This window comes from Leptidea sinapis, chromosome Z, assembly GCF_905404315.1.
Source record: "Leptidea sinapis chromosome Z, ilLepSina1.1, whole genome shotgun sequence".
Lineage (NCBI taxonomy): Eukaryota > Metazoa > Arthropoda > Insecta > Lepidoptera > Pieridae > Leptidea > Leptidea sinapis.
Window position 1 is genome coordinate 35,157,929 of NC_066312.1, and position 288,358 is coordinate 35,446,286.

General features: G+C 37.0%; 8 protein-coding genes and 1 long non-coding RNA gene across 11 annotated transcripts; 4 read left to right on the forward strand and 5 right to left on the reverse strand.

Annotated features, from left to right (window-relative positions):
* Window positions 1–321: 321 nt before the first annotated feature.
* On the forward strand, window positions 322–15,243 carry LOC126979145 (carboxypeptidase N subunit 2-like). The gene is made up of 7 exons (XM_050828378.1): window positions 322–732; window positions 7,251–7,709; window positions 8,212–8,479; window positions 9,705–10,091; window positions 10,605–10,786; window positions 11,160–11,265; window positions 11,701–15,243. Exons 1-7 carry the CDS (start codon window positions 452–454, stop codon window positions 11,923–11,925), a joined length of 1,908 nt encoding a protein of 635 aa, XP_050684335.1. The 5' UTR covers window positions 322–451; the 3' UTR covers window positions 11,926–15,243.
* On the reverse strand, window positions 15,190–28,531 carry LOC126979152 (sulfide:quinone oxidoreductase, mitochondrial-like). 2 transcript variants are annotated; one of them, XM_050828391.1, is made up of 8 exons: window positions 28,366–28,531; window positions 22,895–23,000; window positions 21,556–21,780; window positions 19,176–19,376; window positions 18,483–18,665; window positions 17,471–17,666; window positions 16,442–16,614; window positions 15,190–15,384 (listed from the first exon to the last, which is right to left on the reverse strand). In XM_050828391.1, the coding sequence occupies exons 1-8, from the start codon at window positions 28,455–28,457 to the stop codon at window positions 15,253–15,255; spliced, it is 1,308 nt and encodes a 435-aa protein (XP_050684348.1). In that variant the 5' UTR covers window positions 28,458–28,531; the 3' UTR covers window positions 15,190–15,252. The 2 variants fall into 2 exon arrangements, with proteins under 2 accessions (XP_050684348.1, XP_050684349.1); XM_050828392.1 differs by lacking the exon at window positions 28,366–28,531 and having other exon boundaries at window positions 22,826–22,965.
* Window positions 28,532–30,596: 2,065 nt separating this feature from the next.
* Window positions 30,597–52,944, reverse strand: LOC126979151 (sulfide:quinone oxidoreductase, mitochondrial). Its single transcript, XM_050828389.1, has 8 exons — window positions 52,656–52,944; window positions 52,183–52,288; window positions 48,268–48,492; window positions 47,349–47,549; window positions 44,912–45,106; window positions 43,759–43,957; window positions 40,294–40,466; window positions 30,597–32,227 (listed from the first exon to the last, which is right to left on the reverse strand). The coding sequence occupies exons 1-8, from the start codon at window positions 52,748–52,750 to the stop codon at window positions 32,096–32,098; spliced, it is 1,326 nt and encodes a 441-aa protein (XP_050684346.1). The 5' UTR covers window positions 52,751–52,944; the 3' UTR covers window positions 30,597–32,095.
* A 2,819-nt stretch (window positions 52,945–55,763) lies between these two features.
* Window positions 55,764–65,988, forward strand: LOC126979142 (histone H2A deubiquitinase MYSM1-like). Its single transcript, XM_050828374.1, has 10 exons — window positions 55,764–55,894; window positions 56,050–56,136; window positions 56,341–56,452; window positions 57,285–57,800; window positions 58,063–58,458; window positions 59,537–59,677; window positions 61,445–61,631; window positions 63,170–63,368; window positions 63,877–64,084; window positions 65,557–65,988. The coding sequence occupies exons 1-10, from the start codon at window positions 55,818–55,820 to the stop codon at window positions 65,656–65,658; spliced, it is 2,025 nt and encodes a 674-aa protein (XP_050684331.1). The 5' UTR covers window positions 55,764–55,817; the 3' UTR covers window positions 65,659–65,988.
* A 13,772-nt stretch (window positions 65,989–79,760) lies between these two features.
* Window positions 79,761–93,674, reverse strand: LOC126979161 (axin-like). Its single transcript, XM_050828403.1, has 8 exons — window positions 93,655–93,674; window positions 92,732–92,843; window positions 89,130–89,273; window positions 88,352–88,454; window positions 88,066–88,225; window positions 87,752–87,904; window positions 87,482–87,682; window positions 79,761–86,491 (listed from the first exon to the last, which is right to left on the reverse strand). Exons 2-8 carry the CDS (start codon window positions 92,834–92,836, stop codon window positions 86,365–86,367), a joined length of 993 nt encoding a protein of 330 aa, XP_050684360.1. The 5' UTR covers window positions 92,837–92,843; window positions 93,655–93,674; the 3' UTR covers window positions 79,761–86,364.
* An 876-nt stretch (window positions 93,675–94,550) lies between these two features.
* Window positions 94,551–222,951, reverse strand: LOC126979167 (axin-like). 2 transcript variants are annotated; one of them, XM_050828410.1, is made up of 10 exons: window positions 222,735–222,951; window positions 140,946–140,991; window positions 102,472–102,553; window positions 101,869–101,974; window positions 101,225–101,342; window positions 100,408–100,556; window positions 99,013–99,130; window positions 98,191–98,316; window positions 96,068–96,198; window positions 94,551–94,692 (listed from the first exon to the last, which is right to left on the reverse strand). In XM_050828410.1, exons 3-10 carry the CDS (start codon window positions 102,503–102,505, stop codon window positions 94,551–94,553), a joined length of 924 nt encoding a protein of 307 aa, XP_050684367.1. In that variant the 5' UTR covers window positions 102,506–102,553; window positions 140,946–140,991; window positions 222,735–222,951. The 2 variants fall into 2 exon arrangements, with proteins under 2 accessions (XP_050684367.1, XP_050684368.1); XM_050828411.1 differs by lacking the exons at window positions 94,551–94,692; window positions 96,068–96,198; window positions 98,191–98,316; window positions 99,013–99,130 and having other exon boundaries at window positions 100,404–100,556.
* Window positions 222,952–227,151: 4,200 nt separating this feature from the next.
* Window positions 227,152–227,733, forward strand: LOC126979193 (uncharacterized). The gene is made up of 2 exons (XR_007732774.1): window positions 227,152–227,283; window positions 227,618–227,733. It is a non-coding gene; the product is annotated as an uncharacterized LOC126979193 (long non-coding RNA).
* Window positions 227,734–227,962: 229 nt separating this feature from the next.
* LOC126979181 (gonadal protein gdl) lies at window positions 227,963–232,636 on the forward strand. The gene is made up of 4 exons (XM_050828431.1): window positions 227,963–228,212; window positions 228,323–228,483; window positions 228,558–228,691; window positions 232,418–232,636. Exons 1-4 carry the CDS (start codon window positions 228,121–228,123, stop codon window positions 232,550–232,552), a joined length of 522 nt encoding a protein of 173 aa, XP_050684388.1. The 5' UTR covers window positions 227,963–228,120; the 3' UTR covers window positions 232,553–232,636.
* A 6,683-nt stretch (window positions 232,637–239,319) lies between these two features.
* On the reverse strand, window positions 239,320–272,261 carry LOC126979163 (TATA-binding protein-associated factor 172). The gene is made up of 10 exons (XM_050828407.1): window positions 272,176–272,261; window positions 270,077–270,251; window positions 268,767–268,887; window positions 262,680–262,853; window positions 261,955–262,128; window positions 253,608–253,756; window positions 248,990–249,134; window positions 246,173–246,307; window positions 245,162–245,337; window positions 239,320–244,325 (listed from the first exon to the last, which is right to left on the reverse strand). Exons 4-10 carry the CDS (start codon window positions 262,812–262,814, stop codon window positions 244,070–244,072), a joined length of 1,170 nt encoding a protein of 389 aa, XP_050684364.1. The 5' UTR covers window positions 262,815–262,853; window positions 268,767–268,887; window positions 270,077–270,251; window positions 272,176–272,261; the 3' UTR covers window positions 239,320–244,069.
* Window positions 272,262–288,358: the final 16,097 nt, after the last annotated feature.

Consider the following 288,358-nt stretch of genomic DNA (forward strand, 5'->3'; position numbering starts at 1 on the left):
TAAAAAACGTACGTAAAATATACCTTTAGTCACTCGATGGAAGTTTCGTAACAAGGTCATTAAACTATCATCTGTTTTGCAAAATAATTACGTTTTGAATGTTTTATAGATTAGGAGCAGTGAGAATTTATGAGAAATTTTTATGGTCTCCAAAAAAGTGACACAGAAAGTACAATGTTACAGAATTTGCAAATGACCTTCACACAAATGATACCCCACATGCCACGGAACTGAGCCATTTTTTATAAGTAAGTAGGTTCTACCGATTGCAATAACGTTGGAAAAGCGTAATAATTCTATCTAGAACTTCATAAAACTATATTGGTCGATTATTACGTACTATGACACCGTAGTGTGCACACCACAATAGGTATCATCGGCGTGATAACGATAATAGAATCTTATCACTACACTTCAAGTGTAAGCCAAATGCGCATGTGTTTGTGTGACAATGCGCGCGTTAAATTTTCTGACGTTTATTTTTTTTATTTTAAACGCAAGAGGCCAAGACACGCCTGTAGAATTTCGGCTAATAAAACTGTGTGACCATTGTGCATGTAGTGAAATACCGGACATAGTAGATGGAACCCACTTGGTACTAAACATACAGTGTTCCGAGTTGGATAAGATTGATGATCTTGCGGATTTGGATAAAATCCAGTGGCCGGACAATCCAAATGGACTTAAAATATCCGCTGCGTTTGAAGGACTTGGTCTGACAACACTTGGCAAGTAAGTTATTATAATATAAGTTATAAGTGATGGCTGGCTGATCCTGTTACAAGAAACTCTTTTTCATTTTTTTAATATTATTTTTTTTATAAACGCTTACAGAATGCTCGAATAATACGTTTATTTCTTTACGTTTTCTGTGTATTGCTGCATTTAGTGTACCTACTCAATAACTCTTTGTTTTTACGTATTAATTTCCATTTACTTTTTTTACTGACTCGTGTAAGGCATCGAGTATTGGAGGTTTTAGTTTTTGTATCACTTTACATCCCTTTGCTTTGAAACACTTTGCTATGGATTCAAAGTACGTCGCCCGAGCAATAAATATATTATATTTCATCACCCACTATGAGTAAATAACAGGCGACACATATTTTATTGTAATATTATTAAATAAAACATAGAGTAACAACTAAATTGAAGTTAAATATTATCTAATAATAAAACAATTAAAAACTTTTAAGTATTTACATTTGAGGCATTTTCGCAATTATGAAAATTTATTATGCATTAAGATTCTTGTAGATTTTATAATCTGCGTGTTTGAAATAATGTCCGAATCTGGCTCATTTTGAGAAAAATGTGGCGGTGAATCTCGTTATTTGAATGTTGATGGGCGCGGCGACTGTGGCATGGATAGATAAATTGAAGGTTGCAATTTAATGTTTTCCACGATGCGTTCACATGTTTTCGCCTTGTTCTCAATTGAATCTTCTATATACCCCTCTGCAACAGCACCTGACTTCCATCCTCCATGTCGCTTGAGAACAGCCGAAGAGCTGTTTAACCTGATTCCTGCCGCCGAATTCCACCTTCGCACGACACGCCACAATTTAGGATATCATCCCCACCACCTGGATGTGTGGCGGCCCTCCACAGTGCGGTTTTCAAGGAGCTATCTTCCTCGTACTACAACGCTGTGGAATGAGCTTCCTTGTGCGGTCTTTCCGGGACGATACGACATGGGTACCTTCAAAATAAGCGCGTACACCTTCCTTAACGGCCGGCAACGCTCTTGTGATTCCTCTGGTGTTGCAAGATAATGTGGGCGGCGGTGATCACTAGGTGACCCGCTCGTTTGTCCTCTTATTCCATAAAAAAAAAGAACAGTTAAGTTCGACCCAGAATTAAGGTATTCATATCAGCAGACCGCAGGTCCAGGTATTTATTTCTGTACAATAGTTTTGTATTCTTCTCGGGTTACGAAGGATCGGTCAATTTATGTGTCTGTCAGTTTTACTAACAGTAAATCCTCCGAATGATTTTCGAAATCAATAGTTATTTTTAAAAGTTCATTGCCGCGACAATCTCCATGTTTTTACTCCATTCATTAAAGCCACTTTTAACAAAACCGAATATGAAAAAGACAAGTATCTATCGAAGTACTGGTTACGATAAAATGCGCATTTCAAAACACTACGGTTAGGTATACCTTAGTAATCCACCATATACATAGTTATTTACTTTTAGGGCAAGAAAGACTGTTCATTGCCTCATCAAGTGCCTCATTAACGGAAGTCTCCACATTTTCGACTGAGAACACTTTGGAATTTTTAGGTTTAAATCCATCAGACATCCTCTTCGGATACGCTATTAATTTCGAATATACACATGTCCAGTTTTACGTCGTTATCAGAACTAACTGATGATACTCGTACAAGCATTGAATAGGTACTCAAAGGTTGTTTAGTTTTGGCTAAGTACTGGAAGTAGACCAAAAACACAGATTCTAAAAAAATTCTTGGAGACACTTGTATTTCTCCATTCAATAAGATTACCATAGGCTTTCATATAATTCTCCCCGGGTTTTGGTATTTATCCATCACATTTCTTGCGTCACTTCTAATACTTTGAGGAGTTAACTCTATACTTTCATGGATACTTGAAGAACTCATTTTTCAAAACAAAAGAATGAATTTCCAACAATCCATGAAAATTGACAAAAACACGGGATGTATGTAGTTCGCGAGTTTTTAATTTGGAATCTTTTTTTTACTGGCGCGTGACGCGACTATGTGCCATCGTACTAGCCAGTCATTATTCAAACAATATTTCTTTGGCGCTGAACTCTTAAGATGTTCCAAATTCAAAGAGTGCGCGGCAAAGGTAATTGCGGCGCACTTATAAAGAGGATTAAAAACTCATCTCAAAAAGTTTCTTATAGAAATCATCTAGTTTGGGTGCACGTAAAAGCGAATCAAGTCGTCCTTTTAGTTGGAATGTAAAATTTAATAACGTATAGATGACCTGGCAGCCCGACTATGTGTATAATTTTAGCTAACACCGTTCCTATAAAAACAAACTTATTAATAATTAGGAGTTTATTGTAATTAATTAAGTAATATTTTGTGAATGGGCGCGGTGTTGTATCACACTGCATCTTTTTTAAACAATAAGGAACGAGAGGAGCAGGACGTTCAGATAAATTGATACGCCCTGCCCATTTCAATGTAGTGCCGCTCAGAATTCTCGAAAAATTTAAAACATTTGAGTGGCAATACAATCGCCCTCGTCACCTTTAGACATAAGATGTTAAGTCTCATTTGCCCAGTAATTTTACTAGCTAGGGCGCCCTTTAAATCAATAACCAATAATGCTTACACATTACTGCTTGACGGTAGAAAAAGGCGCCGGTGTGTGCCCATAATCTAGCCCGCATCCTGTGCAAAAAGAAGCCTGGTAAATGCCTCTTACGACACCCTTGGGCCTGGGTCTTCCCTATTCTTTTAAAACCCCGGGGAAGCACAGGGCAAGCCATGTTACAGTCAATCAACAAACCCGACTTACTAAATGTCTAATAAACTTTACCTGATCATTAGGTAATTAATTCACTAGTAATATAGATTGCATCATAATAGAGTCTTGTATCTTGTCCAGAATGATTTCATCTTAACTCTGTAACAAGGTTTCACATAGTAAATCTCAATTTTAAAAACTCAATTACCTCAATTGCTTTATCTCGTGTAAATAGGCTTTTGATGAGAATAGATTACGCGTGGCCTCCAAACAGGATAGCCCTGTGCCCTTGGTATTGCGTCACCAGGATTATATACACCGTTGTTTTAAAATTACCAACATAAAACTGGTTTAATCAGTTTCCAATACTAAACACGAGAATTACGAAATAAATTACGAGAATAAAATAATGGCAAAATATTTTTTTTACGAAAATAGCAATACATTGGAAAATTTAAATATCTGTCTGTCACTTTGTGCGCCTCCTTTAATTCACAATTTTAAGTCCTATGAACCGGGACCATAAACTCTGCACAACATAATACACTTCCTCCTTCGTTGGATTATTAAAACAGGTACCTACTGAGTTCTATTCATAACTTACGACAGGAGTTTTCAGTTCTGTTATTATTTCTATTCGTACTATTATTTTGCTACTGTTGTTGGGTCTTATAGTTAGTAGAAAATTAATAGGCCTTTTAGGCCATTCAATACGCAAATTGGTGAGATCATGTAGTTCTGCATAAACTTAAAAATCTGAAAATTCTGCTAGTGACACTTTTAAATTCAAGCATTTCTAGGATAATATCCCTATCATGCTGGAATAATATTGGCCCATTGGCCACCCATCGGGAAAAGTGATTTGGCTGGAACGGACACAACATTGGTTATCATCAATATAAATGAGCTACTTACATTATTAACTCATATTGTCACAAGAATGTGTCAATAATGCTATCAGCTCGATAACCAGTTATAAGAATCGAGACCGTTATCAGATACGTATATTCATTGATTCATTTAGTTCAGTTATAACAAGTTATTGCTTCCATTCGAGAAAGGCCAAAACGTAGTAGGTAGGTACTTTGTTAGCAGCTCATCTACTCCTTTATTTATTTTTTTATTTTATAGCTTAAAATTTCATAGAAGATTATTAATACCTTTATTGATTTTGTAAAAGAAAAAAGAAATCTTATTTTAATACCTCCTTGTCTTTTTGTTGAAATTATCATAATCTCGGCAATACTTCAATTGGGCCCACATTCTAGCGCTCTACGAAGCGCAGCATTATGTAGTATTTCTGTCATCTCTGTCTGGCGCACCCCAGTACCAGCTCGAACCATTTCACCGCGTGTATTGCTGAGCTGCTCAAATTGTCGGGTAATTCGAACTCGAACTGTCCCAGTGTTGTGTGAAACGCTCGATCACCTGGCGTTGCGTAGACACGTCGCTTCATTGTGTGTCTTCTATCGCATTTACCACTGTTCTGAAGAACTGTTTCGCCTGATTCCTCCCGCCGAATTCCACCTTCGCACGACAGGCCACAAATTAGAATAATATCCCCAAAATCTGGATGTGTGGCGTTCCTCCACAGTGCAATTTTCAAGAACTTTCTTCCACGTACACCAAAGCTTATGTCAACAGTGAGTAAATAATACGTTACTGTTTTATAGCTACTAGGATATACTACTACTACTAATAGGGTACATGAAACCACAATAACCTTTATTTGTAACGAGGAGGAAATGTAGTGCAGCACATGGCACAGGGAATTTGGGAATTAATTTGCTTCAGCTTCTTTTCTACTTAGGCAGAAGAGAGAAAGGTCAATCTTCTAAAAACTCCTTGAGATCTCACAGAGTGCCCCTTATTGCGTAATCTATACAGTGCATCTCGTCAAAAACACCACAAGAACAACCTTACCCAACCAAAGTTAATCGAAACCCTTTATTAATCTAAAATCATGATATTTGGAAATATCAAGGTATACTAAGCACTAGTAATAAGTGTACGAGTTAGGAAAAAGATAGATCAAAATCTGTTTAGAACCGTTAAGAACCTTGTACCTACATTTATATGAGAAGGAGCAAGTGGGTATAAGGAAAAAAAGAATAGCACTTAAAGGCTGGAGCATCTAACATCCTAATAGCCTCACTGTGTTAATTTATATTCCAATATACCACAACAAAAAAGATTAATCGTTTAGGACATGAATAATACAAAAACACGCTGCATGCCAAATTTTAAATAATGTAGCTAGGATAAAGAATACGCAGAGAGCTCACACAGACAATATCTTTAATCATCTTGTAAGTAATGCACTTAGTAATTTTCACGAAACTGATAAAGCAGTTACCTGATGATTCGCACAACAAACATGGCCGACATGGGCACATCTGAGATCTTGATCGATTGCTCAAAATTCTTAGATAATCGCAAATTATGGCCAGACGTGACTTTATAACTACTCGGTTACATTATCTGTAGAAGTAGTAGGTGATGTCATTTAGTTGTTATCTGTCAGCAATGGACGCACTTTGATCGATTATATTTTGAACTTATTGTTAATTAGGCTGCTAACATCAGGCGACAAACGTGGATGATGATCATTTCCGCCCATAAATTCACACACTTAGTAATTCTGTATTCATTCAATTATATAATATAAAGTCTAGGTTAGGTTATAGGTGTATATTACTTGATATATAATCCAAACCAAAAATATCAGCTTTATTTCCGATTACTGGCGTGTCTATCTTAAATAAACTACACATTTATCCTTAGATGTTATGTATAAATCTTTAGTGTTCATTCCGCTAAGTTTTATTAGATTTAGAGCAGAGTAAAATAAAGAACTATCGTTCCAGAGGCAGTAGTCTATTACCAAATAATCCGGTCGTTCAGTTGAGAGTTCAGCGGGAGACGATTCTTCGGTAGAGGACGCCTTTAACTCTTAACTTTAGGCCGTGCTAACATTATGCATGTAGAAGAACTAACTAAACATAGCGGCATTAACACTAACGATATTTATTCAAAGAATTTAAATAATTATGGATTTCCGCAAAATTACACCCAATTCAAAACAATATTCATTTAGGTATATCTATTTATTTTATTTATTTATTTATTAAAGGACAATCAACGCGATACAATAAATCATTATTAAACTAAACAAAATGAGGTGATATGAATGACTTACATATTATGTTATAATATATAGATTGACACAGCTTGCAAAAGAGATACTAGTTAGAAGCAGAAAAAAAAGGAAGAGGGTCAAGATATTATAAGATCCAGCAAGCTGTAACAGTCAACTAGGTGGTTCTAGGACAATGAACAAATAACACACAATTATAGTTAACTTAAAAATAAAAACAAAAAAACCTAATAATAAAATTTTCAAATACCCAAATACGAATAAATAAAATAATATAAAAATAATAAAAAGGTACTACACTATTCGTCATTATATTGTGATAGAAAGTGGTCCGTTAGCTTCTTTTTGAATTTAGGAAAACTATCACATACTATATCAATGTCGAAAACTTTATTTACAAATATCTACCTGCTATCACACCAAATGCAAAGTCAATCACTGACGTATATAAGGTATTAGGTACATAATTAAATAAAAAGAAAAGCATTTCCGTAACTATTGATAACAATTTATTTTGATTTGTTGAATGTTCACTAAGGTTGTAACTAAGGTTACTTTTTTATCCTTTGATGATTTAATAAAATATGAAATAAATTCTACTTTTTAAGACCATTTTACTTTTCAGACTGCCACCAAATTCTCAACTGGAAATGTTACGATTCACAAACAACGCTTTAAAAACATATTGGCCGGATCCCTTCAGCGATGTTCCTAATATAAAGATTCTCTCGTTTTCACAGAACGAGCTAACAGAAGTTACCCCAGATCTCTTCACGAACATCAATACTGTACAAGACTTGGATATATCCTACAACAAGTTGGTTACTATAAACGCGTTTGACTTCAAACATCTACAGTATTTAAAACGGCTAAATCTACAAAGCAATTTGCTAAAAAGGTTTCCGGTAGAAGCTTTGTCGCCGATGAAGAGTTTGGAGGACTTGGATCTGAGTAAAAATGGGATTCAGGATGTGTTGCTGAGGAGGACCAAAGTTGAGGTTATTTCGAGTTTGAAAAGACTGAGTTTGAGTGGAAACAGGTTAAGGTCAATAGTGAAAGATTCATTTCCAGAAAACAATAGCATGTAAGTAATAGAGATAATATGACAATTTTAATAAATTGATCAAAGATAATCATCATCATAACATCATCGTCGGGGCAGCCAGAGACAATAGACTGCCACTTCCTCCTATCCTTACAAACCTCACGCGCTTCCTCTACATTCAATACTCTTTTCATACATGCTCGCCGGTTGCGGGAGGTCCGGACCTTCCCTTTTCCCAATAAAATAAAATCCTTGATAAAAGATAATGTTTATAATAAACACTCAAAATGGTGAAATAATTATTCACATTCGGACCAATCTTGTGTCCTCGCGATATTTCCGTATGTAATTGTAATATGTAAGTATTTATTTACGTCACAAATATTATAACATACACGCAATAAAACAATTTTGTTATGATTATTTAAAATTGAGATCTTTGGCTGGTAATTCACGAACCGATACTATACTACTTATATACTTCGACTCATAAGCCTTTTCTAAAATACATATCATAATAACAATATTGATTTTATTCCAGAGAATTCCTAGACTTATCAAATAACATCATAGAAGTTGTTGAAGAGGAAGCATTCCAGACATGCGTAAGTCTAAAGGAATTGAACCTTGCACAGAACAACATAACGTTTACATTCGCACTTCCACCGACGCTGCAGATTGCCATGCTACGGATCAACACATTGTACCACTGGCCAAGGTTCCCTAGCGGTATCACTTACATCGATTTGTCTTATAATCGGCTATCGGCGCTGTACGACGAAAATAACGCAGAATTTGATAACTTGGAGGTAAGGCACATCATTAATTAACCATCGTAGGTATATCATAACACCTCTTACCAAATCACTCTCCCTTCTTCTTTTTCTTCTAGCCACTTCTTGCATTAATGTGTACTCTAGCTCAGCGACTATTCTTCACAAGATTTAAACTCAAGTTTGAGCATTAACCACAAATAACAGCCCCTTTTGACGTAATATCTTTGATTTATTGCCAATTCCATGGTCATCCACTGACATGTGCTGAAATTGGCGAGAATCCAGTTCAGTCCACGAGACTTCGCTTTATTGTGTGTCGTCTATCGTATCTATCAAGAGGACTGTTCCGGAGAGCAGTTTGACCTGATCACTGGCGCCAACTCTACCATCGCACCCCACGCCACAAATATCAACCTGGCCAGATGGTCATCATCGTTCATCAGATCGTCAATACGCCACTCATCCAACTGGATGCGTGGCATTCATCCACAATGGGGTATTCATGGAACTTTTTACCACGTACAACCAAGCGGACGATAAAAGGTGCAACGTATTGTGATCCTCCGGTGTTACAAGTTAGTGTAGTTACAATCAGGTGACCCAAGGATCACTAATAAGTCCAACGACTTATTCGTCCTTCAATTCGAGAAAAAAAAATTGAATTCAGCTTGAATAGTTTTTTTCAAAATCGCCATCTTTGCACTTGTTTCTATTTAAAAAATCTTCTTTTATCATATCACTTGTATAGTTCCACAAATTAGAATTTCTCAGAGACCGCTCATATTCCTCAGCATTTATAGCAGCTAACATTTCCATATTATGATTTTATGCGACTCCTTTAACATTGGTGGTGGACTCGCCATTCTTTGGTGCTATGTTTATCCATTGAATAGTGTTTAATTGGTTTAATTAATGGCACTTTATCGGCTGTGTATTCGCAACGAAAAGGAATGAAATCAAGTGCAAGAGCAGATCTGATACTACTTACAAAAATCGGGCTTATTTTTTATGAAAAATCATTATGATGCTCGAATTGCAAATTATTGGTCGCAATTATGATTATTATGTATACAACTTTACAACCTTTATACTAAATTAAAAATTTATGAAGATGAATTATTATGATTGCACATATAACTATATACTCGTTGTGACGACCACTATCCATGCAATTTAATCACACACATACCTAAGTACTTACCACTATAACACTAATGAAATATTGAATTTTATAAATGAAACAGACATCTTCTTGCAGGTCTTAAACATCGGAGGAAACCAATTAAAAGAGTTTGATTTAGAAAAAAAATTGCCACGACTTTTCACCCTGGATATATCTTATAACTTATTGCCCGAAGTACCTGAGTGTATCAGCAGCCAAATAGTTCCAAATTTAGAAGAGTTACGCCTAGATGGCAACCCAATAAGAGGCATATATTTTAAGAACATAGTTGCTCTACGGAATCTGTATATGAATGATCTGCACAAATTGTCTTTAGTAGAAGACAAGTCGTTTAGCAATGTGGTTGGCAGGTTGGGAGAAGATGTAGTATTAGGGAGAAGTTGCTTTTCCTTGTACCTGTCGAACTGTGTCTCGTTGAGCCAGATTGATGAAGGAGCTTTTGACGGAACTGATCTATGCATGGTAAATATTTCTGCAATAGTATATTATCAGTAAAACAATTAATCACAATTTGGTATAAAGTTTTTTTTTATACTTCAGCTAGCAATAGCATGTTGTAACCCATATGTCTACTGAACCACAAACAATGGACGAGAACTAAGAGTTTAAGTTGTAAAATAAATTTAAAGTCATTTCCTAAGAAGAATGCCATAAGAAACTCAGCGGGCTCTTTTTTATAAAATTTCGATACAGTCAATATTTACAATAGACTATTTAAGCTGTTGTTCATTTTTTTCTTAATGATAACACAGATTGGCTCTGATATCATTAATTGTATAAAAATAATAATGACATTTCAAATAACGTTATTTTACTAAATTGTGCGGTATAATAATATTTTCTTTGAATGTATATTTTCTACAAACGTAAAATAGCATTAGGAATATAAATTTTAAGGATTCTTGTATTTTTGTATTTTTACGCCAATGAAGTATAACTTACGCATATTAGTACACATACACACTTTTCATCCAGGTGGACCTCAGCAAGAATAACCTGACTCGTCTGTCGCGCACGCTGCTGGACTGGTCATCTCTCACGGAAGGCGCCAACCTTCAGTACAACCCGTGGCATTGTTCGTGTGAGATGCAGTGGGTGCTGGATGATCTTTTGCCGCTCCTGTATCGGATCAACTCTATTTTTCTGAGTGAATTCAGGTATCACACATTATAATATATTGGCACGAAGTACGACTGTGTGGCGGTATTTTAAAAATTATATGCCTGGCACTTAATTCCACTACGGCATCAAACATCATTCTCATTATTTATTTTATATTTATTATTGGGTGTCAATCAACATCCCTAGTGCTTTTAGCAAGCTTATTTCTTCCACGTACAACTAATCTCTGGAATAAGCTTCCTTGACATTAGGACATGGTCCTACCTTCATGCAACGCTCCTGTGATTCCACTGGTGTTTACACCCGTTACAACAGAGTATGCTCTACGGAAATTACTTACGGCCAAGTGACTCGTAACCTAGACTGACTTTTAGTACAAGATATTTCAACGAGTATGATTATATACAGGTGTGGTTCCCCGCGTGCATACTCCGGCTTGCGCCTAGTACATTGGTACAACTGGACCGAGCAGGCGATGTGTAGCGATGTATACATGAACAGCGGCAACTATATGGTGAGTAAAATGCGTCACTGAAAAATAGTTTTATCGTACCTGGGTGAGGCCGGATTCTCAACTACGGGTGACATTAAAACGAAATAAATTGCAAATATAGAAGCTACTGCGATAAGAATTAACTTATCTTAAGATGGTGCTTAAACAGTAGTTATTAAGTTTATTTTTCTTTCACTTTTAAAATTATCTGGCTCGATAAACCAGTTTGACTATGTACGAGCTGTTGCTACATTACATAGTCAAATGAAAGATGTGGTTCAGAACCTACGTATATATTTTAAATTATAAGGATGATGTTGTGAATGTTAATGAGAAAGCACCCGATTATTAACATAGCCATTATGAAGGTTCCACTTCTGTCGTGTGGATGATCTACATCTACATATGCATGTAAATATAATTATAGATTTAAATTAATCAACTGGAATGTTACAGATTGAATCTTCAACAAAATCGCCGGAAGTAAGCTCCGTTACTCTAATCTTGGCGGGCGCCATTATCGTTTCGTTGCTGATCGCCATTGCTCTCGTGGTCTACCTGGTGAAGAGTAGACGCCGCCACAGGATACGACAGGCGGCGTTGAATCGTAAACGACAAAGCACGGTGGATGTGCGTGAAACTAATGGACACGAGCAATTCGCGGCGTTAAATAAGGCGTGAATCTCTCATACGACTTCAGAGAAGCGTGCTTAAGTCCAGGGTGCGCTTGTTACGTTGTTTTTCTACTCGCTCCAATGTTCGGAATGACAACGGTCGTCTCGAGTCGTATTGTCATATTATAAGTTACAGCGTCAATGTCAAATGTTTGATAAAAGCTGCTCCCTTGGTAGTTTTCCAATTACACTAAAGCGCATCTTCTTTAGTATGTAGTACATATTATTACCTCAATGGTCTATTAAGGTACCTTTGTAATTCGTGCCATTTGTATAATTGCTCTTGTCCAAAGGTTGTTAAGAACCTATAATATTAATCTATTGCTATGACAGTAGTTCCGACCGTAGTTTGAGTCGATCGTAGTCAAAATCTGAAAATAATACATCCCTAGTTTTTAATTACCAATAAAAAAAGATAATACGTGTCGGGCGGGGAAGAGCGCTGGCGAGGAAATAGAACGAGAGATCATGTTTTTATAACGATTTATGAATCAAATTTTGAATTGTATCAGTTAATGTTTTGTTGTTTTTCTTAATTTTAAAATTACCTACCTACCCAGGTATACTATACTAAAAAAGGCCAAGTGTGTCTTTACGTTTAAATAACGTTTATACCTCAATTAAAAGTTCGTCTGAACTAGATCTGGGTGCTAGTCAACTACACTGGCCTGCAAAAGTTCAATCGGGTTGATATCAGGACTTCTTGATGGCCAAGCCATCACGCTGATACCGACCTCCTAAATATACTCTTGTACGATATGAGCCGTGTGTGGCCGGGCATTATCATGCATCAGCATCGATCCATCACCCATATTTGCTAAATACGGCCCTGCATACTCGTTGAGAATCTCTTGAGCATATCTTTGCCCAGTGAGGGTGCCATTTTCTATGGCTACTAGCTCTGTGCGACCTTCTGAAGATATGCCAGCCCATACATGTACACTGCCTCCACCGTATTGGACTCTTTCTGAGATGCAGGCTTGAAGGTATCGCTCACCAGGTCGCCTGTAAACACTTCGCCTTCCATCAGAAGTGTAAAGGGAGAATCGACTCATCTGCACACAAAATTCTTGACCATTCTTCTTCATCCCACTGCATGTGTTCACGGGCGTATCGCAGTCTCGCTACTCGATGCTGTCTCTCGAGTTTTGGGCCTCTCGCTTCTCTTCGGGGTTTCAAATTTGCTTCAGCAAGTCTTCTTCTCACTGTACTGTCACTAATGTAGTCCCTCCGGGTCTGAAGTAGCTGTTGCTGGACTTCAACTGCATTTTGGTGGCGATTTCTTAACACAGTGGAAATTATATAACGATCTTCTCGGGCACTGGTACATCTGGGTCTGCCATTACAAGGTCTCCACAGATGGTGCCCAGTCTCTTCGTACGTTCGCTTTACCTTCAGGACCGTTCGTACCGTCACACCCACCATTCTTGCAGTGCGACGCATACTGATGCCTAGTTCCAGAAAAGCCATGATCCTAGCACATTCTTCAACTTAAAGAGGCATGATAAATAAATGTTATGTGCTTTTTAGCATAAATTTTTAAAACAAGACTCATCGATCTTGAAAAAATTTAAAACAGAAAGAAAAATGTGAATGGTAAAATTGTAATTCGGAAACGTCCACTTTGAAAAAGGAATGGTTTTTTTTGAAGTTTTTTTTCAGCCAATTATTAAAAGAAAGTTACCGACTATAAAGTTTTTATGTACAAAATTAAATTCTCTTTGGAGTCCTTTTTATTTCGGAAGTATATCTTGTGAACTTAAAACGTTATCCCAATTTTAAAATTATGATACTTACTTTTGAAGGCCAGTGTAATATGAAATAAGTTTTCATTTTGAAGTGTTTAGCTGAAACTTGATCATTAAAGTATAGATGCTAATATATAATTTGATATAATAAATCTGTCGCAGCCACCTGGTGTATTGTAACTAAATTATATTTGTAAATTAGCCCAGAACACTCTCGACCATATTAAACCTAATAATTATGTCAGCTTCAAGCATTGGTAAGCTTCAAAAACTGAGACCGTAACGTGGGGCCTTTTCTCCCTGCGAAACACTTCTGGCTTAGCTTTGTACCTTCCTAAGGTATAATATAATGTTTACGTTTAATGTACTATAGCAGTTCATATTTTACGGGCGTCGATAAAAAGCTAACGGACGAAAGAGATAGTGTCTCGAGGTGAGTGAAAGAGAAGGGAGTTGTTTCGCAGAAACTTTCATTCGCCGAAAACAAAACGAAGACTGTTATTATACATGTTGTAAAAAAATCCTGTACTATAACTATAATATAATAACTTAAGGCGTATATTGGTATCAAAAAGTGAGTACATAATATAAATCGATTTTCAGGAAATAAACACATTAAAAAAGGGGGGAAATGAGTAATATAAATTATACAGACAGAGGTGACCCAATTATAAAAATTTGGTCACCTCTGTCTGCGGCCGTTATCATTTTTCCCCGCCCACACACCCATTTCATTTATGTCACCTGCGAAGACCGCGCGGGCGGAGGGTGGAAGGTTAAGAAACAACGAAAATTTAGTATTATTAAATACTTAACTCAATATTATATCCACTTGCTCAGCGTCTCTCAACCGCACGTTCTGCTCGATGTGATCGACACGACGTTTCACGACGTTGTTGTAACCGTCGTATCAGTCTTATTCGTATGAAATACTATAACGATCCGGGCTCTCATTTCCTCCTTAGCTTCACAAATTTTCGGAACACGTATTCTTTCACGTGTCTCCAAAGGTAAAAGTCGAGCGGCGTGAGGTCGAGAGACCGTGGCGGCCAAGCGACGCCACTTCGCCTGATCCCTGGAATGCTGTACTTTTCTTGGAGATATTCTGCACGGCGCCCAAAAAATGTCGTGGAGCCCTGTCATGTTGCGTGGACGCTGCCCGAACTGTAGTGTCGTATGTGCAGATGCAATAATTGTAATTTCCGCGATTGGCGGCATCGATCAAAGAACAGCGGCATACAACGGTGCTTTATTCGTTTGACATGCCGCTCAGCTAATGCTAGCTCTTCGCGATTGGACCGAGTTTAGGGCGATGACCTTTGTTTACTAGTACAATAAATAAGGTTCTCAAGATTTTGACTTTGAAACCATTTTATATGAAATGTTCTTTTTATTATAGCATTTCATCAAAGGGGTTTTGATTTTATTAATAGTGGTGCCTCCGCATTCTAGTTCATATCCGTGTCAATTATCGTATAGGGCTTTTTTTAACAAAGTGTATTTATGAAAGCGAAACAAGAAAATAGAAAGCTAAGTTGTACAGTTTTATTTATTGATAATAAATAATTTTATATAAACACTTGATTTCATTTGCCAAAAGGGTGGAATATCTTACGAAGGACCGCGGGGCCGCTCCACTTTCCTTTGACAATACCCTCCCAGTACAATATTGGAAATATATTCTTTTGTAAATAATAGCATAAGCGGCTTTCTTTACTCTGAAACAAAAACTTAATATTATGTACCTACCTACCAACAAACTACATACGCACGTAAGAAGTTTCACGTCTTTGGCATAGCAAAACAAACGTAACTCCAAAAATTCTAACCAAATGAATATAAAAAAATAAGTAAAAAATTATAAAGATGGTACAATTGAACAAGATTTAATTGAAAATAGCACATGGTACATCAGGGTAAGTCCAGATACAGGGTAAGTTCAGATAATTCATTTGTTTATGTGTGCCACACACAACCAGAGCGTCGATCGCGGGAACAAAATCATGGGACAGTTAAAATATAATGTTTCGCGCTATGTTGTCACCAAAAAGGTTGAGAAATTTGAGTTATCCTGACTAATATATCCGAACTTATTCTGAGGCACCTTACCTACTTCAGTTAAACTCAATAATTAAAAAATACTTTGAAAAAATTTAACTTTTATCACATAATATTCAAAATCGATCAATATTTTTAGATACTTGAATTATGATATTTGAATTTTTTTTTATTAATGACAAATAAAAAAAATACATTACATTAATAGATTTAATTTTTATCAATATGAACATAATATAGGATAAAGGTAACATAATGTATTATATAATCGGGAATAGGTATATTTATATACAACTTGACACTAAAGAAAAGCCCTTCCCCAAAGAGAAACACTGGTAAAAATATATGACGTTTTCAGTTCGATTAAAACGCTACTACCCAAGATAGATATTTATAAATGTATCATATTATATTTATTTTATGTTGTATGTATAAGAGTAAAAACATTATGATATTTAGTATTTAGCCTGATGTGCTGTTCTGCCTGTCTGGTCACAAGTGACTTTTAGGTTCTCGTAATTAATCAAGACCAGAAAAATACACGCAAATAAGCACAATCGAAGTTCTGCTCTAAATTTTCGGATTTTCAAGAATGTTATTATGCTCTTATTTTTAAAAAAGATAATAGATATGGAATAAAAAGGAACCTAATGGTTTCTGAGCATCGCATAGTCGAAAATATACTGATCTGAAACAACATTGAAGTACAAGGGTTACCTGATCGAAAGGGAACGTCTCGCAAATCTTCTTGTCGTACTCGAACTCTGCGATGATACCTCCCTTGTACGAGGTGAGGATGGGACACGCCCCGTACCCGGAGTACCGCGCGCTGAGCTGACGGCCGTTCAGTTTGCTGACCACGTTCCGTGATACGACGCTGCTTTGTACAGCTGGAATATGAGTTTACCAGTTACCAACATCTTAGTGACTGTAGGATCAACGGTGATACGCACATCGTGTAAATTCACACATTTATAAAGAAAACCTTCTATGAGCGCGCCACAAATGAAAAAGGAACGCTGTTTAGGGTAAAGTTCACTCGTAAAAGTCATTTGTATCCCAATCAGTTGTGGTTGAAATCGAAATCAAAAAGAATTTTCAAGGAATAAATTTAAATCAAATTCCTGGTATCCATCAGAACGCGCTTAATAATACGGCAGCTCACGGGACACGCAGCCAGAGGGAGTGTAGGCAAATGAATATGGCTGGCGTCAGTCTTCGGACACTTATGGTGCAGATACTTTTAGTGCAACAAGTTGTTGCCGTAGTAGCTAGATATATTTTGTGGTCCAAATCTGACTTGATTGGCTGAACGGTAAAACTAGCCGTCCATTGGCTAAGGTAGTGGCTTCTTAATATATCAGCCGCCGCCGCAACCAGGTCCTTAGATACGCTGCTCTTAATTGGTAACAGTAAATAGAATCAGTGTGAGGCTCCTTTGCACAGGATGCAGGCTAGATTATAGGTAACGCAACGGCGCTTTTTTCTGCCGTGAAGCAGTAATGTGTCGTTGTGTTTCATTCTGAAGGGCGCCATAGCTAGTGAAATTACTGGGAAAATGAGACTTAACATCGTATGTCTCAAGGTGACAAGCGCAATTGTAGTACCGCTTAGCATTTTTGGGTTTGTCAAGAATCTTGAGTGGAACTACATTGTAATGTTCAAAGCGTATTCCCAACAGCTGATCCCGTCACATCCCTTAATATCATTAAAAAAAGAGGTAAATATTGCATAACTGTAACTCACCCGCTGCAGCAGCAGTCTTGCTGTTGGGCGTGGATGTGCAGTCTCCGAGACCGAACACGTCGGGGTATCTGACGTGCTGCAGCGTGTGCTTGTCGACGGACAGGTAGCCGTCGCTGACCAGATCGGAGGTGGAGAGGCAGGCCGGGGGAGACATGGGCGGAGTCACGTGCAGCAACTTGTAAGGCAGGGTAGTGGTCTGCAATATGGCTCAATCTAAGAATATATATATAGTTTTCTAGCCCAAAATTAAGTTTAAAATGGTTTATTGAATATGATAATAAAACCTTATGTCTTAAACGTCGGTACTTTTAAAAGTTCGCGAATAAAATATATAAACTCATTGAGGTAGTGTCTGTATACCACTACTTTAATACGATATATTATAATAAGTATTTTCATTGATTAACGCGAGTGTAACACATTTAAATAAAACACTTTTTTAAGGATTAAAACACATGTAATTGTAACTGTGTTTTTAGATTAGATTTTGCGTAAAATTTATATTTTTATTATTATTTAATTCAAACTGAATTTTTAGAGCACGTTTTTAGAGGGACAGCAGGGAGATTCTTTAAAAAGTGCTTTTTTAAGTTAAATATACTGAATAGGTACCTATATCAAACTCCTCGTTAGCTCCCCAATATAAGGTAAGTATTGAGGTGAGGTAGGCCTTATTCGATCAAGCTGGCCCACGGGCCCAGATGGTATGTTAGTCAACTTCACAGATCGCATTTACACTTCTTCGCGATGCTTTCAGGTTCAGCATCATTCGTATATTCATTGCAGGAATATAAGGGTATTTAATACTCAGTACCTAATTGTAAAAGTATCTGATTCATGAAAGAACAAAAGCGCACTTCTTGGTTGTGGATTACGATGCCAAATATAGAATAATAATATTCAACAGTTTTTAATCGGGACAATAACTTACTGTACACGAGTTTTGCTTACATAATTACATATATCTCGATACTTATTAGGCTGTATGTAAGGTACCTCCAAAAACAAGTACCTGATCCCCACAGCCGGTAAATACAGCATGTTTCGGCGTCACTTCCACTAGCTCCAGGCTATAGTTAACAGCTATGTCTCGTTGTTGAGCTACTTTAACCAAGCTAGCTGCATACTTCGGCACACCGAACAACGCCTGTGCAGCCGTGGCGTAACTTATACTCGTACAATGCTGTATCTTCTTCTATAATATAAATGATATACATTCTTGTTAGACGTAGTTTTATACAGGTAGTAGTCTATTCTAAAACAAAAATATGAAAAACAATTTGTTACATGCTAAAGTACTACACGAGAAGATAATTCATAAAAACTCCTGTATATTACATCTATAGCTCTCTTTACTCTCTCTCTCACTCTACTTTGGGCCTAGTTTAGGGTTAACAATTAATCATTGTGTACTGTTTTCCGTGAGCTGTTATGACATTCCTGGAAATCCGACTTCTATTTCAAAGTACACAGAACTATCATTAGACATTAGAGAAGTATATATATTAGCATTGTTTGTGGCTTTACGTACTCGGGTCATTATCGAACCTAGTCCATAACGTGGGGGCCTAATTAACAAACACCAAAACAATGACCAAACTGTCTTAACGGACAATGTAAGACATATTGTACCAGCCATACAAAGCAGCGGGTACAACTAGATATAACTATAAATATGTCTTTTGCTGAAGTGTATATACATCACCCGCGTCCAGTAGTCGTGAGCGAGGTACATTATCTTCTGTGCAGCCCCCGAGCACTTCCCGGCCTGCTTAGGGAACGTGAACACAGCATGGCCACCCTGGAAGTGCTGCAGGTTGCACCAGCATTTGCTGCAGTAATCCGGGGAGTATATCGTGCTCACCGGCGATACGGGGTCGTCGAGCAGGCGCTTTAGACCTGGAATCTTTTAATTTCTTTTTTTTTTCAAGACTATGTACTTGCATAATAGTAGTAAAATCGGACTAGACTCTGAAGTCGATACGGTCGTGTGTTTTAGGTGAAAGCATGTACTTAATATCGATATTTTGAACAGTACAAAACCTTTTGAAGGCATAAAGGCATTTTCTCAAAACTGATTCATTTAGATTTATTTTTGATGTCATTTCTAATACTACTACCGCTTTGGAAACAAATGGCGCTCTGAGAGAGAAGAAGCGGCGCAAGAAACTCTCCCAGCATTTTTTTGCGCTCTTTTTAATATAATATAATATACAATAATGTACTGTCATTTTTAATGCTATAAAATAATCATAATCTAATCTCAGGCTGTCCGATCACATAGATATTCAGCTGTGGAGTAGTAGGATTTACGACAGAGCCATTAAAATTTATTTATAGATAATGCCTGAACAGTGGCTGGGACTTTATTACAAAATTATATACATTTATCCTTAAAGCTATTATGTATCTTATGAAGACTACTAGAATTAGTTACAATGAAAATGACAAGGTGACGTGATAATGAACAGTCATAATATTTATTTCTCTAATTATTCTTTGAGTGACTGTCTATAACCAAGCTGATACCTGGGTAACATTGAAAATGTTTAGAAAATGAAAAACGGCTTAATGTTAAAAGGTGCCAATACTTTCATTGTTTGTCGAAGTAATCTCCGTTCCTCTCTACACATCGTCGAAATCGATGGAACCACTGAGAAAAGCAGTGGGCCCATTCTTCCTTAGGGGTCTCTTCTATGGCATTCTCGTACGCTTTCACCGCATCTTCAGGGCTCATAAAGCGAATACCTCGAATTTTATCTTAAGTTCTTGAGAATAAATAAATGTCGCAGGGCGCCAGGTCAGGAATGTATGGCGGATAACTCAATCTCGACACCGGCCATTGTCAAATATTCAACAGTCCGTTGTGCGGAGTGCGCTGAAGCATTGTCGTGGTTAAGGAGGATCCTGCTTCGAGGGCGCTGCTGTCGATTTTTTTCGAAGGTAAACAGCGATTGATATACCAGTCTGCAGCAACTGTCCTTCCATCTTCTAGCACAACTGTCGTGTAATGACCTCTCCGACCAAAGAATGAGGCAATCATCTTTTTTCCTTGGCTTCTTCCTTTCTTTACCTTAGTTGGCCTATCCTCGAAAGGAAACACCCACTGAGCTGATTGTCTTTTGGTTTCGGGTTCGTAGCAATATACGAGTATCCAGCTTTCATCACCTGTGACGATGACAAACACAGCATTTGAGTTACCGCTGTTAGACTTATCTAACATTTAGTGACACCAGTTCATGCGAAGGTCTTTCTAGTCGTCGGTTAAAGTATGGGGAATCCATCTGGTATAAAGCTTCCTGAAGCCTAAATGTTCGTGTAATATTTTTTGAACTTGACTCATACCAATGCCGAGGTTTGCCCGTATCTGCTGATAGGTCACTCTCTTATCTTCCTCTATCATGCGTCGCACAGATATTATCTTCAGTAGTCGCTGTTAAAGGACGTCCCTCACGCGGATCATCACTGAGATTGCTACGTCCGCGCTTAAACTCGTTAAACCAATTGTAAATAGTGGCATGACATGGAATAATGAAGCATTAAGAAATTCTAATTGCAGCCTATCATATCTTATCTATCATAGCTTTGTTGTTCAGTAAGCCCACAACGAAAGTCATAATAAATCATTGACCGAAAATTTTCTCGCGTTAGGTTCATTTTCACTTATAACCAGAGTTTTAGATTTGCCACCAATTCACAAAAACAAATGAATGCAATATACTACATTAGGTTAGCAATGTTTCTATCTGGCCAGTTCTAAAAACTTTCAGTGTAACCCACGTATATAGCACGAACACAATAACGTTCTATGTATTCAACGTCATTGCACGAACAGCACAATACCGTACGTCCTGATGCTTTGATTTTTATAATCTATATATGTATACATTTATTAATATAACATCTTTTAAGTGTAATAGGTATAATATAATAATTTGGTTGTGTTGTAGACATAAAGGTAAGTCTAATACTTAATGTGGGACTTTCACACAGAATAATTTAAGTTTTAGTTCATGGAAAATATCTTTGCCGAAATTATATGAAACATTTATACATCGTAATATCCTAATGAAATGGGTACCTACTTTATGATAATCATTCTTCAAGCCCACAGCAATGACCATCAAATCGTAATGGACTCTGAGCCCACAGGCGGTATCGACGGTGTTGTTACGGGGGTCGAACTGTGTCGCTTCGTCCTTCAGCCATTTCACGTCGGGAGGCACTACATCCTTAAAGGGTTTCCTACTTTGTGTTATATCAGCAAGTCCCGCTGCTACTAACGTGAATGACGGCTGGTAGTAGTGCAACTGTTATGGGAAATCATTCGTATATAAGTATCTATTATTAATTTAAGTTCGAAATCGATTATTTTTAACTATGTAAATCTCTGTGGCACATAATAAAATACAGAAAAGTATTGGCCTGAATCTAAGATGCCAATAACGTAAACCGCAACCCTGGGGCATAAAAATATTATAATAGAATATTTATATATACTTTCCCAGGAACAATTAGGAACAAGTATCAACTGGCCTTCCGAAATATTACACAACTGTCGTGCCGATATAGCATTTTTAAAATAATCGGGTTCGTGATCTTATACATTTTTTTCGCCTAGCCCCCATCCGCTATACCGATTCAATGCAATAAGAAATTCGATCCAATAAAAGCAAATAGATAGAAATTAATACATTCCATGGAGGGTAGAGGTAAGGCGAATCATCAGTGTTTATAAAAGTGTCCGTCAAACAGCGTTAATTTAGGGTGGTGCCACAGTAGCATCAGGGTAAATCTTAAAAGAAGCGCCTAATATAAAATAATACTAATCACTCTAGCTGCACGTTTCCCTATAATTCTTTAAGGTTATATTTACTACATTACTTGTTGTCATACTGTCTTACTGTTTTACTTCATTTCGTTTACAATTGCTATATTCATAATTCTACACCAGCGACATTGTGGAAGCTTTTTGAACTGTTATTTACAACATAAGCTGGACACTTTTTCAACTTTTCTCCCTTAAGAGACGATTCTCCTTGCCAAATATTTCGTTCGTATGGAGGGTCCATATACGTTACTGTTCACGGCCCACAGATAGTTTATGACACAGCAGCTTACACAGCAGCCAGGCAGAGTGTGACTAATGGTCAAGCTTTTTTTTGTCACTGTTATGTTGTAATCATTGAAACTGTGCACAATACACTCGATCACGAATTACGCAGTTGAGACGCATTAAAAGAAATTCACTATAAAAATGGATTGGAGAAATTTATGGATCTATATCATTCGATACTAGAATACTGTTACGTAATAAGTTCAAATGCCATACTATTATTATATCTGTAGTCATACCTATGTGGATATAGCAAGTGGGGTTGCGAAATGCGATTTAACTAGTCGATTGAAAAACAGATTTGGTACCCAGTTCGGTTCCAGAAGTAAAATATCTTTAGCATTAAGTTTCTTAGAAAGTCTCCAGGCGACGCTGCATCCACCCGTGCCACCGCCCACCACCAGAACCTTGCAGCTACAATAGGAAACAATAAAAATATTATCTGAAGCAATACACGACATGCCACAAAATTTTCCCAACATTATCCTAGCCTAGCTGTTCGAAGCGGTTCATTGGGTCTACTCTACCAAACTTCATAAGATACTAGGTACTTATGTAAATATATATAGGAAAAGTGTTGGAATACATAACATCCAACGTTCAAAAATAATAGAAAAAAGTCTATGAGATAATCAACTATTATTGCAACTTAAACTTTGCTTATTTATCTACACAGAAGTGACAAAAAACGTTTAATTTTTATTTTATTATCAAATTAGATTAAACATTTTATTTTGTTTGCTTTTATAGTATCCATAGATAAACACAAACGCAAATGACGTCAATAATAATGATAAAAATTAAAAAGAGCAAAGACGTTCCGACTCTTCTTAATACGTCTTTACTATGCTCGCTTGAGGTACTTAGGTAACATGTTAGCTTTAACTAGCTGAGCTACCTGTAGGTATCATCATGATTCTGACCTCTTTATCGTTTATAATATCATTGTTCTGAGCATAGTTTTTGCGCTATCATGATGTAAGCTAATCTATTCCGAGGACATGTCTTCAAAATTTATACAAGCAGGAGAAAATTTTCTTTACTATTATTAAGTATATAAAAGAGATTTCCATTCAATAACATATTAATCACAAACATTATTAAAAAATTATAGTTAAAAATAAAAAACACGCTTTATATAAAATTCAAGTAAAAAATTGAAAATAATTGAATTAATATTTGCGAATAAAAATATTTTAGTTATATTGAAAGATCACTTAATTCAACTAGCCGGAGATCACCGAACTAGCTTTCATAATAATTAACTCAGTCACATCACGCATTAATAATTTAGTACCTGGACGACCGAGCTTTGCTCGGCTTTTTAAGAAAGTACAAAATTTTAACAAAAAACAAACTAATAGAATATCTTTATTCTCGAACCGGGGTCTTCTACTTTCCGGTTCGCCCAGCTATTATAGTCTGGTATATAGTGGCGAAATTTACCATTGTATTCTAATATTATTGTGGCAGTTTCTCATTAAAACACGGATAAAACATTTTTTTTTAAATTGAAACCTTGCTAGATCGATTTCTCGCCCCCGAAACTTCCGGTATACTAAATTTCATTAAAATCGTTGGAGCCGTTTCCGAGATTCAAATTATATATATATATATATATATATATACAAGAATTGCTCGTTTAAAGATATAAGATAATATCCGGACAACCGAGCCTTGCTCGGATTTTTAAGAATGTACAAACTTTGATTTAGAAAAAAAAACTAACAGGATATCTGGATTCGAACCGGGTCTTCTGCTTTCCGGATCACCCAATGTCCCATCTGAGCTACTATAGTCTTGTATATAGTGTCGAAATTTACCTTTGTATTCTAAAGTTATTGTAGCTGTTTCTCATTAAAACGGATAAAACTACATTTTTTTAAATTGAAACCTAGCTAGATCGATTTATCGCCCCCGAAACCCCCTTTATACGAAATTTTATGAAAATCGTTGGAGCCGATTCCGAGATTCCAATTATATATATATACAAGAATTGCTCATTTAAAGATATAAGATAAGATAATGGAAACAGATTACTTAAACAGCGCCATCTTTTCATAAATAAAAACATAACTTCATCATTACAGAATCATTTGTATACGCGTACGTTCCATCATATCATTTCATAATTGCCTTAAGAGTTTATTAAAATGCTGCTAGATGGCGTGAAATACAAAATTCACCGCCATTTTATCGCTTTTAAACAAATTAGATACTATAATTTTGTGGAACTGTCTTGAGATGTCGCGCGGTTCCTTTGTAGTTTACATTAAATTACTAGGTGGCGCTTATGAGTGATTTATTTATTTAAAAATTATAAATTGGCAAAAATCTTATTTTGCAAATTGTATAATGGGGTAATCTTATCAAATTAGTGTATTGTCATCTGTCCTCGATAAATCTACAAAGTTTGAATGAAATCTGGCCATTCAAAATCGCGTCTAAAGAAGTCAGTTACAAACTCCGCCCGTTAACTACCAGCCACCCACTAACACAGTGATCGACTGGCAACGGTTGGAGAAGGAACTCGAGACCACAACGTCCGAGCACCTGGATTCAATACCTGACGACATTGACTCGGTTGACGTAGCCCAGAGTGCTATCTCCTGTGTGACATCCCACATCCACAACAAGATGGAGGCCTGCACCAGGCAAGTGCCTACAATGCAACCGCATCGGCTAATATTGCCACCAGAAGTCAGAGAGCTGCTCACTGAGAAGCGCAGAGCCACCATAGGCGTCACCTCCGCTATCTACAGCGAGTGGGAAAGGAACGGATTGCGGAACTCCTCGGCGAATCGTTGGGACCGCTTGCTCAACGACGCACGTGGTGTTCTGGAAGCTGACTCGCGCGTTCAAACAGGAACCGCCTACAGTAACGCCTCCTTTGGACAGACCGGGGCCTGCTGCCGGCCCTCGATGACGAGGACAAAGCGGAGTGCCTTGCCGACAGTCTCGAGAGTCAGTGCACCCCGAACGCAGCTACCGACTCAGCCCATGTTAATGAAGTAAACTGTGAAGTTGAACGTCGCATCTCTCTTAGCCCATCAGGCGAGCCAATACAACCCACCTCTAGTATAGAGGTGAAAGGAATTATTAGGGAGCTTCACTCCAAAAAGGCCCCGGGGCCCGACTCTATAAATAACAGGGTTCTTAAAATCCTGCCTCCCACACTCATTAATTTATTAGTAACCGTTTTTAATATACTGCTATTACATTGCGCGTTCCCCGAACAATGGAAGGAATCCATTGTTATCGGTATTCCCAAGCCTGGTAAACGTAAAGCTTGTCCCAGTAGTTATAGACCCGTTAGTTTAATTAACTCTTTAGGTAAATTATACGAACGTCTGATTCTCGCGCGCCTCAAATATTATATCGCGGAGCAGAACATGATACCCGACCATCAGTTTGGTTTCAGAACTGCTCACTCGTGTCCCCAACAAGCCCACCGACTCACTGAGTATATTCTCAAACGAATCCAATACCGTACAGTTACAGCGGCCGTATTTCTCGATGTCGCGAAAGCTTTCGACAAGGTATGGCATAACGGCTTAATCTTTAAGCTGTATGAACTGGGTATGCCAGACAGGCTCGAGCGCATCATACGAGCCTACCTTACTGATCGAAGCTACCGTTATCGAGTAGAAGGCACGTTATCCACGCCCCGACCCATCAGGTCGGGAGTGCCTCAGGGCTCCTTTCTGTCCCCGACCCTCTTCTCACTCTTCACGATTGACCTCCCGAAGCCTCAGAAAGTGCAAAGTGCACAATATGCGGACGACACGGCTCTTTATTATGGCGCCACTCGGGGGTGCCTCGTGACTCATATAAGAGTGCTTCAAGCCGCCGTTAATGAACTAGGAGACTGGTTCAGAAAATGGCGGATTGAAGTCAATCCCTCAAAGAGTGCAGCGGTACTCTTTGGTAATACTAATAAAATAAAATCTTTGGCCCCTATACCTACTGTTAAATTATATCGGACCCCTATTCCGTGGGCCCAACATTATAAATATTGAGGTGTTACGTTCAACAGTAACATGAACTTCGCAAAACATAATCAGCACGGTTTGCAATAGAGCCCAGTTTGTCCTTAGCCGCCTGTATCCACTAGTGTGCAAGCGAAGCAAACTACCGCTCAGACACAAGGTGACATTGTACAAGACCATCGTACGTCCCTTTATGTCGTACGCAAGCCTCGTGTTTGCCCACGTGTTTCTATTCTGAACTTCCGCTCGGCGGCGTTTGCACGTGTTTCTTTCGTTGCAAGTGGTTTCGGCCTCCAAGGCCCCCGCCCGGCTTCGCTGTAAAAGTCTTCAGGGCTATCAGCACAGAGGAGGTTTTTAGTCGGTAGGGGGTGTTTACACCCGAGCCCGACATATGGGCCCCGTTTGGGGGTCTTCAATAGGTGAATGTATTTTACTCCTCTCGAAAAAAAAAAGTTACAAACTCATAAGTGAGTATAAAGCGTGTAAAAATAATGGCATTTGTAGAGACTAGAGAATGCCAAAAGAAGTGAACTATTAGATTCTGAATTCTAAATTTTAGAACTTCTAGTACCTACTTATTAAAATTTTAAACTTCAGATGCTAAAATGCAATTAAATTGTTAATTTCAATTTATTTTAATACTTATTTTAATAAAACACATTGAACTTTTCACTTATCATTAAATATTATAAAAAATACTTCTACTGCGACTCTCTATCTTTTAGCGATAAATTCAAAATACTTCACCGATTTTCATGCTGTTTTCACCAATGCATAGCATGGTTCTCGAGAACGGTTTTAGTATATTATTTGTTAAGTTTTTGTACACATTAACGATATTTGTAGGTGTCGCAAAACGCTTCCTAAACCCTTCGAGATATAACAAAATAATGTTTGGTGGAACTGTGTATCTTATTTAGGTCTACAGAAAAGTCCGCGATGGCATATGTCTTCTATCTCTTAAGAGTAACAGACTCTATCAATTGTTTCATTTTAACTAATTAAATAATGATAACATATTCTCCGATGGCTTTAAACTAGATTTTTCCTAAACACTCACATTATTTTTTTTCTATTGGCAGAATAGCTTCCGTCGGGTCAGCTAGTAAAATATAATAATAAGCCATTTATTCCATAACCCTTATTTTATAATCAAATGTTAGTAATTTAAAGTTCTTAAAATCTAGTGTATATTTATTTAAAGTGACCAAATTAATTGTTTTTTCTTATATAATTTTGGATATGGACCCCATTTTAGGTCTCCCCCAAATTTTTCCACGATTTCCTATCCTGTCCCTGATTGATCCAGTTTCTCCCCACTGGCACGATGTCATCTACTTTGGTCTACCAGTGCTTCTTTTACCTGGTGGTCCTTTCCATTTGTCGATGAACCTTGCAATGTGGCCAGCCCATAGCAATTCCAATGTTATCGCGTGTCTTAGTGCATCGGTAATCTTGTTTTCTTTCTTATGTCTTCGCTGCGTACTTTATGTAGTTTCCTGATCAACATTATGCTTGTCTCCATTGCTTTTTGTGACTATCTAGGTACTAAAATATACACAGCACTAATGTTGCACAATACCTACGTCATCTGTATAGCTACAGATATACCTACTGCTATAAGAATTCACCCAACCAAAAAGTGTCTACGTAACTAAGTATATATGTTTATATTATTTTTTATTATTTATTTTTCGCGTACGCCAGTCACGAGGAAAATTCTTTTGGTTTCGCGTCACCAATTTCCCCTAACCAAGTTTTCACTTCATAATATATTAATATTTACTTACCTTATATCTTTTATGGCACGCTGGTAGTAATACGAACGAACTAAAGCGTTACATGTGTCGAAGTAATTTAAAAATAAACCAGAATTTTGCATTTTATTGTTTACATTTTGTGTTATTTGACTAGCAGAGCCAACTGGTTTACAACTATTTTTCTAGTGCCTATCCGTATTTTATATAAGTAGAAGTAAAATGAGATTAACACTATGAAATTTATGGTTAATATAATATATACTTTTTTTATTTATCAAAAATAGACATTCAATGAAAATACACTCAGCTACTACAGCTAATAGAAGGATGCTAATAAATCACAATGATTTAAAATTAGGCAGGTCACATGCCTACGCTACCTAGATACTTACAAATCCAAATTTGCTTTGTAATAAAAATACAAATCCATATATTATTATATGGCAATACATAGTACTGGTTCTGAATGCTGAAATGTCTCATAATTTTGAATTAAATGTTTGGAGCTAAAAGCAACATCTATGCAATAATCACAAGCCTAGTTATCGTCCATTCGCATTTAATGAACGGATCGGATTCGGTCTGCCGCTTGAATGTATAGCCAGCTATCTTGGTGAAAGACAATAATGTGTAAAGATATCCCAAACAAATAAAGAACAATGTAGTGCTTTTCGTTCTGTTTCCAAACAACAAAAACCGTTCGGTCACATCCAAGACCTACCTAACTGTATAATCCAGCAATGCATCTTATATGCTGATGACACAACAATAATTATAAAATGTAAAGATAAATCTACCCTTGAAAATGAGATAAATCACGTATAAGCACAAATAATTGAATTAGGTTAGGCTAATAACTTAACAGTTAACATGGATAAAACCAAATATATTCAATTCCTTACTTACAATAATAGCATTTCTATTAAATTTCAAACAAGTTATAAACTGCAAAACATTCAAGGAGTAGAGTATATATCGTTGCTAGGGCTATATTTAACTTAAATTTATAGGTAAGAAGTAAAAAGAATTAACTTTTTTTGCTTAAAACCTATCAATAGTTAGCACATACAAATAATAGTACTTTATTAATATTGAAGGTATTAGGTTTGCAGAAGAGGTGTATTAAATTAAATCTTTATTAAGTTATTTTATACTTTTTTAGTCAGATTTTTATATGTTAAAATCAATAAAGAGATTTTTAACAACGATCAAATTCGAAGACTAAGCTACTTAACGTTAGAGAACGCTGTAACCAAATTCCTATAATCAGCGAAGTATTAACATTTGAAATAGATTTTATTACTGTTACTACTTTCTCGAGCAGTAAACAATTAATTTGGCTATTAAGGCTTAGGCCGTTTGTCAATCGCCACCGGGATATCTCTGACAATTATTTCTGGGGAAGATCAAGATGTGGTGCGTAGATGGACACGTTTAAACGTGTGTTGTAAGCCGATACTTCGGCCCGTCACATTTCCAAGCGATATATCGGTGCAAGAGATGACTTCGGTCGAGTGACGAGCGTGCGGTGTACACACGACCGTAGTAAATGTATGTATCGCTAAATCGGCGCCATCATCTCGTTCTCGGTGACTTCCCGATGACGGTGGCGGTGGACAAACGGCCTTAGTGCTTGTTCACTTGCGGGCGCGGTGATGCGTGCAGGCGTGGCAAGCCCGTGTTCTCATTGGCCTACAGAGTACTTTACTTATATGTACTGACACACTGTCCTGTGCATTATCCGCCAGGCGTTAGCGCGAGTGTGACGTGTTGTCAAAGGTTTGAAAGATGGAAGCACTAATCATTTCTTTTGTATTGGACGACTATTATACTGGGTCCCAATAACAGACTACACATTTTATATTATTAATAAATTTCCTACGAGATAACTAAATAGGTTGTTCTCTGTAGGATTATCTTCTGTATTCTTTGGGATTTGAGTAAATTATTAATCAAGTAAGTGCCTGTCACAAATAAATATAAATTAAGTAATAATTTCGTGGAATGTCATTTTTCTACGAAAAGTTTGTTAGTTTTCATCAATAATTATTTTTTTTTTGGTTTGAGACATTATTTGAACATCCGTTTGAATTTTGATGGATTACTTTGTGACAGGCACCTACTTGATTAATAATTTACTTAAATCCCAAAGACTAAAGATAATCCCACAGAGAACAACCTATTTAGTTATCTCGTAGGGAATTTATTAATAATATAAAATGGGTAGTCTATTATCGGGACTCCAGGACATAAAACAAAAATTGAATAAAAAATAATATATTTAATCATTAGTTCAACATTCACATAAATATCATCCAAACATTTAATTACCCACTAATTAATACAAAAATAATTATTTTTTGTTAAAAATGTACAGTGACAGGAGCATTTCGAAACTTTATGTAAATTTATACATTTTTATATATTTTACAAATTCTTAGTTCTTATTTTAGTCACGAAATAAAATGGTTGATATATTTATATCACAAAAATAAATAAAAATAAATTTTAACAAATGTAAATATCCACTTTCACAAAAAAAAATATCACAATTTTATCCTTAAGAGTATTTAGCCGACCATATCAACAAAATGTAATATTAACAGGTTGTATTACATTTTGAAAAAAAAAATTACTTACCATTAGTAAAATATTTAATAGTCTTATGATGCATGTCACACTGTTGAGGACAAGAAGAAGAAGTACCTCATTTAACTGCTTTGATGACATAAAACAAATGCCCCAACAAAGCTTAAATATGTATTATGTAAAAGCAAAACCTTGACAACAATACGATTGAACCAAACACTTATTTATTTTGATGCACGCGAATTGTAAATGTAATAAATATATTTTTGCAAGAATATATTTAATTAGAATGTCATCATATAGATTTATGAAGGTTTAGATAGTTCTTGTTTTTTATTCACATTCTGTAATATTGATATAATTAGGCAGTTGTCTTAATAATAAACAGAGTAAAATCTTAATCTTAATAAATTTATATAATGACATTCTATTTCTATATTTATGTACTTGCTACCTGCAGGCCGAGATCTATACAGCATTCTTAGACTTTGCTCAGACTTTACTTATGTTAAACTTAGCTGAATGTAAACTTAGCATAATCTATGATTTCGTTTTTATATTCATTTAACAGCTGAAGTTATACTGAACTTAAGCTAAGACAGCCCAATGCAAGACTCCAGTTCACGTTTTATCACACTAAGCTAAGTTTTACGTAAGTAAAGTCTAAGTACGCTCTAAAGATCTCAGCCTTAGAGTCAGTGCAAAGTGTAGTCTGCTAAGTTATTAACATCATTGTGCCGACAGCACTGTTATATTATATAAAATTACTCATAATACGAAAACAATTCCATTTTTAACATCATACAATACACATGTCACTATTAAATGACGAAATAAGTAAAAAACAGAATGTTCCTCTTTAATTACAGTGTAACAATTAGTCCTTTTTGGAACAAGAACATGAACCCTTTAGAGACCTATTTTACATACAATGAAAGATTTCTTTCGCCGTTGTAATATTATGTGAACGTGGCGTAAAATAGCTTTGCTGCTCGCATGCTTTCAGCAGAAAGTCTTCGGAAATTTTTGGACTGTCTGTCCGACGTCACAGAGATGGCTGCCCGTCCCTCTCTCAACTTGCGGGGATAATAACAAATATATAGAAAAGCTGTAGTTATTGTGAAGTGGCACATACAAGGTTGATACTAGAGTGTAATTCCCGAGGTGGTAGTCAGTTCCCGAACGGATTGATGATCTTCCGGACGATCTCGGGCCCGTGGTACCAGCCCTTCAGCATCATGTTCCAGTATATGAAGGGGAACAGGTGCCGCTTCATGTAGTACGCTATCTTACTCTCCTTAGCCTGATGAACAATAAAGATAACAATAGTTAAATAAAAAAATATTTTATTACTTTTTATGGCACATGAAGCAATTATGTACATAGCACATAGATAGACGGACATGTTATAATACAGTGTAGTTTGTGCACATTAACACTGGATAAATAGTTATCTGTTGCAGGAAAATAGGGTATATGCATGCAAACATTCTAAAAGTTATCAAAAACATCAAATAATGGATAAAATATCTTCTTCTCAATCTTATTGAATTAAAAATAAATATTCTTTTCCGGAAATATATTTGGGCTATTCAAACGCACCATTTTGCACGGGGTTTCTGTGACGTCAGAGTATATAATATCAAGAATCTATATATACTAAAAAAATGAATGGCCGGTTTTTTTTCCAGTTATACTGCGAAAACTACTGAACCGATCGTAAGAATTCTATTTATGTGTTTCGAAGAACATTTAGTATATATGTTGGTGATTATTTATCTGGAATCTATATTTTTAGAAAAGTTAGAAATATCTATAAATTCGCAATACAACTAATTCTATCAATAACATTTCATTACATATTGTGGTAATTCATACAATGAGCGGGCGCGGGGTATTGCCGGGCCTTGTCTTGTTTATACAAATTTGTAATAATTCTGATTAAATATATTAAATTTAATTACATTTTGTGATTTATAAAATAACGATTAATAAGAGCGCCGAAACTAGATAGAAAACTAGGGCAAACGAGACTTGTTACGTTTTGTTTCAAAAATTAATGTAAGAAAATATGAATTGAAAAAACTAAAAAATTAAATTAATTATCACATAATTAATTTGTAGCTTTCACTCTTTTAAATTCAGCAGAAATACAATCTGGGTTGTAAGCATGGATGCACCGCAATCATCTATACTCTTTTCTTGTAATTTTGTTATGGCAAATTATAGTGCAGACGGTTATCCTGTAGAAAGAAAATACATAGAGGGATACCATAGACAACACACTCATTGTCATCCGAGAGGCTAATCATCAGATAGACTGTCATGAGACAGCTATCTTTTGCGCCGCATAAAAGTATAACAAAAATTGTCACCGAGCAACAGTTCGCACGCAATATACACATAATATACGCATAGTAATTATATTACAATCGTAAGTTCATCAGTAACAGTGTAAAAATAAATATTCTTTTCCGGAAATATTTTTCGGCTATTCAAACGCACCATTTTGCGCGGGGTTTCTGTGACGTTAGAGTTTATATCAATAATCTATACTGTAGTAAAAAATGTAGCATAAATCTCAAATCTTTTTCCTACACACGCCGAGAGGAAGTAACATTCACCTTAGTACCAGGAGATCCTAGAGGATTACCGGGGGACCCCAGCTGAGGACCTGAATTTGCAATTTTTATAATCATATGTTTTCCTACGCACGCATCATACATAATTTGGTCTACTTCGAGCAGTGTGAATCAGTGTTAATATCATTAATTTCAATATATCAGGTTAATCACATACTCACGCAATCGGGTGTGCAATAAATTACATGCATTTCACGTAAATATTCTTATTTCTCTTGTTGTGTCGACGTCATATTGACACGCAAGTGACGCTTACAAAATATACAATATTTTTCCGCATACCAAACTTAAAGTATTAAGCATAACGCATAAATTACTTTTTCATTTTACAAAGCGCGTAATTGTATAATAATTTAAATTCAGTGCAGTATCATTATATTTTTTTATCACATATAATACTTTCTTATTAAGTTTTCTATCAAAATGTCAAAACTTAAATTAAAATTAATTGAATCTAAAATAATGCTATTTTTGAACAAATAAGTTCACTTTATAATAAAACCAAATCATTAAGTACCGCAGGTACAAGGAGGAAACAGGAATTTGTAATTAAATCAAATAATATTGACATACTATACGAACAATCAAATTTCAAGAGGACCCAGATTGTGATATAAATTATAAAGCTTGGACTTGGTTTGAACATGCATATTGTGCAGTGAAATACGTTAAATGACAATTATGTAATAATGGTAACGCCAGTGAGCAATCGCCAGAGGACAAAAATGAGCAGCAGCAGCAGATACAGTAAAATTACGTCCTATCGACCTGCCATTCTTCGATGGACAGCCAGAAGGTTGGCCCCTGTTTTGTGAAGTGTTCAAGACAATTCAAAATTAGGTGATTCGCAGAAAATGCAGTAAACTAAATTGCGGGACAAGTCGCTTGTGGTGTTTTCTGGAGTGATTCCAAATGCAGAAAATTACCAACTGATTTGGAAGATTTTAGTCAATAAATATTAATATAAGCGTGCCTTAGGTTCTTTATATTTAAAAAATATTTTTAACAATGTCAACCAACTTAATAATTTTGTTGAAAAGTTCTCATCTTCAATAAGTGCTTTAAAGAACTAAATTTACCAGATTTATTTAACTTTTTATTCTTGTTGTTCAAAAAAGGTTAGATACCAGTTTAATTCACTCATTTGAACAAACAGTGCGTTCAAAAGAACTACTTATTTGTTCTGATTTAATTGAGTTTCTGTAGTGAAGTTTTCAGAAATTTTCTGACATTCGTTAATTTGGTCTTGCTTTTTGTTTAACGTTTCCATTATTAGGATAGGCAAAGGGTTCGAGCCCATACAGCCATATTTGTTAATAGTCAATAACAACGTTATATTATTATTAGCACATATGCTTACAATAATTTAACCTTAAATTTCTTAGTATCAATTATTTTATTAAAGAGTGAAAATTTTAAAATGTGCGAATGGACAATGAACTGAATTATAAAGAGAATATATAATGAAAATAATAATCAGTCAAGTGAAATGGAGCAAATATCATTCTTGATAAAATATATAAAATCTCACTTGATAAAATAATATTAATTATATTATATATTAATAAAGACATTTTTTTTATTTTAGGTAGAGAAAATGCCAACTTTTTCTGTTTAAAAAAATAGCATAAAATCTAACAATGCTCCTAGCTCTTCTGTAATACGTGATTGCTTAGTTGGTAACACGGCTTTATTTAATGTAAATTTAATGTTACATATTAATGCGTCTATTCATTATTCCTAAAGTTAATTATTATTAAGTTTTACTTCAATCGCGCGTAAAGATTACACGCACACACTTTTTTGTTTAATTCTTCGTTATTCACAATCATTATCTCTTAACTACTTCATAGTTATAAAAACAAACTTACGAAGCTGTTTAGTTCTAAATACCTAAGGTGTAGTATTTTTACAATAACCATTGCAGAACAATTTCAAATTAAACTTATACATATATTTATTGTTTATCGATTACAACTTCCTCTAAAGAAAGTTAATTATCGATAGAAGATATCCTTACCCTACGCCGTACGAAATTCGACCTTCCCTTTGAATAGCGCCGCCCGCGACCGTCGAAGAGATACGGCCGGCACGCGAACTACGATACCAAAGAAAAGCCGCCAGTGTCTTGACACGTGTTTATAGCATAAGCATATGGTCGGCGTGGATGGACGCCTCGCACCAATTGGTCCGCCGTCGTACTCAGTAGGGTCCGGTACGGTAATAATAATAATTTTGTGCGATGGACAGTGTGACATACCATCGAATATGGTCCGGTACTGGAACGCGTCCGATGGTTCGGCCGGACCAAATCCGCCCATGTGTTTAGGCTATAAAATACACGTGTCAAGCCACTGGCAGCTTTTCTTTGGTAGCGCTGTTATTCAACTTTTGCACGGCAAACCGGCAACGCCGCCTTATGATATTGAAATATTCAAGTTCATTGAATCATCGACCTACTTACCAATTCTACGTACAGTACGATTAAATTTGCTCAAAATAAAAAATATACTTTTTGACAAAACCAATGCACGGATTTTGTTAATTTTTGGTATATCGTCAGCAAATATGCTAACAAGTATGTACCCACATTAATTTCATATACCGCCGATATGCAACAAATGTATTTGCGCGTATTTATTAATGAAACCGATTGCAAATATCAAAATATTCTTTATTGGTTTCAGGAATCTGAGCCTATTCGTATGTTTCAATTTAATTTGGTTACCTTTGATATATACAACTGGCTGCGCATATCAATGTTGTACTAAGCGCATAATATTGTCAGTTATTTTATTTATTATTGACATTCTTGGTTTAGTGGCTCCGGTAATATAATATGCTAAATTACTTATTCAGGAGTTGTGGCTAGCGCAAATAGGTTGGTTGGAGATGTTTCTGAGGATATAGCAATCCGTTATAAGCAGTTCAAACATGAACTACCGCTGTTATCACATTTACAAATTACACCAAATTACGCCATTTAGATGTAGCTGAAGGTTGCATAGTGCATATTGTCGGATTCGGTGATGCAAGTTTAAAAGCTGGGTGTTGCATATGTGCACGTCACCTTGCCCTAATGGAGATGTTTCATTAACTCTGGATTGCTCTAAAAAGTCACCTAGAGTCGCTTTGCTCGCGCGTTTGGAACTTTGTGCAGCACTCTATGACATTTTTAAAGAATGTTTTCCTATTAACGATGTATTTGCCTTTTCTGATTCTACCCAGTGGGAGGCTCCTTTGCACAGGAAGCTTATAGAAGATTATACCACAACGGCGCCCATTTCTGCCGTGTAGCAGTAATGTGTAAGCATTACTGTATTTCGGTTTGAAGGGCGTCGTAGCTAGTGAAATTTCTGGACAAATGAGACTAAACAACTTATGTCTCAAGGTGACGCGCGCAGTTGTAGTTCCGCTCAGAATTATTGGGGTTTTGCAAGAATCCTGAACGGCACTGCATTGTAATGGGTAGGGCGTTTCAATTACCATCAGCTGAACGTCCTGCTCGTCTCGTCCCTTATTTTTATTTAAAAAAAAATGCATTTTCGTAGATCCATTCATTACCTCATCGCTGGCAAGTATATGTAGTACATCGTGTCTGTAAAATACAAGAAATTATTGCTCCAAACCACTTTTTTCATATTGATGGTAGAGAAAATCCGAGTGATTTCGCTTCTTGAAGCCGACTACCTTCGCAATTACTTGACAATTAGTTGTGGTGGAATGGTCTTTCATGGGCTCAACGGTCAGTAAATTAATCTTATATTTAAAATTCTCGTGTCACAATGTTCGTTCCCGTACTCCTCCGAAACGGCTTGACCGATTCTCATGAAATTTTGTGAGCATATTGAGTAGGTCTGAGAATCGGCCAACATCTATTTTTCATACCCCTAAATGTTAAGGGTGGTCCACACGAAAATTTTATTTTTATTTTTTTTTACATTTTTTTTAAATTTGTTTGATTATGAGTCAGCATTAAAAAATACATACAACTTCAAATTTTCACCCATCTACGATGAACAGTTACTTTTGTATCGCGATTTTAATATCGGCAATACAACGTTTGCTGGGTCAGCTAGTAGCCTATAAAACCATTTAAGCCTAGTACTGATGAAAAAGTTCCTGAAAATAGAAGGACCCATACCTTTGCCACCGTTGTGGGAGTCGAGAATATACTTATTATAAAATATAAATATACTAAATAATAATTTATGATTTAGCTCTTAGGACATCAACTTGGCTAAAATTACTTCGCAAGATTGTATACATTCAAAGAATACTTAAACGTCTTTCACGCGGAAATTTCATTAAATCATCGGATCTAGAAGCTGCTGAATTAGTTGTTTTCCGTACTTTGCAACAATAATATTATTCTCAAGACATAAAAGAAATTAATAATAAAAATGTCACTTCCGGTTAAATTTTTTCAATTTACAAATTAGGCCCTTTTATTGACACAGCAAGATTAACTAACGCTAATGTTCCCTATGAAAATCGCCATCCAATATTATTACCGCGTTGAGATCACATTGTGAATCTATTAATAGATCATCACCACGCATTAATTGCCGCACGGCCTCGCATTTACTTACTTCTTTGTTGCGACAATGTTATTGGATACTTTCAGCTATTTATGTCATTTGCCAGCGCGTACGATCATGTAATACGTGTTCTAAATGTGCACCGCGACCACAAGCGACGATCATGGCAAGTCTTCTTCGCGTTTATAAGAAGCTAAAGCTTTTACTAATACGGGAATAAATTATGATGGTCCTAATAATGTATCCATGACACAACACCGTGGTGTATGAAGCATTAAAACATATATTTGTCTTTTCGTATGCTTTGCAACAAAAGCAAATCTTTAAGAAATTGCGTCTGATTTTAGTGCAGAAACTTTTATAGATGCTATCAAAAGATTTATCTTAAGACGTGGCCCTCTAGCATGTATAATATATTCTGATGATGCCACCAACTTTATTGGTGCTAAGCGTCATCTGAATAAATGAGCTTTATAATTTTCTAGAAGCTAAAACAACTAAAACTGCACTTCATTCAAAATTTTCTATGCATTGTATAAATTTTCAAACTATACCTCCACGCTCACCACACTTTGGTGCATCTTTACCGCTTCACAGGCCAGCATATATTGACATATGAAGAATTGTTAACTGTACTCACACAATTGAGTGTTAATTCGCTTATCAAGACAACAGACTCATTGTCATCTGAGAGGCTAATCATCAGATAGACTGTCATGAGACAGCTATCTTTTGCGCCGCATAAAAGTATAACAAAAATTGTCACCGAGCAACAGTTCGCACGCAATATACACATAATATACGCATAGTAATTATATTATAAGAGTAAATTGGGACTTTATCAGTCTAATTGCTTCGCATTAAGTTCTCAGTGTAACGCAACGCATAAATCTTAACATTCACCTTAGCACCAGGAGATCCTAGAGGATTACCGCGGGACCCCAGCTGAGGACCATTGCGCCTCGGAAGCCAGCTAGCCATAAATGAATTTGCAATTTTAATAATCATATATTTTCCTAAGCACGCGCAAATACAATACACAAAAAAACGCGTCTTCAAATATGTAGCATCATAAACGCGTCTATTTTTGGAAGATTGCGTTTTAACAAATACACTTCCAGTCGTTGTAAATAATAATTATGCAGATCATTGAATAATAAAAAACCAAGACAATACTTAATATATCGTTAAACACCGAAAATAATATCCAGGAACCATATCATTGTTTATGTTTATCTAGACTTTGACGTCACACTGCGCTTCAACCAATAGCATTGCATTTCGATGTTTAATATTTCGAGCGTATTTATTGCACTTTTGTATATTTAATATTGATTATTCTGCAAAAATTTAACAAGAAACTTTTTAAGATAAAGTCAATAATAATAAAGATTAAAAAAATAACAATTGAACTAAATGTATGTTACATGCATATACCCTATTGAATGCAATGCGTGAAGGTCAACAAGTATGTTATGAAGACGAGCTTGCATCAAAGATAAACTAAAGGATAAACAATTAAAAACATCATTTCCTGGCACAAATTAAATTATTCTAGCATATTTTAATAAAAACAGATAAAGTGAATATAATCCCTGTTTGAGTATTTTAGTTGCCGTGCGCGAATGTCTCACTCAGCCAATGCACAATTAACTGTAGACCACGTCGCGTGTACACTTAAGTTAGCAATTAAACTTAATATTATATAGAGTATTCATTTATTATTTGCCTCTATAAAACAATACTTATTAGAACTCATATCGTAGTTTTAATAGCAAAACAAGTCGAGTCAAGGAAGTCAACAGCTTTGAGTATTATTGCTGCATGCTGCATCACTTTATATTGAAAATATAAATATAATTTGTCGCCATTAGTTTCTTGCCACTTCATTAAAGCCAATTTTTGTAAAAATAATCTAACATTTGCAGGAGCACAGCTATATAATTATCTTCAGAAAACTGTTAGGTATTCGACTTCGCTCAACATCTTTAAATGAAGGCACTTCTTGTAACAAGGACCACCACCAAACAGGAACACAGCAATGAGTACACTCGCATCACATTCACTAATTTAATGTTTTTTAAAGCCAACTTATCCGTATCAGTGATTGTAGATGGTAAATTGTTTGACTGACATTCATAAATTGAATATTTTGATTTGATATAACACCGAGGGTATATCGTCACCTGGTTGTAAGGCATGGTCTCGTGCGGCACGCCGTCGTACAGGAACTCGGCCAGGATGCAGGTCCCGTACGAGGTGACGATGGGGCAGGCGCCGTAGCCGTCGTATCGCTGGGCACCATGGCCGCCCGACATGTCGGCCCACAGGTTACGCTCCAGCACGTAGCACTGCTTCGCTGTGGACGCGTCAACCATCACTCGCAAACCAATACGACTCACTGCATGCACACACAGGGCTGCACTTGTACTGTAGTCCCGGTTTGAATGTTTGGATATGTAGTTTGTTAGTTTTACAAGACAAGCCATTCGTTCTTTACTTCGTTTTAAATGTTGAAAGGTAATAATTAAGAGAAGCAAATAGAAAAGTTTAAAAAAATATCAATAATCGTGTAGTAAATGGCTTTGCAAGAGAAAATTTTGAAGAAAATTACATTTAAAATAGTTCAAACTTTGAAAGAAAAAAAGAAACTAATTTAATAATTGATAATAGGAATAATAAAAGAGACAAATATTCAAGACCATAAATGAAGCTAAGTCTTGAATATTTTGTACAAGTTTTACGCTTAAACCATCTCTTAATCACGTAACAACGGAAACTACATACAAACGTTCGAAACGATGCACACACACCTTCAGGCAGAGGCGTGCATTGTTTTTCCAGCAAGGTAGGCATGAAGATCAAATAAGTCGTTGTTTGTGCTTTAGTCCCACAGCCATAGGTTTTGAGATCAAAATAGTGAAGTTATTCTAAACAATTTGTTATGTTATTAAAGTGATAACCCTCATTTCTAAGATTACTACAAAAATAAAATTTGAACAACAAAATTTTATGAACGATGCGGGACTCGAACCCACGACCTCCGGCGTTCCGTGCCGGTGCTCTAACCAAATGAGCTAACCGTTCAAGTGACGTATCGTCATAAATCTTGTATGCTTTGTTCAACTCTCAGGTTGAGGCTCTTCACCTACAGGATCTACTTTACAGTTGATAACCTGTTCAACCAAATATTCAATCAAATATTTGCATATTAGGAAATTGACTTAAACTTAAAGATGTCGCTCTTGTAAATCTAAACAATTTGTCATATTTTTAAAGAGGGTTCTCACAACGATATTAATATTCGTTAGTAAAATTATGTTTTTCAAATTTTATTTGTGTAGTGAAGTTATTTGTGTTTCGCGTATAGTTTCGGGACCATTTGATCAACCTAATAATTAAGTTTTTGTCATTCTAAGTAGGTACAAGTAACTAATAATATGAAATTATGAAGTTATAAATTTAGGTATTGTACAGAAATTACAATTGATATTTATATTGATATGATTTAAAGTAAACTCTTGAAAAATGACATATAGAGTACGTTTTAACTTCAGAATACGTTAATTAGTTTTCCTATTGTAGCTCCAAAACCTAGGTACGCGTAGTATTTTTAAAATTATTTTGTTATTAAAATTACCTATGATATAGATATTATTACATTTTTACCGCCCTCTAGCAGTAAAGACGCAAATGGCAATCACTGTGTTGATTTTTCATGCATTTATGATTTTGCGTAAATTTAACATCGATTTCACGTTCATTAATAATATAATGACGTGTTATTGTATTGTGTACTTTCATATTTCTTAAGTCATCAGTAGAGGCAGTAGATGTCACTCATCCATGATCCAATGTGAACTCTAATTATTGTAATAATAGGTAATTGAAACATTTGCAGCTTCAAAAAACAATCAATCGGTACAATCGGTTTACTTATCATTCAAAACTAAAACTACAAACAGTAAAAACAAAATCAAAACATTGAGCAAATAAAGTAAAAAATAAAATGGCCTTGCACTTTGCAGCTGAGCGAAACAGGTTAATAACATCTATTATAAATAGCACATATGAGTGAAACATATATGGGATCATTGGTTATTAATTACCTCGCGAGTCGAGACATAATTCGTTAATATTTAGGCGGTGGGCCAATAATAGGCCAGTAGGCTATCTTACCTCACTCTGTCGAATTGCGAAGACCACAGTATTTGCGGTGTTCTCCATGTTGTTACTCGTAGGTATTGTAAAGTAATAATGATCGAACAAAATTTTCTCCATCAAAGAATATATATATAAAGTAATACGAGTTTTAATTAGTATCGGCCTACACATTGAAAGAAACAATATTTATTTGTTCGAATGAATACTGTGTACCACAACTCGAACACCGTAATTTTTCTATTATATTTGAAAAACCTAATGCCTATTATTAACACACAACACACAGTAACTTCATTTCTTTTATTTCATTGTACAACCAGTAAACACAAAATGAAAACATTGAACAAATAAAGTAAAAAAACAAAATGGCCTTGCACTTTGCAGCAGAGCGAAACAAGTTATAATGGGTGAAACACATATGGGTTCATTTGTTATTGTTTACCTCACGAGTCGAGATACAATTCGTTAATATTTAGGCGCTGGGCCAATAATAGGCCAGGAGACTAGCTTACCTCACTCTGTTAAATTTGAAGATCACTGTTTTTGCGGTGTTCTTCATGTTGTTACTTATAGATATTGTTGTAAAGTAATAACGATCGAACAAAATTTTCACCATCACAGATATTATATCAAGTAATATTATTTTGATATTAACAAACTAATACATACCTATTTTTAACACAAACACACAGCAAATTCATTTATTTTATTTTATTGTACAACCAGTAAATACAAAATCAAAACATTGAGCAAATAAAGTAAAAAACAAAATGGCCTTGCACTTTGAAGCAGAGCGAAACAAGTTATATCTATTGCAATCTATAAGACATGTTTTTGGAACATTTCATATGTAACCAGCGCACTTTCTTCTGTAGTCGTAAAACTTTGGACGAACACTTTTTCTAAATAATTCCTATGTAACGGAGCCGCTCCTAATATGCGTTTGTAAAACTGCCTACAAACTAAGGTTAAGCGTAAGGTAAAACCTTGGTAAAACTTACTGGGTGGGTGTTTAGTGGAACTTTGGTTATAACAGTTAACAGAATAATAGAACCAAATTAAACTAAATTAACTAAAACACTAGTGCTATATAATTTAGGTTTTTATTGAGGTAGGCTATGCATATTTGCCTATATTGAATGCACGCCCCTGCACGCAGGTCACACAAGGTTAGGGCCTTATCTTATCGTATCTTTAGTAAGTTGCGATAGCCCTGCCCTTCAAGACCTGCGAAAACGCGTACACCTTTCTAAAGGGCCGGCAAGGCTCTTGTGATTCCTCAAGTTTTGCCAGAGAATGTGTGGTGCGGTGATCACTAATCATCAGGTAACCCGTACGCTCACTTGTCACTTTAAACTGTACTCGAGAGCAGTGGGAGCGCGTAAGAACAATAGCGACTGCGCTGATCATCTTTCCTGAATCGTACGTACTATACAGACGTTACACGGTGTGTGTGTGTGAGTTTGTATGGTAGGTGTTATAGTTACCAATAGCAGCGGCGGTCTTGCTGTTGGCCGTGTTGGTGCAGTCGCCGATGCCATAGATGTTGGTGTGTCTGTCGTGCCGCAGCGTGAACTTGTCGACGGTGAGGAACCCGCACGCGTCCGACACCTCCGGCGAGTGGAGGAACGCGGGAGTGGACATCGGCGGCGTCACGTGCAGCAGTTTGTAGGACAGCGTGAATTGCTGTAATGATACAAACAGAATTAGCTGAACACAGTCCCTCTAGAAGAAAACTGAATCAGTAATTTATATAATGTATGTATCAAATTTAAATTTCAGTTTGATTAGAATATTTTTAAACTATTTATATTATATGTTGGAGAACCATTATTGTCCTTAGTAGATGTGGGCTTAGCGGGCGACATTAGGGTATAATGTGAGCACAAAACACAATGATTTAGATTTACACTATTATAATTTAGGTTAGTTACATAATATTTATGTCACTTCACAATAATTATTAATTACTATAGAAAAACGAATAGTAAGACCGAGCTGCGAGTTCAAGACAACCATCTTACATTTATCCAACCTCTCACTCAACATAGACTATGTTACTCACAACCTATTCAATATCCTCCTGGCAATTATCCAACTTTCTATCAATTACTATTGATCTACAAAAATAACTGTCCGCGTCCCCCCGACAATTTTAAGATGGCACCTCGACCTCGCTCGAGCGACGTGCCCTGCTCTGATTGGATAACAATATCAATAAGGTTTTATAACTACAGAAAAGCAGCAATATGTAAAGAAATAAGGATCCGTATGTCGCGAGGCTTTCATAGACACCACTTTTAGTCTTAATTAATTTATATGTCTCGACCTATCGAGCCCTAGCCTCCTACTGCTAGATGGCCGATGAAAACAGACCAGGTTTAAATTTAGTGTATGTGACAGCTACGTCTTACACTCGCGATTTGCATATCATTTTGTGTTTGTATGCGTGCATTACTCAAAATAGAGGCTAACTGTCAACTTCAATCTAGACTATAATAATCAGATCTAGGCTTTTATTAATGAAGCCAGAAGATCAGTTTTTTATAAGACTAGAATAATGTCGAAATGACACCATTTTTCAAAACTATGCTGTGTATTCAGTATCATAAAATCAAAAGTATTGGTAAGTAAATATACCTCGTTTTGATCCCCGGACTTAGTGAAGACAGCCTCCTTTCTATCGACATCGATGGACTTGAGCACGGACCTGTAGTTCACCTTTATTTTCTTGCGCTCCACAACTTTCATCAGTTCGTCCGCGTATTTCTTCACACCGAATATCGTCGGGAGGCAAGTGTTGTATGTAATCGTTGATTTCGACCTCACGTTTTTCTAGAAATTACAAAGTACGCATTATTATCACATCCCAACTGATATTAGTACGGCTGTACATATATAAATTGTACCAAACTATACGAACAATGCGGGACTCGAACCCACGCCTCTCGGCTTCCGTCCGAGCTAGTAGAGTATTACAGCTGCCCAGATAAAGTCGTTGATCAACACTTTGTTTGGCCATGGAAATCGTTCCGGGTCTTTGTCGAAAGAAAAGTTGATTGAAACAAAATAACCGAACGCCGTTGACTTTAATTTACATGTAAGCTTAGTCTAGACTCTAGGGTATCATTTTATATTGTTTGTGTTAGATATTTTTAACATAAAGTATATTATGTGAATACTGTGTGAGAAGATAATTACAATTAAAATTTACATTTTAACCTGAATATGATTTGCAAATCTCGCTCGTATAAGATATAATGTTAATATTTAAACACAAGATATAAGATAAATATGATTGTGTTAGTAGTATGATGGTTTTCGTGTTCGTAGTAAGTACTTTATTTATTTTATTTTTATTTTCGGACTTCTGAATAATAATTGCATAATAATTATCATTGCAATTACCATTCAATAAGATGGTACAAATTTGGTATTTCAATAACTCAAAATAACAAAATAACTAATAATTCAAATCAAAATTACCAATGGCATGCAAACTTGATCTTGTAAAAATTATATTGATAACAATATAAATTACAAAATTTTATATTTATACAATAAAATGTTAATTAGATAGATCCTATTAATAATCAAAGGTCATCATCATGATAAGAATAGTCTAAAGTACAATGTCGTATCAATGTCCTTTACTGTTTCATTAAAAAATTCTTAAACTGAATTAAATGAGTTCTGAAGTTACCAAGCCACGTTTCCTGATTAAGTAATCTAATGATCTCGAGTATGTGAGATAAGGACACAGCGATTATTATGTATTAATGACCTATTGTTTCACCGATATTATCAGCTTACTAATAGTCACTACGATATATTACATAAAACTTATGTCTTCTATCGAGTCCTCTCTGATATAAGTTGCGGTATGAGGACAATTTAAACTTGTTTAATTTAACCTGCAGAAGTATCGTATATAATTTAAGTTTATCGAAATACCACTCGTCCGCAACACTCCTCTTAAAGCCTCACCTCTACATCGGGATACTGGATCCCGAAATCTCCAGCGATAAGCAATTCAGTGGTCAATGTAACTGAGTAACTCAAAGGCATAGCAAAATTAGCTTCGTTGAAACTGGGCGTCATAAATAGAGCACGGACAACCTTCAAGCCGGCCCACATTCTATCGCTCAACAAAGCACAGGTTTGGCCACATATGGCGAATTTGTATCATCTCTGGTCTGGCACACCCCAGTATCAGCTAGAACCATTTGAACGCGTGTCACACAGAGCTGCTCGAATTGTTGCAGACCCAGTGCTCTGTGAAAGGCTATATCACTTGGTGTAACACCAAGTACTGTAGAGACGTCGGAGTTCGAAATTTACTTATTGAATGTAAGCGAAGATTCTGCAGACCATCTATTATTTTAAATACAATTGCATTACAATTATACCTTTAGCGAACTTTTCTGAGTGCCAAGCATGCCATATATAGGTTTTTGGTATGTATGCTACATAAATCTTTCCATCTCGATTTTTTTTAATATGAGAAGGGATAAACGGGCAAGAGGCTCACACGGTTGCTTTCCGGCCCTTAATCTGGGAGTCAGCTGGTAATTTATTCTACAAAGTGGCTGTGCGAGGAAAGAAATTTCTTGCAAAACGCGCGGTTGTGATGTGATTTTCACGTAATGTGGGAGGTGGAATTCGGCTGCTGGAATCAACCCGAACAGCTCCTCGGAGCACTCCCGAACCGGAGATGAATTGATCGTCAATGATTCGAACCGCTCTTCGTTGTAGAAGGTTAAATGAAAGAAGCTGGTACTTGGGAGCGCCCGCCCAGAGTGAGAACAGTATTCCATTTGAGGCCGAATATGCGCCTTATATATAAGGCACGCGGTGCCTTAAAGTGAAGTACAGTTATAGCCTTACTGAGTACAGCAAGCTTTTTATAGGCCAGTTTAGCCTTCTCTTCCAAGTGACCTCGGAATTGAACGTCGCTCGATATATCGACGCCAAGTATACAGGCTGTGGCAGTTAGAAGAGTGACGACTGAATATTTTCGAGATTGCCGCTGATTCACCAACTCCCAGCAATTGAGGAGGAAGCGTATCCGACTCACCTTATTAAAGTAAGCATCAGCCATGTAGGCGATCTTCTGCGGCGCCCCGGGACACTTGATGGGCGTGTCGGGGAATGTGAACACCGCCTCCCCGCCTTCGAAGCTCCTGATGTCCGACCAGGTCTTCTCCGCGTACTCCGGGGCGTATATTGTGGACACGCCTGATGTGCTATCTTTAAGGGCGCGGGGTAGGCCGGGGATCTGAAAACGAAATTATGGCAGTAGAATTTACCAAGTAAATAATTGTTTTTTTTTTAAGAATCAAAAAAAAAAAAACAAACCCTTACAGAATCACTTAGCTTTCCGTCTGTGAAGACCCTTATTGATATAGTTTTTTTTGTTCCATAGACTTAGCAGCTCCTTCTCAGTATTTATTGAAAGCCCATTGTCAGACAGTCGTATTCGGAGAAAAATTCAAAGAAATAGAGATTCCAAATATTACATCATAATATTTAATACACCTGTTACATTTATTACTTATCTAATTACATATTATCAGCTCGACCACCAAATTGACCAAAGAACTCATTTCCTAACTGACACTTAATTGAATCAGAGCTGCTACAGAATTAGTCAAGATCGATTTGTTTTGATAATTTGTTAAAGTTATTGCTGACAAGTACGATAAATGAATTTTGACGATAGTTAGTGTTAACAGGGGATATAAAGATTGGAGCATATTTACGAGCCAAAATTTAAGGTGTGTAAAAAGATATTTTCGATAAGAGATCTGGACAATCTATTTTATAGTTATATAAGATGATTACTATGTTTAAAACAATCATAAAAGTCACATTGTGTAACAGTGCATATTAAAAAATTCTGAATATATAGATGACTAAAAAGCATTATGTATAAGAAAAACATGGAAACTTCCATCTTAATGAATTCGTATTTACGCGAAAAAAAAAGAACAAACCTTATCATAATCATTCTTCAGCCCCGCAGCAATTACTGCATACTCGTAGCTAATCTCGTCTCCCCGCGAGGTAATCACCACATTCTGGCTAGGTTTGATGGATTTAGCAGAGTCTTGGATCCAAACAGCGTTTGATGGCAGTACACTGGCTGCGTCGCGGCGCGTGGCGGCGACACTGGTCACTCCCGCCCCCACCAGCGTGAACAGTGGCTGATAGTAGTGATCCTGGAAGCTCTGAGATGTTACTGTTGTGTCTTTTTTATATATTCTACACTTATCCTGGAGTTGTAGTCAATGGATGGGTATTTTAGCAACCTTATATTATAATATTAAATAAAAGGCACAAAAGGGATTTATTTTTCTAAAATCCCTTTCAAACTTTTATGTCAAATAAAACACTACCACCACTTTAGAAAAAATGCAGAGGGTGAAGAAACGGCGCAAAAAACCATAGTATTAAGAATCAACTAATCATCATAACCAAGTCCTTGGTTGTCGGGTCGCTCACTGTTGACTAGTAACATATACAGTATCACCACTTTAGAAAAAATGCAGAGGGTGAAGAAACGGCGCAAAAAACCATAGTATTAAGAATCAACTTATCATCATAACCAAGTCCTTGGTTGTCGGGTCGCTCACTGTTGACTAGTAACATAAACAGCATCACCAATTTTTGATAATACACCTGAGCAGTGTCGAGGATATTATATATATAAAAGTATATAATCAACGTGACTCTCCCACTTTCAAAAAGCCCGTAGTCGCCTCTTACGACACCCATGGGCCTGGGACTACCCTATTCTTTTTACGCCCCGGGAAAGCACAGGGCGTAAGGATTTAAACTTAAGCGGCAACAAAACTTTTGATAAGAAAACAATGCAGTCTCAAAGGTAGTAATATGGTTTATTATTAATAATTTTCTACTTAATGAGAAGAAAACAAAGTATATTAGATTTATACTACCAAATGTGGGACAAGTTAAAGCTAATATTATAATTAAAATTGAAGAGTTAGCTCTCATGGACACCACTGTATCTCTGTATTTCTAACCTTCGATAATAAGCTTCAATGGGGTGCTCACATTGATAGATTATCAAAGAAGCTCAGTTAAAAGTCAAAAAGATCCACCTCTATACAGATGTAAACACGGCTAGGCTAGTCTATTTCAGCTACTTTCACAGCATTATGTCTTATAGTATACTGCTGTGGGGAAGTGCTGCAGATATTAACATCATCTTTATGTTGCAGAAGAGGGCTGTTCGTGCTATTTACAAAAAAAAATAAGATATAATAATAAAAGAGATAATAATGACTTTCACTTGTCATTAAAGTTATGAAAATCAGATAGTCATACCATAAGATTAATACTAGGAATAGAGATAGACTTGCTGTTACCACTACCAGGATCCATAAACTTAATAAATCATTAAAAAGGATTGCCATATACATTGGTATACACTTTTATAACAAACTCCCAAGTGATATGCTTAATCTGCCAGTAAACAAATATAAAAATTCAATTAAACGAACTTTCAACTCTATAAAATAGCTTACTATAACATAACAGATTACTTAGATGATAAAAATGCTTGGGAATCAACTTGCTCTAACTCAGTTTTAATAAAACAAAATATCATAATTTTCTAGAGTATATATGTATCATTTTTACAAACTACATGATGTAGCTCGTATTATTATAAGAAACGGTAAATTGACAATTCAAAATGATCACATATTATTTCAATGAATAAAGATATTTTGACTTTGAACTTTGATCTTCATCTCTGGAGATAAAATATTTTGCTTTCATACAGGATTTCTTTGAATTCTTTCCCTTACTACTTTGCCCACTTTGATCCTAACTCTATGTGGATGACCAGAGGGCCTACCATCAACTTTTAATTAGTGACAGAATTCCGATGCAGTTCAGTTTAGGTACCTAAACTGAATCACTAAAATTCGTACCATGATGTGCCTTTTACTGAATGGCGTTTGGATAGCTTATGAAGAATAAACGAAATAAATTTGTCTGTGGTCTGTGGGTGAGAAAGTGTTGCGTTTTGAAAACAGTTTTTTTGCATAAAAAAATTAATTATACAAATTATAAATGATTAAGCCCTTTTTTGTACTTATTAAATAATAGTTATATAAATAAATATAGTTCTTTGAATTACAAATTAAATGTTTGCTTAGGTGTTTTCATTCACCCTTAAAGCTATTATGTATCTTATGAAGCCTACTAGAATTAGTTACAAGCAATCCCTTATTTATAGTGTTATAATAATGAAAATCACTATTCAAAGCAAAAAGGTGACCATTTTTGTGAACATATTATATTTTCATAAATATACTGACAATGAACAGTCACAATATTTTTTTCTTTAAATTTTTCTTTGAGAGACTGTCTATAACCAAACTGATATATAGCACAAACAGCCCTCTTTTGCAAAGCAAACACTATATCAATGTCAGCAGCATGGCCCCATAGTTAAATACCATATGTCATGATGCTGTGAAAATAACTAGTACACTAATCTAGGGGTCGCAATATTCGTGTACTCTCTACTCTTTCTAACGGCATATGCCACAGAGCTGAGTCTATCTGCTAGATGGGCAATATGTGGACCCCACTGAAGCTTTTTATCTAATGTGATACCCAAGAAGACCGTAGTGTCCACAAGTTCCAATCTCTGGTCATTTATAAGTATGCTGGTTTGTACCTTCACTGTATTTGTAATGAACTGTAAACACTTTGTTTTATTACTGTTTTAGTGCAGATTATTCGTCTCAAACCAACGCACTATCTTTGAGAGTGCATTGTTTATCTCTTCATCAATTTCTGCATGTTGCTTCACTTTAAAAATAAGTGAAGTATCATCAGCAAACAATACAATACAGTATTTTGTATTACAAGTCTAATAACGTATTCTCATCTCATCTTTCATCAATAAAATTTTCCTTTTCTGTATGTTTTCACTATTTTTTAAAAGTTATTAACAACACGAGTCACTTTCCTCTGAGGAAGTAGTAACTTTTTTCGAATCACTCACTATGACACATAAGCTATCCAGTGTAGCTTCAAATATTACCTCATGGTTCAAATGAATGAACAAACTAAATCAGTTTGCAATTCAGTTGACATTCAATTTGACATTTTTGACATTCAATTGACATGTTGTGGTACAAAAAAGCAAAGCAGTTCATTTTAGGTTGTCAATTGAATCGCAATAAGAGTTCATGGTAGGACCGTAGATCATTTTCTGTCACAAACAGAGGTCTCATTGTACCTGAATAGCCCGGTCTACGACTATTTTACTAATACCAAGCGTATGGCGAGTTTCAAAAATTGCATTTGGCTCCATACCTACTTTGTGTAATGCAGTCACAGCGATTCGGTTCTCTTTAAAACCCCACTCCATTTTAATTTCACAAAATATTTTACAATGTATTGGCACCAAAACGATAAAAAATCTCAATAAAGAATCATACAAAAATGACAGATTCCAAATGAAACATTTTGTTTATTGTTAATTGAAACATTGCCAGACAATGTACTGATTATATTTATGTAAAAATCCTATCCAATGTATCCAACAGATGGCATTTATTTTCTCAAAATTCATTCCTTTAAAAGTATTTTTGATATCATTTCTATTATACTAGATACTACTACCTCTGAAACAAATGGCACTCTAAAAAAGAAGAAGCGGCAAAAGAAACTCTCCCAGCAAAATTTTTTTGCACTATTTTAAATGAAATATACAATATTGTACTGTCATTGCTATTGCTATAAAATAATCATAATCTAGTCCCAGGCTGTCCAATCACTTAGATATTCAGCTATAAGCTGTAATAATGACTATGGTTAGACTGAAGATTACTCATCATAAGTTTACTAGTAATAATGATACTTACAGAACTAGGCTCCAATACAATAACGGACCCTTTCTTCAATCTCCTGGAGAACTTAGCAGCTACTGTGCAGCCTCCAGAGCCACCCCCAACAACCAATAGCTTACATCTTAAAGAAAAATGTAATTTTAAAAAATTTGTCTCAGTAAATTGATTATTAAAATCTATCCATCTATAAATCTTGATAAATGATACCTATACTAAGAAGGCACAGTCAGAATTCTCAGATATATCTTGTTGCTAAGCCCAACCCAAAAAAAGATCACCTGTGTATTCAATATAGTTACAAAGTAAAAAATATAGTTCAAATTGAAACAAAACAATAACAAGTCTTATTTTATCATAACTAATTCACCATTATTACAAATAGAAAAATACTCGATCTATAGTTTTCTCAAATAATGTTTTCTCGGATAGCTATCATAAAACATTTTAGAATTTCTGAGTATAATATTATTACATTTATTAAGACTTACGTATATTTAGTTTTATTTGAGGCTGAAACAGATAAATATCTAGAAACAACTAGCTTTGAGCTTTCAAGTCCAAACTTACACAACACTTTATTCATTTTATATCTACTACTCCACCAACGTGCATATAGCTGATAATATTGAAACTTTGTGTGAAACTTTACATAAGATGGCGATTATAATCTTTTATCTTACAAACTTTAAATATGAGCGAATTATGAAACTCAAGATCATTAGATCACCGCAACAGTAATGTTTAATTTTATTATCTCTTTGACCGCGACCGCGACAAGTGAGAACGTTTAATTCTCTTTGGCAAGTGATCACTGATCACATAATATTTTTGCCAAAGAGAAATTAAACACTACGTTCAATTTTACAACGAGCAATAGTCAAAGTCAAAGGCAAAAATATTTTATTAACATAAAAATCATCAGATTGCTCGTCAACGTCTATCATTAAAAAACAAATCAAATACAATGCTAATTACACAAAAATTTTAACATATATATTTTAAAAATAATGCAATCTGGTAAAACAATACATGGCTGAACCATAATATCCATAAAAAAATAACAACTATAATACTATTTAATTTCACATTGTAATATCGTTTACGTAATCTTCAAAGTAATAAGCCTTCACATAAGTCTGCGTTTTATAAAAGATTTAAAATGTCGATAACTCAGATACACTTTTTGGTATTTTATTGTAAAATAGCATTGCATGCAAAAGATTTGTTTATTTAACAGAGTCTAGTAGGGACATTGTAAGCTTGTAGTTATTTCTAGTATTTAAATTGTGATTGTCACTTGTTTTACTGTAAAAATAATAATATTTATGTACGTACAGGAAATTGCTATAATTGCTATTGCGTATATGGTTATACTATAAATATCTTTGAACTTTTTCCCTTAGAGATTCTCGTGGGCTCATGTGGTATATGGCACGTACAGCTCTTTTTTGAAGTATGAAGATATTATGTACTTCCGCTGCACTACCCCATAGTATGATGCCATACGAAATAACGATATGAAAGTATCTAAAATAGACAATTCTTGCTACATCTATGTCAGTTGACCTCTATGAATATACCACATTCATAGAGGTCAGTGATTATTTATTTCATTTATTCACAGTGATTTGCTGGCGTTTGATTTTAAATTACAAAGATGTGTCATAGGCAAACAAGACGAATATGATACCTGTTATTTATAAAAAATAAATAATAAAGTACTAAGAGAGGTAGTTTAGTCACTCGCGCACCAAAGATGATTCGCTTAAATGGAGGCAATTGGCCCTTTTGATCGTAGTCCACAGAACTCTTTTACTCTAACGAGACTAGTCACTCTCTCGATATGAAAACCACAGAACAGAAAAAACTAGTTTCAGAACGAAAACGGCACGCACGCGTTTGTTGTTGAGAAAATTGCTTAGAAGTTTATATAGGTACAACATTAGGTTAGCAAGAAAAATTCAACAAATGCAGGAAATCAACACCAGTAAAAATAGAATTTAACCTCACAATAAATTTTCGATCCATTTTTTTTTGTAAGGCTAAGGGTCACTTACTAACACTAACCTTTACAGGTTACTAGAGTCTGTGCGGAATGAGAACCGTCATAAAATTTGAGGGTGCAACTGTGTTTTTTTAACATATTTGCTATGTTGACAACACTGTTACGTCATTTAGCGCGAATATGATTCTCGATATTTCTACACTTTGTCAAATAAATTGATACAAAATTCTGTCTAAATAATACAACCTATTATTGGAAAATATAAAAATCATATTGTTAGTTCCATTTTACGCCACGACGGTTCTCTTTCCGCACAGACTATAAGCATAAACATTACAAAATGCTGCCAGATCCAGGTCAAAGTCTTGAAAAATAGTGGCCGATATCTAGTGACTTGATCTTGAATGATAATTAGCATAATACCGCTAAAGAAGGATGGTAGTAATAGTAGGTACTTTGTATTCTGTGGTTCTGCTTCTGACTTCTGAAAAAGTATATTAGTATGTATGTGAGTAAGTACAATAAAATAGTATTGTATAGTAAAAAACTGCGTAGTATAGCACGTTGTCTCCCCCGAAATGTAACCACATATTGATTATTTGGTTGAAATCTGGGGTTCAGCTGCCAGAACTAATATAAATTTAATCCAAACAGCACAAAATAAACTTATAAAAGTATTATTTAGATATGATTTTCTGACACCAACGAGCAAAGTATATAAAGAAACTAAAATAATGGACGTAACACAAACATATAAATATTACACATGTATTCTTATTCGAAAAATATTTACTAACGAAATACACACAGAATTAATGTTTAAAAAAAAGAAGTATTCCCAAGAAAAAAACTTAAGAAGTTGTAATGACTTAATGCTACGTCCACCAAGAACTAATTACGGTAAAAGGAACTTAACTTACGAGGGAATTCAGATTTATAATAAACTTCCAAATACTATAAAAGAAATTAATAGTACGGCATTATTTAAAAAAAAACTTAAAGCACATATTATTATAAACAACACTATTTAATATAGGTAATAATTATACTTCATTCTAAGTATTTTTTCATCTTAACTTTGTTACGAATAAAATAAATAATATGATTTAAAAAAATGCTCGAATGCACAATCACTCATATAAACATGTACCTATTTGTTTTAAGTTTTCATATTTGTATTATTGTTCAAACCGTTTATTTTAGTTTACCTCAACTGTTATCTTTATAAGTCGTTAGCCACATCCAGTCCTTCTTATTCCGGATAAATATAAAATATGTTGATGTTCTTTTGTTGAGAATTTTTATGTACCTTCATTTTTTGTGATTGTTCACTTTGTTTGTTTTGCATGCTTAGTCATAGAAACCTAAAGTAATATTATATTGTATATTTATGTAAAATTCTCATGTAAGTGATTTTATGTTAAATCTTATGAGAATAAATGTCTTTAAACCGAAAAAAGATAAAATAAATTCTATAAAGATATGATATATGGTATGGTATAGTATAATGAAAAATACTTCATTTACATGGTCTTAGTCTCAGGTCATAAGATTTAAAAAAAAACATTCATTACATTACTCATTGATCGACATCACTTTTAACATTGCTGTTGTCTAAATAAAAAATAAACATTAAACAGTAAACATGGCGGACGACGATGAAATTGATATTCTTGGGGACTTTTCCTTTAATTCTTGTTTTGCACAAAATAATCAGGGAATGTAAGTTCATATTCAGCAATGGGATTGGGGGATCATACTGTCAGGTTCATGGCTTAATTCATGAAACTTAAATTAGATTTTATCTCATGTGTTTGTTTACATTTTACTTTTAGTTGTTTTGAAAACAATTTTCCATAACTTATCCTTAATTTTAGTCCATCGTGTTCAGACCGTGAGGACACTGTGCATCCTCAATGGCTTTTGGACTGGACTGCTACGAATTGGTACGATACCCAAAATAGGTGAGCAAAATTATCCTATTAACTGACATCAATGTTTATAGATTGAAGATGCTAGATCTGAAATTTATTTTTTATTACATCAATTTTATATACTTATCACTTTGGTATGTGTGTTTATACAAATAGTAATTCTGAGAGATTGTGCTAGATCTAGTTAATCATATATTTGCAGAATAACTTGAAACCATGGATTTATGGTTTTAGATTGAAGCAGGGATCTTCACGGAAACTATCGGGAAATAATTCTAGGCCTCATAATGAAAACTCTTTTACAGAATGGAGTAACAAAGAAAGGGAGATACTTAAACAAGAAATTGTGAGCTTTAATATTTTCTATTTCATGACATAGAACTCCTAATTCAATCCAATTATATTATTTTTCATTGAAATTTGTGCATTATTCAAATAGGATTTTAGATCCATTATTGAACATTAAAAACCCATTCAAAAATATATGCCTTAGACCTAAAAAAAATGAGTACAATAAACTTGGCAGGCTTCTTATTTAAACAAAATAATTCATTACATACAGTAAAATTAATTAATTTAACACCCCGAGGGTTGCCCTCCACAGTCCACTCCCAAGGTTTGGTATTATAAAGAAAGTCATTTATGTCATTGTAACCTTTACCATATAAATAATTTTTTTTGTACATTTTCTGTAATCATATAAAAGCATATACTTACCAAACATAACCAAGTATTAGGCATAACATGATTAAGTTTTTAACTTGTGCTAATCACAGATTCCAGAAGATTCACTTATGTGGCTATGTACACAACATTATCAAGAATATTTTATTGATTAATGTGGAGGATGTGTACAACCCCTAACTGTATGACATGTGGCTTTAGGTGCATTATGCATGTAGACTAACAAATATTAGAATTAACACCTAATATAACTCATAACATTCAGATCCAAAGATTATATTTTTAATTAATAAGCAATAACTTTTATTACATTATTAGATAAAGTGCCAAATCCAAAAATTAATCACTCAATAAAAACTTTGCCCTGTTTCTCACAAAATAAAATGTTGCCAGTAAATTACTGTTGAATTCCATATTAGCATATTATATTGGAAGAAACAGTTAATTTTTTATTTCTTCCTTTTTTTCCATGTTTAAATAAAATTGTATTTCAGGCCAAATATGGACGGAATGTTAAACAAATAGCACAGACTCTCAAGTCCAAATCTGAAGCTGAAATCCAGGCTCTGATTGAGGCAGAACATGGTGTTACCCTAGATAATGAGTATGATGCACCTGCCATTTCCAAGTCACAAGTTCTAACAGTAGTCTCAACGGGAGTACCAACTGTTACTGTGCCTCAACAGACAAAACCTGTAGATGCATCTGAAATTTTCTATGATGATGAGCTTGCCATCGGTTCTACAGAATTGGTCACATCAGATGCTAGTAATTCAGGGAGTCCACAGAAGTATAAAAAGAAAATAGTACAGAAGATTGGCAAGTGTAGAAGGAAACATGTTACAGGCCAAGATAAAGATGAAACAAGGAATAGTATTAAAGGAGGTTTAATGGTTTCTGATAAATGTTTACAAAAACATTGTCATTCAGATGATTCTCTAAAGAGAAAGAAGTTGCAAATAGTGTTGGGATCTGGTCAAGCATTGCCTATATCTGAAGGAGAACAAGTGGTACTTTTTTGTTATTTACTCAATAATCAGTTACATATTGTATATATATAACAAACAACAACCAATTTAACAACAAACAATTAAGGTGAGATGTCTTCTCTAATATGAAGCACATATTACCTCAATGGTTTTGAATTTAATTTAATTAACAATAATATAATAATAATATTGATTGATGTTTGAATACATTATAGTGTTTAAACCTTATTTAAGGTGTCAACAAGATAATATAATAAAATTTATTTTTATTTTACCTTCACAGATAAAGATAGAGAAAAACAAAGAGTCTGAGCAGGAAAGTGATGTAGAAATAGATGTAGACAACGATGATGGCACAGAAACTAATATGCAAGCTGTCAATATACCTGAGATAAATGTTAGTGATGTAGAAACACAACATAAAAATGTGGCGCAAAACAAGACTTCAGCTGTGATGGGTCCCCCACTGCGGAGTATCATGGGTCCCCCATTGCGGAGTATCATGGGTCCCCCATTGCGGAGTATCATGGGTCCCCCATTGCGGAGTGTCATGGCGCCCCCATTGCGGAGAATGTTGGCGCCCCCATCGCGGAGTAAGATGGCGCCCCCATCGCGGAGTGTGATGGCTCCCCCGGTGCGGAGATTAGATTTGGCTAGGAGGAGACGAAAATTTAATTTGGTAAACTCATTCGTTAACATTACTGTTCAGTAATTACATGTAAGAGAAAATGTATATCAAACAATTGATATATTTTATCCAATATACTCCAGTTTATGTAGTACATCATTAGTGAATTCACTATTTTATTTCATAATTTGCTTGTACTATAAAGCTCTGTTGCGCATTTTGAGTGGTGAATGGAACTAATGCAGGTGTAGCAACAGATTCATTGTTATTGCACTAAAAGCCAATCTTGAAGTGTGAAAATCATATTTATATATAGAATTTTCAATCATTTATTTTATTTACTATCTCTGGCCAGACTCAATAAAATCATATTTAAACAATTTGTTATTTTTTTAAAGTAAGGTTAACCCTTCTCGTATTAGTTAAACAAATTAAATTTGAAAACGAAATTTATGAATGATGCGGGTCTCAAAGCCGCGACCTCTCGTGTTCCGTGCGAACGCTCTTCTACTGAGCCAATCGTTCGAGTGACGTAACGTTCATAAATCAAGATTTGAAGAAGATATATCTTGTTCCACCCTCAGGTTGCGGCTTCTTCTACACTCCACAGGATCTATTTTACAGTTGATAACCTTCTCAACCCTAAGATTTGAATATTGGGAAATTGACTTGATATGTCGCTTTTTGAAATCTAAAGAATTTGTTATTTTTTCATACCAAGATTTATGAACTTGATGTCACTCGAACGGTTGGCTTAGTGGAAGAGCACTCGCACGGAACGTGAGATGTCGCGGGTTCGAGTCCCGCATCGTTAATAAATTTTGTTTTCAAATTTAATTTGTGTAAAACCGTATTTGTTTATTATTAGTTGATCGGTAGCTAATATATGTATATTAAATTCTATCATTGTTTTAATTATGTAAAAAGAGTTTAATAAATAAATTAATGAACATCATAATCTATTAATAAAATTAACTATTTAAATAGTCTGGTCACACGTGCTGTAGAGTATAGACCCCATTTTTAATTTCAATAATACAGATTCAACGCATTTCGGGGCCTGTACCGTTATCCTTGGAAAAGTTATTATGAAATTGAGAAACTCAATGATGACCTTACGGTTTTCTAGGATGGTGAGGGTGGCTACAGAATCTTGCACACTGAAGCAGGTGACCTTTATGAAGTGAGCTCAGAGCCCCGGAAAGAGAAACAGCCCCGCAAGCAGCCTGTACAACTCATTAGATGCAAGAGTTATGGGCCTGATAGACCGGTACAAATTTTTATTTAGACCAAACTGGTCTCCCATATTTTGATATATATAACGGTATTGATAAAAAAGTGTGTGTGTACGTAACACGTAAGAAGTATATATACTTCTTGGCCTAATAAAGCAAATATCCTTAAAATTATTTATTCCTCGTATAGCACATCTATGTTTGTAAAAAGAACAATATTGTAAACGCAAATCCTAATAATGGACGAAGAAACCAAAAAAATAAATAAATAACGAATGTCGCAAACGTCACAAAATTTTAGGACCAAAATTAAGACCATTTTAGGCCAACTTCACCCTGTTACTTTGGTGTTACAGTGATGCGCGCGCTTCTTAAAATTTCACTCTTATCATTTTTTCATAACGCGCCTAAAGAAGAAGTATAACTTCAAAAATTTCAAACACGTATGGTGTCATATTTATTAATACAGCTTTACTGACGATGTACCGGTGTGGGTAACGACTAGTTTCGGTCCGTTCGTAGGTCCTTCATCAGGGTGAGTGTAGTGGGTTCGCGATAACGTAGTAAGATACAGGACGTTATCGCGAACCCAATTACAATCCAATTCGAACACCAAGAAACAACTCCGGCCACTCCAAGCTATGAACGGTGTAACGAAATTCATGTATTTAGCGCGTCAATAGCTTAGTCATAGGCAGTAATATCCGTTTCTCAAGCAGTAAACAACTAATTGACTATTTAACACTAGATGGTGTACTAACTAAATTACTGTATAAGTAGAACACTTAGGCTGGGTTGTACCAACTAACTTTAGCAATAGCAAACATGTTAAAGTACCATTTAAGCAATAAATGAGTTCCACCATATGACAAATTTTAGATGACTGTTAACTGTTACTGTCCTACCTTCGCCGAACAATAGCTTTACTATTGTTAATGTTAAGTAGATAAATAGTAACCTGTGAAAAATTACAGATAAATATTTGATATTGACTGTTAACTTAAAGGCTATATTTCACCGGGACACCGCGGTGGCGCAACCAGTCGCCGCTACCAAAAAAATATAACGACTAACCCAGACGCGTCATGACACTGGTGTCTAGTTTGGTAGCTTACAGACCATGGTGTCCTGGTAAAATATAGGCCTAACTATAACAGCTACTATGATGCAACCCAGCCTATGTGTCTTTTAAGTAGATGTCATATTCGCATGCAACTGTTTTGCTATCTTGAGTACATAATGAAGAACTATAATTGGACTTTAAATGCACAGAGGACACTAACTGCCTGTTAAAGTTCCGGAAAGAAGGGATCATTTGTTACAGGATAAGCCGGAACAAACAGATAGGATGACAATAAAATAAGCTATCGTTCATGTGATTTTTTAGGGTAAATAGAAATAGAAATATTTAATATATACCATAGGGAGTGACAATAAACAATTAAAATAACATAGAAAATAAATGCCTTTTATGCCTTTATGCCACATATTGCAACAACACTTGGTAAACAAGCAACATCATGCATATGTACCACATAATGCTGGGTCAGTTGATCATAATTGACTTATTATATTTTATATATCTTCCTATTGCTGGCCAAAGGTCCTCCCCCTAGCAGTCCTTCACAATTTAGCAAGTTCGTCTCTCTATCTTTCTTTCGTCCGTTCGTCTACCTCTTCTACTTTTGGTATCCAATGGTTATCATCATAATGATACTTCTATAATATTAGGTATGTTTTGATGGAATTCTTCTTGGTGTCGCCTTGGGTTATCGAATAAGCAATTTTCTTGGTTTCGACAGGCCCCATGTGAGGTGAACTTGCACATATCCACCCTGGTCAGTATGGAGGTCCACGCACACACCTCCCGAGGCGAGGTAATGGGGCTCGTGGGGGGGACGGGTGACGAGGAGGGGCGCGTGGTATTCCTCACCGCGTACCAGCCGGCGCGAGCGGCTGCCAACAGCACGCACTGTGATATGGACCCCGGTAACAATTTATAACACAATGTGTTAGTTTTAAATTGATATTCCGCATTCCTGGGAATAATTATAAAAAATCAACGATGCGGGTCTCGAATCCGCGCGTCTCGGGTGTTTAGATTTGAAAGAGCGAGTTTGTTAATAGGATTGTTTATAAATAAAATCTTAATATTCTTTACCTGGCCATAAATACTGTTACAGTTTCAAATAAATAAAATATTATATTTGAATATGGAATCTATCATTTTAATATGATTGTTCATTGAGTTTTCTCGTTTTGTCGCCAATGCATTGTACAATATTATGCGATATTAAAATGAAGTGGGATGATAAAGAGAACCGAATCGCTGTGATTGCATTACACAAAGTAGGTATGACGCCAAATGCAATTTTTTTAAACTCTCCATACGCTTGGTATTAGTAAAATGTTTGTGTACCGGACTATTAATAGGTATGTACAATGAGACCTCCTCTATTTGTGACAGGAAAAGATCTGGCCGTCCACGTAGTGTACATACGAAAACAGTGGCCAAAGCAGTAAGGGAAAGAATTCGAAGAAATCCTGCCCGAAAGCAAAAGATTTTATCTTAGGAATTGAAGATAGCACCTAGAATCATGTCGCGTATTTTAAAAGATGCTTAGGACTTGCAGCATGTAAGAGACATACTGGTCATTTCTTAACTGATAATTTAAAAATAAATAGGGTGGTAAGATTGAAACAACTACTGAAGCGGTACGCAGAGGGAGGTCACAGAAATTTTTTGTTTACGGATGAGATTTTTTTTTACAATTGAGCAACATTTTTACAAACAAAAAGACCGTATTTATGCTCAAAGCTCTAAAGAAGCTTCCCAATTAGTCTACAGAGTGCAACGTAGGCACTATCTGATTTTAGTGATGGTTTGCTGGGGTATTAGCCATGAAGGAGTGACTGAGCCATACTTTTGTGAAATAGGTATCAAAACATCGGCACAAGTGTATCAAGATACCATTCTTGAGAAGGTAGTGAAGCCCCTTAATAACACCATGTTCAATAACCAAGAATGGCCCTTCCAGCAAGACTCGGCGCCGGGTCATAAAGCTCGGTCTACGCAATCTTGGTCGGAAATGAACGTTTCGGACTTCATCAGAGCTGAAGACTGGCCCTATCCCTTGTGGCTAGTCTCGATTTTTATCCGCTGGATTATGATTTATGGTCAGTTTTAAAGAGTACGGTTTGCTCTAAATGCCATGATAATTTGGAGTCCCTAAAACAATCCGTCCGATTGTAAGTGAAGAATTTTCCCATGAAAAGAGTGCGTGCTTCTATTGATAACTGGCCTCAGCTTTTAAAAGATATGAAAGGAAAAGTTGTTCACTAAATTCTGACTCAAATCACAGTTTATAGTCAAAATTTGATTTGAGTCAGAATTGATTTGCAAAGCCTCTATTGTGGGGGCCTTTTGACTATTTTGAATAAAACATTATTAATTTATGCTAATACATAATTACTACTTCAAGAATATCTTCGGTTCGTTATAATAATGGTCATGCCCAAACTCACAGTGTCTCAAGCGATGGCAGGCGAATATCTCCGCGGGCTGGGGCTGTCGGTATGCGGCTGGCACCACTCCCACCCACAGTTCCCGGCGGAACCCTCGCGCCGCGACCTGCTCTCGCAGCGTGAGCTTCAGGCGGCGCTGTGCTGGCAGCTGCCCTTCCTGGCGCTGCTCACCTCGCAGCGCTGGCCGCACCACGGCTACAGGTACGACACAGACCATGACAGGGTGGTTATTCATATAACAATCAAAATTAGAGTCTAATATGAGTGGTTCCCAGAAATAGTCAACGGCTCTATACAATTCATTTGAAACCATTAGACATTAGGCATAACTGTATTCAACCGTCTTTATAAAGCAACACCCAAAGACTGCAACTAATTTATCTTCGCTTTTGAAGATTCTTAAATGTTGTTTAACTGCCTTTTCTTTAATTTTTATATTTTGCAAAATTGTATTTTGCAAGTATTAAGCATTTGATACCTTAGTTACTATTACTAGTACAGATACATAAGTAATTAGTTTGCATCCCAAATTAAAATTAATATGAATAAATTTCCTGTACCTAATGTACAGGAAATTTATTCATAGTAAACTCACTTCCGTGCCACTGCACCTTTATATATACTGTTTTTTGTTACCAACGCTTATGATTTAATATGACTAATGGCTATCAATACTAAATTAAGTAAATAATTAAAGTAACTTTTTCAGCTGTTTCCGCGTGGAGGACGCGGAAGACGCGGGCGACACGCCGGTGGGGTTCCAGTTTGAGGTGCGGCTGGTGGCCGACGTGACCGCGAGTAGTCTGCCGCGCCTGCTGGAGCAGCTGGCGGCGCTGCGGGGGGCGGAGCCCGCGCCGCTGGCGACCGACCCGCGCCGTGACGTGTGTCCGCTCGCCAACACCACCTTCCTGGACAAGGTACTTGTGGGATATGAACATCGCATATCACTTTGCTCCCTGGTAGAGGTTACGCTGGTGCGTGCTGTATTTCCACATTTTCCCGCAGTTCACGTTGGGACATCAATCGGTTCGCGTGTGCCTTATTATTTTATAAAAAGCAATCCACCGGTGCCTCGGCAAACTCGGTGCTCTACAAAAACGTTGCAGGTCTAGGACAACCTTGAATGCATTTTAATATACTGAACCCGTAGAGTGCTGTATTAGTTAAGCGAATAATCAAATCATCTTATAATCACCGCCGCACGTCACGGCGGATTGTCTTGAAGGTTATTTTATCACGCGTTATCATTGATTTCTGAGGTGTGACGTCATAATCTGGCCACCATGACGCTTACGAGTGATTCCACTCGTAATTGAAAGTACATTGATAAAAATATAAATTTCGTACAGTATATTCGATTTCTGTGATAAAAGTATTTTTAAAAATATTAGTAGATGTGTTACATCATTATAAAAGAGTACCACTAATTCTGTTACTGTATATATTAGCTGTCTCCATGACGATATCTATAGGTATCTTGCTCATCGCGTTCACACAGCGAGGAGTTGGATGACAAAGTATTAGTCGTGCACTATCCTATATTATAATGTGTTGTGTGGGCCCTGTTATGCTTGACTCTACTCTTATACGCTTTTAAAGTTTCGCCACCACACCAAAAGACCAAATCTTTTATAACTTGGGATTGTTTACTTGGACTCACTGAGCACAAATTCAAGAAATATAATAAAGCTTCTTTGACTAAGAATGCCTTCTATAGTATAGCAGATAATGGAGAGGATCATTATGCTCATTAGGCATGGTTCTTGTCTGGTTCTGATCGGTTCTTCATCAACATAGGGTGCGACAATAACTATACCAAGTATAGTTATTGTCGCACCCTATGTTAAAAAACATAGTTGAATTCTATATAGCGATGAATGTGGTAAACAGCTGACAGATTCCCAATGTACAGTTATCGCGCGTGTTAAATGCCCCCCGCTGTCCGCACGCCTACAGTGTAGTGAAGTGCCGTAGTCGTCGCTTACCGTGTTATCGTGTTGATACTAAAGATGTGGTCCCTTGATATTTTTTTGATTATAGTAATGAATGATCCGAGCCCATCGAGTTCCATTAAAAAAACCAGTTTTATTCATCGCCAAGCACGAGAAATAGCGAAATATGTTTCTTATTAAGTTAACCTAGTGTAAAATGGTAAACTTGAAGCATTGCTTAAAGTTATCGACACACTCATGATTATGGTCATCAATTATATTTAGGTCACAGCACAGCAATTCCGCATTTAACTCGTGTTAAGTTAATTCCCTTTGGTAAAAATTATTCTTATATTCTGCGATAAATGTGGTAAACAGCCTATGACGTTTTTATGTATACAACGTCATTGTAAACAGCTGTTAGATTCCCAATTTACTCCTTGTTTATTTTTGAACAGTGCGCGTGGAGTGTCAGCCGCTACATGCGGGCCGCGGGATACGGGGCCGAGGACCCCGTGGTGCGGGACCTGGTGCGGGGGCTGCGGGACATATTCCACTAGAGCTGACCACTGACCAGCCGGCGCCCGGGGGCAGAGCGCTGACTATACTAACGGGGGGCAATAATGTTTATTGATTTTAATTTGTTTATCTGATATAATATGTTAAGATTAATGATGGCTTATGCTCGTATTATGTATCCTGTATATTACAATTATTGTAATCATTAAGTGTGACCAGGCGATTGTTCCGTAACTGTTACAGATATCAAAACACTTTGAACTGGTATCGAAAGTACGTTACATAATCAGTAAAATGACATTAATTACTTTTTAAAAATCAAACGGGAACTATCCTAAATGTTGATATTAAACACTCCAATACTTTTAGTATGAGATTAGTTTTTAGTTTTCTTATTTTATCATAGGAATCTGTTTATTAACCAAAGTATTAAATCTATCTTTTAATTGAATAATATTTATTTCTTAGGCGGCCCCTAGACCTACAATAACTGTATAATAAATTGTGCAATGAGATTGAATTGCGTTTTGAATCCAAACGGTCAATTATATTGCACAATAATAAGAACTGTGCAAATTGTGCAATGTTTTCTTGTTCAGTCAGAGAATAGTTTGATCCCGAGCAACATGACCACACAAGATTTAGCTGCAGCTGCAGCTATAGTGTTATTACTTGTGGCTAAGCGTAAACGTAAACGAACACGTCGTTGGTCGAAAGATTGGTACACGAAAAAGCCATAATACACTCACGAAAATCTCTTAAAAGACTTGATTAACTGAGAAAAAGACTTCAAAAATTTTGTGCGACTGGACTTGGAACAATTTCAAGTGCTACTAGAATTGGTCACACCATTAATTGAGAAAAAAAATACAAACATGAGGGAAGCAATACCACCTTTTCAACGGCTTTCAATAACGTTACGGTATCTAGCTACTGGGAATACTCTACAAGATTTGAAGTTTCATAGTGCTATTTCCCCACAAAGTCTTTCGAAGCCATAATACATGTTTTAAAGAAATTAATCAAGGTAAATAAAGACCTTTTCATTTATTTATTTATTTATTTAGCTTTATATATTGCGCCATGTCTTTAGCATAATTTTCCTGTTGAGAATTGTCCATGTTCTGCTGTATATCCTGTTGGGAGTAGTACATGTTCTGTTGGTAATGTGGCAGCTCCTCAGGTGGAAGTTCAGAATAGCGATGGCGTGCTGTTGTAATTTGTTGGAGTTGGCATGGATCTGGAATATGTCTGAGATGGATTTATTGGTACTGTTGAAGTATTTGTCTGCTGGTAATGTGGCAGCTCTTCAGGTGAAAGTTCAGAATTTTGCCGTGTAGAATAGTTTATAAAATAGCGAGGCGATGGCGTGCTGTTGTAATTTGTTGGAGTTGGCGTGGATCTGGTATATGTCGGAGATGGAGTTATTGTTACTGTTGGACTATTTATTTTAACCGAATTTCGATGTAAAAGACATAATTGTCCCTCCATGATAATGGCAGCAATAGCACTTTTAGCAAAGATTTGTTGTGTTGGTACCATTTTCTTTAAATCTGCAGCACAAGACAAAGCCAAATTTTCATATTCGTCTGGCTTCTGTCTAAGACGGTTAACTGCAAGTTGCATGAGTTCATCATCAGATTTCCTCTTTAATTTTTTATCTTTTGTCTTCGGAACTGCATAGGATGTAGTTGGTACTTGATCAGCTTCAGTGGTTGAACTATTTTCCTGAAAAAGATAAACAATTTGTTATTTTGTTTTCAGCTACCACAAACTGCCGAGGAATGGAAAAAAGTTGCCAAGGATTTTGAGAAACAGTGGAATGCTCCTCATGTTATCGGTGCTATAGATGGGAAACATGTGGAAATAAAGAAACCTCCTGGTTCTAGATCATACTACTATAACTACAAAAAAACATTCAGTATTGTGTTGATGGCGGTTGTAAATGCTAACTACGAGTTCATTATGGTTGACGTAGGGACTAATGGACGTGTATCAGATGGAGGTGTGCTGCAGAATACAACATTTGGACAGCAATTAAAAAATAAAACTTTAAATATCCCACCACCTGCATTGTTGCCTGGAAGTTCCCGAAATCTCCCAAACTTTTTTGTTGGGGATGATGCCTTTCCAATGTGTCAAAAAACCGTATAGCCAAACTAGATTAACAAAAGAGAAAAGAATATATAACTATCGGATATCGCGTGCTAGAAGGATGGTTGAAAGTGTTTTCGGTATACTAGCTACTCGTTTTGGAGTATTTCAAAGAGCATTTCCTTTTGATCCTACAAAAATTAGGAAAATTGTTTTGGCTTGTTGTTATCTACACAATTTTTTGAGGAAATCCCGTTCCTACTTATCTTCATCATTCATGTTTCGTGAAGATAACGAGTCAGGAATAATACACTCACCATCAAAGGAAGTATTTCAGTTGACAGAATTGGAAAAAATCAATAAAAAAAAAATCACAGAACATCGCAAAACAAGCACGGGACGAATACAATGAATTTTGTAATAACGAAGGTGCAGTTCCCTGGCAAGAGAAAATGGTTTCGTAAAACATACCTACAACTTTATGTATTTATTTAAATAAAATAAATGAATATTTACCTGTGTATAATTATTGTCCTAATTAGAATGTTCACTCTCTCCTCCCGGACTGCGTATAGTAGACTGAATATCCATACTAGACTGTGAATCCGATGCGGTTTCATGATCTTGTAAAAAAGACATTTCATTAAAATACCATAAAGTAGGTTGGTATATGTCGTCTGTACCAGATCCGGATTTCATCGACTGAAGGTGTTTCTTGAGTTCCTTCCGGTAGTTGGTTCTCAAAGAATTGAATTTCTTCTTCACGTCATTTTTGCTTGCCTCAGGAATCATCTCTTTATATTTGGACAACAATGTTTCGTAATCAGCTTTTTTTTTATCACGGTCATGATATTCTTTGCTCTTGACATTCCACAAATATTGATAAGTCATACAAGATTTTTTAGACAACGATAATTCTCTGTACAATTGGATACATTCAACGATAAACTTTCCTTAACTTTCGTATTATCTTTTTCTGCCATTTTTGGGAAGCGTGCGCGCGTGTGTCCTCCTTGCCGACGAATCACAGACTAAAAATATTGCGTTATACTGACCCTACGCGGAAAAATATGGTACAATAAAAATTAAACTCGCTCAAACTTTTGTTCAATCATTGCGTAATCTTCAATATTAAGCCTAATCGGTCAATTATATTGCACAATTCGAAATATTGTGCAATATAATTGATCATCTAGGGCTGACTTTAGTCAGTGCAAAAGACATCCTTGTTGTACGATGCAATGACCTTTCTACTAACTCATACCAAATGTATGGGAGTGTTTTATATTAAAATTTTGAATACTTCTTGTATGACTTATCAATATTTTTGATATCAGTTTAAAGTTTTTTGATATCTGTAATTGTTACGGAATCATCGCCTGGTCGCACTTAACGATTACACCCTATATAGTTTGGTATTTGATATATAGCTATTAAAAATGTAACTAGGCTGGCCATAATAGATAGAGTTTTAATTTAAAAACTTATAATTTTTATTTTTTTCATCGTCACTCCTGCACCCATAATTATTATCGTCATCAAAATAAATTAATTTTTAATCTTATTTTGATAATACTTGCTAGATACCGCAGCAAACTAATCTTGTAGGTTCATAAAGATATGATTTGAAATTAAAGTGAGTAATTTTTCAGAAGTTTTTAAATGAGTCTTTTGACGATCTCTACAGCCCAGTGGTAAGTGACACTGCCTACTGAGCTAGAGGTACCGGGGTTCGAACCCGGGTACAAACATATGATAAATATGAATGTTTGTTTCCGAGTCTGAGGTGGATGTTTATGTACATGTTCATGTATTTATGTATGTTTACAGGCTATGCCTAGTTTAGGGCAAGATAATTTGTGTAAGAGTGTGTCAATATAATTATTAAATAAATATAACACTTTCTATTAAAATGATAATATTATTGTGTAAATAAAATAAAAGATGTTGTTTTTGGCCATAATGTTCGAGCCACAATGTGAATTATAATATTCTGAAACAGAGCTAACACTCGTGTCATTTCTCTGGTAACTGGTAACAGTGCAGTCTGCATTCGTAATATAAACCTAAAAGCACAATATATTCAATACACCCACGGTATAGGTCGTACTTACCTCTGATTATTCATTAGTTGTAATTAGGAGAATAGGTTACAGGTTATCACACAGGGCTACTATCCGCAACTCGACAACTATAACGCGCCTATTTTGTGTGAGTGAGTGCGCAGCTAGTCCGCTCCACAAGGTTGTGTATCAAACCTCTGATGTCACCCATGACCTCGGTATGTTGCCACACTCCTACATTCCAGAATGATGCGTGCGGCCGTCTCTTCTACCTCCATGCAGGCCCTGCACAGCGGGCTGTCGGAGACACCTTTATTAAACAGATGCTAATTAAAAGGGCCATTTCCCCTTATTACGTGAGTTATTGTGCGTAACCTCGGGCGTGACTCTAGCTTGCGAGAGAGACTGATTATATTTGAGGTAGAGCCTCTTTTACTTGTCTGCACCCACTCACTTCCTCCACTTATTATGTATTCCTTTGCATGTTTTTGTATGATCGTTGCAGGCCATCTAGATAGGAGAGGGATGATTGGATCTGGTCCTATATCTATCATCTTCGAGCCTCTCCTGGCCTGTTCATCAGCGGCGTCATTGCCTCGGGTGAGTTACTGTGAACCTTTAACCAATGAAGAGTTACCCGGTAGTTGTTTGCACATAACTCCATCAGGCAATAGCCGCTTCTATGATACCCATGCACTCTGCTTGGAAGACAGTGTTAGTGCTGCGGCTATTTTTATATTTAGATCTTCCGAGAATACTCTGTATCCTGTGCCAGACCTTCTTTTCGAGCCATTGGTAAGAAACCTGAGATTTATTACATTAAGTCCTCTTTCGGTTCTTTATGTAGTTGTATATTGTATTTGTTATAGAAAATATTCCTTTCGTGGATTTCTCCAAGGAACCTGTTATGGCATCTTTTGGTTTCGCTCAAGGTTTTTTGGATCTGCTCCATTCCATTTTCCATGTTAGAAAGCAAGTTTAAATTCATTCCCTCCGGTCCCTACCCTCCACGAAGCTGGCACCCGGGGATGGCTAACTTGACCATCTTTAGGGGATTTAAATAAATGAATATAGATTATTGGAGAAACATATTTATTTTTCCAAAAACCATATACAACATTAAATGTATGCTAAATTTGCCTATTTGGACCACAATAAATTTAACAATAAAATTTATTTTCAATTTAGGTACGTGCGAGCATAGTGCAACTATAAATAAATTTTTACTCGTTTTTTCCTTTTTAAACACTCTTTAAAATATTTATTGGCTTTCATATAATTATAATGGTTTTTCATACTCATATTACGATCGTATCTTTTGCCGTTTGAGTTTTTGTATTGTCTTGTTTTTGCAATAGTTTATTTATAAAGAATCTTGAAGTAATCTTCTTTATGTTGAAGACACATTTTGATACATTCTGGTAGCGCCATCTAGTTAAATAAATGCGAACAATACATTCGAGAATCTTCCGTAGTCCAAGATACCTTCCCTATCCCTCCCTCATCCCTTACCCCCCCGCGAATCCACCAATTGTAGCTGCGGCCGAAGAAGATTCGACGCACGAGACGACCCGAAGACTCGAGGAACGCTAGACGTCGACGGCGGGCAGTCAGTCGTGAATGGCGAACCAGGCAGCAACAGTAATAAATACGTATATTAATAAGTGTCCGGTCTTTTCTTTTCACCGCGTCAGTGCCGGAATCAGTAGTTTAATATTATTTACGTCCTGGCTCTCTTTTATTAACTTAATAGTTATCGTGTTGTACCACATCAGTATATCCATGAAGGTTAAGGAAATGACATATATGAATGTCAAGTTTGCGTTTCTTTTTATATTTACTGCCACTTCTTCTCATTAAAGCTTAGCCTTTTAAGCTAATGAGTAGAAGTGGCAAGAAACTCATTGCCTCTCTTTTAAAAAACTTTAAAGTCACTGCCGGTCTGAGCACTCCCTGTTTGTTAATATATAACATACTAGGGCTTCTGTAGTTATGACATCGCAATCACTGTTTAGGTACAATTTTGAATACTTATTTCACAAAATACCCACTTTTGTATTGCAAAGGCGCAATAATTCTGAGGAAAGTCTTCTCACTCATATCTACAATATTAAGATCAGTGAATATTTGAAAAATTACACGTTTCTGTTGGTATAGCTTTGTAGTCTTTGATGATGAGGGTCTGTAATTAATACAATAATCCTCTTGACATTTACCACTGGCCGGGGCATGAACACTCCACATATTAATAAATGGAATTTATTTTCTTAAAATGTATACTTTTAGAATTCTTTTTGATGTCTTTTCTAATATTCTAGATACTACTACCGCTTCGGAAACAAAAGGCGCTATGAGTGAAGAAGCGACGTAAGAAACTCTCCCAGCATTATTTTTTTGCGCATACAATATTGATATAAAATAATCATATTACAGATATTCAGCTGTGGAGTAGTAGGATTAACGACAGAGCCATTTTTTAATAGAACATTTAAATCTATGTATAGATATATATCATATATAGCCTGAACAGTCGCTGAATATAAAAGTGTATACATTTACCCATAATGCTATTATGTATCTTATAAAGCCTACTAGAATTAGTTACAAGCAATCCCTTATTTCTAATATTATAATAATGAAAATCACTATTACGAGCAAAATGGTGACGATTTTTGTGAACTTATATTATTTTTTCATAAATGTACTGACAATGAATAGTCCGACTGTCTATAACCAAGCTGATATATAGCACGAACAGCTCTCTTTTGCAGAGCAAACACTATATCAATGTTAGCAGCATGACCCCACAGTAAAATACCGTAGGTCATGTTACTTTGAAAATAACTGAAGTACACTAATCTAGCGGTCGTAAGTAGTAGTTGGGTTAGTATTTATAAGGAGAGTAGTAAAAGATCGAACAGATTGGATAATGTGAGAAAGATATTATCCAATGACAATCACGCATGCGTCTTCATTAAATTCCCATAGCTCTAAAGGCATATAAACACTGCACACACATTTACATTTTTAATTGAAGATCTTTTTGTTGTGTTGGAAATTAAACGCGTTTATACTTTTGATAAGTTATTAGCTAAGCACTCCAATGTATGATGTAGTTGAAAATAATTCCAAATTTGCACAGGAAGCCGGCTAGATTATGGGTACCACATCGGCAACTACTGCCGTGAAGAAGTAATGTGTAAGCAGCATTGTGTTTCGGTCTGAACGGCGCCGTAGATACTTTAATTACTGGGCAAATGAGACTTAACATCTTATGGCTCAAGGTGAGGAGCCCAATTGTAGTTCCGCTCAGTATTTTTGGGTTTTTCAAACTCTTGAGCGGCACTGCATCGTACTAGGCAGGGCGTATCCATTACGATCCGCTCAACGTCTGGCTCGTCTTGTCCCTTCTTTACATAAAAACATGTATTACCAAATAAAGTTAATTCTAAAAGGCTAAAAAAATAAATAAAAGAAATTGTTCTTCACGGATAAATCTAGTCAAAAAATCTTTGACCATCCTCGTATTATTAATCAGTAGGTAGGTATGCCATTCCCGGGCCGGGCAAAAATACTTACAGGGTATTTTCGTAAGAGATTTCTCAGTAGCAGCCCGGAGTTTATAAATATGGGGGCTCGCCCTTCTGTTAAGTGGGAATTAAATATAGTGGGCGAACCGTGGTGGAAAAATAACACCTCTGCTTGTAATGTTATATAATTTGTTTATTTGTTACGCAATAATAGGAAGTTTTTGTATGTGAATAACATGAACACAAGTAAGCCACGTGCATGTATTATTCGGTCTAGTATGCATACACCTTAATCATAATCCTAATTTCAAGGGGTATTTACCAAAATAAGTAAATTTAGACTTTAGTTCTCTTCCTGCAGTCGTGCTTGGCAGTTTGTCGCGTTCAGCCTAGCGAAACTCTCTAAGAAGAAAGCGATTCACTCGATTGTATGAAACTTGCAGTCATTGATAGATTGACAGATGACGGCTATAATCTATATATTATATATAACAGATTTCCACGTATATATTCACTCATCACGATATCTCTGTATATTACAGCTAAAGCCTTAAAATTTGGTAGGAATATTCTTTTCACCGAGTAGAGGTCAGCAAAGAACGGATTTTCTAAAATTCCTTCCGCAAGTTTTTTTTATTATGAACAGAACAACGTCTGTCGGGTCAGCTAGTCTTATATAAAACTAAAAATCTTATATAAATCCACTACGTTTTAAGCAGTTGTTCGCTTTCAAACTTAGCCAGATTATACTTCGTGTATTATCTATCTTACCACCTGACTCCAAGCATCCGTCAGGGTCGCTCAGCTGGTGATCTTCTTGCATACCTCACCCATAAATGGGCGCAAGCGGTTGAATCGAAGGGAGAGGCGTTGGCGGTGAGTTTGGACATAGCGAAGGCCTTCGATCGGGTGTGGCATAAAGCGCTTATAGCGAAACTGCCATCCTATGGGCTTCCTGAGAAGTTGTGCAAATGGGTCCCTAGCTTTTTGGCTGATCTGAGCATCAAGGTTGTTATTAACGGTGCATGCTCCGACTTAAAACCCATAAACGCTGGTGTCCCGCAAGGCTGCGTGCTATCCCCTACGCTGTTTCTTCTGCATATCAATGATATGCTGCAAATCAGCAATATTCATTGCTATGCAGATGACAGCACAGGGTATGCTGCCTACACCGGCCGTGCCAACATGTCCCGGGATAGCGTCGACGAGAACCGGAACAAACTTGTGTCTGAAATCGAGACTATGCTTTGCAAAGTCTCGGAATGGGGCCGACACAATTTAGTCCAATTCAACCCCAAGAAGACACAAGTTTGTGCGTTCACCACTAAAAAGTCTCCCTTTGTCGTATCCCCTCGATTCGAGATCACTCCTCTAACTGCCACAGCCTGTATTGGCATACTTGGCGTCGATATATCGAGCGACGTTCAGTTCCGTGGTCACTTGGAAGAGAAGGCCAAACTGGCCTCTAAAAAGCTTGGTGTACTCAGTAAGGGAGACAGTACTTCACTAAAAGCCACCGCCTGCAACTTTATAAGGCGCAAATTCGGCCTCACATGGAGTACTGTTCTCACTTCTGGGTGGGTGCTCCCTAGTAACAGCTTCTTCCATTTGACCGCATACAACGAAGAGCGGCTTGAATCATCGACGATCAAGTCATCTCCGATCGGCTTGATTCTCTAGCATTGCGTAGAGATGTGGGTTCTCTCTGCATCTTCTACCGCATTTATCACGGGGAGTGCTCAGAGGAGCTGTTCGGGTTGATTCCAGCGGTCGAATTCCACCATCGGACATTACGTGCAAAGTACCATCCGCATCACGTAGACGTCTGGCATTCCACAACCGCGCGTTTTGCTCGAAATTTCTTGCCTGGCACAGCCACTTTGTGGAATCAACTACCGGCAGCGGTCTTCTCGAACAGATACGACTTAGGGACCTTCAAGAAAAAAGCATACTCCCACCTTAAAGGCCGGCAACGCATTTCTTGACACACCTGTTGTTGCGGATGTCCATGGGCGGTTGCCTCACCTCTCCCCATCCCGTGAGCCTCTTGCCTGTTTGCCCCCTGATATTGAATAAAAAAAAAACCAGGAAGAAGCCTTTTTTTCTTGAAATGGACAGAGTCCTATTCCACAATGTAAACATAAAAATCACTATCTCACCACGATACTTCGAGTTTATATCTCACAGAAGCTATAATATATGTTGTAGGAACTACAAAGACCTCAAACTCAACGAATTATTTTGAAAAGCTAATACAAAAGATAAATATAAATGAAAACGGCAACAGCAATAACAGTAACATGTCCGCGTGATTCTGTTAAGTTGCAAAAGTAATGTGCTAGCATTACTGTGTTTCGGTCTGAAGGGTGCTGTGAAATTACTGGGCAAATGAGACCTAACATCTTATGTCTCAAGGTGACGAGCGCAGTTGTAGTGCCGCTCAGAATTTTTGGGGCTTTTTAAAAAACCTGAGCGGCACTGCATTGTAATGGGCAGGGCGTATCGATTACCATCAGCTGTGCGTCCTGCACGTCTTGTCCCTTATTTTCATAAAAAAATTTAAAGAAAGTAAGTTGGTACGATTTTTGATAGGTTGCTTTCAAATACAAACAAAATCATTATCTCTAAACTACTCCGTAATTTATAAAAATAAAAATTCTGAAGCTGCTTTGATTTAAATACCTAGGTAGGTGTAGTATTTTTACAATAATCATTACAGAACAATTTCAAAATAAACAAACAGCTTATTATTTATTAATTACAACTCCCTTTAAAGAAAGCTAATTATCGATAGAAGATGTCCTTCCATACGCCGGACGACGACCTTGCCTTTGAATAGCGTCGCAGTCAAAGAGCCACCGCCGGCACGTGTATCTCTTTGACGGCCGCGGGCGGCGTAATTCAAAGGCAGCTAGGCAAAGCGGCAACGTCTTATGATATTGAAATATTCAAGTTCATTGAAACATTGACCCAGTCGCCCAAATCTTACAGGACGTTTAAATTTGTTCAAAATGAAAAGCCTACTTTTTGACAAAACCTCTGCACGGATTTCGTTAATTTTTGGTATATCGTCAGCTAATATGCTAACAAGTATGTACCTACATTTATTTCATATAAGTTGTTTCCATACTGTATATCTTATTTGGCACAGTTACCATTGCTTTAATAACATCTGTATTCGAATTATGGAAATAGTATATTGTAAGGCTACAAAATTAAAAATTGTATAGACCTCATACACATTTCATAGAGCTTCTGTTCATAACCCTCCTGGAGTTGCTGCTACAAATGTTCTAAGATTGAATACCCTGGTTTGAGCTTCAACGGGAGGAGGTTCGCCAGACCGCGCTCAATGTTGTTGCGGCTTTAAAACTACCAAACATACATCAATTAATAAAAATGACAGTAGCGAGCTGTCAATACAAAATTGTTATTTACCTACTTGCAGATATCTCTCCACAAACCAATGGTGGCTTAAGTTGATATTTCAGACTTTCGCTATGTGCTCTGTTGCGAAGATATCTTATTATTTTATTAATAATTGTTCTTTTTAATAATTTCTGTAAGCTAAGTTACGCTGTTTTAAATGTAACTTATACATATAAATATGTAGATATGAGTTAAACATTGATGTTTGATAAAATAAAAATTACTTGGAAAGTTATTAACTGGTAATCTGGAAGAGCGAAAGACTGCAAGTCTGAATATAATCTAATAATAAACAATACAAAAATCCACTCTGAGCAGGAAGTAGCTTCTGCTTTTGAGAATTTTTTTCGGACATTCCAGTATCCATCTCAAGCACCCTTGTCTCCTCCACCAATGTTGCCGAGTGACTTCTTTTGGAAAATGTTAAGGAATGATTTAAAAATTTCAAATTCAGCGTTGTTAGCCCAGCAGAAATAATTAAAACTTTCAGATCCTTAGAAATGAAAAAAACTGCTGATATATGGGGCAAATCTGTAAAAATAATAAGTTCTGTTATTGACGTCATAGCACCATATCTAGCACTAGTTTTTAATAGCTGTATTGAACATGGCGTGTTTCCTGACCTTCTGAAGTATGGTAAAATTACACCAATATTTAAATCGGGACTCACTTCTGATCCGAATAACTATCGCCCTGTTTCGGTGTTCCCCTTAGTAAAATTTTTGAAAAAATTATTTTAAGCCAAATGCTTACTCACTTTAACACTTATAAGTTACTTCATATAAAACAATTTGGCTTTACTAGGGGACGCTCGACTACGGATGCAGATGTTGAACTCATCAGGAATATTTTTGAGGCATGGGCGGAATCACAGAATGCACTTGGTATCTTCTGTGATTTATCTAAGGCTTTTGATTATGTTCAACATTCAACGCTGGTCAGGAAGGTATGCCACTATGGTATAAGAGGATCTGCACTCGATCTTCTGATCTCATATTTAAATAATAGGATTCAGAGGGTCGAGGTGAATGGCAGGAGATCTCCTGGGACTCCTCTCAGTATGGGGGTACCACAAGGGTCTAATCTTGGACCCTTCCTCTTCCTAATTTATATAAATGATCTACCTAACCTTGTAGAAAAAAAACACAAGGTGGTATTGTTTGCGGATGACACTTCACTTATATTCAAAGTGAAACGAAGCCCAGTTTTGTATGACGAAGTAAACAATGCTCTATCTGACATCGTTTACTGGTTTAGCGCCAATAACTTATTGTTAAATAATCATAAAACCAAATATATTAAATTCACCGCGCCAAATGTCAAAAATGTAGATGCGAATATTTTATTAAATGGAGAGGTAGTAAAACCAGTGGAATCTGCTATATTTCTTGGCATTACTCTTGATTCCAAATTGCAGTGGGGATATTGAAGGATTGGCGAATAGGCTTAGTTCTGCAGCATATGCGGTTAAGAAAATTAGACGGTTAACTGACATAGATACGGCGAGATTAGTATACTTTAGTTATTTTCATAGTATTATGTCCTATGGTATATTGTTATGGGGCAGTGCGGCCGATATTAATACTATATTTGTGCTGCAGAAGAGGGCTATTCGCGCGATTTATAACCAAGGTCCTAAAGAATCATTATGAGAAAAATTTAAAGAAATAAACATTTTGACTGGTGCTTCTCAATACGTTTTTGATAATGTTTTGTATGTTCATAAGCACATTGAAGAATTTTCTAGAAACTGTGACATTCATAATGTTAACACGAGGAACAAACATAAACTTGTTGTGCCTACTACTCGGTTGGGTCGAGTTAGTAAGTCTTTTGTTGGGCGATGTATATGCTTCTACAATATGATCCCAGAAAATGTACAAAACAAATGTGTTACGAAATTTAAAAGAATTGTTAAAAAACGTTTGTGTGGGAAAGGTTATTATAGCATAAACGATTTTCTTAATGACACCACGGACTGGGAATAAAGCGAACACCCTCAGGCTCTTTAATTATAAATGTTTATTGTACGATATTACATTGTAATCCATATTTTATATTAAAAAAAAAAGCCCGCTGTGTTTCTTGCGCCCATTCTTCTCAGGTCTGAGGCAGTCTCTTTTGAATGAGTGGTAGATTTTGACGTTCAATAAGTGATTTTAAATCCTATTTTGAATAAAAATATTTGAATTAAATTTAAAAAAATTTGAATAGTACCTACCGACAATATGAAATAAGCAGTGTTATTCTGTTTCATTATACAAGACTAGCAAGTCTAACTTTTGTAATTGTTCGTGCGAAAGTTTTATGAATGAGGTGGATTCCGAATCGAATGACACCTCATTCATATTTTTCCGAGAGTACTGAAAAATGTTGAACAAAATAGCACTTGTTGACTAAAAGTAGAAGAAGTTAACCCTGATGATGGACCTATACAACCTATGTTCTTCTCGATCGCTGCACTCTTAACAGAGCGGTCGTCTCTCGTGCAGTGTTCTACATTGGTCTAGTAAACCAACGCTGTGGTACGCAGCTCGGCTTATCTGACTGTTAGAAGCTGTCTGGAACTATTACCGAACTGTCAAGTTATTTGAACCATGCAACGGATGAACACTATCCCTATAGGGATAGTAGATAATTGCAAAGAAAGAAGGCGGAACTTGACAGGTCCTGTCCTTCTCGGTTGTAGAAAACCGGATTTAATCTAATATGAATTAGTTTAATATACTGAAATATTCTACTTCGGCGCCATTTTCTACCCCCGAGCAGTAGTACTACATACCTCAAGTTTGACGATTGGAATCGAGGCAACGTTTTAGAAGACAGCTGTTAACATAATATGTTTGAAGGTGAAGAGAGCAATCGTGATGTCGACTAGAATGAAGGGTTCCTGAGCGGCACTGCATTGTAAAAGGCTGGGGGCATCACTTACCATGAGATGAACGTGTTACCGGGCCAACAGCAACACATTCACAGACCACACGTGCCGCTCTAACCCACGTCGATGTAGAGAATGAAACAAGGTCAGAGTATGGCACAGGTCCAGTATATTGTTTGTCGTTACACGTGCTATATATAAAAATAATACAACCAGTCCAATTGAATGAAACATACACGCCACACACGGACGCGGCCGTCTTCCATTACAACTTACATTTTATTTTTTATTATTATTGTACAATTTCAACAAATAACTTGGCGAAACGGGCACACATTAGATTTTCACATTGTTTAGTTCTATCCAAACATATTTTCATTGTATTACATCAATCAAGAAACGACGATACGTTTGAATGATTATTTTGAACAGATCTTTTTGCAAGTGTACTTATTCCACATATTATTATATCTAACGAAAAATTTTATTTAAAATTTCTCTAAAACTACAAGGTGTTTTTCTAGAGACTTTATTATTCATTTAAACATCAATTCAGCCTGTTAACAAGCTTCACCACACCGTGATCAGTCGCGACATATCGCGACACCAGCGACGCCCAGACACGACGGCATATTTGTAAATTATAAAAGCTACAATTCACTAAACGATAGAAAAAGATTAAGCTAAGATAGGCGAGGAAGACATTGTATCAGAGGTTGTGTACTGTGAAGGCCGTCTAATGATTGTGACAAACTATTCAACTCCCAACATTTATTCAATATAAACATATTTCTTGTAATATCAACGTTAACGCTTAATAACCACGAACAACTAAACTTGTGAAAACAGCATTGAAATCTGTACACTTTGTGATTAACAGTAAATCTTGATAGTAATCATTTCTTTAAAGAAGTAATAGGAAAAAATGAACGGAGGTGCCGAGAACTGCAGTAATTAAATTATGTAAATCCGCCAGTTTGAACCTGAACAGATACCATTCAATTTGACGTGTGTCATTCATGACAGCTAGGTGGGCTATAAGTTATATTAGTTCAGAGCATAGTTTGTCACAAACAAAGAGAAAGTGACTGAGAGCAATCATTGGGAACACTCAGGCAATAAATAAACAATATTAATTAAATAATAAAAAATAATGTGTTCGTTAATCGGCGTTACATCTAATATTTACAGTTACATCTAGAAGCATCAACTATGAAAACTTTATTAACATTGAAGGCACATGTTTCCGCACCCTTTTCCCGCGAGGGCACTCGCTCGTACGCGCTATATCATACAGTGGACCGGACTTTACACTAATTTAAACCTTAAAATTACTTTAATAAGTACTGTTGTCGAACACCCGATCATATAATCTTATAACATATACATAGTTCATCGCAACTCGCTCTAACGTCGCACTATAGACTATCTCTTTCACTCCCTTTCACGCAGTTCCAGTAATAGCACTATTTTATATTACCAAAACAAATTTTATTTTAATACAAAATATATCAAGAAATGAATTAATTTCAATAGAAACAATGCGTGCCGTACCTTTAATAATACAAACTAAACAAAATGTTTCACATATAAACCCGTTTAAAAAAGATTAATCGAAGAATGTAAACTTAAAAATATTTTCATGTACCCGGCTATAATGGTAACCTGACCCAAAAATATCTTTCATGACCACCTACTCGCTTCTGGTACACATCAATTTGCTTGAGAAATACTCAACGCGTTATTAAAATAAATATATCATAGCTCGATGAGTAATTCAAACAAAATTATTTATGACCTATTATTTTCATATTACTCTTTAAAGACTTAGGCTGTGTTGAAGTGCGCACTTTTGCTCATAATTTACTTACGTATAACTTAGTATACTAGCGTAATAGACAAGCACGCTCCCCATTAGGCACATATTCATGTGTGCTACTTTTACACAAATGTGAGTTAATGAAGTGTGTAGTATTTTGCATTTGGTCCACCCTTATGACAAATATTGATAATTGTATTTATTTAAAAGGCGTCATATTCACGTATGCAATATTTTATTTTCTAACATATATTTTTTTTATTAATAATTACTGTGGATGTAACATGAAAAACAAAATATTTTAGTGAATATGTTCTACGAAAATAAGCACTACGAAAGCAGTATAGAAGAATCAGTATTTAGCTGTGAAATGTTTCTTTATTTGGATTGTTACTGTAGATAACAACACATTCAAACGACAAAAACACGAAATAAAATACGGTCCAATTTGTCAGGAGACTAATGTACATTGAATTGTTTCAAAACGGTTTCACGGTCTGTTTCTTTGTCACACGTAGGTCTTTGTGTAAAGATAGTTATCTCACTATCACACAGGCTTCGTCTTTACGCTACTATACTAAGTTTATGGTTCAAACTTAGCATAATAATTGAAATCGCTTTTATAGTCAGTTGACAGCTAAAAATTATAGTGAGCTTAAGCTAAGACAGCCCAATATAAAAGTGAAATTCGAGTTTTATTTCACTCAGCTAAGTTTTAAGTGAGTAAAATCTGAGTAGTCTAAGTGCGCTCTTTAGGTCAACAACATACACAAAGACAAATTGTGCTTGAGGTTGTTAGTAGGAAACCAGACAGACCAGAGAAACAAACCAGTTTATGAACTTTAACTTAGACTAGCACTTTACAATAGAAAAACTCATGATGGGTTAGAAAGTTTCAATCAAGTAATAATTATTGTATGAGAGACGAGTGTTAAAATAATAGCTGCAACTATAGTGGGGTTCAGGTACCGTCGGGCGATACAAATACAACAACATAATATCAACAGACACATAGAAATCAACTCGAGAGTCGCTCAATGAACATTCATAATAACCTTTATACTACATTGGGATTACGATCAGTCACAGAAAGTACTCTTGCAGGAAGTATAATATAGTTTTGTTCATTTATGATATGCAGGTTTAATATTTAATATAGATGTTTGTTTCCGAGTCATGGATGTTTATATGTATTTATGTATGTTTAAGTAAGTATATTGTATTAAATATGTCGATGTCTTGTACCCATAGCACAGGCTATGACTAGTTAGGGGCAAGATAATTTGTGTAAAAGTGTGTCAATATTATTTATTTATTTATAGGGTTTATGTTATGGCAACATCGTGTAAGAGTACCTTCCACAACAGATTGTTATAATATAGCATATATCAGAACATATAATTTATAAAGCGACATCAAACTCCGCCCCCTCAGCGCCCCGCCCTATCCGCGCAGACATAATCCCCACATACACAGACGCAAACAGTCATTTGACAACGCCACCAGTCGACATGTATCAAACACACAAAACATAACTTAGTGCAATTTCTAAATGTTTTCATATTTCTGTCAGGACTTAATATTGAAACATTTGTGATTACTTCAAATATTTATATACGCTCGCATTATAGGTTGGAAAAGCCTTGAAAAAAATATTAAGTAGTGTGATTCGTTAGCTAAATTTTGTTTGATAATATGATTCTTATTGTGAGTACATACGGCAGATAATTACACAACTATCCCCAGTAGTGCGAAAGAAATAATTACATTTGATCACGACAAGACTCCCGACATTTATTTATTCGTGGCGAATGGAAACAAACGCAAAAATAATTACTTTAAAAACTATTTACTAGTACAGGATTATGTAAGACTGATTTATAAATAACATTTTTTTAGAATTTGTTCACATAGACAAAACAATGTCGAACAAAAGCTAAATAAAAAATTCTTACTCCTTCACTCCTCACCACACAAACTCTTTCTCTTTCGTTCCATAGGTTTCTTTCGCCATCGTTCGATATCCATGGCCTTAGTTGTCACTCTACCGTAATTAAAACAAACAGTTGACAATTTCCAGTATTATTGTGTTGTCGCGACTTTGAACTTAACAAATAAATAGTTCCGATACGATTGAACAAATACTATTAAAATTGACTGATAATAACACTCCGACTCACAAACAGCGCCGATATGTTAAGTCAACAACATTTTCAATATTTATGGCGATGACGTCAGCCAATTTGATTGTTTTATAAAATGACGTCACTGAACGGTTTCCTTAATCTATACCAATATATTAAATACTGTGTTTCACCATGTTGAAATGAAACTGTTAAACAAATCGTAATGAATACGAATTATTATTGATTTGCCGTCAGTCTGAGATTTGAACACGAGACCCTCGACAGTTACCGCTAGTTAAAAACTACACAACAGTAGGGACGAATGCGATTATATACACAATATGTACAGCTGTGTTATAATGTAAATACAGACGCGGGAAGGAGCGCTTCCGGCGCCTGCCGCGGACAAACATATGAACACTGGTATATCTCTGCTATTTACACATTGAAACTGAATAGATCGCTTATTGTTATTTAAATTTAAAACCAAATATTTCAAACACTTTACAACTACCGTCACAATACCTGCCAAACTGAGATGGCACTCTGCTATCATCTTGTTATAAGAACTGGTTTGGTAAACCTGGGATAGGTTTCATTAACGTAATAGCTCCGCTAGGCGTTCTTAAGACTTAAGATTTAATGCAAAAGAACAACAGAATTGCTTAATAAAATAAACTGTTGTTCATTGCTTCGATGATACGATACACGCTAGTAATACGTAAAATAAATATTTAATTAATCGATTAATTTAACATTCCTTATACATACTATGTATTTTATTTGATTGACGCGATTGTTACACACGTTTAAAAAACTTTTTAAAGGATTTAACATTTACGCAAAAACCTAATGTAAAAATACAGCGACAATTGCACGGTTTTAATCCTTTACAAAGTTTTTTATTTAAATAAATTCCTTATAATTGCATTTACTTAAAAATAGTGCCAAAGCATAGCATTTAATATGAGTTTTAAATGTATACCGTTAAAAGCTTGCTTGCGGAAAATATTTATTTAAACAAGTGGTCTATCACCATGTTTTAGATAAGGTATTGATCGTGTTTCATGAACATCCAATTATATTCGTATACCACAATAACTCAACAGCTAGAATGAATCTAAGTAGCAACACTAATACTCAAATTAAATGAAATGCTCGTTGATAAGTTGGACTAGCACAATGTTTGTTTTAAATATATAACGTTGACATAATACAGTATATCGTTACCGTTAAAGGTATTAAGTACTACCGTGCACGCCATAACTCTGACGTCACTATTGTCTAAGCCGGCGTAGCTCGCCGCTATCTAATCCATTGTGTTCGCCAAAAATAAGTTTCTTTTCTTAAAAGAAAATAAAACTTTTTACTACTTTTTTCAAAACATGGATTAACACTTAGGAATTGAAAACTAATGAACTCTATGATGTTGGTAGCATTTGAGCATGTTGACATTTACATGATTACCTTCTCTTAAAACACAACTTCAGTGAGCATAAATGTATCTATTGCTCTCAAATTCTCTCAATTAGGAGTACAACGATAACTTTATAACGACTATGTATAGTGTAGTCGGGCTAACACTAGGCCAACGATTTTAGCAAATCCCATTGAATTGATATGTAACTAAGAGACAGTGAGTACACAATGAATTTTATGATTTGTTTATTAATATTTTAATTAATGATTCGCGCTTGAAATCCAAACGAAACGACCTTAAATTATTGATAGTTCTCCGCGCGCGCTCCGTCTCTGTGCCGCGCCAATTTAATAATTATAGCTCCTTGAATGGAACGTAATATTGTATTGAGTAAATCTTACATAGTTATATATAATGATATGGAAAAAATGTTTAAGCAAAAATTACGAACACGGTAGATGTTGTTTGTGTTAGATTGTTAACTAATTAACTATTTAGTAATTTTTATTCTTATTTTATACTAGTTGTATGTAAGTGTAAAAATAAAAACAAATTAAAATCGATCGCGCGCTGGTCGGGCTGTCAGGTACTCTAAGTCTATATTTTTACACAGATTCACAAAGCAAACTGTTATATCATTAAACACAACCTAGCAGATTACTTGCAACTAGTTTGGCTCAGGTACGCCGATTTAGGCGTAGTTTCACTGACGTATTTTACGCCAACGGTATGTGGTCGGAGCGCGTGGAGAGCTGTCAATAAAGCTAGCTATCTTCAGATTTTAACATGACTTTGGTTGTTGTTTGTTGGTTAGTTAGAGATTTCAAGTGTGTACAATATTGTTGGTTGTCTCGTGTCTGCCTCGCGGTCTACTAGCTACATATATCCATGATATTTACGCCACGCCACTCCTAATCTTATACGTTACATAAAATGACAAAATTAATTCAGTCAGATTTAAATTATCTTAAACGTCAAAACGTAAAGGTCAAAAGACTCGCTCATTGAATAATATAATACTTTTGGATAGCGATAGTCTACTCGCTATCGACATTTATAATAGATCACCTCCGTTTATGACTCGATCGATATAAGATAGCTTTGCTACTTTGATTGAGTCATTGGTGTCAGTCAGGATCAAACATAAATATAAAACTGAACATACATATCTGTAATAATTATTCTCCATCAAAATGACGATGCTACGAGAATTGTAACAGAAGATCTGGTCCACATACAAAGGATGACAGTTATCAGATAGAGGCGTCACTTGTGTATCACTCTCCTTGCTGCACGCTCTCTTTCTTTCGCCGTCGTTCGTTATGTGTGGATCCGGCCTAACTGACGTCATCCTGGCAGCAGTCATCACCCCCGGTCCAGGTGTACATTCACTCGATGCTCTTGACCCTCGCCATGACCTTCCCTTCGAACATGGGCAGCGTGTCTCCGTCGTTGCTCACCTCCTCCTGTATCACCGTGTTGTCGAGGTCGGCGCACTCCGTCTTGAAGAAATATCTGTAAATATAACAATGATAATAATTAATGTGGTGCATGTGGCCCTGATACTGAAGCTTTATGAGTCAGAAGAAAAGTCAATACCTCCACCTCCACAACTAATTAAAATATTTTGTTTATTTATTTTGACAAAAACGGTTACATAATATATCTTTAGGTATCTCAGTGTTCGTATTAATTATATAATACATAACTCAATAATTAGTTACAACTAAATATTATTAAATGCAAACATGTATATTTAAATTTAAAAAATATTAAATTAAATATTATTAGCAGCATTGCAACATACAAATTTCAATGCCAATCAAAATTCAATTGGGCGATATTGTAATTTTACAGACAGATATACACTACAAGAAAATTCCAAACAATTTAGGACGTGACTATTGTGTAAGATGCTTTTAAATGTTTCAAAATACTGTGATTAATTTCAATACTTCTTGCCGAGGTTATTGAAAGTTGCTCTTGCTTAAGGGACTGATATATTATGGTGTGTAAAACACCCAAGACAAACGCTCGAGCCCGATTGAGGATGAAGGATGGATATTATCACAGGAAAAAGAGCACAGTGTAAAAGAAGTTGATGTTTAGTTAATAATGTCACATCATATAATCTTTCATATGCTTTACTGCCTAAACTTTAACTGGCTTAAAAATAAACTTGGTATAAAATTAATACTTGTGAACAAATCAAGAATATGTGAAATGCTTACAAATTAACATTATGATTGGTTTATTCGGACGTATAACGTTTCTCGCGTTTATTTGAAAGGCTGCTTGACATTTTGTAAACTTCAGAATTATCATTGTATTGACAATGTTGTAAACGTCATATAGTCAACCTTTTGCGTATTTTTGTTTTTATCTCAGTTGTTACTTTATCCCAAATTTATTTGCAATGCTGTAAATAATAAAAAAAACATTCATATAAAAATAATACAACTAACGAAGTAGTACATATAATAAATATAACACGTGTGTACTGACCGGTAGTTGCCTTTTCTCGGCAGGTACTCCTTGAAGGTCTTGAGCGTGAGCGGCGCGGCCGGCACCTTGAACCGGTAGGGCACGGCCTCGTCCAGGAAGCTCACCACCACCACGGTGTGCTGCTCCGGCACCGCGCCGCCGCCGACCGCCGCCACGCTGCTGGCCCCGCCGCTCGTGCTGCTCGACTTACTGCCGCTGCCGCTGCGACAGAATGTAAGTTCCAAGACGTGCTCCAATAACGATAGTCGTCAAACATGGCTGCGTACTGACCGCTGCGCGCGCGCGGGGCGGCGCCGCTCGTCGTGGTCGCCGCGCGCCGCCGACATCCAGAGCAGCACGCGCGGCTCCACCGACCACGCGCCCTCGCTCACCACCGACACGCCGCTGTCCGTCAGCTCCGTCACCGTCTTCTTGCTCACCGACCTGCGCACACCATATTCACTCACTAATACCACCACATTCTGCACTACCAGATCTTATATTCTCAACTCTAATAATTGTAGCCGGCAGTTAATTCCACAAACAGTGCGGGGGCGAAACGTTTCTTTAAAAAAAGGAGGGGGGGTATTATGCGAAACACATACCTGCGAGGCGGTAGGTCGCAGGAGGCGCATGAGGCGTCGTAGTGACCCGAATCGGCGGAGAGCGCGGACGCTGTGCGGCGTCCCACGCGACGCGTGCGGCGCCCGCCCGGCGGGGACGCACCAGGCGTGCGCTCGGACCACACGCGCGACACGTGCTGGTCTGTGACACACAACAATGACATTTGTTACTAACTCTTTTTTATTCTTCTTCTTTTATATTCAAATAGTTTAAATTCGTGAAGCACTCGGTTGGGAGGATTGAATCAGCTATTGCTGCAGGACGTACCAAGGATATCTTGATCGTTGTCGTCATCGGGCTGCAGCTTCTCCCGGATGGCGGCGGCCACCAGTTGCGGCGGAAGCGCTTGACACGACTCCTCGCTGTCACCCTATGATATTTTAAATCGCTTTTATATAAAAAAAAATATTTTATTTGGACGCGCATGTCCTTACCCTTTGTGTCTATAAGAAGCCGGGTGATGGACAGAGGCCCACAAGGTTCCATGGTTGGTGACGACCCGTTGCGGATATTATAGGCACATGACACACTCCATCTTAAGAATCAATTTCCATTCAATACCAGTCTAATTTTACTAATTATTTACTTCGAGAAAAAACAGTTAAAATTAATTATAAAAATACTAAGAATAAAAACTATAATAAATCAAAATTTCTTAAATATAGGGGTAAAAATATCATACCAATATTGCTCTCAAATGCCCTTAATTAATTTTTAATATATATGTTTGACATTAATGAGTGTAGTCTGTATCGATATTGTATAAATTTTAATTTAATTTGTCATTAATGACATTCCTATATTTTATATACATATTATTTGTTTTTTTTAATAATGTCGTATAAATTATTATTGTAATTATTTGACGTGAAAAAGTGTATTTTGAAATACCAACTTTCAATAAACTGTTTTTTGATTTGATTTGATATCTGTATATATTATCAAAGTAACTTTACACTTAAGGACAGTTAAGGCTCAGTTTTTATTGTTACGGGCTGATGACTCAATCAGTACCGTATAGGTTTATGACAATAACGATGGGTACCTCATTGAGCCTCCGCTCGAGTCTATCCTTGTTCTCGCGGTCCCTCCTCACGCGCTCCAGCTTCTCAATGAGCAGCGGCGCGAACTCGGCCGGCGGCAGCACGCGGAGTTGCTCCGACTGCACGCGCTGGGTCCGCGGGATCATCTGCCAACACAACACAGACCAGTGAGTCTATAGAGCGCCTTGACGAGCAGGGCAAAGAGGGCGTGGAAGGTCGCCCATACGACGGACCGACCAAATTAAGTCTGCTGTGAGCAATCCATTGAACGAGTGTACCAGGCTGTCAGCCAGCTGGGAAAAGTGGCGAATGCTCGTGGGGCGAATCACATCTGCCACAAAACACGATGACCACGACCGCTCTGGAGTGTCACGAAAAAGAAGAAGTAATGAAACTGTCGGTTTAAGTACTATGACACTTTACTCTCATCAACGTTTTATTTTCTTTATTGAAAGAGGTGGTATTGCCAGAATAATATGAAATGGGGGCCTAAAAGGGTGGCAACGCTATTGTGATTTCTCTGTTGTTGCAGGAGAATGTGGGCGGTGGATACCACATAAGACCAGGTGACTTGTACGCTCATTTGTCCCTCCTTAATAAAAAACAGATCTCAAATCTAAGTCATTGGTATATTATCATATTGTATGAATTAGTGCGAGTTGGATAATTCTCCTTTGAATTTCATTGCAGTAGTAGAAAGCTACACACGATATTTTCCTTCACAACAGGAGTGTCTAATAAAGGTACGTGCCCGATGAGAGACAACGGTCCCGACTTTAGCACCCGAAACTTCTTTTTAAATGTAAGTTTTTTAAGTCAGCAAATACCAATTCTTAGTGATTATGCAAAACAAAGTAAGCAAAATTTAGCAAGCCAGCTTGAAGCCGCTCCTCTCGGGTTCCGAACGAGGGCTCTAACCAACTGAGCCAACCGTTCGAGTGACGCATTAATCGCAAATCTTGATATGTCTTGTTCTACTCTCAGGTTGTGGCTACATCTACAGGATCTACTTTACAGTTGATAACCTGGTCAACCCCCATTTTTGCATATTATATTGGAGTCCCGCATCGTTCATAAAAGAGAATGGTACTTTTGGGCCTGATGTTAAGAAATTGAAATATACTTGAAATAAAAAGGGTATATTTTTCTGATGTGAAATACAAAAAACTAGCTTTTTAGCTAATTTTGCAATGTACAAATCGAAAAAACATTAAAATAAAGAAAATCGATTAAAATGTAATCGAATGAATATTTAATCGATTAAAATAACATTAAGATCCATTTGTTTTATATAAATAATGTTAGTTAGGTGAACAGTTTATATTCGAATGACCATATTATTATTATTATTATGAATAAAATATATTATTTTCTTAGAAAAAAACAAAACTGAGCCATTATTTTATTTAGTCAATAAATCGATTGACATAAAAAATCGGTACTAGTGAAATCCTTGTTCCTCAACGAGCAAAAAAAAGGTTATTTTTTTTTTAGGTATTTTAGGTATAATAAAGTTTATTTTAGGTATAATAAATTACACAGGCCTTCAAAAGTAAGTATCACACTTTTAAAATTGGGATAACGTTTTAAGTTCACAAGATATACTTTCGAAATAAAAAGGACTCCAAAGAGAATTTAATTTTGTACATAAAAACTTTATAGTCGGTAACTTTCTTTTAATAATTGGCTGAAAAAAAACTTCAAAAAAAACCATTCCTTTTTCAAAGTGGACGTTTCCGAATTACAATTTTACCATTCACATTTTTCTTTCTGTTTTAAATTTTTTCAAGATCGATGAGTCTTGTTTTAAAAATTTATGCTAAAAAGCACATAACATTTATTTATCATGCCTCTTTCAGTTGAAGAATGTGCTAGGATCATGGCTTTTCTGGAACTAGGCATCAGAATGCGTCGCACTGCAAGAATGGTGGGTATGACGGTACGAACGGTCCAGAAGGTAAAGCGAAGGTACGAAGAAACTGGACACCATCTGAGGAGACCTTGTAATGGCAGACCCAGGTGTACCAGTGCCCGAGAAGATCGTTATATTATTTCCACTGTGTTAAGAAATCGCCACCAAAATGCAGTTGAAGTCCAGCAACAGCTACTGCAGACCCGGAGGGACTACATTAGTGACAGTACAGTGAGAAGAAGACTTGCTGAAGCAAATTTGAAACCCCGAATAGCGAGTGGCCCAAAACTCAAGAGACAGCATCGAGTAGCGAGACTGCGATACACGATGAACACATGCAGTGGGATGAAGAAGAATGGCCAAGAATTTTGTTTGCAGATGAGTCTCGATTCTCCCTTTACACTTCTGATGGAAGGCGAAGTGTTTACAGGCGACCTGGTGAGAGATACCTTCAAGCCTGCATCTCAGAAAGAGCCCAATACGGTGGAGGCAGTGTACATGTATGGGCTTGCATATCTTCAGAAGGTCGCACAGAGCTAGTAGCCATAGAAAATGGCACCCTCACTGGGCAAAGATATGCTCAAGAGATTCTCAATGAGTATGCAGGGCCATATTTAGCAAATATGGGTGATGGATCGATGCTGATGCATGATAATGCCCGGCCACACACGGCTCATATCGTACAAGAGTATATTCAGGAGGTCGGTATCAGCGTGATGGCTTAGCCATCAAGAAGTCCTGATCTCAACCCGATTGAACACGCCTGGGATGAGCTTGGAAGGCTAGTCAGAAATCGCAGACCACCACCTACTACCCTCAGGGCACTAAAGCAGGCCCTGGTAGAAGAATGGGAGATTATTCCCCAACATCGGCTCCGAAACCTAGTGTTCAGTATGCCAAACCGGCTCGAAGCTGTAATCAGAGCTCGAGGAGGCAATACCAGTTATTAAAAATTAAATAACTTTTAAAAAAAATAATTTTTAGACTAAACTAAAAATGTCTATTTTCATTGTTTTATCTTTTTTAAGTTAAAAATGTTACTAATGTATAATTTTAGTTTCTAAGAATTAAAGCCTATAAAATTTGCAACAAAACGTTTTTAATCTTAAATCTCTACCTTCTATAGTTAAGAAAAAAATTAATTTGAAAAGTGTGATACTTACTTTTGCAGGCCAGTGTATATCTAATTACTAATTGTCTAATATTATAATGCAAAAAATGTCGTAAGAGTAGTAGATAGGTATACGGTAGATAGGTAGGTATTTTTATCTAAAGAAAACAAGGTTGGTACCTAGCTAATATATGTATGTGATAAATTCTTAGTAGCTAATCATTTAATAAACCTACTATAGATCAGCTGTCAACATGTAGTTTAAGACATAGCCTCATTTTTATATCTTCGATAACTCAGCTCTTAAATTGTCAAATCTTGCAAAATTTTAAATTATGGATTAATTAAATGTAAGCTTTTAAATGGTGCTACTTTCATCTTGTTATCACCTGGGCCCAGGAATTTATGGAAGCGTTTTAATCTCCTTTTGGAGAATTCCAGAATTGATTATCACGGAGTTCGTTATCGCTTTAAAATAACAAATTGCCTTGTTGGCTATCCTAATCATCTAATCTCAATATATAATATTTAGATGATTAATTTAGTAAGAAATAAAAAAACGATGAAACTAATATAATTACCATGCCGGTGTCTCGCTCCTTGTTGACGAGCGCGTGTCTGTCGGGCGGGGCGGGTCGTACGCGGTGCCGCCCCTCGCGGCCGTCACGCCCCCCGCGCAGCGACATGCCGTCTCTATAAAAGTAACATTCATATTCTAATTCAGTTCTACCACTTATACGCACAACTTTAATTTTCTTTTCGAACTAAGTACTTAGTATAAATCTTTTAGGGTCACTTGCAGGGAAAGTTTGAATTATACAAGCGCGATCTCGGGGTTAATAGATTACTTTATATCACGATATTTTATCTTGAATGATTTAAAATATGCTAATTAAATTGATATATAATTTCAAGAATGCGATCATTTTGATAATCTAGCTCTCATAGATGGTGAGATATTATAAAAACTCCTTAATTATAATTTAGTATTTTCGGCAAATCAAGTATTTAAAGTTTAAATGACATTTATAGTGAAAATGAGTTGAGTAACTAAAGTATTTATAACAAAATGATTGACTTGCAAATTTACTAAACGCACACTAATATGGCATTAATGAGCTGTGATGGCAGTGCAATAAAAATAAATCAGAGCTGTGAACAAATTAGTCTGAAACAAGCACAGGGTTCAGCCCTGGGGTAATAACACTAATAATTAAAAATACTTACGTAATACTCACATTAAAATTGGTGCAATGACATTGCGCATCGCAATTTCTGAGTAGCAAAATAACGGCCGATATCTAGTGTTGTCCACGCTAAACATGTTGATACAAACTGTACTGCAGTCCAACAGTCAAACTATGAAAAAATTTGCCAAGTGTGGTTGATGTCACTTGCAAAATGTTCGTTTGTATTAAGTATCGTTGATATGTACGCGTTGTACACCGACCGCTGCAGTGACTGTTACCACAACGACCTCAACTCCTGACACTCTGCTACTCACACGCTGCTGCCGGAGAGCGAGACGGCGTCGCTGTCAGTGCGGCCGCTGCTGAGACTGGCGCGCTCGGAGTCCTGCCGCGAGGTAGGCGTGTAACCCGCGTACGTCACGAGCTCGTTAAACACCGACCGCTGCAGTGAATGTTACCACAACGACCTCAACTCCTGACACTCTGCTACTCACACGCTGCTGCCGGAGAGCGAGACGGCGTCGCTGTCAGTGCGGCCGCTGCTGAGACTGGCGCGCTCGGAGTCCTGCCGCGAGGTAGGCGTGTAACCCGCGTACGTCACGAGCTCGTTAAACACCGACCGCTGCAGTGAATGTTACCACAACGACCTCAACTCCTGACACTCTGCTACTCACACGCTGCTGCCGGAGAGCGAGACGGCGTCGCTGTCAGTGCGGCCGCTGCTGAGACTGGCGCGCTCGGAGTCCTGCCGCGAGGTAGGCGTGTAACCCGCGTACGTCACGAGCTCGTTAAACACCGACCGCTGCAGTGAATGTTACCACAACGACCTCAACTCCTGACACTCTGCTACTCACACGCTGCTGCCGGAGAGCGAGACGGCGTCGCTGTCAGTGCGGCCGCTGCTGAGACTGGCGCGCTCGGAGTCCTGCCGCGAGGTAGGCGTGTAACCCGCGTACGTCACGAGCTCGTTAAACACCGACCGCTGCAGTGAATGTTACCACAACGACCTCAACTCCTGACACTCTGCTACTCACACGCTGCTGCCGGAGAGCGAGACGGCGTCGCTGTCAGTGCGGCCGCTGCTGAGACTGGCGCGCTCGGAGTCCTGCCGCGAGGTAGGCGTGTAACCCGCGTACGTCACGAGCTCGTTAAACACCGACCGCTGCAGTGAATGTTACCACAACGACCTCAACTCCTGACACTCTGCTACTCACACGCTGCTGCCGGAGAGCGAGACGGCGTCGCTGTCAGTGCGGCCGCTGCTGAGACTGGCGCGCTCGGAGTCCTGCCGCGAGGTAGGCGTGTAGCCCGCGTACGTCACGTGCGCATTGTACACCGACCGCTTGCGGTGACTGCTACCACAACGACACTCGGTGGGTTTCAGGAAGGTGTGCAGGGAGTAAGTATTACAAGAAATGGTTGGTGGATGATTTAATTTACAGGCAGTCAAAAGTTAATTATATTATTATGTATGTACATATATATATGAGAGTGTATGCCAGATAATATTATGTACGGTGGTAAATTTAAAAGATCAAGATCAACACACATACAGAAATAAATTTAAGTGTTACATTTTTTACGTTATAAAAATTTATTTTTTTAAAACAAATAATTGCCATATTTTGATAGACATGTGTGTACCAATTTTTTAGTATTTTTTATTTAATTTCAAAAAATAATTTATGTACAGTAGAAAATTAAAAGATGGTAAAGGATTATTGGGAAATTAATGATTAGTGGGAAGTTGGGAGACGGTGGTGACGAGTGAGGCAGTAAGTGATAATGTGGTAACAGCATTGTAATGTAGCAGCGGGCATGCGGGCACGGGGGCAAACATGGGGGCAAAACAATACTAAATAAATAAAAGCTGCGGGATCAAAACTTAAAACTATGCTAACGCATGCTTTGCGGGCTTAAAGTAACCATTCTAGGGAGCCATTCTTGTGACTACCACAATATATTATGTTTATCGAATATGAGTTTATCGATATGATATAGCAATAATTCTTATATAAAAAAAGTACAAATAAGTATGAGAAACTACTGTAACTAATAATAATACTAAAACTACTATACTGTAATAAATAAATTAGAAACTCATATTTAAAATATAGGAACAAAAATAGTCAGTCTAGCTCTATTATCAAAACAGCTACATTGGTATCTTAGTAGCAGTGTGTTGTCATGGCCGTTGTGACGGATCACCACTCATAAAAATACTTAATACTTATTACTGATAATTATTGGTTATTACTGTTCTGTATGAGCAACTGTTATGTAAATAAAATCTCAATAATTATGTATAGGCTAGGCTGTATGTAGCTTTTCTTTATTTTCAAATATTGCTCAAATTGGCAGTTCCAAAGAGAGATTATCTTTCTTACTTGATATAATAATTTTGTATTGTAATAACGTTTTAAGTAAATTGTGAAAAGATATCATTTAAAGAAATAAATAGGAAATCCCGAAATGAAGGCATTAAATGTTGCTTCTTGTGTTTTCAGGCCAGTTCAAATCTTTGATTTATTAAGTAACTATTCACAATGTTATCAATGAAGTGTTTAATTTGAATAAATCTTGTGTTTTCAGAGAAACGCAATTACGTCATTGTTTCATCAGTATTGTTCATTATTATAATAATATAATACGGTAATATTTCACACGGCCATGACAGCGTGTGAGTGTTGCAACTCGAACACAATATCAGTGCGTGGGTATACTGACGGCGCCACGTCGCACTGCAGGCGGCGGGACTGCGTGGCCAGCAGGGCGTCGTGAGTGAGGCGCGCCGTGGGCCCGCTCGCGCCCGACAGCTCCTGCCCCTCGTGCAGCGTGGCCAGTCCGCACGCCGCCATCTTGCATTTATAATATATTAAATTATTATAACAACTATTACAATTTAACACCATTATATTATTATTTATTTATATTATTTTGCTTATCGACATCAAATTAAAAGCCTAAAACCATGTATTGTACTTACTTAGTAAGCAATACACGTCTAACTAGGCCAGTCCGAATTACCATTAGATTATTAAAACCATTGTCTTGGTTGATTGGTTATAATACAGCAATTAAAAACAATACCTTTAAACGAGTGTAATAGCTTAGTGGTTTAATTATCCTTTATATTCCCCTGTTATTTTATCCATCTCACTTTCATGGTCCTTCGAGCCGGATCATATTAAACGAGCACGAGTGGATGAATGTCCACGCTTTCTTTATTAACCCTTGAAACACCGTGCAGGGAGGAACTTCAATACACAGCTTGGTTGTGCGTGAAAGAAATTTCTTTTAAACCAACGAAAGTTTCCAAAAAGAACACAACATATCGGAAGATTTTAAGTATCTTAGTTTGTGGTGTGTTGACTGACTGCACGTCTTTTTTTTACTTCTGATCATTCAACTACACCGCTCAACGTCTGTTTCGGGGTATACACTATATGAACTCAATTTTGATTTGCCCTTGGGCAGCAGTTCTTAACCTAACATTTTATTTACATATTTGTTAGTTATTTTTTTATGTTTTTTATTGTTTCATTAACATACTATAATTTATTATATACGGTGAAACTTTATGGGTATACTATACTTTGAACCAGACATACTTTAGGTCATCACTAATGACTATGTGAAAACTATGCAACCCTTACATTGTATTTGTAGTGTATGGGTACCACATCGTCACCATTTTCTGCCGTGAAGCAGAAATGTGTAAGCATTATTGTGTTTGGGTCTGAATGAAGGGCGCTATAGCTGGTGTAATTACTGGGCAAATGAGACTTAACATCTAAAATCAAAAATGTGTTATCCAATAAATATAAATCTTATAGGCTCCTATTAAGAAAGTGTTCTTCATGGATAAATTTAGTCAAATATGGATATATGAAACGTGGGTGGAAACAATACACCTCTGCCTAACCCTTCAGGATTACAGGCGTGAAACTGTGAAATGTTATGTAATTTGCCAAGCCACGTGCTCTTGTTTGGTTTCGTGTAGTATGCACCTTAATCATAACCCCAAATTCAACGGATATTTACCTATTTACCAGAATAAGTAATATAATATACTTACGTATCTTCCTGCAGTCGTGTTTGTGAGTTCGTCGCATTGGACTTTGGATAGCAGTGATTTCGTGTGTGTTCATGGCAGATTATGGGAACAATGAATATTACGACATGATATTGTGTGTGGGTGCCGTGAGAAATAACAATCCGGTCGCGGCCCGCGAATTGTACCACCGTCACTACCGGAATAGGAGGCTTCCCTCATACGCCTGTTTCCGAAGGTTGGTGCACAGGCTCCACTCAACTAGGTCGTTTTGTAGTTCTGACCGTGGTGGAAGACAGAGAAGTGATGCTTTGCTTGATCATGTGTGGTGTACCTGGGCTGTTTTGAAGGTACTAGTGATGAAATAACTGGGTACCTACTAACTACCTAAAACATAATCAACATGATGTGATGTGGTGTTTTATGTGTATTTATTATGAAACTCCGGGAGTGCTTAAAAGTTGCGCAACATACAAATAAAAAGAATGGTATGTACCTACGCTTTGTTTATGATTAAGTCCGTAGGTAGGTTACCTTATTTTGTTTACACACAGCGGTAACGCCTAAAAATCTAAGGGTTGTCTAAGAAAATAAATTAAAATATAATATTTTTATTTTGAGGGGAGGAGAGGAGTTTTTCTTTTTTTTATTTATTTATTAAAACTTAAATATCACCACACTATTGCATATGACCCAAGATTATAGGGTGCGCCGAAAAACAAATTCAACTTGTCAACGTTTTCAAGTTTTATGTTGATATAGAAAGTACAGAGTGTAGGGGAAAAAGGAGAAATACCTCTCTATGGTGAGGCGGCGAGGCGTCTGGCGAAGACAGCGGTTGTGTGGCCGCGCTCACATACGACACGTAAGCCTCTGAGCGGAGGAACGACTGGTACGTGGTCTCCGTTATCGCGCGGGTCACCTGGAACATACATCAACAACTGAAGTCAGGCTCAGGCTTTGCCGACAGAACTCATAACATAACAAACATTAATACAGTGAGTCTCGTTTATTTCAGTTATTCTCACATGATAATATTATATGACATTATATTTTTCGATAGGCTTGAGCTACAAGAGGTATGGACATTTCGAAAATATTTTTACTTTACCAATAGTGCGATATGTTCAATATGTCGGCAAGCGAAGAGAAATTTATTGACGTGAGTTTTGCGTCAAGACATATTCTTAACGTCACAACATACTTATATCTTTATAAAATGTTGATAATTTTTTATACTTATTAAATATATAGTGCCAATTTTCCGACTCAGTAAAGTCTCAATGTATTACAAGCTAAGCTTTGTGTTCTTAATTGAACCGACTTAGCATTACAATGGGCATCATTAGAGAAATGACAATCACTAAAACATATTTACCAGGATTTACCAAGTGAAACAAAATAATAAAAGATTTAAAGACAACGTCACGTTGTAAAAATGAAATCTTAAGAGAATCTATACTACTAATTACTGATATAAACTAACTGGGGTGAAACATGATGACAACTAACAAATGTTCTGAATAACAATGTGAAGCCAAAATACAATTCCCACGAGTTACTTTTTGTTTGCTAAATGCTGCTTGAAAGATCATTGTTAGTTACGTATGATTGTTACCTCGTGTTCCATGTCATCGAATATGGTCTTCTCGATGTCGGCGCTGGTGTCTTTGAGCGCCTGTTTCACCTGCGTCTTCAGCTGCTCGGGCATCGCTAGCTGAGACTTGCGCAGAAACCTGAAAACACATTCGCACGTCAAACAGACAGAACTGTTGTGTTCGACCCGTATGTTGAGACCATAGGATTGATGATATGTTGATTGATGTACATTTACTACCATCTTCTGCTCGCGACATTACTAGCATGGTTTTGTAACCCAAAATTCATCGCATTCCTACTGGAACGATAAACTTGGGAAATAACTTAAGTCCCTTTCTGTACTTTATGATTATATTGTGTTGAATATAGTAACGGTGTGAAATAATATTCGCAGATATAATATCTATTAGTTATGATATATGTCATCATATTGAGTGATGTCAATTTGTGATGTCATAACGTTCAGTTAAAATAATATGTTCATTTTTAGTACACCTATTAATTTGATCAAGGATTTCATAAACTGTACAAGAGGGGCTGATTGAAATAAGAACTGGGCCAAATTAAGACCGTAATATCTGTCTATTTCTCAGAGATCTAGGTGTGTATAGGCCAGCACGCATCGTGGCCACAAATTTGATTGGTTGTTTTGAAGCGCGCGTGCGACCGATAAAATGCTAATTGGCTCGCCAATCGATTGTCGCGTATTGATTTTACTCGCGATACTTTCAAGGTGAGGTCACAACAGGGCCGGGGCTAGTGGATGAAATAGAAATATATTTATTTACAAAAGGGAGTGACAATAACATAACATATTGCAACAACACTTGGTAAACGTCATGAATCTACATCGGGTCATTAAGGGGCTTTGTATAACATGGGGAGAAGAACTGATAAGAGACTCCCAGCACATGTTATAAATCATACAACAAGTAACCCTATTTAATATAAGATTATACAATTTTAGGTGACCTGCACAGAATCAGACAAGAAGCATGCATCATTATCCTCTATATTATAATCTACTATACTATAATAAGCCTTCTTTGTCAAAGAAGCTCTAATATATTTCTATAAATTGGGTTGAGTAGGTCCTAGTATACTGTATATTATTTTATTGTAAAATTGAATAGCAAGAGCTATGAAGGAGCCCCTAACTCTAGTTAATTTATTAAACGGCATGTACAGTTTATTATTTCTACTTGAATTGAATGTATGCAAATCACAACTTTTCTTGAATTCAGTAATATTTTTTATCATACATTATACTCATGTATATGTATTGTCAGGGAAGGGCTCGGATGTTTATCAACTTGAATGTTTCCAGAAGCGAGTCTCTTGGTCGCATATTATAAATTGCTCTAACAGCCCTCTTTTGGAACACAAATATAAAATATGTGCAGTGTATACTCACTTGTATATCGCGGAGACGACCTGTCGGATCTTGGCGGGCTCGGTCTCCTGGCGCAGGCCGTGCACCGCGAAGTAGAAGTTGAGCCGGTCCACGTGCAAGCCGCCTGCGCCGCACACGAACTTGCGGAACAGTCGGACTCCTTCCGCGTCCTGCCAACACTCACTACTTAACATCGCTGACACCATCACTACCTCTTGTGGAGGCAAGTGCGATTGGTGCTCCGTACCATCATACACGACGCCAGCTGTCTCGGTATTGGCCATCATCCTTGAAGTGAGAACATCTTTAGCCGCTTTGGCAGCTTATAATTAAAAAAATAAATATAAGTGAAATTTAATGGATTTAGTTAAAAGTTCAAGGTAAAATGTTGTTAAAGTAGTATATTTGTTAGATTATTATATTGTCTTTACAACTGTCACTTTTTTTTAAATTATATAATATTGTCAAAGTGGCGCTCTGTTAAGATATCAATTGTGTAACTGTTGTGGTGTATGAGTCAAAATTGGTCCTATAACAAAGCCTGTTTTCATTTAGAGATACGAAACCTAAAAAATCAGGAATGACGTGTTTCGAACTTGTCTGAAACTTTTTTAATATCTTATTAATGGTAACATATTATTGCTTCAAAATTAAATAAGGTAAATAAAACATTGTGTGTGAAAATAACTAGGTGATATAGGGACAGGCCGCCATCTCAGTGAGGTCAGGTGCAACACTCAACCGATCAACAGTACGGTTTGCGAACTGGCTGCTGACGTCACTCAGAGGTAGTTTAATGATAGTAGCATCATGTAGTAGGTGTGTCAGGCTAAGGTACCTCCAGTAGATAGTGCAGGGCGCGCGCCCAGCGCACGTAGGGCGGCGAGGTAGCAGGCGACCGCGCCGTACTGCCCGACGATCCTTCCGTCTCTTCGCGCCACCACATAGCGCCCGTTCTGTACGACACCGAGCACATTACATTACATACCTACACATATTACTATGATTTGATTCATTTTTTAAGTGACGAATTGCTTTATATCTTAGATCATATTTTATACATCTACATAGATTGTGCGAGGTATGAAAACATTGTATTTATTTCGAAAAACGCGAGTAAAACTTTTTATAGGATTAAATCGCGGGTAATTGTAACTGTGTTAAAATCTAATGTGAAACTTCGAAAATATAATTAAAAAAAACCTACATATTTACTCATATTAATGGCAGCAATAATAAATCAGTTGTGGGGATGGAATACATTATAGTATTATTACAAATCAAGCATTTCCATGCAGTAGTTATCATCTTGAGAAAGTAAATTATATATTTATTACTTATCTAGTAAAACAATTTACATATTTGAATTGGTATTTATCAATTGTTTTGTTTGAAGATTAAAAAAACAAAGAATTTGATCAACAGATATCTCTGGATCACTATCCAGATGAACCTCATGCAGTTTTCAGTTGTGACACTCACTTAGGGCCATGGGGCTGTGCGAACACATGTTTGGACTGAGATTTGGTCTTCTCCTCCCCGGGTGCCGGCGGCAGCGACGACCGGTCTGCAAGCTTGTGCTCCCAACCTGCACAGCGACACATACGACTGTTACGTTTGGTTCTCACTTATTTTATGTGGGAGGCTTATTCGGAGCTGTAGTTCCTTAACACACAGGTGCTTGTCTCGCTCGCGTTAGCGAGATTAAATCTTACATAGAACTAACCTAAATTAAATTTTAATTACGATATGCTTCAGATGATTGTGCGGTGCGTCCGAATTCAGACCGGTCATCGTTATGGGCAGATGAGTTAACATCACGTCATTCGTCTGCAGGCTCCGTGACTTTATTATCACAAAAAAAAAATGGTAAAGTTCGCATTTTACACAGAAATTCATTTAAAAAAATACCTTTGCATGGCGGTCACATTATTTTTAAATTTTTGTTATAACGGGGCGAGCGGTAATACACTGTTAAAATAAGACACATAGGGTAGTGCTAGTAACGGAACGCAAATCATTTCTCGTCAACTTTTTGAGCTGAGTGTCTTTTTAGTTGACTAGACTGTTCCAGCAGGTGCTCACCTTGCGGGTGGCCGCCGTCGGGAGAATGGCTCATGGCGCGCAGGCCCTGCTCCCACCCGTGCGCTGCATGGCGAGACACCACCTGAAATACACAACCGGTCACTATTTTTAATCGACTTCAGAAAGGTTATTGAAGTTAAAACTTCTTTAGTAACGTTGTGTTGTAAAAAGGCATTTAATTGCTCAAAATTGATTCCTTTAGATTTTTTTATGTCATTTCTAATTTACAAGATTAGTATCTACCACTACTACCACCACCTCTTAGGTAGTAGTCTACCACTTCGGAAATAAAGCGCTCAGAGAGAGAAGAAGCTGCGCAAGAAACTCTAACTCAAAAAGTAACTAAACTCTCTAAGAACCTCTCGATGAAACGAAAAAGCGACAGTAAAAAGAGACAGACACATTAAGTCATAAGATTTAACATGAGAAATAGACACCAGGAGAACATAAACATGGTAGCGGTGATAGTAATGTATTTCATAACGGGTGGAATCATGTGTCATCCTAGCAACATGCACTTCATGTGCAGTTTAGAGGTTCATGCACAATGCACATCTTAAAATACACTTGTGTAAAGTGCAATTATACATCTTGAAGCCAAAGTTTTTGCAGGTCTCACTTCTACCATGTGTGATTTACACAATTTCTTTTTTCATTTTAAATGTTATAAAAAGTAAAAAATATAGGAAGTAGTATTACAGAGACATACTTGACACAGTCAAAGAAACAACAATCTTAAATGTAGTACAATACAAAGATACATCAGCGACATTACCTTATAGAAACGATGTGTTCAATGATTATGTTTTAACATCAAAGATATATAAACAACTTATAATAGTGACATATGCTTCATATTTTAATGAGTACCTCTGGAGAGGTAGGTATCACTTGTTTAGTAAAATATTCATTAAAATATTTAAAAATTCAAAAGCCGTTAGTATTGCTCGCATTGTAATGTCACACTTACTCCACACACAAACAACAACGCCGAAAGGTCTTTCTTCTCTCTCACTCGCCTTGCCACACACACACTCTATCTCTGTCGTTTGTAGGCCTTCGGTCGTCGTCGTTCGTTATAATTAAGGACCCAGCCTAATACAGCAACAGAACTATTTAATGGCACCCATCTATCTATTAGTAACCTGTATAAAATAAAATAAATATTAAAAAGAGCGCAAAAAAGAAGGTAGAGTTTCTTGCGCCGTTTCTTCTCTCTCAGAGCGCCAATTGTTTCCGAAGCGGTGGTAGTGTTTGATATGACATTAAAGAGAATTCTAAAGGAATCAATTTTGAGAAAATAAATGCCTTTTAAAAACTAATATTTCTTACTTCCATGCCCTTTATCCTATCTTTTGCTTGCTTTAACTTGCACGAATGTTAAAGGCTTATAATCTCGAAAATATAATAGTTATTATACCTATACAAATTAATTTTTAATAGCTATATTAAAATGAGGTGAGAGATATAGTCAAAAGCAAATCTTATTATACTATTAAATAAACTACAGGGTATATGACGACATTTAGCTAGAACAGAATTTTTATTATTGACGGCAAGCGGAGGTGAGTTGTAGAGTGTTACAGTGACGAGGGTGTTCGGAGCCGCCGCTGCAAGACTAGACATCGCGGAAACTTTATTCGCAGAGCAGAGGAAATCAATAATGGACTTAACCTTCTGCAACTGAGGTAGTAGTTTGTCAGTCACCATTAACCAAATGAAACGTTGCCAGATCGCTATATGGCGTGATTTATTGCTGTCAAGATCAGTATCTTATTAAAATGGTTTGAACTATGAAGCAGTTGCGGCGGATCACCGTACCGTGCGAACCTTTCGTGTTTTGAGGTACCGGTCAGACGTAAGTACCTACAGTAATAATATCTTTATTCTGATAGACGTTACCTCACTAAAGCCGTGCTTGTGCCCTAGTGTATTTGATACGTGTCCTCAGTAAGTAAAGTATACTTAAATATTTTAATTTGTTTTTTTTTTGTGATTTTAACGGATATATGATTTTCTGATGTAGATACAATACAAATAGTATGGTGTAAGTTTAAGACGAATCGAATTTTTCGATCTATTTCCTTTTCAATCCTGACGTGCCTATTTTTTTTTTGTTTTATAGATTTTCGAACCAAAATAAATACTATAGAGCTACAAAACGAGACAGTAGTGGAAAGTTTAGAAGTAATATTCTTGATGAAGAGCAAATTGAGCAGTGATTGCAGGAATTACAAGAGGAGAAAGAATTAAGTGATTTTGAAGATCCTGACTTTGTACTTGAAAATAGGGTAAGAGAAGTGAGTCACGACTGTTAAAGTCAAACTGAGCGTGAAACCAACTAATGTAACAACAATCGAAGCGATAATGAGAACATACCACTAAGATCAATAGTTACTGATACTCGTGATCAAGTTGCTTCAAATTACATAAGCAAAAATGGATTTAATGGTCGAAAATTTAAGTGGCTCGCACCAGAAGAACTCCAGCTTATAAAATTATACATGTCGCACCACATCTAACTCAAGCTTTTTTCGGTTTTGTCGACCGTCAAGAACGCTTGGTAACTGATCCTTTAGAAGCTATCTCATGGCTATTTCATGAATTCGTGGCGAATTCTCAAGAGAGTTCTCCTAGAGTGTACTAGGACCAAATACTTGTACTGATGAGATGTTTCTGATGTGAATAGCTTTGTACTTACAAACACCGTTTGGATGGTAAATTGCGAAGGAGAAATTTTCTTCAATCTTTGGCACGAGAATTATTTCTTCCAGCTTTGTAAGAAATGGTATAAAATAGTCGTTAGCGAGGGAGCTTCGTTTGACAATAAGGAGAGTTTTAGGTAAAGATCTGTCTCCTCCCCAGCCTCCGCCTGCAGGACCACCAGCAAGAAAACTATGTAGTATATGTCCAAGCAAACTAAAAACACAGGCTAGATTCTTTTGTTGCTCCTGTAAAAAGTCAATATGCTTTCAATATGTCTCTCAACTCTGCCAAGACTGTAAAAATATAAGGATGTCTTAAAGACTTATTTGTGCCTAAATGAACCATATGATCACTTTGTTTTTTGTTATATAATTATTAATTAAAATAAAAGAAAAAAATATAAGTTTCTAAATTTATAAAAAAAATACATACTGTTTGTTAAACTGATATTAAAGAATTCCTAAAAGTTGGATATTTCTTTAAAACTTTTTTTAAATGACTTAATTTTATTTTTTAGGTTCTTTTTTATATTTAATTAAAAAAATAATGTAAAATAAAGCATAATTTACTATAAAAATTATAATACTATACAGATTATAGAAAAAAGGTCCTGTTTAAAGTGACGTCTGACAGACTCCACATCAGAGATAATTCCACCAAAGTCACCTCAGTTGCAGAAGATTAACTTGCAATTATTACAACTGTTAGGGAAATATGATGAGTGAATTTATTAATTAATTGATATTCGAAATACATAACTGACATTGCTGATGTAGGAGAAAAAACCGCCAAGCTAATTTGGAACTGGGCTAGGCATATATGATGGATGCACACAGACCAATGGGCACAGATTGTCACGCATTGGGTACCTCAGGACCAGCAAAGAAGTCGAGGCAGGCCCCGAAAAATATGGCGTGATGATCTTGATGCCTATAACCAGACCAGAGCTGGTACAGGACTGAGATAAACGGAGTAAAGCAGGGGTGGCCTTGCCCACCAGTGGGATCCGATGGGTTAAAGAAAAAAATAAGGAACTATAACAACTCTCAGAGATATGACAAGTTTCTAAAAAGTTTGTCCGAAGACTACAGTAAGACAAAGAAAGATTGTGTAATCACTAATGTGGTTATTAATAACAACGCACAGTAAATGCATGAATGTAAAATATGTGAAAACATAAATTTTGATGCATGCTTTGAATCAATTTGTAAATTAGAAATTGCAGTTTTTGATATTCAAAGAGTGATTTAATTTCTTATTTTGAATAAAAATATTTAAATTGGAACGTAACTAAAGATAACTACTATTGAGACATGATAAATTTTGGATTTGATATAAAACAAAAGTGGAAAATCATTAATAGCTATTTATTTTTTTGACAATAAGGGAGCATAATGTTCAGCTTGTGGTAACTATTAAGCCCTGCCCATTACAATTTAGTGCCACTCAGGATTCTTGAAATCCCAAAAATTCTAATCAGCACTACAATTGTGCTTGTCTCCTTGAGACAATAGATGTTAAGTCTCATGCCCAATAATTTCACTAGCTATGGCACACTTCAGACTGAAACACCATAATGCTTACACACTACAGCTAGCTTCACAGCAGAAATAGGCACCATTGTGGTACCCATTATCTAGCCAGCATCCTATGCAAAGGAACCTCCCATTGTTGTAAACTATTATCATTTACATTGATAAATTGATTCAAGGTTGTTTAGGCAAAAATTAATAATTTGCTAATCAACATAGAAATTCTTTAATCAGTTAATAATAAAAATATATATATACTGTAAATTGGAAAAAAGAGCCAATTTACAAATAAAAAAGCAGTAGGTACTTATTACTAAATAATTATGTTTTGTCTTAAATGAGAAAACGAAACAAAAATCATGTCATAAATTTTAAAACTTATTCCAATATTTTTCTAATCATGATTAAAGAAAGGTTATTAATTAATTAATACAAAGATCTCAAAAAGTTTATGTTTGTCAGCAATTTATTTTTTAATAATATCTGTAGAATGAAATTTTTACCCGGACTTAACTTATACACTCAATCAAGTACATACAATACCAAAAAATCAATACGAAGTACAATAGAGATCATGGCATTACATTTGCTCTCAATAGGTATGAAAGAGAAAGAACATAAAAATGAAGCGGCGTCCCAAAAGTCAAGAGCTTCCATCATCGATCGGCGTGGGATGAAATATCATAACACCATTAATACTTTCTTGAGTTTTTGTTCTATTCAGAGTATAATGCAATTATTTAAGCTTTTTAAGCACACAAGAATAGAATATCAAATTTCAACATTATTATGCCAGTAAATAATAACACACAATATGAGTGACAGCGATGAAAGCTGCAGAAACAAAATTCAATACTAATTTTGTAATATATCCTTAAAGGGATAGATCATAATACAATCCTGTCATAACAAATTATATCATAACTTCACGGTTCAATAAATATGTTAGGAATAAAATTAACAAAGCAACAAAAAATACAATACCCTCACCATGTTCATTGTGTGTTGCACAAACAATAAAATGAAAGCTTCACTTATTTAATGGAATTATTGATTGATAATATAGAACCCCGATTAATATTTACTAGAATAAAAAATATGATTGAGAACAGCACAACTGCATACAACACAAGCAATGTTCCGAATGAAGGATACGGAGACTGATGCCGCAACATTCACACAGTGTGGCCCGATGCTCGGACCCCAACTTTTTAAATATTATAATAGGACTTGTTTGACTTACATCAGTTTCTTACTCTTTTGATTTTTGTGATTTCTGACTTAATAGAAGTTTTTATACTGTTATAATATTCTGAGGGATATTTTATTAATTATTTTATATTATATAAATTTATTAATCTACCATACTATTGCTTACTCTATCAACTTTATTTAGTTAGCAGTATGATATGTGTTCTAATTTGGCTTGACTTTTATTAAGGAATAACTTAGGTTATATGAAATAGATTCGTGGATACATGTGTTAATTAAGCATATAAACATAGGTAAGCATGTTTTAGTTGTATTACCTAGAAGATGACGAGCATAAAAACGAGATAACAAGTTGTAAACAATTGACAAAAAGTCGTTAAAACAAGGCTCGAATAACTATAAGGTGTGTATTTTAACATTTAAACATAACTTACGAGTTACGGCAAGACGCTATGAGCTTTCTCTGTAAGCTGAGCGGTTCGACCGACTTTAGTACTTGTAAACATTGAAATGATCTTAACCCGGAAGGATTGTTTACATCAACGATAATGAGTTCAACACTGCACGAAATTTCACACACTTACATGTGATGAGTACTTGCGCGTATCTCCTGATTCTGAAAGCGGTGCCGAACGTTCGTGATATTGTAAAGTTTCTTGGAAATAAATAATAAATAAGCTTGGTCTGGTATAGTGTGGTATACAACTATAAATACAGACATGAGATAATCTATCAACAGACAGCTCTTACAAATGTGGCACTTGACACTGACATCAACTGTAACTGTGACACTGTCCAATCCAATAGATTACTACAATAATGACACACGTCTATGTCGTCGTATGCACGTCATGTCAAAAGTGAATGTTGATCAGCGCCATCTTCTGAGGCAACAGAAAATCATATGCAAATTAAAAGCCACCAGCAAGTCATGAAATCAACAGACACACTGAGTACCGACCACTCTCATACAATTTGTGTGCCTACAGACTATAGATGGCAGGATTTACCGTAGCACGAGTCTTGACAGAATTTTACAATAAAAATTGGATTATTTTTATTATTTTATAGAAACTCTAGCCGCACCAGCCGTAAGCTCTGTAAGGGTTAATCGATCTCGTAAAAAATAATTACGACATTATATGTTTCTACATTATTTACAGGTATGCCTAGTGCAGAAAGCGCTGCTAATTTTGAATTTTTATGTATCCATTTTTGTCAATAAATATATTTTCTTTCTTTAAATAATAATAATATAAGATACGTATCTAAACATTTAACTTACCGTACCTTGTGATACTTAAAACAAATATTTTTTTCGATAGCTGACAATGTCTATACATCATTATTCTTTATATATTACTAGCTGACCCGACAGACATTGTTCTGTATATAATAAATAAAATAATGTTTTTTTTATGAATTTGTCAATAATATACCATAACATCAAGACTTACTTCGTAAAATATGCACCCTGCCGTCGTAATGAAATTGTTTCACAGCAGAACTGTCAAACCGTGCGTCAATAAATTCTCTCATAGAAATTATGTATGGACACATCAAAGGAAAAACAAATTTGTTGTTTTTATTTAATTCCGAACATTTTCCTATTTATTCACCTTTTAAACCTTCTCTGGACTTCCACAAATAATTCAAGACCTAAATTTTCCAAATCGGTCCAGCCGTTCTCGAGTTTGAGCGAGACTAACGAATAGCAATTCATTTTTATAGATTAGCTATTATTTTATGCGTGTAAGAGGCTCTCGTCTTTACTGGCAGTGTCCTGTCATTATTGTCATTTGAGTAAACTTTTCTCTCAATGAATCCAATGAATTCCTTGTACTCATTTTAAGAACCAGCACAGTCCGATACGGCGGTTTTAGTGGTCCGGCCTAACACTCATATCTCAGTTATTTTTCTATTGCTACTAAACATTTTCGATTTCTTTATCAATGCCTATTTAGCTTCGATCACCTACCATAAAATTTACAAGTCGTAAATCGACTACAGCAGCCAAACATTACTTAAACAATACGGGAGATCATTGATTCCATTAAAAGGTATTAGGAACCCATAAGATGGGCGCGCGGTGTGGCCGACCGGATTAAAACGTCGATACATAGCCAATCCGGAGCCGACGATGTGATACACAGACAGGACCTTTCCACAATAAGCCACCGAGTGACATCATAACATTGACAACAGACTAAACGATTGCCGATTGCGACAAGGTTCCCAGCGGCCAGCGGGCGGTTGATACGTCGCATGACACATCACTCGTAGCTTCATTAGCCGACGGCGATCACTACGCGCCCCTTTGATGTTGGCAAACTTTCAGCGTTCCTTTGATTGTCATAACGATGGGCTGTTATTACACTAATTGAATTTTCACTCGTCTCGTGGGGTGGGGGGTGGGTCCGGACATATTGCGACAAATGTCTGGGCGTAAGTAATAATCCCCGCCCGGTGATCCAATCACTCGATAAAACGTCGATAGCTTTTCAATCATTCGCATAGCAACTAGTTTTCATTTCGATTTAAATTATCAATGAAAGCTCTTATTTTCATATGCAGCGTACACACACTTAGTGTCTATTAGATTCCTAAATTGAATAACAATTAAAATAGATAATTGATACCTATAGTAGTTATTCATGCAAATGTTGTGTAACCCCTTGTATTAAAACACTAAAGTTTTAATACCTAATTATCAACAGTTGCATACAAGACTTTATCTACACCCATAATATGAATCCTCTATAAAAGATTCTGAAACAGTTAGCTTACTGCTAACATTAAAAAAGCCAGTTCTAGTAACCATAATATCATCCAAAGGAGTGCTATTATGAAAACGGATGATAAAAATGTTGTACCGAATTTCATTACAAAAAAATGTTTGATGATATTATGGTTATTAGGACATTGGGTATTTTAATGTTGGCAATAACCTAACTGTTTCAGAATCTTTAATAGAGGATTTAAAGCATGGGTGTAGATAAATAATTTTACATGATTGTAGCCAGCTTATTGCTTAAAATACGCAAAGCAACACAGGATACAGGATCGATTTAAAAGGGATAGATTCTATATTATTAAATGATGTAGAGATGTACGTAGCTAATGCGTAATGACGGTATAAACAAATAAGGAATTAAGGACATAATATCATTCGCAGTCTAAGAGCGGAACGGTAAAAGTGTGCATAAAGACAGTGTAAGAACACTTTTCTCCTTAGTGTCACAACTGTCACTGTTCGAATCGGGTTCTTAATTCAACATACGTCACCTGAACCAAGGAAGACGTACCTACATATGTCTACTGTGCCTGAACTGATTGAATATTTTACGTTGCTGCTTATTGACCAAGAATATTTTAAACAACTGGAGTAAATGCGGCAATGTATGGATATAGCAGTCAAAGCTTATTATAGTGTAATTTGTGGCATGATCCATCGGCTTTGTTTGTATATTATGATGTCATTTGTCTATATTATGAATATAATTTTATTGGGTATACGGGAAGTATTATATTACGGATCTCGGCTAGGTGTGTCTGTACCGCAGCGGTGCCATTTTCTGCCCCGAAGCAGCCATGTATAAGTATTATTTTGTTTGGGTTTGAAGGGTGATGCCGCTACTGAAATTACTGGAGTAATAAGACTTAACATTTTATTTCTCAAAGAGAAAAGCGCAATGGTGAAGCCGCACTGAATTATGGTTCAATCTATAATTCCTGAACGGCATATTGAAATAACCTAAATACATGATCAGATTTGGTACGGCTGAATCATCGGACGCGGTCTGGTAGCGGACCATATGCGATGGTATAATATTATTACAGTCCGCACCGTACCGAGTACGACGCCGGACCTATTGGTGGGAGGCGCCCGTCGGACAGTCTGATGGTCCGGCCGAACCAAATTACACCTGTGTGTCGTAGGCTATAATGGGCAGAACGTATCAGGTGAAGATCGTGCTCCTATTTGTCACTATTTTTGAAAAAATAAAACAAGAAAAAAAAATAAGACTCATATTCTATATATGACAAGCTTCCCTTCTTGGGCTGTGTTGATGTAACGGCATTTGCGAGAAGGAATAAATATAATAAGGAGAATAGTAATTATTAATGATGTATATATTATAATAACACTTGTGATTTGTGTAAAGTTGCCATACAGACGGACACAGTCGCATTCATGACTACTTTGTATCAGTTAATTTGTCGTTAGTACTCCTTGCCCACACGAGGAGTCAAGAGTCTTTAATTAAAACATATTCCAACGAAGCTTGCCGACCGGAGATCTGCGGCCGAAGCGGAGGGCACTTTGATCGGCAAATACCTCCGGCACTCTGTAATCAATCGAACGTATGTACCGTATATCGTTAATAGGTACATTAAAGGCAATAGTTTCAGCTTGCGGTGAGATGTTTGAGAGGTGCGGGGGCGCGGAACACGGGCGGAACATCAAAGGCGCGCCGAGACAAAGCTCGAGGAGCCTTTTAACTTTATTTAGCGGAGTGGTAAGTTTAGCCGGTCGCGAATCGCTCAGGTTAAAGAGTAACACACTCACTTTGAGCTCAGGGGTGCCTGTAGGGCTGGCGCTCTCCAAACATTGTGAAGCGTCATAATCAATTTGCAACCACATATCAAACAAAATGTTATGAACGTAATGTAAATATTTCTTCTAGAACTTGTATTCGGATTCTCCAGGACCACGTAGAGGGACCAGCGGACTCTTCGGAGGGTAATAATAATAATGTTGCGCGATGGATACAGGACAATGCGATATAATACCACGAACAACGAATATGGTGCTCTAACACACCGCGTCCGATGGTCCGGTCGTACCAAATCCGATCATGTGTTTAGGCTATAAGGAATGACTATTTTCGAGCAGTGTAGTAGACACTGCTCGGAAATACAAAACCATCGTGTTATCATAAAAGTAATTATTTAAAAAAATATGTTTAATTATTAGTAATAATATTTTTATAGTTTCTTCCAAATTAGCTTGTTTAATTGCTAAGTTATATTGTTTATTAGTTATCTAATCTTTGTATGATTTAGATTTCAGTCTCTGACTGTTGTAGCCACTGACCTGTATAAACACCACTGGACAGGCTGTTCCATATGTTTGACAGCAAATTTTTTGTGCCTATTTGAAGCGCCACTCGCGAGCGTCCAGAGGACTAATTTTGACGTATAATACAAATTGCTGCGAAGGAACGTACAATACTCCGAAGTATTTTTGCATTTTGAATTAATTTCGTTTGTTTTCCGTGTTATTTATACGAGTACTTCAATCAAACGTTATAAAGTACACACTTTTTTTGTAAATAGTTTCCCACCATCTATCGGTGTTTGCTCAGGCTGTCATCGCTAGTTTTAGTACCGCAGACTCTCGCTACATGGCCAACAGCGCCAAAATGGCGAATATCAAACAGGCACACAAGCACTTTGACAGCCGCCAGTTCAGTGGTATATAGTAGAGGTCAGTGGTTGTAGCAGTTGTTTGGACGTGTATTTTTAAGTACAATGTAATAGAATAATAACTAGAGATGAAACGGAAAGCAGTGTGGCCGGATACCGGATGCCGGATATTCGGCCAACCATGTGGCCGAATAGCCGAATATCCGGCCGCCGGATATCCGGCGGAACTTAGCCGTTTGGTGTATCGCACACACAAACACAGACTTGCGTAGGCGGCGCGCGAACTATCGAGTAAACTCGGTTAGATTCGGTTCTTTTCGTTAATGAGCGAAGTTAGCTACCTCTCAATGCAGAGAAATTAGTATTTATCCACCATAATTTGCCTTTAGTGCAGTATGAGTACTAATTAATTAATTTTTTTCTATTACATTCATTTACTATGGTGTTATTAAAAATTTACAACTAAAACTAATTATATTTCTTAAATGATACTAAAACTAACTAAATAAAGCAAATTATTACTTAAAAATATGTATATTTTTTTATGCAGATTTTTTTTAATTCGGCCTGATGCCTATCCGGCCGAATAGTAGGTAGTTATCCGGTATTCGGCCGGATAGTATTAAGGCCGCCGGATAGGCCGGATACCGGATAGTTACCGGATATCCGTTTCATCTCTTATAATAACATGAAAAGATCCAAAAATACAACCTTTGAGTAAATAAACATAATCCTAATAAAGGTGCAAAATTTCATAATGAGGAAATATCTGATGGTCTTGGTAAATCAATTAATGCTCCATTTAAAATTTTAATTAATGGATGAGTTTTTCGTAAATCAACATCATTATTAGTTAAATGATCGTAAAGGACCAAAAAAATTGTAATTTTAATAAGAGCAATTAATGTAATAAATATATAAATAATTATTGCTGTCTTTTATGGTTTAGTTTCGATTAGATTGCGTAGTGAGCATAGGATAGTAGAGAGCATATTCAAAGACATGCTTCAGACCTAAGAAAAACGGGCGCAAGAAACACAGTCTTTTTCTTTATAAAATTGAATAAAAATAAAATTTATTCATTAGACAGCTTGGTTGGCTCCATTTCCAAGGTGGATTGGTGGCTTGAAATTATACACGCTGCTCCTGATCCACAGCACATTATGGACAAACTAATAAGATGCTAATTAATTATTTTATTTGATGAGTCCCTATACAATTAATGCATTATTTTCAATATTGTATTTTTATTAATGTGTGACATGCAAAAGTGCTTGCCACACTCATTTAAATAAATATTTTTAATCTTGAATCTGTTGGTAGGTATGGTGGCAAGTACATGTTTGTTTCAGGTGTTAGTTATCATTATGATTTTAACAGTTTCTAGGAAATACGTTCATGTTCTGTATACACATAATATATATATTTACATTATCAAAAGCACATGCACAGGTCACAGTTAATATGTTTATTTCTTATCAATTTATCCCTAAAATCAACCTAAAACAATTCTTTATAAATAGCACAAAGAGAATCTAATCATCCTTGTATTGTGAATTTTGACAATAAATGTGTTGATTTGTTTCCATGGCAACCCTAGCGGGCGGGGTGGCTGGCTGCGACAACGGCCCGCTGTAGTCGCGCGGGCGGGCGGTCCCTTTGTCGGCGTCCTTTGACGCTGTGATACCGGTGTCGCCCGCGCTCGCACCGCACCCTGGACATCGCCCCGCGTCTGCACGTGTCGCGATACCCGCTCGCATTGTCACACGACATGAAGCATTAGCAATATTTTGTTATGGAAGAGCATCATATTATTATGTCTATAGTCATATATTATGTAGATTATATTACAACTTCCATATTGATGTAATAACTAAATAATTCTTTCAGATTCTATGCTGTGTGTTGTGTGGTTGTGTCTTTGTATGTGCTTTGTGTTATGTATGTTATATAATACTCTTGCGCCTCTTGTTTGGGACCCGCATTACGATGTATATTACAAACACTTGGAATAAGTTCAGGTTATAGCTCATAAGGTGAGGTTTCTCTGGCATTTGTCGTATAGCTGTAATCTAGCGAAAAATACTCCTTCATATATACGTGCAGTATTTCTGACTTACCTCACTTTCTTATTAAATTATGGAATAATCTTATTGATTCTTCTCATCTTACACCCAAATGATGATGAAATCGCTGTACCATAAAACAACCGAGAGCTTTGTAACACTTATAATCCTTTTTTTTTCGTTAGTGCTATCTTATTTAGGAGGATCTTATTTAGGACATTGCTCTCGTGTGAACAGCAATGCCAGGCAATATTATAGATGTCTAGTAAAAAATATATACCTACAGACAGTCATTTCAAGGGTGGATTAACCTCGATCTATATTTTGTGTTAATCTATATAATAATAACTTCGTACATGTATAGTTTTTATTTTATTTTGTGGCTTAATTAAATAGCATGTCATTTTCGCCTATAATTGAGCTATCACCGACCATGTGAACGTTATTATTGATGTATAGCGCCCGGTGGTGGATACCAAAGCGGAGAGGAGAGGAGACGAGAAGTTACTTCCACCAGAGCGGAGAGTAGATGTGAGCTGTGTTTATAGCAACGCTTTCGGGTGTGCGAGGCGCGGGGAGCAGGCAGCGGGTAAAAGTGCGCGTTACTCTATTTTTTACGTATTAATTTACATTTACTTTTTTGACTTAGGTAGGTACTCGTGTAAGGCATTACTTTCAAGTATTTGTCGTTTGAGTATTTTTATTGCGTCACATTACATATATTGTAGTTGAAATGATTTGAAAAAGGATGAAGCTGTAAATGTTGATTAAAAATGGTGGCACTGAGTTTCTTGCCACTTCTTCTCATTAAAGCTCAACCTTTTGCGAAGTGGCGGTAAATATAAAAGGCAAAGAAAACTTGACATTCATAAGTGTCATTTCCTTGAACTACATAAATAAAGTGACTATGATTTGATTTAATGTGTAAGTCCGGAGCGGTGCCGCATGGTAGTGCTCGCAGCCTGCGAGGCCCTATATCTGGGCGGCTGCGGCGGCGCTCACACGAATCTAGTCATTAAAGTCAACGCGACGATTAGCAAGCCACACAAAGGGTCGCGCGCCCTTTGACGAATTACCATCGTTAACGTTGGCACTTGGCTACGGGTACGTATCTACCTCCCGCCCCGCACGCCGCGACATACACTTACATGTCTACTTATTAGTTGTGTCGCCTTATAGCCGAAACACGAACTGGCGATAGCGAATTCAGGCCTTAAAGATTAGAAAAGACTCTCCAGTCCCCGCTGGATCTAGTTCTCTCACAGATCTGAATAAACCCTCGAGTGTTTCAAAAAGCATAACTGAAGAGCATAGAAATTCCATGCAACCAAACCCTAAAATAATGAGCAAGACTGATGAACGAAAAGAGAACGAGAAAAGAGACCCAGCCTTCCAATTCCCTTCAAGAGGATGCTCAGTGGACGAAGGTGCTGAGGAAAAAACCCAACGTGCTACTTCAATGTGCGGTGCCGCAAGCTCTACCGTGACATCCTTGAAAGCAGTAGAACCACGCAGACACCTCCATTTATAGAATATGGAATCAGGGGCCGAAGACGTTCAAGAATACTTACGCAAATTATTCCCAGGAGCAACTAGTACTGTTGAGGAACTTAAAGCAAAAGGGAACTTTAAATCTTTCAAGGTGGGCGTACCAGTAGCCTACTATGAAGCTTGTTTATCTGTGGATGTCTGGCCAATAAATGCGAGGGTTAAAGCCTGGGTAACGTTTACGTAACGTTAAACCGAACATTTCGCGCAGTACCGACCATAATAATCGGCCCTTTCGAGTCTCCTCAGACACCCAGTAGGGTTACAAAAGCAGACTTAAGCATATTGTACCAGAATGTTCGTGGTCTCAAAACTAAACTCGCATTGTGGCGCAATCACTTATCCATCTTGGAGTGTAACTTGGTAGCTGCTACCGAAACTTTTCTCGACGGCTCTATTTATGATTCGGAATTAGCACCTGTAAAATGGTCGGTCTTGCGTCTTGATAGAGCTACGCCGTGTGGCGGTGTCCTACTCTCTGCACGTGAGAATATCGTACTGCATCGGCGCCATGACCTCGAAACAGAAGTTGGTGAAGATATCAGGGTTGACTTTACATGGCGCGGCTATATTTACCATATCTGTGTTGTTTACATCAAACCCAGTGCAAAAGATGAGACTACATGCAGTGGTTCTGTTCGGTTAAGAATATAATGAGCAAGTTGAAAGGTGAAGTAATAATATTAGGTGATTTAAATTTAAACAGTGCCTCACTGTCTGTTAATAATTATAATTGTTATTTTTTATCGTAATTTATTTGAGAGAAACTTAGTAATGAACCTTCATGAAGGTAAGCTTGACGTTGTCCTAGTATAGGAAAGAGCTGACGTAAGAGATTTTGGTTGTTACAGATGGTATAGTCCCTATTTCCTATCCTCTGCTCTAGATATCAAGCTAGAGGTTAAAGCAACTTATGATCCGGAAGTAATTCCACCCAGGAACATAAGCCCAAGAAATGACTGGAACTTTAATCATCATGATTATTTGCTCTCCCGTGTCTCATAGGACCGAGTTTTTCAAACGAATGACTCGCCTAATGCAGAACAGTGTTTCTATAACATCCTATATGAGCTGTTTGATGCATGTATGCCGAAGAAACGTCGCATGAATTGTAAAGACGACCGCTACCCGGTCTGGTTTACGCATGACATTATTCAAGATGTAAAGCAGAAGGTTTTGAGCCTATAGTCACATATCAGGGTGAACCCCCTTCTCTGGAGTAGCAGCTGCGGAAGCCTTTGCAACCTTTTTTGCTAGCGTTTTCTCACCAAAAGTACCAAATTTAAACTCGGATCTTGTGGTAAGTGAGGATATAAGCTGCAACAGTAATTATGTACACACCTTAAAATTCACTCCTTCGGATATCTTTTATGGTATCAACAAACTTAAGTCTACTTGTTCTATAGGACCAGATAACATCCCATCAGTGATTTTATCCTCATTTATCCTCCTCAATAGAAAATATCAAGAGTCACTCCAATTCCTAAATCTTCTGGCAAGTCTGCAGTTGAACAATACCGGTTAATTCGTCTCCAGCAAAAGTGTTCGAAAATGTATTGCATAGGTTTATTTTCTCACAGGTAGAATAATATCTTACAAATGTCCAGCATGGATTCAGAGCAAAACGATCGGTTAACACAAATCTTTTCACTATCGTTAATTATAGTTTAGTTAGGTTAGGTTAGTTGGTTTTTTTTTGCTGTGGCAACCCTAAGGCGTAGTTAGAAATTTAACTTCTCCCAATTAATTTTAATAAAAATAATTGTTAAATCATTTAATTTAGTGTTAATATCGAATTAATTAAGTAAAATACATTAATAGAATCTTATGTTACAAAATAATCAACAGTGTTATTGTGTAATAAGTTTATTTTTATATAACTTTAGTTTTGTGCATCTCCCGTGATACGTCAGCAAAATGATGACCCGAGGAAACAAAGCCCGCCAAACCGAGGAACAGCTCCAGCAAACACTTGTGGAGTTAAAAAAGTACAAGGGTCAGTACGAACAACTACTAAAAGAAAGGGATGACAACAAAATTGAGGTTATAGACATTATAAATAAAAATAAAAATTTAAAAACTGATCTATGTCAATTGCACATGGAACACTCAAAGTTAATAGAGGAAAATAAAAACTTGCTAGCAATGGTCAATGAGTTTGAGCAGTATAGAAGTGAATATGAAGAAACCTTAGATCTAGTAGAAACTAAAATCCCAGCTATATGAGGCTGAAGATGTTATAAGATCCTTTAAAACAGCAGATCAAAGTTTCAAGACCTCTCAAACCCAGTGCCTATTCAATGAGTTGGTTGGATGTGGCTTTTCACCCGGCTCTTTTAAGCAAAAATAAATCAAAGAAATATGCAAGATTATGTAAATTTATTAAAAAAAACAATAACATTGTTAATAAAAAATACATCACATGTGCTAAATTTTCCAAACTATACAGGGAAAGAAATCAACTTAAAATACAAGCTAAAGAACTCTGTATAGATTTGGAAAATATCAAAAAAGACTTATAAGGAAAGTGTGAGCTCTCTTCAGGCTGAGTTACTAGCCTTACATCAAAATCTGGATCATGTCTCAAAACAATATGAGATTTCACAGAAAGACATAGCCGAACACATCACAGCTATGGATGGATTAATTGAATTAAGTAACTATAATGCAGAGCGTTAAGACTCAATTTCTAAAATGTTTCTTTGCCTGAAGGGCCTGTGGAAAAGTGACATTAACAATTACTTAATGTCACTTTTCCACAGGCCCTTCAGGCAAAGAAAGTAACAGTAAAGCAATTGCTCAATCTGTCAGTGCTCCCACTACTCCTGGTATTAAAAATCAACTCTCACAAACAATTTCTTCACATAAGAAACAAATTAAGATTTATAGCGATGACCTGGGAAGAAATATGGGGTTGATTTTGCATAAAATTAGTAACGGGCAGTTAGTATCAAATATTTGCATGCCAGGGGCAAGTTACTATCAAATTATAAAAAGAATTCTTAGTGATACTCACTGCTCTAATACTGCTATTATTGTTATGATTGGGAGAAGAGGGAATTTAAATATAAATGTTCTACAAAAATTATACAATGAGTTAAATAGTTTAAAAATAGAAAATCTTATAATATTCACACTGCCATTCATACAGGATTTGCCACAGGAGAACAAAGCAAGAGACAATTTGAATAATATGTTAACCCTATTGTCTCATTCAAATTATGTGACATATAATGGTAATTTATTATGTAGTAACATACAAAAGTAATAACGTAAAGACAGATAGCTAAATCGCTATCTTTTTATTTATTTTATAACTCAGCCAATTATTTGGCAACCCGGTCCCCTGCTTCTATTGAGCAGGTTAGTAAGTCGATTAGCACTGCTTCTATTGAACAGTGTATAATAGCTTGTTGGACTCTGCTCCTATTGAGCAAAGTAATTATTTGATAAACACTGCTCCTATTGAGCAGTCTTATAGTTTAGTTTCTGGTTTGGAATATCCAAATTATTTAAATTAGTCAATAAGACAATAGGGGACTCCTCTAGTAATATAAATACACAATGTAAAAGTAATAGTAAACATAATAATTGTAAAGTTATAAACCTAATGCACCAAAATAAGCAAGGATTGTTAGGTAAAGAACTGGAACTGGAGTTACTAATGAACCATGAAAATATTGATATCTTATGTCTTACTGAACACTGGCTTAGAAAATATGAGCTCATTTTTAACTCCAGTGGTCATCGGGTGGCAAGTGTGTTTAGCAGAGAAAAGGCAATGTGGCGGCTCTCTTATACTTATAAGTAAATCATTTAAATTCAAAGACCGTAAAGATATTGTGGGCCTCTCTGTTGAATGTACCATTGAAATAGCCTGTGCAGAGCTTGAGTGTGCCATTGTTGTAAGCATATACAGACCCCCCGATGCATTATATGAGTTATTTGAGAGTGTATTGGAGGAGGTTCTATCAAAATTATCAGAATCTAAGAAATATATTATGATATGTGGTGACTTTAATGTTAACTTATTAGAAAAATCCACTACAAGTATTAGATTCAAATCTTTGTTTAAATCATATAATTTATCAAATATTTTCTTAGAACCTATTAGAGTAACCAGCACCTCTAAAAGCTGTATTGACAATATTTTTACTAATTATAAACCTATTTCTCAATCAATAATTAGTAAACTGAGCTCATACCACTTTGGTCAATTAGCCTCTTTTAATATTGAGAGAAACAAATGTACTTCAACTAAAAAGTTTATGTTTGTTCCGGTAAACAATAGGCGAATGGAGAAATATAGAGGCAATGTTTCAGAAAAACTCAATTTTGTATTTGAATTATAACAGTACTCCAAATGAGATGTATGGTAAGTTATTTAAAATAATTAAAACAGAGTTTGCTTCTATATTAACTTCAAAGACAGTCAACTCGGGTGGTCTCTTGTCATTTAACAACTGGGCAACAGCTGGTATTCATAGGAGCTATATAGTGAGAGATCATCATGTAATCATGATGTATCTTTCCTTGTATATGTGAAAAAATATTAAAAATTATTTAAGAAAGTATGTACTATTGCTAAGTCAATGCATATTAGAGAAATAATTAAAAATGCTTCAAATAAAATAAAAATGACTTGGAAAGTTATTAACTGGGAATCTGGAAGAGCGAAAGACTGCAAGTTTTAATATAATCTAATAATAAACAATACAAAAATCCACTCTGAGCAGGAAGCAGCTTCTGCTTTTGAGAATTTTTTTTCTGACATTCCAGTTTCCATCTCAAGCACCCTTGTCTCCTCCACCAGTGTTGCCGAGTAGTGACTAACATTTTCCAAAAGAAGTGTCTTTTGGAAAATGTTAAGGAATGTAAACAAAATTTCAAATAGTCCAGCAGAAATAATTAAAACTTTCAGATCCTTGGAAATGAAAAAAACTGCTGACTTAAAAATAATAAGTTCTGTTATTGACGTCATAGCACCATATCTAGCACTAGTTTTTAATAGCTGTATTGAACATGGCGTGTTTCCTGACCTTCTGAAGTATAGTAAAATTACACCAATATTTAAATCGGGACTCACTTCTGACCCGAATAACTATCGCCCTGTTTCGGTGTTGCCTACCCTTAGTAAAATTTTTGAAAAAATTATTTTAAGCCAAATGCTTACCCACTTTAACACTTATAAGTTACTTCATATAAAGCAATTTGGCTTTACTAGGGGACGCTCAACTACGGATGCAGGTGTTGAACTCATCAGGAATATTTTTGAGGCCTGGGCGGAATCACAGAATGCACTTGGTATCTTCTGTGATTTATCTAAGGCTTTTGATTGTGTTCAGAATTAAACGCTGGTTAGGAAGCTATGCCACTATGGTATAAGAGGATCTGCACTCGATCTTCTGATCTCATATTTAAATAATAGGATTCAGAGGGTCGAGGTGAATGGCAGGAGATCTCCTGGGACTCCTCTCGGTATGGGGGTACCACAAGGGTCTAATCTTGGACCCTTCCTCTTCCTAATTTATATAAATGATCTACCTAACCTTGTAGAAAAAAAACACAAGGTGGTATTGTTTGCGGATGACACTTCACTTATATTCAAAGTGAAACGAAGCCCAGTTTTGTATGACGAAGTAAACAATGCTCTATCTGACATCGTTTACTGATTTAGCGCCAATAACTTATTGTTAAATAATCATAAAACCAAATATATTAAATTCACCGCGCCAAATGTCAAAAATGTAGATGCGAATGTTTTATTAAATGGAGAGGTGGTAAAACCAGTGGAATCTGCTATATTTCTTGGCATTACTCTTGATTCCAAATTGCAGTGGGGCCCCCATATTGAAGGATTGGCGAATAGGCTTAGTTCTGCAGCATATGCGGTTAAGAAAATTAGACGGTTAACTGATATAGATACGGCGAGATTAGTATACTTTAGTTATTTTCATAGTATTATGTCCTATGGTATATTGTTATGGGGCAGTGCGGCCGATATTAATACTATCTTTGTGCTGCAGAAGAGGGCTATTCGCGCGATTTATAACCTAGGTCCTAAAGAATAATTAAGAGAAAAATTTAAAGAAATAAACATTTTGACTGTTGCTTCTCAATACATTTTCGATAATTTTTTGTATGTTCATAAGCACATTGAGGAATTTTCTAGAAACTGTGACATTCATAATGTTAACACGAGGAACAAACATAAACTTGTTATGCCTACTACTCGGTTGGGTCGAGTTAGCAAGTCTTTTGTTGGGCGATGTATATGCTTCTACAATATGATCCTAGAAAATGTACAAAACAAATGTGTTACGAAATTTAAAAGAATTGTTAAAAAACGTTTGTCCACGAAAGGTTATTATACCATAAACGATTTTCTTAATGACACCACGGACTGGGAATAAAGCGAACACCCTCATGCTCTTTAATTATAAATGTTTATTGTACGATATAACATTGTAATCCATATTTTATATTTAAAAAAAAAGCCCGCTGAGTTTCTTGCGCCCATTCTTCTCAGGTCTGAGGCAGTCTCTTTTGAATGGGTGGTAGATTTTGACGTTCAATAAGTGATTTTAAATCCTATTTTGAATAAAAATATTTGAATTTGAATTTGAATATATCTCTGCGCGGTTGGACCGCGGCCTTCAGGTGGATGTACTTTATTTTGATTTCAAAAAAGCTTTCGACTGTGTCAATAATGACATTTTATTGAATAAGCTTAGTAACATTGGTTTTGCACCAGGACTTTTAAAACTCCTAGCAGACTACATGCGCGATAGGCAGCAGTTCGTTAGATTGGGTATGTATGAATCGGCACCTTACCACACGCGCTCGGGAGTAAGTCAGGGTTCGATACTCGGTCCTTTGCTGTTTCTTCTTATGGTGAACGACTTACCGACATTTCTTGGGCATGCACAGTGTCCAGGAGGATGTTCGTGCGATACATGAATGGAGTACAGCAAATTTGGACGTCTGAGATACCCGATTTTGTATGACTACACAATTGGGAACACTACACTAACGAGAACTATAATAATGAAAGATCTGTTTGTCACATTAGACCAACAGCTCACCTTTAAAGATCATAACACAACCGTTGCAAAGGAATCTTTCCAGCGGTTGGGATTTGTCTTGAGAAATATACGCAATTTTAAAACAGAATGTGTCTTTCGCCTTCTATATAATGCGCTAGTTCGCAGTTAACTAGAAGCAAGCTCATGTGTTTGGAACCCCCATTATTCCACCTATGACAGGCTACTTGAAAAGGTCCAAAAAACTTTTCTCAGGTTTGCGTACAAACATAACTTTGGATACTACCCATTCATGTATCCTACAGCATTCCTCCTAGGCTGCCTTAGTTACAACTCGCTTAAGACTAGGAGAGCAAATGATCAATTAGTCATGGTTAGTAATGCGTATAGCGGATGGATGAAAGGAAGTCTTGAATGTTTGCTTGAGGTTGAGTGAGACACTTTAACTACATTTACAATGTTACAAAACGGAATTATTATTATTATTTTTCTGCTATTAATATTATTAAGAATTGTTTTATTTAACTAATCCATTATGTTGTTTTTTAAGACGACTATTGACAACGGTTGAGACGACTTTGATTTGTGTATGATTTGTGTTTTGTATCAACATCTCTGTATATTAAAATTTTTCTTATTACTTTTGACATTGTTTAAATTTTATTGTTAATTGGATTTTATTTAATTTTTAATTTTATTTGTAAACTATATTATATTCTGTGTTAATAAGTGTAATTGGTTATAGGCCGTTCTTGTTAACAATAAATAAATAAATAAAAATAAATCGGACGCGGTCCGGTACCAGGCCATATTCGAGGGTATGCCGCATTGTCCATCACACAAATTTATTATTATTATCGTCCTGAAACCGGACCGGTCAGTCCGATGGTCCAGCCGTACCAAATCCAACCATGTGTTTGGGCTATTACTCTGATCGGCCACAGTCCCGAAGGCTGGCAGTTAGCACTTGTCTTCTGTGTGCTCTGCGATCAAATCAAACTTTAAAAACCACAATACATCGGTACTGCTTTATTGTATTACAATCTAGCCTTAACTTAGGCTAACAAGTAATTAATACTAATTACAAAGACTATTAGATATCCTATACAATTAATAAAAATATATCTATAATTAAGGGGATGTCACTTTGTTCATTTGTCATTAATTATCGGTACACGTGCATCGCTATTTTGGGCTAGAATTGGGTTTTGTGGCAGTAGGAACAACACAAGAAGAACAGAGTTTATACAATTAGTTCTGCATACCTTTATTTATTTACGGTCTGTATGGATTGGTGCATCTACTGTACTCAATAATTCTTGTGTTTTGATTTATTAATTTACATTTAGTTTTTTGTCTTCGTGTAAGGTAATTAAGTTCGTTGCACCATTTTAAATATATTATAATAAAAAAAATTGGAATAAGACCACGCTGTATATTGACTTAAAAGAGCCATATTTCTTCCCATTAAAGCTCAACCTATTCCGATGTGGCGGTAGAAAGAAAAAACTCTTGACATTGATAAGTGTAATTTTCTTGACCTAAATGAGTAAAGACACTTTGATTTGATTTGAAAATAAATAGGTCGGAAACCTACGATTTACAACCAAAGCTGTTCAACTTTACTGAAGTACTATATTATACCAATTATCTGACTGCCGAAGTCAACAGTGACAAACACTAAAGCAGATCCTCGTATGTTATGGATAAGTGTTAGTGAAGCACACGATATTATCATATTATGTTGACAGTCCACGGCGCACAACATTACCTACGCTTGTTAATATTCCCTTTGACGCTGAGAGCATGTCAAACAAACTTGAATATTATCTAAGGTGGTCGGAACACTGCCCGTAATTATACGAGATTGTAATCATAACGGACACCCGACTTTACAATTTAGAAGCTGACTGTTGAGTGAATAAGAGAACAGCTTCGAATGAAACACCTTCGACGATCACACTGCGAACACATGTTAAGGCCAAGGTCCCACATAGTGGTGGTAATATAAAAAGGATGGGAATAAACTGCGACTGTCGTAGATAGATATAAGCTTTTTAATCGACAGACAGGATGGTTAAATTAGACACAGCATAAAAGTGGAACAATGGTGTAAAGAAGAGTCCAGACATGAATATCGATTTAAAGAAGATATAAATGTTAGGAGAGGAATGTGTGAGTGACCTGGATTGCTTGAATGAAAAACTTCTTAACGAAGACATGAAAAAAAAGTCACGCAAAAGTTTAAATTGTACCGTGCGCAACATCACCGGCCGCGTACCCCGCAGCCCGCACCCCCTGCCCTTTCAAGCGGCGTACTACGAGCGAGAAATGCGTAGTGCGAGACGGGACTTCATCTCACTACATTCACCTTGATGAAACACCTCCGAATGGTTCGAAACTAGTCGTAAGTAACGCCTATTTAGATAAATAAAGTTAATAATATCCCACGAAAGTTTTCATAATTTAATATTGCACAATAGAAATATTTTAAAATGTAAAAAGATTATTTAAAAAACAAGAGTGAATTGTTAGTAAAAATTTCGTGATTTTTTTTCAATTTTTTGTGATTTGAATAAAGCGGTCTCCGTCTCTAGGTCTAGGACCTAGGAAAAGGTGGATATCTAGTCTACGATCTTTAAAATATCTAGTTATTAATATCAAGGTCGGAACACGGCGAGGGCGACCTAAGCGGCCTAAACGAATCGTTTAATCAAAGTAAGGGCATCGAAATTGATTCACCCAAGGCGATGATCAAAAGAATCCGCATCTCAAAGGGGAGCTAATTTGTTTGGCAGCGGTCCCCTCCCCGCTGCCCGCAACCCGCTCCCCGGTCGCAACCACACAACCAGACATCACTGACAACTTTACATGTAGCACACCGATCACCAATTTAACAAAAGAAGGAGAAAACAATGAAAGAAAGAAAAATAAGTTAATTTGCAGCTTACTTAACCTAGTTTACAATTTTTGAGGTTATTATTGTATACCAGTGATGACCCGCTCGTCCTCGCGTAGGTATGTGAACAAAACAATTTATTCAAAATTGTTACGTTCTAATGAACAAACCTCATTATCATGTACCTATGGGAAATGTTTGAACCTGAAAAGGATCAATAGTCCTGACCACCTAGACACCCATGCTAAGTTTTACGTAAGTAAAGCCCTCTATAGGTCTCAGCCTATAGCTGTTGTAATAATTAGAATAATGATATATGATACTGATAACAGACACGACCTACAACTTGCGTTCCAGCAACACAATGCGATTAGTTTCCGCGCGCGTCACAGCGACGAGTAATATTGTTGCTTAGTTGAATTATAATGTTAATTTACCACGCGCTGTCTACAATTAAGACGAGGCAATACTTCAACTCGTATCGTACATATTCTAACTTTCCATTCTAAAATATTCTATCTAATGTTTATTGGCTACCACAGCGGCATCGTAATCTTCCTACAATCAGTAATGTAGAGGTATTATTGTCTTTCTGTTTGAAGAGAGAGAGAGAGATACATAACATCTTATGTTAAAAATGACAAAGAACATTTTAGTTACAATCAAGAATTCTGAGCGGCACTGCGTTGTAAGGCCCGCTATCCACCAAAGCGGTGAGGAAGGAGATGTATTTTGATAACCAATCAGATTTTTTATTTCCAGATCTCCTCTCAGCTTAGCTTCGGTGGTAATGCATCAAGCGGAGAGGAGAGGAGATAGCTCATTTGTCTATAGAATGTTGTGCCGCGTCGAACTATCAAGCGGCGTGGCATGCGGAGGTGCTTATAGCCGGGCTTTTCGTAGACATCAATTAACTGATTTAAATTATGATTATCTAACAGCTCTCATCTCCGCTATGCAGAGCTAACGTCTCCTCTCCGCTTTAGTGGAGGCCGGCAACGCTCCTGTGACTCCTCTGGTGTTGCAAGAGATTGTGGGCGGCGGTGATCACTTAACACCAGGTGACCCGTACGCTCCTTTTTCCTCCTATTTCATAAAAAAAAAATTGGAAATAACCTGACATATTGGCGGTTTATCTTCTCTCGTCTCCTCTCCTCTCCTCTCTGCTGTGGGGGATACCGGGCCTAATGGACCAGGTGTGTCATTTACCACCAGTAGAACGTCTCGTCAGTTCGTATTATGGAATATGTTTGCTCTTATGTGTAGTCTATTTGACCATCTATGTAAGAAAGTAGAAGGAAGTTCATTTTTGTCAGAAAGTAATGTTTTTGATCAGAGAGAACTTTTTAGGGAACCTCTAAAATAATATAGATATTTTTTTAATTGTACTCTTTTTATCTCTAATTCTATTATTATTTTAAATCACTTTTGATACTTATTAATTTTTGTTTTCTTTGCTTCTTTTAACTTGACATCGCTTCATTGTGTGATGTGTTGTTCTTCTACCGGTGCTACCTTCATGGAGAGCCACCGAATTTCATCATAATACAACACTTAAGAGGGGACGCTAGCAGCTTTAGTCCAACAAACGAAATCCGTCAGTACAGTAGTCCGCTTTTAGAGCAGAGATTTTTTGTCACACAATCTAGGCATGCTAAAGCTATGTGCCCTGCGTTGTTTTTATCAATCAACTGACTGTTTTTATCAATCAACTGAAAATGACATAAGAAAATATGACTCTTCAAATATCGAAAAAATGCCATTTTTATACCGCCCTATTTAGACGAATATACGTAACAACTTTGAAATGTTTTTAAGAAAAAGAAAAACGTAGGGACATAGACTCATTATTTACAAATTTTATTTGTGTATTAATCCTAGATGTGAGGGTTATCACTTTAAAGATATAATATTTCTTTTAGATTTGCAAGAGCGACATGAAAAGTCAATTTCCTAATATGCAAATATTGTGGTAGTGCAGGTGATGAGAACACACAACACAACCGAAGGTCGAGCGCGAGTGACAGTGACAGTACAGACTAATAAGACTGACAGCGAGAGACTAAAAATAATATTTTTTATCGTTTTCAATATAATAATAAATAAACTGTATAGAATCGAATTGAATAATTGTGATTTTTCATATAATAAATTTGAGATTGCTATGAAACAACATGTAAAATGCGGCCAAGTGCGAGTCGGCCTAGCCCATGAAGGGTTCCGTCACAGCAAATAACATAATATAAAAGTTCTTGTAGTTCTTTGTAACTTTGATCGGTTTTAATAATAGGGTATTTTTTTTAATAACGTTATTGATTGAACTATTAGTAGATGTATTGTGTGAATCGCATTATGATTTTCACACAAAATTAAAAAAAAAAAAAACAATGAATTTTGGGGGTTCCCCTTACTTAAAACTGAGACTCAAAATTTTTTTTCAGCAAATCCATACGTGTATCTATATATAGGATAGGTCTCCAAAACTATTTTAACTAAGCTGAATAGTTTGCGAAAAAGACACTTCCAAAATGGTAAAATGTGTAACCCCCCCTCTGTAACTTGTAAAATAAAAGAATAACAAAACAAAAAAAAATATATGATGTAGGTACATTAATTACAATAAAAACTTCCAACAAAAATTGGTTTGAACGAGATCTAGTAAGTAGTTTAATAAGTCATAAATCGTAAACCGCAATTATCTTTCATTCAATCAACTCAAATATTATTATTATCATTAAACAACTTTTATATTTTGTTACTTGCTGCTACGGAACCTTTCATGGGCAAATCCTCGCATTTGGCCGCTTTTTTAAAGTTAGTTAAGAATTATTTTTTTCAGTATTTAGTGAAAATAATTTATTAAAATCGTTTCTTCAAATACCTAATTTTCAAATTACGCTTGATCCGGGTCCCCTCTCAACAATCTTAAACATGGTCTTCACCGTTTGGATGCGTGTCGTTCCTCCACCGTGCGGTGTTCACGATATTTTCTTCCACGCACAAACTGTGGACTGATCGTTCTTGTGCGATGTTTCCAGGCCGATATACGTCATTAACTAAACGAGCCAACGTCCTGAACCTCCTTCGATGTTGCAGGAGAGTGATGGCGGCGGTGATCACTTACCATCAAATGTCCTGTACTCTTACTGTCTTGTTCTCTTGCTCCATCTACTTCACCCGGGTGTCGTATGGTAACAATATACTTCCAACACCACCAACAGTCCGTAAGATGGCCAAATATCGTCAATGCCTTCTTCAAGTAACAAACTTGTAACAGCACAAGTCTATTACTCATGTGGTCTTATGTGTGTCTTATTAACTGTGACACGATGCACAAATGTAAATTTGCTGTGTGTAGATTACGGCACAGTTACGTATATTGGTAGCACTCAATATTAACTGAATCACACATAATATTTATTTTATTATTTTGCGTAAATTTTCATTTCCTTAGATTTAGAAAAATTGTAAGAGCATAACATATTATTGTAAGTTGGCATAGTATTACAATAAGCTACCAGGAATTAGAAACCTACGCATTTTTATTGATTACTGTGACATATTATGTTTGAAGCTATTTCTATAAGTTTAATAATATCTAGAATTTTACAGAATATTATGGTATGTATAATTCTTATCAAAGGGATAAAAATATTACGGTTGGAAGAATGTAGATCCCAGCAACATCCTTTCAAAATATTCCGCTCACATCTACGAGATAAATCAATTGTAAAATGTTTCCATGCTTACCTCAAATCTGGATATGAAATTCTTCCCGTAACGTATTGACCATTCCAATATTAATATCGGGCACATATGACCATTACAATATTAAATTTTCAGTTGACTTGTTGCGACATTGCTGGCTTCCATTTATTTGGCAAGCTCGCCAAGATTTGTTGGATATAAATTCGAAGAATGCGTAAGTACTTGGAAATACCGACGAAACAATGTTTTTATAAAATCGTCACGAACGTTGCATAAAATAATTGTTTAATTTGTCGTAGAGCGTTTATAATAAAATTGAAATCACATAGGCAACGGAAAATATTCCGGAAGATCTGGGGAATATTTTAGATACTTCTGGAGAACGTTGTGTTTAACACCACGTATATTAAGAAAAGGAGGACAGACAAGAGTACAGCGGGCCTACCATGAACTCTTATGCCTAGGACCTAAAATGAACTGCTTTGCTATTTATTTATTTACCACGACATCATTTAAGCGATCGAATTTAATCGATCGAAATTGAATCGCAAACTGAGATGGATCGTTCATTAATTCGTATTATGAGATAACATTTCAATCTAAACTGGATAGCTTATGTGTCAAAGTCAGCGATTCGAAAAAAGTTACTATTTATAGAGGATTATAATTCGTGTTGTTAATTACTTTTAAAAAATATTGAAAACATACAGAAAAGGAAAATTTTATTGATGAAAGATGAGAATACTTTTTTGTAACACAAAATACTGAAAATAAATACCGAAAATGTAAATACTAAAGATGAGACAGTAAAGGTAAGGGCTTATACCTATTCGCAAAAACGAATTTAAACCAATGTACTTTGTGCTCCTGTCAAATAAAACATCAATGAAGGTGCGTTCATGACAAGTTATTTTTACGAAAACACCTAAGCAAACATTTAATTTGTAATTCAAAGAACTATATATTTATATTACTATTATTTAATAAGTACAAAAAAGGGCTTAATGGTTAATAATTTGACGCTATAAAGCGCAATTTTAAAATGTATTTTTAGTATTTTCTACGCAAAAATACCGCTAAAATCATATCATTTTAGGTTTCTAAACGTAACGCATATGGTTGAGTAAGAGAGACAAACTTATGAAACGGCTCTAGAACGTAATCTCTTTTTCACACCGCGGACCACAACAAATTTATTTCGTTCATTATTCATAAGCGATCCAAACTACGTTCATTAAAAGGCACTTCATGGTACGAATTTTAGTGAATCAGTTTAGGTACCTAAACTGAACTGCATCGTCACCTGATGTTAATGTTGTATTATGACGGATCGGAGTATAAGTATTATTTCTAATAACAAAAGTTTGGGTAAGAGTGTCTTGCCTCCCATTTTGTATACCAATAAAACAATTTATGTTATGATGCTTCACATCAACGCTTCCTATATAAACTCAACAGCATACACATCCAGTCGTAATTGATATCCACACAGCGAAATAAAAAAAACAACAACATTATTCACGACATCAACAAAAATAGAGGCCGCATTCAGCCCAAGGCAATCAATCCCGTTTTGCTTTCTCAATTGTGGGCTTGATTAAACCTGTCGAGTTGTCTCCAGGTAAAGAAACAGCAATCAGCCGCAGACGAAACCTCCTGTGGTCCACAATAATGGAATAATGCTCCATCTTCTGGAACAATGATGTCTGCGGAAGACAGGGACGTACCACCTTTACAAGTACTCAGTCATTTTTCAAAACATTTTTACATTCATTGCATATAACATGTTGTCTAATTAAAAGGTTCACGAATTTTAATTTCTTTTGATCTAACATTTGACGTTCTGTTTCCTAAAACGCAAGTTGCTTACTTCTAATTTCTCCTCACGCTTTGATGTTTCTCAAGGTAACGAATTTCAACTTTCTCGACGTACTTGTACAGCAGCATTATTAAAATTACTAATGTATAATTTTTTTACATCAAATAAATTATTTTAAGCATTAATGTATTCGGCACCAATATTAAACCGTGTTTTGGTTCCTGGTCATGGTTACCACAATATACACCGCCACCGCTGAATAGGTTTCTACTGTTCTCATTGACTTTGTTTCATTTATATCAAATTACGGACTAAATTCCGTCATGCGTTACCAGGTCATGACTGACTTAAGAACTTTCTCCGGTATTGCAAGCGCTGCGGGTAGCGGTGGGAATATATCGTCAAATTACTAACACAAAGTTTAATTTGTATCTTATATGGACCGTGCGTGATACGTCACTCTTGAAAATCTAAATATTTTCTTTAAATTAAAGTATTGGGTTTGCCTTAAGGTTTAACTCAGTGAGCTTAAAAATAACAAATTATTGAAACCCTTTAAAGATCTTAAAATCTTAAAATCATTGAAGTTCTTAAAATTTACTCTAGGAGCTTTTTATTATTTTGTGGAAGGAAAAGTTTATTTAAGAGTTCTATTAAAAAAACTAAAATTAAAACATAAAAACACTGTTGTTCTTAAGACGACAATAACGAAGTAAGAACTTCACCAAGGACAGTTCTATAATATAAAAAACGTCAATTTTTTTTCGATGTTCATAAAAAAATTATATTTTCTAAGTATATAGGTACTAACTGTCAAGATCGCCGCAATACGTTGGATGAGGGCAGCGCAGGACCGATCGTCAGGGAAATCTTTGGAGGAGGCATTCGTCCAGCAGTGGACGTGGTGATGATGATGATGATATACTACCTATATTATATAATATATATATGTTTTAGTTGGCTTTACGCGAACGAGGGTTACTTATACTAACGAGTGCGAACTTAGAGCCAGCGCACTGGAGCAGCCACGGTCTGACTACGACCCGGCTGGCCGGATGCAGCTCAGTAAATCATGAATATTAAACAGTAACGCTGGTTGTGACGCGCACGGGGCCACTGCAACCTGCAGTGGTCGCTGCGACCAGAACTTTGTGCATACGCCATACGGGTCGTGACAGTTGCGGTCAGTATCAGACCGACGCCCGCCGAGAGTAGGTATAGTACTTCGTGATGGAGTTTGATACTGAGATATTAATAGTGGAGGTTATAAGTAGGCCGGACGGCTGCATTTAAAACCGTAGGTAGCCCTGACGTGGTCCGTGACCCGTCTGGTCGTGGCCGGGTCGTGCGCGGGGGTTCACAGATCATATCAGGTGTAACACGTATCTTGTCACGCACACTACAGTAATAAACCTGGCTTGTTTTGATTCATTTCATCGGTTGTCTAGCAAGAAGAGGCGAGAATAGATCTTAGATAATTTATGCGTCTAGATAGACTAGTTCAAACAATAATACAGCAACAAAGTCTGACGCACGAATGTTTCATTTGTATCGAAAGCCACAGTTCGACAATATTGGACAGTTTGATAGGCTGCGGTGAAAATATTTCGATGTCTCGTCAATAACTGCGAACGGATTGACAGTTCGGTAGCTCGGACACTCGGAGCAGCGACCACAAACTATTCCAACACTAGTTTTGACGAGTATTGTTTCAACAACAACTTCACAGGTGACACAGCCATTGTAAAATAATCTATTTGATTTAAAAGAGTGGCCGTTGAATTGCTTGTGTGTGCCTTTCACGAGCTCTACTTTTTCCAAACATATGGTAGATTCAGTAATTTAAATTAAATATTTATAATGACGATTCAAAAGCGCTTAGTTTAAGCATATTTAAATAAATTTATTTCACTTTGACTTTGATATTATACTCGTTTACACTGTCATTATGAAGATTGAGAAATGTATTGCGAATCTATAATGAAAATAGCTTTTCACTTCTCATGCTCTGAAATTGCGATAGGCTGCACAAAATCGATTTTGGTGCACAAGTGCACAAAAGGATCTACTCATAAATGTATCTTTATTAAGGCAAAGAAAATGAGCCATACAGCCAAACACAATAAAATTGTTATTTTATAATATTTACTTTAATTTATTTGCCTCATGTGTTTTTTAAGACATACAAAATATTAATATTTAAATTAAAATACGGTAGGTTATTTAATTAAATAAATATATATATATATTACAAAGTTAATTTAATAGTAGGCTGTTTAGGTCTGGAGCCCAAGCCTAATATCAATGTCGTAAGATAAATAAAAAGGGGCGGGAAACAGGTCTTGAATTTTTCGTGCGTTTATTAATTTCATCAAATTTGCTAAAATTGTTAAAAATGTCCATGTTATACTACTGTTTTATTTTCTCGCAATCGAAATGAAAAGCAGAGTTTATAACGTCCACAAAACCTTTTTATCCTCCACATTACTATCAACCCTCGCCTTCGACTCGGGCTGCTAAAAGTCTCGGATAAAGAATGGTTCGTTTTGTGCACTCGTTGTAAAATCTACTATTTTACGTAAACTTATGAATTTATTTGGAAATAGATAATTTTCCATCGGTACATAATTATTTAATTAATTAAGTGAAAAAAATAATAATGGATTGGTCATCAATTAATAAAAATACAGCCAAGTTCAATACAAAGATTTTTTGAGAGTCGCAATTTGGCCGATAATTCGGAACGCATATTGCATCTTTATAATGCAATACACACATAATACATTTATATTACACAGCATAAGGAACTTACTCTGGAGCTATTGACTCACCGAACACTGGATCGAGAGTGAAGTGTGAACTTTCTCCAGCCACTTTCGTTTCTGGATTTGGCGAGTCAACAGTTCCTAAAGATGCTTCGAAACGCGTGACATATTTTGTTGATACTTATTTGAAATAACACTCAACATTTATTACTTTATTAAATCATGTAGGTAAAAGCAAGCCGAAGTACCATCGGCATAACAATCTCGTTTACATTAAACACGTAACAAGCTTCGAAAACAATATTTAGAGACCACAGACCACGAAGATGTTAACTAAGCCAATAACGGGGCGATTTATGAGAATTGTAACGAGAAACAATAGAATAAGAGATGATTTGGTCGTTTCCATAATCCCGACGCCTGTGGCCAACACTCGGCGGCTCAGATGATTGGATTATATGAATAAAAGATCTGGCAATTTGTGTAAGACGCACGGACTATTATGCGACATCCAATTAGAAGAATCACATTAATAACAATGTTTTGCATCTGCTATTTTGTACCAACGCCAACATCACTTGTATCTTTTACTTCAAAGGAGACGACACCCTGTGCTCTGTAGTTTAGGCAACATCTTGACGCCGAAAAACTCACGAACTGAGCCCAGAGGTTTAGAAACTTGCCTTAGGTTCGACCTTTGCCGAGGAAGTAGAAGATACTTATTTTAAAGGCAATCTTACCTAAATATTTAACAAAAGCATGATTTTAGTGGTAATTACAGTAATACTTTTAAAGTGAAAACCAGTAACTAGATACTCATAAAAAAATTAATATTTTAACAATATCTATACTTAAATTAAACATTAAAGAGTTAAGTTAATATTAATGTAAAGACCTGAAAGCTTAAAATTTTTAACAGTAATAAACTATTATTGATAAATAAAAAAACATAGAACGGAGAAATTAATATATTTATTTCTTATTATTAGTGTACGGTAGAATATGATACACAACTATGATTTAATACAAAAAATAATACTCTACTCATCATTCAGATGAATAATTAGTAAACTCGCTAATTTTTATTCAAAATAAAACAAGTAGAAATAGTAGCGGTCGTAAAATGGAATCCTGCGGCACGCCCGTGTTGCAGCCAAGCCAAGCAAAACAATGTTTATCTGCCGTTGACATCTATAATGTTCCGCATGAATATTGATTGTTTTAACGGTAGTAGCTCGTAGCTGGCAGATGACAACTACACAGACGGAACAACGATGACAACGACAGATTGAACGAATACTAAATACATCATCGAGGCTGGAGATATTTACTGAATAGTTACATATTTTGATACAATATTTGTATATAGGTACATTACATTAAGCAGGTACCAACATAATATGAAACCGAGCATTTTTCATATTAACTGCATTATTATAAAAATATTTATTGTGACGGAGTTCATTATAGCACGGTGTAAAGTAAAGTGAAACATTTTCTCCGTCACGAACCCGCCCAACCAACCGTGTAGGGGTGAAATTGAATCATTATTTCAACTATTTCCCAGTCAGGTTGGCAGAGTAGTCTAAGTCTAGTCTAGTTCTCGAGCGGGAGTGTGGGTTCTATGTGTGATTAGCTGAGAGACTGCTCGTTTCTTGAAGTGGCTTGAGAATCAAGCGACCCAGGCCTCCAGACCTTCGATCCATATTATGACAACATTTGTCAAACCATTAACTATCACATTATATATCTCCTATATAATATGCACCCATCTCAGTGTTCCTGCTTGGGGTGACATAAAGCCAACTCTGCTTTTACCTAAAAATTATTTTACATATTGATGCAATATTCATATACTTAATAAATAATAACTTAATTTATTAAGAGCGCTTTTGGTTGGATCATGGATGCAACTGCTATACCCAATAATTATTCTTTTGTGGTTTATTGATGTCGCAACGTTCGAGTTGTAAAGCTGAACTTTTCCTAAATAGCGGTAAATAGTAAAATAGGTCAGTTTATTGAAATAAATGAATAAATTATTATTTTCTTGCTTTGATTAGGCTTCACAAAGTTAGTGATTTGTTTTTTAATGCAGTTAAGTATTGAATACATTGCCACAAAGTAGTCTTGGCTTGCCTATGCATAATTAAAACCACATATAAAAATAGCCTTATCAAAAAGGGCTACTTTAAATTCGAAGATAGTTGAATGATAGAAATATTTGAACAAGCTAATGATGATCATCTCATCTACATTTTATATTTGTGAGATTTACTTTAACTATTTTTCGTTTTTAAAGAACAGTATGATATGTATGCTTGGTCTTCCTTTTCTCTTAAAATTTACAAACCTTAAATATAATTATATTAGTTAACAGCTCGAAAACTCCTTAAATTTGTTGAATTATGTTAATCACAAACCAAAGATACAACGAAGTATGCGACATAGTACAAACATTTGAGGCAGCCCTATTTGAAGTGTAGATCATTTGATATCGTGACAGGTACGAGAGTAGCGGCCGCGACGGTAACCACATTGCGAGAATGCGAGCTATCACTGCAATTCTTATACTTACTAACAGACTCGCTCGGTTATTGCAGAATGAATACTGAATCCAATTTCGAGATAAAAATAACTAAAGTCATGCAGATTGCTTTCGAGATTGTATTCGAAAAGCGCCACACGCAAAGTCAATGGAATACTTCTATATAACGAGACATAATATGATGATATTTTTAAATTGGCTTCGAAAGCTATTAATCTTTATATCATAGTGAAAATCGGCTCTAAGTATAACTAGTAGACTTGCTTAATGTAATTGCGCAATCAATCAATGTATCACTTACCAAGTTACCACCAGATAAATGACTTTTTCTTCTAGTCACTTCTCCTAAAAACTACTTTAATACAGGACTTATTATATTATATCATATTCATTTCCCGACCGCAATGCCGGTACTCACGTAGTTTTTAATTTACACTCAAGAAAACTCACAAAATTTGGATAATCAGGTTATAAAGTATGTTGAATTTAGAACCCGATTCGGACAGTGACAGTTGACACACGAACACTTAATGTGTTTACACTGTCTTTAAGCACAATTTTGCCGTTCCGCTATCACACTGCGAATGGATATTATGTCCATAAATGTGTATAGAACATCATTGTTGAAGAGTAATTTAGAGAAGACGTTATACATCTGTTTCACACATGAATGGCTGACACGAGTGCTACCTCAGCGTTTGTATGGCCTGATACAAGGCAAGAAGATTGAAACACTCACAACAATGAGACGTACGGAGCTTATTATCTGGATATAAAGCCCGTCCACTTAGCTGCCTGCTGTCCGCAGCTCACGACCACTCCCACTATCTCATCATCTTCCGCCTGTGAGTGTCTCCCATTGCAACAGAGCATTGTTGTGACTTCTAATTTGGTAAAACATACAGATACTTATTAAATTATATTATGGCGGTCCGTGACTTATCACACATAATACACCTGCAATCCATGCAATGTAGACGTATGTTTCTAGATTGTTTTATTACTTTATAAGATTCTAAATAACCATATTGACTAAATGACCTTCTCGTCGAGAGGAATAAGTTCAAAATCTCTCGTGACTATCGTTCAAAGCTGAGTGTTTATATTCCATCCTATAATTCAAATTATGCAAAAAATACATTTTCTAGACGCTCATGTGACGTTTATAATAAAAGTTTAATAAATATTGACATATTCTCATTAAGTATTCGTTTATATAAAAGAAAAGCAAGTGAAGTGATGTTTGTTTAAGACGTCTTTTTCAGTTTTAATACATGTTCAATATAGGTAATGATGTAAAGTATAGTAGGTACGTAATAAGTCTGTGAAATATCATCTTAATTTTACTTAAATATGTTAAAAACTGTTTTATTTCCTAAATTAAAAGTAAAAAAATCATAATTTAGTTTATAATGAAAGCTGACCATTTATCGGATTATTTTGAGAATTCATATAATAAAACAGAGTGAGCCATGTTAACTTCTTCTTTTAACATTAGCTATCTGCTTGTTAAAGTTCCATCAGCATAAGATAAGCCGGTCACTCAGGATTTTTATATTATTTTAGTGACATTATTGTAAAGATCCAACACTATCCTAGTTAGGGTAAACATATTCCACACGTATATACAAGAATGAATACGGAAATGAAAATCGTTGTAGATTTTGAGATAAAAAGGTCTAAGCAAATCAATTTTTTATTAAATTAAAAAAAAATGGTTTGTGCTCTTGAAAACTATACATTTTAGTCAGTCGTATAATTATGAAGGACGTAGAGCTTCCACTGTTTGCAGCAACGGAAAATAAAAATTCAAAAAAAATATTTGCTCAAGAAAAACTCAATTCCATAAATGTTTTCAGGCTTTCGCGAACAAAAAGGTTTAGTGTTTCAACTATTCACACAACTACACTTCTATTAGTTGAACGCACTTGTAGACGGAATAAAGCGCGTTTTGACTGCAGCTGCAACGCAACACGGTACCAGCCACGGCCCTGCAGCTAGTAGCTTTACATCTCAAATTCGCACACGCCACTTAAAGCACTAAACATTCGCAATAGCTATGATTTTCGTCTGAACAATCACGCAGCTCCATGGTTCTTCATTCAGGTTTCCCTCGACCGGCATTATGCCTCTAATGTCACTTAATTTGCCGTCTAGAGCCTCCTCAGTTGAATGCGGCTGACGAGTGCCCGTTTAATATAAAAATTCAGTCGTTTTTTTCCCGGCGACGCGAGATTTAACGTTATACTGTTGCCTCTTTTGAGAGTAAACACGTAGAAGTAATGGGATTATATGAGATCGGTAGTTTTGGTTTGCAGTAAAAGGGTTTAGAGGGAAATTAAAATATTATAAAGTTTAAACAGGATCAGCATTCACAGCTCCACGGTAGAGCGACTCACAACAGGCGAAGGTAATGCTGAGAGCACACGTACCTAATACGTTATACGTACCGCGAGCGAGCAAATGGAATTATTTACATTTTGACGATTTCATTGGTCTACACATAACCGTACAAAATACTAGCTTTTAGATAAACAAAGCCTGCGAGAGAAAAGAACTCTCTAACGGAGAAACAATAAGATAGGATAGAAAAGCGATGCTATTGTTACTGTAACCGATTTTGATTAAAAATTCGTTCCACAGTATGTTAAACGAACCATCAGCTAAGGCATACATTGACAATCAAAATTGGTCACGTATTATGGGGCTCTCCAATCGTGTATACGCAAGTATAATCTAATTCTATTACTAAAAATGATTTACGGATAAAAATTTAAAGAAACACAAACGAACCACCGAGACGACAAGTGTTGACAAAAGGCGAGCAGCAGTTTTATTAGTTGGTTGGTTGTGGCCGAGGTAACGCTCGCCACGAACAACAGAAGGTGGACGCGGTGGAGACAGGCGGCCACGCTCCGCCGGACATTGCGGATTATTAGCGGAGCTAAATTGCTACGAGCTTGTAATAGCTCGACGAAATTGTGTTATTATGTGTTTCTGCCGAATCAGCTCCTGTGGGCTTACAAATCGCTGACGTTGTAACTTTTATTTTGTGCGATAATTCTTCATATACGTTGCAGGAAAAACACTGACGCAGGAAACTTGTATTATAAGAAAATCTGGGAATTGAATGGTGGCCAAAAATAAATTCTTACCTTATAAGATACTTAATGAATATATTAATAAAATTATTATTACCTTCAAGCTTCAGCTGAACGGTGCTTTATATGAGGAGTATAACATCCTGGAACAAGAAAATACAATTATTAATTAAATATAAATTGTAAGCAATACCAAAGTATCGTCATAATTATGACCAAATTATTGGATATTTTACAAGTAGCTCGGTCCGACGTTGCTCGTGTTTTGTTTCAATTTGATATTTAAAAAAAAGTCTATACCTATTTTACATTTTACAATAAAGAGTTTTGTATTTTTGTATACACGCCATTTTTTCTTGATCGATTTTAAAAATTCTGCTACCAATGGTGTGGTATTATTGTTAAAAATTCGGTTTTCAGTTCAGTTCCGAGCGCGCTCGGTAACGTACATGCTCACTGAACTTACGAAAATAATTTATATTCGCGATCTGCGCGGCAACCGCCGCTACACGCTATTATGACTATGAGTTCCGAAAAACTCATAGCCAATGAATTGCTGGCATTCCTTCAGCACGCAATTATTGATACTATGGACGAGATCAGTATCATCCAGATCTGTGCATCAAATTTCAAGAGTGAGGAGATCATCAACGCCGAGATGCTCCTGTACGAAGTTCTGATGAAAACAGACCAGATGCTGTCCCGCAGAAGGGGTGAAAGGGCAGAGGATAATTATCAGGATATGATAAATCTTCTGAGAGTGACTGATCCAGACGACGTGCCGTCTTTCGTGGCAAGGAACTTGAACAAGGCCCAGGCCATAAAGGCCATAGGCCCATAAAGGCCAATAACATCAACACACGACGTGGCGTAACAACACACACATGCATTGCTTCGCCAGCGAATTCTCGACACCGGCCGCTGTCTCCGCTTGTGTAAGCGGTAATGTACTTGCCGCCCGTCCCTCACCTCCTCCCCTCGCGGAAGTGCCGTCTGCTGTCGTCACGTCAACACCTCAACGTGACTATGCTGCTGCCATCCGCCAGCAACCCAGAAAGCGGACAGTGCTGAGGACAAAAAGTGGAAGCGGGCACGCCCGCAACGAACTCGCTTGTAGAACTGTGTCGATGGGTCAGACCGACAAGGATGGCTTCATTAAGGTGGAGCGGAAGAAGAGGAGGCCTCCTAGTCATAATCAATATGGCACAGCACTGATAGGACAGAACCAGCTCCTGCGACCCGAAGTCCCAGCGACGTATATCTACTTCTCTCGCTTTCACTACGCCACCAAGGCCTCCGACATTGTTCAGTACTAGGTTGAGAAGACAAGATGCCGGTTGGGGGTTGAAAAGTTGGTGACGCGTCACGCAGTAGACTTTAACTCTTTTGTTGTTCGCATCCCGACGGAACATATATCGACCTTCCTGGGCGTGAAGCTGTGGCCGAAGGGGGTCATGTCCCGCAAGTATCGCGGACGTCGCCGACCGCCGGAAGTTACCGAACCCGCGCCTCAAATCGCCGCGAAAATGTGACGAAGATTTAAGTTATATAAATATGTATGTTACATTATAAGGTATTTATTTTATGGGCCTTGTAGCCTTAATTAAAATGATTTATTATTTATTATTATTAGGTCTCAATAAAGAATCGCAAATGACTACACGTTTTAGGAGATTACTTTTCATGCAGCGTGTACGGTGTGATTGGAAGGGCATTATTTATTATGATCTTTTGCTATCGATCCAGATCTGTTCTGCCAACAACTGATAATTATTATATTAAAGAAAAAATTTGTAAGAAGCGGCCGGAATTAGGGTCTTATATCACCGTCACGCTAGACCCCACACATGTTTATCAGCCACGCAGCAGAAGCAGTCCTTGCACCATCAGACTCCCACCCGTTTCGGTCTCTTCAAAATTCTCCATGGAGCTCATTATACTAATTAAATTGATGAAAAACAATAAATTTAAATAATTTATAATATTGAAACGCTTTTACATAAATTATTTTGCCCCAAACTAGGCATAGCATGTACTATGGGCGCAGGATTCTTGAAAAACCCCAAAAGAGAGGAACACAGCAATGCTTCACGGCGCCGTTGTGGTACCCATAATCTAGCCGGCATCCTGTGCAAAGGAGCCTCCCACTGGTCCACATACATCATCATTCAAGCTCCGCGTTTAAGAATAAGTCTAATAAGTGATTAATTAACTGTCCATTTTATAGACTGATACTATAACGGGGATACAGCAGGATAGCAAAGGAAGGCACATCTATTGTTACTCTAACTGATCTTGACTTACGAGTCGTTAAAAGTCTTACAAGGTTACATTGGCACAGCAAAATTGGTCGTATTATCGGGATGTCTGGTCATCTATAAGCGAGTATATATATTCTAAAGCCCTACGTACAGATAATATATTCCAATGAATATTACTAAGCAAAACTATGCCGGTTGCAGATGTCGAACAGAGCCGGCGACTCGAATAAAATAGGAAGCTAGAGTTACAAGTAAAGAGTAAACAGACAGCGTGGTGAGAGACACAATAAGCTAATGGGGATGATCTCGGCGTGTTTGCGGAGCACTTCGCGTAGTGCGCGACGCCGAGCGCAACAAACACTATGAAAATATTTAAGATGTATCTTTGCTATTGTTCTATTTATTTTTTTATCACATCTATTCGAAATGAGCTCGTTTATTAATTGTGAATAGTTACAATCACCAAAGGGATTCCGCTCTGGATTCAGAAAACCTTTAAAATTTGTGTGCTCACTTAGTAAACAAATTCACGTACAATAAACAAAAAATGTCCGAACAGCGTAGTATTTACGAATAAATTTACTTGTACAGATAACATTAACACATTCAATTATTAAAACTTTAGTGAGTCATTATACCTTTTTATTTACACACCTTTACTCACGGTTTATCGGTGTGGGTACCGACTAGTTTCAAACCATTCGGAGGTCATGAGACGGGATGCTATCGCGAACACACTACACTCAGCCTGATGAAGGAAGGTCTGGATCTAATCGGTATCCACGCCGATAAACCGTGAGTAAGGCCGTGTTAGTCAATTAAATTAAAACATTCATTCAAATTAACACCAATAAGTTATGGCAGTAATGTTCAAAGTCTATTTATTTTATATACCTACGCTCATTAGATTTTGATTAAAAAAGGCGAGAACATTTTGTTTTAACAATTGAAATGTAATTATTTAGCAAAATGATTAAAAACGTCAAGTTATTTACACAATTTTGTTATAAACGGGCACATACCTGAAATGGACAGTTTTTTACTGAACACTATGTCAAATATGCGTTGTATCCAAAGCGCGGTCGAAACACAACTGAACGAAAACTCTGCCTAATAGCTATTTCGGTCAACGCTTCCCTGTAATGATAGTTTTAATGTTATGTAATCATAGTATTGTAAATATATTTATTTAATAAATTATTATATTGATACACTTTTACACAAATAATCTTTCCTTAGACTAAGCATAGCCTGTACTATGGGTGCAAGACAAAATGTAATTAATACGATATACATACTTAAACATACATGTCCTACCAGGATTCAAACCCAGAAACGCGTGAGCAGTGTCACTAACCACTGGGCTATATGCGTCGCCATAGATGAATAGACCTGTCTTATCGATAAATGGGGACGTTTTCAAGTTCCTACTTTACCGTGAAGCGCGTATAACGGAACAATAAAAGTAGTTACGCAATGGCAATTTTAAATTCATAATATATACATACATGTTTGTTTGAGGGTTCCCGTACAACCCAGTGAATAATCCGGAAGACTTATGCCTGTGACGGCAAAAAACTTTATGACTTCACGTTCGGAGTAAATATTATACACGGACGAAAAAGCAGATTATATTTTAATGCAGTGCAATGGTTTTCTAATAAGGTAGGCACAGCTGTACAAAGTACTCAATACAATAATATAATACCTAGTTAGAAACAAATATCGCGTCGAGGTTGATGTAACGCTTACGTTGACATTTTTGAAACATTAATTGTAGCTCGTAAAAACAATTATAAACTCTAATAAAGATATAATATAATAAATAGTAAAATAAAAAAGATTTTTTCAATATGTGACATCAAAATAACACAGCGCTAACGGTCCTCTACTTATAATTTATAATTATTATTTACTATTTAAACGTATACCTATAGAATAATTTTAGGTAATAAAGACTTTTACAATTTTAATGAGGTAAGCAAAAGCTCCGATTTTAAGCCGTTTTCTTCAGGCTGTAATTTTTAACTTGTATCTCAATAATGCATGAATATTATACATGAGTCGTAAATATTTGGTGTTGGTCTACTGAGGCAAATAACTTTTATTTTGTCTACGATTGAAAAATATGCACCACAATTAGCAAACCCTAAAGTTTTTATTATATTTTAATAAGTTAATAACTCTTTTCAACACATAGCAACTTTTATTTTCTATTTTTTCACAATACATACACTAAAAACGAAACATAACATGGAAATACCTAGAGCTCGCTCCAATCTCCATCAACTCTTGGGCGCGCATACTACATTGGAACTAATAGTTGAAACGGGACATAATCAATTACATATGAGAGCAAGTGAGATAGATTATTAGATCGGGGCTCGGGGGTTCACATTGCTAAATTTTTTTACTAGGATTCCACGGCCATGCTAGTAGGCACGCTTATTATCGCTGTTAAATTGCGAAGACATGTTTTTGAAATATTACATATTTATCTAGCCAACCTTTTTCTGTGGTAGTATACGTTTAAAGAACATTTTTCAAAATAAATGTATTTAAAGTCAGTGGGTTGGTATAGAGGATAGACAGACTTATGAGTGAGAGAGTTTTTACCGTTATTTAGCATAAGGTAGGACTTACGGAGTGGGTTTTCATGGGTAGTTTGTTAAAAGAATAACGAAACTGAATTATCTTGACAACAAATTTAGGTTCTTATTAAGGTATTCATTGCTTATTTACCTATATGTAATGCACGCCCCTGCTTATTGTGTAATATTCATTAGAATTCACCTGCTTAACTAAAAAAAATATAAGCGAATATATCTAATTTATGTAACCCTTAATTTTTCTTTCCGTTAAATATTCGTATTGTCCCGACTTACACTTCATAATGTTATAAAAATCCTTTAATCGTGTATTACTAGTATATACTGAGACATGATTTTACTATATTGAATTCTATAATAAATACGAACTGGTACTCCTAATAGATTCAGAAGAAAATACAAAAATAGCGTGCTCTAACAGGTAGATATGGAAAGGGACAAGGGACGGTATTGGCGCCGCGGCCGCGGCATCGTACGCGGGCAGAGAGCACCGCTGAAGCAAAAAGCAGCGCATTCCTCAACAACCGGTCGCTGTTAATAGCAACTTGTACTGACACCATCATCAACCGATAATCGACCTTACTCAAGCCTGACAAGGTCTGAATTAAATCGCTGCAATGTTGAATGGAGGCATATGCGTATATATATTTAAAATTATAATGACATTAGGAGAGCAATCGTTGATAAAAAAAACAGATCGACGGCAGCCCAGTCTCCTTGTATGGAGCACCAACGTCACTGTATCTGGTGTCCTGCGATGTGATGTGTACAATATTGTCGGAAGTATCGTCTCCTTTAATGACGCAGTTGTAGTTCCTATTTACTTGACCATTTAATTTAATGTGTATAGTTTGTAACTAAGTGTAAATTTAAAGAAAATAATTTTCGAAACGAAAAAAAAAAAATATTGTATAACACTAAACCCACATAGAACTATTGCAGTGACACGACGGATCCGCCTTCGTTTACCTAGCTTATTTAGGAATAAATTGTATGATAGAGATACCGATATATCCCAAAAATATCGAAATTAAATCGAACAAAATTAAAAAGCAAATAATATTAGCAACTGTAGGCAAACCCCAAACCATTTTGTTAAATCAACACCAACAATAATTCTTATACAGATGGGGAAAATAAAGTTTCAAATTCATTTCAAATATTTTTGAGCAAAATAGAATTTTAAATTATTTAATGAAGCGCAAAACGAAACCCGTTAGAAAATTTATGTCTCCAGACCTGAATAGAATAAACCCAAGAAAGGTCTTATGAAAGTTTCTGATGCTTATTTTAAAATCGTATATTGAACATTTTTTGGGATCATGTTGCAAAAGCATACATGCGTTCATGATGACAAGATTTACTAGCCGAGTTGTAGGCATAAGAAGTTTATGTTGATTTCTGGTATTTATAATTATCGTATTTGATGCTGATGATTATACTATTAATGTTTATACAATATATTTTCAAATACAAATATTTTTATTGAGACGCAACAATTAACATGTTTATTTCTATAAATGTTTCTTTTAATGATTGTAGTTACTTAGATACTTTGCAACGCTATAGGTATAGTCAAGGTTTTGATTTGCGTACCACCTTAAACCTAAAAAGCTGATGACAACTGCTAATACTAAGGGTTATCTTTCTTTACAACGCTAATATGGCGTTTGTGCGGAAGTGCTAAACGAATATATACTTTAAGATATTTCCATATTTCAAGCAATAACTCAGTTGACTGTACGTTATACAAGCATAACGTTGAAGACCGATAACAGGAAAGAGGAACTGCAAGAAACCATTAAATTATTAAGATAGTTGATATCCCGATTGATTGTTTTGCAAAATGAGAAGGGAAAGGAAATGTACATACAAATACCAATTGCTGATTATCCAAGAGATGGGAACAGCTCTACCACTAAGGAGTAGATGTAATTTGTACGAGATGAGACAAATAATATAGAGAGGTGAAGTACGTTAAGATAACCAGTGCAACGATCAGGTTACAGGATTAGGCTTGATTGTAACTGTGATTTATTTTAAACGGCAAAGGATCTTTTAATTATTATAGTATGTTATACTATAACGAAAAATTCGAGCTTTACTAAGAATAGAGCAATAGAAATTTATGAGCGTCACATTATACCTGATCCTTCAAAGATTAACCGAAGTTTAAGACAAACATAAAAATCAGTATACGATAATCTATTTAACAATTCGTTTCCGGTTGTACCATGACTAAACTTAAAAGCTTACGATGAAAACCAACATAATCTTTAAACAAAGTTAAGTACTTAGATCAAATAACGTGGAACAACACAGGGCCAACGCCGAGGTAGCTAGCTCAGTTCGATGAGAGGAGAGAACCGGCTCCGTGACGTCATTATGGACGCGCCCCGGGTACCCGCGCGCCGGTCGCCGCCGTTCTCGGAAACGGTCCGTCTTGTGAATTGCCGCTTCATTTGTAGGAACACGAGATTCCATTCTTCGCTTTTTATGGGAGTAGGGTCTGTGATGCTATCAACGGTACCTACAGACAATACACAACGGTGGTCGCACTTCAGATATTGGTATTATACTGTCGTAATACACATTCATATCAACGCAGACATTGAAACATTCATTATATCATATATATTGAAGCGTCTTTTCAGAGAGTTATTTATAACCTAGCTCCTAAGGAATCATCAATAGTAGAATTTAAAGAAATAAAGATTTTAACTGTTGCCACATAACACACACCACACGCTTAGTTTTAGTAGTTTAAGATTATGTTTATAATCATATTGTCTGGAGTATGGGCGCTGATAACTGCGACACATTCCGAGAGACGTTGACAGCCGCATTGGCTGTCAACGTAAATGTGAATCATGTATAATTATTATTTTAAATACAAGATTTATTATTATTATATATTATAACTGACTCGACAGACGTTCTTCTGTAGATAGTAACAAAAAAATACTGTTTTATAAGAATTTGCCAATAATATTTCAAAACATCAAGAATGATTTCGAAAAAATGGTCCCTGTTGTTATAAGGAAATTGTTTTACAGTGGAACTGTCAAACCGTGCGTCACTAAATTATCTCACAGAAAATATGTCCATACAAAAAGATATTGAAAATAAAAATAATAATGGGTCCTAAATATAAATAAAAATGGACTAAACTGCATTCCATGAAGTAATCTCCTTTAAAATCCGTTCATTATTTTAGGAGTCCATCGCAGACAAACAACGTGACACGTAATTTATATATATTATATTAGAAGATAATATATTCTTGACAATGTGATGTATGTTCATAGGCACATAAGTGAATTTGTTAGAAACTGTCATAACCATAATGTTAACACCAACAACGAATATAAACTTATTCGCCTACTTTTTGGCTTAGTCGAGTTGGTAAGTCTTTTGTGGGGCGATGTATATGCTTTTACAATAAGATCCCAGACAATGTTCAAAATAAATGTATTATAAAATTTAAAAGAATTGTATAAAATCGTTTAGGTGGTAAAGGTTTCTAACATAATGACTTTCTTAAAGATACAATAAATTGGGGCATACCGCCGTCAGGCTATTTAAAGTAAAAATTTATTTGCATGGAAATTTTACAAAAAAAAGGAAATGTCCGCTGAATTTGTTGCGCCCGTTCAGGTATGAGGCATACTATTTTGAATGGGTGGTAGTTTTTGATGTTCAATAAGTGATGTCATATCCCATTTTGAATAAAAATATTTGAATTTCATTGACAGCATCATGCACCAACACGAGTCGAAGAGTGCCATTGACTTGAATGTGTGTCAATTACAACACCTGCTTCTCTGGAATGTATCTATGTATATCTGATATTTGCTATCTTAGTGGTATTGCTCTTGCTGCTCCACTGATAAACTAACTTTAGATTCCATAAACCCAGAAAAATATTGATTTTGTTTTTTTTTGTATTAAGATAGCTTTTGTTAATATGAAATGTTCGCATATCCTCGTACTGATGACTATTTGGCCATAATGCGCAAAAAAGCAGCATCTCAAAGTGCCAGTGACAACAGCACCCTAAAGATTGTTCCATCCAGCGTCATAACTACTAACAATACAAACTTAGAACCATAAAACTGTTAGTACCTAACACATTAATAACCTTGGGACGTTTTACGTCTGAAATAAATGTTTATTTATATATTCCTGTTTTCACATTTGTAAGTTTTTTATAGTTACTTACGCTAAAATGTTTCATTGAAATATATTTTGATAACAGTTAACTTATTTACATTGCTTCTAAAATAATTATGTTAAGTATCTGTTATTATTATTTCCAATTTTATTAATAAATTGTAACATACTTAGTAAATCCAAATGACTGCAGTTTCGTAGAACCAAAATGCAATAGGAAAATGGAAATATGTAAAGAATTATACAAAACTGGTGCAATCATTACATAAAAATATTGCACAACAATTAATATATGTATTATTATATGACCTCTTTATTATATCATTGTTGTATTGGTCTTAGTCATATAAAATATTTACTTTTAAGAAATCAATATAAAAATTACAAAATCGCGATTTATTGTTTTTCGGGGTGTACCGCTATATAGAAACATTTTATATGCAGTCCGATTCTATTGCAAATAGCTAGGCTGCGGATTTGTTCGAAATGAACTGGTAGGTATGTCAACGAAAAATAAACATTTCACTAGATTTAAGTAACACTTCGCAAACGCTAGTCCGAGTTTAACAAACGAAAAACAGCTTTGACGCAAACGTTGAAATATTTACGAATAAACAGAGTGGACACAGACGTTATAAAAGGGTTTCCAACAAGAAATTTTCTTTGAGCTCTTTGAAAGGATCCTCAAAACGTACCTACTAAATACTTTACACTAATTATATTAGTACTTACATTAATGTATAACTCTTTTACGTAATTTTTTAATCTTACAAAAATGTCTGCCTGATAAAAGAAGGAAAAAAAATTAATTTTACGCAAACGTTCGCAATTATCGTTTGTTATATAAATTCAAATTTACAAGTTGAAATTACGGCTTCAGTATTCTGGGAAACCGAATAAAGTGTTTCATAACTTAATTTGTACAATCGTACTTAATAACAATTTAGTTAAGGTTGACTTTTAATTGGTTTACGTAACATGTTTCGACACATCGTGAAGCAAACCTTCATCATGTTTCTCATAGGGAATGTATCAAAGCAAGTCCGCCAATGTAAGGATCTAATTAAAGACATTGACATCGTGGGATGCGGCCTTGCGATTAAAGTTTCCTCGCAAAGCAGGCGAGCTAGTGTGTATCAACCTCGCGGGACTCGTCGGGTAGGACATTCCGTATTAATTAACTAAATAAACCAGCCAAAGGCTTCGCAGAGAGCTTAGGAAACAGACGACTCTGGCGACTTACAAGTTGTCAGTCGCGTGTCAATAAGACAGCCGGCGAGAGACACGGCGATGAGTGTGGGTCGGGGGCGCCACCCGCCCTCCCTGTGTGTGGTTTCCTTTTGATGTCATCTTCGCGCAAACTTTGCTACGGATCGGCTTTGAGATAGAGAGCCGGAGAGTGACTAATTTGGCCCAGCATTTGATCTTTGCAACTCCGATGCGACGTCTCGCTCACACCCACCTCTGGCTTACCGCCCGCGCCGTCTGAAACCTCTTTGCCAAGTTCCGCTTTGATCGGAAAGTTAAATTTTATGGAAATTGAGCATTAAACAGATACACACACGACACGTGCGCGGCGGGCCGGCACGGTCGGCCTGACGAAACTGAATCGCGGCGAAGACGTTCCACGACTTGCATGAGTAATGAACGCCAAGTCGCGTCGAAGCTCCGTAATTGTTAGAGCGGTGCTCGTATTTAAGTCCGCCTAATTTGCCACGAGCGCGCAGTACCTTTGAGAGGTTCGTTTTTACTAGTTTACGAAACAGATATTTGCGCCCGACGCGCTCCCTTTGATACAGCACTTTGTGGAGCGTTTTACACGAGTTTCTTTTGAGGCCATTCAGACGTTGAATAAAGAAAGGCTGTCTTTGATAAACACGTGCGAGGACTCTTCAGTACTTATTAGGGGTGCTCTCTTTGAAATTGCTTCTTGGGAAATCTATTTGAAACGTTCAAAGTCAGAGCTGCGCCGATACCGCTGCCGCGCTAATTAAACTGACGCTGATATAATTACGGAAAAAATCGAATTCGTACCTCGCGTCTACTTAACAGCGTATCAGCGGCAATCTAGTTAGATTACTTTTAAATGCAAGAGAATATTTAAAGATATTTTCTTAGACATTATGCAAATTGCGAAAGGCTTCCCTTTGTGTCTCATAAGTAGACGCACGCCCATCCGAACCGTGAACAAGAGAAGCTATTAGTAGGTTATTAATGTTAGGTCACACACTCCGTACTCCCGAGACTCAAAGTCAAAGACGTCTCCGCAAAGTGGCGCTTTTGTGTGAGCGGCCCGCGACAACCTCCTCGCGTCTGTGTGGGCGAACGGCAGCGGCGACAAACTTGTCTACTGTGTTGCAGTCGCGACCCGCTATCAAAGCTCACGAGAATAATTAAAAACCAGCTGCCATTAAAAAGTGAATGCTACGAGAGCTTTTAAGAAAGCCTAAACATTTAATTAAGATTCCTTAAGTGCTTTAATTAAATATATTAGAGTGGCAGTAGATCGGCTCTCTGTTTATATAAGAGTTTGAAGCTTTGATGTCGTATGTACAATTAATGTCAGTGTACGATATTGCGTATTAGTGAGGTCGTCTGTATCGATGATGTAGATGGAGATCAAAGGCCCCGAGGTACACTTTGATGTATCATTCTAAAAAGACTTTGACTGATGTCTTTGTTGTCGGGTTTTAGCTGGAACTGCTACTGATATTAAACTCATCTATTAAGCTTTACGTGAAACTAATTATATAATTACTTTTAGTTGTTTACACTGCTAACAAGTACTGAGTCGCCTGTTTTATGTTGCTCATCAATAATATGTTAAGATTGTAAGTAATCAAGTTATATGACATCTGTCAAAACACGCACCGTAGTATATTTCCTAATGATTATCAGCCGAGCTTAAATTAAATTTGTAACCGACGAACGATGTGAGACTCGAACCCACGACCTCTAGGGTTCCATCCTAGCGCTCTTCCAATTGATACAAATTTAATTTAATTATTCCCAGAAGTGACGAAATGACTTTAATATAAAGTATTTTTATAGTGAAAACATATTTGGTATGAGCTGATATTATAAACTAAACTTATGGGTTGACCTCGACTATCTTCTGATGTAAATACAAGAAAAATTCAATAATTAATAAAGCCTCGGATTTGATGTTTGACAGAAATTTGTAAATTGAACCAAAACTATCAACGTTTCTTATATAAGTAACGTAGCGTAGCTAATACTAGTCAGATTTAGATAATATGATGCTTATAATGCGAGAATCGTTTATATTTTGGATCATGGATATGTTGGATATAGAGACTTGAAATTTTGTACGAATATTCCTATCGCCGAGTAGAGTCAGCTAAGAACGGATTTTACGAAATACCACCCGCAAGTTTTTTTCTCATGAACAAACCAGAGTCTGTCGGGTCAGCTAGTAATTTATAATAAAAATACTTCATAAACAGTTTTCATTTCTGACGTGCAGTGCTAAGACTGCCAGTTTTAAGAAATTCTGTTACGTGTGAAAGTATGTAGAGAAACATCAGAGGAAGTTAAGGTAACGATAATACAACTCCGGTTTGAAACACATTTAACATGCGCCGGTGCGTGCAGGACAAAGAAGTCTAGCGCACGTCGGCAGCAGACGGCTGTTGAAAAAGTAACAAGTGAGCTCGCATAATAAACTTGTTCATTGCGAGATAGACATTAGTCGGCTCGTTTTCATCAGCGTTTTACTCCACATCGCGGCCACTTTCATGCGATTTATTATGAGTTATTTTCTCATTTGTACGAGAACTTGTAATGCTGCCGGTTATTACGCTTTTGTATCTGGCGGGAGCTATCGATACCGGCTGATATAGGGATTATTATAATTTGAGCTGAGAGAACATCTATTTTAATAATATAAGCTTTTTATAATAATATGAAAGGCTTCTATTGGCTTAGAGTACGATCTAGATGACTCAAGAAGTGATGACGGTCGATCACATTCTCTTGCAACACCAGAGTAATGCCAGGAGCGTTGCCGGCCTTCTAGAAAGGTGTGTGCACTACCCACGGAACTCATTCCATAGCTTGGTTTAGCACTGTAGAGGAACACCAGAGATCCAAATGGTGGAATTGATATCCTAATTTGTGGCATGTCTTGCGAGGGTATAAATCGGGGGCATGTATCGGGTCAAACAGGTCCTCGGAACGCTCCATGTGATAAATGCAATAGAAAACACAATGAAGCGACGTCTCTACGAAACGCTCAGAGATCTAGCCATTCACAGAGCACTGAATCTTGGACAATTCGAGCAGCTTTGCGTTGCAAATGGTTCGAGCTGATACTGAGGTGCACCTGACCAGATATAGGTAAAGCGCCAGAATTTGGGCCGGCTTGAGCTATTGCCGTGCGGAGAGCACAGTGCCCAGCTTCTTCGATGCGAAAATAGAAGGTCAAGATATTTTTCGAATGGCCTTCTTGCAAACGGATATTTATAAGATTTATTGGAATTATAACCGTCTAGCAGCGGTGATGTCATTCAACTTGGATGTCTTTGTCTGCTAGCGCGATTAGATGTTTGTGGATCGAACACAGACTTAATTTGACATGTTCCTAAAGAAAGTGATACCGTTCAGTTTTTAAATAGCAAATTGAATGAAATTAATCATATCCTTAATCAGGCCGGGAGCGATATTTATGCTAAAAATGCTTTTAAGATTGGGTTTAAGAGTTTTGTCCACCTTTTTTTAATTTAAATAGAAATAGTAAATGTAATGAACTTTTAACATACTACATTAACGATTAATGTTTCGGAAACAGATTCTAATTGATCGATAATATTTCGAAAAAAGTAATAGATGTCAATCTAGTAGAAGTAAATCTCAGTGACTCTGAGGTATCTGGATAAAACATTAAAAGAACAGATTACGAACACTAAATTTAATTACAAACTGTACTCGAACATTACAAATTGAGGACAGACGCGACTAAGTAAAAGAGAAAACACAGTCGAAGGAAACTCGGAGCGCAGATAAAAACGAAATTTAAATTAAGTACAAAGGGAAAGGAGATGAAAAAAATCCTTTCATTGAAAGCTCTCATCCCAGAGTCAGAGGGCCCGGCCGGCGCGGCAGGCGGCACATCAAAGCCATCTCGCGACCGCTCCTAGCCTTATCTGCGGAGACTTTGGAAATTAGCAACGGTCTCAAAGACGCCTGCGCACCCTTTTAGTATTAAACTTTCATGAGAGGTTTTTATTGTGGAACGGCCAGGGGTAATGCGATAATGTAGGAACCTAATGACATATTTTATTCAGGCTTTAAAGCGAAGAGTACGTTTGATTCGCACGATTACATTATTATCAAACAAGGCGGCTCAGATGGAACGTATAAGATATGCTTTAAATGGACGAATCTCAATCATGAACCACAAAATCCGTGTATTTCAAGAAAGTTTTAGAACAAGTTTCTGGAAGACATTGTCAACTTAAAACAGTTATCATCAGAACATCCAAAATTTTCACTTTTTTTATAATCATTTCATTTTAGTATTGGAGTAAAATTTAATCTTAGTCTTAGTGCGTTCACTAATGCAATAAAGAATTCTACAAGAATCAATTTTGAAAAATATGTGACTTTTATCACCAACTTAACTTCTTTCTAATTTTTCATGTTGTTATTTTTAGTAGGTTTATTTGAATATCATTTTGCAATTTATTTGCATCACTAAGAAAGTACTCTAACAATTGCTTAAACAGGCAACTCTACTCAGCATAAAAGTATAATATGAGCACTATTTACCGTTCCCGCATCTTCTTGCACTAAGTTTCATAGTGGACTTATATTTCAGTAAGTATTATGTATTTCTTCACAAATTTTCATAAAGAATAATCCAGTCATTAAACTACTCATTAATTTCACACCACAACCTATTAGCGCAGAGTGCTGAAAAGGTTTTTAAGATCTCAATATGTATTACTTTTCCAGTTTTGTTGATTTATATCATCGCAAATAAAGCCGATATCATTTATATAAATGCCTCGATAGTTCAGAGGCTCATCAAGAATAATATTGCAATCATTTTAAAAATAAGCGAAGTGGTTCTAGACATTAGGTCTACATACAAGTCTAGGTATATTTTATTTCAATGTAGGTACTTAATCAAATTGTAATCCATATAAAAATACATAAATACGATCAATCGAATCCGGGACGTTCCACCATAAAGCACACTCTCACCTTTATGGCGGGCAACGCATCTCTTGACCCCTCGTTTTGCGGACGAATCTAGTCTTTTTTTTTTAAATAAAATTAGTATGAAAATTGCGTGTAAATTTATTATAAATTATCTATACTAATATTATAAAGAGGAAAGATTTGATTGTTTGTTTGTTTGCATTGAATGGGCTCCGCAACTACTGCACCGATTTGAATAATTCTTTCACTGTTGGAAAGCTACATTATCCCCGAGTGTTATGGGCTATATTACATTTTCAAAAAATTTGGGATCCCTACTAAAAGTCCAGTAATGTAACCCAAGGTGTAAAAATACGTACGCGAACGACGTCGCGGGGTATCAATTAGTAATCGATAAAAACAGAAATATCATTTTTTTTAAACCAGTTAGAACATAAAACAACTGGAATTGAATGAACAGATGAAAACCTTTATACTATAGTAGGTACTTCATACGTATTTATCTGATCCATGTCATTTCCAGGTGCAATAATTCTAGGTCGGAACATGCGATAAAGAGTAGCTACTACGTTGCCTTTTGACGCCTTGAACTTAATTCCTATTGACTCTATTTGGCAGTATTTAACGTAAAACACATTTTATATTTTCTTTTACGCTCGCTTTCTTATCTGCACTTCCTCGGCGGAGTTATGAATGCACCTAATTTTAAATGCAGGTACTCCAGGTACACAAGGAAATTGTGAATTTATTTGTTTAAATAACTTTATACATAATCTAAATTATCCAACATTAGACTTGAATTGAGTTCCAATGATCTTATATTTCTGGTGATTGTACATATTTTTTACACATGGAACCTACTTATTAAAATGATCCATCCATAATTGTAGAAACAAACTAAGAACAGTATTTCTTAGGACACGCGTTGATGTCTTTTCTTTAGAATGGGTTATAAAAGAATGAACTCTTAGGCTGCATAACAAGCAACATCCAATCGCATCCATTATGTAACTACTGCCAGTTTTAATACAATAGATGAAGCACATGAGCTCACGCTAGTTTTTTTAATGTTACAATGAAAGCACTATTAAAGTTTGAAACAATAAACCCAAAGCAAGCAAACCAACAATAACAGGCTACAAAATACGAAACAGGACAAAGCGGCAACGCTAATATAAACAATTTATACGAGGACCCTACAGGCCCTAAAACAATGCCTCCATACCGTCGAGGGACCTCGCAGTAAACTCGGCAAAAACTCTTCAAAGCTTAAACGATTTTTTAAAGTTCAGTTGTCTATACGTACGCTGTTAACTCGGAGACCGATAATATCCAATAACTTTTAGTTAACTAACACAAACGTCTTCACTGATCACAACGCACCCACATTTAAACAGTAATTAAGTTACGAAAGATTTTGAGAAGTTCACTCGACGAGAAGGTTTAATGTTCGCCAAACGGAACAACTACCTCGCTGCAAAGCTGATGGCAAACTGTTGGAAAATGCTTGAAAGCATGCGCGCCAAACACGTGGCCTTAAAACGGGTGGAGCTAAAGCGGACGATTGCTATCATTGGTCGATTACTCTCTTTGATCGTGTCGCTCTGTGACTTAATCTCAGTAGTACCATCCTTTTAAAACAGGTAATATTATTACAAAATCGTGGACCGGATAATTTTTACAGCCGTCACTCGGCGCTTCAAAAGCTCCATTTAAGCGATTAACGTGTATGAATAAAACTAATGAAAGAAGGTACAGTCGTCAACTATTAAGCATTCACAAATCTTCACGGTCTAAGTATTTCGTCATACTTATTTTACATAGGTAGTAAATAATTTACTTATAACAAAACAAACTACATTTAGAATAATCGACTCCAAAACTCAAAAGTATAAAATAATATTAATATTAATTGAGATTTAATTTAGTACACCTCTTATGCAAATCTTATACCTTTAATATTAATAAAATACTATTATTTGTATGTGCTATTTATAGGGTTTAATTCGGTGCTAGCCCGCTTGCGCTGTTTGGTTCTAGACGAAGCTATCCCGCACAAAGTCACGTGTGGCGAGTACGCTATAAATTTTTATAGCTAATGTGGATACAAAATGGGGGGAACATAGCAAGGTCCGATAAGTTGTATACTTAAAATGAACAAAATGCAGAGAATCAGGTATACAGGATGGTTTTTTGAGAAAAGTTGTGAAAAGAGTCATGCCCTCCATTTATAAGAAAACAATAACTGCATACTTAGTTTATTTAAAATTTCTTGAACTTTTGCCGGAAATCACTCCCAATGATTTTACAAAAAAATTACAGCCTGTATTATTGAACCTCTGGACTCTGATGCTGATAAGGATCAATATTTACAAAGAAATGTATTACTTAAAATGAAAGGAAATACCAAATTTTTTGTTTTACTAATTTTACACGGAAGAAAACTCACCTTCTATTCAAACTTTTTGTTAAAAATCTTATTTTTTTGTTAATATTCTATCGAAGATAAATCCTGCCATGGTGTCAAATGCAGTAAGGTCATTAGAGAGTCGTAATAACTTATGCATTGTATAAACGGAAACTATTTTGAGCAATTGGAGCTTGCAATGCAAAAAACAAAGTTTAAATTAAAAATAAACAGTTTTTGTTAAATCATCAGAAACAAGAGGAAACACCGAGACATGACACCAGTACTTTATAAAAGTATTTTACCTAATATATTTTTACTTATTACAATGTACAAGAATAGGTACTCACCAAATATTATGTTTTCTCCATTATCTTTGTGAGGTGAAGTTTGTTTCAATTCAAAACATAAACTCTCAATTCTAATTAGATCTTTAAATATACATATAATTTAGGCAGTTGTTAGTTATTTATACCTGGCTGTTAGCAGTTTTATGAACCATCAATATTGATTGTTATTTGTTATACATTTGCATTTTTTTGGGATAAATTATAATTGACAGTTGACGTAACAAGCAAAAAACAGAAATTACCTATTTTTTACATGCGGCCACTGAGTATACAAGTAGAACATTCTAACTCATTCATTGCCCATCGGTAATTACAATATCAGATCGAAACACTTAAGAAATTAATTTTAAATTAGATTACATTATGTACGTTTATAAGATTTAGTTTTTAAAAAACAAACCTGTATATTAAAGGTTTGATACGAATAGAAGAAAACAGAAAAGCATGGCCAAATCACTGCTCAGCCATTACTGCTCACACAGCCAATATTGCAAGTTTTGCCCAAACTAGAGTTTCAAATGAGGTTTTGTCATTTCTCGGTTCGTGAAATCCCATTAGATATACAACTAAATATAAGGCAATAAGTTGTCAAGAATACACTGTACACTGCTCTTGACTGCTATGTAAACATTTGGAGGTAAAGTAACTCATATTAACAGTATTGAAGACTAAACATACAAATGTTATACCCTTGATACACGAAAAGCATCTCCCTAAAATCATATAGATAGCTATGTCTAGGTATACGAGTATGTTGCTTCATAATATATCCATGCACGAAATTGCAAATGTAATGTTGCATACGTTTTCCAATAAAGTATATATTTGTGTCGAGTTTTGGTACTTATTACGTGATACGATCGTGTCTGTTTATCTTTGGCTTACTTCTGCCACCTATAAGCCACTAAATTGGCTTCCAGACGCAGATTGCTTGTGTTTCGTCATGATGGTTAAACATCTTTATTACAAATTGGTGTAAGAGATTCGCAGAATAAAATTGCTTGGGTTCTTTGAATGAACGTCGATTTAATCGATTGATGGAACCTATTTATTACTGACCCAATTATCATGTTCCGATACACAGAAACACAAACGCAGTGTTAGATATTTCGTTCCAGCTTCGCACAACTTAGCTCTAGAACTGGTATACTTACGTCCTATCTCCTTTTTATGACCAGGCTCATCAAAACAATAATATGTTACCTTTTATCAGAATATTCCAGGATGGGCGGCACAATCTATGATTTATAAATGTGAGATTATAACAGATTTATTACTTTCAAAATAGCCATTATACATTCTACGTAAAATAAATAAATATATACGTAATAAATAATATAATGAAGCTCTTAATGAAAGTATCATTGAGAATAAAATGAAATAATAACACAGAAAGAAATGCTTAGAGAATAAAATATTTTTTATATAATCAATACTCAAAATATGAATATCGAACTCACAATTGCTAATACCATTTTGAAAGGTGATTACAAACAAGAGGGATTTGTAAGACACTAATCGCAATAAATCGCAAAAAACTAATTTTCAGTATCGTACAAGACAGATTTAAATGTATAAATACTACACTTAACACTTGTTAAAAGTACTAATCTACACATTAAAGAAAGAAAGAAAGATAGATGAAATAATAACAGAGAAAGAAATGCTTAGAGAATAAAATATTTTTTATATAATCAATACTCAAAATATGAATATCGAACTCACAATTGCTAATACCATTTTGAAAGCTGATTACAAACAAGAGGGATTTGTAAGACACTAATCGCAATAAATCGCAAAAAACTAATTTTCAGTATCGTACAAGACAGATTTAAATGTATAAATACTACACTTAACACTTGTTAAAAGTACTAATCTACACATTAAAGAAAGAAAGAAAGATAGATGAAATATTTTTATGACATTAAGTGTTAATAAATTAAGGAAACATTAATGATAATATTAGGGGTTAAAGTAAAGGGGTTAATTTTGAATTTAACATATGTAATCAAAACAATTACTGTTATTTACTGTTACATTGCTGCCATCTAATAGGAAGGTCATTTATGCTTTTGCGATAGAACTATGGTGATCTAGATTCGACAAACTATATGAAAGCATTTTGTACTGCCTCCTGAGAAGAAAATTTTTATCACGTAGAAAATTGCCCAAATCACGAAAAGTAGTCAGTGGGAGCTAGGTTTTGCGAATACGGCGGGTGACGAATGGTTTCAAATTGCAGTTCCTGTAGAGTTAAAACGGCTTCTCGTGCTGTATGAAGTCTCGCGTTATCATGAAGCAATCAATAATGGTGAAGATCGATTCATGAGTTGGGGCTGTTTCACTGTTAGTTTTGCTATCATTGTTAGGAGTTCAGCACAGTAGACATCTGCCGTTATTGCTTGAATAGATCGGAGAAAGCTATAGTGAATAACACGCTAGTGAGACCACCGAGAGAGTTATCATTACCTTTTTATTGGTAATCTTTGTTTTAGGACACTGTTGCGGCGTTTGACCTGGGGTCAGCCATTCTTGTTATCGTAAAGAATCCACTTTTCATCGCGTGTCATAGTTAGATCCAATATTCCTTCATTTCTGTATCGATTCAATAAGGCAAAACGAGTTTCAAGACGAGTTTCTTTCTGCAGTTCAGTCAAATCATGAGGCACCCATTTTTCATATTTTTTTTTCATTTTATTGATTTGACGTAAATGAGTCAATATTGTTGGTAAGTTAACTATGTCGCTAATTCCTGGATAGTTTGTCTTGGATCGGCTTCCACGATCTCTTTCAATTCATTGTTACTCACATGTGTGTGCGGTCTTCCACGTGGTTCTTTCTTCAAATCAAAGTTTCCACCACTAAAACGTTTAAATTAAAATCGCACGTGCGTTCATTAGTAGCCCCCCTCCAAACGCAAAATTAATTCTCCCGCGTTAGTTCCGCGTCGTAACTCATATTCAAAAATCATAGAGATTTTTCTTGTCTAAGCTGAATAAAAAAAAACAACTGAAATTCGATAATCGAAAGTTCACCATTTTTTAAAAGAAGAACCACATAGGTACCATGTCAAAAAAGTTTCACTCAAAAATCTCAAACCATGAAGGTGCTATGTCAATTCGAAGTGCCTATTACAATAAAACGGCAATTTCATACTATAACCCCTATTATAAGATCGCAATTAGTGAAAATAAAAGAATGAATTCTTATATCAACATTGTCACGAGTGGGTCAGGTATTGGGAAGTAATACGCAGCTTAAATAAACGAGCCTTTATTAGCGTTCGTGCACTTAGCCGGTGTACCGTTGTTCCTCTTCAGATGGCGGTGCCTCCAGCAGATCACACCGCACCGAACACTCGTACTCTTTCATCTTCTCCTCAGTGTATCGCTGCTCCGCGGGTCACGCTCGCTGGTCGGCCGGCGGCGCCGCCACGTCTCGCGTGCATATTGCCGCAGCACGCACACAGGCGCACCTCGCTCCTCGCGCCCCGCGCCCCGTGGCACACACGGCCAATGTCAAAGGGTGAGCCCGCCGCCGCCGCCGCCTCACAAAGCGTAAGTGCAACCACTAAAAGCCAATCCTAAGTTTTATTGATACACATTGTATTGCGACAAAGTGTACCCCGCGGCCCGCCTCACCCCACGCGCCTCACAAAGACAATATCGCGACGTCAAAGGAGCGCCCCGCCCGACGCCCGCCGTCCGCCACCCGCTTCGAGGAAATGAAAAATTAAATTGTCAACACATTTAATATCTGCGAAAACGTGTACGGCGGCGCCGCCTTTGAAATCCAGCCCGTTGCGGTGACAAAGGCTGCACGAATTATAGCTTTACTCCTAAAATTGATATTCTGTTTATGTTTAATTAAACGCAGCGATCGGGTGTTGCATTAGATGGTCCGCGGCGCTAATGAGCCGCGCGGCACGTATCGCAGGTGCGCGGGGCGCGGGGGGGGGGCGCCGCGGGGGGACGCGCCTCCCACCTTTGATCGAAGCCGCCGCGCCGCTTTGACAATTATTAAAATTTGCCTCGTACATCTCCCAGGTCTCATCTTTTTCCGTCGCCTCGATTACGCGACGGGTTTGTCTCATTAGGGCTTTTGTGCGGTATCGCGAGCTCTTTGACTGAGCAGGAGGGTGGCGCGGGGGGGGCAGGTGGTCAACCTGCACTTTTATTGTTCCCGCTCGACCTCCAATTTGCACGCTTCACTGTGATGTCGCTTTGAGATTAGCGAACGTGCCCTTTACCCCCTGATCCTCAGACTGCCATGTGCTATGAATGGATTCCTATTTGAAGTTACGATAACGATACGATGCCGCATGTATCCAGTCATTATCAATCGTGCCGTTTTAGACTAGCTTTTATTAAAAACTAGCTGTTGCCCGCGACTTTGTCTGCATGGGTGCTATAAAGCAGATATTTGAATCAATTTGAAACTACCAATTGTCATTAAAACAAATCATCATCCTCACAAGATATTGACTCGACAAATTGTGGCACGAGATACTCACGAAGGCTCACAACAATTGGATGATTACAGTAACGCGTTATTCAATAAATTTTCATTTTATGTTTTGGTTTACTATTCTGGCGATAATGGGTTACACATAAAATAATAAGATAGACAAATGCTCTCCTGAGTTTTTTATGTAGGACTATTTAAGATAAAAATTTCCATTATACATTGTATATATATACAAATATATACGTGTAACTCAAACGGTTCTTGCGCCGCAAGCTAGAACAGCTCGCAGATGGCAGTTTTTTTTCCAAATTGGCACTTGTCGTTATATTTTTGATAGTTCTCACTATATTTTAATGAATTAGAAGCCTATGAGTTATTTGATGTATAAGCTATATTATTGAAAGGTTTCATCAAAATCCATTCAGTGCTTTTTGCGTTAAAGAGTAACATACATTTTTACAAACATTCACGTTTATAATATTAGTATGATAAATTTAATCGAAAATACAAATTATTTCTATTGTTTCTGTACCTACCAAAATACAGATGTACATACTATGTTCCAACGTTCCATACGTTGGTTATCAAATTTGCCATAAAAAAATAATTGAACGGCTCACGGTTCAATTATTCGAGTTATTATTTAATTAGTCGAGCATGAATGGAGCGTAGTATGTCTGTACGTAGGGAAGATGTGTCTCATGTCGTGTTTGGACTAGGACCGTCCCGTTAGAAAGAAATCATTACGTGAAATAACGTCGAAGATCCGCGTATTTTTGACATACTATTGAACACAAAATGACTATTACATTTTGCTCATATTTGTTCAGCTCTTGCATCATGTTTGCGAGCGCTGAAGACCCTTCCAGTCCGTTTTTTTTACTGGCTTCCCTTTCACATGCTATTATTATTGGACACTCGTCAAAATAGAAACCTTACACAGTGATTTGTCAAAGGGCTGTAGCGACGGCCAGTGCAGAGTTAATAACAACGGCTCCCGTATTGGCTGTAAAGTGTAAACATTCATTTGTTCGCGCCCTGCGGAGTACTGAAGCAATTATAAACTGAATACGTGTCGAATATATAGCGGTAGGGATTTGTTATACTACAGATGTAAGTGCCATTAGTTGGTAAACAGAGTGTTTGTATGTTGGGCCCGAGCGCACAAAGGAGCCATAGCGATTCTAGTCGAGTTATCACAGGCTCCGTGTAATAAGAGAACAGTCTTCGTTTTAAAATAAAGCTGAGCAGAACCTTTGTGGGGTAGCGGAGGCACGTAAATGACATATATATGTAATTGTATGGGCCGGCTTTGGATTTGCATTCTGCTGAGTAATAAAAGTTTATGTACCGTTTCTTGTAGCCTTTTCAAAGGACACAGTTGGGGAAAAAAAAACTGCTTTTTGCATGAGTTCTCGTGAATATTGCTCAATTAATATTATATCTTTTGAAAATATTATATTTTCAACCATATCAACTGAGTATAGGATAGGATATATACCTCCTTCCCCATGTATCGAAACTAATACACGCTGAGAATTATATCTTTACTAGCTGACCCGACAGACGTTGTTCTGTAGATAATAAAAAATACTTTTTTTATAAGAATTTGCCAATAATATTTCAAAAAAATCAAGAACTATTTCGTAAAAAATGCTCCCCATTGTTATAATGAAGTTGTTTCACAGCGAAACTGTCAAACCGTGCGTCACTTAATTCTCTCAAAGAAAAAATGTCCATACAAAACAAATATTGAAAATAAAAATAATTATGGGTCCCAAATCTAAATAAAAACTATCCTGTCTCTCAAGTTGGACCAAACTGCACTCCGTGAAGTAATGCCCATTTCAATCCGTTGATTACTTTAGGAGTCCATCGCGGACAAACAACGTGTCACGTAATTTATATATATTAAGATAGATAAACAAATAAACGGATTTAAATGGGGATTACTTCATGGAGTGCAGTTTAGTCCAACTTGAGACACACGATAATTTTTATTTTGATTAGAAACCCATACTTAATTATTTTTAATTTCAATATTTGTTTTGTATGGACATATTTTCTGTGAGAGAATTTATTGACGCACGGTTTGACAGTTCTGTTATGAAACAATTTCATTATAGTTAACAACAGGGAGCAATGACGTTCTATACATAATATAAAACGCCATTGACAGGGAGCATATTTTACAAAATAATTCTTGGTGTTATTGAATATTATTGACAAATTCATAAAAAATAGTATGTTATTTATTATGCACAGAACAACGTCTGTCGGGTCATCTAGTTTGTATATAAGTATTAAAGAAGACGGAGATGTCACGCACGTATTTAGTTCAGTTCACCTTGTTTCTGTGACCAATGCGATCTATTGCGATAGCCACTGTTAACAACAGCTCACTGCTAACATTGATACTTTTAATTAACCTTCTTATATCTCTTGCACTGACCTGACGTATTCGAATGACGACTTCGAAAGCGATGCTACGTTTACGCATTAAAGGACCACATTCAGAGAGGACGCACACGTAGGACGTACACGCAGGACGTACACGCTCTGCAATCTCTGAGTCCTAGGATTGAGAGAGGTGTTTTTTTAATCTGCCGTGCCCCGTTAGTGTCGCGGTTAGAATGCCCAAGTTCCTACTTAGCCCTAGTGCCTCATGCGCGGCCTTTTTGTTGAAGACTTGGAAGAGAGTTTTTGTAATGGGTTAAGCCCGGACTGTTGCTCCGCTATGTAAGGTCGGTTCGGTAAAGGAGGCTCGAATCGAATAAAAACGTATCAAAATTTCCCAGAGTAATTTATTAACAATTATTATATAATTTGAACAATTAATTAATATATATTTTGAACATATTTCGGATTGCATTTCGCCATGATGAAGTTTTCACTTCCGTCGTGTTCTTGTTTACAGATTTTGATTCTTCAAAAATCTAAATTACATAATCATCATTCATAAATTATTGAAATTTAGAAATTTAGATACTGTCTAGTCACTAAAAAAACATTGCAGTTATAACTTATTATCTAGACTACTAGGCTGTTGTTGCTTAGATTATAATTATAAATACACATTACGGATTCAATTAAGAGACGCTTGTGGGGTAAGCCTGTAACATAGCCTACTTTAAACATTATAGCCATAACTTGAAATGAAGCTATCGCCACCAGACTAAAAAAATATATTAAATGTAATTTAATTTGTGTTGAAACACATGCACATTACTTCATTTTTGTTATTTGTGTGTGTGTTTGTAAATTAATGTTTTTCTTTCTTTCTAATGCAATTTATTCAAAAAAAAGGTCGGTCAGTTTTTCTTAGGTGAAAGTCAAAGTCAAATAAACTTTATTCAATTAGGCTTAATGGCGTTTTTACTTGAAATATTCCTTTAAAACTAATGTTTAGCGCATATTACGTGCTTATAATATGCTGTTGTAGTAGTAGCGGTATTATTAGCAATACCTCAATATACAATTCTTGAGCCTAGCATTCAATTTAAATACTGAAATAAAATATAACTAAATACCAATCATTTTTACGTACGTACTACGTATAAGTACGTAGACAAATCGAAGTAAAATATGAAGTAGATTGGCTTGATTCAGAGGAGGCTCAGATTGAAATAGTAATTTGGGCGGAGTTGGGGCACTTCGCGATGCTAAGTCAATTCAGCGAGGAGCGATCGCGACGGTGGGGCCCGCTGCATCAGGCTGTATCTGAAATTTCATACATTTACTTTTTATCTTAAATAAAGTGCATTGTGGTGTATTTCCTATGATATAACATTCATTCAAAACAAAACAATGCTTATAACTTAGTATATAGTATCATTACTTACTATTATCATCGTCACTCATCATTTCAGCCGGAAGACGTACACTGCTAGATAAAGGGCTTCCCCAAAGATCTAAGCTATGATCGGTCCTGCACTGCCCTCATCCAACCATCCATAGATTGGTATAGAATGGCTTTCGAATACTGGCAACATTTCCGCGTTGGATAGCTAGGCGGACCCGTTGACCGAAATAGCTGCCAGCACTTGGGTTTCCAGTGGTCCTATTGTGGCGCGTAAAAATACTTTGTACATTCTCTGCGTCTCTGGGCCCCAAGAGCCAACTGTCTCGACGAGTTTCATATTAATAATATACGGACTGTCTTTTGAGTGGTAATTTATGTTCTGATGGCGCTCCCTTAGTAGACTAGATAGTAGTTGATAGTCGAGCATGATAATTCAGTGTCATCCAATACTCATAAAATAAAATGCCCAGCATGTCTAACGAAACTCTTTAAAAAATCGATTTGTAAATAAGTGGGAAGCTTGGGAGCTTTAGGTTGTCCGTCATAGCTCTTTCATTCTATTTTAAACCAAAGGATTTTTCAAGTAAACTGGCGCACAGAAGACATCGAGTTGCGGAGAATAAACCCTTCAATACCTACCCTCCATCCCCTCCACTTCGTCTTGCTTTTTCGTTGTCATTATGCGCACGGTGCACCTCTATTTTAATAATTAATTTTCGTAAGGCAATTTCTACTTTTAGCTGCGTAGCCATAAGTTATTCTTGCTTTGCTCCACATTGCGATGGTATACTACAAGGTTGTACGAAATATGTCACTTGGTCGTAGGCCAAAGAGGCGAGGAAATATAGTATGGTGCATTTTTTTGTTATTTTAATCACAGAAGTGAGAGAAATCATTTAAATAAATTGTATTCACAAGGTTTTGCTCATAGCCTAGTCATAAGTTTGATAACCATACGTGGAGCATGAACTAAAACAATGGATCCACAACAACCAGTCTCATCTGGTATAATGATGCCTAAGATTTATTAAGACCCTGAGAGATAAGAATTTTTACGTAGATTTTTATCCAGCTGAGGCGTTCATAGATTTTTCCATTCCGGTGTCGGCAGGCAGATGTTACCGCGGATTGAATAGTGAATGCGATAAGCTCGGCTCGGCGCAGACCTCGCCAATCTACATAATGCACCACCAATAATATTCACCGAGCGACGTTTTACCGTAACAACAATCAGATTGTCTTCCTCTCTTATCTTATTCAATTTCATATACTTTTCGTTGAAATGATTTCTTCCATATCAATCATATTGTAAAATTTTTAACAGAGAGGTGCATTTTCATCAGAATATGAACTTTTTTCAGCAAAACGATTCGACATGTTTTATATCATCAATTTTATGTAGTAGTCATGGGGCATACTAAAAGTTTTGCACTTCTAGCAAATCGGAACTATTTGAATTTCGAATGTTATATTTTTGAAACGTTGCAACCTTCTTAATAATAAAAGAAAACAATTGGCGGGAAATCATTTGTCAATGGTTTTTATCACATATCAAAGTTACTCAAAGTTCTACGTACGCAACGAAAATGGAATTCAGTTGAAAAGATTTTAGAGCAATGATTTTTAAAGTTCTCTCTCTCCGCAAGACTGTGCCACTCATCTTCAAATTACTTTTGTGAGAGAAGCACCTTGCTTGAGCACCGCCAGGAAATGGTTTGCTGAATTTGGGAGAGGTCGGTTTCCTTTACATGACGAATTTCGTGAAGGGCGGCCTTCAACTGCCGTCAACGAAAATAATGTGGCTACTGTTAAGCGGCGTATTGAAGAAAACCCGCGGATTACCTATGAGACACTTCGAGGACTTTTGGGGATTGGTATGAGCCAAATTCAGAAAATTTTACACGAAGAATTAAATGAACTGACAGCGGAGCAGAAGCAGGCTCGCGTGGAATGCTGCTCACAGATGCTAATGAAGTACGACCACGGATATTCTAATGCTGTTTATGACATTGTCCCAGGAGACGAAACGTGGATTTCTTGGTCTGAACCCGAAAAAAAAACAGCAATCTTGTGAATGTGTGTTTGAAAATGAGAACAGACCAACAAAAGTGAGGCAGGCGAGAAAGGTTGATAATAAAATGATAGCATCTTTTTCTCAGCTACGGGTCTCATCTGCACAATTCCACTTGAAGATCAAAAGAGTGTTAAGGCCGAGTGTTATTCTACTATTTGTTTATCCACGGTGTTAAAAAAAAGTTCGCGAAAGGCGACCAAAAAGCTGCATTCTCCTACATCATGACAACGCTTGTTCACACAGGGCCAAAAAAACAAAGTCATTTTTAGCTTCGGAAAAAGTACAACTAGTCACCCATACTGGACATAGCCCCGACCTAGCAGCCTATGATTTCTGTGTTTTCCCCAAAATCATAGATTTGATGAGAGTTTTCACTTTTACCAATTCCGAAGAGGCAGTGATAGCGTTCAATCAGCACGTAGTAAACATGCCTTCTGATGTGTGGTCCTCCTGTTTTATAAAATGGTTCGATCGTACATTCGTTCGTCGTATCGTACATTTTTGTGTACGATAGCGCAATAAATGAATAATGTATTTAACCACATAAATTTTTGTACTTTTATACTGATAAATAAAACAATTTGTGCGAAATAATTCCCTAACCATCCCAAAATATTCAAAAATGCACAACTTTAATGTTCAAGTTTTCAATTCTTTCGGCACTGCCGGAGTGCAAACCGTTATTTTTTGAAGTGAAAACTTCTTTAGCGGCGTTGAGCAATTTTTTTGGGATGGGTATAAAATGTTAAACTCGCGTCCAGGGCACGTGGTCTGATCAAAGATTCGTAAGACAGTCGTTGAAGTTATGGATGAAAGATTTATGCTTCTAACTAATTATAGTTCCGCTATTTCAACGTAATGATCATACGGTTACTGGACCAGTGGTACAATCATTGTGATTGCGAAGCCGAAACACCGCGAGGTCGTGGGATCGAATCGAAATATTTTCACAGTTCAATTATTTGGTTTTTAATCTTTGCCATTAGCGAAGAGTGAGCCAAGAGCGAATGCGTTAGTTTTACTTGTATTTGTTTGTTCTCATTGTCTTATTGTAAATAAGAGTTTTGACCAAAATGCTTATGTAAACGTAATAAGAAATATTTACAGCGCGAGTAAAGCAAGTATTAAATTGGAATCTCTAGGAGATACTTTTCCAATCAACAGGGGAGTAAGGCAAGGTGGGTCACCTTGCTTCTCTCTTACTCTCACCAAACTTATTCTCTGTTGTACAAGAGCAAATGTTCAGGAAATTTGAATGGATTCATTTAGGACTAAATATAAACGGATTGCGATTGCACCACCAAAGATTCGCTGATGATCTAATATAAAAAAGAAGACATTGGATACAAGTATATGTATTCTCCCCTGCAACAAATATGGCTTTGAATCCAGGGCTTTGACAAAAGGTCATAGAGACAAACTGGCAAAATGCCAAAGAGCTATGGCAATATGGAAAGGAGTATTCTAGGGCTAAAGCTAAAAGGCAAAGTCAGAAATATAGACATAAGGAATAGAATAAAACTTACAGAACTTATCGACCAACTAAAATAGAGATGCACTGAATATTTGCTTCGTTCCGAGCAAGCAAAATGGAGCAAACATGTGACTGTCTGGTGGACCCAAGAGATGGGCATAGGAGAGAAGGTCGAAAAGTGAGAAAATGGGGAGAAGAGCTGAAAACGACCTTAGGTCCCCTTTGGCTAAGAGTCGCGGCAGATAGAAAACATTGAAAATGCCTATGTCGAAAGGCACACCGAGCTAAGAGACATTATAAAAATATAATAACCTAAATCTTAATAAGTTAAACAAGTATGAAAATTCTTAATAAGGGTTTTTTATTATGATAAAGTGGTAGAAAACACAACTATTACGAAATTATGGTTAAATTTTACTGAACACTTGTTAGGTTATAACTATTGCCACAAATTGAGTTTTTTTTTTCTGTTTATTAACTTCCCTCTAAAAAAATTTAAAATTCGGGAAGCTATTGGTTTTACACCAACGATCTGGTCAAGATCGCTAGAATAGTTTGGATTAAGGCACCGCAGGACCGATTGTGATGGAGATCTCCTAAGACCTTTGTTCAGCAGTGGATGTCTTCCTAAGACCTTTGTTCAGCAGTGGATGTCTTCCTAAGACCCTTGTTCAGCAGTGGATGTCTTCCTAAGACCTTTGTTCAGCAGTGGATGTCTTCCTAAGACCTTTGATCAGCAGTAGATGTCTTCCTGAGACCTTTGTTCAGCAGTGGATGTCTTCCTAAGACCCTTGTTCAGCAGTGGATGTCTTCCTAAGACCTTTGTTCAGCAGTGGATGTCTTCCTAAGACCTTTGATCAGCAGTGGATGTCTTCCTAAGACCTTTGATCAGCAGTGGATGTCTTCCTAAGACCTTTGTTCAGCAGTGGATGTCTTCCGGCTGTTGATGATGATATTTATTAATTTGACGTTGCCAGTACAAATTATCACTAACCTTTTCTTCGTCAATATTACACAAGTCAGTTGTCGCTCTACCTGTGTGATCACTTCACCATGATGTCTAACGACTTTGTAGAATAAAATTACAAATGCAATCCATTTAATCCTGCCATTCTGCGAATCTTCGTAGCGTTTCCAGTCGGTAAATGACAAAGTGAGCATTTTACAAAGTTTTCACATTTCCACGACATTCAATTTACTTTTATACGTTTTTGCTTGAGTACTTTTATGGTAATAATTATTTCGCAAAGAAAATACGAATCGTAGAAGCGCGATCTCTGAGATTATATATGAGTTAGATCAAAGGTAACACAATATGCAGGTAATTTGCACACTGAAGTCATAAGAGCAACCTGACACCTCACTTCATACAATCGAGTCAAAGGGCTCACTTAACCTTAGCGAAACTCAATAAGTTTCGACTTAAATAATTCTCCTTTGAGACGATGGATGGCGGCAGGGCTGTCACCTGTACGTGTTCGTCGTTTTTTTACTTTGCTTTTTTTATTTTACTCAGGCGCCATAAATGTGTGTTATCCTACTAATAATTATTGTAAATGTGAAAGTTTGTATATTTGGATGTATGTTTGTACCTCTTTATTGAAGAGTCTTTTACGCAAAAACTACTGAATGGATTTTGATGAAACTACAATAATATTATTGAAACTACAATACCTTGAATTTACCGATTATTCGATGTTATTTTTGAAGGTAGTTTTAAAACAAAAAATGTTTCAAAGCTACTGTTTACAAAGCCGTGCGATAGCGAATAATTATTGAATTAAGTGTTTGAATTTATATGAAATTCATTTTTGTGAAAATAAGTTCACGTTACCGTCAATATTTAAGACTTAGCTGTTGCGTTAGTAATTAAAAAGTTACCGTGTCCATTGTGAGTTGAGCACTTATTTGTAGCAACAACTATGAGAATTTAATTCTTCAGTGAGTTGCTATTTTGTGATTTTATTTTCTGTAAATCATAATAGTAAATTTACTAATGCGTTAAGCTAATGCTATTATTATCATAACTTGTGAGTTTTCCGAAAATGAGTATGCTGCAATGCGGAGTGCAGATCAGCCGCGTGTAATGTCATGTGATGCATTGCATAGTATTCGCATGATACAGCCAGGCTCAAGCGATGGAAGACCACTGGCAAATGTCACTTGGCTATGAACTGTGTACCGGTGACATAGTTTGTGAGATCTTTACATTTACTAGACAGGGATGGGACATTTGGTCAGGTTCGACCGAAAGAAAACATATCGGAACATGACACGATGTTAAACTACATAGTGTTTGCATTTTATGAAATAAGTTTTAATGATTATATTTATATTTTCATGTTTAATAGAACCAACGGTGTATAGTGATAGCCAGTGGGCTAGGAGTACTGCAAAGTGGAAACTGAATTTGCTGCTTAGTCTGCCGAACTACGTAGCGTCTATGGAAGAGGCGTGGAGTTCCAATTTACAAACATTACACAGTTGTTCCAACACTTATATCTGGAGAACGGCTGGACAGATTTTCATGACTTTTAATCTGTTGGTTTTGTCTCCGTACCGAATAGCAAAATAATATAAGAACATTGAAATGTTGACGAATAAATAAAATACTTTCTAACAATGATAACCTCTGGATCTTCTGAAACGCTTTTAAAAATTTTCTTACCAATAGAAAGCCAATTTTTTGTCAGAGAATAAGGGCTGAGACGATCACATGTGCCCGTTTGTCCTTCTTTTCCATAAAAATATCACCGAATCTATCAAATTATATAATTACGTGTATTTGTACAGGTATATCGCCCTGTCGACATCCCTAGCTTCGCGAATATTGGTGATATCAGAGATCTAACGGTATCGACGCCTCACCTACTGATTGTGGAGCAGTCTCAAACAGTACAGCGTGCCTTTATTAATTCTTTAGCAAAGACTCGGATTACCAAAACATGATTGGCAAACGTAGAGGGGAGCGGTGGTGGTTTATAAATTTTCCTTATTAGTCTACTTGTTGTTGTTAAACTACTATTTAGTGTTAAGACTGATGTTACTCCCGAAGAAATGTGAAATTATTGGTACAATACAAAATATGTTTTCATCTATAAGTTCCTAAGTTTATACCACATGGAATTTAACAAGCTGCGCACTTCCTCCTAAAATGTTTCTGAAGTGAAAACTTCTTTAGCGTTCAGCACTTTTCTTGGGATGGTTATAAAATGTTAAACTCGCGTCAGGACACGTGACCTGATCGAAAATTCGTTAGACAATCGTTGAAATTATGGATGAATGATGATATTTCTGAAGATAAACAATTTTATGTAAAAAATGTTATATTTTATGTGTTATGAATTGTCATTTTTGTGTATGATAAACAATAAATGAATATTGTATTAAGTCACATAAATGCTAGAACTTTTATATATATACTTTTATATATTAATAAAGCAATTCGTGCGAAATTACTCCCTAACTTTTCCAAAAATGCACAACGTTATTTTTCAAGTTTTCACTTCTCCCGACACTCCCGGAGTGCAACCCGTTTTTTTAATTTAATCGGTATCTTTATTTAAACACTACAATTTTAATCCTCAATATTTTACACATAGAAAATATGTTTTAAACAGCAACGGCAACTCATATAAAACATCTTATTTTTGTTTTTGTTAAGTATAACATGTTTGTGTTCACCTATTTGTAAATTATTATCTTCATATTTATTTGGTTCTAGAACACTGCCTTGAAAAACACCATAATTGCCGCTTGACTAATCAGGCTTCCTATCTTTACATTGTGCATTCAGAATCGTAACTTCGAAACATCTCTACCGATGTACAACAAACACCAATTCCTTCTAGTTATGATAGATGTTGAACAGAATCGGTATCGAAGGCTTGAGCAACGTCTAACAATATAGTTATTACTTTTAACTTATTTTAAAGATGTCTGGCAATCAATTTAGTCAAAATACTAGCATCTTCTATACATTTACTCTTTACGAAGCCAAATCTATTAAAATAATTCAACTAAATGAAAGAGATCAATGTTACATTATTGTGATCATTCTCGTGCAGTAATAGAAACCGGGCCGCTAGCGGGCTCGGAGGTTAAATAAAACAGTGCAAGAACTTCTCAGCCTTTAACTTTGGTAAAGCCTCGAATTAAATTATATATGTTTTCTAACTTTGATCAAAAAAACCTTTATTCTTTATTCTAGAAACTACATAAAAACCAACACAGTAAAGCATTACCTAGATTTATCCATCAAAATGTCGATTACACAAATATGATTTAAATCAAGCCTATAGTTTTGCTACGCTGGCTGTAAGTGGTTGTTGGGTAACACAGAGCAAGCAAAGACGACGGCATTGCAACAGCACTCAGTTATATCAAATTAACACAAATTGCATTGTCTATGGCCCGCGATCTACTCCACTTAGTACAAACTATAACAACTTAAATATTGACCCGCCCTTCGTGATGAGATTACAGTACAGCAATTAATAACGCTATGTTTATGCATAAATATCGGTTAATATTAGAAATAGGTTCACATTTTTACTGTAGAGTTCTTTTATGGAATAGGTGGACCATGCGCTTTGCATGCTAAAATTAATCCTAACGGAATCAACTTTGAGAAAATTTAAATAAAATCTCCTAATATATTTGAGCTATTACAAATGCCAATATTTATGAGAAGAACTGATAACACGAAATCAAATAATAGCAACTAATAGAAGTTATAAAACAAGTTGAATTTCTTTAATTAAACGTTTTAAATTAACACAAAATGTGTGGTTGACATGACAATACAATGTAATATGTTAGTGTTCTGCAGCACCCCAAAAGTACAAAGAATCGCTGAAGAAACAAATATCGGCACAACACAAATAAACAGAGAACTGTTTTAAAGCAATCGATAGCAGACACAGATGGAGGGCCGCGTGGGGCCAGGGCCCATCTCGGCTCTGCCACACTCGTATCTTGCAAACAAGGCGCCTCAAAGAATCGAAAGAAATCTGGTGATAAAGGGAGCCAACAATGGGCTGGCGGTGAGCGGCATCAGTCACAAGTGAAGTGCTACTTTATTTGGGGCAATAATTTATATGAATTAATAATATAGTTTGTTATTGTCATTTACTCTCGTCTCGGAATCACCGCGTCTTCAATTGTTTTGGACGTAAAAACACCACTGTTTTTTTTATTTCTTGACCACTCTAGAAATATCACGCTGCTTGTTAGTCATTCCAAATAGAAGCATAAAACCGTTACTCGAGTAATTCAGTATGACGAATGCGATCCGTCATTAACCATTCTTATTAAACTGAACTTATGAAACATAAGTTAGTTTATCGATTACACAACTACAAAGTGCACATACACTTATAACACATATCAATCATTTTGTTATGAAAAGCTATTGACGATTTTGCATCCTTTTAAGATATTAGGCATATAGTATTTAAACCGCATGAGAAGGATGATGTCTGAACTAGATATTTCTAAATTTGAATTTAATGAAGAACGTATAGAATTGTCAATCGCTATCACTTATAGATTACACCACGTCGACACCGCTCCACCGATAAATATTGCGACTGCGAGCAACACAACAATATACAAACGTTGGAACTACAGTGGTTTCATCATATTAGTTCCACAAAATATCACCAATACTTTTAAATCACACAACATCTGTCTGTGTGGCTGTCGTTTGTTGGTTAGTGATCAGAGTCTCTCCAGATGACGACATCAATACTTACAGGCAATCAGACAAGCATGAAATAATAGATTGTTAACAGAGGGTCGAAAGAATCAATTCCCGACGTATATATAGCTGTATGGCTATAGTCCGAGTAGAAATTGATTCTTTTACCCATATTAAACACTGTACTTTTCATTTCGAATATGAGGAAAATAAAACTAGTTGTTTATCTAAACTATTTATTGATAATCTATATATATATAAAAATGAATTGCTGTTCGTTAGTCTCGCTAAAACTCGAGAACGGCTGGACCGATTTGGCTAATTTTGGTCTTGAATTATTTGTGTAAGTCCAGAGAAGGTTTAAAAGGTAAATAAATAGTAAAATGCTGCTAAATTAAATAAAAACAAAAAAAATTGTTTTTCCTTTGATGTGTCCATACATAATTTCTATGAAAGAATTTATTGACGCACGGTTTGACATTTAATATAATTATAAAAACATTATTTTATTTATTATATACATAACAACGTCTGTCGGGTTAGCTAGTATATAATAATATTAGTAGCACATATTTAAAATTAATTGTCAGAATAGAACAATTTATGTCGACTTTTTAAATTTTAAAAATTGAACTCACCGCGTAATTGTTGCAGCTTATTCCGCTCAAAAAAGTTTGCGCTAAGTTAACACTGGCTGTTTAGAAAGTCACATGGCCGCAGCATTTTTTTAATTAGCATTTTTTTACATAAAACTCTGACAGCAGCTTTTTTTTTAAAGTTCATTACGGCCCTTAGATGGGAAGTAATTTGTATGAGTTTTTTCCTCTCTATGGAGGGAAGCAGCATTTTCCACCCAATAATCAGATCAAAACAACATTACTATCCGAGTATGATAAATGAAAAATAATTTTTCTGACGTTTGTCGGCTATATATAGCAAAAACGAACTATATAAACCTATTAAACGAATTATATTTTACAAGTGTAGTGTGTAGAACACAAATAAAAAGAAATATAAATAGGAACAAATTTCAATTTAAAAAAGAAAAATAATTTTTTGACGATAAATATAATAAAATAAATAGTAACGAAAATACAAGTTTCGGAAAACACAAGTTTAATTCCGCAAATAATTAAATTGTCGTTCCTGCTATCAGAGATAAACTCCTTACTATGTACCAGAAATACTGATCACCAACAACACAGGTATGTATATATGTAGGTATCACTTGTATAACCCAGACTCTTCACTTCATCACTCAGTTACTGAATGAATCAATGAAAAAAAAATGTAATGTCGACCAGCGTGGTAGGTAGGAACAACTCAAATGTATTGTAGGTACTTATCGAATTCTTACAATTACTATGTTTTTTTTTGTTCAAATTCAAATATTTTTATTAAAAATAAGATTCCAAATCACATATTGAACGTCAAAAACTACCACCCATTCAAAAGAGACTGTCTTAGACCTGAGAAGAAAAGGCGCAAGAATTTCAGTAGCCATTTTTTTTATATAAAATATGGATTACAATGTAATATCGTACAATAAACATTTATAATTAAAGAGCTGAGGGTGGTCGCTTAATTCCCAGTCTAAAGTATCATTAAGAAATTCGTTTATGTTATAATAACCTTTCCCACACAAAAGTTTTTTTTTTCAATTCTTTTAAATTTCGTAACGCATTTGTTTTGTACATTTTCTGGGATCATATTGTAAAAGCATAATATACATCGTCCAATAAAAGACTAACAACTTAACTTGTGTGTCCTCTACCGCATTTATCACGGGAATGTTCCGAAGAGCTGTTTCACCTGATTCCTGCCGCCGAATTCCACCTTCGCACGACACGCCACAAGTTACGATTTCATCCGCACCATCTGGATGTGTGGCGGTCCTCCACAGTACGCCGTATCTATATCAGTTAACTATCTAATTTTTTTAACCGATTTTTAAGTATATACAAAACTTGAACAAAAAGAAAACTAATAGGACATTTGGATTCGAACCGGCGTCTTCTGCTTTCCGGATCACATAATGTCCCATCTGAGCTATTATAGTCTTGTTTACATTGGCCAAATTTACCTTTGTATTCTAATACTATTGTAGATGTTTCTCATTAAAACACGGATAAAACTACATTTTTTAAATTGTTTCCGGGATTAAGTTTATAAATATATAAATAAATAAGAATTGCTCGTTTAAACATGTGATACATACGATGTGTCTAGCATCTAACACCTTCTAGTGTTTTCTGGGCTAATTCGGAGCAGATAAAATTAAAATCGCGTTAGTAAAATTAAATTTTTAAATACAATCAATATTAATTCCAAATAAAATCACATCTTAATATATATATTTCTTTTATGCGTCTGTTGTAACTGAACTCCTCCTAAACGGCTGGACCGATTCTAATGAAACTTTCTGGGTGTCTTGAGATGGATTTGAAAATAGTTTAGATTCACAATTGACTGATGATTTTTTGGTGCGTTACAGTTAATTTGACATTGCTTTGGAGTCTGAATTCCGTCCATATAATATAATTCTCCTGGTCATGTGTATGTTAGTGAGCTCCTCCTAACGGCTGGACCGATTTTTCAAATTTAAAACGTGTGTAGGTACAGGACAATGTTTGTCGGGAGCACTAGTATACTTATATTATTACGATTCGTTCAAAGAGAATTTAACCATTACGTTCAGATTCGTTCTGAGTAACTAAATTATACCTTATCTAGGTGTATCACGTATGACTTATTCACACTCAAGGTGTAGAATTAGAATCCTAGGTATATAACTACAAATCATTTTGACAATAAGGGAAGAGACTCAAACATATTTATTTTACTCGAAGGACGCAAAGTGCCACTTGGGTATGTCAGTAACAAACAAAAATCGAAACTTATCAGTATACCTATTACAGTTAATGGCAAAACTTAATAATTTCTACTGGGAAAGGAACTGCAAAGATAAACCCTGCACAATATAAATAAAATTTTATTTTACAGTACGAGCAGGACGTTCAGCTGAAGGTAATTGATACGGCCCGGCCTACCCATAACAATGCTGTGCCACGCAGGATTCTTGGAAATGTAATGTATAATTTGCCCAGTAATTTCACTAGCTACGGCGCCCTTCAGACCGAAATACAATAATGCTTACACATTACTGCTTCACGGCAAAAAAGTACCCATAATCTAATCGGCATCCTGTGCAAAGAAGTCTCCCATTGGTAAATGCCCTAAGTCACCTCTTACGACACCCTTGAGCCTGGGACTTCCCTTTATTTTTATCCCCCATCTAAGTACAGGGCAAAAATCATCATCGTTATTATTATTATTATTGGTGGGGGAAAAAAGCACTTAAATCTTTAGACCTATTGTGCCCCCTACGAGTGCTTGGACGCACGCCCCAGCGATGACTATGCTCATTGTGATGAGGCAGTTGGGCAACGTTTAGAGAATTTTATCCCCTACATATTAGGAGTCCAATTTGTATCAAAGTCACATCCTCCAGGCCTATGACCTTTAAAAGGAGCAGTATCCCCAATGGACTCAGGTGGGGTAGGTGCTCTGCCTGGATATTGAGCGCCTTGAGGCAACCTGCCCTCAATGCGGCGATGGCCTCACATTCTAGAAAGATGTGTTTAGGATTCTCGTTGGCCTGTTGGCAAAATCTAAATAGAGCAGATTCACGGAGGCCTATTTTTGCCAAGTGCCTTAGCGAGTATTTAGCGACGTATTTCAGCTCAAAAAAGGAGGAGGCTCCAAAAATACTCTATTAGAATTACATTAACTCTTGTTATACATTTATTTGTTCCCTTTTAGTGTTTGTTATTATTGAAGTCGATTTTTTTTATTTTCAGTTAAGTTTGCAGTATAGTTTAAATATTGAAGATATAAATGTGATTCTTCAACCTCTTTATTTCTATTCCTAATGCTAATTAAAATATAACTTTTGTAACGACTTGACGTCTTCGAGGTCTCACAGCTCACATCTCCGCTATGCAGAACTCACATCTCCTCCCCACTACGCATCTCCTCTCCGCTTTGGTGGAAATAATCGAACAGTTTCGCGGCTTATCTCCTTCTCCTCTCCGCTTTGATGAATAACGGGCTTTATGGTCCGAGTATACTCGGCCAGTGAAAACCCGACATAAGTGGTGACTACACTTACGCTTTACATCTGTTACCGCGACAAACAACGGCATTATGACTTAATGTAGCCGTGGGAATTAGTAATTACCAAAGGAGCACCTAGAAACAAACAGTCACATAACGAGAGAAGTCTAAAAAACAACAAAAAGTCGTCGACAATTTACTTTATTAGTCCAAAACTAACGATAAATGAATGTGTTGGTTAGTATAGTGTGGATCGAGTTGAGTGGAGGCTGCTCAGCTTGCAAATTGCACGCTAGCACCTCGCCCGCGCCCGCACCTCGCACAGAGCAAACATCTTCAATCGTTATCATCTAACCGCACTACTCTTTGAAGCGCTGTGCTCGCGGCGCCAACGCCTAGAGCTGCTGATGTTTTCGACACACGTTTTTTGACTAGCTTTTCGAGGTCTATTTTGGACTCTAGTTAATACGTAATTCACGATTGCCAGACTAAAGTATCTAATTTTAGACAATTCAAGACCAATTAAGATAAGTTTGTTATATTTGCTAAAAACGCGGCAAGGAACGCGAGTGAGTTACTTTAGACATAATTATGATTAAGGTATACGAAATCACTGGCAGTTTTACGCAACTCGACGTCTACTATGCGTATATTTTGAATGATCATCATAAGATAAAACTGAAATAATTATGTTTTTAAATTTTAATTTAAATCATAATGAACATACATGCATCTAATCAACGTACGAAAAATTGAAATAATCAAGACTTTAAAGTCCTCGTGGAGCCCATAATTAGACCTATATTTTATCAAACAGCACTAATATAGATTTTCAAAGATTGACCTAGTGTTAAAATTCTCATTTAATTGAACTTCCAAAAATAAAAATAAATTACAAATCTGTTCATAAACGATGAAAAAATATAAAAAAAATATATGTACAACAATTGGGAAGTGCTTTCCTATTGAAGTCAGTTGAAATGAAAAAAAATCCGTAAATTTTTATTATTAAACACCAACATAAAAATTGAGTATTTTAAAACACAACTTTAAGAATATGACAACAATAGTTAGTCATCTCTTGGTTCATATCGTCATCTGCGCCAGATAAAGTGATTTCGAGTTTTGATTGTTTGTCTTTGACGGGTGACAAACATTTACATTTAAAAGTCTTTAGGTCAAGTTGTGTCGTGCGATCTTCACTTTGTATTGTATAGGCGCCGTCTATTCAGTTGTGCAGTGCAGGAATATACTGCTACACACTTATAGCTGTTCTGTTTCATTTAACCGCAGTATTTAGAAGAAGTGAATTAAAAAGTGGTACAACTATGTTACACTCCTCGCTCTTGCGAATTTTAAAGAGTGTTGGGTTTCGTGTTCGATTTTCTCTAAGCATTCTATTTAGCTATTATTGTTATTTACTACTGATAGTTCGTAGGGAGTATTAGTTAGTAGGGAAAAAGAAGGAGAGGTAGACCTGTAGCTAGTTGGGAAGATGACATCAAAAACACAGCTGGCCCCAACTGGATTCAAGTAGCCCAATCTAGAGAGGACTGGCTATCTTTGGAGGAGGCCTTCACCTACAGAGGAGTTCTTACAGAATGAAGAGTAATAATATAGGATTAAGGAAAAACTAACACAAGTAAATTTTAAGAACCAAAGCTAATTACTAACAAAACTAATAATTGTATGTAGGTAAACTAACTTAATCTAATATAACTTCATGTTTTTTAAGCTGTAAGAAATAAAAGGCTTTTTATTTTTTATTTTATTTATACTACTGATAGTTCGGTACAACATAAGTTTCTTAAAGAAAACTCCTGAAAACTTTACGTTTGCTTTATTTTTGGTCTCATTTAGCTTTTAGAGAAATTTTTCAAGATACTTGTATTACTCACTCACTAACTCTCATTACTACACAAAGTAACACTTGGAGTACACAAGATAACAGTTGAGAACCTGTACCAATAATTTATAATGTAATGTAAAAAATATATTGAAAATAAATAATTAACAAGTATTCTTGATTTGTTTAATACATTTACATTCACTTGTTTGGTAGATTTTGTTAATTTCCTAATTTCATTACATCATAGAATTGTTGTTTTATAACTTATACTTACTTAATATAACTATTTCATAGATAATTTAGCATGCGATATTAATTATAAATGTAATATTGTAATTACCACTGGTGAATCTAAATAAATAGATAAAAAAATTAATATACTAAGCCGTTGCTGAATATTATGTCACCTTGTGTAGCGTCTGATTGGGTAATTCTCCTAACATGACATGTATAATACACGGATCCGTTTATTCCTATGGATTGTGTGGTGTGTTTTTATTGTCTCAGTAGCTTAGTCCGTGACGACTGAAGAGTATACCGCGGCCGCCCTGATAGAGCCATTATACTACGACACGTGCCAAGTGCGATCTGAATGACACTACCGCTCCCTACACTGCACTAGGGCTGACACTCCGCATATATTTATTTATAGACATGTGTGATCCAACTTGCCAGGCCATTTATATTCAAAACATACTATTATTATGATGAGCAACTCACACTGATGATCAATTAATACCTGAACGTATCTCACCAACACCAGTTTCAATGAACCCACAGATGCATATACAACACTATCCTGTCCTACGAACACCATGCCTCTAGTCATTAGTTCCATCACCATCAAAATTGAGCACCATTAGTGGGAGAGATAAGTCTTTGTAACATTCAAGCACGTACAGATTCTAAATCTGACTTATCCTCAAAATTGCAGAGAAATATAAGAGGCTAAATATCTTACCAAATGGACACAGATACCCCGGCAAAAAATTATGCTTAATTTAGTACTAAATGTACGTACACTTAGTCTGGCCATAAATAATGTTAAAATTAGAAATAAACAAAATATTACATTTCAGACTTCATCAGAGCTGAAGACTGGACCTATCCCCTATAGCCTCTAGTCCCGATTTTAATCCGCTGGATTATGATTTGCGCCATGATAATTTGGAGTCCCTAAAACAATTCGTACGATTGGCAGTGAAGTATTTTCCAATGGAAAGAGTGCGTGCAACTATTTATAACTGGCCTCAACGTTTAAAGGACTGTATTGCAGCCAATGAAAGACCACTTCAAATAAGCTTATTATATTTTAAATTGTTTAAACGAACACACTGTAAAGTACCTAATAAATGTTATTTGCAATAGATATTTTTTTTTCTTTGTTTCCGTATTTATGGCAAAACTAGGTATAAGTATACAATATGGTACTCGCGCGAAATATTTGCGTCTCTGTCAAGTATTACAAGACCGGCCGTGGTGGACAGAGATTTAATTGAAGCGAATTGGCCCCTGGTGTTGCATAAATCCACGTTAAATGTGCCAAGGTATTGTTGCCTAGTTTTTCCGCGGTGAAATGCGTTACAGTATTCTCTGCAACTAACGACTGGCTCCCGGAGTAGGGACACCCGCTCGTGTGTAATAGTGCGGCAAGGATCAGGAAAAAAAATCGTCTTAATTGCGGTAGACCACATACATGACAACGTCTCTACGCAACGATCCAGCCGTTTATAGAGTTTTCAAACTATGACAATTTGTGCAGTTCTGCGTTGCACGATATCAAATGGTTCTAGCGGATACTGGGGTGCGCCAGACCAGAGATGAGAACTATGTGGTCGAATCTGCTAAGCGGAAGTGGGCCAGTTTGAAGTACTTTCTAACTCTGTATCAGCAATACCATTAGTCTTAGTGTTTGTTCAACCTCCTACCTATAAGGTGAACAGGTCATTTTGGTTCGGGAAACGGGAATTTCGCACCCGGCAGCTGATTACACATAGGAGCTGTGCGAAGTTTATTATACAAGCGTGTGAAATTCGAAGAAAATCTCCTGTGGTTTATGAAGTAGTGTCTTTAAAGCCTACGACGTTCTCGCCAGGTCAAAAGGTTGCGCCGATCGGAGAGTTTGATCGTGGATAGAAATGCTGTTCCTAAAAATATTTACTTTAACTTTAACAATAATATATGTACCGTAATTTTTTTTAAATTTGTGCCATATATAAAGACATTTCAAAGTCGATTTTATATTTAAAATAATAGAATCGAACATGTTTACTGCATACAATGCGGAAACGTACCGGTCGCATATTTAGTAGTGCGTGGCATCCCTAGTGCAGTGTGAGTGCCGAGTGACAGCGGGGCGCGGGGCGCGGGAATGGCGGCGGCCGGTCGGCGGCGCCTTTGATCCTGAGGAGACGCTTCACGCCTTTCGCGAGCCCTCATTGATCTCACTTTGTTGTTCACTCAACATTTGTAGCGCGACATACTCACGAGCCGTAGTTACCGCTAAATATCATCTCATATTTTCTAAGAATACTTATACGCCCGGAAATTAACGCCAAAAAGATTTGGCGTTTATTTAAAATACTAATTCAAAAATTAAAATACCATAATAAAACAGTTTTGATAAATGACCCCTTTGATATTTACAGCTTATAAAATACCCAAAAAATAAAGAGCACATCCCGTTTTATGAAATTTTCACTTCAAAATGTAGGTAGGTATCCTAGGTTCACTTCAATATTTTTTTGCTTTATTCCCTATATTTAAGAACCCATAAGAATAGATAGTAAAATGTAGCTTCTCAATAAGTAAAAATTATACATCCAACATCAGCTTAAGTTAGCGATTGATACAACAATCAAAGTAAACATGTCAAACCACAAAAGCCATCTATTAGGAACATTCCAGGCGTCACAATAGCCGACACGGCGAGGTGTGAAGCGTCATTCCGGGTGTGAAATTGTACAAATAAATAGCGGTAAAAGATAACAAATTATGGGGAAATTGCTAATGATGAGCGGTGAGGGCCCCGGGCGCCGGGCGGTGCATTAAGCCGGCCGGAGGGTGGGGGCGACGGGCGGCAAACATCAAAGGGCGCTTTGACTGTGCCGACACTCGCACACCCACCTAAACCCGCGTCCACAGAACGTTTCAATTTGGCGACTTTGTAATCACTTGTTTTCCTTATTTTTAAATCTCTCTTTGATTACATTTGTAGATCAAAGGCAAAGAGATTATTTTTGCTTAGTGATATAATTATTTAACGTATTACATATCATTTTTGAATTATACAGTGGTGTGGATTGTGGATATAATATTTAAATAACAATAGAAAGAAGTTAAAAGCGCACAAATGAGAGAATTAATGTTGTAGCATAATTAATATGCTTTTGCTAGGGTGTCATGCACGGAATAACATCTTCCTACAATTATTATTATCAAACAAACACAACAAGAATATACTTATTACACAAAATATGGTTTCGAGAAATAACTACTACCGAATTTAAATTTAAAAAATTCTATTGTAGGCAAAGCAGAGTAAGCAAGGATATCAGGACTAGTCAATTGTTGATCAGCTGGAGGTCACCCATTTATTAGACCAATCAATATTAATGGAGACAAGGCTTGCATATGTAACACGCGAGGCTTCCCTGATTTTCGGTACATATAATTATTAAAATATGAAAGGATTTTAATTATTAACTAGGTACTACAATATAGTACACATTATTAAACTGACAAGTAAGGTAAAGTTTGGTTCAGCTGCCAACTTGTTATTATGTGATAGGTAATGTTATACATTGTGATAACAGCGGGCCTACCATGAACTCTTATTGCGATTCAATTGACAACCTAAAATGAACTGCTTTGCTATTTCATACCACGACATGATTAGAGCTATCTAATTTAGGTTGACGTCAAATCAACTGATTAAATCGCAATGATGTCAATTGAGTGTCAAAAATGATATCAACTGAATCGCAAACTGATTTAGTTCGTTCATTCATTCGTACCATGAGGTAATATTTCATCCTTAACTGGATAGCTTATGTGGCAAAGTGAGCGATTCGAAAAAGGTTCCTACTTCCTTAGAGGAAAGTGAATCGTGTTGTTAATAACTTTAAAAAATAGTGAAAACATGCAGAAAAGGAAATTTTTTTGATGAAAGATGAGGTGAGAATTCTTTATCGGACTTTTTTGTAAAACAAAATACTGAAAATAAATACCAAAAATGAAAATACTAAAGACGAGGCAGTAAGGGCCCGAACTATAGCCTGATCGCAAGAACGAATCTAAAAAAATGTACTCTGTGGTCCTGTCAAATCAAACATCAATGGAGGTGCGTTCATAACTCTTTTTTTTCCGTAAACACCTAACACTTCCGCAAACATTTAATTTGTAATTCAAAGAACTGTATTTATTTATATTAATATTATTTAATAAGTACAAAAAAAGGCTTAATGGTTTATAATTTGACGCTATAAAGCGCAATTTTAAAATGTTTTTTTAGTATTTTCTACGCAAAAAAACCGCTAAAATCTTATCATTTTAGGTTTCGAAACGCAACGCATATGGTTCTAGTAAGAGAGACAAACTTATGCAACGACTGTAGAGCGTCATCTCTTTCTCACCACGGACAAATTTATTTCGTTCATTCTTCTTAAGGGATCCAAATTCCAAACGCCATTCAGTAAAAGGCACTTCATGGTACGAATTTTAGCGATTCTGTTTAGGTACCTAAATTGAACTGCATCGGAATCGCATCGCTTATTAAAAGTTGATGGTAGGCCCTCAGGTCATCAATACCGATATCGCTCGACGCCGGCATTTGTGCTGTAATTCCGACGTTTATATAATTGATAAATTGGTTGTGATTCTATACCTATAGTTATAGAATAAGTGGCCACATTACAAATAGAAAAGAAATATATTAATTTAGAATATTGAGTGAAAATAACATAACATATTGCAACAACGTGCGGTAAACGTCGTGAAGCTACATCAGTTCGTAAAGGAGCTTAACATGAGAAAATCTGATAAGAAACTCCCAGCCAATCTTTTAAATCATATAACAACTCAGCCTACCTAATATTATAATATTCCGCAATTTCAGGTGGCCTGCGCAGAATCCGACAAGAATCATGCATCATTAGCCTCCTACGAATTAATAGGATTCAGTTCTATTAAGTCAATTAAAAATCTAGTTATTTGTTTTATGCCTGAAGCCATCGAGCATAGGGGACACGCCTTTACCCTGATAGCAATTAATCAATATCCCCACATTAGGGCAGGTGTCGCGGCTTCCGGGCATTCGTTGACAACGAATACTGGAAAAACTGGTAAACCATCAGATGACTTCATTGTAATTACAATCCAGTATGTACCTACTACCTACCCATTGAGTTCCGCTGTCTCTAAATTGCGCACCGTACCTCTAATATATGGTCTCCGTATATGTATAATTACATTATGTTGGCACTTTACAAATATTGTGTTTGGAATAGAATAGAAATATATTTATTTACCATAGGGAGTGACAATAATATAAAATATTGCAACAACACTGTAAATGTCATGAAACCACATCAGTAAAGGGTCGTACGTCTGATATGGGGAGAAGAACTGACAAGAAACTTACATTTGGTGGCATATAAATTAAAGCTTTAAAAGTATTAATGTTTGTTTGTCCCTAGAAAGTAAGAGGTTGAAATATTTAATTTCTCCTATAAAATATTTCTCTATATCTTACAATATTAATAATTGTTTCTACAAACGAGTTATCAATCAAAAGGTATTTTTAATATTGCACACATGCTATTTGGATGTCTTATATTATATCGTGATGTCTCCAAATATAATCAGACCCTTAAGCTGACGAGGGCGAGCCAGGCGCGAAGATTGCACCAACGAGCGAGGTGGTTAGTGTTGGTTGTAACATGTGCTTGAGAGCATCGTTACGTGGTGCTGAGGCTGAAGCGAACGAGTGGCACAACAAACATTAATAAATCTTGTGGAGACGCTATATGTTAGCAAGAAGTAAAAAATGTTCGTCGTTGACGTATGTGAGGTTAATAATAAATACTAACCAAGCAAATCTTGGGTCTCTTCAACAAAAATAACGAGAAAATAAACTTTAAAAAATTATGAATAAACAATAACACACACAAGCAAATCACAGATGCCATGGGACGCCTCAATCCCGATAGCTTTGTAAACCGTCCTATATTAAGAATAACACATTTTTTTTTTGTTAATCTCAAAAATCACTTAAACACAACTGTGTTTCTAAATTTTATTTTAGACAAGACTATATTATATTAATAAAATATAAAATGTATGCCGTCTCCCGTTTGTGAAATGCTTCAAGGACAGATAACGACACAGACGCGACATGATCTGGCATCATAATATTATATCTGTAACTTACATGTTTCTCCAATATTTTAAAATATTTCGCAGACAGCTTGGCGATACAATGACAATGATAAATATTTGCATAATTTACCAGTGGGAGGCTCCTTTGCACCGGATGTAGGATAGGTTATGGGTACTACAACGGCGCCTATTTCTGCCTTGAAGCAGTAATGTGTAACCATTATTGTGATTCGGTCTGAAGGGCGCTGTAGCTTGTGAAATTACTGGGCAAATGAGAATTGAGAACATCTTAGTTCTCAAGGTAACGAGCGTAGTTGTAGTGCCGCTTAGAATTTTTGGGTTTCTCAATAATCTTGAGCGCCACTGCATTGTAACGGGCAGGGCGTATCAATTGCCATCAGCTGAACGTTGTGCTCGTCTCGTCCCTTATTTTCTTAAAAAACAATAATGGTGATTGACTGAAATTTGCATGTATTGCTTGCCATTTTTATGTCATTTTGTGTTAGTGTGCGTGCATAGGTACATACAGGTACATAATTTATACATTTTCAAAAACTTTTTTTAAATACATTTTCTATTATTTATATTCTATTATTTTTATGGAAGTAGAATTTGAATGTAATTTAGATATACAACAAAGGATTAATTTATTTCAGAAAGTTATCAAGCTTCCAGTTATACTTGTAGTAATATTTAGCTTTCGCTTGTCGTGCTGTGATGCGTGAACTACACTACTGACGTACACACAAGACGCCTGCAGTACTTTCAAATGTGGAGCTACCGCTGAATTCTGTGAATGAGCTGGACACAGAAGGTCAGAAAGGAAACCGTGATTCAGCGGTTTAGTCAAGAAATTATCCTAAGTATCTGTATAGTAGCGCGCAATAGTCTCGAGCTTATGCCATCTCATTTAGAAATATTTATTTATTAATGTAATCAACAGCGTACACAACAATTATTTTTACAATCTTAACCTAGGTTTTACAAGTAGTCACAAAGGATTACATAAATTTTAAATTATAAAAGAAATCATATATTAACAGACTTGACTTAAAAATATACTATATATAGGTACTATCAAATAAAAGATTAAAATAGCGCGCGCGCGTGTTTGTGTGTGAGTGCTGCGTTGCCTATTATTATTATTTTTTACGATATTGTTTTAATATTTCTGTTTTTAACTTAATTTTTGATAAGCGAAATACGTCAAACTCAGCGTACTGTTTATCATAAGTTCGTGACAGACGCGGAATTATGGAATTTTGGGCATAATTTGTATTAGGCTTGGGATGATGCAAAAGGCGCGTGCGATCTTAAAGATTGAGCGTTTAATGAAAATGCTGATAGTAGACTAGGACAGTCGATGGAGCCACTCAAAATTGCTTGCAGAAGTAACATGTCACTTTGATTCCTTCTTTGTTCCAGTGAGTCGATACCATAGCGAGAACACGCTTCCTCATAACTGTTGAATTCTTTAAAGTCTTTAAAAGTTAAGTATTTAATAAACTGTCTCTGTATGGTTTCAAGCCTTTCGATATGTATTATATATTGGGATGTCCAGACACTACATGCGTATTCAAGAATACTCCGGACATACGCAAAGTAAAGTGCTTTTATACATTCCAGGTTTCTGAAGGAACGGGTCACTCGTTTAATGCAACCCAGTTGTTTGAAAGCTTTATTTGCTACATTATCAAAGTACTCATTCATTGAAAACTTGGCATCGATTTGGATACCCAGGTCTGCAACGGCAGTCACTCTGGATATGCATGTGCCATTAATTTTGTAGTTAAATTCAATTGTATTTTTTTTACGAGTCGGAGTGATGGCACTTTTTAACATTAACTATGATTCTGTTCCTTGCGTAGTATTCTGTCAACACATTTAGGTCATGTTGTAGTTTATGACAATCGTCAAGTGAACGTATTTTGACAAATATTTTTTTGTCGTCAGCGAACATTAAATACTGTGCAAGGTGGAAGCAACTTCCAATTTCAAATAGGTAAGCATTATATAAAAGCGGACTAAGGATGGATCCCTGTGGTACTCCTGAGGGTATTATTACAAAGTTACTTCTACCACTACCCGTCACAACTGCTTGCATACGGTTCTTAATGTATGAAGTAAACCACCGAAGCAAGCTCCCATTTATGCCTAGCATGCTTAGTTTTTGCAGTAGAATTACGTGATCTACTCGGTCAAATGCTTTTTCGAGATCCGTGTAGATCACATCCACATGGTATTTCTCGTCCATGCTCTGTACTACGTAATTCGTAAAAACAGCAAATTTGTAACGGTAGAACGGTTCTTCATAAATCCGTGCTGCTCGTAGGGAATAGATCTAGTTATAATGGGGCATATGTATCTATAGACAACTGTTTCGAATAACTTACTCATTGCGTTCAAAATCGATATCGGCCTATAATTCTCTATTTGGGCTTTTGATCCGGTTTTATGTATCGGTATTATAAGTGCTTCTCCACACATCAGGGAAACTACTGAAGACGTTAATGGAGAGATTAAATATTATGGATAGCGGTAAGGCTAAATTGTTAGCACACTATTTAAAAAAATCGATGGGATGCCATCACTGCCAGCTCCCTTATTAGTTTTAAAGCTTTCAGCAATTTACGAACCTCATCTTCACGTATAGTAATTTTGCAAATGGTTTCATTATGATTCAAGTTTAGAGAACTTAGTTCATCGTACGAGTTTGCTGGTTTTACAAAGACGCTCTCAAAGTATTGACTGAATCCGTTACAAACTGAGGTTTCACCTGTGTAAGTACTATTACCAAGTGTAAGCTTAGTGGGGTATCCTTGTTCGCTGTTTCTAAGGGATTTAGTATAAGAGAAGAGAAGTTTAGGATCTTTACGAATGAAGCATTGCATACGCTTAGTGTAATTTTTGTAACACCGGCTCTGTACGAGTTTTTGGCGAGCCCTGAGCATAACAAACTTGTTGTAATCACGAGGATTTTTATCTTTTTTCCATTGTCTATGTTTTTGAAGCTTCTCTTGCACTATGTGAATTAGAGACTTAGAATACCACACAGGGAAATTAGTTTTATGTTTAACTTTAACTGGTATAAATTTATTTATTGTTTCGTTTAGAATGGAATAAAAAAAAAAAATATATTCATTAATTGAATCAGCTACTAGTAATCCGTGCCAATTGATTTGTAATAAGTATTCATTAATTTAAATATAGTCCCCATTATAGAAATTGGGCCTATTGACGGGTTTCTGAAGAATATTACGAATTAGTAGGTTCGAGAGATTAAATTCTAGACATGGACGATATACATCTTCTGTAACGAGGTGAGTAAGGCAGTGGTGAACTTCAAAGTCAATGTTGCTAAATAATAGATCTAAAGTGTTTCGCTTACTGTTCGAGATAGTGTTTTGTTGTTTCAAACCAGTGAGGTTACAAATATCTAAAATATTTACAAAAGCATTTTGCAATTCCACTGGGCCACGTTTTTGCAGTGTAGGTCCAGAGACAGTCCGCGTGACATTTCGTAAGTTAAAATCGCCACATAAAATGAAATAGTCATTGGGATGGGTTGCCAAATCTTCTGCGAGTCAGAATAGATTGATTCGAGTCTTATAGGTAACTGTGAGTCAGGTGGTGCATATACTAATCCGATATGGATGTTGCGGTTCCCCGAAATTTGAGAGTTTCAGCTGGTATAGTAGCCCACAAGGATTCGACGCCAGGACAGGTCCACTTACGTTGATGTTGGACATGTAGCTTCTAAGAAGCTACATGTCCAGATATTAAATAATTTTACAGACAATCGAATGATTATACTTGCCTTGTTACGTTATACGTTAACATGCACAGGTAACAATATAAAGGACAAATTCCAATATAATCGAGTGTCGCGACGGGTTCACGCACCAACAAGTTCGCACAATCGCAACAATTGGCACATCCGCGCGTCCGCGTTCATCCGGGACGTTCCCCAATCGCGTCTCGGGACGTTCCGGCCCCAAAAAGGGTTAAAAGGTTATTGAAGAGACACACCTGACAAATGCAAGAACGAGACGCACACCAAAGATCAAATGTCACAATCGTAACATGTTTACACGACATACTCTCCTCACTAAGAATTACACAAACACACACATACATGCACATTTAATTTTTATTTATTATTAATTGTTTCGATTGTCGTCATTTGTCGGTATCACTGACCACGAAGATACAGTGTTAACTAGTTTCGGGGTCAGAGGTCAACCTCTTTTAATATCATTGCAAAACTCTTTTTCAATGTTAGTATTATTACAATTAGCGATAAAAAGATGTAAATAATTAGAATTATGTAATAAATATTGTACATTTAGTAATTTATGTTATTTGCAATGAATTTAAAAGACGATGAAATAAAGTATTATTATTATTATTATACTAACTGACGTACAATAAACAACTAGACAGAACAATTACGCCCAAAAATTGATTAAAGCAAAACTTTGTTACGCGCGCGTCTTTTGTGCAGTTGTGTGTTGACCGCACTTTCAACACAACGTAACGCCATGACAGTGTTCAGTAAAGAACTTTCGAAATAGCAGCATATCCAAACTTAAAAAGGATGGAATGCCACATTTCTGATAAGTGCCCCTTCGAATCAACAAAATTATGGTATTAATTTGACGTTTTAAATATTTTAATAAATATTTACATTTCAATTGCTAAAACGTTTTAAATATTTTAATAAATATTTACATTTCAATTGCTAAAACAAAATACGTCGCCGGCAATATGTGCGAAAGAGACGGACGTCTTGCAATTATTTACACAATGATCAGTTAAAATCATGTGAGTGGAGCTAGTATCTATGGCAAAAGTGCACAAGCTGCGACAAGCGAGCAATAGACGTGTGATCGGGTTGCTTGAATACGAATTCTAGACATTTTGCAACCGATCGCGTAGTGTTTGCTGTCGTATTGTTACTGTTACGTCTTACATAATCAGCACGTTGTTTTGCAGAAAAACAGTAACAATGTAAGATCTCCATTTATATACTAGAATAAATAGAGAACTTAATATTTATAGCAAGCTTTACTGTGAATAAGATTATATTAACTTACTAACTAGCTGACGCAGACGCTATTCTATCAATACAAAAAAAAAATTAAGTATTCGGGAATAATTAATAATGTAGGAGTGACGTCGCGCATGCGAAACGATTAGTGCCAGCTGATTTGTGTAGTGATGAGAATAAATTAAACAATATCAGTTTTACTTTTGAACTACTTTAATAATTAAATATTTTAGTGTAATTTTTTGAAAATTTAAAAAATAATATATAATGAATAAATAAACTAAAACTTATATAAAAATTATGCGCCATCCTCAAAAAAAACGTTAAAAAGTAGTACTGTTGTCTTTTTGGTTCAGAATTTGTTGTTTAAAATGGCAAATTCTTGTCGCGTGCGGCTACTGCTGCCTGCACTAGCTGCACTTCTGTATATCACAAGGAGTGTGTAGGGCTATACAGTAGTAGAACTACAGTCAGGAGATGGGCATGCCGGGAGTGTTTAAAAAAAAGGCGAAAAGGAAACAACAGCAACGCTCCTATAAAATCTATTGATGGCGCTGTGATACGCCAGTCGCGACTAGATGATCTTGTCGGAGAGGCCAGAAATGGACGTACTACATAGCAGAGATGAGGACAGTGACTGCGTCGTGAGCTCTTCGAATACATGGCAGAGCTACATGAATTCCGCAGGGAGTTTCGAGACTCAATAGCGAGTATGGGCGAGCGAATGAGCGGCCTAGAGCAACTAGTAGAGTTCTCGAAAAGAGAGAGGCTGTAGTGGTGATTGAACTCCGCCAGACCGTAACTTAATTAAAACAATAAATTAACGACCGAGATCAGGAGGACCGACCTCGACATTGGCCAATTGCCAGAGGATAAAGGGCAGAGTGTCATGCACACGGTGTCAGTTCTATTCCCTAAATTTAAATCACGGGGACATTGTGTTTGACGAACTGTCGGAGCGGTGAAGCGGTACAGGTGAGGACGGTACGGGGAGGCGCCCGCGGCGTGTCGTGGTGCGGCTTGCGCGCCGACAACTGATGATGATATCCTGCGCGCTACTCGTGTGCGCCGGGTTTCACCATGGGCGGGAGTAGCCATGGGCGTCCACATAAATGAGCGGCTCACCAGCATTAACAGCCTGCTGTTCCATCACGCATGTGAAGAGTGCCGCAAGAGGCAGTGGCGGTTCACATGTATCCAATGAGGTCGTGTTTACGTGCGCAAGACTGAGCAGTAGGTACCCCATACGCTCAGACACTGATTTGGGCCGGGTTTATGGAACAGGTTCAGTTTGATCCATGAACTTCCGAACTTATGGATAATTTCATTTTTAAGATTATAATTATCTAGAATACAAAAATAGTTTCATAATATTGTGAACTGTTGATTTGAGGCTTAATGGTGAATCAATTGAGCAAATATATGAAGTAAGAAATTTAGGGCTGATAATGGACACTGATCACCATCAGTTCAGAACTGGTTCTATAGGTTGAAAATTTTGTACCGTTTGAGACCCTATGTAACTGACAGACTGCGTGTTCAATTTACGGAGTCACTAATACTCTCAAAACTCAACTACGTGGACGTAGTACTTGGACCCCGTCTATTAAGAAAAACCCAGAATCTTATCCAGCGTGTTCAAAATGCGTGTGCTCGTATTTTTCTTTAACATTCCATTAGGGGCCCACGTGACATCACACCTAAATAAACATTGTATCCTAAAATTGAGACATATGCGTAAGCTCCACTTAGCTTGCCTGCTTTTTGATGTAATAAAGTACAAGGTTCCAACTTATTTATATAAAAAGCTCTCCTGGTTTTCCAGTCATACGTCCTGTGATACTCAGACAGAACAACAGAAAGGCTGTGATGCAAACCAAAAATATACAATAATAAATATTTAGTAGGTACTAGCTGACCCAGCAAATGTTGTATTGTCATTAGCCGCGTACCCACCTAGCGCACAGGCTTGCGCGGCAGCCTCGGTGTGCGGATCGCGAGCGATGGCTCCCGCGGCAGCCTCAGTAGTTTTGTTCAATTTACACGAGGCCGCCTCGCGAGGCAGGCTGAGCCATCATAAGTCCGCGAGTATTCGTAATGGACAGTCGTGTATTTTCAGCTGCAGCTATTTTCCTAGCTGCTTATTGTTTAAAGAAACGAAAACAGTCACGTATCAAGAAAAAACCTAGACGCTTCTGGATTAGAAAAATGTATGAGCGTCGCCACCAATATGGAAATAGATTACTTGGAGATTTAGTATATGATCAGACTGTACATAATTTTACACGAATGTCCGTACAAGAGTTCGAAAATTTGTGCTCATTGTTGTCTGATAAAATAAAAAGTGCGATACAAAATATAGAGAAGCAATCACTGTGAATGAACGAGTTTTAATAACTTTAAGATTTTTAGCAACCGGAGATTCTTATAGCAGCTTGCAATATTTATTTCGAGTATCGAAACAGAGTATCTCAAGAATAGTTCCAGAAGTTTGTGACGCTATTATTGAAGCCTTAAGTGATTATGTAAAGGTAAATAAAAATAATTTGACAAATTTAAAAATCAATTGTTTATTTTAACTACAATTCAGTGATAGTTTCGAATCCATCATTGGCATTAGGTGATGGTGTAATGGCATGAGAAGACGTAGCGGTATGTGATGCTGATGATGAAGTGCCAGATGAGTCCATTGTAGGGGAATTATTGTACTGCTGTGTATAGTATCCTGTATTAATTTGTTGTTGTGTGTATTTCCCTATATCGGCTTCAAAAATTATATTATTGATAGCGTTCTTAACATACGCTAATGTGTGCGGATCATATTTCCTTAGCTCGTTGGCTATGTATCTTCCAAATGAAGAGTATGGATCGATGATGTCGGTCGAAGACTTTTGCAAGCATTCAAAGGCTTCTGAGAGCATGATATCTGCCGGATCTTCCTGTGGCTGCGTTTTCTTAGGATTATGTCGTTTTTTTTACGAGCAGGTTCTGATGGTGAAGGCATGATAGTTTCCGAGGCTAGGTCTTGTTGTTGTTGTGGTGGCGCTTCCTCGATGCTAGCCTCCGGCAATTGCGACTTAGTCGGAGCGTTTTCAGCCTCTGTGTGTCTCTCTACGTCAGAAGTTTGTGAAGATTCCGGTATTGTCTCCTGAAAACATAATTTTAAATTTGTGGTGCAGTGTGAATGTGTATATAATGTGGCAGGACCCTACGTTTAATCCGATTGGAAGCAAAAGTTTAACGTCCATAGTATTTAATACCTTCAAGTACCTTAGTAGCGATATCTTAAATATTTTTCTAGCAGGATTCTCCATTGCTTGAACGTCTTCGGACTACCACTAAAAGGGGCCAAATATGGAGTGGTGTATAGTACCTAATACAACCACTCATAGGGGCCAAATACGTTTAGTCTGAATACTTTCAAACAGCGGAGGGTCCTGTCATGCTGAGTACTCTATAATTTTTTTTACAGATCATGGGATCTGTAGATCTGTAGATCACCTTCTGTAGATGGCTACAGAAGAAGAGTGGCTTGCTATATCAAAAGAATTTGAAAATAAATGGAATTTTCCCCACGCTATTGGAGCGATGGATGGAAAACATGTTATGTTGCAGGCACCGATTAACAGTGGCACTGATTATGATAATTACAAGCAATTTCCAAGCATCGTGCTTTTTGGATTAGTTGATGCTAGCTACAATTTTTTGTATGTAAATGTTGGTAGCAAAGGGCGAATCTCTGATGGTGGTGTTTTTAAAAGCACAACGTTGTATAAAAAGCTAGAAAAGAAAGAATTGAACGTGCCTAAAAAGAAGATATTGGAAATACCATATGTAACAGAAGTTCCTTATTTTATTTTATCCGATAAAGCCTTTGCACTCAACGAATATACCATGAAACCATTTGAGGGCAACCCAGAAAATGGTTCTAAAGAAAGAATATTTAATTATCGCCTTAGCCGAGCTCGACGTGTCGTTGAGAATGCATTTGGTATATTAAGTGCCATATTTCGCGTTTTTAGAAAACCTATCTTACTAGAGCCAAATAAAGCAACAAATGTTGTCTTAGCAGCTGTATATTTGTACAACTACATCCGAAAAAATACTTCAACTAATCTTATTTCACCGGAATTGTTTGATTCCTGGCCAATGGAGAAATGAAATAAATGAAGTTACATTCGCACCAATTGCAGCGTTTCCAAGGCGTAGTTCTAATAACGCAAAAGAAATACGGTTGCACTTGGCAGAACATTTTATAACTAATGGTTCTATACCATTTCAAAATCATTATGCATAGTTAAAAATTCTTACATTCGGCATCGTTTCCCGAGTGTCACCAGTTTCATTTTTATCCTTAAGAAAATAGAAATAAGGATATCCAAACCACTTCGAATTATAAACATCTGCAGCGCCTGAAACAGAACAAAAAATAAAATTTATATTTCCATAATTTAAAATATTTTAATTGTATAAATAAATTTTCTTCAATTTAATTAGTATATATTAAGTAATTATTTTATCAAATAATTTGTAAGTTCATATTTTTAACTATAAAAATGCATACCTGAACCTGTTATGCGACTTTTTTTCTCCCTGCTTTTCTCTCGACGATAAGAACCACACAAGGACACCATTTTGTTTTTCACTTCCTTGACAGGCATATTAATTTGAGCAGATATTTGCCGCCAACTATCTTCCCGCTGATTTTTGTTTAAATATTTTGGATCTTTGGGGTCCCAAAGCGCATTGTACGTGCTGTACAGTTGTATTAAGCGAATGGACTCCTCCTGACTGCCCATGATATCAAAATTACAAAATACAAACACGGCAAGAGACAAAACTTGAAGTAGCTTCGCGCGCGAGCCAATACATAACCGTCCCCACCTAACGCACAGCGCTCACTGAGGCACCTTTGAGCGCGTCAAGTTTACCGACAACAGATGGCTCGGGGCCGAGCCGTGCTCGGTCGAGCAAACGCGCGCCCGAGGCAGGCCGAGGCACGTCCACACCAGCCGAGGCATTTTGCTCTCGAGGCTGCCGCGCGAGCCTGTGCGCTAGGTGGGTACGCGGCTATTGGCTTTGGCATAGAGATGGTGAATATAACTACCAACCAATAAATTTAACTAATCAACCATTACATTTAATAAATAAATTTAACATTATTGAATAAAATATCATATCCACTTCAACCATTTCAACCTAGCAACCAATAAATGTAACTAATAAATGCAAAATCATATTCAATAAATAAAATTATTAATTACTATCACTGAATAAAATATCATATCAACTTCAATCAAATTAACCTGGGTTTCCGAATTAACTACATAGCTTTGAAATTTAAGCATTAATATCTTAGAGTTAAGGAACATTTTCGTACGTTCATATAATATTATGCTACCGGACTGAAGTATACCTATCATTATCTTAGCTTCATTCTATTGTCGTCCTTACTGTACTCACTATAGTGTTTGAATTGCTTATTTTCTTTATGCGATATTTTTATTCGAAACAAAGTGAAGTGATATTTTAAAGTTTAAACAAATAACTATAGTGCGATTAGGTATTGAGTGACTTGTTTTTGTTAATTTTATTTTTCAAGTTGTTGTTTTATATATTATAAGAATGTAATCGTAAAGCAAGTATTAATACAGTTTTCAAGTAGATATGTAGAAAAACTCATTTAATTTTATTTAATAACATTTATATTATATGCTACAATATGATAAAATATTCAACTTACTTCATTAACATTAACATCAAACAATAACCAAATCTTGTAATTGACAAATAATAATGAGTAAGTAGTATTTCAACCAATAAAATAGCGATATTTTTATCAGTTATGTTTACACTAATATAAAATATTCAACATGAACCATTAACCAAATGTTGTAACTGACAAATAGTACCAACTAATATTTTTAACCAATAAAGATATATTTCTTTTATCAGATAACTATTAACTAATATATAATCTCAACCATTATTGATATCTATGATTGCCATATACAGGCTGTCCCAAAGTTATGGGACATGAAGGGAAAGTACCTTAAATATCCTATGTAATTAATATACTATGTTACTTAAGAAGAGTTATTAGTTTTTGGCCATTCTTTCGATTGCCATCATAAAAGTAGGGGTTTTTTTTTTACATTTAAGTCGGTTCGATTCCCAGACGAGGCAAGTAACTTTTAGAAAATCTTTGAATGCAGAATTACTAACTTTTAAAAATAACATAAAGTCTTCTTTCAGTAAAATAGCCTATCTTAGATATTTAAGGTACTTTCCCTTCATGTCCCATAACTTTGGGACACCTGTATATTTCTGAATGTCAGGCCAAGAAATGCTTAGAATCATTTACAATCCCAGAAACGAAAGAGCGTAAAGGTCTAGTGGCGCGACCAATTGTGGTAATTTTGCTTTGCCTCCAGCACAACATAATCCAGCAGATTCATCACTGTATTTTAACGCCTACAATATTTACAAATTATCGTCGTTTCCCCAATTGTTACCGATTTGTCGGCTCGATAATCTATTGGATCATAGTGGAATGCAGCTCGTTCCAGAATCACATGAGCACTGCGTCTGCGGAATCTCTCAATTTCATTATGTCGTACTTGCTGTTAGGTCGTCTTCTCGTCGGCATCGTTAATTATAATAATTAATCAAAGTGAGAAAAGTTCTCGTGCACTTAGCAGTAAAGTGTATCACAAAAGATCAACAAAAAAAAGCACATAACTAGAAATGTCACCATCACAAAGGATAACCTAAATAAAGAAAGTTCTCGCGCACGTAGCGGTAGTAGTCACTCACAAAGATAGAAGGATGCACTCTTTGTCTAAAGTATCGATCGACATAGAGAATGAATGAACAAACATATTGGTTGTCAAATGTCAAATATTATGGCTAGGTTCAGAAATTTTATTTGTGACAAAACTTAAGATTTATCAATGTACATAAAAATAATCTGATAGATATTTAACAACTGTAGTTAATCTACCAACTATAGGTAGCTAAAATTAAGTTTGTTTTCTTAGATGCTTAGAAAGTTAGAAGATTCTAATTGGTTATTCATTTTAAACTATTCTTTCAATTATATAATATACTTAGTTATTTCTTATTATAATTCAAAGATGTAATTATGTAGAAATGTAGAAAATTAATAAAAATTACTAATAGACAGGACAATACTTACTTATTGCTTTCTTATAATAATAAAAATATTTTTATTTTAATGAAAATAATGCTTTCGTTCTATTTATTGTTTTATTTCTAGTACATTTACTGTTTCTACAGAGTAATACGAATATATAATTATAAATTATTAATTTGTTTTATGCAGAACGGGTTTTGTTAACAAATCTTGATTGATATACATTGAAATATAAGTTTTACTTTATCGTACAAAAGTCCATCCCTATTCTGTGGTTTTACTAGTCTATTAATTGATCGATTATATAAATAAACAAAGGCAGATCAGATAGGCGTTTGCACTCGTCGGACGGCGCCGCCGTAAGAATAACTTGCGCGACAAAGACGATTAGTGAATAATATACTGCTTGTGGCGGCGAAATGGGACGGGTCGTTCCCTTTCCTAAAATTGGTCGAGGAAGGCGATGGCCGGACCATGCGTCATGCTCGTGAACGGGCGCTGCTTGTGGTGGCAGGATGCTCCTGCTACCAGAATGTCTGCGTCGTATTTTTAAAATTAAAGTAAAGTATTATATTTTTTATAATGGCTAATATGACGCCCACAAAATACCTGTATTTATTTACGGTGCGTTTGGATTGATGCATCTACTCTACTCAATAAGTCTTGATTTTACGTATTAGTTTACATTAATTACTTGATTGACTTACTCGTGCAAGGCATTGAGTATTTGACGTTTAGAGTATTTTTGTCGCGTCACTTTACATAATAATATTGTAATTGAAATTATTTGTAAATTGATTTAAAAGAGTGGCAATGAGTTTCTTGCCACTTCTTTTCATTAAAGCTCAACCTTTTGCGAAGTGGCGGTAAATGTAAAGAGAAAAGAAAACTTGATATTTACAAGTTTCATTTCCTTTAATAAAGTGTATTTTATTTGATATATCTGAGACAACATATTGTGTACATCTTCATCTATGTGATATCCAATTACGCCGAAGCAGAGGCGATCTATAATAACGTTCACATGGTAGTGCATGTACGGCTACACTCGGACATGGCCGGTATAGCCTCGCTGCAAGATACTTCAATCAAACATCAGCTCTACATCTACGTGGGATGCCATTTGCCAAGTCCTCGCCTCAAGTGTCACTAGAGATGTCAGCGTCAAAGGCGACTGTTTGCCCCTTTGTCTTAACAGCCAATTAGTCCGGACTGCGTCCCGTTCATTTAATTCTATCGGTCGATTAGCAACGGTGCCCGATAATTGTTGTAGCAATTTGTCCCCCCACTGGGCCACCGCCGCCCTGTTTCCAAACCTCCCTTTTATTTTATCAAAACAATTAATTGTGCTCACGATATGCATTCGGGTGCGCTAGTGTTCATTGCTTCAAAACAATCAATGGATTGTGTACATGTTACACGTTGTAAGTGTTTCAAAATATACTTTTTTCTATTCCTCTACTTTCATCTGTCATTTATACAGCCACGATCAGTAATATAAGTACATATACTAGTCAAAATAAAATAAGGGCCAATTGATATTTTTGACGTCTTAGCGATAATTTATTTTTTATGCATTCTCAAGTAGCTGATTATTTATCGTGGTGTTATTTTTTTAGACGCATTTTTTGAATATTCTATTAGCATAATTGTTTAAAGTGGGTAGTTTGTGGTAATTTATTGGAACAACTTGATTCTACCCGATTTTAAGACGGATTTCAACTCAGTCAAATTGACGATTCTGTCAAGAACACTAAGTTTTATTCAACTATACTAGCGGCATGCTATGATGTCCGTTTTGACATATTATTATAGTGATGTTAAATGTCAATTTACTCTCGAAAAAAATATAATCAAATCTATTAGTTTTTGTTACAAGTAGTACCTGATTAGAAAGTTTTAATAAAACAAAAATATAAATGTTTACTTAATATATTTGAACGAACTGAATATTGGAATGAAAATGAATATACATACTTTATATGCACATAAGAAACATATGAATACAAAAAGACACCAAAAAAAGGTGTAACGAAAGGCCAGATTTAATCAGATTCGTCCTTACTGCTATTTTCACTGTCATCACTGCTATCATCAACTACATTAATTATAAGTTCGTTTTCTAAAATATTATCTATTTTCACATCTCTTTTATAATCTTTCACTACCCTTATTAATTTAACAGTTCTATTCTCAACCTTTTCCCAGTCTCCTTTAGTCACATGTTCACAAGCTTCTTTTAATATTTATAGCATTTATGTTGTGGTAAAAAAGTACCCCCCGTACTGTATTGCGTCTTGCAGCATATCCCTTAATTTGAGCCCACATCAACTCAATTGCATTATATTCATAATGGTAAGGCGGTAACCGTATAACTCTGTGCCCATGTTCTAAAGCTTTTTCGTCAATGACGTATCGGATAATGGTTGGTTTGTTTTCTTTTAAAAGACGTACTAATTCCGCTTTAACATATTTATGTTTGCATCTACGCCATTTTTTTGAAGCCATGCGACGATGTCAGCATTGTTTTGGGATTGGGCAGGTCTCTTGTCAATTTGCTTCGAGTGGTATGGGGCGTTGTCCATAATTATAATAGATGGTTCAGGGAGGCTACACAACATTGAGGTAAACCATACATGATAGTCTCCAGTTTTTTTTGACGCAAAAGCCATGAGAACCTTCGACAAACCCGTTGATGGTTCCGGCGTGACAAATTATAAGTCGCAATCCTTTTCCAACAGGAACTTTGGACGTAGATGCTGCAGTGTCATCGGTCCAACAACGAAATCCAAAGCCAGGTCAAAACTAAATCACAATCGTAGTGCACTCACAATTTCTACTTGTCGAAGCAACGTCGAAAATGCTTTGTTTTGCATTGAGCATTTTTTCGAACGAGTTTGCCGGAGGTTGTAGTTGTGCTGGCCAGCGATCCTATGTGACAATCGTATTAGATTCCATTTTTAAAAAAATTTAATTTTGAAAAACAAATGCCGTGATTTGTGGTAAATAAGTACACCAATAATTAGAATCTTATAAAAATAAAAAATGAATGTTCGCGGGACCCTAATATAGTTTAGACATCAATGTAATAAAAAAAAATTGTGTCCTAAAATTATACATTCGAAAATTTTTTATGACTAATTTGCAATTATACGTCACTATTGATAATAAAGAACAGTAATGTGCTCCTTCAATGTAATTATTAATTAATACGAAACTTCATGAGTGGACAAACGTCAAAACGGCCATTATAGCGTGCCGTACGTATAGTGGCTGAATTATCATTTTAAAAAAGTTATGCTCAGAATTCGACGTCATATGGACTTGCCAACAGTAACTAGGGCCGTAACATTGCTTCAAGAAGGCCATTCACAGCGTTCTGTGGCGTTGCAGCTGGGTTTTTCCCGGCGAGCGATCCAGAATGCTTAGAATCGCTTTCAAGACACTGAGAGACTAACCAGGAGACGGGGATCTGGCAGAGCTCGAGCAACTACCGCACAGGAGGATCGTTCGTTTGCGGCAGGCGACCGGAACACGTGTTCGTGAACAAACCATTAGAAATCGTTTACACGAGGACCAGCAGTTCTCCAGGAGACGTGTAGTGCGGATACCATTAACAAGTGCTCATCGTGCAAACCGATTATCATTCGCAAGGCAGCATCTGGCATGGGATATGAATGATTGGAGGACAGTATTGTTTAAGGATGAGAGCAAAGTTAATTTTTTTTAGTAATGACCGTCGAATTAGGGCCTCGAGGCGTGAACTTGAGCGATTTTCGGATGCTTATATCCATGAAATTGACAGATTAGGGGGGCGTAATGTTTTGGTATGGGGAGGAATCTCTGTGTCAGGCAGAACCGTGCTGGTAATTGTTGCCATGTGAACTTATATGCACAGAGAATCGGCGTAAGATTCCATCTGATGCACGATAATGCTCGCGCTCATACAGCTAGGGCCACCAGAGAAGCCCTAGAGGAGGCTGGTATACAGGTGTTGCCCTGGCCTGCAAACAGTCCGGATCTCAATCCCATTGAGAACATGTGGGATTTACTGAAACGCAGTGTTCGAAGCACAAACCAACCCGTGTACTACTACTAATACTGTAAAAACATGGTGGCCCTTTTTTTTGTTTTGACTAGTATAGACGACCTATAAAGCCCAGTGGTTAGTGGCGCTGTCTACTTTATTAGAGGTTCGAATTCCGGTAGATGCAAACATTTATATCATGAATATAGATGTTTATTCTCGAGTCATGGATGTATTTACATGTATTTAAGTTTGTATACGTACGTTTAAGTAAGTCTATCGTAATTTAAATAAAACCGTTATCTTGTCCCTATTAGTACAGGCTATGCCTAGTTTTGGGGCCTTACCAGTGGGAGGCTCCTTTACACAGGATGCCGGCTAAAGTATGGGTACCACAACGGCGCCTGTTTCTGCCGTTAAGCAAAAATGTGTAAGCATTATTGTGTTTCGGTCTGAAGGGCGCCGTAGCTAGTGAAATTACTGGGCAAATGAGACATAACATCTTATGTCTCAAGGTGACGAGCGCTATTGTATTGCCTGGCTATAGATCAGTTGCGGAACTCAGAAGTCTCCTTTAAATTTATTCCTACGTCTGGGCGGAGCGCTAGGGTTGGTATATATACAAAAATATTGACCAGTCTCGGTGGCGTACTGAATGGCACTCAAGATTGCTTAGCGGACGTGTAAATCGTTATTGTATATGGCACTTATTGTATATACTATATGTTATGGTATATACTATAGTGAAAACTATCCCATTAGTTACAGGAATGAAAAAAACTAAAAATAAATACTAATTATGAAAAATATCTCACAAATCTAAGATGTAATAAATTGAAATAATGAACTTTTATGAGAAGAAACTATCGGCAAAGTGGAAGAAGCCCGCATTTCAAGAAAACTTGTATCAAAGCAATGCATTAGTCACCGATGGCGGATGTTTGACATTACTGAGGGTGGCTCAAACTTGGCCTGTACTCCAACTTGAAAGAATTGAATATGAATCGAGAGCCCGCATGCGACCAAACTTTCTTAACTAAACGGCTCCCGAAAAGAATGTGTTCATACGGATTTATTACACTTGCAAATTTCATATTTTATTCATACCGTGGCTACTATTTCAAATTCAAATGGAATTAAAAAGCGTTTATAGAATTATAAGGATGTTTTCATTTAATTTGTGACAATTGTGTTGCGGTCTATGTGACTCCTATTGAAAACTCGAAAATAATTAATCAATAATATCAATGACGTTCTATACATATAGACAATGCACCTGATACAAAATCAAAGCCGAATTATGGTACATGCCACAAATGACACCATAATAAGCTGCGACTGCTTTATCTATCTATACATTTCTGCGTTTACTCCTGTTTTTAAAATTTTATTGGTCAATAGGCAGCAATGTAAACACTATTTCAGTTTCAGCTGCGAGGCTAGTCTACTTCAGCTATTTTCAGTCTGATGACATACGGCAATTTACTTTGGGGATATGCTGCCGATGTTAACACCATTTTCACACTGCAGAAACGAGCTATTCGTGCCATCTATAAATTAGGACCAAGAGTGTCACTAAAGAAAAAATTTAAGGAAATAAAAGTTTTGACTTTGACATCGAAATACATTATATGAAAACCTTGTTTATGTAAAAAAAATATAAATTCTTTTAAAAAAATTAGCGACACTCATAATGTCAGTACTAGAAATAGGGATAGGCTTGCTGTTCATGTAGGTCGACTTTCCTATTGACATTCAGAACTTACCTTTAAATGAATATAAATCAGTTCCAAAAAAAAAGTTGTATACAAAAGGGTACTATAAAATATCTGGATCTAAAGAACCCTTGGGACTGAGCTGCTGGGCTGTTACATGTCTGTCTTAGTTTGATAAATGTCATTATAGTTATATAATTTAAATATTAATATTGTTTCTGTTTTTTCATCAATTTTAATAATAATTATGAGTTATGTAAATTAAAACAAAATTGTAAGTAGAGGCATTTAGTAAGTATTGCATAATATGTAGATGAACATTGTTTTGTTATTCGGTAGATTTCTCGTGACAGGCATCGTCATGCTCCGTTAAATGCCTCTGCTTGTGGCGGGCGACGTGGGGCGGGTCGTTCCCTTCCCTAAAATATGGTCGACGGAGGTGATGGCTGGTCCATGCGTCATGCTCGTGAACGGGTGCTACTCGAGGTGGCTCGATGATCTTGTTACCGGGAGGTCTGCTTGATGTGTTTCCTTTATTAAGCTATCTTAAATTTAAAGTTATTATATATTTTATTTTATGAAATGCTCACATAATGCCTCTATTTATTTACGGTATGTGTGGATTGATGTATGTACTATACTCAATAATTCCTGTGTTTATAAGTGTTAATTTATTTTTTTTCTTTTTTGACTTACTCGTAAGTTCTTGACATTTGAGTATTTTTGTTGCGTCACTTAGCGTATATTGTAATTGAAATGATTTGTAAAACAATTAAAATGTAAACCTTGACTTAAAAGAGTGGAAACGAGTTTCTTGCGACTTCTTCTCATTAGCTCAACCCTTTACGAAGTAGCGGTAAATTCAATAAGAAACAATATTTTTATTTTTGACATTCATAAGTGTCATTTCTGCGACCTACATGAATAAAGTGAATTTGAATTTGACATCAATAGAGTAGCAGTTAAGTATTTTTAAACCATGACGAAAAAGAGGATTGCTATAAGTTTAACGTTCGTCAGTCTGTGTTTTTTTACGTTTTTAATCAAAAATCACACTCATATTATAAAGGGGACAATTTGTATGTTTATTTATTGGCTTGTGTTTATATTTAGTTAGATTAGTAGTTTAGTTAAGGTAACCCTTAATGAGCGAAACTAAAACTATAATTAGTTAAACTGGCAATTTAAATGTTAAGTTCCTTGAATTAAATAAAATTTGTCTTTTAGACTTATATATCATTTCCAGGGTATCTTTTTGGTATATGTAGTGTAATCGGACATCAACATATATTTGTATGTAGGTTTTGTCAATTTTTAAATGTCTATCAATCTAAAACACTTTAATCCTTTAGTGGTAAAATATAAATATGCATATTTGGTTTGTAAAGTTCTTCACATCTCTCTCTTGCTACCAACTGGCACCAAATATCTTTCATTATCTCGTGTACGGGAAAGCTGAAAAATATTAGCTTTTACATATTTGCGATGTAAATAAGTATCTATTATCAATCGGTAACGATACTTCCATGATAACATAAAAATAGCACTAGTATGTAATTGTTCACGTATTGCAAGCCGTTCACATTACACAAAATACAATATTGCTAATAATTGTTCACTAGGCCTTTAAAAAATTTTAACAAAAAACAACCGACTGCAAAAATAACAATTATCGTTACTAGAATTAGATTGTATAAAAATGCGTTACTATTTTTATACTTTTTAGTGCATATATCTGTTGTTTTGGAATAGTGTTTTTGAAGTCGGTTGTTTTTTTTTGTTATTTATCTGAAATACACTTACTAATAATTTGGCTAAATTTGTGTAGATCTACTAAATTTTGCAATGCAGTAATGAACGTAAGCGCATTGCAATTTTAATACAGACAGTTAGAAATTATGCCACAGATCGCATCCTTACTTTTAAGTCGTTAAGGAGTTCCATTGATCATTGTCATATTAGACTACGACAATTACGGTAGGTGACTCAAATATCCGGATAGTATAAAAAAGATTCGGCTTAGAATTGGTTCTTAGAATTCCAACAAAAAAAGTATTATCGAAATTGGCTGGCGTGATATTGAGTTATTCGTAAATTTGTTGCGCAGAGAGCAAATTTAAGACTATTATGGTTTTCTCGTGGTTGCCATTGCTAGATCTGGACCAAATTGCTATAGGACCACACGAAAAGCACCAGCTTTCAAACAAAAAAAGAATTACCTAAAAAGGTTCACCCAGTCGAAAGTTCTGAGGTAAAAATAATAAAAAAAAACTTATCGACGAATAGAGAACCTCCTCCTTTTTTGAAGGTGGTTAAAAAAGAAGTATCAAAATCGGTTCACCCAGTCGAAAGTTCTGACATAACAAACGTAAAAACATACAAACGAATTGAGAACCTTCTTTTTTGAAGTCGGCTAAAAAGAGCGACTCTATTGTTTTCATTTCTGACTGTGTCCTTTCTTCTGTCCAATTCTGACAACCGGGTCTAGTCTGGGGCTTGTCAATAATATTGTACCACATTTAATGAAAAAATATTCATTTTATTAAATTACTTCCGCTTTTTGCATATCAATCTTATATAAATAAAATAACCTTACCGATGATTAGTCACACCATCTTGTTTTGGGTCGTTAATGTATTATTTAATAACTTTTAGTGTGCTACACTTAGGCTTGTTGATTGGTACACAGTTGAAACACTAATAATCAGAAAAATGTGCTTACATTGTCTTTAAGCATACTTTTGCCGTTCCAATATCAGACTGCGAATGATATGTCCATATGTATAGAACGTCATTGAATAATATAATTTTAAAAAGTTAACGAATTACAGAAACGTTTGACTAATAATTTGTAACGAGCATCAAAATATAGGTATTGTATCAGGTCGAGGAGAAACACTTTTCGCATATAGTATGTACATATAAATGTCTTATTATTTAAATCTCTTTAGGTGTACTATTTGTATATTATTTATTATATGTATATGGTTTTGAATGATTATGATTTCGAATTGGTTAAAGAAAATCAAATTTTAGCGGAATTACCACGCAAGAAAACTCCTAACACTTGGATGGTTATATTTTGCATATAAGAGCTTCTAACTAATCCCTACCCTGCAAGGCGTCCTTTGTCTGCGGTACAATCGCAGCCTGTATATATCTAGTAAGCTTCACTCGCTACAAGCAGCCTATACTTTGATCTGTCCTTTCATTCGCCGCTTTGAATCTAAATAAAGTATCTCTATTTATTTAACTTTTATAACGTACTAGCTGACCCGACAGACGTTGTTCTGTACAAAATAATAATAAAATAATGTTTTTATATGAATTTGTCAATAATATATCATAACATCAAAAATTACTTCATAAACTATACACCCTGCTGTCGTAATGAAATTGTTTCACAGCAGAACTGTCAAACCGTGCGTCAATAAATTCTCTCATAGAAATTATGTATGGACACATCAAAGGAAAAACAAATTTGTTGTTTTTATTCTATTTAGCAGCATTTTCCTATTTATTCACCTTTTAAACCTTCCCTGGACTTGCACAAATAATTCAAGACCAAAATTAGCCAAATCGGTCCAGCCGTTTTCGAGTTTTAGCGAGACTAACGAACAGCAATTCATTTATATATATATATATAGATTAAATTTTTTCGTCCATTTATCGCATTACAGCCGGGTATGGAGTAAGGGTTTAAATTGAATCATTAACAGTCCACTAAAATCCTCGCCAAACACGGTCGAAACATTTCTGGTGTTAAAGAATTACAACCATTATAAGTAGAACCATGAGCTATTCAAGCCAGGCAAAGCTTACGGTTCATCCTTACTCATATTACAGATGCAAATATTTGTTTGTTTGTTACGCATGCACGCCTGAGCTTTCCTGGTTATTATCATGGAATACAGAAAAGCACATTAGGACATTTTAACAGAAAAACCACAATCCTTCCGAGTGGAAAGAGATTGGTCCATAATATGCTCGTCTGTCATATTAACTCGGCCGCCCGACTTCTTTGGCCAATTTAAATTTTCATTTCTCAATAACGACTTAAACTTAGCGTACTTATTACATTAAACAAACAGGTTAAATATATTATATTGTTCTGTTTATTTTTGCTGTTTAATTGACTAGAGTATAAATAGGTATTATTATTATTAAATTATTATAATATTCACAATTAGGTTCTTATTTTTATTAAAATTCCATTTTTTCACATATTATACTATTCTTTTTATTAACACAATTCAATTGACTATAGCATCAGCTGTTTTCACGTTGCGTGTATTCAGGCAAGGGATTGTCCATTTTGTGAAGCTCGAAGAAGCGAGGAGGAGTGACGAGGGAGCTATAATGTGTATTTATTTTTTCGTTAAGAGAGCGATTTTTATTTCGTAAAACCTCACCACCTATCACAAAGTGTAAAAATTACTACAAATACATACACACACTCACGTACGTACACAAAACCATAAAACAAAACTATATAATATTTAAAGTGTAATTAGAGCAATAATTAATGTTGTACCTTGTCGTAAATAGTTCGAACATGTAATTGGCAGTGCGCCACCGCATAAGTAATACTTTTGTAATTAGTTTACTGTTCGTGTGCTGTTGATTCAATAATAAAAAATAACATTCAGCCCCAAAGATATAATAATATGTTATTATTTAGATATAATATTTAGTTCACTATTTGTGTCGGAGTCCGGGGACGACAATCGACATTACCTAGTGCAGTGGCGCGTCTTTGGCACTGCGCGGCGGGGTGCGGCGCGGCGGCGAGATCAAAGGCCAACCGCTCCCATTGATGTCGCGCACAAAGAGAATTGATTGTTGCAAAACCTCCTTTTAAAAAAAGATACCCATAAAGAAGGATTGATCGCAAATCTCCCTTTGTTGGAATATTCATTTGTGACTTTGTTTCGAATGTAGCGTTATGATTGTGTTTTGTTCTTTGTAATTATGTTATCGTTTTTGTTTGTGATATTATACAATACAGCGGAGCAGATGGTCTCATTTAATATTGTATCTACTCTCTGTGGCGACTTTTAACTCTTTTTAGGGTTACCTACTCAATGAGTAAACAGTAAGCTGCTAGAATTGTCGGCTATCCGGTGCTCTGTGAACAGATAGATCACTTGGCGTTGCGTATAGACGTCGCTTCATTGTGTGTCTTCAACAATGATATTATAGAAGTAGCAGTAGTAAGAAGACTAATAAGCCTTCTATAGCATTTATAACGTGGAGTGATCCGAAGAGCTGTTTCACCTGATTTCTGCCGCCGAATTCCACCTTCGAACACGCCATAAATTAGGATATCCCCACCATCGGGACGTAGTGCGTTCCACTACAATCTACAGTGTGGTTTTCGAGGTTTCTTCTACGTACAACCAAGCTGTGGAATGACCTTCCTTGTGCGGTGTTTTCAGTACGATACGACATGGATTATTCAAAAGAAAATTCGCGTTTGTTAGATTATTAAGCTTAGTATAATGTAACACGTTCAACTTACTTAAAGGCCGGCAACGCTCCTGTGATTCCTCTGGTCGCAAGAGAATGTGGACGGCGGTGATGAATTAACATCAGCGTCGGCTTGATTGTTCTCCGCTTCCATAAAAAAAGTAACCAACGAACTCTATTAGGCTCCGCTATTAGAAAGACAGCTGAATTTTGATTGTATGTATATGTATATGTATATTTACTACCGCTTCAATTAATCATAAAATCCGAGATGTTTTGATTGATCATATTCCAAAGTGGCCGCTATTTAAGTATAAATAAATGTCTACAAAATATATTGTATGAAAAGTATATTACGTTAGCAAAATGTTTTTTTAATATTACATGGAGGTGAGGTTTGCCTGTTTGAATGGAACTCACAGCTAAATAAACCAAGTTATACAGAGTTGTTTATCATGGGTTATGTTCGTATGAATCTTAATTTTCAAGATTATGACATTAAGTTTATGGGAATAAAAAAGTGGCAGAAAAAGAAAAAAACCTACTTCATTTAAGCTTGGTTTTCTTTAAAAGGGGTGGGTGCACCAATACCACACCAGGAAGCAGTAGTACACCATTTCTTACTTTGCATCAAAATATTAAAGTTCTGTCGAATTTGACGTCACTTTTTTACGTTAGGTAGCACCGCCGTACTTCTATCAATCATTTAATCATATATAAAAGCGAAAAACAGATCATCTACATCCGTAAAAAGCGCATGATTCAAAACGACAATAATTCACTTCGTTTCGGGCGGCCCTATAGCGACCCGTAGAAGGTAAGTTTTTTGAAACTTTTCAAATCTTTATTTACATCAATCGTTATAACTTACTTTCAAATTAACTGAGTAATGTAATGTGTAAAGCAATAATACTACATCTAATTTCATCAGAAAATGCTAATTTTTAGATGTAATTGGTAAACTATTTTGTTTATTCTTTCTTGTACATTTGCTAAATATACTGCAATCCATTATTATAAAATACTCATAATAATATATATATATATATATATATATATATATATATATATATATATATATATATAATCATAAAAAGAAACATGCCGAAAATATAATATTTCCCGGGACTCATTCCCTATTAACTGAAGTATACTGTTCAACAAAATATGGGAATTTCAACTATATACCAAGCAAGAATAATCCTTGCTTAAAACTTGAGTAATAAATGTATGGCAAAAAAAGAATTTTCCAGTCAATAAGGAAGTGGTAGTTGGCACTGTTAAGAAAATTTTAACTGAAAAGAATTGACCAAATCCTATTAAAGAGAATACCCCCTGGCAGAAAATGGTTTTCCAGTTTCTTTTTAAACGACATACAGATTATAGCCGCACGTTTTGCAGAATTTAATAAAACATTTCTAAAAGTCTGGTAACAAAAAGTGCTTTTAGAAAATGGCATGGACATTTAGAAGAATACCAAGTCCTGAACGAAATGTAGATAAATCCGGATTTCTAAGAAGCAAGAGCTTCTGGTTTGGAGCTTGTACATAATTTTATTTTTATTTTGATTGTTTTTTATATTTTTTGATTCATGTTAAATTCATAAATATTTTATTGCAACTTAGGATAATTACACTTGTGTAAGTGACATGAATCTCTAATTGACTGATGACTCCACACCCTATTTATTTTTGCATTTTAGTCTTAAAACGATGATAACGTCGTAGTCACACAATGACGTTCTATACATATAGACAATGCACCTCACACAAAATCAAAGCCAAAATATGGCAGATGCCACAAATGACACCATAATAACTTTCCACAGCTATGTCTATACATTTCTGCGTTTACTCAGGTTGTTTAAAATATTATTGGTCAATAGGCAGCAATGTAAACACTATTTCAGCTGCGTATTTTGAATTTAGAACCCGATTTGGACAGTAACCAGTGGAGTAGCAGTTAGGTATTTTTTTAAACCCAGACGAAAAAGAGGCTATAAGTTTTACATTCAGTCTGTCCCATTTTCCGATCAAGATCTGTTTAGTCGGAGATTTTTACGTTTTTAATCAAAAATAACACTCATGTTATAAAGGGGAAAGTTTGTATGTTTATTTATTGGCTTGAGTTTATTTTTGTTACTTCTTGACGTTCTTAAGGGATTTGGATTTAATTTTTTTTTTTTTTTTTTTATGGAATAGGAGGACAAACGAGCGTACGGGTCACGTGGTGTTAAGTGATCACCGCCGCCCACACTCTCCTGCAACACCAGAGGAATCACAAGAGCGTTGCCGGCCTTTAAGGAAGGTGTACGCGCTTTTCTTGAAGGTACCCATGTCGTATCGTCCCGGAAACACCGCACAAGGAAGCTCATTCCACAGCTTCGTGGTACGAGGTAGAAAGCTCCTTGAAAACCGCACTGTGGAGGACCGCCACACATCCAGATGTTGGGGATGATATCGTAACTTGTGGCGTGTCGTGCGAAGGTGAAATTCGGCGGCAGGAATCAGGTTGAACAGCTCTTCGGAACACTCCCCGTGATAAATGCGGTAGAAGACACACAATGAAGCGACGTCTCTACGCAACGCCAAGTGATCCAGCCGTTCACAGAGTACTGGGTCCCCGACAATTCGAGCTGCTCTGCGTTGCACGCGGTCAAATGGATCGAGCTGATACTGGGGTGCGCCAGACCAGAGATGACAGCAATACTCCATGTGAGGCCGGACCTGCGCTTTGTAGAGCGCTAGAATGTAGGCCGGCTTGAAGTATTGCCGTGCTCTATTTATGACGCCCAGTTTCTTTGAAGCCAGTTTGGCTTTGCCCTCCAGATGGCCACGGAATTGGCAATTGCTCGAGATTTCGAGACCCAGTATTCCGATACTAGGCGAGGCTTTAAGGGAAGTGTTCTCGAAGAGCGGTGATACGGCAAATGGGTTTTTTTTAGTGGTAAACGCGCAAACTTGAGTCTTCTGGGGGTTAAATTGGACAAGGTTCAACTTACCCCATTCCGCGACCTTCTCGAGAGAGGACTCGATAGAAGACACAAGTTTCTCCCGGCACTGGTCGACGTTTTCCCGAGAGAGACCTGCATGGCCCGTGTATACGGCATCACCAGTGCTGTCGTCTGCATAGCAATGCATGTTGGCGGTGTTTAACATATCATTGATATGCAGAAGAAACAGCGTGGGAGATAGCACACAGCCTTGGGGCACTCCAGCGTTCACGGGTTTGGGATTCGAGCAATAACCGTCGATAACGACCTGTATGCTGCGCCCAGTGAGGAAGCTGGTGGTCCACTTGCATAAGCTCTCGGGAAGCCCAAATGATGGAAGTTTTGCGAGGAGCGCCTTGTGCCATACACGATCAAAGGCCTTCGCTATATCCAGACCAACTGCCAGGCCTTCCCCCTTGCTTTCAATAGCCGCCGCCCATCATGTGTTAGGTATACCAGAAGATCGCCAGTCGACCGACCATGGCGAAAGCCGTACTGCCGGTCGTTGATCAACTGGTGACCCTCAAGGTATACCAAGAACTGGCGGTTAATTATGCTCTCCATGATTTTGGAGAGTAGGGAGGTAATAGCAATAGGCCTGTAGTTTGCCGGATCCGAACTGTCTCCTTTTTTTGGGATCGGATGGACAAGGGCTGACTTCCATGAATCAGGGACTACGCCTTTTGAATAAGAGTGCCGGAATAAACGCGTTAGCACCGGCGTCAACTCAGGGGCACACATTCTAAGCACGGTTGGAGAAATGCCATCTGGCCCGCTCGACTTCCTGACGTCCAACGAAAACAGAGCTCGCCTAACAGTTTTCTGTCGGAACTGTACTTCAAGCATGGAGCTCTGACACCGCGGGATGGTCGGCGGTGTTTTTCCGTTGTCGTCAAGAGTCGAGTTGGAGGCAAAAAGAGTGCACAGGAGATCGGCTTTCTCTTTTGCCGTATGGGCCAGGGTGTCATTCCACATGTGCAACGGCGGCATGGACGGCTGGTTGAAGTTACCAAGAGCAGCTTTCGACAACGACCAGAACTAGCGTGTTCCGGTCGGGTAACTGGAAAGCTGCTCGCCAATTTTGACGACGTGCTTCGATTTCGCACGGTCGATTTGCCGCTTAAAAAATCTGGAGGCACGGTTATATTTCCTCTTCAGAACTTTGCAGTTCGGATCCTTTGAGCCCAGCGCCGCAACCCAAGTTCGATACGCCTGTTTTTTGCAGTCAGATGCTGCTTTAACTGACGCATCGAACCAGGGCTGTGATCTGCCACCGATCGGTACTACAGAGCTTGGTATAAAAATATCCATGCCCTGCAGTATCACATCGGCTACTGCGTCGGCGACTCAACCAATTGGGACAGACCATACGCCAATGCAAAATTATACACAGATCGCCCTGCCTAGTCTGTGGTACGTGATCCAAGCCATTCGGCATTGTGCCCGTTGAAATCACCCAAGACTACGATTTCAGCGGAGGGGATCTGAGCAAGCACGTCATCAAATGCCGCTTGAACGCAGCCCATGAGGTGATCCGTTTCTGCGTTACCACTATGGGACCTGTAGACACACGCATAGATGCGGACGCGGTCCTCTAAATCTACGCGGAGCCAGAGAGAAGACAGGCCCCTACCCTCAAAATTGCCGAGACGGCGACAGCAGATATCCTCCCTAACGTACACACATACCCCGGCATGAGGCATGAAATTATGCTCAATTTTGTACCTGGGGTACGTTAAATATGACGTGTCGCTAGGTCGAGATATCTGCGTCTCCGTAAGGAAACACAAGGCCGGCTGCACCGTCTGAAGGTGGTGGTGGACGGCGTTTAAGTTGGAGTGAATTCCCCGGATGTTACAAAAGTCCACATTAAGCGTGGAGCGGGGTGCGGTGGTGTTGCTGCCCTGTTTGTCCTGTGACATACGCGGTACTGTGCCCTCCCCAGAATACGAGGGGCAGCCCGAGCGCGAATGCTCGGGGAGGGATTCTCCGGCTCCAAGAGCCGGTACCCTCCTGGGGTACTTTCTTTTTTAGGACCACTCTCATATTTTGTTGGGGGGGGGGGGGGGGGGGGAATGGCCTCCGGTCCTCGACTAACCTATGCGAAACATAGCGGCACTAGGCCGCTACTTCACGCCGGTATTCTGTGCGAGTGTGGTAAGTAACCCGGATGAGTCTGGCCCGATTATGCTGACGTCATAAGACAGCAGCGTGACTCTCCCACTTTCAAAAAGCCCGTAGTCGCCTCTTACGACACCCTTGGACCTGGGACTACCCTATTCTTTTTGCGCCCCGGGGCAGCACAGGGCAAAAAGTTAATAAGTTAAGGTAAGGTTTAATGGGAGAAACTAATACTCAAATATAATATTTTTATTTACATAAAATAATGCGGCGACGTAGGACGGGTCGTTCCCTTCCCTAAAATATGGTCGAGGGAGGCGATGGCTGGCCCATGCGTCATGTTCGTGAACGGGCGCTACTTGCGGTGGCAGGCTGATCCTGTAGCCGGAAACTCTACCTCATGGTTTTAAAATTAAAAACTATATTTTTTATAATTGCTAATAAAATGGTCGCTAAATACCTTTATTTATTTGCGGTGTGTGTGGATTGATGCATCTACTATGGCCTACTATTATTGTTGATACAGTAGTACTCGGCCGTGACTGTACTCAAACTCTTGTTTTTACGTATTAATTTTTTTTCTGGGTATTTGTAGTTTGAGTATTGTTGCTGCATCACTTTACATATATTGTAACTGAAATGATTTGTGAGTGAGTGATTGTCACAAAGAATTCCTTGCCACTTCTTCTTATTAAAGCTCAACCCTCAAAGGAGGTGGATATAAAAAGAAAAGTCATTTCCTTGACCTGCCTGAATAAGGTGATTTTGATTTGATTACCCTAAAGGATTGAGCTTTTGATTACTGTTATAATATTAATTACAAGTTTAAGCAGAAATGTCAAATTGTAAGTAGAGGTATTTGTATTTGGTGAGTATTGTATATGTAGATTAGGATTATTTTATTGTTGTTTTCTGAGTTCTCATAACAGGTTTCGTCATGCTCGCTTAAATGTCACTGCTTGTGGCGGCGACATGGGACGGGTCGTCCCTTTCCCTTAAATGTGGTTGAGGGAGGCGATGGCTGGCTCATGCGTCATGCTCGTGAACGGGCGCTGCTTGTGGTGGCAGGATGATTCTGTTGCCGGAGACTCGGTTTCAGATTCTTAAGTTATTGTGTATATATATATGTATGGATATATATATACATGTTTATTTATTTATAATCGCTTATAAAGTGCTCACAGAATACCTTCATTTATTTATGGTGTATGTGGATGATAAACTTGTTGATTGACACACAGTTGACACATGACTAAATAGAAAAGTGTGCTTACATTGTCTTTAAGCACACTTTTGCCGTTCCACTGTCAGACTGCGAATGATGTGTCCATATGTATAGAACGTCGTAACGTAACACCACAACATAAGCACGCGCCACACACAGTCTTCGGCAAAAAGACACTGCCGGATATCGGACATAAAAAAATCGCTTATCCTAAAGATACGATAAAAAAAATGGGACAGTCTATATAAATTATTACCTTGACAGCAATTCTTGACCAGTGTGCAGTTTCAAATTAAACCAAGTTTTGATAGGACCGAGAATCACTTTCAAATATTCCGTGACATACAGACATACATACCAAGCTAATAAAAGTTGTACAAAATGCTATTATAAATTAAATAATATTTAAAATTGTTAATGGTCCTTGATAATTGTGCAGTTTTAATTCAATCCATTTTAAAGTGGATGAATATTATGTTCAAAGTTTTCGTTACATAAAGCAAGTTAAAAACATTTTGTACAGACCTTTTAAAAAAATCGCCAATTTCTATCATTTCAAAATATATTTACAATAATATTAATATATGTACGCCGCAGCCGTCATACTTAAAATGCGACAGTTATTAATTGATAAGCTGAATATTACAAAGTCTAGTCAACAGTGCTATTTCAACTACTTTCATGACTTTTGGATGATGACGATCTTTGAACAAGGTGTCGTTTGATACGAAGGTTATTCTGGCACAGACATCAGAAAGACAAGCAAAATAGGTAAAGATTAATTTGTTCAGAGGGTCGATGTCAATGGCCGGAGATCTCCTGGGACTCCTCTCGGTATGGGGGTACCACAAGATTCTATTCTTGCACCCTTCCTCTTCCTAATTTATATAAATGATTGAGATGATGATAGTTAGGTAACCTTGTAGAAAAAAAACACAAGGTGGTATTGTTTGCGGATGACACTTCACTTATATTCAACGTGAAACGAAGCCAAGTTTTATATGACGAAGTAAACAATGCTCTATCTGACATCGTGTACTGGTTGAGCGCCAATAATTTAATGTTAAATAGTCATAAAACCAAATATATTAAATTTACCGCGCCAAATGTCAAAAATATAGACGCGAATATTTTATTAAACGGAGAAGTGGTAAAACCAGTGGAATCTTGATTCCAAATTGCAATGGGGCCCCCATATTGACGAATAGGCTTAGATATGCAGCATATGCGATTAAGAAAATTAGACGGTTAACTGTCATAGATACGGCGCGACTAGTATACTTTAGTTATTTTCATAGTATTATCCTATGGTATCTTGTTATGGGGCAGTGCGGCCGATATTTATACCATCTTTGTGCTGCAGAAGAGGGCTATTCGCGCGATTTATAACCTAGGTCCTAAAGAATCATGAAGACAAAATTTAAAGAAATAAACATTTTGACTGTTGCTTCTCAATACATTTTTGATAATGTTCTGTATGTACATAAGTAAATTGAGGAATTTTCTAGAAACTGTGACATTCATAATGTTAACACGAGGAACAAACATAAACTTGTTATGTTATGTATTGTTATGTATATGCTTCTACAATATGATCCCAGAAAATGTACAAAACAAATGTGTTACGAAATTTAAAATAATTGTTGAAAAACGTTTGTGTGGGAAAAGTTACTACGGCATAAACGAATTTCTTAATGACACCATGGACTGGGAATAAAGCGAACACCCTCAGGCTCTATAATTATAAATGGTATTGTACGATATCACATTATAATCCATATTTATATATTTAAAAAAAACAAGCCCGCTGAGTTTCTTGCGCCCATTCTTCTTAGGTCTGAGGCAGTCTCTTTTGAATGGGTGGTTTTTGACATTCAATAAGTGATTTTGAATCCTATTTTGAATAAAAATATTTGAATTTGTAAAACTTATCATTTGCTGAAATAAGATACCACAAGTGCCAAGTCCACCGTAGGAACCCATGTTCGTGATAAAATAGTATTTCTAATGTTAAATTTACCAGAACACAAAGAATCATATCTTTAGGTACTTGCATATTGTTATATTATTAATAATTTGTCTGAACTAATCAAGAATATTGTATAATGTAACAATTTCAGTTTGTAATCAAAATTTATAAGCTTAATTTGTTTTGAACTTTGGTAACAAATTTAATTTCTCATAATTAAATCCCACAAGCAAGCGATATCACTTTAAAAATAACAAATTGTTTAGATTTTAAGGAGTCAATTTCCTAATACTCAATTATAAATTGGGGTTGACCAAGTTATGAACTATATTAAAAACTATTCTGTAGATGGTGCCACACCCTGTGAATTGAAAAAAGAATACCAAGAATTAAGAAGTATGTTTCACTCGAACGGCTGGTTCCGTCGGCCTCGGTCGGAACCCGATAGGTTGCGGGTTCGAGACCCGCATTATTAATAAATTTTGGTTACTAAGTAATTTAATCTGTATAATTAATCCCAGAAGTGAGCGATATAACTGTAAGAATAACAAATTGTCAAGAATACATTATTTTTGTTTGCGACTTATATTGTTTCTGTACCTACCGAACATACTGTTGTTACAGTACCTAGATGCATGGTTATATTTCCCTTTCAGAACTTTGCAATTCGGATCATTTATGTCCAGTGCAGCAACCCAGGTAGGATATGCCCTTTGCTTGAACTAAGCTGTTGTTTTAACTGACACCGTGAACCAGGCCTGTGATCCGCCTCCAATTGGGAATTAAGAGCTTGGTATGAAAATATCCATGCCTCTAGAATCACAACAGATACTGCAATGGCCCAAGCACAAGTCATTGGAAAGAAAACAAAATCCATCCCAAAGTAGGAGGCAAGAAAGCAACACATCTTATCCTAGTCTTCTGACCTGTGGTGGCAAAGGTGTCAGGTGTTCTATGCAATTGGTGTCTGATTGGTCATACACTCCTGACCAGGCATTGGTTGAACATATTAAGAAAGGTGTCAAATGAGACTGGTAAATACTGGGCTGTGTGGTCAGCAGAAGATCTAAGATAACATAAGTGATGACTGGATGATTCTGTTATCAAGAACTGATAGTGTTATAATAATGAAAATTACAATTAAGAGCAAAAAGGTTACGATTTTTATGAATGTATATTAAATTTTCCTAAATGTACTGACAATGAACAGTCATACTATTTATTTCTTCTTTGACTGTCAACCAAGCTGATATATAGCACAAACAGCTTTCTTTTGCAGAGCAAACACTATATCAATGTCAGCAGCATGACCCCACAGTAAAATACCATACATAATGAATCTGTGAAAATACCTGAAGTACACTTATCTAGCGGTCGCAACATTCTTGTACTCTCTAATCTTTCTAATGGTACATTCCGCAGAGGTGAGTCTATCTGCTACCTACATGGGAATATGTGTACCCCAATGAAGCTTTTTATCTAACATGATACCCATGAAGACAGTAGTGTCCACTTTACTCACTTTAGAGTAGTATTTAAAACACCAATGGGCATGGGTTTTCCCTACACTTTGCTTCCCTTTGTATTGATAACATAAATATTATCTAAATATCAAAAAATATTTGCATTCTCATAAAAGTTATCATTTATTATTCCTAAAAATAAGTATATATTTTATAGTGAAATCTATCTTTGATAGAGTTACAAGTGTTTGTAGATATGAAGAAAACATTATTGGCTTAACATCAAACAATCCCACACTATTGCTTGAACAGCAAATATATGTGTGCTTAATATCTTTGACTAATATTAAATACATTTACTTAATCAAGTAATGTCTATCCTGTCACTACATTTTATTCTAATTCATTTAATAATTATATGAAGCGACATAATATTCTGGCTATCATGACATGTAGAAACTGAATTTAAAAATATGTATATAAAAGTCCTATACTGACTCAAATTGAATACTACATAAATATTAAAATAACTACTTAGTACTAAATTATACAAGATATTTTTATTATTTTACAAATTATGTTTATGGCGACAGCTAAATAAATTAATACTTACAGTTTTAATACCCTTAAAGTAATATAAAAAAATATAAACAAAATATTATGTAGTATGCACCTGAATGTAAGTACATAACCTTCATAAAACTTTATTGAAATGTATCAATATGATATTAGCAGAATTATCATCGAAAAAGCTATTAAACAAAACATTTAATTATTTGCCGGAGCATGCTTTAACGCAACATTCACTTTTAAATATAGAATTGGTAATCTTGAAATAAGCATCATTCTTACCTCGTTGACACCTGAATCCTGAAGTGACTTTTACAACTTTGAACACAAAACTTTTTAACAATAACTTTGACACGTTAAAATAATCCCACAATACATAAACACTATAATTATGTGCAGTTAATAGTTATTTCTTTAGTAAATTAACACGAAATTTGTTTTATCACGACCGGAAACATATATTATTCAAAACAAGATTGACATCACCATGTACACTATCCATACTCCATAGTGTTATAACACTCAGTCCGTAAACGTATACCTACGTATTATGCTATATTGTTGTTGATGCTCAAAGTCGCCATCTATAGGACGGCTAACCACAATGAGAGGCGCGTTCACTATCACAGATACACACTATTGAGAGATACTACGTCTTCACTTCAAAGAAGATTCAATAGAGTTTTTATAAGCCTTATAACTTAAGTACCTTCAAGTATAGAATAAACTTCTCACTTAATGGTAATCTGGTGTTGTGGATGTCCATGGGTGGTTGCTGCACCACTTCCCATTATGTTAGCCTCTTGTCTATTTGCCGGGCAACTAGACATAGACTTACACCCATTTCAAAAAAAAATATTAAAAACAGCCTGGTCAAGTTGTCCACCCACATAAAAATTGGTCATAGGTTTAATAATTGCTATTGGAGTATGATGCTGTAAACTATTTTATTATATAATGTCCATTTGGCTTCAGTTTGATAAAACTGTGCAGTAATTGAAGACAAAGGTTTGTGTGTTTCCAAGACCTTCGTAATCTCGTTTCAGTAGACTCATACTGCCTATATAGTTGCAATGCAAACAATAATCAGTTAACAAACAGGTTAATCAGCGGTACTGAATGCTTATTAGTCAGGTAAATTCACAACATTGCGAAAACAAAAGATCTATTTCCCTAGTGTGGTATTAGAGGTGTTTACATTGTAGTATGTATTAGGCTATAAGGTTAAAGGTGAATTCACTGCTAAAATCTCACTTTATCATATCCCCTAGATTTGAGAACCCTCCTACTGCCACAGCCATTTGCCCCCTCTAATATAAAAAAAATCTGACATGTAATGAGAGAACTATGGAAGAACAATAGAACCTGTGCAGTGAAAAGTTACACTAATAACAAAGTCGCAATCTATAGGATGAAGGAGTAATTTTACTCTAATGGCTAGCCACAATCAGGGGCGCGTTCACTACCATAGACTACTGAGAGATGCTACTTCTTCACAACTTCGGTGCGGTCGTTTCGATGTTTTATTTGTTGTGAATTTCTTTAACTCAGTACACGGTAGTCCACACTATTTTCGATTATTCTTAGTCTACTATTATTGTATTAACGCCTCTCGCCTCCTCACGCCGCGCGTGCGACACAAGCACATCTCACCTATTACTATGTATGTAGGTACAAACCTACCTTGGCTGACACAGACTACAAAAATAACAATGATCGTAACTAGAATTAGATTATTTAATTAGATTGTATAAAAATACGCATTTATTTGTATAATTTTTAGTGCATATTCTATTGTTTTGGAATAGTGATTTTGATAGTCGGTTGTTTTTTATTTTTAGTGAATCTGGAGTATGCTAACTAATAATTTGTGTAAATATGTGTAGATCTAGTAAATTTTGCAATGCAGCAATGAACGTAATTTTATTATAGTCAGTTAGAAATTCTGTCACACCCTTGCTGTATATAGTTAAGGAGTTCCATTGATCATCATATTTGACTACGATGATTACTTGACCATAACGACGTTTCGAAGGTGACTCAAATATCCGGATAGAATAAAGTAAAAAAACTCAACCGAGTTTCGTTAATTTGCTCCTAAGAATTGAAGAGTTCCATTACTTTGTCCTGTATCTCATAATCATAACCTAATCAAACTCTCACCAAACTTTTCACCTTTGAAGTATATAATATATTTAGCAAATTTAAGACTTTTATGGTTTTCTCTTGGATGCCACTGTCAGATCTAGACCCAGATTGCAATGGGACCACACGGGGAGCACCAGAATTAAAATAAATAAAGGATTATTAAAATCGGTTCACCAAGTCGAAAGTTCTGAGGAACGAATAGAGAACCCCCACTGATTTGAAGTCCGTTAAAAAAGGTCATAATATAATCACGGACGAGTAAAACATACGGACTCCGTGTCACCTTACACAACAGTGAGGCACCAAAACAAGCCGGTAAACGTGTAAATACATAGACCCACGCATACACTTACAGTTATACAAGCCGATCAGCCGCCATTATGAGATTTGCCATCGTCTGTGACTGATCAGTTTGCGTCGCAATAAAATCTTTTAAGAATGCCGTTGTGCGTTGTGAAAATGTGTAAAAAAATAATATAAAAGTATTTGTGGATATATGATTATCTAAGGGAGAAAAAATTGTGTAGCTGGTATACCCCGTAATCTCACACACACTAGCATAAAGGTTAAAGGAAAAATTAAAAAGGTTAAAGGCTAAAAATTAAATTAAAATATGAAAACTTTATATTTTACTGTGTAGTTGTATATCGCCATTTGAAAATTTTACATTAGCACAACATTTTATTTATGATATCAACTACATACTAAAATATATATAGGTTGTTTTTCGTGGATACCTATATAGGATCGTTTCCTCGAAAGTGGGATTTTTAGCCATGTCTCTACCTAGCTACAATGTGTTGAATACTAAATAGTCCAGGAGGAATAGACGCATTTTTTCGACCATATTTTTATATTAAAAAAAAAGCCCGCTGCGTTTCTTGCTCCCATTCTTCTCAGGTCTGAGGCAGTCTCTTTTGAAAATGTGGTAGTTTTTGACGTTCAATAAGTGATTTTGAATCCTATTTTAAATAGAAATATTTGAATTAGTACCGAAAACTATTCCACCTCAATTTATTTATGCGATCTTTATAAAATCGCCCTACTGGTGATATGAGTCCATGTTGCCATGGGACAACCTGGTGTCATATTTTTTTATATTATTTATTAAGATATAAATAAAAAAGAATCTATGACTTTTCTTTCTTTTCTTTAATATTTTCAGAGATATGATATTTTAAAGGTTTGAAAAATCGCATAATTTTGGTACCCACGACCCAAGAAAAATATATTTTTAAATAAAATATAATATAAATAGTATTTTTTGAATTCCTTCTTTAGTTACTGTTCGCTTTCAAACTTAAAGTAAAAAAAGTTTGAAAGCAAACAGTTGCATATTCTAATATTTCAACCCCATGTCTATGCATCAAATGTCACTATACATTTCATACTAAACTAAATTTCAAGTTTTACTTTTTACGTAAAAAGGCAGTCCCGCCTCAAATCACGTAGTATTTAGTATTTACATACTCTTTGAAGTTTGAGTTTGATCACGTCAGCCTAGCGACTTAGCGAGAGTCTTTAATATGAAAAAAGCAATTCACTCGATTGTATGAGCTCAAGAAAGTTAGCCCCCAGATATTTTTTTTAATTTTTTATCAATTTTTTATTTTTTTTTATTACATCGTTCGTTCGCCATTTGTTCTTGATTGTTCTCTATAAACATATGTTTGTTCTCGATTTATTTATTAAAAAAAAATGCAATTCATTAAAATTGGTTAGGTTAGGTTATGTTAGAACAGTTAAAACAACGCACGACCCGAGCGTAGCGTGCCGCGGCAGCGGCCGGCGAGTGCCTGAACCAAATAGTAGGCGTTTCCCCCCATTAACAGGGGGCGGGGGCTAACTAAAGGGTATGTTTTTAATTAATTGTTTTTAAATAAACAACAAAACAACAAACAATTATTTATAGCGAACAATTAAGAACAAACTTGTTACGAACTAACGATATGCGATATTGAAAATACAAAAATAGAAAGAAATTTTTTTGGGGGGCTAAGTTTGATGAGCCGATTGTATGAGGCGTGCAATCATTAATCGATTGACAGATGACGGATATAATCTTGTAAAACACAGACATAGCCAAAGTCCACTACATTCCAACTGTTCGTTTTCAAACTTAGCCTGATAATACTTCAACGCCTTTACATATACTACAGCCTTACAGGTACATATCTATATATTTCAAACTTAAATGTCAAATCTCACTGCATACTTCCCATTAGACAAAATTTCAATTTTGACTTAGGCGGTCCCGCCTCCATTTATTTGGTATTTACATCTTCTTTGTTTACATCCTCTTTGGATCTTGTAGTCAATGTATTCGAATTTCGAAAGTACCTGTTATAAATTCTTTGGGATATACCTATTTAAATTTTCAAGTGTAACTCGAGTATGTATGGCATTGTACTAAAAATAATGGCAGCAAACGCTGTCTCGCTTTAACATATGTTCGACTCTTTTGTTTGTTTTGGTTTGAGTGTCATGTGACATGTCATTCATTCAAAATAAAAGTGACTGTTAGCAAAATTTGTTACGAATTTTCTTTTTCTTTTACTTTATTCGTGTATTATTCAGGGAAATTTGCTTAATTATTTATAGAATAAATGCGCAAGACTTTCTAAGCTATAACATGTCATAAAAAATTGTGTAAAATATGTGATTTATAATCTGGCTCAGAAAGGTAGCACTAAAGAACAACTAATAAGCTAATAAAGAATGCCTAAAGTGATTAAAAGTGATAGAGTATTGATTTAATTCATCTAGAGTAAAAATTAAAATTTTCTAATCTATCTGTAGTGTTTGACACTTTTTTTATCGTTTGTCGATATTTTATTTTAAATTATTATTAAATTTATTTTTATTTATTTCATTTTTATGGTATCTATATTTTGATCAATTAGGTTAGTTACCTTTAAAATCCTTTATTACATTGTGTATGATGTGCAAAAAATATTTAAAGCCCAAAAATTAGGGTTAACTAACTTCTGCTAATATGTATTCTGTTTTTATTTCAGATTCAGGACCCTCGCCTACGACTTTATTGCAACATCTGAAAAACGAATACCAAAGACTGTTTAAACCATAACTACAACGCAAAACAAAACTTTTAATAAAATACTAATTATGTTAATTGTTTTTTTCTTTGTAACTTGTTGTTGTTGATAACTAAAACGTATCCCGTTTAAACTATTTAGACTTTGCTTAGGTCAATATTAAAATTAACAAAAGAGAACCTTAAAATTAGACATTATTTATATATAATTACTTATATGTATATATATCGTTAATTATTATATTGGCAGCTCTGATATTACGTCATTAGTTGATTATGTTGGTATCAAGATTTAGTGCAATACAATACGAGCGTGAAGCGACATTTCTCATTATTTTGTATGGCGCTCCCGTTCCTTGAACGTAGTGCTTAAATTCTCTTTGATTAAAGCGGACAACGGAATATTGATTCAAGTAATTGAATATTGAAAATAATTGTATTTTTGGCGACTGCTGTAAAAAAGTTATGGATACCACCAGAACTACACCTGAAGCCTTACAAAGAAAATTGTATTTTTTATTAGAACAACTACAAGAAATGGCTAGAGAGCTGCCACCGTAAGAGCACATTAGTTGTTTTTCTTGAAATATTTACAGTTTGCAACCTAGCTTCCCCAAATATATGTATTTGAGTCAAGGATCATCATATAATTTTTTTTAAATTTTAGCAAATATCAGATGAGAGTTCCTATAGAACTATTATCAGGACTTGCTAACTGTCTTCTCAATGAAACAGTTTTTGAAATAGTTAAAGGGCTTATGGAAATTCAGCATGTTACAGAAAAACATTTGTTTCAACAAAGACTTCAAATTATCAATAAGCATGCATGTAAGTTTTGTTGAGAGTTTTTTCTGGTGTGGTGTTGAGGTTTTGTATGTTTATATAAAATTCCCCTGTTCCAGTGGAAATTCAAGCTATGTTAAGAACAGTTCAAAGCCCAGAGGAACAAGAAAAACAGAAGCATATTTTGCATAAAAAACATAGAGAAGAATTAATTCATACTGACATGAAATTAGTTATTCAATTAGATCAAAAAGTATGTACTAAAATAATTTATGAGTAGTAACTACTGCATGTATAGTATAGCACTAGTAGCAGTAGCAGACTTAATAATTATAATAAATCATTACTTTCAATTGTTTCACACATCTTACACTTGATGGGTATAATTGATGTGATTTGCTGTATTTGGAGTATACTAACTCTGTTTTTGAATATTTTTCTGACAATGACTAAAATTCTTTACTAATACACTCATTATTTATCTTACCATTCAATAGAGATTTCCTAAACCTTACAACTTGAGGACCTTCAAGCATAGAATAAACTTCTTAAATTCCAAATGCCGCCAAATTCCACCTTCGCATGAAACACCACGAGTTAGGATATCATCCCCACCATCTGGATGTGTGGTGGTCCTCCACAGTGCGGTTTTCAAGGAGTTTTCTTCCACATACTACAAAGCTGTGGAATGAACTTCCTTGTGCAGTGTTTCCAGGATGAGATGACATGGGTACCTTCAAGAAAAGTGTGTCCACCTTCCTTAAAGGCCGGCAACGCTCCTGTGATTCCTCTGGTGTTGCAAGAGATTGTGGGTGGCGGTGATCACTTAACAACAGGTGACCCGTATGCTCGTTTGTCCTCCTATTCCATTAAAATAAAAACTGGTAATCTGGTGTTGTGGATGTCCATGGGTGGTTGCTGCACCACTTCCCATTATGTTAGCCTCTTGTCTATAGACTTGCCCAATTTTCAAAAGAAAATATTAAAAACAGCCTGGTCAAGCTGTCCACCCACATAATAATTGGGCACAGGTTTAATTATTGCTATTGGAGTATGATGCTGTAAACTATTTTGTTCTATAATGTCCATTTGGCTTCAGTTTGATAAAACTGTGCAGTAATTGAAGACAAAGGTTATTAGGCAAAGACGAATCTCATTTCAGTAGACTCATAATGCCTATATAGTTGCAATGCAGACAATAATAAGTTAACAAACAGGTTATTCAGAGGGTACTGAATGCTTATTAGTCAAATATAATTCACAACATTGCGAACACAAAAGATCTATTTTCCTAGTGTGGTATTAGAAGTATTCACATTGTATTATATATAGGTTAAAGGTAAATTCACTGCTAAAATCTCACTTTATCATAACCCCTAGATTTGTCCCCTCTAATATAAAGAAATCTGACATGTAATGAGAGAACAATGGAAGACGAATATAACCTATGCAGTGGAAAGTTACACTAATAATTATAATGGTTAGTAAAACTGGCAAGAAACCAAAAGACATTAAATTTTGTATACCTATAAGCCTGCTACCAATACTGGTGAAAGTAATGGAGATACTATTTTGGAGCAGAATAGTGCCAATAATAAAAAAAAAACAATTCCTTACCACAAATTTGATTTTCATTAAAAGCATGTCACCACTGAGCATAATAATATCATGTTTGAAAAAATACTTAACTGCACAATGGTGGAACAGCAGCTGGTTCAAATATCAAATTCATGCAAGAATGATAACTGATGCACCTTGGTATATAAGCAATGATACATCATAACCTAAATATATGATATTTAGGTTATGATCTATCATTATGTACAAGTCATCATTATCACCATTACACAAGAAATAAACACATAACAAAAATATACAGAAAAATAATCTAAAATATACTTCCTTAGAAATCTTATGAGAGACCAAGCTTTGCCTTTGCTTTGACCAAAATTTACCGATGCAAATGACTTATTGAGACAACAGTCATATCAAAGGGCATGTGCCCTTACAAGACTGACTTATAAACACAAAACAATAATTATTGCTAGATGTCAAGAAGACAGATGGCAAGAATTTTATTTTATTTATTATTTTTATTAAAAATACCCATTGAAAAGTATTGAAAGAATAACAATCACTTCATGTAAACTGTATATTTATTAATACATAAAAAAAGAATTAGGATTGTTGAAAACAATTAAAATTTCATCATTTTCAATACCTCTCAATGAGTTGTTTTAATCAGGGGTGATATGAGAGATTTTTAATGTAACAGTTATATTACATATATTACAAATTCTGCACCTTTACAAAACTCATATATGTCGCTTGAGGCATATATTATTCCATCTCCATCTTGTGAGCTTATTAAGTTGTGGTACTCAAAGTTACTATTCACAAATAAAAAGTCGATGCAACCCATGCATTTGAAATGGCAACGTAATTGTCTAGATCTCACCACATAACCAGCTATATATCCAACTATTTGCTATACTATTCACAAGCTTATGATCATGACAAAGTTATGATCTACTAAATGAGACATTATCCCTCCATTTTCTTATAAGTTATTTATTATATAACCATCACTTTCATTCTCATTTGCCACCATTTAGTACTCTGTTATTTGTTTAGCACACAAGACATTAATAGGGTTGATGATATCTTCTGTCTTTTACTTAGAATATTAGAGATAAAACATTTTTTTTTTAAAAAACCAACAGACTTCAAAAACACTAATCCAAAACAATATGTATAATATGCACTAAAAAGTATAAATATAATTGCGTATTTTTATACAATCTAATTATTTAATCTAATTCTAGTTACGATTATTGTTATTTTTGGAATCGGTGTCTTTCCGTCACGACCCGCTCTCGCCTCTCGCCTCAAGCACATCTCACCTGTAACTATGTATGTACTTAGTTACTAACCTATCTTGGATGACACCGGCTCCAAAAATTACAAAAATCTTAACTAGATTTAGATTAATTAATAGGTTGTATAAAAATACGCAATTACATTTATTTTATACCTACTTTTTAGTGCATATTATATCTATAGTTTTGGATTAGTGTTTTTGAAGTCGGTTGTTTTTTGTTTATTTTTTTTTATTTTTAGTGAATTTGAAGTACACTAACAAACAATTTGTCTAAATATGTGTAGATATAGGTACTAAATTTTTCAATGCAGCAATGAACGTAAGCGCTTTGCAATATGATTACAGACAGAAATTCTGCCAAAGATCGCACCCTTACTGTAAGTCGTTAAGGAGTCCCATTGATCATCATATTCGACTACGACAATTACTTGACCATAACTATGTTATGGTAGATGACTTAAATATCCGGATAACATAAAAAAGATTCGGCCGAGTATCGTTAATTTGCTCCTAAGAATTGAAGAGTTCCGTTACTTTGTCATTGTTCCGTAATCAGAATCTAGCCAAACTCTCACCAATCTATATTTGAAGTATAAAAAATATATAGTCCTTTCCAATAAAAAAAGAATCATCGAAATCGGTTGGCGCGCTAATAAGTTATTCGTAAATTTATCATCCACTTTGCTATACGTATGTATAGCAAATTTAAGACTTTTATGGTTTTTCTCATGGATGCCATTGTTAGATCTGGACCAAATTAAGGGTTCTCCCACGGGAAGCCAGCTTTCAAATAAAAAAAGATTTATCAAAATCGATTCACCCAGTCGAAAGTTTTGAGGTAACAAACATACCGACGAATTGAGAACCTCCTCCTTTTTTGAAGTCGTTTAAAAATCAATTCATATTTCTTCACAATTGTACACGAATCAAGTTTGCTGTCAGCTGAGCACTAAGCACGTACGGTTACGCGCTGCGCATGACCGACGTCGGCGCTGACCGCTGGTTGAGCACTGCTGGTTGAACACAAATGCAGCCGTAAAGTAGGATGTATGATAATCTTGTTAATTAACTATTTCATAATTATGTAATATTTTACAGGTGAATGACCAGCAGGACACATTGGCGCAAGCGGGTGTACCAGGATTCTTCGTTACAAATAAACCAATCGAAATTAAGGTTCAAATGTATCTCTTAGATTTTATACTACGATTAAGTAAGATGGATATTCCATAACTAGAATAAGATGATTATAAAACATAATATTGTGGTATTGAATTGAATGTAAAGGACTGTAAATTGAATATATTTTTAAAATAATACTTGCTGTTTATTTTACAAGTAATACTAAAGGCACAAAAAATAGTTAAAAGAATTTTCATCTGTATGCATATCCAGGCAAACAAGGGGTCGGGACAAATATGTAATATATATCATCACGCGGCTATCAGCATATCCGGAGGCCTACTGGACAGGCCGCCACTGTACAGGGACGATGACTAGCTGGCCCATGACGCGAAAGAGAAAGCTCATTTCCTGGGCTCCCTTTTCGCGTCCAACTGAACTCTGGATGACCAAGGTGCACCACCGCGCTCCATATTATTTACCAGTGGGAGGCTCTTTTGCACAGGATGCCGGCTAGATTATGGGTACCACAACGGCATCTATTTCTGCCGTGAAGCAGTAATGTGTAAGAATTATTGTGTTTCGGTCTGAAGGGCGCCGTAGCTAGTGAAATTACTGGGCAAATGAGACCTCACTCTTATGTCTCAAGATGGCGAGCGCAATTGCAGTGCTGCTAATTTTAGGTTTTTTCAAGAATCCTGAGTGCCACTGCATTTTAATGGGCAGAGCGCATCAATTACCATCAGCTGAACGTCCTGCTCGTCCTTCGCCCTTACTGTCATAAAAAAAAACGCGGTGCGAGTCATACATGCCGGAGGTAAAAATCCGCCATGGCGCCGTGTGCTTCTCATTTTGGACATTCATAAATTGAGCGGGCCCGAGGGCATTCCCCCGACATGTGCTCTGGAACTGGCGCCGGTCCTTTCCGGCCCCGTCTCATAGTCCCGAAATTATGGTAGGCGGCTTTAGTGCACCCGATCGCTAAGAATGGTGTACGCTCGGATCCGACAAACTACCGCCCCATTTTCTCCAAAGTAATGGAGTCGATTCGATCATCAACCACCAGCTCTTAGGATAACTAGAGGAGCACCAGCTGATCAGTGACTACCAACCAGTACGGCTTTCGACATAGTCGATGGGCGATCTATTGATATACTTACCAAAAACATAGATGGGTGGATGGCTATCAAAAGCAATGGCAGTTAAGCCGAACGTCCACCGCCGGCTAAACTAAATGAAAACTAATCTCAGTGGACTAAGCTAAACTAAACTAGAACTACGTTGTCCGTCCACCAATAAATAAGCTAAAACTACGTTAGTGATGGTCAGTTTGTGCTAGAACGTTGAGTTAACCGAACGTGATATGGAAGACGACACGAGCAATGACGAGACTTAAGAGGAGGACTATCGTCATAGGAGAAGAAGATTGATTATTGCTTATTTTATGAAGAAAAAACGGAAACATAGATACTGGATAAGTCAACACATTCAGTCCTGGAAAACAAGCAGCGAATTCAACACATTGTTTAATGAACTAGACGACGAAAATTTTAAGATGTACTATCGTGTATCTAGACAACAGTTTGATGAGTTACTTACAATGATTGCCAAGGATATTGCTAAGAATGACACTAATTTTCGAAAAGCTATATCGCCAGAAGAAAGATTGGCTATTTGTTTGAGGTAAGTGTATCAATTAAACAGATTCAGTTACTTCGGTATATTTATTGAAAATTAGGTTGTGAACGGAGTGTCTTCGTTGTTTTGAGTATCTTGGAAGTATGGATTATCTTGGGAGACTGGAGTGTCTTGGGAGCGTGGAGTAGATTGAGCAGAAGATGTTGAATATCCATATGAGAACTGACTTCCGTATAAGTAATAGTCATGCTTATCTTCCGCTTCAGACATAATGGTGAAGATTTTCCTTTTAATGTCCCTATGTAACCACTCTGGGAACTTTATGGCTGTTTCGCTCAAACTGTCAAAAACAGTTTTAATGGATGTCTTCTTGTTTCCCTTTCAGCTGTCGTCTCTTTCTCTTTTATTTCACGGCGACGCTTTTCATAATCTGCATCAAGGTCTTTCAGTAAAACATCTAAAGATTCATCGTTCTTTCTCTTTCTTTGCCTTTGTTCAGACGAAGAGCTGTGAGATGTAGATGGTATAGATTCAGTGTTAAACACATGATCAGTATTTACCTGTGTCTCAGTATGTGAATCCACAATATCCTGGCTTTCACTTGCATAACCAGCTTCCAATGTACTGTTTGTTTTATTATTCTGGCTTTCATTTACGTTACCACTTCGTGGGCGGTTTTTCATATAAGGCAATAAAAATTCAAGTAGACTGGCATATTTCCAAGTGTTTGTTGGTAATGCAGCTTGGCCACTTGTTGATCTTTTAATTCTTTTCATTGATTCTCTATGCCCATCACGTAATTTCTTCCATTCGTTTTTTGCCGTTTTAACTGAAACAGAAATAAAAAAGGTTAGGGCTAACTTTCTAATTTAAACTTCTAATCATGTTAACTGTAATTTATAGTGCAATAAAGTATGTACATATATGCATTCATTAAAAAGTGTTGCCTTTTGCAGGTTTTTGGCAACAGGAGACTCCTACAAAACAATCGGATACAATTATAGAGTGGGTGACAGATCAGTTTCTAGGATTATAGAAAACGTCTGCCAAGCAGTTTGGAATCATTTACAACCAATTTACATGTGTTTGCCGACTAAAAGAGAATGGAAAGAAATGGCTGAAATGGCAATTCCCCAACAGTATTGGAGCAGTCGACGGCAAGCATATATCCATAAAAGCCCACCTAATTCAGGTTCTCAGTATTTTAATTATAAACATTTCCATTCTGTAGTATTACTCGCAGTTGTTGATGCAAACAAGAAGTTTATTATATAAGATATTGGTTCCATGGGCAGATTAGTGATGGTGGTATTTTTTCTGACAGTGCATTTGGACGAAGGTTACAAAATAACGAATTAAATTTGCCTAGTGATCAGAATGTACTAGAAGGTGGTACTGCAATACCTTACGTATTTATAGGTGACCAGGCATTTCCCTTACAAAAACATTTTATGAGACCATACCCACAAAGCGCATGTCGTAACAGTAGAGAAAAAAGGAACTTTAATTATCGTCTCAGCAGAGCGCGAAATGTGGTAGAAAATGCTTTTGGTATTTTGTCAATGCAATTTCGGATATTTATTTATTTATTGACACACCAACAGCATTACATACAAAACATTAAAAATAATTATGGTCTTATATGTTTATAATCTGGTATTAATGCCAGTTACTGGTGCATACACCACTCTCATTGCAAGACATTAAGTACAAATAAAGTTCGACCTACAAATTTAACAAGGATTTTAAGCAGATTACTAACAATAATAGATACAATATAACGAAGAAATAGTTTGTATGAATTTCAACTAACATATTATTATTATTTACAAACAGAAATGTGCGGTTAGTTTTTTTTTTCATACTTGTCACTGTGTCATGAAAAATATCAAAATCTTTTATGGACGCGGAAAATCTATTGTACTCAGAACACATCCTTGATAATGGAGAATGTTTAAGGGCATTTGTCCTACTTACTGGTTCCAAAAGTATGTTAGTAATCGGATTTCGTGTATATCTGTGCGGGATTTTGAAATTTATTTTATCCAGCAATTCACTGCACGCTGTCTCTCCTGATAACAGCTTTTTGAGGAATGTTAGATCCAGTATTATGCGGCGATTGTAGAGTGACAACATTTTAAAGTGTTTCAGCCGCTGGTCGTAGGTGGCCTTATGAAAGATGCCGGAACTATGATATGCCAAGTATCTAGTAAAGGATCTTTGTAGTCTCTCTAAACGTTGAGAAGGTGCTGCGTATTGGGGACTCCACACAACTGATGCAAATTCTAATTTGCTGCGAACCAGTGAGTTATAAAGAATTATTTTGGTTTGAGGAGAAACAAATCCCTTTTGTGTTTCTTTTAAGGAAACCTAACATCCTGGCTGCTTGTTTTACTGTCGTGTCCATGTGTACTTTGAATTTCAATTGTGAGTCCATTGTCACGCCCAAATCTCGAATCTCAGTTACCTCTTGTAACTTATCGGACTGTAAATTATACGATGATGGAAATGATAGTATTTTTTTCTTTGTGTACTTAATGTGATAAGATTTCTTTGTGTTAATAACCATACCATTTAATTTACACCACATATTTATTGCATCAAGATCAGCTTGGATGAGCTCCACATTACTATTCGAACTAACAGTTTTAAATATTTTTAAGTCATCGGCAAAAAGTGAGTATTTTCAGTGATGTATAGAAGAGGTTATATCATTTATAAACACCGAGAAGAGAACAGGGCCCAGGTAGGATCCTTGTGGTACTCCTGAACACGCAACATACTCATGTGATATGTGACCGTTTAGCACAACAAACTGAAGTCTTTTTGCTAGGTATGACTTAAACCATTCTAGCAAGGTCCCGCCCACACCAGACCTTCTCAATTTATCTACAAGAAGCGAGTGACACACCTTATCGAAAGCGTTCGAAAAATCCATGTACACACAGTCTACTTGCTGTCGACTATCTATTTCATTACTGAGATGGGACATAAATGACACCAAGTTCGTTGTGACAGAACGTCCTTTTCGAAACCCATGTTGACAATCTGATATCAGGCTTTCAAGTGGCACGTGATAATTGGGCAAACAAGGGATTCAAACAGTTTAGGTATACAGGAAAGTATGGATATAGGACGGTAGTTTTTGATGTCTTTATTGTCACCTTTTTTGTACACTGGAACGATCTTCGTTATATTTCGTCGGCCATTGGAGTGTAAAATAGAATCAGTTGATATAATTACAAAAGCTGCTTGCGTGCTACACAGTTATCTTTCAACTAATCAAACAATAACAGCTTTTTACGAAGCAAGTGCTGAACACGGATCAGTTTTACGATCAGTGGGAAACCTACATGACAATGTACGAGCAACAAGAGAAGCATTCCATGTAAGAGAATCCTTTTGTAATTATTTTAACAATAACAATATAAATTAAACTTACTGTCTGATATCTTCGGGTTTTTCATTTCATCCACTATCCTCTTCCATAAACTGTCTTTTTTGATTGTGTTACGGTAGTCTTTATCCTCTGGATTATACAACAGGATACTGCTTGACATATTCAATAAACACCTCCATGCTGCTAAATACGTGTATTACCATAACGCTGACTACAAACAAACACGTTCGATTGGAATTTGGAGTGAACAACACTATCGACAGGCGTCAGAGGGCAAGGGGGTGAGAAGCGCTTAGTTTAGCTCAGTTATTTACGAATCGGCCGCACAACTAAGTTAGTTCCACTTAGCTGGGGCATTTCCACGCATAGTTTGCGGTGGACGCACATGTATGAAAAACTGGCTCAACTATGCGAACTAAGCTAAACTAACTTAGTTTATCCGGCGGTGGACGTTCGGCTTTAGTGTGGATATAGCAAAGGTCTTTGATCGTGTATGGCACAAGGAGCTTCTCTCACAACTTCCATCATTTGGGCTTCCCGAAAATTAAGTGGAAGTGGAGGTGAACCACCATTGTATGTAACAAGTCCCGCCGTGGAACTAAAGCAGCAGAAAAGTTTGCAATATCAATGCTGTGTTGGTGAGACTACAGCTAAGGCCGCACCGTGCGTTTCTTAAATTAATAATATACAGGGTGGACCAAAAGTCCGTTTACATTTGAATCGGTTGCCGAGTCTAGCAGCGTCGGCGGAAGGGGGTGGAGGGGTTACGCATTGCAAGAGCGGCCAATGGGAATTTAGTACCATGGCGTCGTTTAGCGGTAGTCAACGTGCATTTTGTGTACGCGAGTACTATCGAAACAACGATTCTGCGACCTTAGCTCAACGAAAGTTTTGCAATCATTACAAGATACGACACAAAAATCAAGCTCCATCAGGTGTGTTAATTAAATAATGGGTGCTCAAGTTTGAGAAGACGGGTTCAACAATGGATTTACCTCGATCTGGCCGGCCTAGAACGTCGACGGACCCCGAAAACGTGGAGCGAGTAAAATCGTCTGTTCGTGACCAACCTGGACTATCAACTCGAAAGCGGTCTGCTGTCCTTAACGTGCCAAGATAATGATGTATTAAACCGCATTCGCAAGAAAGATTTAAGTCTACATTCCTATTAAATCCAAATGGTGCAGGAATTAAGGCCTCAGGACCATGCCACTAGGATGCAGTTTGCGAACGAAATGGTAGAGCGATTCACCAGTTTAACAAACATTTTTTTCTCAACATGGCACACATCCACCTAAATGGGCATGTTAATAGACAAAATTGTCGTTATTGGAGTGACACTATGTCATGGTGATCAAAAACCCCTGCATTCCAGCCAACCAACCCAGTAACTCTTGACGAATTAAAGGATTGTATTCGCACAGAAATCCAAAACATCTCAACAGAAACATGTAAAGCTGTCATCGAAAATTTCCGCTCTAGATTGCAGCAATGCCAGAATAATGAAGGATTGCATATGGATGATGTGATTTTAAGGAAATAAATTCCCCTTTTGTTTACTATCGAAAACAATAAACAGTTTTGATCTACTGTAATTAGTTTTTTTTAATCATCATTCAAATTATAAACGGACTTTTGGTCCACCCTGTATATGAGTTACTTCTGGTTATTATCTTGCAGTTAATAGTTTTTATAATTAAATTTTTAGATACCTACGTACGATTTGAAATAATTTTAAATTTATACATTTTTTCAGGCTCGTCTCCATGTTTACTGTATTAGACACAATAACGGGTAATCGATTGATACTGTTGTTTTCTTCCAAGAAATAAGATACATATTATCGAGTAAAGTTTATTACTGAAGAAAACAAATTACACACCATTACAAATAAAAAAAAAATGCTATAACAACAACAAGTCATGGTTTGAGTTCTAAACTAATACACTGTCTATTTCAATCAATTAACGAAATGTGATTTAGATCAACATTAGTAAACAGCTACACGTCTCACGCTACATAATCTACATAGGTTTCATTTATTGGCTACATAATATAATAATTGTATCAAGCCCCGATATCTCTTTGTTTCCGAATACAACTTATCTATTATTTGAAAAAAGGCAATGTTGATACTTAAGTGAATTTATTATTCGCCAAGATTACTCTTAGAAGTTAGTTAGGAGGGGTTTCACAATGTCCAAGTAAAGCCGCAGAATAACATAAGAGGGACATCATGAAATACTCCCAACATACCTGAGCCCTGAATATATGGTCGAACGTTTAGAGCAGCCTATCAGATTAATAAAAAAATCGATCCCTTGAACAACTCGAGCGCGTCACAGGTAAGGTAAGTGAATTATATGCAGTAAAGTGTGCATTTCAATAATAAACAATTTGAGCATTGCATAAGGAAATCAGAAAATCACAAAGTTTCAAACCAAAAATTTCAAACCGTCAGGTTAAGGGAATTCCTCCATACAAATGTCATTAATATGAACCGTCTGTACAGCATTCAGCAGAATAATATTTTTCTGTTATCAGTAACACGCGAGGCGCATACACTATTAATATCTGAAGCGCTTGAGTATTTCATTGTACTCTTTTTTTTTACAATGTTGTACACGCTCCCCCCACCAGTGACGGGTAACACATCCATCCTATGGCCCTTACCTGCTAGACAATACTATCTATACATTGTGAAACGCAAGTAATGTCTTTATTTAATAGGTAAGTAGCAAGTAAACTATCATAACCTTACTTGGACATTGTGAAACATAAGTAAAACAATTAATTTTTTTTTTAAATTATAAGATGTCTCTTACCGACCATCAGGTAAGCGTCGCGCTAATAATGGAGTAAGAAAAATAACATATACCTACATTGATAAGTAACAAATGACTACACAATATGACTACACAATATGACTACACACTTAAACATAAATCGAATATACATCGTCGACTGAGGTATTTGTTACAAAGGAACTCACCACAATGGCGACCGACAACACTACAAAATATCTGACAAATGTTTAATTGGGCCGACATGACACTATGATGGGGGAAGACGAGCGCGGAGCAGTTTTGCTGCTACATTAGTACCATCTCTTACCACTTATAGTAAGTTGCCGGGTATATTAACCTTTATTTTTATTAATATCTAGTGGTAAGAATTTTTTGTCTTGTATATAAGAAAGGCACAAAATGACTTTTTAAATAAAAAGTTACACAGTAATAAGAAATATTTAAGACTATATTTTTATTATTATAATAATCAACACAGCTAGCTTTCTACATATTACATCAAACTGAACAATATATTTTACTACTTACCTAAACATTATTTACCTACTTATAGTGTAATAACACATATTTTGTAACGAAAATTCACGGAACAGAAAAACAAGTGGAAGTGGCATGTCGTTACCCTGTCGCCACAATTGTGTACAAATATACCTACCTACTCGAGGCTCAAGTGAAGCATAATTATCTTTAAAAAAATACAAATATGCCTTATTGTGCCATTCTTGATTGTAGAAAACATAGCCTCAATAAAAACATGCCCAACGAAGGGATTTCCTATCCATCGGTAATCATAATTTTTCGATTTAAATACAATTATTTTAACTAAATAAAAGTTAATTTTTAAATAAAGACAAATATTTTATAAATTAAATTTTAATATTTTGCTGACCTATATTTAGATTCCACCGCTCAGGTTGAGTCGAGGTGGAGTAGAAGAAAAACCTCATCACATCATGTAGCAGAGGAAATACGTAATAGAATTGTAAAAAATACATCGAAAACCATGAATTCTGGGAATGTTTGCGATCATTGTAGCATATATACATCATGATATAAAATATTATGTATCATAAGACTAACGAGATTATGAATACTTCATCAGTACATATAGCTTATCTTTTTATTAACCATTGGTTACTGCTTGTTTTGGAAATTTTCTTTCCGCACGCGCATTACATATGGAACAAGTACGGTTTATAAAAAATAAACTATGTTTTATGCGTGTATTGCTTCCCAGGTAAATTAAATTTAAATAATACTATACCTATCTAAGAAAAAATATTGGCCTATTATTATTTTAACTAACAACGTTCTTTATCGGTAATATACTTTATCAACCCTGATTACATCATTTCTAGTTGTCACTAACTTATCGATGTGTTTATTCATTTTCGTACAACACTAGGTATTTTGACAGAAGTCAAATCTATGCTTACAGAGTAACTACTTCAAGTTTTTATATGTTATTTTTGGCAATTTAAGAAAAAGTTCTAAGATTGTCATAACCACTTTAAGAATATCAGATTAGTGTAATTGTATTAAGTTCGAAATTGTAGTAAATAAATTTGTAGTTATGTCTTTTCGTGATTGTGAATTAAGGCCTATCATAAAGCCGGAATTAAGTGTGTGTATTACAAATTTAATAGACAAATGTGTGACTTTGGCGATATCGGTTTCCATAGTGAAATGACATGATGCCACTTCTACTAGTTTTTTCTGTTCTGTGCGAAAATCTAATTGACAATTATTTATTATATCGCTAGATATGATGTATATTTTAATCTAACTTTATTTAATTAATGTATAAAAGTAGTTAGACGATTATTTACCCTATTTTTGTTGCGTGAACGCAGACCGTTTCAATATTAAGTTATATTAATATATTTTATATTACAGTTGACCCAGCAGTGGACATTCTTTGGCAGAACTGATGATGATGATGACTTATACTTCTGTTGCAGCAGCAGGCTTTACTAATTAAAAATAGCTAGTGATATAATATATCGGACGAGTTATTATTATGACTATAACCGTTTAATTACCGGCGATGGATCGGCATCCACAATCGTGTCTTGAGAGTGTCAAAGAGAATGTCCCGCGTGCCAAGAGGTACAAACAACAATTTAATATGGAACTTGTTCGCTCCGGACCCGGCCCCGGCCGGTCTGCCGCCAATAGTGCTCCATTAGGAAGCTCCCTCCCTGCAGTGCAATGTCCACCGCTTCAACGATGCCCACTCATAGATTTTTCGGGAACTAGGATGATTCACTCAATGTAGCCGAAATGTACAATGTTTGGCCTGAATCCGTGAAGTAAACATTGGTACACCATATACTGGCTTATTTACTACGTATCAACTATTTATAAGACAATGAACCACTTTTTTTTATTTATTTTTATTTGACTAAATACTTACTAAATAACAAAATAAGCCTCTTAACGTTATCATGGTAATGTTATGATACAGTATTCTATCATCATACAAACATCACTCGATACACCAGACAGTCGCCAATGCGCCGCAGTCATGAAAGAACGTTGTGATGATTTTGTGGGCGTGTGATTTGAGAATACTTTTATAGAATATTCTTTACTTTTATATGACAGTTTTAATTTAAATAGTTCATTTAAAACTTTCAATTATTCACGTTGCGTTATTGATACTAAAATGTCGTCTAGCGATAGTAATTTGACTTTGGAGTTTATCAGACGCTTGTCATTTTTATAAATGTACTACCGAACAAATTAAGAGATACTTACTAAACGTACCATTTTATGTATTCATCATTTATTTGACAATTTTGATCAATTATATATAATATTATGATATTATTAATTTGTAAGCATAAATTATTCCTCTAATTAAATGCTTACTTTGTAGCCTTTTCCTTTTATTGACTCGGAGGTAGAGTATTCACCTCTGGAATAAAGCTTGTCTTAGTCTTGGGTGGCTTCTATTCTCTCACTTCACTCGGAACTTTACATAAGTCCCTCGCTTCGCTAAGGAGTGAGTTGACAGGTTCCTTTGCTACACTTTACTCCCTTGGTGTATAAAATACTATTACTTATTTTTTCCTAATACATTCACAACTAGTATTATTTTATTAATTAAAAATATAAAATTTACAATCACAAAATTAGAAAGAAACTCAAGAAAGTAGATGAAAATAAAATACTCTTGGCAGACAGTTGGCTATCGCTGTCAACGTTCCACGTGGCCACACGCCGTCTGAGGTATTAACTCTAAGGACAGGGCCCAGTTTGAATACTTTATGACAACATTACCGCGGGGCGTAATGTTACTTGGAAGTGCACCTATATAGATATATTAAAATTATTTAAATAATACACAAGATAGTGTCACCATTACTTTTGTAACATGCATGATGCATCCGATATACAAAATATATATTATGAGCCATATTGTTGGCACATTAAAAACATAGAAAAACCGAATGAGTAGAGAACTATCTATTACTCTGTACATGATGATAATTCCAATAGATTCGAAACATAAAAAATATAAAACTAAAACATTTACTACGATTTTGTCGGTCTAGTACTAACAAGTGTTGTAGCGAATAAGGCCATAGTGAATTATGACCGCACATTGTCACAATAGTTGTAATGAACTTGATTCCATACAGTTGCTGGAAACCCACTTGCTGACAGTTATTTAGTTCAATAGATCACCATTTGGACCATTATATTATTTCGAAAACTGTAATAAAATGTTAAAATATATAATAATAATAATATAATGTCAGTGTTCAGTATCTGTCGCTACTGAACCTTGTTCAGACTCTTAATAAAGTTGGCCATGTCGTACTCCTCCTCGTACTGCTTGTCGTCCCACAGGTCGGGCAGCGCGTCCAACACGCTCCGTGCGCCCGCGCCCGCTCGCTCGGCCACGCCCCCCGCCGGCGGCCCGCTCGCCAGCTGGAACAAGTCGAGCAGCTGGTCGGTGCCCATGGTCTCCATGGCCGCGTTGTCGCTGCTGATCACCGTGTTGGCTGTTTTCAACTTGAACTTTTGCAGCCTGCAAATGAGTTAATTTATTATTATTTTCAATAACAAATATTTTATATAGACAGAAGTGGTCGTAATACCACCGTGTGAGACGCCTTTACATGAGTGGCAAACATGGCTTAATGATAATGTTTGTTTGATTGACGCGAGTGTTATACATTTGAATAAAATAAACGTGTGTAAAATTAGATGTATGCGTCAGAGCTACATTATTATTATCCGAAGGTACGTGACGTTTAAAGGTCCCTTCGACGGTACCGCCACTTGCACGTAACTAACTAGGAATGGTTATGATATATCGATCAAAATTGTACTAAGATGGGAGAGATACGCGCAGTGTTCCACTGTCCGATCAATGTCGCTGTCACTAGCCGAGTCACTACTCGATGTAGTATCTCGCGAGCTTGGCCTCGTGAAATGAACTCCCGATACACAGAGGCAAGCCTCGCGAGACAGACCGATTCATCAGAAGTCCTGAGCATTCAAAATAAAAAATAAAATAGTGTAATTTTTCCCGCAGCTATTTATCTAGTAGCTTATGTAAAGAAACAGTAAACTTTTAAGAAGAGACCAAAACTCTTGAATTTAAGATAACTTTATGAGCGTCGCAATCAATAAGGTAATAGATTACTTCAGGATTAAAAAAATGCTAAAAACAGACATAATTTTTCACGTATTAACTTGTGGAAATAGCGCTAGCGAGCCAAAATCACCGTCCACATCGAACACATAGCTCACACAGTCTCTAACGTCTCTACCCCGAGGCAGCTCAGTCATATCCACGCCAGCCGTGCTCGGTCGGTCTGGACGCAGCTACTGATGTGATGTTTGTTATGTTCCACGCACCCCATGATCTTCTCCTCGAGCGTGTCGCGTGTGACCAGCCGGTACACGTTGACGACGCGGCGCTGTCCGATGCGGTGCGCGCGGTCCATGGCCTGCAGGTCCTTCATGGGGTTCCAGTCGTGCTCCACGAAGATCACGGTGTCGGCGCTGCTGAGGTTCAACCCCAGCCCGCCCACCTGACACACAACCCACCACCGTCAGAATATCATTAATATTTAATTAATTAAAACACTATAATAAATGGTCTACGTTTATAGTGTTAAATCTGCTGGCAAACAAATAAAATAAAACAATACAAATGAAGGAGGCTCAAATGGAGTTGATCGAGTAGAGAGTTGATTGAGTTGAGTAGGTCTCCGATAGAAATGTGGACTGAGTAAATAATGATCTGGTATCACAGAGACGGTATGAAGAGCAGGGGGAAAGTATATGCAAACAAGATCGCAACCAACACACAAGATAGAAGGAAGATTCAGTATCGGTAACATGATGCATAAATAACTATGTTAATTGATATCTATATACTCAATACTCAAACCAACTTAAACCAACTTGAACCAATAAAAGTAGGGGTGTTTTTTTACATTTAAGTCGGTTGGATTCCCAGACGAGGCAAGTATTTTTTAGAAAATCTTTGAATGCAGAATTACTAACTTTTAAAAATAACAAAGTTTTCTTTCAGTAAAATACCCTATCTACGATATTTTAAGTACTTTCCCTTCATGTCCCATAACTTTGGGACACCCTGTATATATATATATAAGAGATTTTCACGTATATAGTCACTCATCACGATATCTCTGGAACCATTAGAGCTAAAGACATGAAATATGGTAGGAATATTCTTTTCACCGAGCAGAGGTCAGTTAAGAACGGATTTTACGAAATTCCATCCGCACGAGGTTTTGTTTTTTATAGTGAACAGAACAACGTCTGTCGGGTCAGCTAGTTTGAAATATTAATTTTCAAACATGTCTGATATAGGAGACAAGAGCGGTGGAGTGTACTCACGCTGGTGGTGAGCAGCAGGAGGTCGATGGACACGTCGGCATTGAACCGGCTGACGATGGCGTGGCGCTGCTGGGGCGGCACACTCCCGTCCAGGCGCAGGTACGTGACGCTGGGCAGGTGCGCGCGGAGCAGGTCCTGCAACCAACAGTCAATTCGATACACAACTTATTGTAATTAGCTTGACAACTTGACAACTACTTAACTGTTAATCAAATGAAACCTTTTTCAACCGACTTCAAGAAAGGAGGAGGTTCTCAATTCGTCGGTAATTTTCGACTGGGTGAACCGAAATGGATAATTTTTTTTTATCGAAAGTTGGTGCATCCCGTGTGGTCCCATTGTAATTTTTGTATTAACTCAATATCGAGACAACAGATTTTAATTGTTGTTTTTTTATTTGAAAGGGTATAATAATATATATTTACTTCAAATGTAGGTAGTTAGGTGAGAGTTTGCTTAGTTTCTGACTATGGGATCCATGACAAAGTTACGGAACTCTTAAATTACTCGGCCGAATCTTTTTTTATGCTATCCGGATATTTGAGTCACCTACCGTAGGGGTCGTTATGGTCAAGTAATTGTCGTAGTCGACTATGATGGTAAAAAAAACTCTTTTACGACTTACAGGAAGGGTTGCGATCTGTGGCTGAATTTCTGTCTGTAATCAATTGCAATGCGCTTACGTTCATTGCTGGATTGCAAAATTTAGTAATCTACAAATATTTAGACAAATCATTAGTTAGTGTACTTCAGATTCACTCAAAACAAAAAAAAAAAAACAACCGACTTCAAAATATGCACTAAAAAATATAAAAAATAATTGGCGATCTTCTGGTATACCTAACTTTGATCGTGTATGGCACAAGGCGCTCCTCTCAAAACTTCCATCATTTGCATACAGGTTGTTGTCGACGATTATTGCTCAAACCCGAAGCCCGTGAACGCTGGAGTGCCCCAAGGCTGTGTGCTACCTCCCACACTCTTCTTCGCATTCTGCATATAAATGATATGTTGCACACTCCAACATACATTGCTATGCAAACGACAGCATCTAATGTGTCGTATACACGGGCCATGCAGGTCTCTCTCGGGAAATCGTCGACGAGTGCCTGGAGAATCTTGTGTCTTCTATCGAGTCCTCTCTTGAGAAGGTCGCGGGATGGGGTAAGTTGAACCTTGTCCAATTTAACCCCCAGAAGACTCAGGTTTACGCGTTTACCATTAAAAAAAACTCCATTTGTCATATCACCGCTCTTCGAAAACACGTTCCTTAAAACCTCGCCAAGTATCGGAATACTGGGTCTCGAAATTTCGAGTGATAGCCAATTCCGCGGTCATCTGGAGGGCAAAGCCAAACTAGCTTCGAAGAAACTGGGCGTCATAAATAGAGCACGGCAATACTTCCAGCCGACCAACATTCTATCGCTCTACAAAGCGCAGGTCCGGCCACATAATTATGGAGTATTGCTGTCATCTCTGGTCTGGTTCACTCCAGTATCAGCTCGATTCATTTGACCGCGTGCCACGCCGAGCAACTCGAATTGCATTTGGCGTTGCGTTGAGACGTCGCTTCTTTGTGTCTTGTTCCGCATTTATCACGGGGAGTGTTCCGAAGAGCTGTTTCACCTGATTCCAGCCGCCGAATTCCATCTTCGCACAACAAACCACAATTTAGGATATCATCCCCACCATCTCGATGTGTGGCAGTCCTTCACAGAGCGGTTTTCAAGGAGCTTTCTTCCACGTACTACAAAGCTGTGGAATGAAGATCATTGTTCGGTGTTTCTGGGACGATATATCACTTAACACCAGGTGACCCGTACGCTCGTTTGTCCATAAAAAAATTGTTTAACTCGTAATAAAAGACCATGATCTCAATGAACTGTGTTCCCTTAGTATGTAATTCTCATTGAGTTTGCGCTACGTTTGTATATATGTCACACCTAGTCAAGAGCGTCGAGCATAAGAAGTGATTACGAAGATGATTCGGTATTCGTCTGAGCTAGGGGTGTGATCGGCATGCGGTGCGAGTGCGGGAGAGAGCTGGCAGTCAGGCGCGCATGCCGGGGACACCACGTTCTTATTACGTTACCGTAATTACTGTGTATGTAAAGTGTAGGAATTTCTATGATTGCAACACTTGTTGCTTGTCACTATACCGAGTGTTTGTAAGACTGTTTTACTTGCTGTCGTGTTAAAACGCCCACAGCAATGGACAACCACAATGATCCTGATCCCTGACTATATGACTGTTCTTCTCCGTCATATATGATTTACTTTGTTAAGCTACAAGTGTGATACTTACATAATAATGTGATGTAAGAATGTAATAAGTGGGTACCTCCCCTCCCCTCTAGATGGCCTACAATGGTCATACGAGAACATACCAAGGTATTACAAAGTAAATACTGGACGGCAGTGAGAGGGTGTAGACAAGCAAAAGAGGCCCTACTCCAAGTAGACTTCAGGCTCTCTCGCAAGCTACTAAAACTCCCACGCCAAAGATTACGTAAATTAACCCATGTTATAACGGGCCACGGCCCTTTTAACAAACATCTGTTTAGTATAGGTGTCACCGACAGCCCGCTGTGCAGAGCCTGCATGGAGGCAGAATAGACGGCCGCACACATCATTCTGGAGTGTAGGAGTGTGGCCACTTACCGGGCCAAGCACCTGGGGTCACCGAGGACTCTCCCCGAGGTCATGGGTAACATCAGAGGTTTGATTAACTACCTTGAGGAGCTGGGATAGCGAGATTAGCCGCCCACCTCACCACGCAAAATAGGCGCACCATAGTCGTCGAGTTGCGGATAGTACCTGCTCGACGATGTCCAACATGGCCTTCAGCTGACAGAACACGAGCGCGCGGTGCTGCGACACGACGCTCTCGACGCCGCACTCCGGCGCGCCACCCGCGCCCCCCGTCCCGTCGGCGCCGATGCCGCAGTCCATCAGCAGTTGTCTGAGAACATCCGCAGATCCATAACGAACTAGCTCGATCTTTTAGTTCGTTAATTCCTAGATAGGTCGTTCGCCACACGGAACAGAAAAAAGCTAGTGGAAGTGGCATGTGGGCGTTACCTTGACGCCACTATTGTGTACAAGTGTACTCGAGGCTTAAGTGAGAGCAGTCATTTGATGTCAAGTGAAGCATAATTATCTTTAAAAAAAAACAAATATGCCTTATTTTTTACTGTAGAAATAATAGCCGCAATAAAAATAAGTCCAACGAAGGGATTAACTATCATCGGTAATCATAATTTTCCAATTGAAAAACAATTAATATTTTTTATGGGTTGTGCAAATTATACAATTAAAAAAAAAAGCAAATTACGACATATGGTTAATTTTAATCGATGTAACTTATGATAGAATAATTAATGTAAACAATAAAAATATCTTGCTACTCAACAAGTGCATGCATGTACATATCGATATAATTTATCGAAATAAATTTTATCTTTATAAATTGTATTCAAGTATTGCTCTTTCCATGCATCATGCGATAAGGGTGCAAGTGAGCAAAATGTTATAATATGGTTGTGGTAATTGTGTACAAGAGAGACTACACTGAATTCAAATTAATAGTTTTAATTGTCTCTTAGGTACAGCTAATTATTATTTAACAAGTATGTGTAGTAAGAACTAAATAAGCGCAAATTTTTAAATAAAGAATTAAGACAAACAATTTTTTTAACTAAATTTTAATAATTGACATAAATTAAGGTTCCACCGATAAGGTTGAGTCGAGGTGGAGTAGAAGAAAAACCTTATCACATCATGGACTAGAGGAAATACGTCATAGCATAGTAAAAAAAATATCGAAAACCATGAATTCTGGGAATGTTTGCCATCATTGTAGCATAAAATGTACATCATAATATAAATTATCATAAGACTAACAAGATTATTAATACTTCATCATTACTTATAGTATAGCTTCAATTTTTATTAATCATTCGTTTGGCACGCGCATTATGTATGGAAGCAGTACGGTTTATAAAATCCCATGTCTTACTGTTTTATACGTGTATTGCTTCCCAGGTAAATATAATATTGGTATTGTAATTTTCCAAGACTATTCGTGTACGGTGTCTTGATTTTAATTGAATTGAGTTAAATATTGTCCATCCTTTTAAATAAAACTATACCTAAGAAAAAATATTGGCCAATCATTATTTTGGCTTATGACGTACTTTATCGGTAATATATTTTATCAACCCCGATTACATCATTTCTAGTTGTCACTAACTTATCGATTTGTTTATTCATTTTCGTATAACACTAGGTATTTTGACAGAAGTCAAATCTATGGTTATAGAGTTCCTATTACTCCAAGTTTTTGTATGTTATTTTTCGCAATTTGAGAAAAAGTTCTGAGGTTGTCATAATCATGTTAAGAATATGAGATTAGCGTTATTGTATTAAGTTCAAAATTGCTGTAAATAAATTTGTAGTTATGCCTTTTCGTGATTGTGAATTTAGGCCTATCATAAAGCCGGAATAAGTGTGTGTATTACATATTTAATACATAAATGTGTGAGTTTGGCGACATCGGTTTTCATATTAAAATGACATGATGCCACTTCTACTAGTTTTTTCTGTTCTGTGGTTCGCCAGACCCAGTTTTACTAACCTTCAGGTAGTTTACTAAAGAACTGCGAAGTACACTGTACGTCGAACATAATCACTGACCACTGTGCGCAGTATATTTTTGTCAGATAGTAGTAGTGCCAGATAATAATATAAAAAATAGTAATGTACTTTACATGACATGTTATACAATTTCTTCGAATTCAAATATGATCCGTAGCAAAGACTATTAGTATGTAACATCCATAGGATTGAGAATAAAATAAAGAGCACTAAGGACCGACAGATACATCAACTAGTCCGCGTAGTTCGTCAGTGGAGCGTTCTTTGGAACTAGTTCATTCGCGAAGTACGCAAGCCTTAATCCAATGCGTCTGTTGTATGTTATATACTACTAATAGTCCGGTCAATTTAGACATAAAAATAGTGGTTAAAAATCAAAAATTGCCAAAGAGTCAAATATTGGTGGAGAGCTAGGATTTACAAATGAAGTTTTAAAAATCCCCATCGATCCTATGTGTGCTACAAAAGTTATTCGGGGTCAAAGGTCAAAATTTGAGGTTTTTTGGATTTTATCGAAAACGGTAAGTTTTATCAAAATAAAACCAAAGTTGAAGATCTTAAAATTCTCTACAAAAATTACATTATTTTTTTCCTAAGAGTTACCATTTCTGAGATATCGCGATTCTTAGAGTCACATTACATGATATGCACATGTAAGCCACGAATGTACAGAAGGGGCAAAACGTCAGTATTTAAATTATTCGAAAAAAAAAAGATTTGTCTGAATGCGATAAAGTATTTACAGAAATTGATTCCACACAATAATAATGGAAGGAATTCGCTTTCTTCATGTGGTTTATGGAGCTCGAAAAAAAAATTACTTGAATTGATAAATTTCGCTACTTAACTTTTGTAAAAAATACGCGAAAAAAGAAACAAGTTCAACTATCATTTCTTCCTCCAACATTGGCTTCTGCTATTCAACACATGTATCGAGTATACTTCAAGTTCAAACATGGCTAGGCAATCAATTGAACCCAGAAGACGGGTTGGAAATTGATAGATAATAATCTGGAACCGATTCGAACTCTCCTCCCACCTGCTCCAGAAAAACTCCTCAACACTATTTTTTGCAATTGCAAAAAAGGTTGTAGTGCCAAATATGGCTGTAAAATAGTCGGGTTGCTGTGTTCTCCAGCGTGTACCAATTGCCAAGGTCAGTCTTGCTCAAATGCCCAGAGTACCACAGATGAAAATCCAGCAAGAGGAAGAGCAAGAAGAAGAAATCGAAGAAGACATGACTGTTGAAGTAGAAGAGGTCAACACTTAGTAAGTAGAGTATGAATCGGATTAGAGTATCTAAAGAAATCAAAACAATAGTTAACCCAATAATCAATAGCAATATCAATAATATCTATAATTTGACAGGTATTGTTCCCTTAAATTATCTTTCAATTGTCATGACAGTAGAATGAGTCCTAGATTGTGGTACTACAAAACAACGAAAAGGCATGTTTTCTTATTAATTTTGTTACGTTCTATCTAGATGTAAAAATTATTTAAGAGATTAATTTATTGGACAGTTTAAAAGCCAAGAGGAGATTTTTATCAAGGATAAAGTGACCTCGTACTGGGTGGGACAAGGGTCACTAAATGAATATGGTTCAGGAGCACTATTACCAAAATCTAAATACGAAGTTTCGTTTAATGGAGCATACATTCTCCTATTACGAAAGTGTATCGGATCCGAAGATCAATACCAAGTTCGCGATTAGACAATATGTCTTTCGCTTACCTTATTCCCAAATTCACTTCAAATTTCCTTTTTCGTTGTTTGACATTATTATGATAGTAACAACAACTTACTTTTTTTCGTTATAAATAAATTTTTTTTTTTTCTAAAATGGCACGTTTTTTATTCAATATTTATTTAATAATCAAATTCCCAATGGGCAAATAATTTTTGAACAATCGCCTTAGTCGAAGTTGATTTGAAAAACTTTGCGAAGAGATCATCCCAATAATGCCACCAAATATAAATGCGAAAGGGATTAAATCCCACTATCAAGGTAAGGTTTATTATTTTACATTTCAAACTTTGCAAATTGCAATTCATACAGGAACTCGACACGTAAGTCTTAACTATGTAAAAGATTAATTTATTGGTAGGTATTGTGTAACAGCCATTGTTAAGTATATAATATTTATATATTATTATTGGTATATTTATATATACATTTTAATTTACGTACCTCTTAATTCTTCCTATATGTTTGGCTCAAAATAAATACTTTCTTCAGTATTAAAATTATCATAATATTGTGCCTGTTTCATTATCGCCATTTTGGCGCTGTTGGCCATGTTGCGAGAGTCTGCGGTACTAAAACTAGTGATGACAACCTCAGCAAACATCGATAGATGGTCGGAAACTATTTACAAAAAAAAATGTGTACGTTGATTCTTGAAGTATAAATAACACGGAAAACGAACGAAATTAATTCAAAATGCAAAAAATACTTCAGAGTATCGTACGTTGCTTCGCAGCCATTTGCATTATACGTCAAAATTGGTTCTTTGGACGCTCGCGAGTGGCGCTCAAATATGCACAAAAATTTTCTGCCAGACATATGTAACAGCCTGTTTAGTGGTATTTTTACAGGTCAGTGAAGGATGTACATTCAAATCATCTCTTTGCAATTTCTTTGTGTCTGGTTCCGAAACAAAATCCGTTTAAACGAAATACTTTGGTAATAGGATTTAACTAGAAGATAGTCGTTCTTTCATTTCACACCGTAATAGACCTCCGGGTTAATGTGTGGCGTGGACACGAGATAGTTACTTGAGCGCGGGCAGCTTAGCGCTGTGCTGGATGTCGCTGAGTGTGGAGCGCTGCGCCGCGAGCTGCTGCTGCACGCGGGCCAGCTCAGGGTGCTCCGGCTTCAGCACTAGCTTGGGGTGGTTGCACACGTTCTGCAGGTAGTGCAGCGCCTGCAAAGATCATCACATTCAACTTTCTCTGTCTTATTAATACATGCGAAGTAAAGTTATTCAAAATTTAAATCTTTTTGTCTTTATCTTACCTTTGTCACTAAAGAATTACATGACAGCGAGAAGTAAGTTTAAACTTGTAGTAACTTTATATTGAGTTTATTAATTGGACAGTCTGAGTTTTAAGATATATAACAGAGTTATTCGGTTGCACTGCATATGGCTTAATATCTTTTAAAGTACTCATACAGGAGAACAACATTTAAAAAAAGATAATATTTTTCTTTCATTTGAGGATGTGTCAACTGGTACAAAAACAATACTGAAATATGGCACATGCCACAAATTACACTATTATAAGCCTCGACTGCCATATCTATACATTTCCGAGTTGACTCCAGTCATGTAAAATATTATTGGTGAATAGGTAGCAATGTAAGCATTTTTTTTGTTTAAGCTGCGTATGCTGAATTTAGAACCCGATTTGGACAGTGACATCAATGGAGTAGCAGTTAGGTATTTTTTTAAACACTGACGAAGAGACTTGTTATAAGTTTTACGTATGTCAGTCTGTCCCTATTTTTAGATCAAGATTTGTTCAGTTGCATATTTTTAACGTTTTTAATCAAAAATGTTTTCTCTATGCTGATGACCAAGTATTAATTGCATCTTCAGCCGAGGAGTTGCAAGAGATGGTAACTGCTATGAATGAAGCTTTTGGTAGAAAGGTAATGAAGATGAATGTAAAGAAGACGAAAGTGATGGTGCTTGAAATAGTGAGGTAGTGACAGACTGCAATATCGTGATTGGAGATGAAAAAATTGAACAGGTGAATGAGTTTGTGTATCTGGGTCCTAAATTTACAAGAGATGGAAAGTATGAGAGTGATATTGAAAGAAGAGTGAATGCAGAAAACATGGTGAATGGAGCTTTGCACTCCTTTATGAACAGTCAGAAGGTGTTTAATAAGGCTCGTTTGGCTGTGCATGAGGGGGTGTTGGTTCCAACACTCATGTACGGAAGTGAAAGTTGGGTATGGCAGAAGAAACATGAAAGCAGAATAAATGCAGTTGAGATGAGAGCGTTGAGAAGTATGATAGGAGTTAAACTGAGTGACAGGATAAGAAATAGTGAGATAAGGAATCGTTGTGGTCTGAAAGAAGATGTTGTGACAAAAATTGAGAAAGGTATGCTGAGATGGTTTGGACATGTCGAGAAAATGAATGAAGAACGATTGACGAAGAAAGTGTATAAGGCCAGTGTGAATGAAAGTGTTGGAAGGGGTAGACCTAGGGGGACGTTTCAAGATCAAATCAGGGACGTCTTGAAAAAAGGCCAGGTCAAGAGTACCCTAAACCGGAGAGCATGTATGAAAGGAATAATGAAAGTGGACGAAGCGAAAGAATTATGTAAGGATCGTAGCAAGTGGAAAGAAGTGGTCTCTGCCTACCCCTACGGGATAGAGGCGTGATTTTATGTATGTATGTTAATCAAAAATGGCACTCATATTTTAAAGGGGAAAGTTTATATGTTCGTTTATTGGTTTGTGCCTATATTTGTTACTCCTTAACGCTTGTAAATGTATTTGGATCTAATAAGTTAAGGTATATATAATGAGAGAGACAAACCCTCAAATATAATAATAATAAGCCTTTTATTTCATGCAAAAAGTAAGATACATACATAGTTACATAACAAAAAAATAAAAATAAAAGAAAGTTTGTGATGATATTTACAAGTATTTGTTTAGGTAAGCTAAAGAATACCATGTGTCTCTTGAGCTATGTGCGACCAGGGGTATACATAAAGTTCTGATGCTGATCTTTCTTCTTTTAAGTTATGTATTTCTTGGGTTTTTAATTCATTTCTTGTTATTGAAGATGTTGGAGTTTTTTTTCTTGTTTAGAATAGGAGGACAAACAAGCGTACGGGTCACCTGGTGTTAAGTGATCGCCGCCGCACACATTCTCTTGCAACACCAGAGGAATTACAAGAGTGTTGCCGGCCTTTGTTATTTGTTGTTTGGAGATGTCTTCTTTAGAGGGTTATGGTCTTGATCTTCCACGGTGACCAGCCGGATTGGAAGATGGTTTTCGTTGCTTAGTTTATGAATTGATTCAATTTTGCATTGTTGATGGAGGGGGGGGAGTTGGTTACTATGAATGTAGGTTATTGGTTGTATTGTCCTTGGTTTGGTTATGTGGAGTGTTGACATTGTTGTTTACTAAGTAGTTTCGAATGCTTGGTTTTAGACCTCCTTCTGAGACACTGTTTGATCTGGGTAAAGATGGGTTTATTTGTTTTATTTTGTTTTTCTTGATGGGTCTAGTCGTAATATTACCAACTAGTGCTTGAGAATTGGGATCTGACTCTGGTGAAGACGTCAGTGTTCTTTTGTTGTTTGGTTTTAATATAACAAGTTTATCGTATCTTATCGTAACTTCATTTCCTTTCTCGCGCTCTCTATTTGCTTCTTCCTGTGGTTCTTTCCTTTTTTCTATTATGTATTTAGGGTAATCTTCGTTCAAGTAATATTGGGTGGCTTTTAATAATTTTTTTGCTTAAGAATGTTGATCTTTGAACCTAGGGTAGAAAAGGTTACAATTATTGGTCGTGGCTTATCACCTTTTTTCCCCACTCTCTTTATTTCTTGAATATCTCTACAATGCAATTTTAAGAACAATTTTTCACTTATGAATTGCAATATATTGTTCTCCAAGTTATGATATGATGTCTCACTCTCTTCAATACCGAATTATGTTTCTTTGTCTTATTTGTTTTTCCATAAATTGAATTCTTTTTTCTTGTTGTTCAACATTTTCTTTCAAGGTTTGATGTTTTTCTTCCAATATGGTGAATTTCTCTTCTAATTTGTTGGTTATGTTAAGTGTTACTTGTTCTGTGACCCTTTCGCCACTTTTCTGAATTTCTATTTTTTGTAGGTTCAGTTCTTTTTGAATATTTAGTAAGGCTTTCATAATTTCCTCCATAGTGTCTATTTTGTTTTGATACTGGATGCGCCCTCTAGTTTAGATCTGGATTACGTATTGGAATTGTGCGTAAGTCGAATCCAGTGTGCTCCTTTTCTAATGGTGGCGCTGTTTCACAGTTTATTTTACTTTGACAGGCGAAATTGCACTCATTCGTGTGTGAGGTTAGGTTTTTTCAATAAAGGGGTAGCTTCCACGATTTTCCATTTATTTCGTTTATTTACACTCCAGCACTTTCATAGTGTAGACTGATACAGTTTAAGTTCCTAGATTCGCGAGAAAAGATTTGAAAAGTTCGTAAATTGTTGTATGTTTACACTTCAGTTTTTTAGGTTTTTTTTTGTATTATTCGCTAACGTAGGACATTATCTTCACTATATAGGCATATTCACTCGTTTATTTTCACATATACAATTTTGTTTTCTCTAAATTCACTTAAATTATATTTTTAAATAGTTTTTTATACGGACTATGTTGTTACCGCGTCTCAGTATTCCCCACTCCCCCTCAAATATAATATTTTTATTTACATAAAATAATTAAGTAAAATGGTTATTAAATGTTAAGTTCCCTGAATTAAATTTAATATATAGTACAAGGGAACATCAAAATATCTTTGTATGACAGCTTTTGTCAAATTATAAATGTGGCTAAATTGGACATTTGACTAAATATATTGACATTCGAAAGAGATTTCAATACTTTTAGTGTTAAAAAAGTTTTGTAATACTTTTTAAGCATGAAACCTTTAGTGTTGAAATATAAATCAGCCTCGAGGAACTGATTCGAGCAAATGACATTCGGCTCATTTGGTTTGTAAACTCTTCTGTAAACTCTCTTGCTATCAACTGACGCCAATTCTGTTTCATTACCTCGTGTACAGGAAATCTTAAAAATATTAGCTTTTACAGATTTTCTGTTTAAATACGTATCAATTATCACTGTGTAAATGGCATTACTTTGTAATTATTGAAGTTCTTGTTTCTTCTGTACACTAAATAGAATTTTGATAATCGTTCACTGGGCCTTTAAAAAAAGAGCGACTCTATAGTTTTCATGTCTGACTATGTGAAATTGGGTGCACTTAGGTGTAGATATATATGTTGGTTTTATGGTAAAAGTATTTATTTACTTAAGGTATTAAATTTATCTATGATACTTGCTAAATTACTATATTTAATGGTTCTACTGGTGAGTACGCGGATCTCTACTATTAATTGGTTAAAATGGTTACTCGGACCAGTCCTGTAATGGTTATAGGCAAATGATTAATGGTAACTTGGACCGGACCGATCAATGGTTACTCGCGTACTGCATCTCTACTATGCATTGGTAATAATGGTTAAAATGGTTATTCGGGCCGGTCCTGTAATGGTTAATAGTAACTAGGACCGGCCCTATCAATGGTCACCCGCGTTGCCTGCCTTACTGAAGGCAACACATGGTTTTATTACAATTAATTTTATCTACTAAGCAATATTTGTAATATAATGCTGTTCGATGGATTTACTTCGAACATACTCCCGAGCACAAAGAAAAAATAACAATAACAGATTATATCAAAATATCTCTAAATTATAAAACTGGCATTGCTAATGGTAAACAATAATAATACTAATAATGTAAAAGATAGCGAATGTACAAAACATACTTAAATAAAGGTAATACTACTAAAATATGAGTCCAATACACCGAACAACTCATTGGCAAGATATCCGACAACGTTGAGAATACCACGGCGCCGACGTCGTATAGCGTGAAACTCAAAACGCTGCGTATTCAAAAGCTCATTGTAGTAATTAAGTTCCTCTTATCATGACGTAACTGGTGAGTAATTATGTTACAATAACTATATGTGTCATCAAGGGAATCACGTTATTTCTGTAAATAATTCGTAATTTTATTATAGGTGTCTATACCTGCCCAATATGGTTCCATATCATAATATACAATCAATGTCCATTTGTCTCTGATGAGCTGTAACTTAGATATTGGATTGAAATAAATAGGTACTTTGGTTATTGGTCATTTCCTGCGTTTTAAACAACCCATAAGTTGGTGAAAACAACGTCATAAAAATAGAATTGCCGTAGCTATCTTAAATTCAAAAATAAAACTATACTTTTGAGGGTTCTACCCTAGTCCCAATGCTTTGGATAATTCATGCTTTCATCATCTTCCAACTTCTGTAAGCACATCATTGCCAAAAACGGTACTGGTTTGGTAAAGATAATTAGTTGCCTGCCATCGTATCCAGTCAACCTTTACCAAGGCGGTGGCCAAAAGTATCTCTGACCAATCATCTCTGGTCACGTGTGTGGAGTTGGATCCGGAACCTTTGTTATTTGTTGAAGAACTATAGCACGGTCGATGAACTGTTTCATTATAGCATTGTGCAACAAACTATTGTGTTTCTTTAAATATATGCGACAGCGTTTTTCCGAATAACATGTTTTATTAAAATGGTCAATTTAACAATTTGAACAATACCGATGTTTGCTAATTGTTTCCAACTTCTTGTCGTCAGGCATGTTGTGAAATGCATTGCAATGCCATAATCAATGTTCAGCATTACACACTATGCAAGTCGATGACCTCGACACGTGTAAAGTATTGCCGTTGGATTTAACATTATTATTTTTAATTGAGAATTTTTGGTATGATCGGAAATGGTTATTTTGTGGTAGGGGTTGTACTATCATTTGATGACTGGTCTGGTCTTGCTTACGACGGGATGATGTTTCTAACGTAGTAAACTTTGCTTCTAAATAATCCAAAAATTCTTGAAGTACGGGTGATTCCCGGGGTTTTTTCACAAAACTAATATACTCTGCAAACGATTCACTGTCTAATTTTTGGGCTAACAGATGAACTAGCAGCGGATCCCAAGTTGTTATATCCACTCCTAGGTTTTTAATAGAATTAAGACACTCCTTGGTAATATCATGGAGCTTTTTCATCATATGTAAAGATGGATGTTGCATATTAGGTAGACCAAAAAGTATATTCATATGAGATGTAAATATAAGCTTGTCATTATTAAATCTATGGTTAAGAATATCCCAGCATACACTATACGAACTAATACTTAAATGGTGTACAAGACGTTCTGCTTCTCCTGTCACCTTACTTTTTAAAAATTGCATTTTTTGCGCACATGATATGGAAGCATTTTTGAGAATAGCTTCGGTAAACAAATCTTTAAATGCGACCCAGTCGTGGTAATTTCCATTAAAAGTTGGGATCTCCATTTGTGGCGTCGATCTTTCTCGATGCGACTCCGACCACATTTAAGTGCTTATGGTCTTTTTCATATCATTGTATATTTTTTCATACCTATTAAATTCATTTTGGTACCACATATCTTCCCCATTCTCCCCTTCTATTTCCCAATGAAGACTATCAATAATTCTCCATCGAGATTGCAAGGACTTAAAGGCATCTTCAAATTCCCACTTACTCTGTATCTGGTCTATTTCAATATTCCCTACTGTTCTCATGAAAGCTCTAAAGTTAATGGTTTGCCTTATTATCATTTCGTCCAGCTTACTCTCGTTTCCTGACAAAGGAGGTCGCTGTACTGCTTCAACCTCTGGTCTCAACCTCGGTCTGGCGGCTACTGCCTGGCTGTGCCATAATTTCTGGTTTACTTGTTTTACGCAACTGCTCAATGGTCTTATTAATTAAATCTTTTATGGTAAAGTACAACTCTTCAGCTGTATCAAAACAGTTTTTGGTGAAATAAACATGCTCCAGCTGACCCAAATCGTTAATTTCTCGGTGGTTATTCTGGTAATCACTCCAATAATTTTCTAACATTTCCAAACGTCTTTTACAGTAGTCTAGGTTGTTTCTACCGGACCCATCTATCTTAATGTTAGTTAATAATTCGGTTAAAGTGTCATTTATCTCTGTTTGGTTCAAGAAAAGATTTTCCATGGTGTTCATAATTATAATAAACAAAAAGTTAATTAAAATGGATTGATCTGACCTTATAAACTCCTTACGACAGCTCTTGGACAACTTCAGCTACACTCAGAAGACTGCACACTATGTCACTGGTTTGCTTCGAATTCACGAAAATACCTCTTAACACTCGCGAACCGAACTATTCTCGAAGGACCATGAAAAGGGGTTACACATTGGGGTAGATATATATGTTGGTTTTATTAAGGTCATGATCACATTATCTTTCCTTACATATTATTAAGGCTTCTGATCTAGTTTATTGGGTCGATTTCTGGAGGAATATATAAATATGACTATGTAACAAACTGTTGGTAATAACAGAAGCAACCAAACGTCCTGTACGTGGGAAACATTCTGAATATCACGCTGTAAGGCATTGGTACCTGTTTCAAATTCATTTAATGTTTTCTTATATGATTTATCTACTCAGTAGTTTATAAGTTATAAAGCACATGAAACTCAGTTTCTAAAACAAATAGTTGGTTCTTCCATAAGTAAGCCAAATGCTTTTCATCTTCTGCCAACTTCTTTAAGCACATCAGGTGGTCATGCTGGTCGCGTCCATTCTGTCTCATTCTGACAAGCGGAAGAAGGGATGTGAATACTTGTCAATAATTGTACCATATGTAATGCAAAAATATTCATCTTACCAAATTATTTATGCTTGTCGCAAATTGGTTTGCGATAATAAGATAAGATTGGTCTTATATAAATAAAATAAACTTACCGGTGATAAGTCACAGCATCCTTTTTACGTCGTTTACGTATTATTTAAGCACTTTTTATAGCACACTTAGGCTTGGTGATTGACACACAAATGACACAAGAATAAGGAGAAAAATGTGGTTACACTGTCTTTAAGCTCGCTTTTTTGCCGTTCTGCTATCAGACTGCGAATTATATGTCCATATTATATGTATATAGAACGTCATTGATGTTTATATCATATTTTGTTGTTCCAAGCATATTTGACGACCCAGAGGTCCTCGGTTCGAATTTCGGTAAGTGCATTTATTATGAATATACATTTTTGTTTCCGAGTTATGGATATTTATATGTATTTATGCATGTTTAAGTAAGTCTTTTCTCCTCTTTTTTAGAATATTAACGCCTTATGATAAGTTATTGTGAATTTTAAAAATTAGGTATGTAGATATTAATCGATTAGCAACAAATAACGTTTCTTGACCGGAACAGTAGAGTGTGGCACCTATAGTGACGTCACAACTAGTAACAGACCTGGAACACGTGCACTTTGTTTGTGGGCGCAATGGCGTTGAGGTGCTGCGAGGAGAAGTGCTCGTACAGCGAGCGCTGCAGCGGGCTCAGGTCGCAGTAATAGTCCTGCGTGATCTTGGGAGGCAGCTCGCGCAGCACGTCCTCCTTCACGCGCCGCAGCAAGAACGGCAGAACCTGCAGCAGCATCTCGTCACACCTCCGTCAACAAAGCTCGAACCGTAATATTACTTTTGAGTTTAGTAACAAGTCTAGTCTAATGCATCTGTACTTATTATTCTGATATTATCGCCGCCCACATTGTCTGCAAAACCAGAGGAATCAAAGGAGTGTTGCCAGTCTTTAAGAAAGGTGTACGCGCTTTCTTTGAAGGTACGCATGTCGTATCGTTCCGGAAACACTGCAGTAGGAAGCTAATTCCACCAGCTTTGTAGTACGTGGAAGAAAGTTCCTTGAAAATCGCACTGTGGAGGAACGACACACATCCAGATGGCGGAGACTATATCCTAATTTTTGGCGTATTGTGTGGAATTCGGCGGTAGGAATAAGGTGAAACAGCTCTTCGGAACACTCCCTGTAATAAATCCGGTAGAAGACATACAATGAAGCGACGTCTCTACGCAACGCCAAATGATAGAGCGGATCACTCTGTGACTGTAAGTTTTTAATTGGAGTGTATAATATTAAATGAAATAGCTCAACATGAAGTGTGAATGTCCTCTGTCAACCTGTCGGTGCAGCGCCTCGCAGGCCCGGGCGCCGGCCTGCAGGTGGTGCGGGGTGGCCTTGGGGTCGCGCGCAGCCAGGATGGGCCGCGAGTAGCGCGCCGTGAACTGCCGTTCCGACCCCAGCAGGCCCGGCATCAGGAAGTCGAACAGAGACCACAGCTCCAGCACGTTGTTCTGCGTGAATATAAGTAGCACTACAACATTTCTGTCAGGTTTCGGAATACCTGTCTCACACGTTATAATATCTAACCACGTTATTTATAATAAAACACATATCGAAAGTATAAACTTGTATTAGTTCAAACATGTTGAAGGTTCGACAGAATTGATTGGTTCGACGCGACGCCTTTATCTTACACAATGTTACATGTTGGAGAAAAATATATTTAACGAGGTTTTGTCTCTAAACTATAACTAATAATATAAACTAAAAATAAGCGAATCAGACTGTCAAAAGGATGTGTTCGTCAGTTCAGGAGTTTTAATTTTATTTAAAGCGGAAACAAATAGTTCAGCTGTATCGAATATTTCATTCAACAACGAATTTTTTATTGATTCAATTTTCATAAGCTGTGACCCTTACTTTAATATTATAAACTGGTATCGAAGATCAAACGTCAAATCCGAACAGCTGAACAAAATCTGATTTTATTATTTTGCTATCGAGGGCTAGGTCTATAGAAGGGTTTTCTGTGAGTTTCATCAACTTTATGACATTTAAATTAATACTTTCACGAGTTGTAATAGGGCGGGATGATAAATGGTAAGCCTACCCTATTAATTGTCGTGTGACCAGTGAACGCATATAAAACATGGAACTATACCGTTAGTAGTGAATACGATCGGATCCTGGCTGAGCGGGATTTTAAAAACAGATAAAACAAGGATTTAAAATACATTCATGTGTACTTTCTAACACAGAGAAATTTACCAATTTTTATTAAACGGTGCAGAAGTTATACGGATCGTCGTCCCAAGGGGAATTGAATCACTTCTCACGTGTAAGTAGACCAATTACTTAAAAATACAATAAAAATGTATTTTAATCTGATGATGAATCTAAAAGATGGCCGCCGCGAAAAATTATGATTTCAACAATATCGTATTCGAGGTTCTCGAGGGTGCAGAGAACGAATTTGGGATCATTTTTGAAGTGAACTTCTTTGCCCGCATGAGGGTAAAATTCTTACGGATGAAACGGAATAAGGTGTCACGAAAATGAAGGACGTTTTTATCCAAGAAGAGGGGAGGGAGATTGAGTCTGATTGAGATAGAGTGAGAAAATTCGAATGTAGCATGAAGCAGACGGTACCGCTATGAAGTTAAACAACTTCACTACTAGCGTTGTATCATGTAGTTTTAGCGCGCGGCCGCGAGTATGTAGAACATCTTCCCTACTAGCTTTGTATCGTGCAGGTTTAATGAGTAATAATAATTAGTAAAACATCTAATAATTTCTAATATTGACAAAAATCAATTGGTTTAGAAAACAGATTAGGATAATTATTAATATGTGTACTTTGTACGCACGCCATTTTTTACGTTGTCTGGTGCTTTGGACGTAGCTTCCCCCCTAAGGACACCTCCCCTAAAATTTTGGCGATGTAAATAGCACCCATGAAGAAAATTTTGTAGATTTCATAGGCGCCATCATGGATTTTGATTTTGACCCGATATTCGTTATTGTTGACCTCGAAAACCATGAAAATGACACCCATGAAGAGAAGTTGGTAAATTTCATAGGCGCCATCTTGGATTTCGATTTTGACCCGACATTCGTTATTGTTGACCCCGAAAACCATGAAACCCATGAAGAGAAATTGGTAAATTTCATAGGCACCATCTTGGATTTCGATTTAATATAGACCTTATATTTAGAGATGAAAATGAATCACTAATTCTTCAAAAAAATACAGAATCATAATTTTTTGAAATCTGACTGCGTACAATATATGTAAAGTATCAAAGACAGTATTGTAGAGCTTATAAAAAATATTCATGTTCGTACAGCGATCTTTCCGAGTACGAGCTACTACTTACAACCGACACAGTGTCTGGCCACGACGGCGGCCGAGCGCGGACTGACGTTGTTTCGATAGATCTCTCTGTGCAATGCGTACGGAGGGACAAAATAAAATAACCCTTAATACCACACTTTAAAGCTCATGCTTATCAGAAAAATATATGAATTTTAGACGATTCATTTTTATTTTTTCTGAGATTATTTATAACATATTCATTAATTTATTTCCCGTGTTTTGAAAATATTATATTTGCTTTCCTTACGTAATTTTTAAGAGACATAATTATGTAAGTAGTAGCAGAAAACTGGTCCTGAATGAAGCCCCATTTCGTCAATTTTGTGTGAAGAGGTAACGGATAATCGTTTTTACGACACAAAATATCAAAATTTCAAAGCAAATGTTTCCCGCTAATTGGAGATAAATAAGTAATCTATGTGTGGCAATTTTTAGTTTTGATAGATTTAGTTTCATTTCATCACAAACTCTACCAAAAAATATCTTATTTTAGTCGGATTCGTAAACGCGTCCTTATAAAATATATTCAGTAACTAACAGATTTGGTTTAAATTTTGCCTGTTTTGGTATGGTACTGCGCTGTGTTTTTGGTTTTCGGTAATGTTCACTTTTTTTTCGATTTTTTCTACTCTTCCTATATAAAAAAAAAGTGTACATGCTAGTGCCTTTCTTATTACACGTTATTTTTAATTTAGATTCGTATAAAACAGGAGTCGTAAAGATATTGGATAAAAGCTTATAAATTAGAAATATGGAAGTAATTACTAACAAGACATCTCAAATGCGATCACTCCATTTATAAATGAAGATTTCTTGTTTATCCAATAAGAAATTCTCACGATGCTTTCTAAAAGCGCTGTACCAATTTGTATCAGCAGTATTTGTTTTGGCTCGAAAAAAAACCTTAATTCCTTAGAAAAACACATAGCATTAGTTTTTCAAGAGTTTGTATGCACCCAAAAATTGCAAAAAGAAACTGCTTAATATACTCATCTCGCCAATAACTAAATTTATTTACGATATTTCACGAAATATAAATTCTATGCTGGTAATAAAGTGCGTCATATAAATATTTCAAACATGAAATTATATTCAGTGTTGTAACAATAAGTTTCTCTACATTTTTTCCTTTTATGCATATCAATTTTGTTTGTAAGTAAACTTACAAATAAATAGAATACACATTAAAATGTGTATTCTATTTGTGATATTCATTAAATATTCTGTTGACAATTAATGTATTATTAAAAAATTAATACTCTAAAATTATTTAGTGAAATCATCGCCATTCATATTCTGCTGTAGCACCAGAGGATTCACAGAATCGTTGCCGGCCTTTTAGAAAGTGTACACCTTTTTTGAAGGACTAATCTAGTATGTATAGTTCAAAATCCATTTCTTTTATTATGACTGATCCCCTCATACATAACGCATACATCGTCCACATATCTGACATACATTGACAATATGTTAAGCGCGTGAACCAGTTACCCATGGTTAAAAGGCATAAAAGGCATTTATTTTCTCAAAATTGATTCCTTTAGAATTATTTTTGATGTCATTTATAATATACTAGATACTACTACCTCTCATTCCTTTTAGCTGCTTTGTTAAGAGCTTGGGTCATTGATCGGAATTTGTCCTGGCACCATCAGTTAAAAGAAGTTAGTAGGAAGCTCTATGCTGCCTCTCACTCATTAAAAAAACTCCAAAACTTTCTTCTTATACCCACGAAAACTTTACTCGCTCAATCCCTTCTCTTGTCCATTCATGACTACGCTGATATTTCATATGTTGATTTAACCGAACTCCAGTTGGATAAGCTTGAACGATTGCAGAACATGTGTATTCGTTTTATATTTGGACTACGTAAGTATGACCACGTGTCGGAATTTCGCAAAAAGCACCAACTATATCTTCGATCTGTCCATAATCTCTTGCACACCTGTTCATAAAACGTCCTTCTTCAAAAATTCATTTGCTGTGCAAGCTGTTAACCTATCGAATTCTCTTCCCACAGAAATCAGAAAGGCTCAAACTCTCCAATCTTTTAAAACAATGCTCCATAATTATTATTTATTACTGTGACAAATTAATCACTAGTTTATTTCTTGGAACTATTTACTGTATGTTTATGTTTAAATTATATGCATATCGATAACATCACCTTCGGTTATCTTTTCAAATAAAACTACTCCATTAATGGTTGCCTGGAAGAAACCGCTCTTAAGCGATAAGGCCGCCTATAGCTTTTTGTAGTCTCGATTTTTATTAAATTATTTTGTGGTGTGCAATAAAAATATATTTCATTTCATTTTACTACCGCTTCGGAAACAAATGGCGCTCTGAGAGAAGAGAGAAGTTGGCGTATCATGTCATGCCGATAACCAATCACGTTGTGCGCATGACAAAATAACTGACAATGCACATCTTAATATCGGCCTAGATTCAATACCAATAACACTCTTTTTAACCGACTTCAAAAAAGGAGGAGGTTCTCAATTCGTCGGTATGTTCTTTTTTTATGTTTGTTACCTCAAAACTTTCGACTGGGTGAACCGATTTTGATAATTATTTTTTTATTTGAAAGCTGAAGCTTCCCGTGTGGTCCCATTAATTTGGTCCAGACAATGGAATCCATGAGAAAACCATAAGTCTTAAATTTGCTATACATACGTATAGCAAAGTGGATGATAAATTTACGAATAACTCAATATCGCGCCAACCGATTTCGATGATTCTTTTTTTATTGGAAAGGATATACTTCAAAGATAGTTTGGTGAGAATTTGGTTAGGTTCTGCTTTCTGCTTCTGTTTGGTTGGTAGTGCACATTATATCTATTGTTTTGGAAAAGTGTTTTTGAAGTCGGTTGTGTTTTTGATATTTTTTTTTTAATATTATGCAGAAATAGTTTACTGTATTGTGACTTAATTGTGTGAATTTTTGGTTAGGTTCTGCTTTCTGCTTCTGTTTGGTTGGTAGTGCACATTATATCTATTGTTTTGGAAAAGTGTTTTTGAAGTCGGTTGTGTTTTTGATATTTTTTTTTTAATATTATGCAGAAATAGTTTACTGTATTGTGACTTAATTGTGTGAATTTTTGGTTAGGTTCTGCTTTCTGCTTCTGTTTGGTTGGTAGTGCACATTATATCTATTGTTTTGGAAAAGTGTTTTTGAAGTCGGTTGTGTTTTTGATATTTTTTTTTAATATTATGCAGAAATAGTTTACTGTATTGTGACTTAATTGTGTGAATTTTTGATTAGGTTCTGCTTTCTGCTTCTGTTTGGTTGGTAGTGCACATTATATCTATTGTTTTGGAAAAGTGTTTTTGAAGTCGGTTGTGTTTTTGATATTTTTTTTTTAATATTATGCAGAAATAGTTTACTGTATTGTGACTTAATTGTATGAATTTTTGATTAGGTTCTGCTTTCTGCTTCTGTTTGGTTGGTAGTGCACATTATATCTATTGTTTTGGAAAAGTGTTTTTGAAGTCGGTTGTGTTTTTGATATTTTTTTTTTAATATTATGCAGAAATAGTTTACTGTATTGTGACTTAATTGTGTGAATTTTTGGCGCGTATAAGCGCGGATAGTATGACAAGAGTGCTTCCATGTTTTATATGCGTTCACTGGGTGTTACTTATTAGAAAATTATGTACTCATAGGTTTACTGGCAGCCAGAAATAGATTTTTAGGCGACTGTTAAAAAATTGTTTTTGCGGGTTTTCAAATCATGGATGAAATAGAGCCGTTAGTTACTATTGATAATGTAAGGATTGAGGCGATAAAATGAATATCTACAATAAGCACAAGGTTATATTAATGTCTTATTGCTGGGTGAACAGTAATAGAAGTTGGCACCTACTAATGACTTTATTAAATTCAGCGGCGACGTGTTATAAATTATTATTAGCAGCTTTACACTGGTGTTTTCCCAACCCTGTAGGCCGTAATGTAAGATGGCCTTTCGCGTTTTAACGGGCGGGGATTATATTAGTCTTATTATTGATAATATTAAGTATTTCATTAAACCATAATAGCACGCACCTGTATGGGCGTGCCGGACAGTATCAGCCGGTGATTGGCCACCAGCTGCTTGATCGCTTTGAACGCCTTAGTCTTGCCATTCTTGATCACGTGGCCCTCGTCCAGAATGAGATAGTTCCACCTATACAAAACAAAACACGTGTCTATAGAAATAGAAATATATTTATTTACCATAGGGAGTGACAATAAAACAACATATTGCAACAACATGCGGTAAACGTTAAATATAAGCTAGATCGGGCTTTGACATGGGGAAAAGAACTGATAAGAAACTCCTACGCCTTCTTTTATTATAGTTATTTATGCAACTGTTGTGTAATAAGGGGTATTAAAACACGAATGTGGATTTATCTCACGAGGTGAAGCCGAGTGTGATAATAGTATGAGTGATTTAATACCTAATTATCAACAGTTGCATACAAGATTTTATCTACACCCAAAATATGAATCCTCTAAAAGATTCCGAAACAGTTAGCTTACAGCTAACATTAAAACAGCCAGACCTAGTAGTAACCTAATATCATCCATTACTGATTATATACAAATAAATTAAGTATTAATGAAAGAATAATTTATTTTAATAGTAATTTACATTTTGTATAGGCAATAATTAAAATTCACCTGAATATTATGTTCTTTTGGAAGTTAATTGCTCATTTTTTGTAAACAAAACAATAAAAATATCGAAGAAAAATGGCGGGGATTCGAATAATCTACTTTTTTTTACGGCGCGCGACGTTCTGGTGGTGTGAAACGCGCGTAAGCCAAAATGTTCTTTTTTTGAAATTCATACAGATGCCACGCATCGAGCAATAAGAATGTGGCTGTCTGTTAAAACTCTTTGAGCATGAAAGGAATGAAAAAAAAAATAGGAGTGTTGTTATGAAATTCAGTACATTATTACAACACTCTTTTGGATGATGTAATGGTTATTAGAACATTGAGTGTTTTAATGTTGGCAATAAGCTAATTGTTTCAGAATCTTTAATAGAGGATTTAAAGCATGGGTGTAGATAAAATCATTTAAAAACTTAGCCTACTTCATATAATATATATATATATATATACAATTTGAGGTGGCTTACGAAGAACCAGACAACAACCATTATTATTCTATATAATAGTAAGACTTCTTTGTCAAAGAAGCTTTGCTTTCTACTATCTGCAATTTTAGTAACTCAAGCCTACCTGTTACACGGCACGTACAGTTTATTCTTTCTTCTAGAATTCAAATCAATAAAAACGTGGAATCCAAAATAATTGTTTATTTTTTAAACTGAATAAAAAAATTGCCAGAGGCGTATTCTGACCTGATGCTGCTGAAGAAGTCGATGTCCTTACGCACGATGTCGTAGGACGCGACGATCAGGTTGTGTCGTGAGACGTGCGCACGGAGCCGGTCGCGCTCGGCTGGCGGGCCCACGTACTGTAGGGGGTTCAAGTGTTGCGCCGACACGAACTTGTTCACCTCGAATACCCAGTGCCCTAAAATTATTTGTGATCGTTTCAAATATTTGCAGAAATCTTTAAAAGTCGAAGATTTGGAATTTATGTGATTATAAAGGTGCGTACCCACAACAAACCATCGAACATTGCGGGGGTGAACCGCTCACTGTCGGTTTATGAGACCGCATCAAAGGAGTTTCTGACGTTCTCTCGCGCGCAGTTGGGACGGGATTTGGTAAATTGGCACGCTCGGTAAATACTTAAAAATGAACAATTCACTATGAAATTTACTTTTTTGAAAATCGAAAAAGGAACTTATTGCAGGCTAGTATAGTAGTCTCCAGATGTCAGAAATCTTAAAGTTATGGCTAATTTTGGTTCAGAAAAATGAATTGGTCTGTCTAGTTGCCGCGGGCTCTTCGAGCTGGATCGACTGCCGCGCGGCAATCGCGTCTACTAAATTTATATCAACATATTGGCTCGAGCGGCAAGTGAAGGTTGACTCGGGTTGAACATGGGCTCGCACCTTTATGAAAACACATAACAGAAGAACGTCTTTTACTAATCAGGAAATGTTATATTTCTAATTCAAAGTAAACAATATCCATTTTTTGGTTGTTGAAAGGAGAGAGGGAGAGAAACAACGAGAACAGTGGAGCGGACAGAAACCAATAAATATTGTTATGACTTATGACGTTTCATAGATCGTGATCAATATAATATTTGACTTAGACATATTCACATAGACGTGATGACTTTTGTAATTCTTGTATTCAGGTCATGAATAACGTAAGATATTGATACAAATTATCAGTGTCCAATATGGACACAGTACTACCACAGTATTTATATACGTTAAAGCAGTAAAAAAACTACGCACAAACGTTGGAAACGACACACGCACATATGCGTGTACACAATTCGCGCCAAGGACACAAGCGGACATCGCAGCGCTGTTAGACGCGCGAGCCCTGCGCGTGCCCCGTTGAGACACCTGTGTGCGTGTTATGTAACATTTGTACGTAGTGTCCTCGCTGCTGTGGTGATAGTGCGGTAGTCCAAGGCTCGTTACCGGTGAGCGTGGGCGGGCACACGACTAGCGAGGGCAGCGCGGGCGCGCGGCGCAGAGCCCGCTCGTGGTGCGCGCCGGCCACCACCACGATGGACTGCAACGTCTTGCCCAGCCCCATATCGTCGCACAGCACGCCGTGCAGCTTGTACTCGTACAGAAACCGTAGCCAGTTCACGCCGCTCTTCAATTTGTAACACCAAAAATATAATATTGTTCCAAATTACTTTTTACCATAGACATACAATGGATAACTGTTGATACATTCATGGTTTACTGGCCTGTAACTGGCCAGATTTGATTGACATGTTGATATTGAAGTTAAGTGTGAAATTAAAACTGTTATAATATATATATGTAAATTTGATCCAATGTAATAAATACAAGCCCTGCTTTGTGTTAAGAAGCATCAGAGTCTTACTACATAGTTTGATTGGTGTTTGCCGAGAAAGAACCATTGAACCATCTGCACGTTCCATTGAAGTAATCTTTAACGTGTGGGTGGACAAATCCAACTGAGCTAACCGTTCGAGTGACGTATCGTCGATAAATCTTGTATGCTTTGTTCCACTCTCAAATTGTGGCTTCACCTACAGGATCTACTTTACAGTTGATAGCCTGCTCAACCCCAATATTTGCATATTAAGAAATTGAATTGAGAAGTCGCTCTTTCAAAGTAAAGAAATTGCGACAAATCGTCCCGCATCTTTCATAAAATTTTGTTTTTAGTTTTATTTGTGTAATTAATCCCAGAAGGTTAGGTTATCACTATAAACCATAACAAATTCTCAACCGTTTTCCTAATTTTTCTATCATTGCTTGTATAAGAGCTGACGGATAGAAACGCAATTACATCTTTGTTTTAAGCAAACAAAATATTTGTACATGTATCACCTGTTGGTAGGACCTCAAGTCTGCCGCGATGGGCACCGGCACCTTGTAGTCGGGGATGGCGGCCGGGTTGAACAGCTGGTCCACGAAGCGCTTGTCGGCGCGGCGGCGCGCGCTCATGGCGGGCGACAGCTGCGGCGGGTCGGGCACGTCGCTGTCCAGCGGCATCAGCTGGATGAGCGTCGCGAAGCAGCGCGTGCTCATCACGCGCACGCTCTCGTTGGGATCGCTCATGCGACCTGACCACGTCGCTCAACTTAATATACGAATGGATGCCACAGAGAGTGTGCTGTGGTGTGGCAGCCGTTCACAATTATTATTATGATTCATTAATAAACTACAGTACGAAGGTATATTTCGATGCCTATAGGTGAATAGTTTTGTACAATAATTTCATTTGTCAAATTTCACTAACAATTATTTTTACAAAAAATCACAAAGTAGACAAAAAGTCGCACACCACGCTCCTATGACTGAAGTGGCGCCAATAAGTTAATAAATTTATTTCATGTTTTAACAAGTGATTTTGAGATTTGCGAAAACAATCCCAAGGATTTTAATACTTTACCGCACTTAGTTTGAAATTATTTTTTTGAAATTCCAAATAAAAAAAATCTTCAGATCCTTTATACATCTAGATAGACTATGACATCTGTGATAACATCAAAAAAAATTATGAATTAGCTTCTATTCTGTGCAATGCACGCATACTAACACAAACTGTCACAAAATCGCAAGTGTAAGACATGGATGGCTTGTCACGCATAGTAGAGTACTACACCTGAACTGTTTTTATCTGCTGTCTAAACAGCAAGAGACTATCTAGACGTATAAATTATCTATGAAAAAAGCATTTGATATAAAATTTTACATGAACAATGTCAAATCGCGCAAACAATGTGTAGGATCTGGAGCAAGAGAGACAGATCCACAAAGCGTCACACACCCAAGAGCGGCACCAACAGCAGCACGATGTAGGGCACCAGCTGTAGCTGCAGAGTCTCCAGCAGACGCGCTAAAGCCTCGGCCGCGCCGCACCGCACCGCGTCCGACACGCCGTCGCTCAGGGACTCGATCAGCTGCACAACAAAACAAATATACAGACAACAATCAAACAATATCTCGTTACATACTCTTTTATATTCTTTCGTGCTTGTGGCAAGCTTCAGTAATTCTCTATATATACGTACAAATAATTGCTATCAATGGATTTCCGTTTGACGTATAGAATTTATGTGTAAGTTTATATATGACATCAAATAAAAGCTATGCAATAGCTTAAAAGATAGCGATTTTGCTATCTGTCTTTTATAAAAATTAGATAGGTGTAATCAATCAAATGTCAAAATTTTACATTTATGATTAATAATATTATTAATGTCAATTATGTGTATGTTACTACATAATAAATTACCATTATATGTCACATAATTTGAATGAGACAACAGGGTTAACATATTATTCAAATGGTGTGCGGCGCGCGGGTGAGGGCGGCGCACGCGCGCACGCCGCCCGCTGCCTGGACGCCGCCTCGTGCTGTTGTGATGTGTTGTATTGCGGGTAGTGTCACCTGGTGCAGCAGCTGGTGCATGGCAGCGTGCGGGTCGCGCGCGGCCAGGGCGGCCAGCGCGCGCGCCGCCATGTGCCGCAGCGCGGTGTGCGGCGCGCGGGTGAGGGCGGCGCACGCGCGCACGCCGCCCGCTGCCTGGACGCCGCCTCGTGCTGTTGTGATGTGTTGTATTGCGGGTAGTGTCACCTGGTGCAGCAGCTGGTGCATGGCAGCGTGCGGGTCGCGCGCGGCCAGGGCGGCCAGCGCGCGCGCCGCCATGTGCCGCAGCGCGGTGTGCGGCGCGCGGGTGAGGGCGGCGCACGCGCGCACGCCGCCCGCTGCCTGGACGCCGCCTCGTGCTGTTGTGATGTGTTGTATTGCGGGTAGTGTCACCTGGTGCAGCAGCTGGTGCATGGCAGCGTGCGGGTCGCGCGCGGCCAGGGCGGCCAGCGCGCGCGCCGCCATGTGCCGCAGCGCGGTGTGCGGCGCGCGGGTGAGGGCGGCGCACGCGCGCACGCCGCCCGCTGCCTGGACGCCGCCTCGTGCTGTTGTGATGTGTTGTATTGCGGGTAGTGTCACCTGGTGCAGCAGCTGGTGCATGGCAGCGTGCGGGTCGCGCGCGGCCAGGGCGGCCAGCGCGCGCGCCGCCATGTGCCGCAGCGCGGTGTGCGGCGCGCGGGTGAGGGCGGCGCACGCGCGCACGCCGCCCGCTGCCTGGACGCCGCCTCGTGCTGTTGTGATGTGTTGTATTGCGGGTAGTGTCACCTGGTGCAGCAGCTGGTGCATGGCAGCGTGCGGGTCGCGCGCGGCCAGGGCGGCCAGCGCGCGCGCCGCCATGTGCCGCAGCGCGGTGTGCGGCGCGCGGGTGAGGGCGGCGCACGCGCGCACGCCGCCCGCTGCCTGGACGCCGCCTCGTGCTGTTGTGATGTGTTGTATTGCGGGTAGTGTCACCTGGTGCAGCAGCTGGTGCATGGCAGCGTGCGGGTCGCGCGCGGCCAGGGCGGCCAGCGCGCGCGCCGCCATGTGCCGCAGCGCGGTGTGCGGCGCGCGGGTGAGGGCGGCGCACGCGCGCACGCCGCCCGCTGCCTGGACGCCGCCTCGTGCTGTTGTGATGTGTTGTATTGCGGGTAGTGTCACCTGGTGCAGCAGCTGGTGCATGGCAGCGTGCGGGTCGCGCGCGGCCAGGGCGGCCAGCGCGCGCGCCGCCATGTGCCGCAGCGCGGTGTGCGGCGCGCGGGTGAGGGCGGCGCACGCGCGCACGCCGCCCGCTGCCTGGACGCCGCCTCGTGCTGTTGTGATGTGTTGTATTGCGGGTAGTGTCACCTGGTGCAGCAGCTGGTGCATGGCAGCGTGCGGGTCGCGCGCGGCCAGGGCGGCCAGCGCGCGCGCCGCCATGTGCCGCAGCGCGGTGTGCGGCGCGCGGGTGAGGGCGGCGCACGCGCGCACGCCGCCCGCTGCCTGGACGCCGCCTCGTGCTGTTGTGATGTGTTGTATTGCGGGTAGTGTCACCTGGTGCAGCAGCTGGTGCATGGCAGCGTGCGGGTCGCGCGCGGCCAGGGCGGCCAGCGCGCGCGCCGCCATGTGCCGCAGCGCGGTGTGCGGCGCGCGGGTGAGGGCGGCGCACGCGCGCACGCCGCCCGCTGCCTGGACGCCGCCTCGTGCTGTTGTGATGTGTTGTATTGCGGGTAGTGTCACCTGGTGCAGCAGCTGGTGCATGGCAGCGTGCGGGTCGCGCGCGGCCAGGGCGGCCAGCGCGCGCGCCGCCATGTGCCGCAGCGCGGTGTGCGGCGCGCGGGTGAGGGCGGCGCACGCGCGCACGCCGCCCGCTGCCTGGACGCCGCCTCGTGCTGTTGTGATGTGTTGTATTGCGGGTAGTGTCACCTGGTGCAGCAGCTGGTGCATGGCAGCGTGCGGGTCGCGCGCGGCCAGGGCGGCCAGCGCGCGCGCCGCCATGTGCCGCAGCGCGGTGTGCGGCGCGCGGGTGAGGGCGGCGCACGCGCGCACGCCGCCCGCTGCCTGGACGCCGCCTCGTGCTGTTGTGATGTGTTGTATTGCGGGTAGTGTCACCTGGTGCAGCAGCTGGTGCATGGCAGCGTGCGGGTCGCGCGCGGCCAGGGCGGCCAGCGCGCGCGCCGCCATGTGCCGCAGCGCGGTGTGCGGCGCGCGGGTGAGGGCGGCGCACGCGCGCACGCCGCCCGCTGCCTGGACGCCGCCTCGTGCTGTTGTGATGTGTTGTATTGCGGGTAGTGTCACCTGGTGCAGCAGCTGGTGCATGGCAGCGTGCGGGTCGCGCGCGGCCAGGGCGGCCAGCGCGCGCGCCGCCATGTGCCGCAGCGCGGTGTGCGGCGCGCGGGTGAGGGCGGCGCACGCGCGCACGCCGCCCGCTGCCTGGACGCCGCCTCGTGCTGTTGTGATGTGTTGTATTGCGGGTAGTGTCACCTGGTGCAGCAGCTGGTGCATGGCAGCGTGCGGGTCGCGCGCGGCCAGGGCGGCCAGCGCGCGCGCCGCCATGTGCCGCAGCGCGGTGTGCGGCGCGCGGGTGAGGGCGGCGCACGCGCGCACGCCGCCCGCTGCCTGGACGCCGCCTCGTGCTGTTGTGATGTGTTGTATTGCGGGTAGTGTCACCTGGTGCAGCAGCTGGTGCATGGCAGCGTGCGGGTCGCGCGCGGCCAGGGCGGCCAGCGCGCGCGCCGCCATGTGCCGCAGCGCGGTGTGCGGAGCGGGTGAGGGCGGCGCACGCGCGCACGCCGCCCGCTGCCTGGACGCCGCCTCGTGCTGTTGTGATGTGTTGTATTGCGGGTAGTGTCACCTGGTGCAGCAGCTGGTGCATGGCAGCGTGCGGGTCGCGCGCGGCCAGGGCGGCCAGCGCGCGCGCCGCCATGTGCCGCAGCGCGGTGTGCGGCGCGCGGGTGAGGGCGGCGCACGCGCGCACGCCGCCCGCTGCCTGGACGCCGCCTCGTGCTGTTGTGATGTGTTGTATTGCGGGTAGTGTCACCTGGTGCAGCAGCTGGTGCATGGCAGCGTGCGGGTCGCGCGCGGCCAGGGCGGCCAGCGCGCGCGCCGCCATGTGCCGCAGCGCGGTGTGCGGCGCGCGGGTGAGGGCGGCGCACGCGCGCACGCCGCCCGCTGCCTGGACGCCGCCTCGTGCTGTTGTGATGTGTTGTATTGCGGGTAGTGTCACCTGGTGCAGCAGCTGGTGCATGGCAGCGTGCGGGTCGCGCGCGGCCAGGGCGGCCAGCGCGCGCGCCGCCATGTGCCGCAGCGCGGTGTGCGGCGCGCGGGTGAGGGCGGCGCACGCGCGCACGCCGCCCGCTGCCTGGACGCCGCCTCGTGCTGTTGTGATGTGTTGTATTGCGGGTAGTGTCACCTGGTGCAGCAGCTGGTGCATGGCAGCGTGCGGGTCGCGCGCGGCCAGGGCGGCCAGCGCGCGCGCCGCCATGTGCCGCAGCGCGGTGTGCGGCGCGCGGGTGAGGGCGGCGCACGCGCGCACGCCGCCCGCTGCCTGGACGCCGCCTCGTGCTGTTGTGATGTGTTGTATTGCGGGTAGTGTCACCTGGTGCAGCAGCTGGTGCATGGCAGCGTGCGGGTCGCGCGCGGCCAGGGCGGCCAGCGCGCGCGCCGCCATGTGCCGCAGCGCGGTGTGCGGCGCGCGGGTGAGGGCGGCGCACGCGCGCACGCCGCCCGCTGCCTGGACGCCGCCTCGTGCTGTTGTGATGTGTTGTATTGCGGGTAGTGTCACCTGGTGCAGCAGCTGGTGCATGGCAGCGTGCGGGTCGCGCGCGGCCAGGGCGGCCAGCGCGCGCGCCGCCATGTGCCGCAGCGCGGTGTGCGGCGCGCGGGTGAGGGCGGCGCACGCGCGCACGCCGCCCGCTGCCTGGACGCCGCCTCGTGCTGTTGTGATGTGTTGTATTGCGGGTAGTGTCACCTGGTGCAGCAGCTGGTGCATGGCAGCGTGCGGGTCGCGCGCGGCCAGGGCGGCCAGCGCGCGCGCCGCCATGTGCCGCAGCGCGGTGTGCGGCGCGCGGGTGAGGGCGGCGCACGCGCGCACGCCGCCCGCTGCCTGGACGCCGCCTCGTGCTGTTGTGATGTGTTGTATTGCGGGTAGTGTCACCTGGTGCAGCAGCTGGTGCATGGCAGCGTGCGGGTCGCGCGCGGCCAGGGCGGCCAGCGCGCGCGCCGCCATGTGCCGCAGCGCGGTGTGCGGCGCGCGGGTGAGGGCGGCGCACGCGCGCACGCCGCCCGCTGCCTGGACGCCGCCTCGTGCTGTTGTGATGTGTTGTATTGCGGGTAGTGTCACCTGGTGCAGCAGCTGGTGCATGGCAGCGTGCGGGTCGCGCGCGGCCAGGGCGGCCAGCGCGCGCGCCGCCATGTGCCGCAGCGCGGTGTGCGGCGCGCGGGTGAGGGCGGCGCACGCGCGCACGCCGCCCGCCAGCCGCCGCCACGCGCCCGCCGCCAGCGCGCCGCACACGCTCTCCACCACCTGCAGCCGGGACACCGCCTCCTCCGCCGCCTCGTCGTCCATCGCTTCCAGCTCTGTACAAGTACTGACTGTTAATGTTCGCATATGGATCTGTTGCTACTATGCATAGTGCCACGTGTATTTAAAGATTTTATAAAATTGATAAAAATAAATTTGACACGCTGAGTAGGTGTACGGTCACTAGCAAATCTTGCAGTGATCTTGGTCTGCCTTTCTTCACCAGAGGGAGAAAAAGTATTCTTTTAAACAAGCCGTAGTTTTCGTAGTAGAATCCATGTACGGTCAACAGCGTGTCGACTGTACATCACGTTTCGCGTATCAGCGTTTACGTCGCCTCGCGTTATTTCCTAAGTAATATTGTAACCAGTTCGCGACAAGCCGCCGATCGATTCGCGTGCTCATTACCATACCAACATTTTACCATTTTACCATATAGCATAAGTTAAGGTTTCAATATACCATTTGAGCCTAACTTGTGTTTTACTCTGTACGGAACCAAACCACCGTACATTGTGGTCCTTCGGCCTTTTGTTAACCAGTGACAAATTTTTTTTTTTAACCATTCCAAGGACATTGTGGTCCTTCGGCCTTTTGTTAACCAGTGACAAATTTTTTTTTTTTAACCATTCCAAGGACATTGTGGTCCTTCGGCCTTTTGTTAACCAGTGACCAGAATTTTTTTTAACCATTCCAAGGACATTGTGGTCCTTCGGCCTTTTGTTAACCAGTGACCAGAATTTTTTTAACCATTTCGAGGACACAAAAACATTGTGATCCATCGTTCTATTAACCAGTACCATTAGTTAACCATTTTAACCAAAATTCGTCGCGTGTGTAGTGAACCAAATTAGTGTTGACCAAAGTGCTTGTGTGTGGAGTGTAACCAGTTCACCAGATCGGCGATACTACCAGCGACTACCAACGGGGAGACTGCTGAGGACACACCAGGTCACCACGTACCAGTCTTCAAGTAAGATCTTTCCTTTTTATCACTCACCACTCTTTACCACTCTCTTTTGACCCGTAACCATGGAGGCTCTATTAACCACCCAAAACCAGATTATGTCCGCGATTAACACGCAGTGTGTTAATTTCAAGAAGGACGGGCCAGAACGAAAGACACCCGCCTATATTGAAAAACGTCTCAACGCTTTAGACTCGTACTGGAATGAATTCCAGACCAACCATACTAGGCTTTGTGCTGAGTTTGAAGACCCTAACCATCGCTACTTCGCGGAAAACCATTACCAGCGGACGAAAGATTTTTACCAGGAAGTTAGGAATATGATTTCTAATTACGTAACCAGCGATCCCAGCAAACCATTACTGAGACCTGCTACACCATTATCGCAGGGCTCAGATAGGCGCGATATTTTCTCTCCCGCTCAGGAGGGTCCCTCTTTTAGCTTCCCTGCACCAAAGCTATCGAACCAGGGCAACTCCAGTAGGGTCGAAGAAATGCTGCGAAAGCAGAAGAGCAACTTCAAGGCGCTATCCCGTACCATAGAGGCTGTCGACCTTGAAAGCTGCTCCGACCGCTGGGAGTTCGAAGATATTTTACGAACTATCCAATCAAGATGGTCGGTCATCGATTCTCTTCACTGGGACATCGACAGCGAAGGGCTGCTCGACAACGAAGAGTATGAGACAGCATTCGCTGAGATGGAGAAGAAATACAACACCATGAAGAAGGCAGTGAACAGACAGATGTGGTCGTCATCTTACAGGGAACGTTCAACCCCACAAATGGACATTCCCACCTTCAGCGGAAACTACCAAGATTGGATATGTTTTAAAGATTTATTCTCCGAAACAATTCACCATAATAAATCTTTACCAAATGCGCAGAAAATGCAATTCTTGAAAAGTAAGCTCCGTGGCGAGGCTGAAAAATTAGTTCACCATTTACGCATCAATTCTGAAAACTACGAAGTATGCTGGGACATATTAAACCAACGTTACCATAATACTAGGTTAATATTTAATTCTCACATACAATTGTTACTAACCATGCCTACGATTCAACATCAATCTGCAGCGGTCATCAAAAGGTTACATGACACCACCAACGAGTGTCTTAACTCTATAAAAGCAATGGGCATCGACATTTCCAACTGGGACCCATTGATCGTCTATATTTTGTGCCAAAAGTTAGATACTGAAACCCATAATGATTACATTGTGTCGCTTAAGAATCCAAAAGAATTGCCTACTTTGTTAGATTTTTTGAAATTTTTAGAAATTAAATTTACTTCGTTAGAAAGCTCTCGTCGTAAGCAGGACTTCAACAAATCAAATTCATCCCAGGTACACCAAAACCAATACCAAAAACCATGGGCTGAAAAGCATACCAATAACCATTTACATAATTTTATGAACAGAAATTTTAAACCAAGACCAGCTGTAATAAACCACGTCAATACGAAACCAGTACATATTGCGCCACAACGGAAATGCATACTCTGTAAAACGTGTTGCCATGAATTGTTTAAATGCAAACAATTTCTAGAATCCGCACCGCTGAATCGACTTAAGGTCATTGAATCCAACAAATTATGTAAAAACTGTTTAATTAACCATTATGACAAGGAATGTTCTTCGGAAAAAACTTGCCGTTTTTGTAACCAGCAGCATAATACTCTTCTGCATAATGCTCTTGTCACTTTTGCACCATCTACTTCTAGAAATACCGAGATCGAAAATTCTCCTAGAAGATCCAATATATGCGTTACCAATGCCCCACAAGAAACCATGCCCAAATTATTAGCAACAGCTAAAGTTAATATTATGTCTATGGATGGCTGTCACCATACCATGCGAGCCCTCATAGACCCGTGCGCGGAGTCATCTCTCATTACAGAGAATGCCGCTCAACTTTTAGGCCTACCCAGGATTAAGCGCCACTGTGTGGTGGTCGGAGTAGGCGCAAAAGCCAACAATAGTAAGGGAGTCGCACAGCTTTCAGTGTCATCTCTTCATAATAATTTCACATTTAAAACGGAAGCCTATGTGATGAAGCATGTCGTCGGGAATTTACCACACGAAACATTAGAAAAACCAGCTTGGCCGTATTTACAAAAGTTACCACTCGCAGATCCAGAGTTTTATAAAAGTAGACCAATAGATTTAATTTTAAGCGTTGAAGTTTACGAATTAATTATTTTACCAGGTTTAATTCGTAATGGCACATCACTACCAATCGCGCAAAATACCAAGCTCGGTTGGATTCTTAGTGGTACCATAAAACCAAACCAAACATATTGCAACGTCGTCATGGTCGACTTGCAGGATATACAGCGGTTCTGGGAGATTGAAGATATCTCAGACAACTCTGTAAATATTACGGATGAAGATAACCATTGCCTTCATCATTATCAACAGCATACTACGCGCAAACCAGACGGACGTTATGTTGTACGGTTACCATTAAAACCAGAGATTACCGAAAAATTGGGTGAGTCTAAAACCAAAGCCGTAGCCCAATTTCGGCAATTAGAACGCAGATTTTGTAAAAATAAAATTATCGAACAGAACTACAAACAATTTATCCATGAATATATTAATTTAAACCATATGAAGAAATGTAATAGTAATCCGATACTTCAGTGCTATTTACCTCACCATTGTGTAATCAGAACGGATTCCACGACGACTGCCACGCGAGTTGTTTTTAATGCCTCAGCGAAAACTTCGACTGGACTTTCGTTGAATGACCTTATGTACTCTGGACCAAATTTACAAGAGGATTTGTTTACTCTCATATTAAAGTGGAGGCAGTACCAAATAGCCTTCACAGCCGATATAGAGAAGATGTTCAGATTTATAGATGTCCATGATGATGACCAGCCGCTCCAGAAGATCGTGTGGAGGGACTCTGAAAAGCAACCATTAGAAGAATACCAACTTACCACTGTCACATACGGCACCAAGGCCGCACCATTCCTAGCCATGATGACATTGAAACGTCTGGCTAAGGATGAAGGTCACCGTTACCCAGAAGCAGCAGAAGTTCTGGCTACCAGGCTCTACATGGATGACCTCCTCCATGGACATCATGACCTCCAGTCTGCAAGGAGGCTGATTTCCGACCTCATAAATCTCCTTAAGTTAGGTGGATTCAATCTAAGGAAGTGGTCGTCAAATCAACCAGATGTACTACCAGATAACCAGTTACCATGCGAAGACCAAGCATATGTTTTTAAATACCAGGAATCAACCAAGGCATTAGGACTTAAGTGGCATCCCGACGAAGATTATTTCACTTTTCAATTGAATTCCGAACCAGTCAGTAAACTCACCAAAAGAAGTTTACTCTCGAATATATCGAAGATATTTGATCCGCTTGGATGGCTTTCACCAGTTACCACCAAGTTGAAACTACTCTTCCAGGAAGTATGGCTCTTAAATCTTCTGTGGGACGACGAATTACCAGCTGACATCAACACAAAATGGAAAACCATAGAGGCTGACATCACGAAAATTAGCCATATTACCATACCAAGGTGGTTGCAGTCTTCTAAGAACGACACCATTGAATTACATGGGTTTTGTGATTCATCACAAAATGCCTACGCTTGTGTTGTATACTGCAGAGTCAACAATATTACCAGCAACCAGTCTTCTGTAGTATTAGTAGCTTCGAAGTCTCGTCTCGTACCTGTAAAGAAAAATGTATCGTTACCTAGATTAGAGTTATGTGCAGCGGTTCTACTTACCAAGGTCATGAAGATCACCTGTAAATGCCTATCAGATTACAACATCAAAATCTACGGTTGGTCTGATTCGACAGCTGTGTTAGGCTGGCTCAACGGCGACCCATGTAAATGGAAACCATTCGTCGCGAATAGGGTGAAGCAGGTCATTGACATTATACCATCGAGTAGCTGGCATTATGTGTCAACAAAGGACAACCCAGCTGACTGCGCAAGTAGAGGCATTACCACAGAACAGCTGATTAACCATTCCATGTGGTGGATAGGTCCCCACTGGCTAAGATCGTTTGAAGAGTCCAAATTAACCAATAAATTATATACAACCTGCGAAGAGCTTAAAAAACCATTATTAAATATAAATGTAAACACAATTAAATATCAAAACAAGGTTATAGATAGTATAATTAGCAGATACAGCGATTTTACGCGAGCTTCAAGAGTGCTTGCGTGGGTGTTACGTTTTACACCTAAGTCATTTAATACTAATAAAACAAACTACTTAACTATATTAGAAATAAGAAAAGCTAAAAACTTAATTATAAGGCATATACAACAAGTAGAATTTTTAGAAGATATACAATATATTAAAAACCATAACCAACCTAACCCTAAGAGTAAATTATTAAAATTGAAACCATTTATTGATAACCAGGGGCTCTTGAGGGTTGGGGGGCGATTGACCAACGCCAAAATAGAAGATAGTATGAAACATCCGTGTATTTTACCACATAACCATTTGCTTACTGACATGATTATTGACCACGCGCATAAGATGACCTTTCATGGGGGTCCCCGGTTAACCCTTGCTTGGCTGCGTCAAGAATATTGGATCCTGGGAGGAAACAATGCTGTAAAGAAGAGGCTACGGAGATGTGTGCTATGTAGAAGGCACGACCCCCTGAAACACGACCAGTTGATGGGAGACTTACCACCTGCAAGAATCAACAGGACCCGCCCCTTTTACCATTTGGGGGTTGATTTTACTGGTTTTGTTGACGTCAAGTCTGCGAAGGGTAGATCAGTGAGATGTACCAAAGGATATGTCGCCGTCTTCGTGTGTATGGCGACCAAGGCTGTACATTTGGAGTTGGTCTCTGATCTCACCGCCTCAGCATTTTTGGCAGCCCTCAGAAGACTTGCGGCCAGGAGAGGATCGCCCGGTCACATTTACAGTGACAACGGGACGAACTTTATAAAAGCAAATAGAGTTTTGCAAGAGGAGATTGTTAACTTGAAAACCATATTGAATGCCCAGTTTTATGCAGAAATAGCTGAAATGTCGATAGAATGGCACTTCAACGCACCATCTTGGCCAAGCGCAGGCGGTCTCTGGGAGGCTGCAGTGAAGAGCTTGAAATACCACCTGAAGCGAGTAATAGGAGAACAAAAACTCACCTACGAGGAGTTCTCTACTCTTCTAGCTCAGCTAGAAGGATGCCTTAACTCCAGACCTCTGTGCCCGCTGAGTGAAGACGTCGAAGACTTAGATTGTTTGACCCCTTCTCATTTTCTGTCCAGTGGACCAACATTGACCATTGTTGAGTCAGAACACGACTTACGAACCAGATGGCAGTTAGTGCAGAAGATTTACCAAGATGTGTGGAAGAGATGGAGAGCGGAGTACCTCACACAGTTGAACGCTAGGTCCAAGTGGCGACGTTCACAACCAAATTTAAATGTTGGCGGCATTGTAATTATACACGATGCTAACCTGCCACCGGGTAAATGGGCTCTCGGTCGAATCGTGCAGCTACATCCGGGGCAAGATGGGCTAGTTCGAGTAGTCTCTGTTAAAACCAAAAATGGCATTATGAAGCGACCAGTAGTCAAACTATCTCTTTTACCTATTAACCACTCCAACGACGAAGACAGTAACCAAATTCATGAAACCACTGACCATAACCAGCCGAAACACCAGTCGAACGACGATTTACCAAAACCAAAGCGACGAGCTAGAAGAGGAATTGTTAATTTATTTACCATGGCACTTATGTTGTTTACCTTTTTATTTTCACCAGCCACGTGTGCATACAACGCTATAAACTTCAACGACAGTCAAAGTTTATATTTAGATAAAATATCAACCATGCGACTAGTTCAGGACGAATGGAAACTAGTTGTATACTACGATTTAAAACCATATTGGCAAGGCAGTAAATTGTTATCCAAATATATTGATCATATGGAATATATTTGCAAGGAATCGTCAGTCAGAAACCATTGTGAATCTATTTTAATACAATTACAGCACAGTTATACAGAGTTATCGCATTACAATAACATTCTGTCGACGCAGCAGTTCCCACGCGGGCACGCGCGGCGCAGGCGCGGCCTTATCAACGCTGTGGGTAATGTTGCACACGCGCTGTTCGGTGTACTCGATGACCAATTCGCTAAGCAGTATATTCAGGACATCGATTTAATTAGGGAAAACCAAAACCATCTTGCTGCTCTATGGAAAAACCAGACTTCCGTAATAGAAGCAGAATATAATGTATTGAAGAGGATGCAAGGCTCAATTGACAAACAATATAAAATATTTACTCATTACCTTAACCAGTTAAAGAACGCTACCAATGATGTCAAGAGTCAATTGAAAGACGTGGAAAACAATAATGAATTTTTATTATGCGCTATGGCAGCTAACAGCTTGGAGTCGAATTTGAAGAATGTGCAGGATGTTCTTTTAGATACTGTTTCGGAGGTGTACTTTGGGAAGTTCAACATACATCTTTTGAAACCCGACCAGCTTCTAGAAGAATTAAATATTATTTCCGGAAGATTGTCCAACGATTTAAGTTTACCAATAGAGAACACGCATACAGAATTAACCAAAATGTACCATTTACTCAAGGTCAGAGCGAAAATGCTAAATGACTATTTTATTTTTGAAATTAGAATACCATTAGTGAGTAGAGACCATTACCAAGTATATAAAATTTATCCTGTACCAAGACGGAACGGCAAAACCATGGTCACCCTAGTTCCAGTTTCGGATTACATTGCGATCAACTTACGAAGAGACTCATTTATGACCATATCACACTTAGAATTAAATAATTGTCTTCATTTAGATACTGAGACACAACTTTGTCCTTTGGAAAAACCAATTTCTCATATGAGTCATGATGACGTCATGTGCTCCAAAGACCAGGAGACGAAGCAGTGCAGAACCAAAACTGCCAAATGTCTAGATTGGTGGTCTCAGCTAAGCGAGGTCAATACATACTTTTTCTTTTGCTGCGACTCGTATCCAGTACGTATCATCTGTGGAGAGCAAATGTTTTCCAATCATCTTAATAATAGCGGCATTATTAGGTTGGGTCCAGATTGTGTTCTGAAAGGACAAGACATTACCATTTATGCTCGGAGGCTTCAGAACAATACATTAACCATACAGACGGATATACCAGCTATAGACATTCACCCCATCAACCACATCTTTAACCAGAATAAGACGTTCGTGTCGCTGATTTCGGAGCCAGCATCAGTGATGGGTGGTTACGATCAGGAGCTAGATGATATAGGCGCAAAAATAAAACAAATGAATTCAGAGAGTGGTCTAAAGGGTGGTATATCTTATCACGACGTTCACCACTACGTCGCGATATACGTGGTGGCGGGTGTGCTGGTGGCCGGGGCCGCCGCGTACGCCGTGCGGCGGTGGTGCCCGCGCCGCAGCCGACGCCAGGACTCCAGCGCGCCGCCCGCGCCGGCAGCCGCTGGCGCAGGGCCAGCCGCGTCGCACCCGCCGCGCCCTGAGCCGCGGGGTCTGACGAACGCAGCGTTTGTGTATAGTGTTAGTGACCAGTGTGTAAGTGTAGTTAACCACGGGCAATCTAGTGCTAGTAAAAATAGTGATAAGTGTAGTGATGAAGTGAAAGACCAATCCACTTCTCCTGTAGTGCATAGGCATAATTTTAGTGATTACTGTGGCTAGAGACATTAAGGTTACCATTAGATAATGCAAATTTGTTTATCACCTTGTCTCACGTCACTCGCTAACCATAACCATTTCTTTTTTGTACCATCTTCACCACCACTCTTTCTTCTCTCGCGGTGGCAGCATGTACGGTCAACAGCATGTCGACTGTACATCACGTTTCGCGTATCAGCGTTTACGTCGCCTCGCGTTATTTCCTAAGTAATATTGTAACCAGTTCGCGACAAGCCGCCGATCGATTCGCGTGCTCATTACCATACCAACATTTTACCATTTTACCATATAGCATAAGTTAAGGTTTCAATATACCATTTGAGCCTAACTTGTGTTTTACTCTGTACGGAACCAAACCACCGTACAATCCATAATACAAGAACTTATAATTACGTAAAAAAAAATCGACCAATTGCGTTCTGTAGGAGCAATTAAATTATGAAATTAAATGTTTTTTTATATATTTAAGTTTGTTGTTTGTATGACAGGTAAATTAAAAAAAAAAGGTTACTAAATATTTATTTATTTATTTAAGGAAAAACAACAGCTAATACAATTACTTTAGAAACTTAAATAGTAACAGATAGCCAATTACAGGTTTTCACTAATAGAAGTAATATAAAATATGTACGTGAACACTATTTTTCGGCTCAAATTCATGACAATAAAGATACTTTTAAACAGATAACAAAAAACAATACTTAATTAAAAAAGTTGAGGGTTATGCACTGCTTTGCCTTGGAAATGCTTGTAGCAAATATGTCAATATCAATATCTACTAACATCATTCACTGTTTTACACGCTCGCACCATATATGAGTTTTGCCTATAGTTGCTACTTACAGCAGGAACACAAAGTGGAGGGCTATATCTAAGAGTTTTTTGAGGTACATTAAAATTAACTTTATGCAGCAGATCTGGGCAATCGACATGATTGCTTATAATTTTTTAACATAAATAAAAAGTCAGTTATATTTCGCCGTTCTTTCAGTGGAAAGAAGTGACACTTTTTAGACAAATCAACATAGCTGTTAGAATCGTAAGGTACCTTAAATCTAAAACAAAGATATCTTAACAATCGCCTCTGAACACTTTCTAGACGGTCAACATACGTACTATATGTAGGATTCCAAATTTGTGATGCATATTCCAGATTATTTCTAACAAAAGTACAATATTTAATTTGAAATTCGCTTAATAAAACCTAATGCCTTTGAAGCCTTGTTAACTATCTTGTCAATGTGATCATTGAATAGCAACTTAGAGTCATGGTAGACGCCGAGATCCCACGTACCATTGCATCTAGAGAGCACCTGACCTCTTAATGTGTAATTTGTTTGTAGGATGTTAATCTTACGGGTATATGTGACTACTGAACATTTTGATGTATTAAGTTCTAGTTTATTAGTAAGACCATACTCCTCTAGGCGGTTGAGATCCTCCTGAAGGGCAATCATGTCGAGGATTGATGTTATTGAAGAGAATATTTTCATATCATCGGCGAAGGA

Bases quoted from the DNA above. Each gene is read 5' to 3' on its own strand.
- LOC126979151 (XM_050828389.1), bottom strand. From the start codon at position 52,750: ATGAATAAAGTGTTGTGTAAGTTTGGACTTGAAAGCTCAAAGCTAGTT. The intron at 47,550-48,267 runs GTTTGTTCTTTT...TTTCGTTTTCAG, and splicing joins TGAAGAATGATTATGATAAG to ATCCCCGGCCTACCCCGCGC. The intron at 40,467-43,758 runs GTAACTATAACA...ACGCGTCCACAG, and splicing joins CAAGACCGCCGCTGCTATTG to CGAAGCAGTGCTACGTGCTG.
- LOC126979167 (XM_050828410.1), bottom strand. From the start codon at position 102,505: ATGAGCCATTCTCCCGACGGCGGCCACCCGCAAG. The intron at 101,343-101,868 runs GTGAGTGTCACA...GGTGTCGTACAG, and splicing joins GCACAGCCCCATGGCCCTAA to AACGGGCGCTATGTGGTGGC. The intron at 100,557-101,224 runs GTACCTTAGCCT...GAGTGTTGGCAG, and splicing joins CCCTGCACTATCTACTGGAG to GACGCGGAAGGAGTCCGACT.
- LOC126979181 (XM_050828431.1), top strand. From the start codon at position 228,121: ATGGATACCACCAGAACTACACCTGAAGCCTTACAAAGAAAATTGTAT. The intron at 228,213-228,322 runs GTAAGAGCACAT...TTTAAATTTTAG, and splicing joins ATGGCTAGAGAGCTGCCACC to CAAATATCAGATGAGAGTTC. The intron at 228,484-228,557 runs GTAAGTTTTGTT...CCCCTGTTCCAG, and splicing joins AATTATCAATAAGCATGCAT to TGGAAATTCAAGCTATGTTA.
- LOC126979161 (XM_050828403.1), bottom strand. From the start codon at position 92,836: ATGTCGCTGCGCGGGGGGCGTGACGGCCGCGAGGGGCGGCACCGCGTA. The intron at 89,274-92,731 runs GTAATTATATTA...TTGTGTTGGCAG, and splicing joins AGGAGCGAGACACCGGCATG to ATGATCCCGCGGACCCAGCG. The intron at 87,905-88,065 runs GTATGTGTTTCG...TGGTGTGCGCAG, and splicing joins TGCGACCTACCGCCTCGCAG to GTCGGTGAGCAAGAAGACGG.
- LOC126979145 (XM_050828378.1), top strand. From the start codon at position 452: ATGCGCGCGTTAAATTTTCTGACGTTTATTTTTTTTATTTTAAACGCA. The intron at 733-7,250 runs GTAAGTTATTAT...TTTACTTTTCAG, and splicing joins GGTCTGACAACACTTGGCAA to ACTGCCACCAAATTCTCAAC. The intron at 7,710-8,211 runs GTAAGTAATAGA...ATTTTATTCCAG, and splicing joins TTTCCAGAAAACAATAGCAT to AGAATTCCTAGACTTATCAA.
- LOC126979152 (XM_050828391.1), bottom strand. From the start codon at position 28,457: ATGCAAAATTCTGGTTTATTTTTAAATTACTTCGACACATGTAACGCT. The intron at 17,667-18,482 runs GTACTTGTTTTT...GCCATATTGCAG, and splicing joins TTACCGGCTGTGGGGATCAG to ACCACTACCCTGCCTTACAA. The intron at 16,615-17,470 runs GTGAGTTACAGT...CTCATATTCCAG, and splicing joins CAAGACTGCTGCTGCAGCGG to CTGTACAAAGCAGCGTCGTA.
- LOC126979163 (XM_050828407.1), bottom strand. From the start codon at position 262,814: ATGCCGGGCCTGCTGGGGTCGGAACGGCAGTTCACGGCGCGCTACTCG. The intron at 262,129-262,679 runs GTTGACAGAGGA...ATGCTGCTGCAG, and splicing joins GCGAGGCGCTGCACCGACAG to GTTCTGCCGTTCTTGCTGCG. The intron at 253,757-261,954 runs GTCTGTTACTAG...TGATCTTTGCAG, and splicing joins ACAAAGTGCACGTGTTCCAG to GCGCTGCACTACCTGCAGAA.
- LOC126979142 (XM_050828374.1), top strand. From the start codon at position 55,818: ATGGCGGACGACGATGAAATTGATATTCTTGGGGACTTTTCCTTTAAT. The intron at 56,137-56,340 runs GTGAGCAAAATT...TTATGGTTTTAG, and splicing joins TGGTACGATACCCAAAATAG to ATTGAAGCAGGGATCTTCAC. The intron at 63,369-63,876 runs GTACGACACAGA...TAACTTTTTCAG, and splicing joins TGGCCGCACCACGGCTACAG to CTGTTTCCGCGTGGAGGACG.